Source organism: Danio rerio, chromosome 14 (assembly GCF_049306965.1).
Source record: "Danio rerio strain Tuebingen ecotype United States chromosome 14, GRCz12tu, whole genome shotgun sequence".
In the NCBI taxonomy this organism is placed as follows: domain Eukaryota; kingdom Metazoa; phylum Chordata; class Actinopteri; order Cypriniformes; family Danionidae; genus Danio; species Danio rerio.
Window position 1 is genome coordinate 28,101,141 of NC_133189.1, and position 243,793 is coordinate 28,344,933.

The 243,793-nt window shown below is 35.9% G+C and overlaps 4 protein-coding genes and 3 long non-coding RNA genes across 21 annotated transcripts; 4 read left to right on the forward strand and 3 right to left on the reverse strand.

The window, feature by feature from the left end:
• Window positions 1-41,497: 41,497 nt before the first annotated feature.
• Window positions 41,498-136,865, forward strand: sh3rf2 (SH3 domain containing ring finger 2). 7 transcript variants are annotated; one of them, XM_073921827.1, is made up of 13 exons: window positions 41,498-41,712; window positions 42,403-42,454; window positions 43,794-43,915; window positions 98,666-99,023; window positions 101,036-101,302; window positions 112,757-112,852; window positions 117,102-117,407; window positions 126,544-126,665; window positions 127,336-127,506; window positions 130,438-130,679; window positions 133,212-133,495; window positions 135,640-135,923; window positions 136,158-136,865. In XM_073921827.1, exons 4-13 carry the CDS (start codon window positions 98,667-98,669, stop codon window positions 136,336-136,338), a joined length of 2,310 nt encoding a protein of 769 aa, XP_073777928.1. In that variant the 5' UTR covers window positions 41,498-41,712; window positions 42,403-42,454; window positions 43,794-43,915; window position 98,666; the 3' UTR covers window positions 136,339-136,865. The 7 variants fall into 7 exon arrangements, with proteins under 7 accessions (XP_073777928.1, XP_068069436.1, XP_073777929.1 ...); XM_068213335.2 differs by lacking the exon at window positions 42,403-42,454; XM_073921828.1 differs by lacking the exon at window positions 42,403-42,454 and having other exon boundaries at window positions 41,498-41,697.
• Window positions 103,690-109,579, reverse strand: LOC137487587 (uncharacterized). 4 transcript variants are annotated; one of them, XR_012389739.1, is made up of 7 exons: window positions 109,531-109,579; window positions 108,859-109,043; window positions 108,217-108,250; window positions 106,797-106,852; window positions 106,558-106,703; window positions 106,370-106,446; window positions 103,690-105,048 (listed from the first exon to the last, which is right to left on the reverse strand). It is a non-coding gene; the product is annotated as an uncharacterized lncRNA (long non-coding RNA). The 4 variants fall into 4 exon arrangements; XR_012389740.1 differs by having other exon boundaries at window positions 108,846-109,043; XR_011006209.2 differs by lacking the exon at window positions 108,859-109,043.
• Window positions 136,866-140,379: 3,514 nt separating the features above from the next.
• On the forward strand, window positions 140,380-169,130 carry kif3a (kinesin family member 3A). Its single transcript, NM_001017604.2, has 17 exons — window positions 140,380-140,523; window positions 141,886-142,168; window positions 145,504-145,648; window positions 145,755-145,839; window positions 147,546-147,651; window positions 148,987-149,126; window positions 151,520-151,717; window positions 151,803-151,977; window positions 152,136-152,228; window positions 161,053-161,209; window positions 163,376-163,556; window positions 163,649-163,759; window positions 163,840-163,965; window positions 165,449-165,502; window positions 165,605-165,673; window positions 165,754-165,881; window positions 168,451-169,130. Exons 1-17 carry the CDS (start codon window positions 140,518-140,520, stop codon window positions 168,497-168,499), a joined length of 2,106 nt encoding a protein of 701 aa, NP_001017604.2. The 5' UTR covers window positions 140,380-140,517; the 3' UTR covers window positions 168,500-169,130.
• Window positions 150,165-243,428, reverse strand: LOC137487521 (uncharacterized). Of its 5 annotated transcripts, none has more exons than XR_012389749.1 (7): window positions 243,392-243,428; window positions 243,274-243,316; window positions 243,110-243,198; window positions 204,870-205,060; window positions 199,580-199,703; window positions 178,398-178,465; window positions 177,737-178,208 (listed from the first exon to the last, which is right to left on the reverse strand). It is a non-coding gene; the product is annotated as an uncharacterized lncRNA (long non-coding RNA). The 5 variants fall into 5 exon arrangements; XR_012389747.1 differs by lacking the exon at window positions 243,392-243,428 and adding an exon at window positions 200,578-200,658 and having other exon boundaries at window positions 178,081-178,208; window positions 243,274-243,391; XR_012389750.1 differs by lacking the exons at window positions 177,737-178,208; window positions 178,398-178,465 and adding an exon at window positions 150,165-152,279.
• Window positions 169,131-171,389, reverse strand: il4 (interleukin 4). Its single transcript, NM_001170740.1, is given in 4 exon segments — window positions 169,131-169,379; window positions 170,878-170,976; window positions 171,073-171,120; window positions 171,198-171,389. Coding segments are annotated over 4 exon segments (384 nt in total). The 5' UTR covers window positions 171,330-171,389; the 3' UTR covers window positions 169,131-169,274.
• Window positions 203,327-204,198, forward strand: LOC137487520 (uncharacterized). The gene is made up of 3 exons (XR_011010014.2): window positions 203,327-203,436; window positions 203,547-203,666; window positions 203,895-204,198. It is a non-coding gene; the product is annotated as an uncharacterized lncRNA (long non-coding RNA).
• Window positions 211,148-215,933, forward strand: drd1a (dopamine receptor D1a). 2 transcript variants are annotated; one of them, XM_021481157.3, is made up of 3 exons: window positions 211,175-211,902; window positions 212,001-212,099; window positions 212,227-215,933. In XM_021481157.3, the coding sequence occupies exon 3, from the start codon at window positions 212,423-212,425 to the stop codon at window positions 213,512-213,514; it is 1,092 nt and encodes a 363-aa protein (XP_021336832.1). In that variant the 5' UTR covers window positions 211,175-211,902; window positions 212,001-212,099; window positions 212,227-212,422; the 3' UTR covers window positions 213,515-215,933. The 2 variants fall into 2 exon arrangements, with proteins under 2 accessions (XP_021336831.1, XP_021336832.1); XM_021481156.3 differs by having other exon boundaries at window positions 211,148-211,902; window positions 212,001-215,933.
• Window positions 243,429-243,793: the final 365 nt, after the last annotated feature.

The following is a 243,793-nucleotide window of genomic DNA, read 5'->3' on the forward strand; positions in this document are numbered from 1 at the left end:
ATTGTATTTTTCAATTTATTAAAGAAAACACAAAACAACAGAACAACAAATATTTTCTCAAAAATATTTTTACAACAACTATATATTCTACAAATACAAATAGAGTCGTTATCTTTTCAAATATAATTATTTAAAGCATAAAAAAACAATTGTTTAGGAGTGCAATAAGAGCAATCTTTGAAAATGCCAGTGTTAGCCTGATAGCATTGAAAGCCTATGTCCCACTCTTCAAATCAACATTAAGAAGCCACACCTCATGAACACACACTAGACATCTTTACTACAATACATAACGTAGCATTCACATGAGAGAAAACTTTATAGTTTAGTTAGTAATTACAATACTACAATACCAAACTTAAAAATAGAAGGTAGATTGTTGATGTCTGGTTGCCATTCTCTCTCTGAACCACTTCTGAACGCACCAATGGCATAATACTTTCTGCATGAACAGGGTGCACAGAGGTATGCAATTAGATATTTTGACAGCCACATTTTGATTTAACAAACTTTTCTTGGTCCTATCTTCCGCAGACTGATAAAATACATATTAATACATTTGGACCACTAAATATAATGATTGCTATCAGGGTGTGAAGTGACTTTCAACCAACATAACATTAACTGTTTCTGAAACTTTAAGTTTCTAAGATGAAAACTGCCAGGAGAACCCTTAATCGTGAAATAAAACATTTTTTGACAGGCCCAGAATAGTATACACGTGTAGTACTATGTGTGGTTTTTCAATGTATGCACAGCTCACACATGCACATTTTTTGTATAGTTTAGTTTATCCACAACCAGGCTGTTCTTTCACGTTCAGAATAAAAGAAGGAGACAGAACAAGAACAACAGCAAATATTGTAGACCATGATGAGTTCTTGTGTGAAAGGATTAAAGTATTTCAGTTCTATTTTTAAAAAGAAACATCTTATCCATCATTACTTATAGAGAGAGAAGGTGCAAATGATGAACTTTCTAGTGTGTACAATAACATATTAATGAAAAACTCAAGTAAAGTTTGGACTTTAAAAAACTGAATTGAACTGAAACTGAATAAAAACTGACTTTACCCTATATTTTGCAGTCACCTCACGATTACAGACAAACTTTTGAGGCAGCTTAAATGTTTAATGATCTTAAAAAAATAGAGATAAGATAAGAGCAAAGATTTAAGTACTATAATAATACCAATTTCACTATTAAAAAGATAAAAAGTTAGTTCATGTGCATATCACAGAAGTTCACAAATCAAAGGATGGTGAGTGGGGATGAATGATTAATGCTTTTTGCATTAGAAAAATGCCTACCACCTAATCTGACTTTAACCTAAAACTATAATCTTAGTCCCTTTATTAATCTGGGTTCGCCACAGCAGAATGAACCACCATTGAGAATATTGTTAAAGATAATTAAAAATATATTTGCTAAGCAAATTACTTTGTACATGTAGCTAAACTGTATTTCATGGGACTTGTGGAATGGCATATTAGTAAATGCTGAGTAAGTTCACTGCATTAAAAAAGCCATCCATAAATGCATAGTGTGATATATGCTTTATTTTATTTTTTTACGTGTGTGTGTGAATCAATAGATATTTACAGTGTGGTCATATATTATCTACCTAGTATTGTGAAGTAAAGCATGAAAAGGAGTCTTCATTATTTAACTATGTGTCCCATGACTATGACATTATTATGATTAGTGTGATGGATAAAAGGAATTTTACTCCCTCTAGTAATCATTTACTTTTAAAATGCAATAAATTACATGTATGCACTTTTAAAAATAAAGGTTATTGATTGGCCTCAGCTGTTCCATGCAGAACCTTCAGTATTCATTAATCCTTTAATATCCATGTCCATTTCCATTGCACAAAGGTGTAGAGGTTATTTAGATCATTAAAATGTTCTTTACCCTGAGAAACAAATGGTTTGTTTAAAAAGCATTAACTGAAAGGATATTTTGAAGGCAAAACTTGTTTTTCATGGCATCACTAAAAAAAAAAAAAAAATTATATATATATATATATATATATATATATATATATATATATATATATATATATATATATATATATATATATATATATATATACCAGCCACTTTATTAGGTACAGTACACCTGTCCAATGCAAATTTCTAATCAGCCAATCACATGGCAACAACTCAATGCATTTAGGCATGTAGACATGGTCAAGCCGATCTGCTGCAGTTCAAACCGAGCATCAGAATGGGAAAGAAAGGTGATTTAAGCGACTTTGAACATGGCATGGTTGTTGGTGTCAGATGGGCTGGTCTGAGTATTTCAGAAACTGCTGATCTACTGGGATTTTCACACACAACCATCACTAGGATTCAAAGAAAATAGTCTGAAAAAGAGAAAATATCCAGTGAGTGGCAGTTCTGTGGGTACAAATGTCTTGTTAATGCCAGAGGTTATAGGAGAATGGCCAGACTGGTTAGAGCTCATAGAAAGCCAACCGTAACTTTGATAATTACTCAATACAACCTAGGTATGTAGAAGAGCATCTCTGAACTACAATTCCCACAGGCTCTCCAAAATTGGACAATTGAAGATTGGAAAAATGCTGCCTGGTCTAATGAGTTTTGATTTCTGTTGCGACATTCAAATGGTAGGGTCAGAATTTGGCATTAACATAATGAAAGCATAGATCCATTCTGCCTGTGGTGGTGTTGTAATGGTGTGGGGGATATTTTCTTGGCACACTTTGGGTCCATTAGTACCAATTGAGCATCATGTGAACCCCACAGCCTACCTGAGTATTGTTGCTGATCATGTCAATGAATTTACTGTACTCAAATGGCCTCCTCAGTCCCCAGAACTTAATCCAGTAGAGCACCTTTGGGATGTGGTGGAACTCGCATCAAGGATGTGGAGCAGACAAATTTGCAGCAACTGCGTGATGCTATCATGTCAATATGGATAAAAATCTCTGAGGAATATTTCAAATACCTCGTTGAATCTATTCCATGAAGCATTAAGGCAGTTCTAAAGGAAAAAGGGGGACCAACCCATTACTAGTAATGTGGATCTAATAAAGTGGCCGGTGAGTATATGTTTTAAGAGTGTATACCAGTGTATTTTTGGAGGTTGAAAATATTGATAGATGCAAGTTTTTCCAGTGGACCTCAATCTGAGTGAAAATCATCTCTACATCAGTGTTTTTCTTAGCTTTATAAATCTGAAATTGAGTCTTTTATATACTGTTACCTGTTCTCTGCAAAGATGAAGTGCCTTACTTTGTACCATGTTCAACGTGAAATAGAATTTTTTCATTTATTCATTTTCTTTTCGGCTTAGTCCCTTTATTAATCTGGGATCGCCACAGCGGAATAAACCACCAACTTATCCGTAGCGGATGACCTTCCAGCTGCAACCCATCACTGGAAAACACCCATGCACACTCAATCACACCTAATTTAGCTTACCCAATTCATCTATAGCGCATGTCTTTGGAGTTGTGGGGGAAACCGGAGCACCCAGAGGAAACCCACGTGAACACTGTAGAACATGCAAACTCCATACAGAAATGCCAACTGACCCAGCCGAGGCTTAAACCAGCGATCTTCTTGCTGTGAGGCGATCGTGCTTCTCACTGCGCCACTTTGTCGCAGATTTTTTTTCAGTATGTTGAATTACTTCCAATTGAAATGGAATATTAGGTAGGGGGCGGGGCTTCTTTACATGTCATTGCCTTATATCAAACTAACAGTAAGAGCAGTGTGGTTAAGATTATTGTGCTCAAGTCATCAAATTGACATCAACAGAGAAGGACCACCATTCCAAATGTCAAACGCTCATACTTTGATTGAAGATAATCAAAACAAACTATTAACTTAATTAGCTTGCTCATACTAATTCTTCAGCTAAAGAATGACAATGTGGGCTTGCAAAATAAACATTATAAATTTGAATTTCACACTGACTTTAACTGGCAAATGAACATTAACAAACCTCAGGCGAAGCTCGAAACCATAATGGAGGGAGTAAGTCATCAGCACAATGTTATCAGATATAGTTTATAAACACTTTACATGTTAAATGAGTCCTGAATTGGTTTTAATCTGAAAGTTGTCATGTAGACTTCAAACAATGCACAGCCTTCCAGAATTCAGGATCCCTATCAGTGGTCTCGTTCTCATTAAGAAGCCTTCATTGTGCAAAGGATCCGTTGCTAATTTTCCGTATCGAAGCAATCTGTTGAAAATGAAGAGTTTCATTTGTTGACTTTTACGATCTGAAGCCCGAGCCACAAAAGCTGAGTGTGCAGAAAGACCTATACCTGCAAAGGGAATTTTATTTCTATCTCAGTAAAATTAATGGTTTTCATTGCATTGTGCAAACTGAGGCTGAGCTCTGAATGTGTGTGTGCTTGTGTCTATCTACATTTGTGTGTATGAGAGAGAGAGAGAGAGAGAGAGAGAGAGAGAGGGGGGAAAAAAGCTCCAGTTCAGAAGTGCCTGGAGGGTTGTGGTGAGTATGATTGGTTGACTTTCCTGGCATACCAAGATGGACGGCTTGACTCAGTCATTTTTCAAGTGCTTAGAATATTTATTTTTTATTTTGCTCTTTGTAGATAGACCGTATATTCAGAACTGGACGGTTTTGGATCCACACAGCTCAAAGGAAACTGTAAAATGCCATTATTATAGATCATTTTTTTATTAAGTCTTTCACACACTCGCAATATAATTCACTGTAGTGAGCAAAGTGTTGACCTATAGATTTGAAAAATCTATGGAGATGATGTATTTTTGTAGGCAAGCACACAAGTTGTCACCCGCGCTTCCTTGACAAAAATCCATTATGATATTTCCATTGGCTTTATGGTCAATCTAGACATTAAATTACTCAAAGAACATTAATTCAGAAGCTAACTGGCACAATTAAAAAGTGCTTTGAACAACATTCAGTTTTTGTCTAAAGTCTAGTCCAGTTATTAACCGAAGATGCTGTATAAAGCCGACTTGTGAGTTTCTCTCTTTGCTGTGGTGATATTTAAAGCCTCTGACAAGCTCTGTAGTCCCATTCATAGTCATTTGTCTTTTTTAAAGACAAAAAAGCTCTAGTATCCATGACGATGATGTTTTTTCTATCAGGACATGATGCAACATTAGGGACATGGGTTTGATTTCCAGGGAAAGCAGTATAAACATACAGTATGTTGCCTTTGATGAAAGTGTCTGCCAAATGTAGAAATGTCTAAAAACTCCAAAAAATGAACACTTTCTAAAAATATTCTGAAGCATTTCACATATGGGCAAGTTTTTAAAGGGGACCTACTGTATTATGACCCTTTTTACAAGATCTAAACTAAGTCTCTGGTCTCCCTAAAGTGTGTACGTGAAGTTTCAGCTCAAAATATTTCACACATGAAGCTGCACATATTAGACTTTGATCCAAGTTGTAATGTTTTGTTGAATCTCGCTTTAAATTCAGATGAGATTTTTTGAAAGAGGGCTGAGCTACAAACACTTGCGCACCAGCATAGCTGCAGATTCAAACCAGTACCTCTGTTATCTCTTTCAAAACCTGAAAATGTGAAAAAAGAATGCAATCTTTAGAGACCCCTGTGTACATTTGCGCACCATATATCTCCACATTTATAACGCCACTTGGTCACTGATATTATCTTCAGCAGGTGAAAACTCAATCCAGGCGCATTCTGATTACATAACCTAATGTATATATTAGGTATATATTATATATATATATACATTGAGACCGCCAAATTCCTCCCAGGAGGTACTTTTTTGCAGTTTTTGTTTTCACAAATCCACCAAAGGCTGCTGTGTACGCTTTTCAGATCTCACAGAAGCCACTGTCGACTGACTGACTGACCGATCGACTGACCCACCCTCCTTCTTCCCTAAACCCAACCAATAGTGTGTTCAAAAGCACCGAATGACCCACCTACCCAATTCCCTAAACCCATCCGACAGTTTTAAAAAGCAGTCCAGAAAAAGAATAGCCCTCACCTCATTATTACCACGTTTTCAGATTTTACCACATTCTCGTTATGTAATGATTTATTTTATTATTTAGCTTCTGTTTTTGTCTTACCTGCTTTCTGGAACCATTCTTCGCCAGACTCGAACCCCGTTATTGTGGTCAACTCCTCTTTGCATTTTAAGTCCACTGACAAACATGGCGAGCTACAGGACAAACTGGTAATACTGGGGTAGCCGTTCATATAAGGCATATATATGGCGCCATACCACCCTATAACATTTGTTTTAAAGACAAGATGCAGCCATACGTACTTCTGGCTACATAATTCGCAATCTCCAGAAATGTATATAGGGCTGCATTTTCAGAATGAGCCTACGTTGTGAAAACTCCAATGGTGGACGGCTGCTTCTCACTAAGGGCTGTTTATGATAATGAGGCAGAGATGGTCAATAATAGGTGGGGCTTTCTTACTCTAATGAAATGCATAAAGGGAATATGTCAATCAAGGTATTACTGCAGATTCTTTTTTGATGAAGTGTCAGTTTAAAAATTATAATAATAAATTTTTACCATGGTAGGTTGGTTGTATTCATACACTATCACCACAAAAACTGTTTAAACCCCTTAGAAAGGTGATTTTTAAATTGATTCTTAAATTAATTAATATCACTTTTTGTCCTAATGTACACATTTTAGAAGTTCCTTATTTCCTTTTACTCAAACTCACAACCTTGGGCTTGTAAGTGCAAATCTTTATTTGGTCTACAGGAATAAACACATTGATTCGGTGTGTCCTTATGTAGCCCAAATTTGAACTGAAACAAACAAGCATTTCTTAGCATGTATGGAATGTAGGTCAGCAGCAAAAATAACCATCCACACCTTTTCAATGCTAATTTGTCACTGTATCTTTAGTAAAGCATGTGTCTTTTGGTGTAAAACATTACAGACAAGCTGTTAGTTGTATTTAGTCTTTAATCTGTATCTTCTTTTCCATTTAATCTTATTGATGACTTGGAAAAACAATACAGATGTTAAAGAAATCTCATTATTGATTTCTCTTTTCTCTTCAAGAATCAAAGACAAATCAAGTCTAGTAGAAAAAAAGATGACATATATTTTTAGACCATGTGATTTCCAGTAGACATTTTACCAGATAAACATCTACCTCTTACCTTTAATGTACAAATACTCAGGAAGCATTATGACTAAACACAACTGCATTAGCGAGCAGCCATATTAATTCCCTGCTCTGGCATCAGCTGCTTCATGTGAACATTACAAGATTGAATGTTAATTAAAATGCATAGATGCACACATGCACTATTTTTAGGATTGCTGTTGGAGCTCCAGTGCAGTGCTAGCAAACACATTACGCTGAACACAACACACACCGCTCGGGAGAATTCAGATCTGAAGCACTCTCAGGCATTTAGACACAATGCATTGTGGGTAGACACTGGTGGGTGGATGCCCCTTGTGATGAGATTGTCTCCGCTCAAATCCTGGTGCCAAATGCATCTCTCAGGCTTGTGTAATTCATGAGAAGGCACTCACATACGGTAACTGATTTAGCTCTGCAGACAAGCCCTGACCATAATGGGCCTGCAATATGATCCGGGCGGCCGTGTGCTGCTCTGTAGTCGCTTGGAGATCTGAAGACTGAGGATGGGGTGGATACAGCGAAATGCAATCAATTTCTTGTCTGATAGATCCTGCAGCCATAAGCTTGGTGAGTATTAATGGTAAACAGCACCAGATTAGCCTAATGTCCTGCTGACCAAGGCCATTTGATATTTACCGCTTACAGTAACACCATTAAGAAATGATTGTGATAGGGCTGTGCAACAATTCTGTGGCACCTTAAAATGCATTATATCAGTAAAAAAGGAATTAAAAGGAGAAAATATGGGCAATGTTATAACTTTCATGAGCACTGTGTGGCAAACAATTTCATCAAGCCTACCCTTATGTACTGTATATCACCATACATTTAACATTTAATACGGATGAGAACAAAAACACCTGCTTTTTTAAAATCTGTAAAATTTACACTTTTAAAATTACACTACAGTCACATTTGTTGGACTTTCACATTTGTCATACAGGCATACAGTTGAAGTCAGAATTATTAGCCCTCCTGAATTATTACACCCCCCTTTCATTTATCTGTGTCATGATGACAGTACATAATATCTTACTAAATATTTTCAGGATATTAGTATTCATCTTGAAGTGGAATTTAAAGGCTTAACTAGGTTAATTAGGCAAGTTAGGGTAATAAGGCAGGTCATTGTATCAGCCAAATACCAACATCTAATGTTGTTACAGTTTGATGTTGTGTGGACATTTTCACTATCAGACGTACACTATAAGATGGTTTCCATCCCTGACCAATAAATGTCAGTAATGTCAATGTGACATTGGTTGAAGGAGTTGGCTCGACGTTTGGTTTGGTCACTTTCCATCACAATCTAAAATCAACCAAATATCAAAAACAATTTTACGTTGTTACTGGACCTCAAAATAATGTTGTCCTTAGAAGCTGGCTAGACAGATTTTTTTGTCACCTGACGTCACAACCTAAATCTTACCTAATATGTGACTGAGATGGTTTGTTCTGTAGTCAATCATAAATGTTGACCTTAAAATGTTTTTTTATTTTTCATTTTTTATTAAAAACTGATTTTATTCTTGCCAAAATTAAACAATTTCAGACTTTCTCCTGCAGAAAAAATATTATTGGAAATACTGTGAAAAAGTCTTTGCATTGTTAAACATTGTTTCGGAAATGCTTGAAAATTAAAAGAAAATTCAGGAGGGCTAATAATTTTGACATCAACTATGTATATAATTGTGTGAAATACATTTTAATGTATTTTTAAGCCTTGTGACTGTAAGATTTCAAGCAAATTGAAACCATTTGGGCACAAGAAATTCTCTAATTAGTCACTTTAACAAAGATGAATTGTTCATTTATATGAAGACTATACGGTGTAATTTACATTTGATTATTGCGTTTCTGAACCTCAATGCTGTTAGACTCCACCGAAAACTATGAAGCACTGTTTATTTTATTTTTATCTTTGTTTTTTACCTGTGCTTTGTTTTATTTGGCATATTTTTGTATCGTTTTGTATGTTTTTTATTGCAAATGCACTCCCCTAAAATTATAAATACTTTCCAAATAGAGTTACTTAAGTTTATATTTTATATATTTAAAAAATAAAAAAATAATAATGCAATGTCCATTTTTTCCCAACATCGTACAGCCCTATATCCCTACCATATAAAATATTAATTCATTAAAATAATTAAAAATTACTTCTGAACAAGAATCTCTACCTGTATATGAACACGAATTATTTAAACCTTATTTTACCTGCTTACATTGAGTGTCCTCAAGCTGACTTTTGAAGTAAACCTAGCGTAAATTATGAATAAAAGTTGTCACCTCCTTTGGGAAATGATATTTCATTCAGTGTGGATTGTGGGTTTAAAAAAAATTACTGATTAAGTCACTCGCTCCAAATTTAGACATCACCTACAAAAGGGCAGACACTCAATATTGTAACTATATAACAAGGGGAAAAAAACGTATTTGAGCCAAATGGTATGGATTTATGGCTTAATACGTCCAGCTGGATTCTAGATAAAGATTTCTGACAAGAAAATATTTATTATGGAAAAAGAGACACCAATTACATTGATTGTTATGTTAATCGATTAATTGAGATGAAATTGCAAACCTGATTGATCATAGTAGAAAACAGGCATGACAACAGTTTTATTTACTTTTATATCAGTGGCTTTGTTTAGAAAATCATCTGTCATATGATGTATCTTTATGTGCTCATCCTATTGTTTTACTATTTCTAACAAGTCCGGTATCACATTCATAATTTTGCGTCACATTGTAATTGTGCTGCCTTTTTTAAAACTCAATTCTCTGTGCCACATCAAACATTTTCAGAAGCAAAGACACATTAAATCTTGACTCTTCTGTTGTTACAATGTGTACCAAGACCAACGAAAGATGAAAAGTTGCTATTTTCTTGGCTGATATATGGAACTATACTTTCATTCTGGCATAAAAATAAAGGGTATGTGCTGCTGTACTATCAATGCCGTAGGCACAATGATATTACGCAGCATTTTCACCTATCTGGGGACTATATTTTCTGGTGATGTGTAACCTTACGCCAGGCGACTTGTAAATGTAGCCTATTTTCCAAAAACTTGAGTGTTTCGTTCACTTTAAGTGAATGTTATTTTTGGATATTTTTATATTTTAAGTAGTTTAAAGAAATATATTGTTTGGGTTGATCACGCAAGCACTTTTCGTGTTATTGTATGAATTTATTTCCATGTATATAATATATTTTTATGATATTTGTTTTACTAATAAGTGTTCTGTATCGAATACCAGAAGGGAGAAGATAAAACTCTTGGTGCATAGGATGGGAATCATCTGACAGAATGCTGTGAGCTTTACTCAGAACTTGTCTATAGTATAACTGAGCCATGATCATCTGTTTTCTCCTTGTTATTTTTCCTCCTAGGTTCACAATTTTTTCCAGACAACTCTTATTTTTCACACTTAGAGAATTGAACCAACAAAGCAAAGAAAAAGATAACTGTGACTGAATGTATGAACTGTAAAACATGCACATGAGTGATTTGTCTATATTAAAAGATCTTAATTTTTGTAAACAGTGTAGTCGCTGTTGCCCCTTCTTACACAACATATTAGTATTAGCAGAAAATGACAATTTATTATCTAAAACAGTTCCCAAATACCTATACTGATCAACACTCTCAACACCCACTCCAATAATACTAGTTTGCTTACCCTTAATCAGTCTCCTCTTACGGTCCTCTTACCATCTCTTTAGTCTTGAGTCTCTTTAATCTCTTTAGAACATTCACTTGTAAGAAAGCCTCCTGACACCAGCTGGAAAAATAATCAATTACAGGACCGTGCGTGGTGTCTTCCTCACTTAACAAACTAACAATTACAGAATCGTCAGCAAATTTTAAAATATACCTATTTCTAAAAATACTCCTACAACTATGTGTGTACAAAATAAATGATATAGGAGAAAGGACAACCTTGAGGTGACCCTGTAGATAAAACCAACCATTTAGAGAAACAATTATTTACCTTAACACTCTGTGTCCTCTGTGACAAGAAAGTCTAAAATCCAACCTACTGTACAAGCATTTGATCCAATTCAAATTTATTGATAAGTTTCGATCCAATTCAAATTCGTTAATAAGTTTATTGCGTCATTCTACTGAAGATAACTTTATTAAACTGCTCCAGCAACCTTTGGTATTGAAAATGAAGAGAAAATACTTTTATAAGTGTGCTCAGATTATGCAATTAAACAATAAATGTTTTTACTGTCTTTATGAATGGATCATTTTATCATTGACTGACCAGCGTTGGGGGTAACGCATTACAAGTAACGCGAGTTAAGTAATATTACTTATCTAAGTAACGAGTAAAGTAACGCATTACTGCTAGAAATAAATAATAATATTTAAGTAACTTTTTTGAAAATTTAATGCAAGTTACTTTTTAGTTGAATTAATTAGCTTTAAATAAATAAATAAATTGCTGAATTAAAAGTAGTCAAAATAAATCACAATGGGAGAATGTGTTGTTTTGAATGCATCAAAGAAATGGAAAAAGGGATTGTCTCATTGTTACATTGATTTTACTCAAGACAAGTACTGTAGTACAAACACATTGCTTTAAATTTTAAAATAAACTGTATATACGGCACGTGTAGCTGTGGGGTCAGGAAGTTCTCAGACAACATTATCCTAAAATACATTTTTTAAAGGTAGACGTAGTTGTAGGTTATACAATGTTTTGTTAATTGCAGAACTCCTTTGTTAAAAACAAAAATTAAATTAAAAAAACAAGTTCTGAAAGAGATCAAGCCTCAGCCAGCTAATAAAAAGTAACGCAAAAGTATCTCAAAAGTAATGTAATACATTACTTACTATAAAAAGTAACTGAGTAACACAACTAGTTAGTTTTTTGGGGATTAACTCAATATCTTAATGCATTATTTAAAATGTAACTTTTAACGTAACTTTCCCCAACACTGCTCAGTTCATTCAAAAAGATTTCATTCAGGAATTAAACATTGCAGTGTTGCGTTGAGACTCATAAATCTTCTGCTATCGACTATCATTGGCATAAAATGAAATGAAGCTCACTCAAAATTACCTTGTTTGTAGAACTTTATGAAATCAATTCTACATTTCCGATTGCAATCACATACTAACATTTATCAAAACGCCAGTCCTGCTTGTATAATATTACATCATATTTTCTAAAGATTAAAACATAAGTTTGCTGTTATAACTTTAAAAGTTGGGTCAATCTAACCTCATTCCAATAGCTTTCATAACACAGTAAATGCTTTTGGACCTGTTTGTTTTTTCGTTAAGTGGCATTCGATAACGTCAGCTCGCACATATAGTTAAAACGGCAATTACGATCCAATCACAGATGAAAAATCTTGCACACCCCTAATTGAGGAATGCACTGATCTTTAAAGTCTATTTGGGAAATGAGTTTTCACATAAACAGGCCGACTGAGGACAAGTGCAAGTTTCATTCTAGCTTATTTAGTTTTACGGCAGCGTTATTGTTGCTCGCCTCAGCTGTTGACTTGTGGTCCCATCAGGCTGCACCATCCATTTTGAAGCAATCCTTCAATAAAAGCCTCTCTGTTCACCCTTCATACGCTGCAGGAGAAGAGAAGCGAAGATGAGAGATGGACAGAGCGGAAAAGTGGCTGCAGAAGGGAAAAGTAGAACCTGGCTTTAATTGTCATGCAGGGAAATGCAGTGCGTTTTCTTATGTCAGATTCATGGATCCCCATTAGAAAGCCACTAGCAATCACACCGCCTTCAATTAGCCTGTTATTGCATTGGGTAAAATGTATTTGCAGCTCAGTTGAATGAGTTTGTTATTAATCAGGATAAATTAGCTGCTTGGGAGACACAATGAACACAAATTATTGCTTCTGAGATTGGTGTTTAGCTAATAACGATACTCTGATGTGAAATATCATCCTTCTATGCAGATGATGCTTCATTGGTGATTATTCTTTTTAATAGTATGTCAAGCTGATGGGAAAAGGGGTGAAATTCTATACATGAGCGAAACAAAGAGAAACACCAATAACAGGAAGATGGAGATATGGTGACCCCTGGGGAGAAAATGTCAGACTTTTTTTTTTTTTTTCTATCGAGTCTCTCTCAAGGTTTAAGTATTGTGTATTATGTTCTACAAACCTTCGTAGGGATTCTTAGGGAGTGATCTGTGAAAAAGCAGCATAGGTTGTATATATATATATATATATATATATATATATATATATATATATATATATATATATATATATATATATATTTATATATATATATATATATATATATATATATATATATATATATATATATATATATATATATATATATATAGATTTATGTGAGTGAGTCTCCTATTATAACGCCCAGCTTATTTTATTCATTTTTATTTTCTCCCGTTCATGTAAAATACTATGATAATTTATTTATATATTTTTTAATGTAATGTCTGTTTTTTGTCACATTTATTTATTTATATATTTATTTATTTAATTATTCATTCAATTATTTATTTTCTTATTTACTTGTAGTAAAGAAAAAAGTAACGGTATGATTAATTTTAATATATGTGTAGAATTCTTTTTTTTTACTGTAATAAGACTGATTCTAGTGGTTCATTATAAAGATGTGTATGTTTGTTTGTTTTTATTAACTTTAAAAATGAATTGTATTACCATGCTGTATACACTACCTGACAAAAGTCTTGTCGCCTTTCCAAGTTTTAGGAGCAACAAATAATACCTTGACTTCTAGTTGATCATTTGGTATCAGAGGTGGCTTATATGAAAGGCAAATTGATTACTCTATATTACGCTTATTTTACCAAAATAACATATGATAATGCCTTATTATGAATTATTTAAATAGGACCATGACATCAGAGTTTGCTTAGACAAAATTCTTGTCATTTAACAGAAATATTGTACAGTACAGAATATAAAGCAGTGGAAAGAAAATTATTATTGTGTATGACTCCTATTAAATTGTAGGACTGCATCCATACATTTCTGCAATGACTCAAATTAACCTATGGATAAAGTCATCTGGAATGGCAAAGAAAGTGTTTTTGCAGAACTCCCAAAGTTCATCAAGATTCTTTGGATTCATCTTCAATGCCTCCTCCTTCTTCTTACCCCAGACATGCTCAATAATGTTCATGTCTGGTGACTGGGCTGGCCTATTCTGGAGCACCCTTTGCTTTCAGGAACTTTGATGTGGAGGCTGAAGTATAAAGAAGAGTGCTATCCCATACTAAATGTAACCCCAAACCATGATGTTATACCAAAACTTGACTGATTTCAATTAGAATCTTAGATCCATGTGGGTTCCAATAGGTCTTCTGCAGTAGTTGTTATGATATAAATGCAGTTCAGCAGATAATTCATCAGAAAAAATCTACTTTCTGCCACTTTTCCAAATGATCAACTAGAATTTGTTATTATTTGGGAAACACTTTAGAATAACTATCCGTTATAACTAGTTAATAGACCATTAATAAACTGTTAGTGAACAAGTTATAAATGACTTGTTAAATAAAAGTTAATAGTTTGTTAATTATTTACAACTGTGCCTTATAGATGGGCAATGGATAACTTACAAGCTGTTAGTTAACAAGTTGTAAATGACTTCTTAACTGTATTTTAATGATTTATAACTATACCTAATAAATTATTAAGAGATCATGAACAAGCTGTTAGTAAATTACTTAATAAAGACTTGTTAAGTATCAGTTAATCAGTTAATGGTGTATATATGTTATTATCTTTATTCTAAAGTTGCAGCTATTTTTAATTTATTAACTGTTAGTAAATGAGGAATAGTTGCAACTAAAATAACGTCCCAATAACATGCTTAAGCTAATAACTAACACTTAACTAATATATTTACTCACACTTTACAGACGAGAGTTGTTCATTGTTTGCTAACCATCTACTAATACCAGTGAATCTTTGTAGAACAGCAAATGGATGGAACAAGTTCAAGCTACAGAAATTTGATGTAATATTTAAAATATAAAATGTTTGTATCTTAACCTTGTTCCACTGTGCTGTGTTTTACCAAAGAAACTCCACAGATGAAATGTTGAACGTTGTGTTTAATGTATAGAAACACACATACTAAACCATCACATGGCAGTACAGCAGTATACAAGAATACAAACCCATGAAGTGCTAAACATGAAAACAAAATAAATAAAAATTTATTTTATTAAAATTCTACAAAGTTTCACTGGTGTTATTAGATGGTGAACAATTGATCTGTAAAGTGTGAGTAAATATAATAGTTAAGTGTTAGTTATTAGCTTAAGCATGTTATTGGGACGTTGGAATTTATTAGCTATAGTTATAAATCATTAAAATACAGTTAAAAAGTAATTTACAACTTGTTAACTAACAGCTTGTAAGTGATCTATTAGCCATCTACAAGGCACAGTTGTAAATAATTAACAAACTATTAACTTTTGTTTAACAAGTCATTTATAACTTGTTAACTAATAGTTTATTAATGATCTATTAACTAGTTATAACGGATAGTTATTCTAAAGTTGTACCCCTAATTGTTTTTGTATTTAATCTTTAATTTTTTTCTGGTCACACTTTACAATAAGGTTCATTAGTTAATGTTAATTAATGCATTTACTAAGATGAACAAACAATGAACAATACATCTACTACTGTATTTGTTCATGTTAGTTAACGTTAGTTAACGAAAATACAGTAGTTCATTGTTAGTTCATGTTAACTCATGGTGCATTAACTAATGTTAACAAGCATGGACTTGGATGTTAATAATGCATTAGTAAATGTTCGATTATGATTAATAAATGCTGTGCAAGTGTTGTTTATGATTAGTTCATGTTAGTAAATGCATTATCTAATGAACCTTATTGTAAAGTGTTACCTTTTTTTTTCTTTTTTTATTATATACAGTATATTCATGTGATGACAGTTTATTTATATAATACTAAATTTATTTTAATACCAAATTGTTGATTATATATCTATTAGTGTTGATAAATGTAAAGTTATCTAATAAACTTAAATTATAACAAATTATATTAAATGGCCAACTTGTATTACCATATACAGTACCATGCATTTTCATGTATGGATTTTTCATTAATTTGTTAACTTATTCGTTTGTTCATTCGCGCATTGATTCATTCATTCATTCAAACATCTTTGCATTTGTGCATTGTATTTATCATTTGAATCATCTTTTTCTTCCCACAAAATCCTTTCCCCTTTCATTCTTTTACTTGTTTTGATTTTGACATGAAATATGACCTGAGCACATTCAGAGAGTTTTTCATCCTGGATCCTCTGGAGTAGGAGGTGATTTGTGTCCGTGAACTGAAGGAGACACCTGGGCTCGAGAGCCGGTGATACATGGGGTCGGCACTGCCCTGCCAGGAAACTGAATAGCTAGAGGTTGCTTTGCGGTTTGCCTGTGAAGGTGAACAGGATGACATCCATTCACAGTTTCACAGAGTGTTCAAAGAAGCAAACTTGTTTGAATTTTTTTTTTCCAAGTCATTTATTTAAATTCAGTTTTGAAGAGAAGCGAGTTTATCTTATACAGTTTTTAGGGCTCAGGTTCTTATGCAAGCATTTCATGAAAATGCAAATTTGTGCATTTCCATCCCTTCATATAGCAGATACAACACATCCCAAAAGCATTCAAAGCGCTTCCCTTTTTGGATTTTTTAATGTTACAGCCTTATCCCAAAATGGATTAAGTTCATTTATTGCCTTAAAATTCTACACACAATACCCCATAATGACAATGTGAAAAAAATATTTTTTGAAATTGTTGCAAATGTATTAAAAATAAAAAAAACTGAAAAATCACATGTACATACTGTAAGCATTTGCAGCCTTTGTCATGAAGCTGTAGATTGAGCGCAGGTATATTCTGTTTCCACTTATGTTGGATGTTCAATACATGTTCAAAAGGATTTAGGTCTGGGCTCTGGCTGGCCACTCAAGGACAATCACAGAGTTGTTGTGATGCCACTCCATTGATATTTTGGTGGTGTGCTTTGGGTCATTGTCCTGCTGGAAGATGAACCGTCGCCCCAGTCTGAAGTCAAGAGCACTCTGAAGCAGGTTTTTATTCAGGATGTCTCTGTATATTGCTGCATTCATCTTTCCCTTTATAGTAACCAGTCCTCCAGTTCCTGCTGCTGAAAAACATTCCCACAGCATGATGCTGCCACCACCATGCTTCACTGTAGTGATGGTATTAGCCTGGTGATCAGCAGTGCCTGGTTTTCTCCAAACGTAACACCTGGCATTCACTCATAGAGTTCTGTCTCATCCGACCAGACAATTTTGTTTCAGATGCCTTTGGGCAAACTCCAAGCAGGGAGTGGTGAATTCCAATTAATCTACTGAAACATCTCAAGAATGATCAGTGGAAACAAAATGTACATGAGCTCAATTTAGAGCTTCACGGCAAAGGCTGTAAATACTTATGTACGTGTGATTTTTAATTTTTTTTATTTGTAATAAACTTGCACCAATTTAAAAATAAATCATTTTGGGCTGTGTAGAATTTTGAGGAAATAAATGATTTTAATCCATTTTGGAATAAGGCTGTAACATAAAAAAATGATGAAAAAGTGAAGCGCTATGAATACCTTCCAGATGCACTGTACTTAGAGATTTCTGTGCAGTCATAATTTGATTTGATGTCCATCAGTTAACAAAAGCCATTGATGCACACTGTTATCTGTTTGAGACGAGAATATAGGCCTTTGTCATTTCAGCAAGGTTCTTTGTCCAAAACACAAAACAGATCGATACTTATAGTTCAAATGCTGATTTAAATGTGGATTCTTTGTGTTTGATAAGGTCAAGCTGATAAGGTCAAACTGCTCAATGCCAAGCGTCCAGCTTGCACTAGTACACATTAAAGTTTCTCACCGCATGGAGTGCACGTGATGTCTTTTATTTTCTAGTTTGTGAGTTTCATTTCCTTTTAAGTAAATGGTGCATGCCAAATGGGCTACTTAGATGGTGGCATGAGCATCGACTGTGTAAAATGAGAAACATCCGTGCCATTAGAGGAGTATTTATACTATCTGTGTTAGCCGAACTGCTGTAATATAAGGGGAAATGAAGAATATCTTTTGTTCACCTCAGTTCTTTCACCTTTCTTATTGGGTTTCGTACGTCCTTAGTGAACCAACCTGCAATCTGATACTGTCAACAGCTGCACTGACTTCTGTTAAATCTTATTCGGCACTGACATTTGTGTTTTTTTGTGTGTGTTTTAAGGTGGTCCATCCGGATGGTCTTCTTCCCACTGCGACTGCTGCTGCAAGAGTCACAAAAGCGAGCGAGAAGGTGAGAGTGGCACTTCCCTTAATGAGCTCTCCACTTCCTGTTCTGAGACCCAATCAGAAGCCAGCTCTCCCCAGGAAACGGTCATCGTGCGTCCAGTCACCCGTCAAGGCAACATCCAGACTTTGGATCGACCGGTGAAAAAGGGTCCGACCCCAATCCCCAGGAGAACTGATCTGCTGCGCATTCGGACCACAGGCCCACGTGATGTCCTCGCCGGGAAGAGGAAACCAGCCAAGGAGAAGATGACCCCGGAGCAGGAGCTGGAGAAATGCATCCAGGACTTCCGACGGATTAAAATTCCAGTGCGTTTTCCGGAGAGGAAGTACATGTGGCAGTCGGAGCTCTTGAAAAAATATCAGCTCTGAAATGATTTCCTGCAGGCTCGCTGGGCCTATTAGAGCGACACAACAAAGCTCTCAGCGCATAAGATGACATCATAACTCTTCTTTTGCTTGGGCTTAATTGGCTCGTCTGTGTAATCATGCAGCAAGATGCACAATTAACAATTCAGTGAACCTCAAGTGACTGCTAAAGGGACCAGTCCTGTTTTGATACCAAGCACAATGACATTAAGTCAGTTTCACAGCGTCTACACAGACTTCTAAAATGATAACGAATTGTATATAGACAGATTAATCACAAATATATATATTACCTGTTTAATTACTTGGTGCACGGACGGCACTTTTGTACAACATTCCCGCTGTAAATGCAGTGCACATAGGAGAACCATGGGGATTTGTTTACACCTGGTCTTAAATACGGTTTTCTCAGTCTCACTTCAAGTGGAAGATGCTAAATACAGATGCAAATGGGGTTGGAAAGGTTTTAAGCTTGTCCATTGTTGATTACGCGCAAAACTAGATAAAAATACATTTGAGCAGATTGATTTAGCCATAAAGACGTTGGATAAATAGACACCCTCTCTGCCCAAGTCTGAAGAAGTAATCATAAGTGGGAGAGGAAGGGTGGTGCATTATCACTACCAAATATCACCTACCAAACATCCGCAAACTTAAACCTGTGTTGAACTTCAACAACATTATCAAACTAGAGAAGAGCCAAAATAACGATGGTATAGCATTATCCACCATCTTCTTTGGTCTAAAAAGGGCCTGATGACTGTCACATGACCTTTTGAGATAGTGTTTTTAAATAAGCTTTCGTTAGCAAAAACGCCATCTAGTGTCAACTGAAGGGAAATAGACGAGCTTTCAAGTGAAAATATATTAGTGTATATATTACGGTGCTTTCACACTAGCACTTTTGGTCCGCATTCAGGTTCGTTTGTTGTCAGAGTTCAGTTCGTTTAGCTAGTGTGAATGATGTCTTCTGAACCTGTGAACCGCACCTGAGTCCACCTGAAAGAGGTGGTCTTGGGTACGGTTCATGCGAACTCTGGTCCGGTTCACTTCTGACATGAATGCAATCGTACCAAATAATGGAAGTTAACCGCCAAAATGTACAACAAACTTGAGTTTTCATATCGTTCATTCATGTGTGTATGTCTGTGTATCACCTAACATTTCCTTTGTGACAAGCAAGACTGACTTAATGCAAACAGAGTGATAATAGCCCCTTTTACACATACAGACTTTTCCGGAAAATGACCAGCAATTTACCAGCAAAATAAATTACCAGCAATTTTCCAGAGAGCGATCATGTGTGAACAGGCCCTTTTTCAGAATACTGGTAAATTCGTTCTGGCAATTTTCCAGAAAAAGAAGTTGTAACATTACTGTAATATCCTGGAATGCTGCTCTGTGTGAATGCTTAAAGAAAATTGCCAAAATTTGCGCGTTCACATTTAGAATCTGCTGACATGGACGTCTACTCCGAGCAATCAGACGAATTTACATCTGTGTTGTTTATGAATTATCCTTCTCCAGACACAATTAGCTGCTGCTTGATAGTTAATGTTTCTAAAATCATGAGAACTGTGGAAAAAATTTACGATAAATTCTTATGGTAAACCAGGACCCAACAATAAGGACGTAAAGAGACGCTCGGGATACAAGACAGGATCAGTATTGGCCCGATTGGTCCAGTGCTGCCTTGTCACTAACGTTTAATTTTCTTGTGACTATTTGAGTGCGAATATAGTCTTAGAATCGAGAAACAGTTTGTGCTTTTAAGCCTTTAAATGCTACCTTCTCTCTGATGGCATAAACACCATATTGCTTTTCGTTTTTTTTTTTTTTTTTATCTGATTGTATGTTGGGAGCACATTATTTTTTTCTGTAACCTCATAACAACCAGTACAGTGAAGAGTTGGCAACATGCAAAAGTGTTCCTCCACATCTTTTCATCGAAGTTGTTCCGAATATCCATCAGAATTTGTAATGTCGTCAAATGTGAAAACAAAGCTGTTTTAGTTTTGGTTTAGCCGGATGGTAATGTTAGCAAATTTTTTCCTATAATTATTTTGTCTCAGGGAGAAAAGCAGCTACATAAGTACTTAAGTTTTAAATAAAGTGAAACCATTAAGAAAAGACTGACCCCCTTCATGTTTAATACAAGCGCGACCATTTAGAGCTCATTTCTGGATAATGATGTCAGAATTTAATTTGGTATTTTTAAAATGGATGTGTGAATGGTCCTTTCCAGACTAATTCCAGTATGCCCTTGCCTGTGTGAACAGCACATATTTGAATTTACCAGTAAAGACGTTCTGGTAATTTTCCAGTTATTTACTGGTATTACTATGTGAAAGGGGCTAATGTTTGCTTGTCATCTCCAAAAACGACTTCTGCAGACATTGCATTATGTTTGGAATGTTTTGAACATTTTTGCAGCAGATGCAAGTCACTCTTTGTATGTTACCAAAAAACCAAGATGTGCATTTCCATTTTGGCGCCTTGGCCTTGTCTTCAGTGGCCATCCATCACCTAGCAACAGCTGTACACACAACAGCAGCAAGAGATGACGCAAAAAAAGATGTGTGAACATAAACCAGTCAAGTAGGTGGCAAGGGGGGAAAATTGATCTCGGGTTTGGACCAGGCAGTTGAACCAAGTGTGAAAGCACCCTTAGTGTACCAGTCAACAAGATCTTATAAAGCAACAAAAAATGGGATGTATTGTTGAAGTGCTGGTCAGACAGAATTTCAACTGCCATTAGTTTGGTTTGAAGGTGAAAAGATATAAAAGGCACAAGACTTTAGAATTTAGTGTAGTTTTGAGGTTGTCAGATCAGAAATGAAACCAACTGCTCTCTCTATCATTTTCCATTGTCTCTGGTTTATTTTGTGCACCTTAACCCTCAAAGACATCAAAAAAGTGGACAAAAGCGGCTGGTGTAAATGAGAATGGTTCTCCTTCATCTGATTGTGATATGATCGACCAAAATGCATCTTAAAACCAGGCGTAAACAGGGCCTATGATTCCAACACAGGCTCACTGGAAATATGTGCGTCATCCTACATTTTTGAAAACCTCAAAAAAAGTACTCAAACATATGTTTGACTGCAGTTTCTATGTTAAATGAACCCCAGGGGTGCAGTTTGACACCAATAACTATTGTTTGTTTTCACGCAAACGATTTTTACAGAAACATCAACAGATAAAAGATTTTTATGCAATTCTTTGCACAACACCAATTAAATACCACAAAAATACTTACTGATGTGTACACTACCTGACAAAAGTCTTGTCGCCTGTCCAAGTTTTAGTAACAACAAATAAAAACTTGACTTCTAGTTGATCATTTTGTATCAGAAGTGGCTTATATGAAAGGCAAAGGCCTCTAGAATACTCTTATTTTACCGAAATAAAAACTATTATGCCTTGATTTTTAATTATTTAATTAGGACAGTAAGTTCTGACTTTGCTCAGAAAAAGTCTTGTCACTTACCAGAAATAATGTACAGTATAGAATATAAAATCATGGTGCAGTGGAAAAATAATTAATATTGTGTATGACTGCCATGAGCTTGGAGGACTGCATCCACACATCTCTGCAATGACTCTTTATAATATATAAATAACTTATTAATAAAGTCATCTGGAGAGTTCCCACAGTTTATCAAGATTCTTTGGATTCATCTTCAATGCCTCCACCTTCGTCTTACCCCAGATATGCTCAATAATAATCATGTCTGGTGACTGGGCAGGCCAATCCTGGAGCACCTTGACATTCTTTGCTTACAGGAAGTTTAATGTGTAGGCTGAAGTATGAGAAGGAGCGCTATCCTGCTGAAGAATTTGCTCTTTCCTGTAGTTGGTAATGTAATAAGCTGCACAAATGTCTTGATACCTCAGGTTGTTGATGTTGCCATATATTCTGCAGATCTCTCGCATACCCCCATACTGAATGTATCCCCAAACCATTGACATTTCCTTCACTAAATTTGACTGATTTCTGTGAGAATCTTAGGGCCATGCAGGTTCCAATAGGTCTTCTGAAGTATTTGAAACAAATTGGGATGCAGATCAACAGATGATTCATCTACTTTCTGCCAGTTTTCCAAATGATCAACTAGAAGTCAAGTTATTATTTATTGCTTTACAACTGGAATAGAAGTACTTTTTGCCTGGCATACAGATCGATTCTGGTGATGCACGCTTCCACAAAGAGATTAAAACAATGTAAAATCAAGGTAAACCTACAGTCACAGTGCATTTTTCTTACATATGAAAACACTATTGCTTGGTTGTAGAGAAGAGTTTAGGTTAGTAATTTATTAGGTGATCTGTACGACAAGCCCTGCCTTCTTGTGGAAGTGTATCTGAAGCATACAACAAAATGTAATTTAAGTAACGCAAAATTATAAACAGCTGCCTCTAGTGGATTTGACATCTGAAATCTGCAATGAAATGTATCCAGAGAAACGTATTTTGCCAAAAAATGTAGTCTGAGGCACATATTCACATAGCCAGAGCTGTATATGATTGTGGTTTACACCACGCAATACTGCGTTCACAGAGTATTAACACAAATCTACCCTTTATTTCAAAAGTTTAAAGGTGTGGTCACGAAATGCTGTAGGAATCTATGTGATCGTGTGGAAGTTAACCACGAAGATTTAGCACATTATAAAGTTGGTGTTGACCAACAGAAAGCTGCTTGGTATTTAAAAAAAAAAAAGACTTGTGTGTGAGCTGTGCTTCGTATGTTTACGCTACTGAAACACTATGGACCTCTTTTCACCTTAAGAAAGCACAAGTGAGTACTGTATGTTCTTGCGTGAAGCTGATTGCAGTGCATGTTCTTTCACTTCTATAGACCAATGGCTCATATCGATGCATTTTATTTGTGATGTGATCTACATTATTCACCAAACATCATTCACATTCATGCCAACCCAGCTGAAATGCATCAAGAGGATCAGACCGATATAGGCTGTTTGTTCGTCATTGTGAATGTTTGTGCTGAGATTTTTGATTTTGCCTGTGGGTATATGAGGATTTTATTTGTTGTGAATGTGCAATGAATCATTAAACAGAACTGGGTTTAAAAATACAATTTGTTCAGTTGAGTTGTTGAAATCCTGACACGCTGCAGTCTTGCCCCTCCTGCCGTTTGGCATTAGAGCAGGCACACATTTCCAACAGGATCCTTGACAGAAACAAAATCAAGAGCTGCTTGTTTCTTATTTGTGTCGAATGAATATATATATGCAAATCAGATAGAAGAAGTTGGAAGGTAAATTGTCTTTTCACGAGTGTGGCAGATGACCTTAACCTTCTCTCTGAATTTAACAGATTATGAGCTTTGCTGAATCTAATACTAAACCGCCAGACAAATCTCTCCGCAACACGCCTTTCAATATTCAGCTGATTCCAGATGCACGGCGGTCTAATTCCGCATTCTCCTGCCTGATATATTAGTTTTCTCTTTTTCTGTCACTTTGAAGGAAATTTTTTGATAAATACATGCATCACCAGTACCGTTTTTAACAGACTATTTTTAGCCATGAGATTCTGCAGTGTTGCTACATTTCTTCTGAGACTGCAGAAGCACCATAGACTTGGAGAAGTGAATGTGCTTAGTGAGGACAAACCACAAATCTGCTGGAAAGCGTCTTGTTAAGGTGACACTAAAGTGTTTCAAATGCGCAATCATTCAAAAATTGGAACATTAGCTGCGTCCCAAATCGCATACTTATGCACTATTCTACGCCATTTTGTAGTATAAATAGTGTAAGTAGTGCGTTCACACTGAAAAAACTAAAAATAATAAGTGCACTTCAATTACCCGGATGATGCACTCATTCAGCCGCTAAAATGAAATGTGGAATGATGGACACTTCACGCACTCAACGACCGCAGGTTTGCTTACGTAGCAGAAGAGGCGGAGCTATCGGACGCACATGTTGAATAACTTTATTTATTCTGGATGGTGAAAGCAAAATTCTCCTACGAGAGTGATTATAGCGCCTCCCAATGGTGAATGCGGCAATACTCACGGCAGGTTTTATTTGATAGTTTGGTCATTTATTTCAATGATTTGGCAACCGTCAAACGTCATTAGGGAAACGGTTTGAATTTCCGCTTAGTAAAAAAACATTAGTGTGCCATTTGGGACACCACTATATACATGTACTATCCTGTTGAGTGTGTAAGTGCATAAGTACATAGTGCATGAGTGCATAGTGTATAGTGTGCCATTTGGGACGCAGCTACTGTCTGAAGAAATGGGATCCAAGCTATAACCTTGGGAAGCCAGGATATTTCTTGTGTTGTGCTACAGTAGTATCACATTATTATATACAGCTAACTTTTCTTTTCTTTTGTTCATCTAATGCAGTGGTTCCAAAAGTAGGGATCGGGACCCCTTGGGATAATGAAGGGGGGTCACTTGGTGAGTTCCAAAAATCAAATTCATTTTATTAAACTGTTAGAATTACCATATTTTATCCATAACATACAGAAGATAAAAATAGTAGTGCAGTGTAAGTTTGACACCCAGTGGTTGAACTAGGTATTGCACGCCTGGATCAAAACACATGCAAGCGCAGGTTGCCAGATTGACGACATCAACAGAAGTGTGCCTGACTGTCGGACCTAAAGGCTGATTTAAATTGTGTTCTAAATAAAACCAATTACACGCGATAGATGGAATATTATTTATATCAAAATGTGTATTTGTCCTAACCAACAACTGAAATTTATATTTTAGAAACGGCTTTTTTTTTTTTTTTTTTTGTAGCTGAACAACAGAAAACTACAGAAACAAAGTTTACCTCAGGTACACCTCATGTGCTTTATTCATATATAAATGCTAAAAATGTAAGTTTAAATTTATTAAAATTTTACATGACATTTATTGTCATACGACTAAAAGCAGCAGCAGACCTCAGATCTTGAAAACAAAATAAACCATTTAATTAAATTATATAGAACTTTTGAAAATTGAATTTAATTTTTTAATTGACTCTGTGTAACCCAACTCATATGAGTGATTCAGCATGTAAATTTAATAATGTTAAAGATGTTTATTATGTATTAATTATAATATAAACCCTACCATTTTGTTGGAGTGCAGTAAGTGCACATATTCTGTGCCTCTGAATGGCTGTAATAAATTTTTTTGTCATGTTTCGTCTGGTGCAAAAGCCAAATTGCTTATCACTGCAAATCTTGTAACGTACAGTAGTATGTTGTGAGGACATGGTGTTACAATGCAACCTGCTATCCTTATGTTTACGTTCATAATATTTATATATTATTTGCTAATTAAGAATTACCTCATGTGGATCTCTGAATCTGCGTCTCATTTCAGAGTCTGCTACTGTCCACCGGAGGTTGCATTTAGGTCACAGGCGCACACTTTGAGAGTCTTTCTGAATAAATGAATGAAATGCGCGGTTTTACAACAAGGCAACCCAGGGTGCTGAAATATAATTGGCTTAATTGGAATTGGGCGAGTTTAATGACCAAAACAAAGGCAGATATTCTGGCACGTAACACACATTTTCAAAGCAGAATATCTGACTTCAGCATTGTTTTCAGATAAACTAGAATGTTCACTTATCATGTTTTTTTTAAATATCTGCAAACATATTATGGTAATTTTATGCTTTAGAAGAGTCAAAAACTCACATACAGCACATTTACTAGTTACATTATAAATGACATGCTTTTTTTTATTGGATTGCGACCCCTTGGGCGATTACATTAGATTAAAGACACAGCAATAGTGTCAGATGCAACAGATTGATTTTATAGCCCCAGGTTAAACTCTCTGACACCTTTACTACACTCACGTACACTAAAAATAAATACAGGCCACAACTGAACATGGAGGATGAGCTCCAAATGGTGTTCTCCAAAAGTAAATGAAGAAAAGGCTTGGGCCTATTTATGTGTGTGCACAGTTGCACGCAAGGTTGGAATATTTTTAACCACCTCAGAGAATATTGGGGGTCACAAGTCACTGGCATTGTTATTTTTGGGGTCGCTGGCGGAAGGTTTTGGGATTCCCTGATCTAATGCACTGGAACATAGGGTGTGTCTCATTCAGCTCTAGGTCGTGTACACAAATTTAGGCAATGGTACAGTTAGTGATGAGCTTGGTTCACTACACATTGGGACACTGAGAACATGAGAACAACCTTATTGTACATCAACATTAAAACTGAAATTTATAAACAATGGCAGAACTAATATTTTTTATGTAATTGCACAGTTAAAACAATAAATAAATTATAGCTAAATAATTGGATCGTTTCATATACCATCAGTTTCACAGTACTGGGATGCAGCTGGAAGAGCATGCGCTGTGTAAAACATATACTGGAACAATTGGTGGTTCATTCCGCTGTGGTAACTCCTGATAAATAAGGGACTAAACCAAAAGAAAATGTATGAACTAATCTACCATAAACATTTAAAAAAAAAAGTATAAATCTTTACAAAATTGTTCCTAACCTGTCTAGCTATGTTCGTTTGTGTTAAATATAAATAAATAACAGATTCTTTGCTAACAATTAAGAATAACGGTTAGTTAATGTTAATCAGGTAATTTAAAGTTGTCTCATTAGTATGCACACTGAGTTTTAGATAAGTGTTACTTGGTGCAAAACTCCCACTAAAATCTCCCACTGACAAAACAGATAGCAAGAAACTAAGGGTGCGTCTCAATCAGCTCCCTTGTTCAGAAGTCAGGGCACTGATCTGGGCGTAAGCCATTTTAAATACGGCCTCAATTGCAAAATTCTTTCAGTGAACTGAAATGTTCACGCTAATGATTAGTTAGATGAACAAAAAGGCTCAGTTAATGTTGAACTATGATTAATAAATGCTTTACAATATTATTTTACCACTAGTTTCTTGCTCACTATTTTGTCAGCAGGAGATTTTAGTGGGAGTTTTGCAACAAGCAACACTTATCTAAAATTCAATGTGCATACTAATGAGACAACTTCAAGACTTGATTAATTGATTTAGCCGTTGAAATATTTCAATCAGCATCAAAGGCATTTGTCATCTTCATCCTCTTTTGATCCCGCTTTGGTCTTGTCTAGTTGTTCCGTGTGTTCAAAAGCTAAAAACGTTGACCCGTTCATATATTTCTTGTCTCTCTAATATACTCCCAAACAGATCAATGAAAGGGCATGGGAAGGACCCAAAATTTTGGCCTTGTGCATTGACACACTGCTCTATTTGAGAATCGATAGCAGAATCTCCTCAGGGAAGTTCATTGTGAGTAACATTCCCCGGTCAGACAGATGACCAGCGGCTAACCTCAGAGTGAATCAAATCACGCTTCAGTTCACCAAACAGTTCCTGAAAAGAAAAAATGAGAAACAGGGCAAGCATTTCTGTAAAGATATTGTCTTAATGTTGAAATATAGTATCAAAATGTCATTTAAAATGTATTAAAATGTTTTTATGGGTATAAAAATTGTGAAAAGCATGTAATGATTAAGAGTTTAAAATATAAGATGTGTATGATACATTGCAAAAGAAAATTATCCGTCAGTTCAGGGCTTGCATGAGACAGACTTGTGTTTAGTATTGCACATTAAGTACACATGGATGCACTGTATGGTATGGCAAGGCAAGAATAACCTGGGCTGGTTGTATTGACAGTGCCCAAGTTAAAATATAGCCTTGTTACGACCGTCTTGGACCACTGAACTTAAGTGTAACTACGTTCCAACTAAATATTTGGATGCCCATGCACAATGCTAGAAAAGAGATGACTGAGATTAGTTTACATTGATTGATAATGAAGATTTCCCGCTGCTCACAGCATTTGCATTTATTTAATTTATTATGTGTTGCCAAGTCTCACATTTTTTTCCAGTTTATGAATTAAGAAGGTAATTTTCTTTCAAGCAGTATTTTGTGTTATTTGTATCCATCAATTACAATCAGAATCTCTTCCTGACTGAATATTACTCCTTAATTTTTTTCTCCAATGTAGGCCATTTCAATGATTTAAAGTTTAATGTTTAGATAACGTGTTCAGTTCACACACATTCACAGCTCACAATGGAAACATTTGCATTGTCTTCTGTTTTCAGAGGTTTACTGTGATGTAATCTACTATAAAAATATCTTTAGTCATGATAGTTGACAGTTTACGTTATGTTGTAGTTTTCCTGGAGCAACACTTATAATAGAGAATTATTTCATAGATTTTATTAAATACTTTATAGACATTATATAATGTAATATTACATTATTCAGTGTGACTATGCATTGTTATATGGAGAGCTTACAACCTACTATACGGTGGTCGAGAGAGCCTAGCTTGCTGCAGTTTAAGAAAACACATGCAGTTACAAAAATTACAGCAAATTAAGAAAAGATATTCATTTGTTTGACAGCACATGTGCTGCAAATCCTCAAAACGCAAACACATAAAATTTTTTTTTTTTTAAATCGAGCTGCATTTTTCCACAATGCAAGCAAATTAATAAAGCGCACTGCATTTTCTCACAACACTTGCACAATCATTAAAACACAACGAAAAATATTAGAGGGGGCCCTAATACGTGATGGACGCCGATGTGCCATGACTATTGCTTAGTGAAGTTGTAGGTGATCTTTAAAAGGTGAGATTTTTCTTTGTTAAATTTAACATCCTGACTCTCTTGTCTATTGTATTTTATTAGTCTAAATAACCATAACAACCGGGTCTGACACGTTTTTGAGACTCCTTGAAACATTTTCGTTGTGTTCTGTGCTATTTGAAAGTGATGTGAGAAAATGCATCGCTTTTTCCTAAATTATTTGCGTTGTGAGAAAATGCAGGATGTTTTATTAATTGTTTACATTGTAAGAAAATGCAGCACTTTTTTTAAAAATGTGTTTCGCGTTGTGAAGATTTGCAGCACATGTTCTGTCATGGATGAAGATCTTTTCTTATTTTGCTGGAGTTTTGTAATTCCACGTGTTTTCTTAAATTGCAGCACATTAAGCTCTTTCGGCCACCACACCACTATGTTCTCTCTTAAGAACTAAAGTAAGAACAAATTTAGTTACAAAGTATCTAGTATAGGCTTTACATTTAAGTTAAAGCAAGAATGTATCAATAACTGGTGCAACTTTGGCACTTTTTAAAGGTTTTTTAAAGCTCCCCATTGGGTCGAAATTTTACTTATTTTGCTCACCTGGGTTTGAAGGAAATTACCAATTTCTCCTCAACTTTTTTCTTTTTCAACCTGGTTGTGGAATTGCTCAGATGACGCATCAAACAGATTTGGGTGCTCCTGCCAAATTTACACTAGTTTTTCCTCCATTTCTTGGGTATAAATAAACTGAAAGAAAGCATTTTTAACTCCTTCCCCAACCTACCGGTGACCACATTGAACACATTTTACATGGCATGATTTGACAGCTCCAGGCAGCTCCAGGTATTTCGCAGTCAGCTCCAGGTATTTAACACGCCAAATATCTCAGGGGCATCAGCGACTCATCGCCGATTTTCTCAGATCGCGTCTTTGATAGTTCACAATGTGTGATTGTTACTGTGGCATTTGTCTGCAATTTCTTAAAACCTGCCAGCGAGTCAAAATCGGTGCTAAAATCATGCAGTCTGAACTTGGAATTAGCCTCAACTTTACAAGTATGAACACACTCTTTGTCCTGTTTATATATATATATATATATATATATATATATATCTGTGATTCACCCATTCACCCTCATACTTTTTGGTTTAGTTCTTGTCTAGAATGAAATCTAGATGATCAATCAAAATGAATGTTTTCTTTAATCATTCATGAGTCTCTTTTTACCTGCAGTTGTCAGATATCATAGTGTTGTATTGGTTTTAAGAAAAGCTAAAATTATACTGAAGAAAGCTTGCAGGTTTTGTTTGGTTTAATAATTAGTTTAGCAGTAATTCATTGCACTTCATAGCTTTTGATGTGGTTTTCAGTACCCAAGTACCCTTTAGGGTTCAGCGCGTATAATATTACAGTATTAATCAATCAGGCTTTGTAATATAGCAGTATAATATGGGAAATGATCTCCACGATATGGCAAAAGAGGCCCAAAAAAAATCTGTAAAAGGAATATTTTCACGTACTCCATCATAGCACTGATGGTTTTTCAGCATCTTAATGGCAAGCTGTCTAGAATGATGCATTACAGGACGTCAAGTTCTATTCTACCATGTAAAAGTGTGTTATGTAATGTATTTATTTTAGCTGCTGCATCTCGCTATGAAGCGCAGAAGATCCTGCCTCATAGCAACACTCCTAGAGTCATAGAATAAATGATATGGTTTAGCACAAATTTGCCTTTTGAGCTCTTATGGGTGCTGCTGCCAGGATTCATGGTTGTGCTGATTTCTCTAGCTGAGCTAAATTATCATCACCCCTTCAGGTCTCAATTGAAAAGCTGTGTGCTCATGCTCACAGTAGTTCTTCATTAAATGAAGAAAAGGCTCATTTTAAATGGCTTATTGTAGAACTCTGGCTTGCGCTCCAGGGCCAGATTTTAGAACAGTAAAAGTTGTTACTGAATGCCCATAAACCTGTGCGTTTCATTAGGAATGTCTGAGAGAGAAAGTGAGTTGATAATCACGTCACAGGAAAAAATGCAATTCAGTAACATCGTTTAGCTGAGGATAGCACTTCTTGGAACATGGAGCAGCACATTTCTCTTTTGCACCCAAAAGGCACTTGGGTCCACAAGACACAACACAATGGCAGTTTACAAAAAAATAAATCTTAAAAATGTTGCTTTTTCAATCTAGTGTCTATGTAATCTCTGGCCAAACATGATGTCTTATAATTTGCCAAAATGAATGAAGACAAAGCCACGATGGGTATGAAACCAGGTGTAGTCTGAATGTTAAAATCTATACACAGTGTTGAGAGTCTGTGTACAAGGTCGAGCTCCAGAAAATCAGCTATGAGGTGCTTTAAGACTACAAATAAAAACTACAAACAAGAAATGAAGAACCTTAAACTCCAACACAAATGATTTTAAGCCTAAATGGGGTTTTGAAGTCGAGATGGTATTAAATAGAACTACTGTCTGCAAATATCCTTTAAAGAGACATATTTTGTAAAGCGTAGTTTAGGCTTATCAGTAAGCTCGCTAAAAAGGATGTTCTCACAAGCTGAAAAGAGATGCCTCTGCAGGTAGCAAATAGATGCAGCAATGGACCCCATGATACATTCTGTGAGTTAAAAAACATCCAAAGACTCACTGTGCCTTCTATAAACTATCCAATCAGGAGCATAGACTAAAAAAAATCAAAAGAATGTAGTAACTGAAAAAAGTCTGCTCCCTCTTAAAATGCTTAAAGGACATCTGTTTTACCCTTTTTTCAAGATTAAGATTAGTCCTTTGTGTTTCCCGAACGTGTCTGTAAAGTTTCAGCTCAAAACACCCATCAGATTATTTAGCTTTCTGAAGTTTGTAACTTTCTGCTCTGAACACATTGTAGCTGTTTTTGTTGCCTGTGCCTTTAATGCTAGCGTTCCTTGCCCACCATTCCCACGTGCCTGTCAGAGTGTGCCTCAATCTCCACCTCGGCTGCATCAGATAAACAGCACAGTGACAGAAATGAAGGAAGCAGATCTCACGTTACGTTTGTGTGAAAATCTACTACAGTAAAAACCGTTACCAATATTCATGTGATGTGGAGTTAGTTTAGTTGTTACAAAGTTCATGCACATACAACCGCACACACGTTTACCTTTGCACGCAAATGTAACAGGATACATTACATGTTAATATTTACTGCTGTTTGGATATCCCTTATGTTAATCTATGAAATAAACCTGATTGAACGTCCACAAACCGGGATTAATGCATCAAACAATTTTGTGTTTAATAGACGTCTAATAAACATCTAAATGTAGACAGCTTGGCTAAAACAAGACTAAAGTTAGGCTGTTAGTAAAAACCGCATATACATCGAAGTATAGTGCAAAACTAGACTAGTCATAAAACTGATAGATGGCCTATTCTTAAACTATACCTGTCAACCCTCCTGATTTTCCTAAGATTCTTCCGTATTTTAGAATTAAATTCCCGCAATCATCCCGTAAAAGTATTTTCCCGTATTTCTCCCGTATTGTCAATCTTTGTATGAAGGGTGCCAATAAACATTAAAGAGCAACCCATACCGCCGAACCATCGGGGAACGCCCCTCACTCTTAAATACGAGTCTGTTATGTGCTTTTATTTTATTTAGGCATGAAAACACTTTCAAATGAATATAAAAACAGCATGATTCCCTTTTTTTTTATTACCAATGCCGTCACTCCTCCTATGCAATCCTCTAAGCAGTTCATATAGCACCGTGACTGTCAGCTGATGTGATCCACATTGATAAATAGACGCTGTTTCCCAAACATTCTAGACACGCGATTTGAAACGGAGCGAAAGTTTGGGTTTTGGGTGTGTTTGATCAGACATATACACATAATTAATAATAATAACATCTAAATATGTAGATCTTGCTGTTTTTTTTTTAAACACAACTAATTTTGTCCTAAATGAGCATTAAAAGTTAGGAAAGCAATCGAATGGTTTCATTACAACATTAGATGTGTGCATTTTTGTGGCACCTCTGTTATTTATTGTATAATCAACCACAAAATCTAATGAGAGATTCATTCATTGCTCTTTATTCAGAATATTTAAGTTCTACAGTAAAGAAAAGATTAATGAGATTTAATAACTTGACTCTATTTCTTTATAATAGCTATTAATTTTAATAAGCTGAACTATTTGCTAATTTATTTGCTGCTAATGTATACTATTTATTTTACTTTTGTGATTAGTAATAAAGCTTATTACGACCATTCAACTGTTAATTTACCATGAAATAGCTCCAGATTAACATATTTAGTAATTTGGGGATTTTTTTGTGGGGTTAAGGTTTTATGGTGGGTATTTCCCTTATTTTCACATCCCCGTTGACAGGTATGTCTTTTAGATTTTCACTGACAGCCAAAAATGTAGCCTTGTTTTAGCCAAGATGACTATGTTTAGACGTCTATTAGACATCTTTAAAAAACAAAACATGCTTGCTGGGCTGTGTCACCAATTTTGATGTCATTTCTAGCAAGAAACGTGTCTTGTAGTTATTAAATATTTGTTTAGTTTTCATGCTCTCTCTCTGTTTTGTTGCAGATTACCTAGTGTAGTAAGGCAAAAAGTCAGCTGCCAAAGCTTTCAAACAGCTTCAAAGTTGTTCAGAAGTTCAAACAAAAGATGTTGCCTTTAAGGGATGTGTCACCAAAAATCTGAATTCTGTCATCATTTACATGTTGTTGCGAATCTCTATGGCTTACTTTCTTCTGCAGATACTTTTGAAGAATGCTAGCAAACGAACAAAGCTGCAGCCCATTGTGTGGACAAAACGAAAACACTATTGCTCAAAATATCTTTGTAACAAAGTTCAAAGTTTAGAGAAGGAGGCAGAAACGTGTAATGAAATTGTAATGACAAAATAAACAAACAAAAAAACAAAAGAAGCAGCCACTCAGACAACTGCGCACAAACAAAATAAACATCAACTTAAATGCCTTAAGGCCAATATACACCGCACCAACAAATGCAGTGCTGTCAGTGCTCATTTCACAGATTAAACATGCTGAGTCTGCTTTTGTCTGGTCACGGTATGTCTGAGAAATGACATATTATAATCTGGTGATTGTCCGCATTAGTCTGCATCTGTCTCCGGTGTGAATTAAGCTTTAGGTCTGCTCCTTTCTCGTCTCCCACTGTCATAACTCCTTTTATCCCTCTAGAGATCCTCCACGGGACTTGAGACTGCTGTTTTGAGCAGGTGTCTCACATTAACTCTCGCTCGACTGAACTTGCTCGGCTCCAACAGACCTCAGACTTGCCCTACTTATCACATACACCCCCCGTGGCATGCTGGGGATTCACTCTGCTTCTCAAATCTACTGTGAGAGGGTATACGGCAGCCGCAGCACCTGGGGTTATGGACAGATGAGATCAACCAAATAGGGTGGTGGGAAGTCCTGCTTGCTAGCATGCATCAAACAAGCCAATCCCCATGACTCTACGATGTTCTGGTGCTGAGATATAGCTGTTGCTTAATCGTTGCTGGGTTATTCTCAGGAAGAAAGAAAGGAGGACAGAACCAAGAGGGAAAAATCTGGCTCCTGAAGATACTGCCACTTGGTAGTCATCTAGTTGAGAGCTTCACACTCACAATATAGTATATGGCTGTACTCAGTGAATGAATTCATACTCCTTTCATCCCTTTAATGGGGTTGTTGCAAGGTCAGATACAGGTGCGGCCAGAAGTTAACGAGTATTATTTGTTATTTATTAAATTACCTAATAAATAGTATTTTTATTGTCTACCCCGCAAGTTAGCGAGTATTTTTTAAGTTATTTATTAAATTACCCAATAAATTTTTTTTGCTTCTAATGCGAAGTTAACGAGTATTATTTATGTTTTTATTAAATTACAGCGTCTAACGCGGAAGTTAACGAGTATTATTTGTTATTTATTTAATTACCCAAAAATTGTATTTTTTTATGTCTAAGGCTGAAGTTAATGCATTTTATTTATGTTCATTATTAATTTACCCAATTAATTTTATTTTTTAATGTCTAGTCTCAAAGTTAACAAGTATTATTTATGTTATTTATTAAGTTATTTAAATTAGTTTTTTTAACATCTACCTCGGAAGTTAACAAGTATTATTTATGTGATTTATTAAATTACATAATACATTTGATATTTTAACATCTACATCGCAAGTTAGCGAGTATTATTTATGTTATTTATTAAATTACCCAATAAATTGTATTTTGTCTCCCCCGGAAATGAACTAGTATTATTTATGTTATTCATTAAATTACCCAATAAATTGTATTTTTAAACATCTACCCCGGAAGTTAACGAGTATTATTTATGTTAGTTATTAAATTACACAATAAATTTTATTTTTTTAATGTCTGCCCCTACCTAAACCCTTAACCCAATCGCCACAAAATATTAATTATTATTATACAATGTCATAAAAATTATGCCATTTTGATGTGCGTATCTGCAGCTGTATTCTGTCTAGACTTCATCTCCTAATGGCTAAGGAAAATAGGCCCTGCTTCCTGCATGACAAGGAGGACAACAGCTAGAGGATCCATCTATTCATTCCTCCTGTCTCCAGCTAAAGTGGACTTGACTAAACAGTTTTGCATGAAAACAAAGTCAAGGTATGAATTGTAATTAAATAATACTTTTATTATCATTTATCCCCAAACATTTGAAATTGATAAAATATGTCACCTGGGACCATTCTGTGAGACTTTTAATTATTTTTTGAAAACATCAGTATAAAATTAAATATTTTCAGTATAAAATATAAGTGCCTTTGTCCCTGCACTGCAAAAATTGATTTTCTTACTTAGATTTTTTTGTGTCATGTACACACTGCAAAAAAATGCTTTTCTTGCTCAGATTTTTGGTCTTTTTTTCTAGTCCAAATACCTAAAGAATCTTAACTTAAAACAAGCAAAATAATCCGCCAATGGGGTAAGCAAAATAATCTTAAATCAAAAGAAAAAACAAAATTATTTTGCTTACACCATTGGCGGATTATTTTGCTTGTTTTAAGAAAAAAAAATTTACTTAATTTTGGCATATTATTTCTGAAAACAAGAAAATATGTTTTGCTTGTCATGAAAATGCTTCTTGATATATTACTTTTTAGATATTTGGACTAGAAAGAAGACTAAAAATCTAAGCAAAAAAGCAATTTTGCAGTGTGTACAGTGTGCTTCCCATGAAGGCAGGGTAGAAATGAGACCCTCACTGATTTCTGACTCATCCAGAAATGGAGAAAAGCCATTTCAATGGAGGGATGAAAGGTTATTTTATAAAAAAAATTACAAAATAATAAAGTACACAGATATTTCATTTTTTAATAAGCACTACTATATACATATAAAAAGAAGACAAGTACATGTTTGTCCAAGCCGATTTAACTACTGGATGAGTGTCCCAAATGTAACACCTCCGGTTATTTTTTACATTAACCTCCAGTGTCTGTCACTTGTATGCCTCTTGAGATCAGGGGAGTGAGGTTTAGCCACTCTGTTGCCCTCACCCTCTAAACCTCACTCCAATCCAGGTCATGATACCAATGTAACTCCTACAGTTCTAGTACATAGACCCACTGAGAGCAGGAAATGAACTGGTGATTCTGGCATGGGAGGGGTGGCATACTAATAAGGACACTAAAGATTGCAGAGTCTAATGTTTGTTGCTCGTGCATTTCTTAAAATCAAAGGAGTGGGGTTTACCCACACAACTCTTACTAGCCAGCCTCCATTACACAAATGCATATTACATAATAAAAAAGAAGGGTATACTGAATAACCCTTATGCATAGGGACTTTTAACTTTAAAGGGTCATGAAAAACCAAAACACGTTTTTTCAGATGTTGACAGTCATATATATGTGTCCCACATTGCTGAAAAAACTATTAGGACACATATATTTCACAAAAAAATGAAAATTGGTTGTTTTTCTTTGTTTTGAGCAAATTCGTTCTTTCGGGTAAAAATAAATTTTGACGTTTTTTAAAAACGTCATTGAGTTTTCAGCACATCTGTTCATTAATTCATGGGAAAAACTTGATTCGAGCCAATCAGCTCTCTTTGTTGTGAACAACGTGCAATTTCATTAATGTGCATGATATAGCTTTGAAGACTCTTTTTACCTGTTGCAGTGCTCAGAGAGACGCCACGCTGTGTTGCAAACCGTAATCAAAACAAGTAGTAGAGGAATTGTTTGAAGACATGGGTCGTCAGAGTTGCAACTAAGGTTTTGTTTCCATTTTCCCACATTAAGAGCACAGCTTGCGTGTGCACCCACATGTGTGGATTACAGTGGTCTGCTAACACACAGAAAAAAATATTTGTAAGGAACATTTTGTTACCCGAGAGCTTTTCGTATCTGGAAAAGTTGAAATCCGGATTGGTTTCAGTTGGTGTTAATTGTCCTGTCTCTACGGATTTGGATTTGTTTATTGTTATTCAGATGGCAAAATTAGTATCGTCAGCAGTACTTTTTTAGTGTTTAAAAGCATACCCTAGTCAAAAGGATTTAGTTACTAAGTTTGCAGTAACATTACTGCAATATTATGGACTGAAAGTCCTCCACTTACACACAGCATTCAGATCCTCTGTAAATGCTGCTCTCTGAATCACTGTCTATGTTTGTGTTGCTGTGGTGAAAATCAGCTGTAGTGCACACAATGAAACTCCTCTTTTTATGCAAACCCTTCCCTCTTTCACTACTTGACACTCCCACCTAAACAAAGTTGGACTCACCCACTTTCCTGACTTTTTTCCAAAATAGAAGTGTATAAACACCCTGCTGAGACAGGGGGTTTTCAGGGTCCTTTAAATAAGCCCATCTCTGAACTTTTGATGAACTCTCATGTCATTAAAGATTCACCACGTTTAAGATCTAGTTTGTGTCACTGCCTGATTGAGATTCAATATAAAGTGGGTCTCACACCAGACAACAAGCTCTGCATTTTTCTGTGCCATGTCTTAAAATGCAAAAAAAAAAAAAAAAACTTTTGTATTTTTTTATAGATTTTCAGAGCTCAGTTGCTGCTCCTCACTACCATTCATCTAGTTTTATGTGTGAAAAATTTCTTATAGGTCTAATTAACTGGTTATATTTTGATTCAATTACATTATCGCTGCAGTAAAACGAAGCTCATGAAATTGAAGATAGTCACATCAACCTGTCACCTGTAGTTTTTTGGTGGCGTAAAAACACTTTCATGCATATGGCCTATTGGAGTAAATAATGGTTAAGTTTTATTTTGGTGTGAAATAACCCTTCTTAGCCCCTTCTGCAACCTTCTTAACCAGAGTTACCTTTCACAGTTTTGTACTGTAAAAGACTTCTACCAAATAGACTGAACTGAGTGACTGGTCAGCGTGGTGGCAAGGCTGCTGTTTTCGATTTTAGACACAAACAAAATGTCCTTCCATCAGCTACACAGTGTGGTAAGAAAGAGCACAGCCCATTATGCAATCCTGAGAGAGAGCTTCCAGACTCCTCTCTATGTGGTTTCTATTTTCTCTGTGCTCAGCAGTGCAGCCCCTGACTCTTATCCGTGACTCTCTTGTGTTCCCCAGAGACCCGCCCTCAGCAGAGCCGGGCGCCAGCACTGCAGGTGAGCAGCCCTTAATGAGAGAGGTGCCTTTGGCTCCTGTGAAAGCGGCAGGGCTGGGGGGGGAGGGTTGCAGGCCCTTGTAAAATTTCGATGCTCATCTGTGTTTCCCCCCTCTTGGCACTAACTATAGATTAATGCTGAGAGAGACAGTTAGATGGCAAGATATAGCCTACCCTGCCTGGAGTCAGCGAGCTGTGCCGACTTTGACAGCACCACAGTTGGCTGGGACTGCTTGCAAACCTGCTCTTATTCATGCTGTTACCGTGCTTGGATAGAGGAGGAGAGATTTAACACAGTGGCTTGTCATTTTCTCCCTCATTACCTAATCTTCTCTCAAGGACTGCCTCTGAATTTACAGAAAGTCAATTAAGCCATTCTGAAAAGCAATCCCGGTGGTTATTAATCATTTCCCAGGGTTACTAATCAGCCCTGCCACAGGGCAGTACAAACCGGGCATGCTTTCCAATCAGAGGTACAAGATTCAGCGCAATTTATGGAGCACCATAAAGAGAATCGCAAAGACAAATAAAATATGTTGATGCCTTGAAACAAGACACCAAATGTTTGGATGTAACCTGGACTCCCTCTGTTAAGGATTTTTGTAAATTACATGATATTTAACTGTAATATGAACTTTATTTTATTCTAGGACAGTTATGCAGTATGTTAATGTATTTTAAGGTTAAATTGTTGAATTATTGTAAATATTACAGTAAAAATATGCACACAACTGTATAAATACATACACAGCAAAATAAATGGTGCTTTAAATGTAAATAAGGCTTTTTTGCTGTAATTGATTTACAGTAAGTTTCTGGAAAACTGCTGCCAGTAAGTTACTGTATATTCTACAGGAAATTGTTAACAGTGTATACTCTATCCCCTTACACTGTTAAGGATTTTTGTAATTACACTGTATTTAACTTTAATGTGAACTTTAGTAGTTTATGGTAGGACATATATGTGACATGTTACTGTATTTTAAAGTTGTATTGTGAAAATTACTCTATATTTTACAGTAAATATACACAATACTGTAAATACATACACAGTCAGATAAATTGTGCTTTAAATGTAAATATGTTATTTTTTGCAATATTGATTTATAGTAAGGTACTGGCAAACTTCTGCCAGTAGGTTACTGTAGTTTCTACAGGAAAGTGTTAACGGTGTAGTCAAACATTTACAAGTAATGACAAATCTAAAATCCATTTAAATTATATATTTTTTATTATAGGCCAAATCAAAACAATCTAAATGGAAATATTACAACAGCACAATTATTTTGATTGTTTCATGTTTATTGTTGCATTTAGATATCCTGTTTACATTATGTATCTTACAGCTCATGTTATTTATAGTAGTCAACATAGTACATTTAAAAATAGCAAAAATTGTATTTGTTCCCTCATTAGAATTTCATCCTACTGTACTAACCATAACCAACCAGTCTACAAATGTTCTAGTTTAGTTGCTGATATCTTCAGAATTTGTTTTTAATGAAATTAAAGGTATAGTAGTGATGTGATGTTGTGCCCCGAGGCTTCGAAGCTTGTATAAAAAAAACATACATCTCGCTGTGAAGCAGTGTACCAGAGCTTGATTCGTTTTGCCATCATCACGTGATCAGTGATGTCCGAAGCTTCATTTTGAGTATAGCGAGAGATTAGGCGTCAATTACATACATTTCTACTGTTTCAAAGAACTGCACCGGTCACACACACCAGTAATTAAACTAAAATATAATAGTCATTTATAGTAAAAAGGTTTTAAACCATACTAAAGTGTATTAGCGTATTTTCTATCTTTAAAGAAAACGACTGCATATGAATCGCTAGATCGATCCCCGCTTGGAGTGAGTGGGTGACTGAAGGATTAGTTGGAATATGATATATGTAAATACTTTTGAATTCCTTGGACTTTACTACAATCATCAGTGGTGTAACATACCTTATGTGTAAAAACTACAGTAATAGAGTAATTTGTTTATATTACTGTTGTTGTATTACTACATGAATGAACTGGTCAGTTGTGAACATTTGACATTATTGCAATACAGTGCTTTCCCACACTTTAACCAGAAGAGGTCCTCATCGAGCTCTGATTTAGAAAGCTTCAAGTAACGAACCTTTTTCCGATACAATTGAGTCGAGCGCTTTACTGGTTCAGAAAGCTTCTTTTCACCATCACTAAGGTTTACCTGAGAATGAAACAATTACCCTGTCACAATCATCAGCGATCCAGGCTTGTCGATCGCTGGTAAACATTCCCTTTCACTCGGACTACATGCATCACTCACACCTGTACTGGTTCACCTTTGATTACACACACACAGCTCGGAGCTGCTCAATGACTGATTACTCAGAGTATATAGACTGCTCACTTTGTTGAGTCTTTTTAGTTTAGACACTGAAACATCATGAAGTGTTATTCTGTCTAGTCTTTTAGAGTTTAATTCTTATCATGTTTTCTTGTTATTGATAATCATATGGTGAAGCGAGGCTTCATAAAATGTTTTGAAACTCCTCTCTACAGTAACCACACCCAGTGGTCATTTTTATGTATTGCTCTGGAACAGCATCAGCAACGAAACAGTTAAGCAAATTCAGGTATTAAACCCCACATTGTAGAGTTCAGGTTATAAGTGATGTAGTGAATTGGTTTAGAGAGTTCATGATTATCATGCATAGATGTGTTAGAATCTAGGGTGATGCGGCTTTAAATGTTAGTTTTTAAATGCTCTGTTCTTTTAACATGTTTTTTTATTTTAACATTTGTTTGACATCCGAATTAACACTTTGTGAATAAATATCTCTTGTTTTTGAACCTGGGGCCCTGTGCAGCACAGTAACTTTATGCACACATATAGCCCACTATAGGCTACATAAGACATGTACATGAGTTTTTTGTGGCCCTGTTAGTCAAACAGAGATCCACCAAGTTAAAACAAAACAAAAAGCGCTCTGGGGTAAGTTCAAATGTATGGTCGGTGCTCTTTGGGTAAGGGATTCATCAAATCTGCAACAAGAATCAGTCCAAGGCACTCTAGTAAAGTGAAAAAATTAAAAAGCCTTTATTCACATGGCTAGATCTCTAAAAACCGCGATCCACCAAGTTTTTAAAACACTCCTGAAATGATTGATGCTTTGAATTGGTTTAGCCACGAAACACTTTAGTTACGTGACCTTTGTATTTCGAATCGCCTAGTCACGTGGCCGGATCATTCTTCGGTGCAGTTTTTCAAACCGCTTGCGTTTTAGGATTTTGACACAGTGTCAATGTCTGTTGATTCTTTATAGCTGCCTGTACTGACCATTTTCCTGTAACCCGACTCTGCCTTTTGGATTACCTGTAAGTTACCGTTTACTCCTGTATTTGACCATTGCCTGCCCGGCTACTTGATAAAAACTGCATATGGCTCCTTAACTCTGTTATCTAGTGTCCTAACAGTTACATACTCATTTACTCATCCTCAGGTGGTTCAAAAGCTTTGAGTTTTTGTTGAACACAAAAGAAGAGATTTTGAAGAATGTTAAAAACTGGTAACCATTAGCTGACATCCATTTTTTTGAAAAAAATAAAATAAAATAAAATAAATACAAGGGATTTTAATGGCTTCTAATATCCAACATTTTTTGTTCAACAGAAGAAAGAAACTAATATACCTGTTGGTTTGGAACAAATAGAGGGTCAGTAAATGATGTCAGAATTTTTTGTTTTAGGAGAACCTTTCTTTAGAGTAGGGGTGTCTAAACTCAGTCCTGGAGGGCTGGTGTCCTGCAGATTTTAGCTCCACTTTGCTTCAACACACCTGCAAGGATGTTTCTAGAAAACCCAGTAAAGCTATGATGACACTAGAGTTTGTGTGTGCGAAATTCTGTCGTGTGTTGCTGCGAAAAGGGGTGGGAATAAACAAGATTATTAGGAATTTAAAAAGTGAGCGATTGCTCCATTTAAATTTCTGTCCAGAGAGATCATGTTTTGATCCTCGGTTGTTATCACGCAGTCAAGTGGTGCGTTTTTGCAGGTCAGAGTTCACCAACGAAACTTGATACATGACCCGGCATTTCCAGTCTTATGCATTCGCATGCGTATGAATGGAAGTCTATGGGAGGAAAAGCCCAGTGTGACCGCAGCTTAAGAGCTTGATTAGCTAGCCCGGTGTGTCTTTTTAGGGTTGGAACTAATCTTTGCTGGACACTGGACCTCCAGGACCGAGATTGGACACCCCTGCTTTAGGGCAATAAACAGAACAGAATTAGAATTTGCATATTTTAAATTAACTGAATTTCAACTAAGTAATTTAACTCAGAAGCCTTGTTTGAAGTCTTGAAAGGGTGAATAAACACCTTATTTCACAAAACATAAAATTAGGTTTAATTTCTCAGCATGATATTCAGTAATTCTGTTTATTTCCACCAGTCAAATCTCAGCACTTTTCCATCTTTATATATAAATCTGATTTTATTTCAGGAGGAAGTTTATCTACATACAAACTAAAACATTGCCAATAAAAGTAAAAGCACAACTCTGCCCAAACCTACTATTTGAATTGTCCTAAAGTAACTTTTTATGAAATCCCTATCTTGCCTTAGCAACCGTTACCAATTATTTTTCTACTACGCATCTTGGAGATCCAGAGCTCTGATAGCAACTAGTCAAAGTGTAACCTGTATTTTTTCATTTGCAGGCCCACTGAGGGTTAATATGTATTCCCGAAGCTGCACAGCCACACAGAAACTCTCATCAGGACCAGCCCATGTGTGACACATTCATCAGTTTGCTGCTGAAAGAATGATTTCATGGACAGAGGTGAGGGTTATCGCCACAGTATCAGCTCCTGGGAATTGAATTTCTGAAATCATACACCAGATTTGATCTCTTTTATCCTTGGCGTTGCTTGATAATCAGTATGGGAGAAAAGACGGATGTGTGTGACAGCACGAATGTGTGCAGCATATGGTTTTCGCTCATAATTAGCATAATCTATTCATGCATCAGTGGTTCTCATTTGCTTAACTAGACATAGTGTCATCACCTTGTCATTTTATACTATGAACTTGTACATCATTTGAAGCAGCAGCCACTGTGAGTCATAAAATGTTAGGTGCATCACGACCAGCACTGAAGGAAGAGTCTGAGATTGGTGCGTCATAGTCTTAATATTTTATGGGCTAACTATATCAGTCACTCTATATTCTTCCAAATTCAAAAGAGTGTTTTGCATTCCAAAGTTAAGCTCTGTGATATGCTGTCATTTACGTACTCATAACTGCATGTTTTGCTCATCCCATGGTACTGCTATTATAAAATGCGAGATTTAAAGCAGAGGTAGTAATTCAAATAAAAATATGGCGTTTGAGTCATAAAGAGTCTTCACTCAAAATACATTTACATGCGAAACAAGTTTGAAATATCTTAATATCACAATTTTGTGAGTTTATGCTTATTTGGAGCAGTGCCAGTGGAGTCTGGAACAAAAGTTAAAGATAATTATTTGGCAAAAAATGGTCATTTATTAAACTTAAATAGTTACTTATTTTTATATATATTTATTGAGTATAGGACTTAATATCATAAAGTGTTTTGCTTAGCAAATAAATGCATTCCGATTTAAAGGTGCAAACTATAGGCATTTTTGTACAATATTATTTTTATTTTATTTGTGTAAGCAGTTTATAAAAAAACAAACAGATATTTCCCGACCTAATAGGTTGTTTATGAAAGCCTATAGATTAATTTTAGTTGAAGTAATGGGGATGTTTTTGCAATGTTTTTACAATGGATGGCTATACTGGTCAAACAATTAGGTAAATTTACTGTAAATAAACTGTTGTCATAAAACAATGTGGCATTTTATCTTCACCATAAAAAATTGTTAAAATGGTAATGGTGTTTTGGTAAACTACCAAACCAATGTTTTGAAGTACAAAAGGCTGCACAATTAGGGCTGCACAATATATTGCAATGTGATCCCTCACAATAGTCACATTGCAGGATATGCAATGCTGAGTGTGTATTATCATTCATTATTTGCATGTGTTTTGGTGCCTGTGATTGCATAATGACTTTGAAAGCATTCTGGCATAAGAAATTGTACTATTTGTGACCTTAACTACAATTCATTTTATTGATTTATTTTTATTTTTTATCATTCAGTTACTGTACTGAAATACTGTTAGAATTGGGAAACAATAAAGCACTTTATTTCAATTGTATCTTTTTCTTGATTGTATTTATAGATTATTATGCATGAAAATACTCACAACACATGCAAATAGAGAAATGCACTGCAAAATTTAAATAGAATGGAAATTTATAGATTGTTTATTAGATTTTATACAACAGTTCTGTCTGGTTCTTGAATCTGATTGGCTGATAGCCATGAGATATTTTGCCAGTAACAGCACACAAAGGCCTTTTCACCTTTGTGTATTACTCCGCCCACATACAAGCAGAGGACGGTCTACTGTTTGACAAATATTCCTGCTGTTAGGCAACATAATGTACTTTTGAGGCTATTTAGTCAAGAATGTAGTTGTTTAGATTGCAACTATTCAGTTTATTTATAAGTGTAGTGTATATTTTAAAATATTTATCATTTCTGAGAGACAGCGTGTTGGTGTCCATTAGTCAGACCGTTGACATTGTCTATCCACAAGATGGCGCCAGGACCACATAAAAAGATTAAAATCGTGTTTTTTTTTTTTTTTTTGACCGAAAATAAGAAGCTGAAAAATGGAAGCGGCGCGGTTTTTAAGGTGGACCAGATAGCATCAATAAGAAGCTGCGAATAAGAAGCTGGATTCAGCCTCGTCCCTCTCTATCGCAAACACAACAGCAGTCAGATAGTGATTGCGCTGCTTTTTTCAGGATTAATTAATGTGATATTTTAACAGTTGCATAATGTTTGATATGCATTGTGTTTAAACGTCATGTCCCCAATAAGTGGACTTCTTTTTTTGTTTGTTTTACCTTTGAGATGTAAGTACGCATGTATTGGAGCTCGGCTTAGTTCTGGTGAGCTCTGAGGAGAAGTGTGTGAGTGGTAGCTCTACCGCTGTATCATTCTTTTATTACAATAATGTAACATTTTATTTTGCAATGGATGTTGAGTGTCTTTTTCTTTTTCCTACTCATAGTCGTTGACTGGCATGAATGTAGTTGACCGCACTTGGGAGAAACGCATATTAATTTGAGCAAAATCAACTTTTTTTCAATCAACAGTTTTGTCATCACTGGATGTTACGCTATGGAGAATCATTCAAACACTAGCTCTTAAGTGATGTTGGTGAATTGGTAAAGGCTTCTGCTGTTCTGACGTCAGCTGCAGATGTGATTGAATGACGAAAGAAAGTAGTTCCTAATACAAAAAGGTTTTAGACTCTCCATGTTTGATTTTTCTTTTTTATATACAAGATTGTGCCGTCAAACTGTTGTATAAATGCAATATCACACTTGTAGCAGTGCGATATGGCTGTGTATTAGCACTGGCCAAAGCACGCCTCCCACCAGTGCAGATACAGTACAGCCATTTCGCACTGAGTGAAATTGCTCATATGCACTTACACTACAGAATCAGCCCATTTGATCTAACATTATAAATTCTTTCCAAATAGAGATATTAAAGCATCTGGTGAAATTGTATTCATATTGCAATATATATCACAAAATAAACAAATCTTGCAATGCTACATTTTTGCAAAATCATGCAGCCCTTGAACACATTATACCTGTATATATTAAGGGAACTTACTCTTAACCAAGCAACAAATTTTTACTGTAGAATAAAAAAAATTACAATGTCCATTTTTACAGTGTAATGCTGAAGGAGCTGTTCTTTACACAAATATTAATGTGTCATGAAAAGAAAGGGAACCCAACACTGGGAAACACCATACACTCTTGCATTCACACACATACACTACGGCCAATTTAGCTTATTCATTGTTATAACACACGTCTTTGGGGTAAACCGGAGCACCAGGAGAAAAACTCATATGAACACGGGGAGAACATGCTAACTCCACACAGAAATTCCAACTGACCCAGCCAGGGTTCGAACCAGCGACCTTCTTACTGTGAGGTGATCATGCACTAGTGTCCCCATGTTGAAATATGGGTTTCTGATTTCAACAAATCCTTTAAAATGTTTAGATCTGTGTACCTGAAAGCAAAACTACAGAGAATTGCATCATGGATGGTAGCCTAATACATTTCCTGGAAAAATATGTATATTTTTACATCTCAATGGCATTCCCAGAAATATGTGACTTGCATGTTGCCATTTTTACTCAAGGGCACTCATGTGATATGAAAAATTAGTCTGGGGCTACAGAAAATGATGAGCACAAAGCCCTTCAAATAGCACAGGCAAAACATCAACTGTATATACTGAAATATTTATGATTTCTGTTTGCTTGCAGAAAATGTATTCAGCTAGAATACATAGATGGTTTTGGCCATCCAGGGAGAAATAGGCTTTTTGCCAGCACTGGTGTAGTTAGAAAATCTAGCAGTAAGGCAAAATGCTAACTTGCTAACTGCACCATGCTAACTTACCACATTATGGGATCTCTTGTGTAAAACAATCTTCATTTATAATTAAACTTTATGCAAAATTTACTCCAAAAATGCTAAAAAAATATATATTATTTAAGAAATAAATTCTTTTAGAGAGGCACTGTCGCCTCACAGCAGGTAGGTCAATGTTCCAGCTGGGCCTGTTGGCATTTCTGTGTGAAGTTTGCATGTTCTTCCTGTGTCCGCGTAGGTTTCCTCCAGGTGCTCTGGTTACCCCCACAGTCCAAAGACATGCGCTATAGGTGAATTGGATTTACTAAATTGGCCATAGTGTATGAGTGCATGTGTGAATGTGAGAGTGTATGAGAGTTTCCCAGTTCTGGGTTGCGACTAGAAAGGCATCCGCTGTGTAAAACATATGCTGGATAAGTTGGTGGTACATTCTGCTGTGGCAACCCCCTGAAAAAATCAGCAATTAGGCCAAATGAAAATGAATAAAATCTTTCTCCTAATAATTCTCACCACATGAAAAAAACCATGTCATAATTTATAAAGAATACTATAGAGTTTTAAACCCATAACACAACAGCTACAGTAATATAAATAACAGTACATGATTACGCAAGTCACTAAAGGGGTGGTCCAGAATGTAGTTTTAAGGCTTGATTGTGTTAATATAATGCAAAGCAATGTGTGCTCATGTTTCAGTTGAAGGAAATCTTGTTATTTTTTCATAAACCTCACCACTACTCTGCTAACATGAAAACGACTGATATATTTCCTATTTCTTCTGAAAGGCCCGCCCTCAAGTGACTCTGATTGGTCATCGCCATAATGTGCTGCGAATCGGCTCCACGTCACGCCCGTACAAGCACAAGCACATTTTGTGTAAACAGTCAACCTCATGCTCCTCCTCTAAAATAACATCTGACAAGTGTCTGTAATGAGAGAAAATAGGATGCGGCTCCTTTAAGAGAGTGTGTGTATGCCATTGTGTGTGCGTGTGTCTATGTGTGTGCGTGTGTATACTATGAACTATCTGTAACACTAAAAGCACATGTGCGCGGGAGCAATGTTTATTTTTCTTTTCCTCTCAGGCTCGGATTAAGTTGTTTTCACACCAGTTAGGGGAGCACTGCTGTATTTTTTTAAATCAACGCGTTACACAACGTCTTTCTCACATATCCGAAATATGCCTGTGTAAGTAACATGAATCGTTCACATATCTTTTGCGACTTCATTATCTGAGATGTAAAACGCATGGAAAAGCTTATAGAGAGAAACAATGCAAAGTCGCGCACACACATATAGAGAGGCTGCACCCACCTGTGAAGTGTGTTTGTGTGTTTGTGTGTGTGTGTGTGTGTGTGTGTGTGTGTGTGTGTGTGTGTGTGTGTGTGTGTGTTTATAGCAGTTTGACTGATAAATATGAATTTGTAGCTAAATCGTTAGCGGTGGCGAGCATCATTTCCTGTTGTTTACATCTTTGCTTTAACATCCTGTTACGGCTAGACACTGTACATGTCATGATCAATTTTAACAAATAAAAACACTTACAGGTCGTGGCTCAGAGTTCACAGCGTCTCCTTGTAGCTGCTCCATCTTTGAGGAGATTTTAGCCGAATCCAGCACTGAACTGGGAGAGATTCTGGAAGCTGTTTTGTCAAATCATGCTTGCTATGTATTTTATAATTCTCTGGAACATAATTAATATTGAATTATAAGCACTTCTGTCTTTTGTGTGGTGTCATTTGGAAGCCCAAATACAGAAATAGCAGGAAGGGTATTGTCTCCCTCTCCTGTTACGTTACAGCGCCTCTGGCCACTGCCCTTAGCTGCGCAGTGTGTGTGCGTGGTAAATGAACCTTTGTGATCTTACAAGGGCCGGAAGTATTTTTTGTAGACCCCAAAACTCGTTGATTGTAAGCTTTGCTAAGCTAACTCTGTAAAAATCAAGGTCTCCCTTTGCATTGAACTTTGAGCATTTTACATTTAGAGATGTTGTTTATGTGTAATAAATATGATATCATAGTGGAGGCGAGGCAGTGGCGCAGAAGGTAGTGCTGTCGCCTCACAGCAAGAAGATCGCTGGGTCGCTGGTTCGAACCTCGGCTCAGTTGGCGTTTCTGTGTGGAGTTTGCATGTTCTCCCTGCCTTCGCGTGGGTTTCTTCTGGGTGCTCCAGTTTCTCCCACAGTCCAAAGACATGTGGTACAGGTGAATTAGGTAGGCTAAATTGTCCGTAGTGTATGAGTGTGTGTGTGGATGTTTCCCACAGATGGGTTGCGGCTGGAAGGGCATCCGCTGCGTAAAAACTTGCTGGATAAGTTGGAGGTTTATTCCGCTGTGGCAACCCCGGATTAATAAAGGGACTAAGCCGACAAGAAAATGAATGAATGAATGCATATCATAGTGGACCACCCCATTAAGTTTTCTACAACTATAGGTTACACCATGGTTTACTGTAGTTAAAAACTAAAGTATACTACAGTATTTATTACAGTTTATGAGTTCGCTATAATTATTAAGACAGTGTGATGTAGTGTGTTAACATAGTTGTAATATTTGCATTACACTTCAAAATGAAAACGAGGCACTTTACAATAATATGGTTCAGAAAACACTAGTATTTACTGTAAATTACTCTAGTATTTTTTATTTATGCTTTGGAATTTCATAGTAATGGAAAAGTCTTTGAAAATTTGTTACTGGTACCATCTCTGCACTGTAAAAAATGCTGGGTTCTAGACAATTCCTTCTTGTTCCTTTAACACAAATCAATTAAGTTAGCACAATCATTTTTACAAATGTAAGTGGATTGAACATAAAACAATTAAGTTGTCCCCCCAAAAAAACTGAAGAATTGTTTTGCTTCAATTCCTTTAAAATAAGTCATTTTTGAGTGTGTGTAAACAACAAAAATTCCCTTTAAGCATACATATCACATTTAGTATATGGATGTTGTGATCGCCAGCAGTGTTGTCTCAACTGGAGATGACTTCCTACCAAACTACAAATCCCAGAAATCATTGCACCAATCACTCCTGCCACAGCTGACAATCATTTGGACACACAGCTGAAACTCATCATCATTGATTATCTGAGCTATTTAAACCCCTCAGTTACACACACACACACACACACACACACACACACACACACACACACACACACACACACACACACACACACACACACACACACACACACACACACACACACACACACACACACACACACACACACACAAACAAAATGCTGAGTGTTGTCTAGCTTTTGCATTTGAACCATTTCCTTCTTGTTTTCCCATGTTTTTGACCTTTTAACTGTTTATTGTGTTTTTTTTTTTATTCCTTGCTGCCTTCCCTAAACTATTGCCTGTCTTTGGATTACATTCTAGTGTTCTCTACTTCACCATATGAACTGGTTTTTGACCTCTGCCTGCCTGACCATTCTAAATAAAGCTGCATTTGAAACTACCTCTGTCTGCTTGTCTACCATTCGCAACAATAGGCATGTGTAGATAGAATACAGCCAAATTCATAACTAGTAAATTGGCATTCACAACCTGTAGTTTTCATGGATCAGTGTGAACAGGGATCATTTTGACAGTGTTGTCTGCATGTGAGCCTTCTTAAAAAATGCAGACTTTTCAGTTTTTAACTATAGTTGCCATGTAACTGTCTTACAGTACATGTACATGTCTTACAGTAAAAACTATAAACCTGACATTGCCTTTGTACTTTGGCTCCGAATATACTGTACTGTAATCAGGGACTTAAGGCCTGTTTACACTGAGTGGTATGGCACGGTATGGTTCGGTTTGGTACGCTTTTATGACCGTTTCCACAGTTAAAAGGTGTACCAAACCGTACCGTACCACTTTTTTGGCACCTTTTCAAAGGGTACAAAACACGAGAAGGGGTACCAAAAGGCAGAGCTAGATGCCTAACTGAACGCTATTGGTTTACAGAGATACGTCTTTTGCTTGCGCAACCAGCCAGAATGAAAACAAAAAACCTGTCATGTTTAAAATACACAGCCGAGAGATTATTATATATACATATAATAACGAGCCATGATCGATCCGGGCTCAAACAAACCTTGTCATCGTCTTGATAAACAGCCACAAAGCCATGGGATAGAGCAGAATCTACCCTGCACCTCGTAGTTTTTTATGAGCCAGTCTGAAGCACAAGCGTTTTCGCTTTCTTGCTTGCGCTTGCCGCGCGTCTATATCTGAAATAACAAGCTTCTTGAGCTCATGATAATAACGTGACGTGATTATTGACGTGCTTTTGAAACCTGATCCTGTCAGACACTGACAAAAGCTAGAGTGAAGCACGAAAAAAAGGAGAAGCCGGAAAAAAGGAGCACATTATTTCTTCAGCAAACTTGAACAAACTGCCTTTTTAAATTTTTTATCATACCCTTTTGGACTAATATGAACTGGGAAGGATGGAATGACTCTCCAACAGAGGCTACATGTGCTGCGGAAGATTACAGACACAGATAAGAGGTTTTCACTGACTGTAGGCTATACTTTGTGTTGTTTTGAACCTAAATAAGGACGAAATGTCTGCTATGTATAGTTTTTCTGTACTTGGTAACATATCGGAGACTGTAAGGGGCTGTATGTGTTCAACAAATCTTCATTTATTTATTTAATATAATTACAGATGTTGCAGTAGGCTATTTCACGCTGTCATTGATCTGCAGTTATAATCAAATCCTGTTCATAGAAAAATTAGTAATAAACATTTGTTTACAAGTATTTATGTGTGTAAAGCATCTGCTTTGTGAGAAGTGCTTTTCATATATGTGAGCGACCCGTACAGCTTTATTGTAGACATTTCCTCGAGCGAGAATGATACGACTGAAACTTTTTTTGTCGTACCCACGCCCACCAAAAGGGTACCCTTGGTAGTGGAACGCAAGCCTGATAAAGGTGACCCAAACCGACCTGAACCGTACCATACTTACGCTGGAAGTGGTGAAAAATGTACGTTTGTTATAGGTTTCAGAAGTGGTTTTGGCAAAATGACTCGACAGCGCCACCTACAGTATGCACTTTGATGGAGTGGTCCCCGAGCTACGTTTCATGCACACATACAAAAATTGGCACACACATGAAACACGCCAATACCTACAAAAAAGTCTCTTGGAGCAAAATCTGAAAGCCAACAGGAAGTCAGATATTATCTTTCTCTACCTAAAAAAGTGTAAGTTAGCCATTTCCAGGCATTGTATTTTAATGAACTTCTACTGGTGATTTTATCAAATCAACACCAAAGATGCATGTTGTCATCCATAATGGCGTCACACACCAGATGCGCCGCTCGGCGCCGTAACACGGCACGCACATGACAGTTAAAAGTATCGCACACCTGACGCACACATTCACATGCTATTTAAAATGAAACTAATCAGATGGAGCTCTCTGGCGCGGCAGAAATATGAACAGTGTCCCACACAACCACACAATGTCTGATCTACCTGAACATTCAAACATTTGATGAGATTTCTCTCCTGAAGACTCCATCTAAATGCTAATATTGAGTCACAGACATAGCGCCATCTGCTGACTGAAGGAAGTTTGGGATAAATTGATCATTTTTTCAGGGGTTTTTGATATTTCAGCATAAATTATTATTGTCCACTGTTCTCTGTCATCATAGGGCAACCGGGCGGCAGTGAGCCCAGGTGGGAGGTCCCTTTCATTGCTGCTTGCAACTTTAATTACTCTTGTTTTTAATAAACTGGGACTTTGGTCACAGGCGTTGTCCACATAGCCTAACATTCTATAATTATTTGACCTCAGGGTCATCAGTTCTATCAATCGTTTATGCATGTGGCTCTCCAAAAGTCTGATAGGCACTACTCTAAAACTGATCTTCTTGCACTGCACTATTAAATGAGCTAATTTATCACAATATTCTATGTGTTCTCTTATACAGTATCTGCTAAAAGGTTTTCAAATGAGCCCATGCATTTTCCCCGAGGTTTGTATTTGGCTAACACGACTTTAGATGAGGAGAGCAGATCTTTCACTACGCAGGCAATTCCCCTGCTGTGATTAAACATGCATGCTAGAATTATAGCTAAAGGTGAAATGCTTTTTTAAGCACCACTAATTAGTTTGGAGGATTTCCCTATTTTACCCATTCAATGTGTGCATAGATAAATGTTGGGATTGGAGGTAAATTATTCCATTTTTTTTTTAAACATTGCTTCAAGAGAAAGAGTGCGCTTATAATATTGTAGAAAAAAAAAGTCCATGTCTTTGTATCGACTACTTGGGCTGGGTCTGTTTTAATTAACAAAAAATCAATTCTTTGTGAAACATGCATTTGCTGTTAGCTGTTTACTGTGGAAAGCTCACCATTTGTTACAAGCAATTTGGTAATCTTCAAAAACATGATGGTAATTAGGTTATTCATTTATTTTCATTCCCGCATGACGTTAATGCAGAAGTGTATTTCTATGTTGGATTATTAATGCATGGGTTCAGGAAATGATGAGACAGCTGATGTCTGGAATTTTCCTTCAGTGTTTTGAGAAAACGCACAAGCTGTCACAGTCATCTTCAGCTACATGTGGGTTCATTAACTTTTGTGCATGTGCACATCAATTGAGCTCTACATTAGACTGCCAGAAAGAGGAGGCTGTTAGGACAGTATACAAATGTGGGAACGGGGTAAATGTGCATTGAATTAAAACCCAGGAACATTGGAAAGATACAGTACATGCCTCTCTATATATCTCTACATAAAATGCATTGCATTTTTCAGTGGATATAAACAATAGAAGCATTAAAAACACCAGCTTCTGTTCATTTTTATGCAAATGATGAGAACAGAGAACTTAAGTATTTAACTTGGGACATTTGACACTTAATTAAACATGTAATAACATTAAAGATGATTGTGAGTGCAGAATTATTAGCCCTCCTGTGAAATTTTAATTCTTTTAAATTATGTCCCAAGTGATGTTTAGCAGAGCAAGGACATTTCTTACACTGTTTCCTATTATATTTTTTCTACTGTAGAAAGTGTTATTTTGCTTTAATATCTTGAAAATAACTAAAATATTATGTAATATCATCATGGCAAAGACAACAGATATTGGTTAGTAGAAATTAGTAATTAAAATTATTATGTTTAAAAATGTGTTGAAAGAAAAACACCTCTCAAATGTTTTGCATAGGAACATTAAAGGGTAGTTCAATCTCCAGCACTATTCTTTCAAACATCACAACGTCCTTTCCTGCAGCATCTGAATATATATTCTGTGCAAAATTATTCAAATATATTCAGTCCTTTGTAACGGTGGTCACACAAAAAATATAAATAAAATATGTAAACCTACATAAGTAACACAAACAGTATTATAACAATAATAATAAAAAAAACTACTCGGGTGACATTTGAGCTCAGGTTGACAGCATCATATGGTAATATGCTGACCACTGGACCACAATGGCACTATTATGTTAGTGAGTTTGGAATAAAAATATTGCTCTGCCATCTGCAAGACTTTTTTAACGACGGGATTACTTTCTATTGATGGCTTAATCTTGTTCTCCGCTTTTTAGATTTCTGATCAAGTTATGTCAGATTTATTAATGTAGTGAGTCATCTGATTTCATTAATTCAGGGCTTAATTTGTGCTGGAACAGGAATACCCTGGATCCGGCACCCCTAAAATGTGTTTCGGCACCGAATTTTACCGAGGTTTAATAGGGAATAATACATCTTTATATATAATAAAAATCTTTTTACATATAATAAATGTATGACTTTATATTAATATTCTACTCAAGCGATTTAATAGTATTTGTTTGCTTAATTTTCTAATAACTTTTTAATTAATGATTTCTCACATTAAATACTAAATTTAAAGTAAGCAATATATTGTTTTTAAACCATAAAGTACTGGTAATTTGTAGTAATTATAGTTGTAACAAATTTAGCATTACAAACAAATTAACTAATAATAATTATATATATATATATATATATATATATATATATATATATATATATATATATATATATATATATATATATATTATAAATAGTTGCTAACAGTTTAGTAAAAGACAGTAGTTTATAATCAGATAATCAGATAAGATAATATAGTATATAAACTGTATTATATATTGTTTAAATGATTAACTATAGTAATTAATTTTAATGTCACACATTATTGTTTGCTTTTTATGTTTTACAACAAAGTGATTTTAACCACGTGTGATAATATTGAGATCCTGAATTAGTTTATTACACTTAATCCTACAATTAGACGGTCTGTTGTTTTTTTTTTTTTTTTTTGTGAATGTGGACATGTGAATTAAGTCATGAGTGTTTAACCAATTATTCTTATACATAGTTTGAGTTCAGAAACTGTAGACATGTTAAAATGATCGTTATGATTTAATAATGATATAATGGGGAAACCCATTTGTAAAGTTCAATAAGTGGCGATAATGCTCCTAAAGAGTTAGTTAGTTACCATATATGGTTAGTACGGTGGCCGGGAAGTGCAAAACAACATTACAAAGTTTAAAACACTTTTACAAAGCTCGAGACAAATTTACATTTTGAAAAACATTTTTACTTATCAGACACAATTACATAGGAAAAACAATTTTACAAAGGACGAAACAAATTTACATTTTAGAAAACAAATTAACAAGACGCAAAACACTTTTACAAATCCCAAAACAAATTTACCATAGATATATACACTAGATGTCGCCTGGCCTATTGTTGTCTATTGTACAGAATGCGTCAATAGCGCCGCCATCTTGCTACAGGGTAGCGCTCCTTTGAAATGAATGCGGGACCAGGGTACAGTGGAGGACTGTGGCCATCTAAAGCCAGAGATATACACATTTACAAATATATCTATGATCGGGAGTTTTCATGGATGTTTGTGGTGTATTGGGATAATGTTTGTGTGTAATGATCTGGGTGTTGGTCTCGCTATTGATTGGTTCTTGACAACTATTTAAGCCATGTGATGTATTGTTGTGATGTATTGTTGTGATGACGTTGTTTATATTATATTATTTAGAGAAATTGTCGGGATCCTGCAAGCACACTTTGAACCCAAACCGCTAATAATAGCTGAGCGCTTCCGATTTCAGCACTGCATACAAAAGCCTCATGAAACTGTGTCCCAGTATGTTGCCGAACTCAAACAATGTGCGTCAAAATGTGACTTTGGTGCAAGTTTGGATGAAGCGTTACGTGATCGTTTTGTTAGCGGAATACAAAGCGAAGCATGCCAACGAAGATTGCTTTCAGAGGATGCGCTCACGTTTGCACGAGCATTTGAAATTGCTCTCAGTATGGAAACAGCTGATCGGGATACGCAACAGCTGAGGAAAGCAGAGGATGCGGCGGCTGTGCATAAAGTGAAAACTACGCATCACCAGAGGTATGCATGTTATCGATGTAAAGGTAGCAATCATAAGGCACATGAATGCTATTTTAAGAATTCTAAATGCCATCAGTGCGGAAAATTTGGTCATTTAAAGAAAGCGTGTAGAGAAAAAGAAAAGCCTTACCCAAATAAAAGTAAACATGAGAGAAAGAGCAACGTGACGGCTTATATGGATGCCGAAGAGCCAGAATTGGAAATGTTTTCTCTGTTGAGTGATTCGGAAAAACAAAAGTTTAAAGTGAATTTTACTGTGAATCAGCAAGATGTACTGATGGAAGTTGATACGGGAGCTGAGTATAATTTCCCACCAAACATACAAACAGTCATTTGCTAATGTACCACTGGAAAGAGCTGAAGTAAAGTTAAAAACTTATACTGGTGAAAGCATTAAAGTTCTGGGACAATTCAGAGCCACTGTTCAGTATGAACACCAAATAAATGAGTTGGCCTTGCTTGTGGTTGAAGGTAACGGACCTAATTTGTGTGGTAGAAATTGGTTGCATAAAATTAAGTTGAATTGGAAAGGAATTCACTATGTGAATCAAATGCAACAGCCTACATCAATTCAAGAAGTTCTTGAGAAATACAATGAAGTCTTCAGGGATGAATTGGGAACTTTGAAGGATATTAAAGCTACAATTTCAGTAAAATCAGATGTGCAGCCAAAATTTTTCAAGAGTCGTCCACTACCCTTTGCCATGAAAGAACAGGTAGAAAAGGAAATTGAGCGATTGGAGAAAGCAAATATTATATCTCCAGTTACATACAGTGAATGGGCTGCTCCAGTTGTCCCTGTGGTAAAAAAAGATAAAACAATTCGGCTATGTGGAGACTATAAGGTCACTGTAAATCAAGTTGCTAACACCGAAACGTACCCGTTACCAAGAATTGAAGAAGTTCTGGCCACTTTAAGTGGAGGAAAAGTATTTTCTAAAATTGATCTAGCTCAGGCATACCAGCAAGTTTTGCTTGATGATGACTCAAAGAAATACACAACAATCAACACTCACAAGGGACTTTATGTCTATAATCGTCTGGCTTTTGGCATTAGTTCAGCTCCCTCTATTTTTCAACGTATTATGGAAAATTTGATGAAGGACCTGAAAGTTGTGGTATACTTGGATGATTTGTTGATTGTGGGAAAAGATGAACAAGAGCATCTATCAATTGTTAGCCAAGTTCTCCAGCGGTTACAAGACTCTGGATTAAGAGTAAAAAAAAGTAAATGTGAGTGGGGCCAGACTCAAATTGAATATCTGGGTCATGTGATGGATGGAGGAGGAGTGTATCCAACGAAGGACAAGGTGAAGGCTGTCCAGGATGCTCCAGCACCTTTAAATGTAAAGGAATTGCGAGCTTTTTTAGGCTTGGTTAATTATTATGGACGTTTTGTACCAAATCAGAGCACAGTGTTGGCTCCATTGTATAGACTTTTAAAAGAGCAAGTGATCTGGTATTGGGGGAAGAAAGAACAAAGTGCATTTGAGAAGTGCAAAGAGCTGTTGACTAGTGATAAAGTGTTAGTACACTATAATCCAGAGTTACCTGTGACACTAGCATGTGATGCTTCAGCTTATGGAATCGGAGCAGTGTTGCAGCATACAATGCCAAATGGTGAGGAACGCCCTATTGCTTATGCTTCACGCACTTTGTCACCCGCAGAAAAGAAATATTCTCAGATTGAGAAAGAAGCATTAAGCATTATTTTTGGTGTAAAAAAATTTCATCAATATCTGTGGGGACGATCCTTTAAGCTGATGACTGATCACAGACCTCTTGTGACTTTATTTGGGGAACATAAACATTTCCCAATGATGGCTGCTGCCCGTATCCAGAGGTGGGCAATAATTTTAGCAGCCTATGATTACCACATTTGTTACCGCAAGGCAGAGATGCATGGAAATGCTGATGGATTGTCACGAGTGCCATTGCCTGAAATTACAGATGTGGGTACAGAAGCCATGTCAGCACATATTAATACCCTGCTATCTAATCATATACATGAGGCCCCTATAAATGCATCACAGATTGCTAGAGCAACTAGAAGAGATCTACATATGTCTAAAGTTGCCCAGTATGTAATGGAGGGTTGGCCAAGTGAAGTGGCAGAAGAGTTGGAGGTGTTTCAGACTAAAAGAGACGAGTTATCGATGGAACAGGGTTGTGTGCTATGGGGAACAAGGGTGATTATACCTTTCAAACTTCGAAAATCAGTGTTGTATGAACTTCATGCAGGACACCCCGGCATTGTTAAAATGAAAGCCTTGGCTCGCAAGTATGTGTGGTGGCCGAAAATTGATATGGATGTGGAAAAATGTTGCAAAGAGTGTGAAATTTGTCAACAAGAACAACGAGTGCCCAGTCAAGTTCCTCTTCATCCATGGGAGTTTCCGGGTGAGTCTTGGAAACGTCTGCACATAGATTTTGCTGGCCCTTTCCTGAACAATATGTTTATGATTGTAGTGGATGCTTATTCAAAGTGGTTAGAAGTTTTCTGAATGTCACACATTACATCTCAAGCTACAATTACCAGATTGAAGCGATTGTTTTCAGCATATGGATTACCAGAACAGATTGTGACTGACAATGCAACTACTTTTACTTCAGATGAATTTCAGACATTTGTAAGAAGGAATGGTATTTTGCATACTACTGGGGCACCTAGACATCCCGCCACCAATGGGTTGGCAGAGAGATATGTCCAGACCTTTAAGGTGGGCATGAAAAAACTGAAAAACGAGCAGATGTGCATTGAAGATAAAATATCTTTATTTTTATTGCGCTATCGCACTACTCCAAATTGTACCACTGGCCAATCACCATCTGATCTTTTCTTGAGGAGACATGTCCGTACCAGGTTGGATTTCCTGAAACCAAATATTCATGAAGTTGTTCGCAAGAAGCAATATTTGCAAAAACACTTACACGATCATAAGGCACGGGAAAGGTCCTTTGCTGTTGATGAGTCTGTTTTCTTGCGTAATACAGCTGGAGGAGATCCAAAATGGTTGTCTGGAGTGGTGGTGCAGCAGACTGGACCAGTATCATATAAGGTGTGTGATTCATCATCAACCACTATGTATAGACGGCATGGTGATCAGTTGAGGCCACGTCATTCTTCATCAGAAACTGATCAGTTGAGTTCGTACAGCTCATTGGAGAAACCAAGTTCTGAAAAAGAGTTGACTGATTCAAGCAGCCAAAATTCAGGGTTGACGGAATCTCCAGCTGTTGAATGTGAATCTGGACTTCCTGTATCTGGGGCGGCAAGCCCAGTGGGACCTGCAAGCCCAGTGGGGCCACGTCGATCTAAACGAACTATTAAGTTACCACAACGTTTCAGAGACTAAGTGGAAACATAGTAATGTTGAACTGTATTTTGTAATGTTTGATTTATGTGATGATTATCTTAAGAGGGAAGGTGATGTGGTGTATTGGGATAATGTTTGTGTGTAATGATCTGGGTGTTGGTCTCGCTATTGATTGGTTCTTGACAACTATTTAAGCCATGTGATGTATTGTTGTGATGACGTTGTTTATATCTAAGTAAAGCACGCTTGATGGCATCTCTGTGTGTTTGCCTCGTAAATATATAACAATGTTAGTATGTAATTTTTTTTTTTCTAATTACGAAAATTATAATTTTTCATCACTTTTCTACATTGATGGATCAGTGACAGGCATTCCTGACAAAAAGCTTGTGTTTGTGTGTACAGAAATGTACTATCCACCCTGCCTGTTTAATATGATTTAATCATGTCCTGAAACACACCTCCTCTACCGCTTTCACTTCTCATACTGACGGAGGGAGCGATTCGTTTGTGAATCCCCCGAACGACTCTTTCACTAACGTTAGCCGACAATAATACAAGTTTCTGGCAGCGCAGCATCTCGTTGTCATATTTCTTTTGCATTGTTTGCTGATTTTATTCAACAAAACTAAGCCGAGTGTTTAGTGCGAGTTGGAGCTGATTTGCCTTATGGTGAATGCAGTAAGAGACTGTATTATCATCAATAACGTTACCTAATTAGCACAAAAGTTCGAACATACAAAAACAGAAAAAAACTTAATATTACATATGAAATGTTCTGCCTTTGTGCTTTGTTTTCTTTGTTTGCTCGTTACCACACCCGTAGACAGCGCTAAAGTCCCGCATCTTCACCTAATAACACTGTCTTGACTAGTGCGGTTGAATGACATTTGTCCTGGGAGCACTGTACCAATGATGCGGCGCTATTGACGCATGCTCAGGGTCCCAATGCGATATCTAGTGTATATATCTATGCAAAATTACAATTACAAGCTGCGTCCCAAATGGCACACTATACACTATGCACTCATGCACTATGTACTTATGCACTTACACACTCAACAGGGTAGTATATATATGTAGTGTCGTCCCAAATGGCACACTAATGTTTTTTTTACTAAGCGGAAATTCAAACCGTTTCCCTGATGACGTTTGACGGTTGCCAAATCATTGAAGTAAACGGCCGAATTATCAAATAATACCTGCCGTGAGTGTTGCCGCAATCACTATCGGGAGGCGCTATAATCACTCTCGTAAAAGAATTTTGCTTTCACCATCCAATTTAAATAAAGTTATTCAACATGTGCGTCCGATAGCTCCGCCCCTTCCGCTACGTAAGCAAACTTGCGGTCGTTGAGTGCGTGAAGTGTCCATCATTACACACTTCATTTTAGCGGCTGAATGAGTGCATCATCCGGGTAATTAAAGTGCTCTTATTATTTTTAGAGTTTTCAGTGTGAACACACTACTTACACTATTTATACTACAAAATGGCGTAGAATAGTGCATAAGTATGCGATTTGGGACGCAGCTACAGATTCCCTACGGAAAGGGAATGTACCACACCCCGGAAGTGGCGTAGAATGTACCACACACAGGTAGTGACGCGGGGGGAAGTTGTTGTTGCTGGTGAGCGCGGTACATTCGCGCTGTGGAGTACATGGCGTAAACGAAGTTTATGGTGCCCAAACATGGACAGCGGTCGAGGGTTGTTTTGCCCGTTTTGTGGCAAACACATGAGCAGCTTAACACGGTTTTACTTTGCGTGTGGTTGGTGTTTAGAGTTTATAAAGGACGCGGACCAGACGGAAACGCCAGACCTTGCGCCAGACATGCTGCATCAATGTGTTCAATATTTTAACGAGATCCACTTGTAAGCTGTAATCGTGAACATGATGTCAAGTCTACACGATGTAAACCTCTGCTTGAGGACTCTTAACAGTAAACTGAAGGAAGCGGGTGTTACGGTTTACCTGGTGTCCGTGTTAACTGGGGACCCTTTTCAAATGTGCAAACTATCCACGTTTGCAGATTGGTCACTTTTTAGGGACACCGGCCCTCGTGACCAAAAAATGAACCGGCTCACCAAAAAATCTCCCGGTCCTCCCGAGTATCCAATCCGGGCCTGCATTCAACCTATGACAAGTTTTGCTGAAGAAAAAAATTATTTGTTTCATGCCTGCAGTTATTATGATTAATACATCCCGTTTCTCTTTTGTATGACACAGTCACCCTAACATGATAAATTCAATAAAGCTGTACTCAGTCATCATTCATCAGATATTTCATTATTGATGCATAAGAAAAATATACTTAATATAAATATTACATACTAATGAGCCTGTGCAGTTAGCATAAAATGAATTAAAACATATATTTTTTAAAGTTGTTTATACTGAATAGATTGAGCAATTCTAAGAAGGTGGATGTCTAACTTAAATTAAACAATGATTGAATTTTGAGACAGTGGCACAGTGGTCGAGAGCTCAAACATGTTGCAAGTTAAGGAAACACACGTAAACAGAAAAACACTAACAAATGGAGAGAACTTCTTTAGTTTGGTTTGACAACAAACATGCATGCAAATACATGCAAATACAAAAAAGTGCTGCAAATAGCACAGGCCCTAATGGAAATGTGTCAGGGGATCCCAAAAATAGATAAACCAGGCTGCTTACTGTTTAGAGTCAGTAGTGTTGTCAGAGAGCTGAGGCTCTGCCAGTTTTTCTATAGGCCATTCGTTCACATGGAATACCTACTAAAACCCTGTTTACAGTTTGTTTTTGCCTCATAATGTCAGTATGCTCTGTTTTTTACTTCCTGACTGTCTAAGATTGCTTTAATCTAATGCTACACTGTAAAAAAAAACAAAACATAAATGAACAGTTTTTATATTTGGTGATTCATGGTTTTATTCATTTATTTGCGCTTTTGAATTCATTATGGGACCTTGATCTGTCTTCCAACAACATTTAAATGTAGCTATGTTTCCACCCAAAGATGCAAATTAAATTTATGCCCAAACTGGAATATGAAATATATATAATATGAATATCTATAATATGAAAGGTGTGCAAATAAAGCAGCGTTTCCATCCAACAAGTCCAAGAGAACAAAACTGTCACTTCCTGATTAACTTGTGCCAAATATCAAAAGTAAAAAACGGAATTTGCGAAATAAGAACAAAAATCACATAACTTTTTTTTTTTAATGTGCTTACTGGAATTTATTCTGTAAAAGTGTTTCAATCGTAGTTTATGTGCATCTTTTCTTATCAAACAAAAAGTTTATCATACTCAGTTATGCGCAAATATGTTTTTATGCACATTTTCAAAATGTATGCACATCTTGGCGTTTCCATCAACTGATTTTTATGAGGAAAGATAAAAATATGTGGATAGAAACATAGCTAGTGTCTTTCATTTTTATTAAAGTGATATATTTTCTCAGTGTTTTATATTGTGGTACAAAAACCTGGTAATAAAATCCCATTACATGTTCTGTTATTTTACAGACTTATTTCTGTTATTTATTATACATTATATTATTCAAACTATTAAAATTTCAATAAAAATCACACTGTTAAACTGCAGTGTTGAATTTTTATCACCAAAAGTCGACAGAGCAGAGATCAAAATCCCATAATGCAATTCACAACTGTAAATTAACGCTAATTAACAGATTTAGAATTACCTAAAATTAACAGATATTTGTTTACAGTGTAGGTTCACACTAAATTGTGCACCATGTCATCATTTTACTTGCAGGATGTTTTTCACCTCATGCTAATTTTCCTCTCAATTTTGTGCAGTAGATCCAATTGAGGTGATTTGTGCAGGTTCAGGGCAAACGCACCACACACTCCCTGTCATTTGCACTGCACGATGGTATTTCACCTTTGTTTGTGCTTGTATTTTTCTTCATTGTTAAAGATAATTATTTTGCCTATTTGTTGTTGTATGTATATACTGTATGCTTATATTGTAAACACTGTTAAAAAAAACCTTTGCGCATTTGCATTGACTTTGTATGTAACTTAATTGCACAATTACTTAATTCCGTGTTTGGTGTAAAGCTATCATATGGCTTTTATCACCACTTATTGATTTTGCATGCTCTTGATTGCACATTACAGTAAAGTTTTGTGATTTCATGAGGTCAGAGATTATTTCATAAAACGAAGTTGGGAAAAAGTTTGTTTATAAAAATACCCATGTACTTCCTGAGCACTGTATATTTTTAGCCCTAATAATCTGATGAATTGCACAATTAGCATTAAATTAAATATTATTTTAATAAAACAGTTACCCTCAGAACCTAAAAGTATCTCAGATCTCCGCCAATACAGCTGACTCTAAACAGAAAGCAGCCAACTTCATCCTTTATTGGAAACCCAGAATTTTTCGGAGAAATTTGAGATCTCAAAAAGCATACACAGTGGCCTCTGATGGATTCGCAAAAACAAAAACTGAAAAAAAAATAAAGTAGCTGCCTGGATGTATTTGGCGCTCTCCAGAAATGAGGTTTGAGAATGAGCCTGGGTTGGATTGAAATGTGTAAAACAGGTTTTAATGCATGGAATGTATGGAAAAGAAAAGTAAGACAGTGGTGCAATCTAATTTATGACTAATTCAGGTTACAAAATGTCATTATTATGAATAAATACATTTAAAACATGTACAGATATGGTATCTGTACAAAATCTATAATAAATATATTATGTTAATATAAACATAATATTCAAACGAGAGGAATTTGCTGTGGCATATAATCAGGTGAAAATATCTCTGGCAAGTTGCTTCATAAACACCCTCGCATTTATCTCCATTTCTATAAGTGTCATGGGGTAGAAAGGCAGAGTAATTTGCTCCTCCTTTTTCCCGGTGAGTTTCATTTAGCCTCCTGATGTGAGTTATTATCTACCCATCAGAAAACAGGGCTAGAACAGATGATGTTTACCTCCTTGATGGTGTGGTGAGGGGCAGAGAGAGATCATTTGTCATAAAAGCTTGCACTTTTCCTCCTTTAAGTGATCTGTTCGGCCCACTCTTTAAGAGAGGAGCCACACACAGCAACTCACCGTCTCAGAGAGAGCACTTCTATTTATTAGCCGTGTTCACTCTGCTAAGCATCACTTTCGCTATTGCTCATACTTAGGGTTAGCGTTGTTTTGTTGAGGTCTGGCCTATTATTTTAGCTTGGTGGATCAAAAAATCAGTAAAATGATCCCTTAGATGGGTCCAAAACGGCGTAATGTCTAGTACTGTACATTCAGCTTGAAATGTATTTGACCATTAAATAAGACAGTATATTGCCACTATCATGTGACCTACCATTAAACTAAACACTCCTTATGAAATAGTCAAAAATGTATAAAACGCACACAAGAATTTTCAAGGAACTACTTCTGGTTTGCTTTCGAATGACTGCCTTTTTTATATATTGTATTTATATAATATGAATTCAGACATGCTATTTTGTCATATGTTTTTTATTAGAGATTGCTGCCTTTTTTTGCATACTGCTGTATGTAATCTGACATACTTCTGTTTTGGCATATCGTGTCTGCATACTATGAATTTGTATATGCTGCTCTTCTGCTGTGCTGAGCTGATTTTAACATATTTATTATACTATTTACTTACCATTCAGACACACCTTTTTTATCATATTGTTCTTTTCATACCTGCATTCTGATATACTGCTCTTCTGATGTAGTTTTTTACATACTTGAATTTAGACATACTTCTCTTTTGGTTAACGCTTTAGATTACAGTGAAATAATGGCATACTTTTCTGTAGGAATAGTATATCGAACATATGTGTAGGTATAAGGAGACCAACTGTAATGCTTGGGTAATAAGGGGGTAACAACGGGATATTCCACTCACAAAGATCCTGGTAAGTTTATGGAATTTACTGTGTACTTTTATGTAAAGGGGTGGCATGGTGGCTCCCGGCTGAATCAGTTAGCATTTCTGTGTGGAGTTTGCATGTTCCTCCTATCCAAAGATAATAGGTGACTGGAATAAACTAAATTGTCCGTAGTGAATGAGTGTGTGTGTGTGTGTGCTTGTGAGGGTGTATGGGTGTTTTCCAATACTGGGTTGCGGTTGGAAGGGCATATGCTATAATAGTTGGTGGTTCATTCCGCTGTAGAGACCTCTGAAATATAAACTAAGCTAAAGGAAAATGAATGAATGAATGAACAAACTTTTCTGTGAGTATGGTACAATATAAAGAATGTATGAAAGGGAACAAACTGTAATGATTGGGTAAAAATTGGGTATAACATCAGCTTGCAACCTGCAAATCGTCTGCGTAAGTACACTAATAACAGTATCTTTATTCAGTACATAGATTTTATATTATGAGGTAAATAAAAGGTTTACAACCTGTGAAATTATGATACCTTATCGTATACTATGTATTTTAAATCTGCATTTCCATATAACTAGTATGGTAGTTTAGTGGGAAAATTAATGATTTTGAAGTGAAGTTTAATGACTTTGTGAAGATCACATGCTTATGATTGATCATGCTGGTCCTGCATTAGCTAACACATGATTCACCAATCAGACGATTCCTAAGTCACTATAAATAACCAGAGTCATACCTCAGTTATCTTCGACCTTGAAGAATTCCCCTTTCCACACCTACTCTTCCCTTTTTTCCTAGATAGGTCAGCACAGGAGCCCAGTCGTTATCACTGTTGCCTCACAGCAAGAATGTCACTGGATCAAGTCCTCACCAGGCCAGTTGACATTTCTGTGCACTCTAAAAAATGTTGAGTTATTTATTTAACCCAATGGTTGAGTTAAACATATTTGGTGCTTTGTTGGGTTCTTTTTAACCTTTATTTGGTTATTTATTTAAAAAGTCAACCAGTTGGGTCAATTTGAATTTCAACAGATAACTGACTTAACTTACACAAAACAGCCATAATAATATTCGTGCGTAATTTTGTTTTTGAGTTATAAAGTTTATTTAAGCTATAACACAATAATTTTGTTGTTATTATATGTAACAAATTACCTCAATGTTGTGGTTTTTATATCTGTTTCAACATCCAGGACTATCGTTTAGAAGCGTTTGGATGTGGTTAAAATGTATTGTTCATTGTGGACACTGAGTGAAGCCTGTTGCAGCTGCTGGACAGCCTCTACAGCACAAAGAGCTCCATATTCTGCTCCATCAACAGAGGATTTTCTGCTTGCTAAATTTAAGTAAACTGTCTGTACTTTGTTCTGTTTCTTCATTGTTCGTAATTCTGCATTTATTACCAAAAGTGTCTGGAAGTAAAATGTTATGGAAACAAAGCATTTTCAATATTTGAAATATATTTCAATATTGAAATATATTTCAATATTCGGTTGCTCCCAGGTTCCTTGATTTACTCCCACCATCCAACGACAAGCAAAATAAGTGAATTGACTAAACCAAAATTGGCACCACAGATCAGCTCTTAGTCAGCAGTATACTGTATCTCCCCATAGCAATCCTTTAATTGTCTTTAGCCATGAACAGCATGGGAGTTCTCAAGATCTACATGAGCTCTAGCTCCCCTCTCGCCCTGCAAATGGGAGGGAGCCTCAGGCTCGAGGATGCTATGAGCTATGGGCTCTCTCTTGGGACAGCATGCCAAATACGCTTTATAATCAATCATAAGATAGGTGTGAACTCTTAAACTATATAAATATATGAATTCAAACTACACAGTTTTTTGAATAGTAAACCTTAAACAAATTCTGGGTTGTAATAACTCAACATTGGGTAAAAAAATAGACATTGTGCTAATTTTTTACTAATTAAATTTTAAAGGTGCGGTAGGTGATGCTAGCATTAGCATAATAGCTTAGAAAATGACATCCTACCGTCTAAAGCCACGCAACCCGCACCGAATAGATGCTTATACGTTATAACACTAGATCATGATTCATCAAAACTCTTTGGAGACAGGCACTTTGTCCAGTGTAATTGTTGACAGGCCAGCAGGTGCAGGAATTGTATTTCCCTTAAACTGGCATTGGGGTAAAGTTAGTTTATCTGCACATTCTGCTTTTTATTAATTTATATTATTGAAGACTTTCTCCTCAATAATATAATTTCGGAAAAGTATTGTTTGCAAATTCTAAATAGTGAAATCCTATAATCAGCCAATGACTATAAAATATAAAATTGTTCAGTCAATGAAACAGTGCTAAAGTTGTTTTGAAGTCATTCCTACACGCTTTTTCAGACCCAATATTCAAAGTAACATTAGAGTGGCAGTGCGTCACAGGCTGTCGTTGTTCAAAAATGAAGGAATGTGCAAATATAAATCAAACTTCACCTCAAGCTGGTTAGGCGGAAGAGTGCCATTTACTTTTGTTTGGTTATTCAACTATATAAAATTCATATCAGAAAAAAGGAGTGCTAAAAACAGAAATATTCTGTCATCATTTTACATTACAAGACAATGAGTCACTTTTCATTTTTAACTGTGCTCGCTAATCCTCGTACATCTCCTTTTACACTTGAACAACTAAATGAACGTATATGCCTATTTAACTGACTATATAATCTATGCAATAAAAGATACTCCTTGAAGACAAATTTTAGCGGACGTCTGAAACACACTTCCATGCATATAAACCCATTCATAAAAAAGAACACAATACCTAAGCTTTGCGTGGCTACAATAGTTATAAAACATGTCTAAAAGTAATACTTTAGCCACGGTGTCATCCTTCTGATCGTTGTTTTGAACTGCAGGATGTTGCAGGTTATTTCCCTTGAGGGTTTAGAAATGTTTTGATTCTGCATTTTTGGCAGAAGCCCTTTCAAAAACAATCTTTCTTTTCATGGATACAAGGCCACTTTGGTCTTTCAGAAAGAACTCTTTCAGGTTGATGCAGAGTTTGCCTGATGTCTCTCTCTGTCTGCTTTAGGTGGCCATGCTTTGCGTGTACGTGCAAATGATGTATCTATCTGCATCAAGAGGCTGCGCAGAAATACACATACAAATTTGTTGACAAATTTTTAATTGGATGAACATTTTTTTTTGTCTTATGCCTTACCCAGAATATAAAAATACATATAAATACATTTAGATCACTTAATTTAATCAGTCCTATTGGAATGTATAGAGACCTTTAACCAGTACAAAATTTTAAAAAAATCTGCAGACAATCACTGCACCTTTAATAAAAAAAATTAACCCGAACTATTGGGTTAGTGTATACTGTATTTGATCCAGCATTGGATAAATACAACACAGTCTTTTTTAGTGTACAAATTTAGACACACTACTCTTTTCTCAAACTGTTTTTCACATACTGTGAACTCAGAAACACTGTTATTTTGCCATGCTGTTTTTTTTCTACATACTACAAATTCAAAACACTGCTCTTTTTCCATATTGTTTTATTTTTTATACTATGAATTCACACAATGCTGTTTTGGGGTACAGTTTTGTTCACATGATGAATTAAAGTACACTGCGATTTTACCACACTGTCTTTCGCAAAATATGCATTCAGACATAATGCTTTTGGAAGTAGGCACATTGAACACACCGAGCACAGTGTATGACAACTCTCCAGACAGTAACCATTCCATGAACACCAAAGCTCTTTCAAATTCTTCACAGTCTTGCATCATGTCAGTGAGTTTCCCACTCGCATTCCTTCATAAAACATAAATACCCAGATCTGAATTAAGTTTTTATGCCATGTCAGTAGATTGCAACATTTGACATTACTTATTGCTTGCTGTTTTAATCTATTGCTGCGGATAACATTAATACTGCTCTATCAGTCCAAAGATTCACTGACTCGACAGATCGCGGCGCCACAGTCATTACTGTGCAAGGTGAGCCTTGAGAGAGTCTATGAGCCCTGCTGGACTTAATGAACACTAGTTAAATCTATAGTCTGGCCCCGGCCGGGTTGACTTGTTTTGATTCAGGCAGTTTGCAGATGCAGATATTTCTCAACGGTTCCTGCAAGCTGCACAGGTAAACAGAGACGTGAACCACAGGGAGCCGTTGGGTAAACAAGAACAAAACTGATTACCTGAAGGAAGCATTTAAGAGGAAAAAATATATACGTGACCTCAAAACCAAATCAGGATCTAAATGGCAGCAGGCTGGAGTATTTGTCTAAGACGTTCCAGAGAGGGCAAGCTGTCACTACTGAAAAATGAAAGCCGAACAGCCTAGCTCCGGGAGTGTCCCATGATGATGGGGTGGTTTGTGACCCATGAGAGATACTCATGAATGCCTCGGGGTGCAGGTGACATTTTACTCATGCTATTTTGCCACACAGTGAATGCATGGTTCATTTTCAGCCGTGGCTTGGGCTTGGTTCTCTTTCTGTCACTTCACCTCATGTGCTGTGCATTTCAGGCCTGGCTTCTTTGGCTACTCTCAATAGAGAGATGTCATCACTCTGTCAGCATTCAGTAGCATCACAACCATGTGAGACTCTGAGTGCTAATTTGTAAGAATAAGTTCAAAACTCAAGTCTCTGTGGTCTGTAAGATTTCAAATTAAGCATAAGGATAATTCTCATCACATTGAACTGGGGAGCAGCACAAGGACACAGTGGGTAGCACAATCGCCTTACAGCAAGAAGGTTGCTGGTTCAAACTGCGGCTGGGTCAGTTGGTGTTTCTGTGTGGAGTTTGCATTTTCTCCTTCTGTTTGCCTGGGTTTCTGCCGGGTGCTCTGGTTTGCCCTGGGTGCTCCAGTTTAACCTACAGCCTGAAGACATGTGGTACAGGTGAATTGAATAAGCTAAATTGGCCGAAGTGTATGTGAGTGTGTCTGGGTGTTTCCCAGTGTTGGGTTGCAGCTACAAGTACATGGAAATGACACACGATGGACCTCAAACATCTATTCTTTGTTCTCTTGTTAATCCCATAAGTGTAAAAGTAGCATTTGATTGGCCATAACATTTCCTACTAATATTACAACAATAATCATTTTCTAAGGTTAACACAGCTTATCATAAATTTTGTAAGCAGGACTCTTATTTTGAAAATAGCACCAGAGCTCTCGGGTAGTGCAAAGGTGAAAGCACATTAGTTGTACCTTGTACAAATTTGTACTTTTTAATAAGGTACCACCCCAGTGACAGCTCACATAACTTTATTTCTGAGAGTGTATTTTATAGTACATTATGCTGTGTGAGCATCAGCCACTGCCATTAGCATCAGAGCAGAGCTCATTAATATTCACGACCCTTCCAAATAAGGTAAAAACAGACCTTTCGTTACAGGGCCAATTCTTAGGGTTAAAAAAACATCCTAAAGGGATGGAAAGGCACAGTGATTGGAACACAACGTATGTACAAAGTACATTATTTAATTTTGGAGACCACCACTCAGAGATCAACCTCCATGTTCAGTTGTTATCTGTATTCTTAATGAACGTTAATGCCAAAAATGTGTCAGCTTAACATGGTGCAGTTAAATTGATCATCTGCAATTGACGCTATTGCTGTGGTGTTAATCTAAAACAATCACCCAGGGGTCACAACACCCCCCGAAAAATCGATGGGTAATGGCTTTTTATTAGCATTTTTTTGTATTTTTATTTAACACTTTTATCTTTTATAGAATATAAATCAAATAAAGTACTACTAATAGTTTACTAAAAATGTATTTAATTTTTTGGAAATCCCCAGGCGACGCCCCCCACTGACCTAAGCCACTTACCTTCTATGTAGTGTTTGTCACAGCTCGACCAAAGCTGATGAGCTCGTTAAAGCTTCATTTGACATATTATGACAGCCCCAACTAATAATGCTCTATAAACATTTCTTGTAATTGCTTCCAGATCACTTTAAATGCAGCTTTTTGTGTGGAGTTCAACCGGGTTCAATACGCTTTGTGGTCTGCACCATACTGCACATATGATCCACTCTGTGATATCTTGACCAAATTTAGACTGTGTATGCGATGTGTGGTCTGTGTGACACTGTGAAGCCAGACTTCTTTCACCTAAATGGAAAGCATATTTACGCTCTCTGAATTATTTATCTCCTTTATGAACTGTGTACCATTTATCATATATTAAATATTGAAGACACTGATTTCAGCCATAGCTTTAACTTCTATTTATAGTAAAGAGAAAGGGACATTGTAGATTAGAGAGCCTTGAATGGCTAGAAAATCTGATGAAAAGCTGAATTACAATGTGATAATGAGTGAGTATATGTTTGAAATGCATATATCTTGTTGCAACTGTTTTTGAGCATACTGGCTTATACATAACCTTAATGTTTTTTTCACAGTGAGCAATACAAAATAAAGTGAGGTAAATAGCTGAAGAATAGTGCATTTACACTAAACATAATTGTCTATGTTTATCATATTTCCTAAATATGCAGAACTCTTATTTTGAAAATGACACCAGAGCTCACAGATAATGCAAAAATGAAAGGTTTGGTCATTTTTCGTGCTATCACAAGGTAATAATACCTGATTATATTCATTTATGCTCAGGTTTTCATATACATTAATTCCTCATTTAACCTAAATTGCATTCACAACACGTTGCTTAGGTTGAGTTGGATTTTTAGATTACTCACTCATGACTTGCTAACGTGACTTTCTTCACTGCTTCAGTTTGTCGTTTGACGAGACAGCTACTGGTTTTGTTCAAATATTTGTTGACAACTGAAGTAGGATTATTCTGTTTATATTTCATAGTAAATCATGCTGGTGAGCGTCAGTCCCTGCCATGAGCATCAGAGCAGAGCTCATTAATATTCACAACCCTTCCAAATAAGGTAAAAACAGACCTTTTATTATAGGGCCAATTCCTTGGATTATAAATGGACAAAAACAAATTTTTGGAGATTTTTTGCCCTTACCTTTGCCAGGGGTTCCCAGTCTTTTTAAATACTAAAAATGTATTTGATTTTTTTAGAACTCACCAGTCGACCCCTACTCACTGTCGTGCGACCTTGTACATTCTGAGACCCACTTTATATCGGATATCACTCAGGCAGTGAAGATTGCTGATTTTTAAAGAAAACAGACCTTAAATGTGCTGATTTGTAACAGCACAAAGTTCTCCGGAAGCGCTTGACCCAGTTTACTGACAAATTAAAAGTCCTCCCGCATACTTCTGCAAATACCCCATTTAAACATACTGCATCAGCGCACTCTATGGTACCTTCATAGGTCCACTTAAGAGCTCTCAAACATTTAATGTGTTATTCAGTGTGGTGATGTCATGAGCATCAGTGCAGAGCTCGTTAATATTCACGACCCTTCCAAATAAGGTAAAAATAGACTCTTCATTTTAGGGCCAATCTAGGGCAATAAACATGATTAATGCATGCAAAATTAGTGCTGCTAATCACAACAATGCACCTTTGGCAGCCTATCCACTACAAATCGTCTTCTCTTTTTTCCTTTTGTAATTTTTTTGCATTTAACCTGGTACACAACACAGCATACAACAGTAAATTAAGGTAAATTTCGTCACCACACCAAACATAAAATATTTATTAAAACATAAACTCTCTATCTAAGTCTATCTATTATGCTCACACCTTTAATAAAATATTAAACTCCAGTAAATCCCATACCTTGCTGTATATAGAACTTCTTTTTTGCTTCTGTTTTAGTACTTGCTGTGACTTTCTCAGATGTTCTCTGTTTTCAGGCACCAAAGATAACAAACATTCATTCTGTTCTTTTCCAGAGCACTTTTCTTTGGTGTCGGCACTGGTTTTCAAAACAGCTTTCAGTGCTATAGCCCTACTCGTCTCACCCTTTTGTGCAACTGCAGCAGCTCTGGGTACATGATCAAAAGCTCAAATCTAATTGGATGTTCCATTTCATTGCAGGGCGACAGGAAAAAATGACACACTGGTCAAAAAAATAAACAAACCTCAACAATAAAATAATCCATGGTTTGTAATGCATGAATGCACCTGCTGTGAATAGTTCAGTTTTGTTTTAATTCAAGAAGAGCATTATTGTGTTGTACATTTGTGCCGCTTAATCACAGTCAGTATTTAGGCTTTAAGACTAACATATTCATATTCATATTTAAAACAGAAGATGAATAAAAACGATTTGATTTGATTAAAACCCATTTGGTTCTAAATGTTCATGAATTTCTTTCTTCTGTTAAACACAAAATTAGATATTCTGTATAATGTTAGATAAAAGTAGCTATTGGCATCCATAGTAGAAAGAAAAAAATAACATAGAAGTCAGTAGTTTTTTCCCAACATTTTTCAGTATAGAGGACACAGATTTTCCTGTCAAACAAATAAAAAGCTAAAAATGTCTTTCGCTTACTACTGGAACCCTTTCTGGCATCACTGGATTTCTTTCGGACATCTTTAAATATGCAAAACAGGTTCGTTCTCTCAACATCTGATGAGTAAAGACCAGTTACAGACGTTAGTGGACTACTCTCAGATGTATTTAGGACATCAGTGCACCGCTTTTGGACAAATTTCGGATGTCACATTGCATTGATGTCTTTGGATGTCCATCAGAAATCTTTCAGACATCAGTAGATGTCTTTCTGTCATCAGTGTATGGCTTTTGGGCATCTTTTGGATGTCAGTGGACCACTTATGGATGTCTTTCGAATGTATTTTGGAAATTGGTGGATCTGTTTTAAATATTATCTGAATGTCAGTGGACCACTTTAAGATGTCTTTCAAACTTATTTGGACATCAGTGGACATCTTCCTGAATTAAGAACATGTCCTATCCCTTTCTTCTTCTTCTTTTTTTTTTTATTAAATACAAAAACAGTATGAAAGAAATCCACTGGTATAAACATAGCAACCCCAGTGATAAATCATAAAAACAAAAATAACTACGGTTAATAAATAACGAACAAGTGGGTATTTGCCAATCCATGTTGAAATGTAATTATAAGAGACTGATAAATTGTTCCAATAAATCGTTGACATAGTACTAATCAGTTTTGAGGAAATCTAGATAAAGTTGCCATACAGTTTGAAATTGGTGTTGCGGATTTGGTTCCAAAAAGCATATACTCTCAAGCTGAATGACTTAATACAATTCACCCATCCACTCTTTGAAACATGTCACACGTTTTCCAGTTTAAAATTATTTTTCGCAGGAGTTAGGCCCATCAAAAGGGGTCGTTGCTGGGACTTTGTAAAAACAGTGACTGCCCTTTTTATAGCCAAAGTTTAGCCAAGGCAATATATGATAGTCATAGAGACTAACTTAATGGAAAGAACTAAGTTCTACATTTAAATTTAAATGTACTTCACAACTCTTAGAAAGATACATTCTATATAATTTGAATATGAGTAGTATGAATAAGATTCAGTTGTACTACATCCCCATTAGTAATTATTGTAATGGCCTACCCGTGTCAGTTGCATTGCTTTATGGGATAGTGGGAAAGTCTCCATTAGATGCACACTTCAAAATCTCAGTGGAAGCAGTTTGCGTACTGTTTTTCAAAAAGTATGAAATCGGACATGTTACTCAGCTCACACCGTTTTTCACATACGATTTTAGATGCTGATTGATTGCTTTACCCAATTTGAACTGTGGATTTTTTAAAATTGGTTTGAATATGTCAATGTTTAAATATGATATGTCAGAATAGCTCATGAGTTTATGCATCACTAATTACTAATGTAATAGATAATCGAGCCAGTTTCTGCTAAATAAGAGTGGAAATAAAAGTGGAAAGAGTGGAAAGAAATCTTTAAATTATCTAATAGCATCTATTCAGTTAGAAAAAATATGTACATTTAAATTATTTTGTCATTAATAGTTTTTCACTTGTGATTTTAGTACGACATCATCACATCAGAGGTTAACCATACCTTAAGCAACTCTTATAGTGGACTGATTTGATTTATGGGTGTTCACATTATTCAAGTGCAATGAAATCTGATGTCACATTAACCCCTGCTGCGGGTCAAAGTCAATGACGTACATCCAAGTCAGCGAGACGGAATGAAGTTAGCGAGCGAAGTGCATAAAATATAAATTGGAACGCAGCCACTGATTAATTAATGACTATATACTTAGGAGCGAGTCATTGAATAATTCAAGCATCAGATTTGTTCAAAAAACAAATTCATTAAGGAATATAACTGCAGTGTTTGGCTTGGAGATGCTCAGTTGGCGATTCTCTCAGAACTCAAATACAAACTCGCTGAACTCGGATTTGCAAACACACACTAAGTTTAAAATGTCATTTGCTGAATATAAATGTGCTGTTTTGGTCTGAATGTTTGCAAGCCTATGATGTTGAGCAGAATCACTCAATAGCGTGATTATCAATGTGATACTATTGCTTAAAGCAGAGGTCACAAAACTCAATCCAGGAGTGTCAGTGTTTGTTTTTCCTATGGAAGTCAGGGGTTGCCAGTTTGCAGCTTTCTTCAAAATATCTTCTTTTGTGTTCAACAGAATAAAGAAACTATTATAGGTTTGGAACCACCTGAGAGTGAGTACATTTTTGTGTGAACCCTCCCTTTAGTTATTTATATACATAAAATATACAGCATGGCAGTATTTGTGCGTTGCCTTCATTCTGATTTGATGCTTTGCCGGATGTGTGACATTCATCCACACACCATCTAAGAATGTCAATCCAGAGACAGAGTAGAATGCACTTCTATTAGGAAAATCTGTGTTATAGAACCAACACATAAAAGGGATATTCATGCATGAAATAAACATATCTGCTCCTGACAGATCTGTTATAATGCTAGTTTTTTTTTTCCAGAAGCATGCTCCGACAGAAGATTTATAAGAAGGTTTTGCTTGCGAATGTGTAATAAAAAGGACAAAAACTCTGGGGACTTGCGGCGTAAAATTTCAAGCAAAAGAAGTGTGTCTGGATCCTTGGCCAAGTTCAGAAATGAAATCTTTGTATGGAATTTGAATTAGATACACACAAACACATCAAAGCCGTGATTACTGAGCTGGTTTGTTTCCCGGCAGATAAGTGTGAGAACAGCAGCCAGTATAATTTCAGATGTGAATTAGTTTCATCATTTACAAACACGTGGGAAGCTATGTAATCATGTTACAAGTTTCACTTTGAAACCAAACAGCCTCTTGCACGGTTTCTGGGGAAATAATTAAAAGGGGCATGTTTATTTCACATGAGCTCCTTAAACGCGACTCAAAAAGCAGAATGTTCTTTCCTTTTTGAGATCGGAAATCACCGAGAGCGCTTTTCTGCTTTTCATTGCAGAATTGTCCCTCGCTCTCTTTGTTTATGAATAGCCACGCTATGATAAATAAAGGTCTTATCAGTTCAGTAAGCATTCAGACAGAGCCCTTTTGTGTGCACTGATGTTAAATGTGGCCTCATTTCCCTTCCTGCTTTCTTATTCACCAGTGATGGAATTTTCCTCGGGGGCCAATGGCACTCATTGGAAATCAATGGGAATAAAGCATGAGGGAATTGGAGGAGATCAATTATTTCATAAACGTGTTTGGCGTGAGGTCATTGTGGTTGCTTTTCTAATTTTGCTAGTTAATCAGCCTTAACCCAGAGCGCTGAAAAGGGGAGTTTGACTTTACATTGTAGTCAACCCCCCTCTCTCTTGCTCTTTTTTTTTTGTGTGTGTTCGTAAAAATGGAGTGTTCTTAGGGAGGACAAACAGGGAGGCAGCTGGCTCGCAAGCATGTTTGTGTGTGTGTGTCCTATATTTAGGTCCTTTGCTTGTTCTGACAGCTGTTTGTGTGTTCTTCAATTAAAAGCTGGCTTCAGTATGGACTGAGCCTTATGCATGTTCTGTTGATGTCCTATTTTTAATATTCACAGCCAGATGTAAAGCTCTACAGATGTGTGTGTTTATATTTTTTTTGCATGCACACCACCACCACTCACACACACACATACGCGTCCACCCAGGCTATATCAGATAATTTTTGTGCAAATGAGCGTAATATCCTCAGTAATGAGAGTACTTGAGGTTTATTTCTGATGATGGCCTGTCAGGTCCAGAAGGCAAGCAGGACCTTAGACGGTTCGCCTAGAGGTCAGGCTGAATGTCACAACATCACAGATGCCACACAGATGACAGTCCTTCCTTAATGGAAATGAAAATGAATTTCAGGTCAGCACTGGATTGAGCCAGGCTTGATGTTCTCATAATGGCGAAGCATCAGTGTCCAGAGATATGTTCATTAAATCGATTGTGTACAGTGGAATCTTGTGTTACAGTGCTATCGCCCATAGCTGAGAGGGACAATGTTTTTCTCAATGGAGAATGACACGCGGTGCATATAACCTGCCGAACCAGAGCAGAAGCAGAATGAGAGCACAGGTGCACTGCAGATGGATGCTAAAGACATTTGGCAGGGGACCACCTGCTACTGCTACTGAAACAGCTAACATTTGGTTTCCAAATTAGATTCGAGGCATTCAGACAAGGATAATTAAGCTGATCCAATGTGACAGATTTTCTACTTTGTTTTTTAAAAGGGGGTTGAAGGGTTGAATATTTTGCATTTTTGTGACAAAATAAATGTTGATTGTAATACATTGTCTGTCTGTCTATCTATCTATCTATCTATCTATCTATCTATCTATCTATCTATCTATCTATCTATCTATCTATCTATCTATCTATCTATCACACCAAATTAGAAAATATTAGGACATTATAAAAAATGCAAATAAAAAAGTAGTGAATTTCCACATTTATTTTTACTTTACTTTTTCATAGCAGTCAACATGAAGATAAAATATTTTTTGTTAATAATCTGTTTCGTTAATTTCATTTGATTTGTAATATACATCATTTCCTGTCATTCAGACCTGCAACACATTTAAAAAAAAATAGTTAGAACAGGATCACAACAATTTAGGGCTAGTAATCAGGTAAATTGGTTAAAAAATGATGTGATTTGAGACAGGTGATGTTAACAGGTGATTGTTATTATGATTGGTCCCACTTTATATTAAGTGTCCTTAACTACTATGTACTTACATCAAAAAAAAAATACAATGTACTTACTGTGTTTAGGATGTATTTGAGAACACTTGTGGTGCTTTTGAGTTGGGATAGAGGTTGGGTTATGGACAGGTTTGGTGGCATGTGTAGGTTTAAGGGTATAGGTGTAAGGGATGGTCAACAGTGTATTTACAAATGTAATTACAAATGTTAATTACAGATGTAATTACATACTTGTATTAAATCAAGCATAAGTACACAGTAAATACATGTATTTACACAATAAGTACATTGTAAAAAAAAAAACTATTAGTTCCTATGTAAGTACATATTAGTTAAGGCCACTTAATATAAAGTGGGACCTTATGATTTGTTCAAAAGCAGCATCCAAGAAAGGTCTAGTCCTTTTGGAGCAAAGATGGGCCAAAGATTGCCAGTTTGCCTACAAATGCATGAGAAAACTATTGAAATGTTTAAAAACAATGTTCCTCAAAGAAAGATTGGAAGACATTTGGACATTTCACCTTCAACAGAGCAAAATAGTTTAAAAAGATTCAAGGAATCTATCTAGGCCAGTGGTGCCCAAACTTGGTCCTGTAGGGCATATGTCCTGCAAAGTTTAGTTCTAACCCCAATCAGACACACCTGGGCTAGCTAATCAAGCGCTTACTAGGCTTTCTAAAAACACCCTTGTAGGTGTGTGGAGGCAAGTTGGAGCTAAACTCAGTAGGAAACTGGCCCTCCAGGACCAAGTTTACACACCCCTGATTTAGGCAAACCAATTAGATATAATCAACACATATGCAACATAAAATATTTGACAATTTCAAATCCATTTGACTGAAATCAACATTGTTTTAACATTATTTAGGGAAACCAAATAGATTGATTAAATGTCAATTCTATTACAATTTTCAACTGAAAATCTATTAACATTGTGTAAGAAAACTAACTTGGTCATTTTACAATGTTTATAAGAGCCATAAGTTCATTGTTTTATTTATGTTAAATTGATAATAATGTAAAAAGCAACTTGAAAATATATTACTAAAAGTAATTTAATTTTTAATATAGAGTATATGCTGATGTCACTTCCGGTAAGGAAGAAGTTGTGTCATGAAGATGGAAGCAAGACAGTTTTTTGACCGTGTATTATAGTTCAGTTAAGTTGTTATTAAACATGTTCGAAATGACATCACTGGACTGTCTTATGTTACCCGCGTTCAAATCCTGCTAATTCAGAGAAACAAGACAAGAAGAGACGGATCGATGGCACATACAATTTAGTCAAAAAACTTGCTCTATGGATATGGAAATGAAGGAGCGCACGTGGCACGTTATGACGGACGGAGATTCATCTCTAAACTATCGTCTTTGAGTGATCTGAAATGACTCGCGATCGTGGATTATAAATAGTGGATGATATTTCTCCGGTGGATTTAAAGCTGTTTTACAGGAAGGAACGTGACTGACACGTATGAAACGTTGCATAACAGTAAGGTAACGGACTCTGATTCGGCTATATGATGACTCAATGCATATTTGAAGAAGCTGAAATGCATACGGTTGATGCAGAAAAGTATTGCGTGTACTTTTAATCGTCTGCAAACAGTTTGTGCATTGATTGAATGGAGATGGCTGAAGGAAGCGAAAGTGAAACTGCAGCTTTCGAACACAAGAGGGCGCCTAAACCTACTGAAAAGGCTTTAGAGGAGAAATTGCACAGAATTATTGGATTGAGAAGAGCTAAATTATCTGCTCTTACCAGTAATATAAAAACCCTAGAAAGGTTGATGAATGATGATGAAAATCTGCAGAATGTGCACGATTTAATGCAACTTGACTTTGCACAATTGTTAGCAGAGTTTAATGATTTAAATGTTCAAGTTCAAGATCTTTTGTCTGAAGATGAAAGGATTGCAGACCAACAAAACTGGTTTCAGCCTAAAATGGACTCTGTGAATATTTTTAGGAATAAAACAGAAAACTGGATAGCTGCTGTAGCTGAGAAAAATGAGAAAAACGACAATGTGGAAATGGAGGATGATATTATGCCTCATGACAGTGCCTCACAGGTATCTTTGAACAAAAATGAGCTTAAGCAGCAGTGTGATTCAGTTACAAGTGGATCTGTTTGCTCCTCTGTATCATCTGCATATGCACAAGAAGAATCAAAACGTGCAGCTTTGCTAGCAAGGGCAGCATCATTAAAGAAAAAACAACAACTTGTAATTGAAGAGATGCAGATAAAGGCAAAAATGGAGGAACTTGAAATAGAAACAGCGCTTGCAGAAAGTGATGCCAAATTAAAGGTTCTGAAAGAATTTGAGCATTCAGAGGATGGAAAAAGTAGTGTGCGGTCAAAGAAAAGAAAAGGATTCCACCATAAACAGCTTGAACTGAAAACAGAGCAGAAAGAAAGCTCACCTTCTCATTCTACTGTAGCGAAGGATAAAGCAAAGTCTGTCTCAAGTCCAAAGATACATCCAGCAACAGAACTGAACATACAAGCACCTGGACACAGTGACTATCCACAAGCAGACAACAGCATTATTCAAGTTATGCAGAAACAAAATGACTTGACTGAGTTGTTGGTGAGACAACAAAGACAAATTCAGCTTCCTAGTAAAGACATACAAGTGTTTAGAGGGGATCCATTAACCTATAGATCCTTTATCAGGTCTTTTGAGCATACCATTGAAAATAAAACAGACAATGAAAAAGACAAGTTGTATTATCTTGAACAATACACTGCAGGAGAGCCTCAAGAGATTGTCAGAAGCTGTGAATATATGCCGTTAAGCAGAGGTTTTAAAGAAGCAAAGCGACTGCTCGAAAGGCATTATGGAGACGAGCTTATTATAGCAAGAGCTTTTATTGATAAAGTTCAAAAGTGGCCTCAAATCAAGTTTGATGATAGCAAAGCCTTGAGTGCTTATGCTTTATTCCTAATTGGATGTCGCAATACATTGGAAGATGGGGAGTCCATGGAGGAGATGGACAGTCCCACCAATATGAGAGATGTAATTTCAAAATTACCATACAAAATGAAAGAAAGGTGGCGATCAGAAGCATATGACATCAAGGAAAGACAAGGAGTAAGAGCTAGATTTACTCATTTGGTGGATTTTATTGATCGTCAAGCAAAAGTGGTCACAGATCCTTTCTTTGGAGACATACTGGACACTCGCAATGCTGTAACTGCAAAGGTGAATCAGAAGGAGAAATTTCCTGCTACTAGGGGAATAAAAAAGAGCAGCTTTGCAACCAACATATGCATGGAGGAAAGACGGCCTCAAGATACATCAAGTAAACTTGCCAGTCCAGCTAAGATGGTAAGCGCTTTTGAAAAGCCATGTATGTTTTGCTCAAAAAGTCACACTCTTGAGTCATGCACTGAAATCAAAGAGCAGCCACATAGTATACGTGTGGACTTTTTGAAGTCAAAAGGCTTATGTTTTGGATGCTTAACTCGAGGTCATTTGAGTAAGATGTGCAGAAAGAGAATTGAATGTAAAGAATGCTCTCAAAGGCATCCAGACATTTTACATATGAAGGAAGATCGCAAAGTGACAAAGCAGGTTGAGACACCAGACAAAGAGATCTCATGTGCCCAGATCTCCCTAAGTCACCAATCATGCAACTACACAGAGTCTGGGGGAGATAACTGTGTGCTGTCAATAGTGCCAGTTAAAGTCAAGTCAAATAAAAGTGACAGATATGTGGAAACATATGCTTTCCTCGATGCTGGAAGTACAGCAACATTTTGCACAGAGGAGCTGCGAAATAAACTGAAACTGAAAGGAAAGCCAACTCAGATTCTATTGAGCACTATGTGTCAAGACAAGCCAGGTGAACAGAAGTTAGTGAGCAGTTTTATCCTCACCGACCTGGAAGTATGTGGGCTAGACGACACAAAGTATATTGAACTACCTAAAGTCTTTACACACAGCAATATTCCTGTTCAAAATGAGAACATTCCTAAACAGGAAGACATTCAAAAATGGCCTTACTTAAGTGAAGTGAACATACCCTGTATTGATGCAAATGTGGGGCTTCTGATTGGTGCAAACAATCCAAAGGCAATGGAACCATGGCACATCATAAACAGCCAACAAGATGGACCATACGCTGTTAAAACTGCACTAGGTTGGGTAGTAAATGGCACCATTAAGAAAACAAACAATGCAGAAAGGTCCAAACTGCCACATCATACAGTTAATCGTCTCTCAGTAGTGGAAATCGAAAAATTGTTGATTCAGCAATATAACTCGGACTTTCCAGAACGCCTGTATGAGGAGAAAGAGGAAAAGTCACTGGAGGACAAAAGATTCATGCAGTTAATGCAGGAAAAGACTAAATTTGAGAATGGACATTACTGTGTGAAGCTACCCTTGAGAGATGAAACAGTTGACATGCCAAACAATCGATGTGTTGCTGAAATACGTGCAGCTAACCTAAAAAGAAAGCTTCAAAAGAACTCAGAATTGCTTGATGACTACACTACGTTCATGAAGAGCATAGTAGAAAAAGGATATGCTGTCAGAGTTCCCACTGAACATCTTAATCTCAACGACAACAAGGTGTGGTACATTCCACACCATGGGGTGTATCACCCGAAGAAAAACAAAATTCGTGTGGTTTTTGATTGTACTGCTTCCTTTCAAGGTATGTCTCTGAACAGCCAATTGCTTCAAGGTCCAAACCTCACAAACACACTTATTGGTGTACTCACCAGATTTAGAGAAGAACCGATCGCTGTGATGGCAGATGTGGAGTCAATGTTCTATCAGGTGAAAGTTCCTGAGGAAGACACAGATCTACTTCGCTTTCTTTGGTGGCCAGATGGCAATTTGAATGCACCTATAGAGGAATACAGAATGACGGTGCACTTATTTGGTGCCACCTCATCTCCTAGCTGTGCCTCCTATGCACTGAGAAAGACAGCAGAGGACAGAAAACATGTAGCATCGCAAAAGGCTGTGGACACAGTTCTGAACAATTTCTACGTGGATGACTGTTTAAAATCAGTGTCCAATGAGCAAGAAGCAATCAACCTTGTCAAGGAAATTCAAGATTTGTGTCTGGAAGGAGGTTTTCGATTGACGAAGTGGGTGAGCAATAATAGGAAAGTATTGTTGTCTATCCCAGAAGATCAAAGGGCCAGTGGAGTAAAAGACCTTGACTTGGATCAGGACTCTTTGCCTATAGAGAGAGCACTGGGTATGCAGTGGTGCACAGATGATGACACCTTCACATACCATATCAAAGTCCAAGAGAAGCCGTCGAGTAGAAGAGGTATCCTCTCAGTGGTTAATTCAATCTATGATCCTCTTGGCTTTCTGGCTCCACTCATACTACCAGTTAAGTTACTTTTAAGAGATCTGTGCAAACAAGGATATGGCTGGGATGATGAGATTGACGACAAGCGTGCTGATCAGTGGGTTAAATGGCTAGAAGATTTAAGTCAGATCTCAAATGTCAAGTTCAAAAGGTGTCTAAAGCCAGAGAAGTTTGGCATCACAGCAGAAGCTCAACTGCATCATTTCTCTGATGCCAGTGAGAGTGCTTATGGCACAGCAACTTATCTGGTTCTTACAAATGAACAAAATCAGAAATATTGCTCATTGTTGATGGGGAAGTCAAGAGTAAGCCCACTTAAACAAATCACAATTCCTAGATTGGAACTGACCGCCGCAACCATAGCAGTCAAAATGGACAAGATACTAAAACAAGAACTACAAATGCCACTGCAGCCATCTATTTTTTGGACAGACAGCACAACGGTGCTGAGTTACATTGAAAATGAGAGCGCCCGCTTCAAAACCTTTGTAGCCAACAGGATTTCACTAATACGGGATGCCACCACTCCGTTACAGTGGAAGTTTGTCAGATCAGCTCAGAATCCAGCAGATCAAGCTACTAGAGGTATTAAGGCAAAGGACTTTCTACAAGCAGAAACATGGACAAAGGGCCCAAACTTTTTGTTGAAATCAGAAGAAGAATGGCCACAAAGACCAGATCAGATTAATCAATATCAACAAAAGGACCCTGAAATTAAAATTGAAACCAAAGTCAACATTCTTAATGTCAATGAAAACGACATCCTGTGCAGGTTAACTGACTACTACTCGAGCTGGTTTCGTCTGAAAAGGGCAGTGGCATGGATGCTAAGACTAAAAGAGACACTCCTACAGTTATGTAGGGCAAGGAAACAGTTTCAGGCGTCTATTGAAACATCTGAGAAAGACCCAGAAAAACAAGCATCCCTTCTACAAACTGAAATGCAAAAATTCAAATCAAAAATAAAGAAAAGGTCACTGAGTCTGGAAGATTTAAAACAAGCAGAAATTCTTCTTATTCAGCACAGTCAGAAACAACAATTCCTGGAAGAAATTGAGGCTATCAAACAAAATGTGACTATTAAGAGAAGAAGTCAGCTGTACAGGCTTGACCCTGTGCTCCAGGATGGGATCCTAAGAGTGGGTGGTAGACTTAACAAAGCAGCCATGCCAAATGAATCCAAGCATCCTGCAATTCTGTCAAAATACTCCAGAATTTCAACACTCATTTTAAGTGACATTCATCAAAGATACGGACATTGTGGTCGAAACTACACATTGTCCATTCTCAGACAAAAATTCTGGATTCCCCAAGCTAATTCAGCCATTCGAAAATTAATACATAAATGCTCAGTTTGTCGCCGGCTTACTGGAAGAGTTGGAGAACAGAAAATGGCAAGTTTGCCAGAGGACCGTCTGCTACCTGATAAACCGCCCTTTACAAACGTGGGTGTTGATTACTTCGGACCCTTTGAAGTGAAACGGGGCCGGAGTACTGTAAAAAGGTACGGAGTGTTGTTCACTTGCTTAACGATTAGAGCAGTTCACATTGAGGTGGCTGATAGTTTGGACACTGACTCTTGCATTAACGCTTTAAGGCGTTTTATAAGTAGAAGAGGACAAGTCGCTGTCATGCGCTCAGATAACGGCACAAATTTTGTTGGTGCAGAAAGAGAGTTGCGAGAAGCACTGAAAAATCTGAACCAAATCACAATAGAACAAGCCATGTTGCAGAAAAACATTAAATGGATCTTCAACAGCCCAGCTGCCTCCCATCAGGGAGGAGTTTGGGAGCGTCAGATCCGTACAGTTAGAAGGATACTTAATGCTCTCCTAAAGGAACAATCTATCAGCGAAGACAGTCTTCATACCATCATGTGTGAGGTGGAAAGCATTATAAACAACAGGCCAATAACTACCACATCCGAGGATCCAAATGACCTTGAGCCTCTGACACCTAACCATTTACTACTGTTAAAAACACAACCCAACATGCCACCAGGCGTCTTCAAAAAAGAAGACCAGTATATGAAAAGACGTTGGAGACAAGTCCAATATATTGCTGATTTGTTTTGGAGCAGATGGACTCATGAGTATCTGCCCATTCTTCAAGAACGCAGTAAATGGACAAAACTTAAAAGGAACTTTGAGCCAGGCGATGTAGTGCTAATTGTGGACAGTTCTGCTCCCCGCAATTCATGGATAATGGGAAAAGTAGTTCAAACCTTGCCTGACTCCAGTGGAGCTGTACGCCGTGTGAAGCTACAAACCAAAACAAGCATTCTAGAGAGACCTGTAAACAAATTGTGCTTGATTCAAGAAGCAATTTAAGAAGAATAGGTGAAACAAAGACAATGTGAAAGGACTACATTTACAGAATGACTGAATTTCTATGCTTCTTATTGATGTTTAAATTTTAATGGCTCTTAGAAGTTAAATATGTATATGATAATTGTTTGGTCTCCTGTCAATACAATTAGGGGCCGGATATATAAGAGCCATAAGTTCATTGTTTTATTTATGTTAAATTGATAATAATGTAAAAAGCAACTTGAAAATATATTACTAAAAGTAATTTAATTTTTAATATAGAGTATATGCTGATGTCACTTCCGGTAAGGAAGAAGTTGTGTCATGAAGATGGAAGCAAGACAGTTTTTTGACCGTGTATTATAGTTCAGTTAAGTTGTTATTAAACATGTTCGAAATGACATCACTGGACTGTCTTATGTTACCCGCGTTCAAATCCTGCTAATTCAGAGAAACAAGACAAGAAGAGACGGATCGATGGCACATACAATGTTGTTGTTATATTATGATGTTTAGAAACATAATATTTAGCTTGAAATTATCTCTGTACTTCACTAGCCTATAACAAATAATCCTATAATGTAAATAGCCTAACAAATGATAACAACATGTCACATCATGCTAGCAACTGGTTAAAAATAATCTATCTGTCAGTGCGTTGATTTTTCTGTCTGTTTATCTATATATTACTTGCAAAGTGTAACAATCTATCTGCGAATCCATGTTACAGATTTTTAAATTGTAGTTTTCCACGCTGATTTTATTTAGGAAGTATAAACTTTCATCTGTGAGAATTGTTTGAACCTTTAGTGTCATACAAGAATGGCTTGAACCTTCAAAAATGTTGTTATTCGGGTTAGTCTTGCACTGCAGGATTTTCTTTTAAACACTTTGAACAAAATAACCACACATGCTGCACATATGCATATAACCATAATTAACAAAACATCAGAAGCAGGACAAACAAAAGGTGCTGTAGCATCCCAGAAACAATAACAAGGGAGATGCAAACAACAGATTGAAATCCCCTAGAAAAAAAATAAATAAATGAAACCACAGCATAAATGACACTATTCTTAGAGATACATTACACTTTTTCTCAGTGGCTTTGGTGCATTTCCCACAATACTATTTACATTTGCACAACAGTTAATGCATTTCTCAAAACAATCAGTAAATTGTGCACATCGTAGTAGCAGTTTTTCATTCCTTCCAACAAATTGCAAATGCTTTTGGACATGCATGAATTTTTTTCCTATGTGACGATAACCAGCGATCAGTCTCCAGAGATCGCTGGTTCTCTCACATATCCATGGACTACACTTCCGCCTTCTCTTGGACTACATATTCATACAAGCTCTCCGGTCACACTCACGCCTGCTCATTCATCTAGCTTGATTACACTCGCAACACCTGAGGATTTTTAGAGACTGATTACAGACCCTTCTTAAGCCACTCAGTCACCCATCCTGTTGGCCGAGTCTTGTTCGCTATCAGTGACATTACAATGCGTTTCTCCTTGTCTTTCTCTGTGTTTAGACCCTAGCCTAGTTTATCCTTGTTCTCCTGTTTAGCCGCCTGCCTTACGACCTATAGCCTGTTATATTGATTACGACTCTGGATTTGCCTGCATTTACCTGTTTACACCTGATTTGACCATTGCTTGCTTGACACTGAATAAACCTGCATTGTGGATCTTACCTCCAGTTGTGTGTCACCCCCGGCGTTACAGAAGACTCGGTCAGTATGATGGATCCAGCGGGAGTTCAGATCATGCGCCTGCGTCAGGGAGCTAGGTCTATCGAGGACTTTATCAATCTGGCCCACCTTACCACCCTAAATGAAGTATGCCTCATGATATTTTTTCATGGAGGACTTTCTGAGCCTTTATACTCTATGATGCCACTGAACGATCCCCACTGCTCCATCATGAAGTACATTGAACTGGCCCTTCAAATGAGTGGATCCTCCTTCACCGTAGGCGAGGTGGAGGAAAATCCTAAATGTGTTTTTTTTTTTGGGGGGGGGGGGCACTGAGGAGCAAGCTTGCAACTCATCCCACACAGTCAGCTCATAAGATGGCTGCTCCCAGTCAACCAGCTCACAAGATGGCTTCCAGTCCCCAATCTGTTCCTGCTCCTGAAAGGCCATCTCCAGAGCTGCCAGACCCTCCAGTGCTGCCAGATCCTCCAGAGCTGCCAGACCCTCCAGAACTACCACTGCCAGAGTCGACGCCGCAGTCAGCCCCACAGCCAGAGTCGACGCTGCAGTCATGAGCTTCCCAAGTGGCCGCCGCCTGAGCTTCCCAAGTGGCCGCCGCCTGAGCTTCCCGAAAGGCCGCCGCCTGAGCTTCCCGAGTGGCTGCCGCTACTTGAGTTTCCCGAACGGCCACAACTCCTTGTCCTGCCTGTCCCAGCCCGGCTCCTCGCCTTGCCTGTCCCAGCCCGGCTCCTCGCCCTGCCGGCGCCACCCAGACGGCTCGCCCAGCCGGCTCCCAACAAGCCTCCAACCCTGCCGGCTCCCCGCAGTACTCCAGGCACTCTTCAGCCTCATGAACCAAGTCCACTACAGCTCCACGCCTCAGGTCCTCCGCTGTCACATGATCCAGGGCCACTGCAGCTCCACGCTCCAGGCCCTCCCGCAGCTCCACTCTCCGGGTCTTCCGTAGCTCCATGCCCCATGCCCTCCGCAGCTCCACTCTCCAGGCCCTCCGCAATTCCACGCTCCGGGTCCACTGCAACTCCACTCTCCAGGTCTTCCGCAGCTCCACACTCCAGGCCCTCCACAGCTCCACTCTACAGGCCCTCCGCAGTTCCACGCTCCGGGTCCACTGCAGCTCCACTCTCCGGGTCCTCTGCAGCTCCACTATCCAGGCCTTACGCAGCTCCACGCTCCAGGCCCGCTTCAGCTCCACGCCCCAGGTACGCCCCAGCTGCATGGTCCTGGCCCTCCATCCCTCCCCCTGTTCCGCCTCCGCTCCACCTCCCGCCTGAACTGTATTAGGAGCGTCTAGAAGCCACTCTTAGAGGGGGGGGGCTATGTGACAATAACCAGCGATCAGTCTCCAGAGATTGTTACATCTGATTTGACCATTGCTTGCTTGACACTAAATAAACCTGCACTGTGGATCTTACCTCCAGTTGTGTGTGTCACCCCCGGCGTTACGTCCTACAACTCTCTGCTGTTTTATAACATTATCATTTGCTTATGTCATGTCGGTCAAAATTTATCTAAACTGAATGGAATGCTGAACAGACATTCTATACAGGCCCGTGCAGAGACTGTCCAAAGGTCATGTGCGGGATAAATTATTTGAAGAACGATGGGGGGTGGGGTGGGGGGGCGTACTGAAGAGCGGTGTTGTCGCACGCGTTCTTATCAGCGGTGTTGTCGTGCGCGTTCTTATCAGCGGTGTTGTCGCGCGCCAACTGAAGGGCGGAATGTTTCGCGGAGGTACTTTTGATCATTTTGGAAGGGCACTTTCTATCCAAGACTAAAAAGGGCATGTGCACTGCACAGGTTGAGCCCTATGTGTGCACGTGCCTGAGTACATATAAAACTAATAGTCCTCATTTCATTACTTGAGTCATTACATACAAAAATTTTTTAACTAGTTGTCAAAATGTCAAGCTAATTTTAGAAAACATTTTAAATCTTTTTTTTTTCTGAAAATGTCTTCTAAATTGAATCAAATTGCTGACTCTGGACATTTTTTCAATGCAAAAAAGTCAAATGTTGGTGACACTTCCTAAAAAATGCTCAAGACAGCACTATATACTATTTGCACAGCCATTTGAAAACCACAGTAAAGTTGGACATCACAGCAGTTAGTGAGGAATCTGAGTACAAGACACTGAATATGTATGTTTCACAATTTTACTCTGCATTTGCTCTTTACAATTCTAATTTATTCACAGCATTGTGCAAAAGAATAAACACACCCTTATTTATAACAAACATAAACTCTCTTTGGGTTGAACTGTGCACAACTGTAAACAATATTGCAGTTCATATTGGACCTAAAACTGCAACATACACAGGTCTGTAAATCATTCATCAAATTGTTAAATTTTAAAGACATTTTCAGGAAAATAAAGATTTAAAAAAAAAATTTTTATAAAGTTTGCTTGACCGATTTTGACATCAAGTTCAACATTTTTGTATGTAATGACTGAAGTAATGAAATGAGGACTGTTAGTTTTATATGAACTGACTATTCAGCATTTTCAAGTTGAGTTAATTTTGACCGACATGACAATCAATTGATAATTTTCTAAACAGCAGAGAGTTGTATGAAAGCAACTGATGCATGTCCAAAAGAATTAGCAATTTTTTGGAAGGAATGAGAAACTGCTACTAGGATGTGCACAAATGACTAAATGTTTTGAGAAATGCATTAACTGTTGTGCAAATGTAATTATTGTTGTGAGAAATGTACCAAAGCGACTGAGAAAAACTTTAAAGGGCTGTGCAAATAGTATAAAGCGCTGTCTTGAGCATTTTCAGGAAGTGTCACCAATATCTGACTTTTTTGCTTTGAAAAAATGTCCAGAGTAAACTCATAATGAAAACATGACAAAGCCATCTGACTATCTTGTTCATAAACAATGGTGACAGGACTTTTCATTTTGATCACACTGACTCTTTGATTGACATCAATACTTGCTTTTAAGGAATGAACTATCCATTTTGAGCATGTGACGCGCTTTTGCAGGTTATCAGCTAGGTTTTGCAGTTTGTACTAATTGGTTTGAGAGATGCATTAACTGTTGTGCAGAAATGCACTAGTGTTGTGAAAAACTCACCAAAGCGACTGAGAAAAACTGTAGTATATAGTGCTGACTTGAGCATTTTCAGGAAGTGTCACCAAAATCTGACTTTTTTGCATTGGAAACAATTAACAAAGTAAACTGTCATCATGAAAACTTGTCAAAGCTATTTGACTCTTGTTCGTGAACAATTCTGTCAGGACATTTTATCTTGATAACACCGACATTTTCATTGACATGACTTGCTTTTGAGGAATGAGCTATCCATTTTGAGATTAACTTTGACTGAGTCACCGGATGCGCCACGACACGGCACACCAGACACTCTCAGTGGCGTGGCAGAAACATGAAGTGTCCCGAATCATCGCGCCACGCATTCCAGAACTCCAAACACAAGCCTCCACCAGGGCAAACACAACGCGTCGCGGCCGCCAACCAGAAACTCCGCCGAGTGCACCCCGACAGAAACCCACACTCAGAACTCCAAAATGCATGGCGCCACGCCACGCAGACAGACGCTTCTGGTGTGTGACCTGCAGGCAAGTTTGTTATTTTATTTCCAATGGAGAGACGCACACATGAGGCAACGTGCTTGCACTTTTCCAGCTGCACCTAAGATCACAGGGAGCTTCTGTGTTCGCTAGAAATGCAAACAGCTGAAGTTTAAGGAAGACGCAATGAAAAGAACACGTTTGCAAACCTACCAAAAGGTACAAGCAATAATTCTGGTTATAGCGATAATGTGGAGAATATTAATCTTGTGATGAGCCCAATGAGCCTTACATCTACCAAATAGAGTAAGGGTGTTCCTTTAGTGATATCACTTTTCACTCACACGCTGAAAATGGCAGACGTGAAACAAGAAACTGAGGATATGATCATGACGTGCGGCTGTCAATCAATATTGGTGGGCGGGGGGACCGTTTTCCTACGTCAAGTTGCGGTCGGTCTGAAAACCGCTCCAATTGGTCCACCGTTTTTATGTTGTAAATTTAAAAAAAAGGACTGTGTGTGTTTATATCACCCCAATAAGAAGGTCTATACACTATACCTACAGACATCTGTCCAAACAGCTTGAAAAGTAAAATTTTCACCATAGGTGCCTGGACCATCGTCATTTAAATACAATGTAAATTCACTATTGTTGATCCTGGAACATCATCATTTAAAAACAGCGTAAATTCACTAATATTAATCCTAGACCATCATTATTAAAATACAGTGTAAATTCACTAATGTTAATTCTGGACCATCATCATTTAAATACAGTGCAAGTTCACTATTGTTGATCCTGGACCATCATCATTTAAATACAGTCTAAATTCACTATTGTTGAACCTGGACCATCATCAATTATATACGTACAGTGTAAATTCACTAATGTTGATCCTGGACCATCACAATCATTTAAATACAGTTTAAATTCACTATTGTTGATCCTGGACCATCATCAATTATATACGTACAGTGTAAATTCACTAATGTTGATCCTGGACCATCACAATCATTTAAATACAGTTTAAATTCACTATTGTTGATCCTGGACCATCATCAATTATATACGTACAGTGTAAATTCACTAATGTTGATCCTGGACCATCACAATCATTTAAATACAGTTTAAATTCACTATTGTTGATCCTGGACCATCATCATTTAAATACAGTGTAAGTTCACTATTGTTGATGCTGGGCCATCATCATTAAAATATAGGGCCCTATCATATACCCGGTGCAATGTGACGCAAGGCCTGACGCAATTGTTATTTGCTACTTTCAGCTCGGTGCAAGGGTCATTTTGAGGTGTTGCGCCACGCTTTTTAAATATCAAATGCATTTCCGCTCATATGTTCGCCCATTGGCCTTCTGGTCTAAAAAAGCAGGCGTTTTTGATGATCCTGGACCATCATCATTTAAATACAGTGTAAATTCACTAATGGTGATTCTGGATCATCATATTCATTTAAATACAGTGTAAATTCATCCATGTTTATCCTGGACTATCATCATTTAAATGCAGTGTAAATTTAATATTGTTGATCCTGGACTATCATCATTTAAATACAGTGTAAATTCACTAATGGTGATTCTGGATCATCATATTCATTTAAATACAGTGTAAATTCACCCATGTTTATCCTGGACTATCATCATTTAAATGCAGTGTAAATTTAATATTGTTGATCCTGGACTATCATCATTTAAATACAGTGTAAATTCACTAATGTTGATCCTGGACCATCATATACATTTAAACACATTTAAATTTTACCTGTGTTGATCTTGGACCATCATATTTTTTTAAATACAGTGTAAATTCGCCAATGCTGATCCTATACCATCATCATTTAAATACAGTGTAAATTCACTAATGTTGGTCCTGGACTTTCATCATCAACAGCGTTCAGATTTACTGTTGACATCTTTTAGGCCTGGATAACACTCAACATATTCCAATATTTTAATCATCATAAGTGGCTTGTAACAAAAGTAAACTCTGCTTCCGGCTTAACAAGAGTGCAATACGCCTTCATTTGTGGGTGGACAATTTTGATAAATGTAAACTCTCAGAAATAATGGCAGGAAACAATAGCCATATAATCAGCCCATGAATAATTGATGGGCTGTAATGGAAGCCTATAAACACCCATAGACTCATTCCCACAGAACTCCGATGACTTGATTACCTCAAACTGCAGAGAAAGCACAAATCTGAATAAACGACCGAAAACAAAGAAACCAGTTGAATGATAAATGAAAGGAGGAAGGTAATAGAATGTCGGTTTTATGAGTCTGTAATAATATTTCGTGAAGAGAGGAAGCACTTCAAATTCGAACAGAAAGGCTTATTTCTGTAGCCATATACACTGCTCCCTCTGCCGGCCAGATCTGTATTCTCTATTTCCTCTCTTCTCTAGATGAGATAAGAAACCAAAGAATTACAAATGCCCCAGCAAGAGCTCATTAAAGCTACAGCAATTACTCTGCATCCCTTCACAAACACTCAGTCTCACAGCAGCCAAAGCCTCGTTCCGAGTTTTTGTCAGGCTGTTAAGCTAACCTAACAAACTGATTACAGGAATCACTTAAAAGCATGCATGGATCAGACACGGAGGACTTCAATGAGCCACTGAAAAACAGATATGAAACCGCAGCAAATCTCAAACATAAAAAGCAATGGAATCCTTCTTTTAAAGATTCTCCTAAAAAACCCATATTCTACAGACTTACAAAACAGATAAAAAATTCATGCACCGTTAAAAAATTTAAGTGAATGTCCTGAACTTGTGCAGAACGCAGAGCCAATATTAATGAATAATTTAACCCTGAGATGTTAACGGGACTTTGGGGTTTAAGGGATGTGTGAAATTGAAATCCCAAAGATTCAAAACATCATGTCTGGATTGTTTCATTGCAGATGATTTGCTATGAGCAAGGCTGCAGTTGCCACTCAACATATTAGTCTTCTCTGTCAATAGATCTCTGCTGCTCATTAATCTATCTGACTCAAGCATATTTATTGGGGGATGGGGGATGGGGGGGGGGACCCTATATTCCCAATAGGTTTGGGAAATCTATTGGGAAACCTATATTCCCAATAGGTTTGCTTTCAAGAAAAACTTAGGTGATACGTACAATTATTAAGCAATGCTACATTTAAAACATAATCCAATAGCTTTTCTTTACCACTAGAGGGCGCTAGTATTTAAAAATGAACCCAGCAAAATCTTAATTGAATTTGGACCTTGCAATGAAATTAATTTCCATGTAAGAAACTTTGATTCTCATCCTTTAGACCATTCAGGCTTAAATCCATTTTGTTCTTGTAGTTTTGAGACCTATATTTGATAAATTGCATTATGCTTCCTTAGCATGCCAAGTAGGCGAGATAATTAGTTTTCAACAGTTTGTCTTCCCCATAAAATTATGATTTTGGTCTGACTGACCTCAAGGGTTTTGGCTTTCTCAAATCTAACACTGAGATTGTTGTAATGGATAAAATGATTTTGATTTTCAGGATGCGGCTGGAAGAGCATCCGCTGCGTAAAAAACATTTGCTGGATAAGCTGGGAGTTTATTCCGCTGTGGCGACCCCAGATTAATAAAGGGACTAAGCCAAATAAAAATGAATGTTTAATTTCAATTCACTAAAACATTTTTTTTTATGGTCTGATGTACAAATGGAAAACAGTATTATAATTTTATTTTATTGTTTAACTGAATTATTTAATGTTCTAAAAACAAACAAACATCTTAAACATGTATCAGTGTATGTAATGGCAATTTCAACATAAACAAAATTTGCTTTTAATAACATATTAGTAAATATTATTAAATGGAACTGAGCTAACATGAAAAAAAAACAATTATGTATTTTACTAACGTTAATAAATATTAATGATTAAATGTATTTCGTATTGTTGGTTAATTAATGCATTAATGCATCTTGCTTATGTTAACAGTACAGTAAGTCTTATTGTAAACTCTCAGAAATAAAAGTACAGGTCAAGAGCTGTCACTGGGGCAATACCTTTTCAAAAGATACATATTTGTACCAAAAGAGTCCACAGTGGTACCTCAAAAGTGCATATTAGTGCCCAAATACCTAAAGAGGACTTTTGAGGTACCATTATGGAACCTTCAGGGACAAATATGTGCCTTTTAAAAAGGTACTGCCCCAGTGACAGCTTCTGTACCTTTATTTCTGAGAGTGTTGGCAATTTTTTCAGTTTGTACCCAATTGAAAGTGGTGTTGACAATCTTTGTCTAAATTTAAACCTTTAATAATGAAAACGTTTAGCCAATTACATTTAAAACACATATATTTCCACATAGGCAGCATGTTGGCACAGTGGGTGGCACAATCACCTCACAGCAAGAAGGTCGCTGGTTTGAGCCCCGACTGGATCAGTTGGCATTTCTGTGTGGAGTTTGCATGTTCTCCCCATGTTCGCGTGGGTTTCCTCCAGATGCTCCGGTTTTCCCCACAGTCCAAAAACATGTTGTATAGGTGAATTGGGTAAGCTAAATTGTCCATAGTGTAAATGAGTATGTATGGTTGTTTCCCAGTGATGGGTTGCAGCTGGAAGGGCATCCGCTGTGTACAACATATGCTGGATAAGTTGGCGGTTCAATCTGCTGTGGCGAGCCCTTATTAATGTATTATTATTATTTATACATTCATTCATTTTCTTGTCGGCTTAGTCCCTTTATTAATCTGGGGTCGCCACAGCAGAATGAACCACCAACTTATCCAACACGTTTTTACGCAGCGGATGCCCTTCCAGCCGCAACCCATCTTTGGGAAACATCCACACACACTCATTCACACACACACACACACACACACACACACACACACACAACGAACAATTTAGCCTACCCAATCCACCTGTACCGCACGTCTTTGGACTGTGGGGGAAACCGGAGCAACCGAAGGAAACCCACACAAATGCAGGGACAGCATGCAAACCCCCCACAGAAACGCCAACTGACCCAGCCGAGGCTCAAACCTGCGATCCAGCGACCTTCTTGCTGTGAGGCGACAGTACTACCTATTGCGCGGCTGACTAAACATTTTGGACAAAAAATTGTGACATGCTAAATTTCATGCATTTTTTTTTTTTGCAGCTTATTTTTTTACTTACTATAGTTAACAATAATAATAAATAATATTTACAAATCTGTGGTATTGATTATGTAGTGTATTTGTAATATTTATTGTTTAATTTAAATGGGTGTAAATTTCAAAACAAATGTAATTTGTGAAATTTTGCCAAGAGGAAATATTTCATATAATAACAGAAAATAAAACAGCTCAAATAATGTTTAGAGCTACTTTGACCTTGGGTCAGAGCAATTCTGAGCATATTTTACTGAACATTTGTTGAAAGATAAATTAATAATTTACATTATAATTTATATATTTGTACCTAGTTAACATCAACTTCAACTATTTTAGTTAATATTAACTACAAAAATTACATGCTTCAACAGTTTTTATTACTAACAATATCAAGAGTTACAGCCTATTTAAACTTATCTTAACTAGCCCAAACACAAAATGTTTAGAAACTAATGTTGTTATATATATATATATATATATATATATATATATATATATATATATATATATATATATATATATATATATATATATATATATATATATATATATAGTGTTACACAAAATTCACAGATTCATTATCAGTAAAACAATGTAGGCCTAATTTAAATGAGCGAGTAGGCTACAGTTGCAATTGAAACATTATTTTGGACTTCTATAGCCAGCCTCCAATTCCGTGTTCCCTCACACTACTCGTCCATTTCTCCGGCTGAATCTCAGTGACATTGAGGTGTAAGATGACACCTGTCGCCACACATCCAGTTTAGAGCTGTTCTCTCATTCGCCTGAACCTTTTTTCTGTCCATCTGTTCCTAGAAGACTACGAGGTATGTGAATATTTAACTGAATTTGAGTACAATGTTCAAGTTTATACCTAACTCGTTTTCGCCGTGAACGTGTTTCGTGTAGCCAGGTAGACGTGACGTCACGTGCTGACTCCGATCTTGATTTCAATGAAAACCTGCTTTTCACGTCTACACGATAGTGGCACAATTGCCATTGAAATGTAACCATAGGTAGGGTAAATACTAGTTAAATGCGCTAGGTGTTATGTCGTGTTTGTGTTTACAAAATGTTCGCTTCTTCTGCGTTCACACCTGTTTGTATAGTACAACAGCGAGATGAGCAGGTGTTGACGGAAGTAAATAGCTCGAGTCATTAGAAACAGCTTCACAATGGGAACCATCATCTAATAAGGGGTATTTGGGGCTGAAGTAGTTCAGAATGTGTTATCAATGGTTGTAAATGGTGTAATCTTGTGACAGGTGTGCCAGATGAGTTTATGTTCATGATTAAGTTCTGTGTAGGATGGAGGATCTGGCTGTTATGGAGCTGTTAGAGTGTCCTTTGTGTATGGAGCCATTGGACGTGTCTGCAAAGGTCCTGCCATGCCAGCACACGTTCTGTAAATCATGCCTTCAGCAGCAGGAGACATCACACCCTGATCAGTTGTGCTGCCCAGAGTGCAGAGCTGCTGTTCCTGGATCAGTGGAGGAGCTTCCCACTAACCCGCTGCTGCATAGACTCTTAGAGAGCCTTCACGAATGGGGTCCAGTGAGCACACCGAGGGACAGATCTGTCAGATATATGAGCTCTCCGGCTCAGGAGGACCATTGCAGCAGTTACACGCAAGATCTTCCCAAGCAGGAGCAGAACACGCAGAGGGTAAGAAATACAACATACTTTTGTTGCATTAGAGCATGTATAATCATTTGAAATGTGTAGGGGTTTTTATTTTGGACCTCATATTGGTGTTTTTTGATTCAGTCTTGCTTTGTGCTATAATTTATACTTGTTTGCTTTTCTTTTTGAGTAATTATAATCAAACTTGCTTTATCATTTTAACTCAAAATTTTGTAAAATGTGGACAAAACCAGCTACTTGGTTACGTTTTTTTAAAATTAAATTTTGAACCCAACTTTATCCCAAGAGTTTGTTTTGTCGATATAGTAGTGATCTAGATTAGTCATTATGCTTATAGTGCTAAATTTGCAAAACATGAATTTTCCAAAACTATGTCCCGTATGGATCTTGTTACCTTTTTGTGCCATATCAAACAGAGCATGTTAATTTTTCAGTTTGACAGTAATCCTGTGCATTTGATGAAATGTGTATTTATCAATATATCATTCAGTCAGGTTTTTGTGTTGTGTAAATAGGGAGGTCAGCTTTCCTTTCTGTGTGTTTGACACAATGTCCACTGAAACACTCTGGGCCTTGATTTAGTTTAAGTAGGTCGGTGGATTTGAGTTTCAGTTGGGGAAAAAAGCCATTGCATTTGCAGCACAAACAGTAGTGCTGTTTAAAACTTTGAGATGCTTTAATGCTCTGGGGAAACTTTCTCCACAACATGCATTACCATTCCATGCCTGTAATTTAGTAGGCATGCATTTGAAGTTCTAAAAGGAAATAGTATACCATTAAAGTGCTATTAGATGCTGTTATTTACGGTCCAAAAATCACATTTAGTTTTAAGTATATTTCAAATTTAGTCTATATATATATATATATATATATATATATATATATATATATATATATATACAGTACAGTATCGTATAAGATAAGTATTAAACATGTCAGCATTTTTCTCAGGAAAGCATATTTCGAAAGGTGCTGTTGACTTTCAACATGCCAATGACCTCAGCACTCTCAATTGGTTTTATAAAAGGAAAAAAAGCTCCATAGATGAGACCACCAGACTGTCAAGATTTAAAGACCATGTTGAAACAATGCATGTGACTTCATTCTCCATACAAAAGGTGTCATGAAGCTGTCGATATGAAAAAAAAACTTCTACAGAAAGTATTAAATGCAATTCACTAGGAACCTTGAGTCATTTCATTGTTATTATGCATATTTTTTTCAGATTTTTTCTGTTTGTTTGGATTGTCTGAGATTTTACTATAATCTCGGTCAATTTCATATCAGCAGCTTCTTTACAAATATATTTACCAGAAAAATCCTGATTTGTATATTTATTTATTTATTTGAAAACCACAGGAAATCATATACATTAAAAGATGTTTTAATACAACAATTTCTATACTACAATCGGGCAAAATCTAGCCATAATGCTACAGTAGTGTTTTAATTTACAGTTTTTGTCTTTGAAAAAAACATTTAATTAATTTTAATTTTAAATCTTTATTCTACATTTGTCCTTCAAACTATAAGGTTTCACTTTTAGCTAAACATTCCATATACTGCATAACTTTATATAATAGACTATGATCAAATATTATTTTATATGATTTAACAAGTACACTTTAGAATAAATACAGCAATGGAAAAAACACAAGACAGCTTGAAAATTCTCAGTTTTTCTCGATTTATGTTTATTTTATTTAAATTGACATTTCATACCAAAATTAAGTCATCAAATTTCAATATGTTTAATTTTTAGACAACACAACGCCAATGTTTTAGCTTCAGAAGAGTTAGGAAATGGGGGAATAACCCTGAATTTAATCAACTTTTCAAACTTAGAAATGTTATCAGACCTGTACAGAATTGTAACGTTTTATACAAATTTCCTTTGTCTCCTTTTTGCATTGTATTGGATCTTAATGTATTTAAAAGTGATGAAAAATGTACAAATGTAACAATAGTATGTCTTTAGAAGTGCATTACTTTATTTTATTTCTTGACTTCTTTATACTTTGCATTTGTTACAGGTTCAAGCCCAAGCATTATATGACTTCCAGGGTAATGCTCCAGGGGAGCTCACAATGAAGTCAGGTGACATCATTTATCTGCGGTGGAGAGTAGATGATAACTGGTATTATGGGGAAGGCAAAGACAGCAGAGGTTTGGTTCCAGTCAATGTGTTGCAGGTCTTGAGTGAACAGCCTCAGCCTCTAGCCCTCTGCAGAGCTCTTTATGACTTCAATGCTAACAATCTGGATCCAGAGGGCAGCAAGGAATGCTTAACCTTCTTCAAGGTTCATCTCTATACTTTACAGTCTTACCAATCTTGTTTGATTTATTCTGCTTTATTCATTGTCCTATCAATTCAATTGAATTCAATTCATGTTTGTATAAATATGGCTATTACAATGTAGATTGTGTCAAAGCAGGTTAACATAGAAGTTCTAGTAAACTGAAACTGTGTCAGTCCAGTTTTCACAGTTAAAGTTCAGTTTAGTTCATTTCAGTGTGGTTTAAATTTCACTGCTGCAAGTCCAAAGAGTTTAATTAGAGTTAAATCGGAGTTAGATATATTTACTGTGGCCATGAATGTATTTAGACACTTCAGCCATACTGAAAAATACATAAATGTGAGTGCACTAACATGATTTTGCACTAACAAATCATCAAACCATCTGTTAAAATGATGCTAAACTCTGCAAATTATTAGTTTGCAATGGCTTACCGATTTTACAGTCAGAAAGAGTTTGTAAAAGGAAAATTGTCATCGTTTACTCACCCATCTCTTATTTAAAACCTGTTTGGTAGTATGTTGATCACAAAAGAAGATATTTAATGAATGCTGAAAACTAGAAACCATTTGACTTTCATAATGATCCCAGTGGGTAATTTTTTTGTTAACAAAATATCTTCTTTATTGTTCAGCAGTAAAAAAGGATGCCGTAAGTACCAGGAACCCAGAGCAAATGTTCAGTAATAAAATAGCTAGAGTTAAAAAAATAAATAAATAAAATGGTTTGTGGAAAAAAAAATATATATATATATTTCATTATCTTGTCGGCTTAGTCCCTTTATTAATTCGGGGTTGCCACAGCGGAATGAACTGCCAACTTGTCAAGCAAGTTTTTATGCAGCGAATGCCCTTCCGGCCGCAACCCATCTCTGGGAAAAAATAAATAAAATATATATATATATATATATATATATATATATATATATATATAGTTCTATCTGGATCTCGAATCTGATTGGCTGATAGCCGTGATATATTTAAGTAATATCAGCATCCGTACAGCCTCTTTACCCTTTGTGTATTACTCCACCCAAATACAGCCAGCAACAAGCAGACACTACAGTTTGACAAATATTACTGCTGTTAGATAACCAAATATAATTTTGAGGCTTTTTTTAGTCGAGAATGTAGTTGTTTAGATTGCAACTATGCAGTTTATTTGCAACAATAGTGCCTAATTTAAAATATTTACAATTTCTGAGAGCTCGTCGGCGGCGGCTGATGTTTTGTATCCATAAGATGGCGCCAGAACCGCATAATAAGCCCTTGCTCATTGTGTTCTCTTGAGCGCAAATTAAAAAGCTGAAAAACGGAAGCTTTGTGGTTTTTAAGGTGGGTGGACCGAATAAAGTCAATAAGAGGCTGCGAATAAGAAGCTGGATTTAGCCTTGTCCCTCCTTATCGCAAACACAACAGCAGTCTGGTGAGAAATCTCTGTTGACGGATGGCATTTCAAGTAATTTCAGCCTTATAATCTTAAAATGTGAGCAAAATTCGCCGCTTCACATCACGCTATAGAAAATTATTCAAATACTAGCTCTAAAGTGACGTTGGTGAATTAGTAACGGCTTCTGTTGTCCTGACGTCAACTGCAGATGTGAATGAATGGTTAAAGTAGTTCCTAATACAAAAGGGTTTTAGACTCTCCGTGTTTGATTTTCTTTTTTATGTACAAGATTGTGCCGTCGAACTGTTGTAAAAACCCAATATCATACTCATAGCAGTGTGCTGTGGCTGTATATCAGCACTGGTGGGGTGCTAAGGCACTCGGCCACAACGCACGCCTCCCACCAGTGGTGATATACAGTTAGTGTGATATTGCTCATATATATATACAGTTGAAGTCAGAATTATTAGCCCCCCTGAATTATTAGAACCCCTGTTCATTTTTTTCCCCAATTTCTGTTCAACAGAAAGAAGATTTTTTTCAACACATTTCTAAACATACACTGTAAATTCTAACATGTTCAGTTTACTTAAAAAAAGTTTGGAAACCGATTGCCTTATTTTTGCAATATAAACTTACAAGGAAATCTTAAGTTAAGTTTAATTATTGCCTTGAAGTAAGAAAACTAAAACTTATAAAGTAAACTAACTGTTAAAAATTAAGTAAGTTTAATAGAAAATTCTAGTTACCATACTTGTCATTATTTAGTAATCTTACTTAGGGTTTTATAGTAAGATTACTTTAATAACTCTATTTAACTAATACTGTTCTACCATGTTCAGTTAACATCTTGAATGCTAGTAGTCTCAACATTGTTTTAATCCACCATTTTAAGTAATGTCAACTAAAGAAACTACGTGCAATCGGTTTCCACATTTTCTTCAATTAAACTGAACATAAAATATGTAGTTCAACCTACAAGTAATGACATTATACAGGTCTTAAATGTAAACATTTTATTTGACAAAATTAGCAGAATTTCACAATACACTTGTGATATTTTAGTATCACAATACACTTGTACACAATACAGTTTTGTAAAAACCTGTTGTAAAGTGCTGTAATATACTGTAAACAGCAATACAGACAAAAAATATAATAAACATGTTCAACCCTAAAACACAAGTTTTCAAAAAGGTTTGAAAATCTATCAAAAAAACTTTAAATACTTGACACTTGGAAAAAAGATACTTGAATTAGTGTAATTAAACATGCCATTGCACCAGCACCTTAAACATGGCAGCATATAGACACTCACAGAGGAACAGATATTAAGCTTTAAAGCTAATTTGTTAGACTGTGTAGTTTAGATTTTCCTACAGAAAATATCACATTAGTGTGGTCAAAAGTATTGAGTTTGGTATCAATCAATACTGAAATATTAAAAATATCCATTTTCCACCAGCATTTGATTGCTACTGAGCTCGTTCTTAAACACCATTGATTGGCCACTGTGTTCACATGCTCAACAGAAATGACTGTGATTGGCTGTGACTGTCATAGGTTTACCATTTTTCACTGAGTCCAAACAAAGTTACACAGACACTGAAGTGTTTCAAAGCCATGTCGATAGCTGATTTGTTTAGAAGCTAACATATAAGCTATCTGGTGATGAATCGACTGATCGACAGTGCTTTGAAGTTATCCAGTGTCTTTGTATCTTTGCACCTGGTGAACAGTGGTGAAGTGTGGTAAAAATAATGACCTTCAAAGCCAATCAGTCATATCTACTGAGCATGTGAACACAATGGCCAATCAGTTCTTGCAATGTTAGTGGGAAATGGATGGACTTTTTTTTTTATTCATTTCAGTACCGATTGGTACCAAACTCAATACCTTTGACAACCCTATAAATCACAATACACTTTTTTGGTAAAAAAAAAAAAAAAAGTGTTTTAAACACCAAAATGCTGCAGTCCTAAATGTAACACTGCAAACAGCAACATGTTAAAAAGCAACACTTTGTAATTAAACATGCCATTATACCTGAACCTTTAAACATAAAGCACAGCAGTATATAGGCACTCGCCGAATAAAACACATTATGCTTCCCTCCCAGCAAAAGCAACAAACGTTGAACAAATTCAAATGCATTGCTCAAAGTCTTTGGGTAGTCCGAATTCAGTGTGTAAATCAAAGCAAAAAAAGAGACATACTGCATGTGGCAAAGTCCATAACCACTTTTCCTTCCAGTATAAAGGCCCACATTGCAACCATAATGAGGTTCTTTAGACATCTTCACACACGACAGTCAGCAGGCCAACATCTTCTGCACTGAAGTCCGACTCTACAATTACATCCTATGAATAGAGAAAGAAAAATAAGTAAAGTTTGATATTCTAAATGGCACTAATAAAGCCTGTAGTGGCCAGGAGACCAAAAGCAGAGGTGAAAAAAATACAATTCCTTGTGCTTAATTTAGTAACACTTTAGTAGGAACCAATTACCCTATTAACTAGTTGCTTATTAGCATGACTATTTGTGTTTATAGTACATTTTACATTCAAATGCTTCTTATAAGAAGGCCTTGCTATGGTGCTCCTTCTTCAATGTAGACCAACACGATGGATTTGCCTGTACTGCTTCTACTAGGCTTGTCATGATAGTGGAATTTATTACCAATCCATATAGTAATTTTAAAAACATCCATTTCCTGCTAACATTTGAGCATTGTTGAGTGTCATTTCTGTTAAGCATGTGAACAGAATGGCAAAACAGTGCTGTTTAAAAATGTGCTCAAAAGTGCTTAAAATGTTAGCACGAAATTTGCTGCTTAAAATTGCAGCAGAGATTGGTACTAAATTCCAGTATCTTGAACATGATACTATTCTAAAGGAACAATAAATTTTTTTAATTAAAGAAACACTGTAATGTAATAAAACAAACTGCAGTAAAAGTACTTTTAAAACATTTTCAAGAAATTAAATGCAAATGTGTGAGAGACCAATTGGTGCTACATAATCAATATAAATATTTTGTAGGGAAAACTTAATAAATTGGGAACCGATTCATGAATGCATTTGGTTTTGCTAGATTAAAGCAGTAAGTCAAGTTTGCATTATTTAGCACACTTTTTAAAAATGTATTAATAACTATTTTTTAATAAGAAAATTGATGTTTTAGTATGGCTTTTAGAACAAGGGTGCAGCCATCTACAATCCCACAGCAGGTGACTTCACAGGGTTGGTTATAATACGGAGCATCTTAGACTTTGTGGCTTTTAACACTATCTTTTTACATCTTAATCCAGCAGGTTCTTTCAACTGAAATTATATTTCTCTCAACATATTACATAGGTATTACACTTATTAAGATTTTTTTTTCAAGCTAATCTTCCTCCTTTTCAAAACAAGTGTGTTTAAAAATTAAAGAAATGCATTCATTACTTCACTGGCCTATGAAGCTAACTGACCCTGTGACAGCACAAGCTGCTGTATTTGCAACATAGCAATGCTCTTGCTCCAAAGGCCATAATATAACATCCCTCTTACTTTTAAATACTTACATTAAATGCATTTGTTTTATTTTTATAAAATTGAAAATTTTTATTAATAAGTGAAGTAAACTGGAATGACTGCTTCATTTCCAGTCTAAGAAAGCAGAAACAATAATACTACTTACAAAACACATCCTGAAAATTTCTTTAGACTCATCCCTCTAAAGGACTGAAAGACCCAGGAGAACTGCTGCCAGATGACCTTGAAAAAGTAAAGACAGGTAGACATGCATTATAGCCCAATGAAAACATCAAATGCAATTTATTGCAATCAAATGCAAATTATGATTCAAAGATGATGTCACAAAAATACCTTTGAATTAACATGTTGAAAATTTCTTCTAGTTTTCTTCTGCAATTTTCTCCTGTTTTTTTTTTTATTTCAATCAAACGAGCAGTGTGTGTCCAATGCAGCGTAGAACTTGGATCTCACATTTCTTCCTGATATTCGATTGAATTCTGCAAAGATCCAATCAAAACATTATTAGTCATTAATAACATTCAAAAACACAAATTCACAAAATCACACAAAGTTTTGAAAAGAAAACAAACCTTCTGCAGCACTTGCATCAGCTGGTGTTTCCTCTATGACTTCCTTCTGGATGTCACTGTTGTGCACAAAAACGTAAAGTGTTATTGACATGGCTAAGCGAAATTCTAAAACAAAAAACAGAAATCAGAAACACATGCAATGATACAATGCAATGCCATTTAGCAACAGATGTTACACTTTAACATGACATAGTTAAATGTTCTTGAATAATAAAAGCTGCCAAATACTCCCGGCACCTGTCATCAAAAGCATGAGCTATACTTGTCACCAAACAGTAATAAACACAACCCCCGATTAAATATAATCATGGCATTGTTGCTGGTGTGCCTTACTTTTATGCGCATTAAAAGTGGAATAAATATTTGTCTCAATTGATGTCTTTAAAAGGACACTGAACTTTCTGACTAGGGTTGCACGGTTTACCGGTACTATGGTAGTATCGTGATACTATGGCTCCAAGATACTGGCGGTGCCACTGTAGTTTGTAAACGGTAGTATTGTCATTAACAGTCTGCCTACAATACATAATGCTGCATGTGAAAAAGTCACTAAAATACTTACACGATTCAGCAACAATAGATCATTGTATTTTAATAGTCTATGGAGCCTTCTAAGGTTGTAAAACTGTAGAATTTGCACCTTTTATAGTAGCCTATTGCATATTTTGTGATGGTTCATTTTGAATCGGAATTTGTTTATTTCTGTTCCTGTCAATATGATATAATAGCTACAACAACCGTGACAATCTATTAAAAAGAATGACTCATAAAGTGAAATTTTGAATTACTTTGGATTCTTATCCGATAATAAGTGTGTAAAAAGTATGATAGATGAAAAACCCAAAATAGCAACAGGAAACAATTTTTGACCACTTCATATAGCCTAGGTTTGTTGGAAAAATGCTCTTTTCTTTATGTATCTTTATTTTAATGTATTTTTTTTGCTGGAATGAATACATTTTAGGTGAAAAGATGTGCAAATACTTTTTTCAACAATAAGGGAATTATTTAAATTCAAGTAGGCCTATATTAACATATACAATATATTATTTCTGACATTTTTTTTTATTTCATGGATTTAAGTTATGAATTACAGTATTGCAATACTACTTGGTATCACCATACTTCAGCTGGTATAGTATTGTAACATAAATTAATGGTATCACAACACAACAACCCTATTTCTAACTAGTCCTCAGATGATTATTCAAATGGACAAAATATTCGGACTATTCTTGATCATGCAGTTCTTTGCTGAGAATTTTGTTAAATGTACTTTTAATGCATTAAACGATTTAAAATTACCCTGACACTCAGTATGGAGACAAGGTAACGTAAATAGAACAATTCATGAATATGTTCTATGGCTTGTGCGGTATTGTTCAAAAAGTTTTCTTTGATGTGTAAGTGCAAAACTTACATTTCCACTGCATATCAGCTCACAAACTGGTAGTCTGAAATAAAAAATAAATAAAGGGTATAATTATATTACAAACCAAATATGCCACTCACAATACTCTAATGGTGTGCTACATTTTAAACAACCTTGTAATTGTTCAAATTTATTTGCCCTAAATTGTTAAAAATTAGTTAAACCTTCTTTAAAAATGCAAACTAACAGGTTTGGCAAAGCCTGTTTCTTTACAGAAAGTTTGCTTATAACAAAGGCTTGTTGATGCCTTTGTGTGATATTGAGCAAAGAAAGGGATGTTTCTGTGCTTGGTTGTACGAGTTATACCACTTCATCATTAACGTTATCCATCACACATATTCAGTCGCGTCTGGTCAGATTTATTTGTCATTACAGCAATACAAAACACTCAATAACGTAACGGCAACACTGGAATAAACCTTCAAAACGGCATAAAGAAAAGACAAATAGCATATAAAACAAATAAATGAGTTAATTAAATATCTCTCGCATTTTCATAAGTTTAACTTTAAGTTTCATAGGGATTGTTAGCATAAGCACACTTTAGCATCATGTGTAAATATGTATCTGCCTCATACAGTGACACGAATCGTAATCGCATCGAAATCCTAAATTACCTACGACACTCACGGGTCCATTTTGAGCTGAAACTGCTTTATAATGTTCTAAAAGCCTCGGCGGGTTAAAACTGCTGCTGCCCCGGCGATCATGGAGAAAAAAACGACTGGTCTGGTCATGAGCCGCTCGCTGACGCCGGACCGAATCACAGCTGATCTCCTCACCTGCTTCCTGCAGGTGATCTCATAAAAGTAAATCTTAAAAAAAAAAAACACGCATATTTTCGTCACAACAAGCGCCACTAAAGTTCAGCGATAACTAACGTTACTGTATTTGTAATGCGGATAAATAGGTTCCGTTTTCTTTTTTAAAAATGTAGACCTACAGCTATGTGTTAACTTTACATCTATTTGAACGGATCATTGCGCGCGCTCTTGCTCTCTCAGTGCATCATTTAAAATGGCGCGGCCCGCTCTTTTAGAGCATAACGCCCACTTTACAAATTACTACTAACTTTACAAATTATTAATAGTTATTAGAAAGGACTAAGCAGCTAAAAATAGCTTATCTAGTAAAGTAGACAGTATTGCAAATAACGTGCAGTGGTCAAAACGTTTAGTCACAACATCATGGGCTATTAATTAGTTCACAAAACAGCAAACAATTTCACAAAGTGCAGGAAATAAACAGATTACTGATACTATACAAATAAAATCAAAGTAGTAATTAAAACGAAAAGTTTACCTTGATTTACAGCAGTACATCTTCTCAATATGAAATCCTGTCCTTCAATGGCGGTGCTGGGTGGCGGTTGGTTGTGACTCGGGATGGGGGATGGGAAATCACCACCCAGTACGCATGCGTAACAGCATGGCTTAGCCCTTATAAGCAATTTTACTCAAATTACATTAGTTATGGGAACTTTATACCTTACTATGTCAGCAACACTAATGAATTTCTAGTAAACTCAACAATTAGCTTAAAATTAAGTAAACACACTAGAATTTTGATAGTAAGGAATACTATTCGCATTTACAGTGTAATAGTTTTAATAACTTATTTCTAATAACTGATTTATTTTATCTTTGCTATGATGACAGTAAATAATATGTTTTTAAATATTTTTCAAGGCACCTCTATACAGCTTAATGTGACTTTTAAAGGCTTAACTAGGTTATTTAGGTGAACTAGGCAGGTTAGGGTAATTAGGCAAGTTATTGTATAATGATGGTTTAATAATGGAGACTAAAGTTAGTTTAAAGGGGCTAATAATTTTGTCATTAAAATGGTGTTTAAAAAATTAAAAACTGCTTTTATTCTAGCCGAAATAAAACAAATAAGGCTTTCTCATTCTCAAAAAACATTATCACACATGCTGTGAAAATTACCTTGCTTATGGAACGGTGGTCTACCTACCCATTGGATTTTGCTAGTAAGATAAACGTCATCAAAACAAACATATTACCTAGATTACTATACCTATTTCAAGCCCTGCCAATAGAGATACCTAAACATCAGTTTACAATCTGGAACAAACTTATTTCCAGGTTTATTTGGGATGGAAAGAAGCCTAGAATAAGATACACAACACTCCAGTTGTCCAAGCAAAAAGGAGGAATGGCCCTGCCGAATCTCAAAGATTATTTTTACGCAGCTCAGTTCCGTCCACTTTTTCTTTGGTGTAACAACAATTATTTTGCCAGATGGAAAGAAATTGAGACATATACGGAGGGTTATCAGATTCAGTCAATTCTTGGAGAAAAAGAAATCCCTTCGGTAGTCAAAAGTCAATTGGATTCAATAACCTCTGGAGCAGTGGAGTTTTGGTTTGAGTTTGCTAGACAATTTAAATTAAGCAAAGACCAAAAAGTTCTTCGATGGATAGCCTTTGACACTCAATTTAAACCAGGTGAAAGCGACGCCACATTTAAGCAATGGGCAACAAAAGGCATTAGTGCAATATGTACAGTATTGGAAAACAAGGACTTATTTAGGTTTATACAATTCAGAGATTATTTTTACAGAGAAATAAAAATGGAAACGTCACACGAAATTAGTCCAGTTGTAAAGATTATGATGAATGCTTACAAATCAGATAGTAAATGTGCAAAAATAATCTCTAGTTTTTACGTAAGTATTATGGAAAGTAAGACCAACTCAACATTATACCTTAAATCAAGGTGGGAAAAAGAATTGAATGTAGAAATTCTACCAGAGGTATGGTTAGATATGTGCGAAATTCAACATTCCTCCACAAGCTCACAACAACTGAGGGTATTCAATTGGAAGAATTTGGTACGATTCTTTATAACACCTAAAATCAGCAGTAAAGCTTCTTCTACACCCCAGCAATGTTGGAGAGAATGTGGCTGCTTAGAAGCACACCATACACACATTTTTTGGGGATGCGAAAAACTGAAGCCATTTTGGAATGATGTGCACTTAACCTTAACAAAGGTGCTTGGGTATGAGATTCCATTTACATGCATTGTCCTGTACTTGGGTCATATTTCACTGGTTACACTTCAGGAGGATCGATACCTGGTAAAAATACTCCTTACAGCAGCCAGGAAAACCATAACCAGAAGCTGGTATAAGCCTGATTCACCTAAACAACAACAATGGCTTGATGTAATTCAGGAAATAAGGACATTGGAACATATGACTGGTGTGTTACGTTTGAAGGTGGACTTGTATGCCAAAAGATGGCAAAAATGGATAATTTACATTGACAAATCATTAGGGACTGGCTCTCAGACTGTACTCGCTTAAGTTTCAGACATATAAGTCAACTGTGCCTATTCTTATGTACCCAATTGCCTTCTTTTTTGTATAAACCATGTTTTTTTTTTTTTTTTTTTTTTTTTTTTTTTTTTTTTTTTTTTTTTTTTTACTTATTTATTTTTCTACAGTATTCTCAACACAGGCTCTGTTTCTATCTTATTTTATTTATTTATCTATTATTGTTTTGTTGTTGTTGTTTTTTTTTTTGTTCTAGTTATTTGCTTGTTATTGAAATGGCTTGTCATATCTGACTCAAATTAGCCTTTTCTACTATTTGTAAAATTGCATTTGATTGTAATCAATTATGACCTACTAAAAAATCAATAAAAATTAAAGTTATAAAAAAGAAAATTACCTTGCTCTGTTAAATATAATATGGCAAATATTTAAAAAAGCAACAAAAATTCGAAGGGGGGGCTAATAATTCTGACTTCAACTGTATATATATATATATATATATATATATATATATATATATATATATATATATATATATATATATATATATATATATATATATATACACACATCATTTCTTTAAAGGGATACTTCACCCAGAAGTTAAATTGACTTACCTACAAGTGGTTCCAAAACCCCCTTTATGAGTATCTTTGCTCTGTTGAACACAAAAGAAGATATTTTGAAGAATGCTAGAAACCTTTTATCATTGACTTTCATAGTAGGAAGGTTTGTGTCAAATGAAATGTGAGTAAATGATGACAGACCTGTCGGTTTTAGGTGTACTATCCCTTTAAGAAGTAAACCCACTTGCTTTAATAACATTCATAAATGTATATGTGTGACTGAAGTGTCTGATGCATTTTGAGACTATTGTACTTTTGGACACAAGTACTGTATATTGGGTATTATGTTATTTATAATGTGGTAGCTTGGAGGCAAATACATTTTCTTTTCTTTTGGCTCTTTAATGCATCAGTATTGTCAGTCACACTGCAGGACTTGAATTATATAACGGTTTTGTCTCAGGCACAGCATCCATTAAAGGACATTTTCCTGGAGTGCTTTTTTTTCTCTTCTGAGAGCAGATGGTCCAAATGGGTTTGGAGCTGAGTTAAGGGTGTAATGGGCCTCCAGCTCAGAGTGATTCAAGCCAAGTAAACATCTTCAGGGGCGCCAGTGTACCCTCAGCTGCATAACACATGGCTATCTCTGTTTGCCCCCACAGGGAGACAGCATTACTCTCCTTAAACAAGTCAATGAAAATTGGGTGGAAGGTAAACTCGGAGACAAAGTTGGGATTTTTCCTTTGCAACTCACAGAGGTAAGACAACAGGTTTTAATTTTGGTCACAATTATATGAAGTTTAATTAGTTAATGTATTAACCAGCCTGATCTCACGAGAAAACGTAACTATTTTACTTTTTGCTAGTTTAGTGACTAATTAGTACAAATTTGTACAAGTTCAGTCATACGAAAATGTATAATTTTTAAAATTAGGCATGGCACCCAACCCCACCCCTAAACCCAATCCTCATTGTGGGATAAGCAAATCGTACTAAATTGTACGAATGAAATTGTACGAATTTATACGATCATGTTGGTATTTATTAACATGAACTAACTGAGCAATGTTTGTACTGAATTTATTTATCATATTTGAACATTTACAAATGCATTGTTACTATCCATATTCATGCTTGGTAGCATTGAGTTAACATGAACTAATATGGAACAACTCTGTGTTTTTTTAACTAACAAACAACAACTAACACTAGCACTAAAATATTGTAATAAATGTGTTCTTCATGCCAGTATTTAATTTTTATATAAAAAATATGTCAATTATTTAACCTCAAAAAGTAGTACTAAAAAAAAAAGGATTTTGCTTTTCCCCCTGTTTTTAAATGTGAAAATACAAAAGAAAATTGCTTAATAATAATCACAATTAAACAGTACAACAGTATTCATTCAGTATTTGCATTTATCTGTTTTGTACTTTTAAATCTGATTTACAATTTAAGCAGGGGCTTTCAAACTTTTTATTACATTACATTACATTACATTACATTATATTATATTATAATATATTATATTATATTATATTATATTATGTTACGTTACGTTACGTTATATTATATTATATTATATTATATTATATTATATTATATTATATTATATTATATTATATTATATTATATTATATTATATTATATCGATTTATTTAATGGTTTGTTGGCTGGAGCTTTAAAAGCCACTGTAAGCAAATTAAAGTTGGTGCAAAATTTAACTGTTAGAATTCTATGTGCCCAGTACAATGGGGCACATTACATTTTTCATGAAAAAATTGCCCCGGCTTCCTTTTAGTATTGATTTAAAAAGTCTTTTGCCTACTCATGCAGTAAGGCCTTGAATGTGATGGCTTCTCAATATTGCTCTACTGTATGCTATTCATAAGCTGATCTTTTTAACTGTTTGGTCAACTCTGCTAAAATCTACGACCTTCTCTTCATTGGCTCCTAAAATGTGCAATTCTCTGCCATTTGAAAAAAGGAATGTGGAATCCCTGTGTTTGTTTTAAATCATCCCTTTAAAACAAACCTTTAGGGTAGCTTTTATTATGTTGGCTTTCTATGTTTTTTTTTATTTTTTTTTTTACTATTCTTGTTGCTTGATTTGTTTGTATACATTTAGATTTAAATTTTCATGCAAAGTTAGAGATGCTACTTTTAAAGTGGTATATAAAATAACGTTTTTATTAAATCCTTATTAGGATTATATTTTGTGTGAAGTGAAGCACCGCACTTTAATTTTGAAATCTGATTACTCACACATTATTTTTATATTACTGCATTAACATTCTTTATTTGAATGCTTACAGTACATTGAAAGCCAGTATACAGATAATTTCTTATCATTGCCTATGCATTTTACCACACTCCACTCAATAGACAAATCACACAAAACATCTCAGAAATTTAACTTCATCTCACTCTAATAAAAAATAGTGTTACCTGTACTGTATATACAATAGGGCATAGGTCTCAAACTCAATTCCTGGAGGGCTGCAGCTAATCAAACACAGTTGATCTAACTAATCAAGGTGTTCAAGACTACTAGAGACTATTAAGCAGGTGTGAGTTGGAGCTGGTTGGAGCTAAACTACAGTATGTAGAGCTGCAGCCCTCTAGGAATAGAGTTTGGGACATCTGCCATAGAAACAACAGTAACACAAGTAAACAATGAAGAGTGCTGTTAAATGCAGCATTCATTAGAAGCTAATTTACTTTACATTTAACTGTTTAGTTGTTTAAATGTTATTTTTCACAAGAGGGATATTTTAATGCTTTTTTATTTTAAAATATTTTTTACAAAAGGAAGTTTGAGATCAGACAGCATTTGGCAGACCTCCTGCAGTGCCCCCACAGAACCCCTGTTGAAGACCACTAATTAAAAAAATAATAATTAATGAGAATATCAGGACCTCTGAGGATAGGATGTTTTATTTAATTGCCTTGAAAATAATGTCACCGCCTCAAAACATAGTGGTCTTAAATAGACTCGAGCAAAAATACACGGTCAAAAGTTTGGGGTCAGCAGGATTTTTAAATGTTTTAAAATAAGCTGATCCTCCTCACCAAGACGTTTTGAGCACACAAATCTTTCTCAGACAGTGTACATGGCAATAAGTTGCTCCTATTTGTGCACATCCAGATCACATGATTTCCCATATTATCTCACAAAAAGAAAAATAGTAAAAAATACACAATTATAAATTCTACAGCTTAGATATACAGAAACAAACCCCATATTACATCACAAAATAAAGAAAACAGAACAGAATATAGCAATGAAATACAACAAAATATACAACAAAATATAGCCAAAAGACCTTTACCCAAACACCTAATTAAACATTAAAGAATTATTAAAGAAAAGACGAATATCACTCCTCATTTATACCTCTTGGAGACAATGTATCTAGAGGGAAAGTCCTATAAAGGTCCTAAAAAGGCTTTACGTTGTAACAGCGATTTATTAAAATCTCCCTATCAAAAATACAGTACAATTAGTTAAATTGTAAAATGTCATTGCACTATAAAATAACTATAAATAAGTAGTTTACTAATTAATTTAATTTATTTATTCCAGTGATTTTAAAGATGAATTTTCAGCTTCATTACACCAGTCTTCTGAGTCGCATGATCCTTCAGAAATCACTCTAATGTTATTTAGAATAATAATAATAATAATAATAATAATAATAATAATAATAAAAAAATAATAATAATAATTATTATTATTATTATTATTAGTAGTAGTAGTAGTAGTAGTAGTATTAATAGTAATAAAAGCAACAATGACTGGAGTAATAACTTCATTTGAAAATACATACAGTAAGTAATAAATATTTAATAAATAAGTATTTAGTAATTTAACAATTATTTTTACATGTAATAAATTCCGGCTTGATTCATTCATTCATTTATTTTTTTTTTTCGGCTTAGTCCCATTATTAATCTGGGGTCACCATAGTGAAATGAACCGCCAATTTATCCAGCATGTGTTTTACACAGCAGATGCCTTTTCAGCTGCAACCCATCACTGGGAAACATCCATACACACTCATTCACACACATACACTACAGACAATTTAGCACACCCAATTCACCTATACCGCATGTTTTTGAACTGTGTGAGAAAGTATGGGGAGACCATACAAACTTTACACAGAAATGCCAATTGACCCAGCCGAGGCTTCAGCCAGCGACATTCTTGCTGTGAGGCCATTGTGCTACCCACTGCGCTGACATGCCGCCTTGATGAACAGAACAATGTTCTTTTAAAATAACCTGGGTTGTTGACATTTTGCTCTTCCAAAGCAATTATGCAATAATAATTTAAAGCGATATCACTCGTAAATCACACTTATGCTTCATGATGTAAAATCTTCATCACCATTCGTCAGTCTTCTGTTTAGTGTCATGATTAAATTCAGAACAATAGGCCCTCGTCTCTTTGACTTCTGCCTTTGGTAGCTACTCAGGGAGCGTGATAACAGGCTTTCAGACGAGGTTAGTGAGCTTCCTATCTCTGACGCCGCAATCCTGTGACTGGCATGTGCATTCGCTGCTCCACTGAACTCCATGTGCTGCTGGATAATTAAGCTCCTGATAGGAATGCTTTCCATTATCCACGCGCTGGATTATATCTGAGGTTAGTCTGATTAAACAGCCAGCCTCCCTCGCAGCGCCACTCGGGCATCTCAGCGGTGACCAGTCAGGCGTGAAGGCACAGTAATGCTTTCTTTTACTTTGGTGGCAGAGCAGCACATCATGGGAAAAGGGAGGGGGAACGTCACTCCTGCCCACATGTGCTGCACCAGTCCATCTCAACGCCGCGCTCCTTACATCCACACTCTCAGGAACTTTAAGACGACTAATAGCTTGAGAATAGCACGCTTCTTACTGGCAAACTCTGAGGCGCAGCAGGTAATGTGGCTGACGCAGATGAAAGCCAGCATGCCTTCATTGTGCTTCTCTTTTAACCCATTTTGTGTTTTCCTGCTGTAGCCAAATCCGGCGGCATACGAGCTTCTGGAAAAGCATAAAAGGAGGGACTCAGTGGAAGCGCAGCCAAGGAGCAGCGTTAGGGTCAACGCAGATGCTTGCATCCACAGGCGGCTCACTGGTCCATCTCAGAAGTCATCCAGGCCTTCAAATGTCAATCTCTTGAACAGCCTAAACTGTCCTCCCCTCAGCCTGAGCCAGCAGCCTCCTCACATCAGCTCCAGCGCACAGCCATCCTACAGCAAGACGCCACAACTCGCCACATTTAACAGACCGCGTCTGAGGAGCTCTCGCAGAAACTTGCCTAAGGTGAGCAGAGCATTTGTGTTTTCATGATCACTTTTGTTTGGAGGAATGACGATTGGCTGTTCATTTGGTTACAGACATGTGATTAGTTAGCCATGCATGTCAGTGCGTTGTGCTTTAGCTATATTGGAAGCATATTAAGGATGGTAAATCATGAGCGTGACATGCACTTTGGATGCCTTACGTATGAACAAGAGAGCCGATTGCTTAGAGATTCTAGTTTTTAATGTTTATTTTGTCTGTGATTTGTGATAATCATAATGTGCTCATACAAATGCGTCCATTTGAATCTCAAATAGTAATGGCAGTGATGTAAATTAGACATTTGTTAGTCACACAATGACGTGGAATCACTTATCTTATATCTAATAAGTGTAATTTTCATCCACAAAATGGTTAAATATATTTCTCTCTCTTCTGCAAACATTAGATGTTTTTTTCCTGTATGAGAGGAAGCAAGCTAAAAATGCTTCATTCTCTGTTGCTGCTTTACAAGCTCATGACTCATATAGAGTTACATAAGACTTTCCTCTTATCTGCTTGAAAGGCTCATTCCTCTGCACTGAGCAGCGACTCTCTCTCTCTTTCTCTCTCCTCCTCCTGCCATCAGCTGTTGTCATTAATAGAAGGCGAGGAGAGCATCACTTCATGGGGAAACGAGTCACTCTGACTCCTATTTTGACCTGCCCTGGGGTCAGTTAACACTGGATTTTTTTTGGTGTAATACGTGTTTGTTTTTTTCTTTAGGTTGTGCAACAATGCGTGAAGTCATAGGAAACATGCCCACTGTTTCTGACTCAGCAGTGTCCTTCCAACGCGAAAGAAAACATTTAAAGCAATAGTCCCCCCTCCTTAAAAAATAAATAATGCCATTATTTACTTATCATCAGTGCAAACCCATCTTGAGCTTCACATGAAACGCAAAACAAGATATATTGTAGAATTTCTTGGCTGCTCTATTTCGAAGTGTCTTTAAATGCATAGTACACACTGTAATCACAAATAAGTTGGGAAAACTGAAATAAATGTAGGGTAATCAGTTACGTCAATTTATTTAAGGTATGAAATTTTCAGTTTTAAGTAAATAGAAACATAAAGTTTTGAGTTTGTTGTACTCATGCAAGGTACTTTCTTCAAACTTAAAATACCCAAGTTACCTGCTCATACATTTTAATAGCAATTAACTTAATTTTTGTTATTTCTCCCAAACTTAAATACTGAGTCCAACAACTCATACATTTTGATAGATATGAAATTTTAATAAAAAAATTGACACAAATGAAATTAGCCAAAATTTTTAAATTTTACATCTGCCGATTTCAACTTTTTTTGGTCACAAACAGTCTGTTAGATTTTAAAGTAACATATTACACTAATTCTTTTTAACAGTAACTTTGAAGTTTGTTAGCAACAAGTGGGCCTAAACGAGTTTTCTGTTATGCAACACATTCAAACAATTCTGACCAACTCTACAATACATTTACCTGTTACTGTGTGGTTATATAGAATAAAAAAATTTATTTAGGATTTCTTGGATTTTAAATATTGTACTTACTGTAGTGTGAAGCAAGGCCGATCCACCATCCTGGGAAAAGTAAATGAGGCATGATATCATACTTGAATCTGGATGAATTTAGACGCAAAATCACTTGACTAAAATATTCTGAGTTAATGAAACTTTAAAAAAGACACTTTGTCTAAATTAAAACGGCAAAATTGTTCAGCATACTTGAAAGGTTTTATTTTTACAAACTCAAAAAATAAGAAAAAGTTCTTAATACTCGTCAAGCTTAATAGGATAAACTAATTGTAATTATTTAAGTAATAGAACTCAGTTGGATTAATTAGTTACAGCATTAGGGTTTACAGTGCACCCAAAAATGACAATTTTGTCGTCATTTACTCATCCTCCACTTGTTCAACTGGGTGTCTCTCTTCTGTTGAACACAAAGTAAAAAAAAACTTCAATACTAAATTGCTTTCTTAGATGTCAATGCCCTCATTCTTTGAAAGCATTCTTCAGAATATGTTATGTTTGTTCAACAGAAGAGAGAAATATTTAAAAGTTTAGAACCACTGTGTGGGAGTAAATGTTGAGGAAATTTTCCTTTTTAGATAAAGTATCCTATTAAAATAAGGCATTTCACTTTATGGCCATCTTTGAAACTATTTCAGTCCTTCAAGTGGATCTCACCTCTCTTTGAATGTAAAAAAAAAAAATTATATTATTCAAATTGTTCACCAAGCTTTGGATTAAATTGGAAATTAAAAGCATTTTAAATGTAATCTGACAACATAAAGTTTCCTCATTATGTTTAGAGAGAAAAAAAAAAGCTTGTATTTCAGTTAGGCATGAGACGATAACTGTTTTCAAGATATACCACAGTTTTGGAAAAGTCAAGGTTTTAAACCCCCCCAAATTTTTTTGCTATACTGTTCTTAAAGTATGTGTAAAATTGTTTTATTTATGTTTTTTAACAACAGTTTCTCCAGCAGAAAAGATATCTCCAAACATGCTTTTTAAATTGTCATTAAAAACTGTTTTTGAAACAAATGAGGCAGCAGAAGTCGATAAGTCATCAGAATTATTTAGCCTGACTTGTTTACTGTTCCAAAATATGTTAAAAGTTTCTCAAAGTTAAATAGATTGTGTTAAAAAAAACCCAGATATTTAAAAAGAGTATATTTTACAGCAGTAATCACAATACGTCAAACCGTGATATTTTTATCCAAGGATATCATACCATCAGAATCTTTTACCGACCCATGCCTAATTTCAGTGCAGTTTTAAATGGAACACTTTTTTTCTGTTATAGCAGATGCTTTTTAGTAGTTATTAAGTTACCAGTCAGCCATCGGTTCATTTCTGTAGTAGGTGGCACTATTTCACAATTTATGTCATTTGAGTAAACTATCTTTGTTTTTTTCATACAGATGAAATAAATTAAAACATGTGCTGTACCATCAATGGTTTAGCCAGGACTGTAATGCAAGATCTATTGTCGGCAATTGAATGAAGTGTGAAACACAGGCCACACATCAGTCATTATTAAAATCAATTCAAGCGAATAAACACTGAGAATTTGTGACCTCCTTGAACCAGCTGCAAAATCAGCTAAATTTAAAATTCAAATCACATGGATTTAACCTTACGAAACTTCGCATAAAAGTGAATCCAGTTTCACAGATGATTAGAGGCTATTTAATATGCTGAGAGATTTGAAATGTATCTGTTTTATAAAATCTGTTCTTAATGTAACAGTTTTTGATGGGGTACTCTTAAATATGGCAAGCTACAGTATCTATGGTCTTACTTTAAATTAATCCCAGTACCGCAGGGTTAAGGTTCAGGTAACGGCTGTCCAATGTCCCACTTTGAAGTTAAAGTTGTAAATAATAAAACCAAGCTATTCAATATTATGTGTGAAGTTAGGTCTTCTGTTTTTGGTCATTTAACGGAGCAATTTTCTCATCAAGTACACTCTTTAAAATTACATATTTTTAAATTGCCATTGATAGTTCTGTCAATAATCTATAGACATCTATAGAAACTTTTCATTGGACAGAATTGTCCTAATGGTGGACCAATCTTCTGTAGATCATTAAAATTTGGAACTAACATTTATTTCATTGGCATCACTGTGACTATTCCTTTTTATTTAGCTCAATTTTATTTTATTTTATATTTAAAAAGGCAGCATACATTCTAGTAATCAGTCACCAGTGAGAATTTAAATTTGACACAATCTTACATAATAATAACTGCTGACCTTGCCTTTAAATCCACCTTAACAAAAACTGTTCTTAACCAACAGTGATTTCCACCTTAAAAATGCATGTATGAACAGTATGTATGTATGAACAGTATGTATGTATGTATGTATGTATGTATGTATGTATGTATGTATGTATGTATGTATGTATGTATGTATGTATGTATGTATGTATGTATGTATGTATGTACTGTATGTATGTATGTATGTATTGGCCACTTTATTAGGTACACCTGTCCAACTGCTCCTTAACGTAAATTTTTGATTAGCCAATTAAATGACAGCAACTCAATGCATTTAGGCATGTAGACATGGTCAAGGCAATCTGCTGTAGTTCAAACTGAACATCAGAACAAGGAAGAAAGGTGATTTAGGTGACTTTGAAGATGGCATGGTTGAATTCAGAAACTGCTGATCTACTGGGATTTTCAGGCACAACCATATCTAGGATTTACAGAGAATGACTTCAAAAAAGAAAAAAATATCCAGTGAGTAGCAGTTCTGTGGGCGCAAATGCCTTGCTGATGTCAGAGGAGAATGGCCAGACTGGTTCGAGCTGATAGAAAGGTAACAGTAACTCAAATAACCACTCGTTACAACCAAGGTATGCAAAAGAGCATATCTGAAGACACAACATGTCCAACCTTGAGGCGGATGGGCTACAGCAACAGAAGAACACACCAGGTCCCACTCCTGTTAGCTAAGAATGGAAAACTGAGGCTACAATTCGCAGAGGCTTACAAAAATTGAGTATCGATTTCTGCTGCGACATTTGGATGCTAGGGTCAGAATTTGGTGTCAATAACATGAAGCATGAATCCATCCTGTCTCCAGTTCAGGCTGGTGGTGGTGGTGTAATGGTGTGGGGATATTTTCTTGACACACTTTGGGCCCATTAGTACCAATTGAGCATCGCATCTACGTCACAGCCTGAGAATTGTCTCTGACCTGCTGGCTACTTCCTGCAGGATAACTCACCATCTCATAAAACTCGAATAATCTCAGACCAGATTCTTAAGCATAACAATGAGTTTAAAGTACTTAAATGGCCTTCACAGTCACTAGATCTCAATCCAGTGGAGCACTTTTGAGATGTGTGGAACCGGAGATTTGCATCATGGATGTGCAGCCGACAAATCTGCAGCAACTGCGTCATGCTCTCATGTCAATATGGACCAAAATCTCTGAGGAATATTTTCAGTACTTTATTGAATCTATGCCATGAAGGATTAAGGCAATTCTGAAGGCAAACATGGTTCAATCAGTACAAGTAAGGTATACCTAATAAAGTGGCCGATTAGTGTATGTAAGCATGTACAGGTATGTATGTATTTCATTATTAGAAATGAGAAATTTCATATGAGAAATGTTGAACCCAGGGCACTATTTAAAAAAAAAAATAAGATTAGTTAAGGAAGTAGTTTTACAAGGAATAGTTATTCCAGTCTTTCTATTAATTCTTTTATTACCTTTAAATCCACCTTAACAAAAAGTGCTCTTAACCTAAAATAAATATTGGAATATATATATATATATATATATATATATATATATATATATATGTGTGTGTGTGTGTGTGTGTGTGCGCTTATTATTAGATTTTTTTAAAGGCAGTTTCACCTTGTTAAATGTTGGACCCAGGGCACTATATATAAATAAATAACCTATTCATAATTATATAAAATATATATAAAAAACATAAGATTAATTGAATTATAGTTTTTAAAAAATGTTAATGAAGTTTTTTTACAAGGAAACCTTTTTCTAGTCTGTCTATTTACACAGAAAACAATCTAATTAAATCGATTTTTCAAAGTAAAAATGGTTTCCAATGAATCCCACACCACATTTTTCAATCTAATATAATGTGACCAAACTGGATTACCTAAATTAAACATCTATTGTATTTATGTGACACTTCTAAGATTCCAGCACTTTTTATGTTGCCACCTCACAAGGATGAATCACCTATGCTGTAATTGTCATTAGTGTGTGTGGCTTTGAACAAAACGTGTTAATATATAACTCTCTGGGCCTTCTGTGTCTTCTGTGGCAGTGCTGATGTAACTAAGCTGTAATCACCTGCTCTTTCTGAGATAATTATAAGAAATACTGTAGGTGTAAGTGTTTAAAAGAGGCGTGGAAACTTATCAAAGTCACAGAAACTTCACAGTTCGCTCTCTTGTTTCGTCATGCTATTGTAATGAACTAATATTAGACTGGATGTCGTATTTATTTAAAGACTCATGACTCAGTTGTCCAGACTTAGCTCTCTGCCAACTGTTTGCTATCAAAGTTAAGAAAAATTCTTCATCTGACAGTTTTTTTTGCCTGAATCAGCTCCGATACTGATGTCAGAGATGGTAAAGTACATTCGCTGTTATGTACTGTAAGAGAACTATACAAAATCATTTGAATTAAACTTACTGCTTCATTATACAGTTTAGCTTCAAATGTCAAATGGCAGGAGAAGCTTAGGATTTCTGTTCAGTTGTACAGAATTGATACCAATTGCAAATTATTTGCTTTTTGGGGTAACTGTGTTATATAATATATAGCATATATATTTTTATTAGCTGTGTTTGTGTTTCATTTTGTTTTTGGGTCCCACTTTATAGTATGCGGTCCCACTGTATAGCAAAGGAAGTACCTACTGTTTACTTTGAAGAGGAAATGCAATTGTTTAGTGGTATCGGTAGGTTAAGGGGTAGGGTTACTGTCAACAGTGTAATTATAAATCTATTTAAAGAAATTAATCATAGATGTAATCACATGCAAGTGTTATTATAATGTACAGTGCTCCCTACTCATAGACTTTACTTGGACAGGCCGCCCAGGTATATTAACTGCCGTCCAAGTATATTTAGTGACACATTTTTTTTTTTACTATTATAATCATCCTTTTTACACTTTTTGTTTGTATACCAAAGATATACAAAGATAACCAAATATTCGCGATCAATTAAGTAGAGGAAAATGTTCTCTTGTTTACTCGTGTTGTTCTGTTTGCACGACACCTGTCAACACTTCCACAGACAGTCTCGCGTGCTCTGAAGACCCGCAGAGGAACCCACTGTTTTGGGACTTGAATTCATTTGCGCGGGGTTTCTAAATCTCTGAAAATGTCCGGGATTCGGCTTCTAAATTCGCTTTCTAAAGCTGCCGTTCATTAATTGTTTGCATTTTTGCATGACCTTTTTACTTAAGTCTACTTTGACTTAGCTACACAGATGAATGCACGAGAGATTCACGAGAGAAACATTAAAAAAAATTAATTATTTAATCTAAACGACTCTGAAAACTGGCTGCAAAATATGTTAATTATTATTTATGATTAATCAATGCATTTGCCTTATTCAAATAATCAGACCTGGTAGTTTTTTGCAATTTTGCGATTGCTGAATTCAGTGCAAACTCAACAAAAAGTTGCATTTTTCGTGATTTTGCTAAATTCCTAATTTAAACACAAAATAATCGTAAAAAAATGTAAATACTCTCATAAAACATCCAATTTCAAACCATATAATCAAATTATATATTTTTTCAGTTTGCAGTTAATTGTTTTAAATGACATTGATGTATTTGAGTGTCTCTCGAAAAATGACGTCTCACTTGCGCCCTCACAATAATTACTTTACATGTTAGGGCAGAATTGTTTTGCAGCCTGCACAGTTAGCAGACGCAGATGAAGCGCAAGTAATTTACATGTGGAGTCAATGCAAAGAAGGGATTAAACATTCTGTGGCATAAATTAGGCGTTTGGTGCGTGCTTCAGTGTGCAAAAGAAATTGGGAGCAAACATCTAACAAACGGAGCAATGGAATAGACTAAAAAAACAAGGAGCTTACAATAATGTTGATAATGGGAGTTTAAAATTTATAGGAATTACCTCCACAAAATCACAAAGTAATTTTTATCACAAAAAAATCACAAATAAAAAAATCTTGCAAAAGAGGGTCTGAATAAGCTACACATTTTAATTTTGTAATTATATTTTTAAAGATATTGTCTGTTTTATTCCTTTTTCTGTCATATATTTCTTATCTGCTGTATATTAATTTAATGATGTCAGTATATTACATACATTACATTTTAAATACATATATAAAATACTTTGGCGTTCAAGTTCAATGCTTTGAACTTGAAAGACAGAGAAGCAGATTTTATCTCTCAGTGGGTGCACTTGGGTCCTGAATAGCATAAAAGAAAGACTTTTTTAACAGTCTTTTTTTACTTTAACCCATTGAAAATAAACAGTGTATAACAGTGTCATAATAAATACACCTACTGTTAAAAATTAAATTATGTTTTGTTTGTCACATAGTTAGCTATTTATGTGATGTGTGGGTAAATGGTATTTTTCAATTTGGCTACCACCGCAAGTATATTTGATGTATAATTAAACTATAAAACAATATAAAAACTGAAAGTGAAATGATTAGTCTGAATGTTAGTACATGTTAAATACATGGTAATAAGTGGATCATATTTTTGTCAGTGTTTTGTTGTTTAGTCCTTTTTTCCCTTTTTGTTTTGCTTTATTTTCAGGGTTTTTTTTTCAAGTCTTTTTTGTTTTTGTCTTTCATTTTGTTTTGGTTGTTTTAGTCTCTTGCCTTGTGTTTTTTTTTATTTTACTTTATTTCTCTCATTTGTTTTTGTCTAATATAATTTAGTATTTAGTTTTATATAATATAAACTTATTTTGTCTTGGGGTTTGGTTTGTTTTTTTGTCTTGTTTTGTCTAGTCTTGTTTCTTTTTTTGTGAATTATTATTTAATGTAAAAACAAACATTTAATTATAGCTAGACATTTTAGTTATGCATTTGTTAAAAGATGTTAACGAGTGTAAACATAACGATATATAAGCAGCTACTTGAATGTTCATACAAATTACTGAAGAAATTAACTGTATGGAACAGAGAACTCTACTTGTTGGCTTACTGTCCTGATTGGGAACATCTGCCTTACCTGCAAAAAACAAAACAAAAAAAACTGCAAATTCTTAAGCATTTTAAGACCGCACTCAAAATTTATTGTACTCCATATACTCACATAGTTGCTATTTGATCTTGATTTTGTTTTATGTAGTTAAAGGATGATTCTTTTTATAAGTTTACATTAGTTGAGAAAAAACTGTTTATGTCTGGTATCACTGCTTCTAAAAAAACTAATTTACAGCAATCTTAAAAGATCCTGGCATCTCTCTTTTTGTAACATTGTTTGTTTAGAATGCCGGACTGCAAGGATTAATAAATAAACATAAAGCTTTGAAGCTCAGTGTGCATATTCCTATTATTATCAAACAGTTTTGAAGAGATTATATTGTTATCAGGAAATTTGCAGTTAGTTTCTTCTGACTTTTACAGAGACACAGAACAATGAACGGTGAAAGTCCGCCGGCCATCACCATGGCACTGATTAACCCTCAGGCCTCGCCCATGCCCTCAGAGAGCAAGATGTCTGCAACTCAGCAGCTCTCCATCAGTGTGTAAGTCTCTTTAAAACGTCATTTTTCTTTGCAGAACACTGAAAATATTTTCATGAATTAAAGTGAAAATTGTTTTATTTTGTGCACTGTACACATTTTTTTTTGCCAATATGTATAGAAATTGACTTCTTTGGATTTTACAATTTCATCACGTTTAAATAATCTATTATTATAACCAGTTTTTTTTTTTTGACTTAGGGTGTCAATGGGGTTTTAAAAAGTCTTGCATTTACTGAAATATTGCATTGTAGGTCTTAAATCATTTTAAACTAGTTTTAATTTTCTATGTCCATGTAAAGCTACTTAATTAGGCTGACACCCATCTTATCACAAGCAATCCATCTGAATAAATCTCTTAATTATCTTCCTTTCAATAACATTTATTGATCATAAAACACGGGGACATGGACTGGTGTACAGTTAGTTTATTATATTTTTAAAGCTTGGCAATTTTTTTTAAACAAAAATGACCGTATATTGGAAAACGTGTATACAACTTGCTTTTTTTGACGCATTATTTAAGGTATGTAGCTTATAAATAACTTAAAAATCCTTAGCACTTAGCCCTGTTTAAGTTTGAGATTTCATTCATAGTCTTACATTTTTCCACATAGTTTTTAATTTATTCCTGCAGAAGTGCTGTGACTTGATGAAATGTGTGTCTGTTTAGGTGTGCGGCGCTGTATTCCTACACACCTTATCGCTCTGAAGAGCTGGAACTGAGGAAAGGTGAAATGGTGGGGGTTTATGGGAAATTCAGCGAGGGCTGGCTGCGCGGACTGTCTCTCAAAACTGGCAAAGTAGGAATCCTGCCTACCAACTATGTTACACCAGTGCTCAGGTGAGCAGATGTTCACTTAATAGCATAGACAGGCTACACAAAGTACAGTAGACACTTACTAGCCACTTTATTAGATACAGCCTGCTAGTACCGAACTGGAGCTGAACTACATTGATTCTTGCTGCCAAAGATTACAAAAAGGTTAACGTTTCTCAAAGAGTTTGGTTCATATTGGCATGAGAGCATTACAACAATTCCTGGAGATTTTTCTAGCTGGATTTTTCATGGATGTGAATCTGAATTTGAGTATAGTGAACAAGAAAACAGTTTCAGAAAATGTAATCTTTGTGAAATGCCACGTATCCCACGGGAGGTAATCCTCACAATATTGTTTCACTGTGGTCATAAAGGGATGGACATGGTCAGTAAAAATAGTCAGGCTGGTTTGCTGTTTAAAAGATTCCTGGTCTGTATAAGAGCCTGAATTGCTTTCAGATTGTTTATGAGACTCATCGAACCAGGCAACCTTTTTTTTGTAATGTTCTGTTGTCCAGTTTTGGTGATTTGTAGCCTCGTTTTTGTCACTGGTGTGCTGCTGTAGCTTATCTGCTGCAAGGGTTGTGTGTTTACCTATGCTCTTTTGCAGATCTTGGTTGTTGCAAGTGATTATTCGAGTTACCGTTACATTTCCATTACTGTAGCCGATATAGTCTTGTCATTCTCTTCTTCTTGCATCAAAAAGACATTTTCACCCAAAGAACAGTTTCTCCCTGAAAATGTTCTGTTTTTAACAATTCTTCATCAACCCTAGAAATGATTGTGCATGAAAATCCCTGTAGATCAGCAGTTTCTGAAACGCACAGACATGCCTGGTCACTTTTTCTCAATTTGACAGATCTGCTGTCTTGAAAATACCAGGTTTAAATGCCCCTTGTAATGCATTTGATTGGAATATAAGACAACATCAAAATGTAACTTCTCCCAAACTGTAAAAACAATAAACGTGAGTGTGTTATAGGCTATATGGCATAGTCAGATATAAGCGAAATAATGCAATGTACACAGATTAAACAGATGACAGCTTAGGATGTTAGTTTCATTTTATTTTTTGCTTCATTGTATTTTTGAGTGGTCATTAACTTTTAACCAATAAGAATAATTAGAAATAATTAGAATGTTAAATTAATATCACATGGCAGCTTTAACAACTGATGCATCACACACCTACATAGAAAAAAAAGAGTTAACAAGTTTCTTTCATTTAGAAAGGCCTAATGTTTATTATTATTATTATTTTTTTTGGAAGAGTGTTGATAGATACTTAGTCTATATTTGCTTTTTTCAATATTGTTCTTTGCTGAATACCGATAAATGTGAAAGTGTTTCTTAACATCTTAAATTTGACTGACCTGTTTTCCTTAATGCAGTTTAGACCGGTATGTTGCAGATATTTTAAACACATGCAGCAGCCATTTCAAAAATTGCTTGGAAAAAAGCCAAACTGCTGCAATTAAAATAAGTCACAGGAGCTCACAATAACAATAGCTAAATAAAATGTGGCAAATCTGTGAGTACATTTGCATAGTGTGTGAGAATTGAAGATCAGATTAACATCCATTTATCTGAAAACCATTTTTTGTGGCCAATTGTAAAAAGAACCATTTTCAAAGATCAGAGAACTATTACATTTACATTTAGTCATTTAGCAGACGCTTTTATCCAAAGCGACTTACAAATGAGGACAAGGAAGCAATTTACACAACTATAAGAGCAACAATGAATAAGTGCTATAGGCAAGTTTCAGGTCTGTAAAGTCTAAGAAGGAAAGCATCAGTACATTTTTTATTTATTTATTTATTTTTTGAGTACAGTTAGTGGTATATCCAGAGAGGCAATTGCAGATTAGCAAGTGAAGTGGAGACTTAATAGTTGAGTTTTTAGTCGTTTCTTGAAAACAGCGAGTGACTCCGCCATTCTGATGCAGTTACGGAGTTCATTCCACTAACTGGGCAGATTGAACGCGAGCGTTCGGGAAAATGATTTCTTCCCTCTTTGGGATGGAACCTCGAGGCGACGTTCATTCACAGAACGCAAGTTTCTGGAGGGCACATAGATCTAGATCTATTAGAGAAAAGACATGAAGTGAGCAGGTGTAAATAGACCCCTACATGGGTTTCAGCCATAATATTGACTGATTAGATCTTTGTTTTAGCAAGCAGTTGAGCAGGTGTACCTAATAAAGTGGCCTTCACGTGTAACTAACAATACTAATTTCTTTTCTTCTTTATATTACAGTTTAATATGTCACACACAATGTTAGAAAATGTAGATATGTACTCTTCAAATGAGCTTCTTGATGTATAGATGTATTTTAAAAAGAACAGCAGAGTGCAATGTTCAGCCCAGGCTCATTGGAAATGCACGTCTCCTTGTCATACAAATAATTTAGATTCCATTTTGATTATAATTCATAGACATCGTTCAGTTGTTTTGTGGTATTCATTTGTTGTGCAAAGAAATGCATAAAAGTATTATTTTAATCATTGATAATAACAAAAGTTGTTGGCATCATACTGCCCCACAGCGTTTGTTATGAATGGAAACTGCAGTCAAACATATTGTCACCTTAGAATTGAAAGGTTCCACCTGACATTTTTGTCAAAATTGAGTTATTGACATATTCTTATTAATTGACAACTTATTTACATTATGGAATGTTTTTGTATAAGTGGTTTACATTTTAAGACTTTTTATTTAAAAAACAAATGTTATACACATACTGTTTACTATGAAATGCAAAAACTTTGAAGCTCAATATCTCAAAATCATTCAGAACGCAGACAGAACCTTATAATTCCAAGGTGACGGTATGCTGAAGTAGGTTTTTGTGGTTTCACAAATATGTAAGCTGAAGCATGAATTTCCAATGAGCCCGTGCGGGCAATGATTCATTGGAGTATTTTAGAAAGTAATGTACTGACTTTCCCACAGAACATCAGCAAGGTTTCTCGAACAAAGCAAACCTGCCATTCCTAATTCAAGTGCAGTGTCAACAAAGCGCCACGCCTCACACAAGCCGCAGGCTGTTGTTCTGGCCCTCGACAGGGTAAACACTGACAGCCCTTCAGCTACAATGCCTGTGACGTCATCTGCCGGTCCAGGAAGAGCAGCACAGCTGGGCGGAAAGCAGGGCTGGAGCTCAGTGAGACGCTCCTTTCATGCCACACATAGGGGTGAGAGAGAACATGCCCTAGCATGATTTGACCACAGAAGTCTAAGGCCCCGTTTACACTAATGCGTTTTAGTTTGAAAACGCATAAGTTTTGCTACGGTTACGCCATCCGTCCACACTACGCCGGAGTTCTCGAGCGCCGAAAACGGAGCTTTTTGAAAACGCTGGAGAGGCCGTTTTCATTCTGAAACGCTGCTGCTCCGTCTCAGTGTGGATGGGGAAAGACGGAGACATCTGAAAACGGAGGCGGGGCTGCAAACGTTCGCCTATCTGATTGGGGCTTTTCCTCAATATTAAGTAGCCCACACACAGTTCAGTCTCGCATCCTCTTCTTGTAAGTTCAGACTTCGCAAGTTTGATCAAGGCTGCAGTCTCCCCCTTCTCATAGGGAGAATATCACATATCACATCAGTTTGATATGGAAAACATACCGAGGACACGGGTAAATCTTCAAAGGGAACAGTGTACTTTATAACTTCATTCACATCACCTTGGCTACGTTGTTTCACTTTCTCAACATTAAAATGTAAACATGATTTAAGGAACTGCCTATTTTCTTTTTAATATTAGCAACTTAACAGACAGCAGAAATGTTGAGGCGTCGTGCTGCATATATGAGCGTCATCTTCACTGTGTGGATATTTATAACAAAACGGAGCCTATGACAACTGCCTCCTTTCAATTTCAGTGAAAATACGAAACGCACCCTCTCTTTTGCTGAATATCAGTTTTAATAATCGCTAATTATAAAAGTATAACATACAATAAGTTTATACATTGTAGGAAATAAAGGCAAGCGATCAGTCAATGTACCTGGATTAATCATTAACTTATCTTTGCGCTTAACCAAAACATGTTACCCGTGAACAAGTAACTTAATAGATTCCAATGACCAAAGTCAGGAAATTGGCCTATGTCGTTAGATAAAGACAACAACATGAATGAAATATCACGTTTAGCAAATATAGTCAGATTAGATCACGCGGGAGATGCGTGATGAGCAGTCCGACAAGCAGAGCTCTCATCTGGGTAGAAATGCTGGAGTGCTTGCCGAGAGTGTGTGTGTGGTCACGTGATGTGCGTTTTCAGCGTTTTGGTGTGGACGGAGAGCAGTTCAGAAACGCTGGGTAAAACGCGAGTGTGGACGCGGATCGTTTTCATTCTACAACGCCGTTTTAAAACTAAAACGCACTAGTGTAAACGGGGCCTAAATGTAGCCACTGCAACTGCTCTAAAATCACACTTGTAATTGCTTTTGCACATTTTAGCTTTTTAAGTCTGTGTCTGTCAAAAGTTTAAGCTATAATTATGATTATTTTATGCTCAATGAGGCTGTTTTATTGATGGAAAATAGTTGTAATATAGTGTTATATGTTGTAATATATTTCTTTTTATTCATTCATTTTCTTTTCGGCTTAGTCCCTTTATAAATCAGGTGTCGCCACAGTGGAATGAACCACTTACTTATATTGATTTTAAAGTGCTGCATTTTTAGCATCATCACTGCTTTATTCAGTGTTACATGATCCTTCTGAAGGCATTCTAATCTGATTTGCTGCTCAATAAATATTTCTCAACAGTTGATTAATATTTTAGTGCTAACACATAATGCACTTTCTCTATAAAGCTTAGTGTTAACATTCATAAAGAATTACCTAAATTTGTTAGCAAGCTTTAAAAACATCAAATGTTATTACAGTATTTATTAGAATAACAGTTAATTTAGGTTATATGTAATTGTACATTTACTAATATATTACTAAAACTTTAATTATATGATACAAATAATAAAGCAATGAAAATTTGTATTTTTCCTTGCTAACATTAACAATGATTATTAAATATTGCAAATTCAGTTTTTTTTTAATTGTTTCAATCTGAACATACATTACAAACAGATTACTACAATATGCAATATTACAATGTCATCTCAAGCTTAAGTTACAATATAGGCAAACACAATATTAAATACAGCAAAACGCTATTTCCTCATTGTTGGTGGACACAAATGTTACATTTTAATATTAGCAAATGAGATCGTTTATGATAACTTTTAGTTTTTAATTATTATTTATTCAGCAAGGATGCATTGACAAGCAACAAATCAACATATTCATGACGGTTCATGTCGCTTTGAAGAGTGAAGTAATGAATAAAATTCTGATTTGTCTTAACAGGATGAAATTACATTTTGTCATATAATAAATTAGTGGTACTTAATTCCTTTTTTTTTTTCATTTTCATTAAGTAAATGCCTTGCTGATCAAAAATCTCAACAAGCAACAAAAAGCCTAATTACTCAAAAATTGATTGTAACTGGATCTGTGCTGTTTTACATAATACATTTTCATTTCATTTTCTGTATAATTTTTAAAAAATGACAAAATTTGATGATATATTACAATACTAATTTTAAGTATTTTTTGTCGTCAGAAAGAATTTGCGTGGGTAGTTTGTCTTTTGCAGCAGGGTTTTTTTTTTTTTTTTGCTCAATGCGATTCACTAATTAACTTCTGCTTGGCCTTTTATTTAGGACTGCCTCACCATGGAAGCTACAACTCAAACTCTATCCTAAGCCTGCAGCCTCCACCTCAGGACTTGGGGCAGATCTACACTTTCGGTCGCTCACCTGTTCTTCCTAAAAAGAGAAATGGTTTATTCTCCAACCCCATGAAGGCACAGCATTGGGCTTATGAAACAACATCTCCCTCTGCTGGTGCTTATCAACCCATCATCAACCCTGGCCAGAAGGAGACCACCACAACTCGGCAGTCTATTCTGGTTAAACCAGATGCTTACAAGAACAATGCAGAGAAGGTAAAAAAACACTTTTAGCAATAAAGGTAGATGACTTAAATAGTAAAGTTAAATGTTTTTTTTATGCATAAAGAGATAGTTTACCCTCAAATATAAATTTACTTTTAAATTACACACACTCAAGTCAAACCTTTGTGTCTCTTTTTTTTGATAATATTTTGTAGAACAGGTAACCATTGACTTCAATAGTAGGAAAACAACTACCGTACCATGGAAGTTAATGATTACTGATTTTTAACCAGTATGGGTTTTTAAACAGGTGTGTGACAAGTAAAGGGTGAGTGAAGGATGAGGGGTGAACTATCCCTTTAAGAACAAAATTAACAAAAATAAAAATATTATAATAAGGAGAATAATAAAGAAAGAATAAATTAATTGTACAATTATCAGATAAAACATCATTTCAGATAATCAGTATGAAAAATAGCCCATTATTTTATTTTATAAAAAAAAACTATTCGAGTAAAAAGTTTGAATTCATTTTTGTTTTTCGATTTTCCATTTTCATTTTATTATCATCTGTGTGTTTTTGTCATTTTTTTTTCATTTAAACATGTCTATTATGATTAACTAATGTGTAATGTTAATTTTAGCTTGTTTAAATTTACATTATATATATTTAAATTTACATTATATATTATATAACTTAATTGGCATGTTAAAAAGAAAAAACTAATAAAAATGACAAAAACAAAGCAGCAGCAAAAAACCAAAAAAAAAAAAAACCACAGAACCACACATCAGATAACTCAATCCATCAAATTGCAAAACAGGAGGCAGAAAACACACACACATTATTCCATTTTGATATTAGTGTTTTAGTAATCTGGTTGTGTTTTGGTCACAGGGGGGTTTGGGTAGTTCGAAAGATCCACCCCTCACTAAAAAGGTCCAGAATTTGTCCCATAGATAAGCTCTTTGTCCTATTTTGACTGTTATTCCATAATAAATTCTGAAAATAACCCATCAAAAAAGGCTTTAAGACTTTAAGAATCTTGTGTTCCTGTTCTAAAGGTCACACCATGCCGAATTTGGCATCACAAATTATAACTAAGGAAAATTGAATGTGCTGGCCAGTGTTATTTGCCTAATAAATTTAAAACTTTAACAGATTCTTATTTTTGTATTTTAAAAACAAGTATTGTTTTTCTCTATTCTAAACCTTTCGGAAATGCTTTTGGTAGATTAAAAAGTGCGGTTATGATGACCATCTGACAAGCTTTTTTTGCTACAAAAATAGTACTTGAAATGTCATTAACATGCAGTATTTAAACCTTCTAATTAAATTGAAAATGAGGCGAACGGGCTGGCTACGGGCCTGTGTCATATTAATCAGCTTATTTATAAAAATCAGATTTACTACTATGCAGCACTACATCCTTACACTGCAATACCTGAAGTGAAATGAGGTGAGATGAATATTGTCAAGTATGGTTAACCATACTCAAAATTGGTCTTCTGATTTTGACCCATCCAAGTGCACACACACAAGTGAGAAGTGAGAGCACACACACACACACACACACAGACTCGAAGCAGTGGGTAGCTATTGCTTCCACTGTCTGGGGAGCAATTAGGGGTTAGGTGCCTCAGCTGGGTAACGAAGAGGGAGAGACTGCAGTTTATTCACTCCACCTACTGGGACCAGGAATCAAACCTGCAGCCTTTCAGCTGAAAGTTCAACTCCCTAGCCCTTTAGGCCACAACTGCCCCACCATCAAATTCCTTACTCTCAAATATTCAAATGAATAGCATCTCCATTAAGAAGGCCGCCAGTTCGAGCCCCGGCTGGGTCAGTTGGCGTATCTCTGTGGAGTTTGCATGTTCTCCCTGTGTTCGTGTGGGTTTCCTCAGAGTGCTCTGATATCAAAGTCCAAAGACATGCAACAGAGGTGAATTGAATAAACTAAATTGTCCGTAGTGTATGTGTGTGAATGCGAGTGTGTATGGGTGTTTCCCAGTACTGGGTTGCAGCTGGAAGGGCATCTGTTGCATAAAACATATACTGGATAAGCTGGTGGTTCATTCAACTGTGGCAACCACTGGTAAATAAAGGGGCTAAGCCAAAGGGAAATGAATGAATGAACGAACGAACGAACGTCTGCATGCTTTTACTGAATTGTTGTATTCTGCTGTTCTTTCAGCCAGTGAAGTCAGTGCGGTTCCTGGCTCATGACACTCCTCAGACAGCACCAAAAACGCCGTCCACTTCCACTGCAGGATTAAGCTCTAGTTCTCAGCCTGGCTTTTCAACTCTGGACCACTGGAATCCCTCGGCCATACTGGGTCGAGATGGACATACATTAGTCCTCAAAGACACAAAAACCCCTCCAGCCAGAAAGAGCACAGGCCAAGATCATGCTGCTATGGACTCCCTCGCGCTAAATATGAAGCCAGTACTGATCAACAACCAATCCGGCTCCAGTAGGTGCGTATGTCTTTAAGAGGAAGTATTGTGTTATCTGATCTAGTAGATAGTCTGTGGAAATTTACCTAGAAACCTATCTGAAAATTGGCAGATTTATTGAGATAAAGCACTTAAACTGCTTTTTAACGAAAACATTTCCTGTCATAATCTGAAAGGGAAACTGAGCCATGATCTAGAACTTACTGGCATTATAAATATAGTGCATCCTGACTGCCTAATGCTTTTTTTTTCCAGATGTAGGGTAATTAAGGGATACAACGCCAAAACAGATGCAGAGCTCACGCTCACTGAAGGAGAAATGGTCCTGGTTCAGAGGCCTCGAGCAGACGGAAGAGTTCTGGTGACGCAGGAGATCAGTGGAAAAACAGGCCTTTTCCAAAGCAGCGTTCTGGAACTGCTAGACAAAATCCTTTGAGTGCCACAGTTTCTGCTGTTGTGTGCTTGCCCTTTGACCAGTGCTGTGTTTAGGGTCACACTCTCATAACCTCTTGTGTAATAAACCAAAAGCAATATCTTGTAGGGTATGACAGGTCATCCACACCCACCTTGCACAAAAACTTGTCATTTTTTCCTTCATAATCGGTCGATTCAGACAGATAAATGTGCCTTTATGTTGTGTCACTGTTTGCACTTTTGGATAGGGTGAGGGTGGGGAAAGTTTTGGGAAATTATGAATAGCTATGACTGTTGGGTAAATGGAGGATGAGTGATGACTTAAGGCCTGTTCATATCAAGAATGATAACTGTAAAGGTAATGTATTAATATTTTTGCATTCACATCAATATCATATACAATCTGGTTCTATTTATTCAAAATGAATGCTGTTTGAGGTCTTTAAAATAAGACTGATTCTGACTGGCTGTCAAAAAAAGTTTACCCCAAACTGAAAAAGTCTGACATCATTTACTCACAAACCTGGGGTCTGTTCTTTGTACGTAGATTACTCAGTTAGCTGGATTTAGTTATTGATGATTTGACACGATCCAGGATGGTAAAGTCTAGATGTGATATGCACATAAATATAGCAACATTTTTTATGACACTGTACAACAATAATTCATATTTTTACATTACAGTGACGATTGGGTTTAGGGTTGGGGTGGGGGTAGGCGTTGAAAAATAAAATTTATTGGGTAATTTAATAGCATAAATAATGCTCCGTACAACTACTATTTTTACATTACTATAACTGTTGGGTTTAGTGTTGGGGTGGGGGTAGCAACAGGTCTGGTAGCACAAACCTGCTCAGGAGCAGGCTTATTTCATATGAACAGGATTAGATCGACTCATTTCAAGCAAAGGTAATACTAAAAGTATGTACCGAATGCTGATATTTTCTCACAGTAGTAGTTGTATACACTTGGGAAAATAATAAATAGTTTAAAAAAATTGTGTAAAGTTAAAAAAATGTATATAAATAAAACTTGTGCAATCTGCACTACAAAATAATAAAAAATGTCATAGGGTGGTTCTCCCCAACAGGTTCAAAGAAAACATTATAATAGACTTTTTAGACTCAAACACATACAATTTTGTCTACCGGCTTTAGTACAACTTGTGTATGATGTAGACATGCATAATATTCTACAGCTTTTTTAAAAGAATGATAATTTATGCATTCATTGTTTTGACAGCTAATATGGGGGTGTTTTGATACTGATTTCAAAATGCATTTTTGACGCAAAATTAAGTTAAACAGCCAGTTATTCCTTACGCCGATTAAGAAAATTGATTAGACCTAGGCTACTATAATAAAGAAAATCTGCTCTAAATGAAAAACTAAATAAATTGCTGAATACTCTTGGCACATGAAAGTGTAAAGCCAGCAGCTTTGTTTGAAGAACCAAATTAGCCAGAGATCAGTTATCAAAATTAAAAGATCCAGGATCTGAAAAATTGTATTAGATCGTGTAAGCAAGATACGAAGAACAGACCCCTGTTTTTTGTTGTTGTTGAACAGTAAACATTGACATCCATAGTATTTGCTTTTCTTATTATGGATGTCAGTGGTTACAGCTCCCAACTGAAAAAAAAAAACTGATAAGGTTTGGAACCCCTTGATTGTGAGTAAATAGTGAGTAAATTTTTTGTTTTGGTTGAACTAGCCCTTTAATGTTTTTCAGCAATTATTAGCTCTAACAAAAGTCCCAAATGGTACTTTAAACCCTTGTGGTCTTCATCTGAGTCTGCATTTTCAGAGCTTAAAGTTCATGTGAAATCAGAATGTACAATGTTTATGTTGCTAGCGCACATTGTTATTCTTTAGGTGATCAATTAATCCATGCAAGATAATCCACTGAAAAAAAAAATGTTTATGTAATCTTGAATCAAAGTCTGAGCATTTATTTCTGCATTTGGAGTGGCAATCCTTCTCTGTTGACGTCAGTTTGATGGCTTCAGCCACAATATTCTTAACCACGCACCTCTAACCGTTACTTTGCCATGAGGGAATAATGTGCAAAAAGAAATCCCCGCCCCCTACTTAAGTAGTAGTTTGTATGTTCAAGCCACACCCCTTACTCAAAGTAGTTTATATGTGCAGTCAAAAGCACAGCGTTTCTAGGTACAATTTTTAATAAGTTAAAAACGTATCCATCCAGTGTTTTCATATTCTCTCTTCAGAAGTTACAATTTATACAATATGGATTTTAAAAAAAGATCTGTGCAGATCTATATAATCCCTTAGCATCTTTACTTTTCATCTTTTTGACATCTTGAAGTTTGTTATGTTTTTTTTTTCTTTTTTTAGACTTTGAAACAACATTCTGGCTCAGTGTTGACACCATGTGGCTAAAAGATGTTTCTAATTGTTGTGTGAGCTGTACATTTTGTTCTGTCGACTAAGTTTGTACACAGCTTAATGTAAATGGAGCATCATGTATATTTAAAATCAAAGATAATTTGGGCTTTAATCGATCCATGTGCACAGTGCGAGTGTTAATTGTCCTTTTACACTGAGCTAAGTTAAACTTTGCTAATGTTTAACACGGTGACACTCTTAAATCAAAAATAAAAGATCCAAATTTAGCTGTACACACTAAGCATAATCAGTTGTGGTTTAAAAAAAAAAGAGCATAGTGGAATGTATAGATTTTTCTTTTAACACCCCACCACTGTGCATTGAAACAACGGCCATCCAGTTATGGGGCTGTCCTTGTCTTTTTTGAGAATGTTGAAATCACAGTGTCAACAAAAATCTTAAAAAGAATATGTCCTGTGGTAAGGCATTGCAGAGAAAATGGGATTCAATAGCAAACTTCAAGTACAAATGAAGTGTGCCATTTGAGATCGGGCCAATATCATTCCACTGTGTCTTTATCATTATAGTCATGTCGATTCTCAAAATTGTCCTGAGAGAATGTTGTTGTATAGTTTTAGGACAACATTGGTGGTGCAATGTTTTGATCCAATTCAGACAACTATTGCACTTTAATACAACAGTTATTGTTCATGATGTGAATGGGCCTTTACATAAGATTGTCTTTTACGCACAAATTCCTGATGTCTCAAAACAGTAAAAGTGGAAATGTTTTGTTGTGTGAAACATCATAGCAAATACAGTATATCCTGACAACTGTATTCTATAACTTTCCTGTTTTCAGTTCCTATTTTATTTCATTTTTTATTTTGGAATTTTGGGAAAGTTATTACTCTAAACCTAAACTAATAAAAAGCAACAAAACACATTTCAGAATCCACTCTGTTTATTAACATTAATGTGTGTGTGTGTGTGTGTGTGTAAGCCTATACAACAGAATCACGCTGAGGAAATTATTTCTTTTTAGTGCATTGATCCACTGATTAATATTAACGAGGCATACCAGAAACATTTGTCTCTGAAATAATAACATAAATACAGTGGGGAAAAAAGGATTTTATCAAAAAAAAAAATCTTAAATGGACTGATGGTTGATTCCTGTGAATTGTTCTGTAGAGGAATGTGCCATTCATTCATACTCATTTGGTGACGTCATTTGATGGAGTAGAAGCTGACAGTGATCAAGGATGCAATTTATCATCGATTTTTATGATTTTATGCTTTGTTTTGTAGGATTTGTTTGAAGGAGGACAAGCTTAAGTTAGACCCTGTTACGTTTTTTTTATTAGTGAACATGTATATGTTTTTGAAAGAATGTCTCTATTAATAATAACTAATTTATAGATGGGAAAAAGATAAAGCATTAAACTACCAATATCTTTAATAAATCACAAAACAAATTGTTAACATGTATATATGTTAAGAGGGAAAACGTATCAATAACATCAAAACAACACAAATGGTGTACGTGGATAAATAGAAGGGCGCCGTATTAAATTCATTTTTTATCTGCATCAGATATGAAATGAGAGACTTAAATTCAATAAGAAAAAATGAAAGAGGTTAAACGTGGATAAACACAAATATGTATATCCCGAGGTGAAGTCAGGATCGCGGATATCCGCGCATGTCCAGTTACAGAGGGCAGGTTGGGATGGGCGCTTGAGCTGGAAAAATACATCATCCACCCGAATGAGCTCATCGGTTATCATTTCAAACACACAAAAAAACGTTTATTTGGGTCTCAAAAAAGGCTCACAAACCCGCGTCTGATAATGCCGGTAAGACTGTCATTTCTTATCTTCATTTATCATTATAATATGTGTTGTTATGCCCCACCTTCCCGTCATTCCTTTGCTTGCAACCGGAATTTCATGCAAATATTCACAGACTGTTATTTGACAGGCTTTTATGCCTTGCGTTTTACTACTATTGTTCCGTTTTATGATGCGTTTAATTGTTACGAGATGATTTTGTTCTTCCAATGGCCAGAAAGGTTTTGTGCACCTCAAGCTAGCAGCCTGCTAACGTTAACGTTAGTTATTAGCTTCGCCGCAAGCTCGTGGGCTTTAACGATATTTAAATTTATCAACGAGCCAGATTTACTTTTAGACTCATTTGAAATTGATTCAGGCAAGATTACTACAGCCCACAAGCTGTGTTATCTGTGAAAAAATGAACGTGTTTTTTTGTTGTCTGTTAAATTAGCTGTTAGCAGGCCGGGCGGTCTAACCCGCTGCTTAGCAACAGCTTTGAATCCACATCACCTATTTAATACACAAACAGCCAGTGACCTTTATTGTACAAGAGAACCCATATAGCTTATATGTTACAGTCTATGCTTACAACAAATGTAATAATTATAAATCTCTTCTTTCAACGAGCATGATCAATTGTAATGATACATTTAAATTAATTTTCTTTAAATGAAATAACATTTTGTCATCCTAAATTACACTCAAATATTAATTTGACACTTTTATTATGAAGGTTAACGACTTACTTAAAACTTACTTAAAAACTTACTTGCTGTAGCATATTCTTCCATTACATTATTTTTGTGAACAGGAGAAAACGTCATAATTGTCATACAAAATAGAAAGAAATAAAGTGAATATTATATTTCATAATCATAATTCTGACTATTCAGAAAGACAGACTTTTAAACTTAATTTTATGGCAGCAGCAAACTTCTACACACAGCTAGGGAGAAACATTTAGCGTAAATAAGTAATCTATATAGGCGACGTGATGGCGCAGTAGGTAGTGCTGTTGCCTCACAGCAAGAAGGTTCGAGCTCCGGCTGGGTCAGTTGGCGTTTCTGTGTGGAGTTTGCATGTTCTCCCTGTGTTCGCGTGGGTTTCCTCAGGGTGGTCAGGTTTCCTCCACAGTCCAAAGACATGCGCTACAGGTGAATTGGGTAGGCTAAATTGTTCGAGTGTGTATGGATGTTTCCCAGAGATGGGTTGCGGCTGGAAGGGCACCCCCTGCATAAAAACGTGCTAGATAATTTGGCGGTTCATTCCGCTGTGGCGACATCAGTACTATAAAGGGACTAAGCTGAAAAGAAAATGAATGAATTTGGATTTTTATTTATGGCCTGCTTACATATTGCTGACAAACAGATCATGTGTTTTTTGCAGAGCAATAAGCTGGACAAACCAGAGAAGCTGGAGGTGAGTGATAATGTGAAAGTGGTGGTGAGATGTCGTCCACTCAATGAGAAGGAGAAGATAATGGGACACAAGCAGTCCGTAACTGTGGACGAGATCAGAGGAACCATCACTGTGAACAAACTTGATATAAGCAGTGAGCCTCCAAAGACGTTCACCTTCGACACAGTGTTCGGCCCAGACAGTAAACAGCTGGATGTGTATAATTTAACAGCACGGCCCATCATAGACTCCGTATTAGAGGGTTACAATGGTAAGTAAAACCGTTTTGTCTGTTTGTCTGATCTTGCAGATAACAAATGTTTTGGTACATGTTTTGTAAATGTTGTACAACTTTTTTTTTAGGAAAGTCTTGCCATTTGCTATTTGTCTCAATTAAGTTGTAGTTATAATGCAGAATCAGATATTTAACAAGAAATAGTAAAATTGCACAAGCGATATACTGTAAGGGGTTTAAAGATTTGATGTTGCTCTGTAAAAAATGTGAGGCCTCTTATATCTGCTAATCAAAAAAACTTCTCATTCTGTTGTTTGTGCATTCACTTATTGTGCACAAAGTCAAGTAAGGCTGGGCCGATAAACGATATTATATCAAACCGCTCTAAAGTTTTTGTCAGTAATGATGTACTCTGACCTTTTTTACTCTATATTGATCTAAGAGCCAATCACACAGCAGAAATGTTCAACAATGGGAATCTAAAAGTGTGCTGATATAAGAGATGTACTAAATTTTCGGCCACCGATCTGAAAATATGCTATGTCATTTAATGGATCCTCTAATTTTTGTGGCTTCAGCGATTGTTGGGCTACTCTTTTAAATCTGGAAGCTTTAATAGCTTCTATTGAAATGTACAGTATCGTTATCGTTCAATATGGACAATAGTTACTGAGACTTTTCACATTGTAGAGCTTGAAATGTTAATAACATTAACATAATTAAATAAATCTATTCCTGATGGACGTAAAAGTAAAGATGCAATTTTTTCCCTCTGTCTTACATATGCAGCATGTATATACCTGTAGATGTTCTGTCTTTCAAAGTAGTACAACAAAGTAATTTGATTAGTTGTACTACTTAGAAATGAAATATGGTTACAGTTTGTTTCACTGTACATATGAGCGCAACCAGAAGAAAACATCAGAAATCTCCTGTTGTTCATCACTCTTATGAAATATCCTAATTAATTCAGATTTAAATGTTCTAGTCATTGAAAAAGATACAATCACATCATCAATATTATAGAGCGGAGATGAATGAGCGAAGAACTCAATCTTAAAGGTCCCGTGAAGTGCTTTAAAATGTGCATTATGTGCAACTGAAAAATTAAGAGAGGGTGGGACGTGGCATTGCTCCTCCCCTTTAAAAAAACAGCCAATAGCATTTTGTTATATCACAGCTTTGCTATTGTTTGAGTGTGGTTCGAGCGAATCTCATGAAAAGCATCTTGTAGGGGGCGTGGCATGTCAGATGCTAGGGAGCATTTGATAGGTCAAGATTTGATGAATAACTGAAGAATGAGGTGATGTGAAAAAAACATTGATCAATTTAGGCAGAAGTTTTATATTTTCTAAACACCAATTTTGTCACTGTTTTCAGGGTTCAACACTAGAGATTTTTTTTGTACTTGTCCGATCGGGCCAATGGTTCAGATTTTTTTATCTGCACTGCCAAAATTTTCACTGACCCCACCAAAGAAAACAGCTATTTTTTAGCCACATATTTTAGATACTGCGCAAAAATAGTGTCTATAATTATTTGAATGTTAATAATTATTCAAATAATGTATTTAAATAATATTCAAAAGTTTTAATATATGAATAGTGAGCAAAATCCTGTGTTAACAAAACAAAAAGAGCAGTATGGAAAATATGTGTATTTTATTGCAGTTCGAAATTATTTAACAAAAGGTGGCCCTAATCAGGCCAGGAATGATCCTGCCTTCTGTCCCAAGCGTCTTTCACACTAGCCCCGGGTCATTGGGCAGTCCTTATTGTTGAGCCCTGGTTTTGGAACACAGTAGCTAATAGATTTCCTTAACTAACAGACTGAAAGTGACATTTAAAACCTTTTTATTTTAATTTAACAGAACTTTCAATTGTTCTTGGTAAAGGTGGTTGATCTATCTATTTTTTCTATTGTGGTTATATGTGAACTTGTGAATTTATGTATATATATATATATATATATATATATATATATATATATATTTATTATTATGTATATCTCGACGTACTATGTTATTGTAAGGCTGCATGATAAATTAAAATAAAATATAACCACGATTTGGCAAAGGTTGGGATTGTCATGCACATCTTGTCAGGGAAACAGTTCTAAGATCAGTAGTAAAGCTCCTCCAAATGCCAGAGAGCGATCACATGCAGAAATTGCAAATACAACACAAAGAAGAGACCCATGCTACGTCCAAAATCGCATACTATTAAAATAGGTACTACATTTTAATTTGAACATGACTGTTAGAATAGTATGTTTTATACAGCACAAATGTGAGTAGTATGAATAAAACTCAGACAAAAAAAAAAAGGACATACGTTAGTTTTGCGTTAGTTTTGTCACTTCACTCCCATTCAGGAATTTTCTCATGGGGCATCATGGCTAGCACAGCTTCCATCAGTTGCGCACTTCAGAATCTTGCCAGAAGTAGTACGTCATCCGGGTACTTCTCACTGTTTTTCGAATACTATAAATTCAGATATACTACTCGGCTCACATATTGTTTTTAATATACTGTTTTTATTTTACTATAAGTACTATATAGAATGGAAGTATGAGATTGCGGATGCAGTGCCAGAAAATCAAACATAGGACTTCACTGCTTTTATTGATACAACTTGACGAATAATCACACGACTACAGAATCATCTCACAGGATGATTTATTCAAACACTCGGCTGTAGTTAGGAAGTGAGTTTTGAGGAAGAAGAACATGTTATTAAATGCACTAGTTTTAAGGCCTTTCAGATGTAGCAGCAACACAGAGACGTTCACCACCTAGAAGTGTCGAAAACCGCTGTAAAATCACAAAAAAGATTGTATTTGATTTCCGAATCTAGAATCGAGTTTGCCATTGAACTATGGCTCTGTGTAGTAAACACTGCTCCATATGAATACAGTAGATTTACAGCTAATTACAGAACTGGCTTTACTGACAAAACCACTGTTAATTGTTTGTGCAGACCTAATATTAATGTTTACTTTGTTTAATTATGTGATATTTTGTACTCATTTAAAGTCCTTATTTTTTTGTGAAATATATGTTGGATAATCATATGAATGTGGGTGATTTATTACAGCTGTAGGGATAATAATCCAGTCTTATGGTCCATAATATTTTTATTATATTTACAATATATTAATAATTATGAGAATGAGCTTTTTAAATGTATTTTGGCATATTTCTTTTGGAAATGTGGCATTGATGAAGGATTAATCCCGAAAATGTTTTACACTTCTTAACACTTTTTGCACTTTTTATTTTTGACCTCTGGATAGTAAATTCATATGAGTAGTTTCAGCTAATGTTTTACCATGTGGATCTTATTTGTTTGTTTTTGATTTTGTTTTTTCAGGAACCATATTCGCCTACGGTCAGACTGGCACAGGGAAAACGTTCACTATGGAGGGTGTCAGAGCAGTGCCTGAACTCAGAGGCATCATCCCAAATTCATTTGCTCATGTATTTGGTCACATTGCAAAAGCAGAAGGAGACACCAGGTAAAAATAGGGGCTGTTTTTTATGTCCTGTGCCACTAAGAACCCAACACTTTTAAATTCTCAGTATTAAGATAAACTGATTACGATGTGTGTTATCTGACCACAGGTTCCTGGTAAGAGTTTCGTATTTGGAAATATACAATGAGGAGGTGAGAGATCTGTTGGGAAAGGACCAAATGCAGAGGCTGGAGGTGAGAAACTAACATTTCTCCATAAGTGAGAGTTTGAGTTCACAGTCATTGCTCTTATTAGGAGTGTCATTAACATCAGCAATTTAAAAATAGTTTATAAAGCAGTTGATTAGAGCATACATCCGGATGAAATCTGTACCCACAGGATTCTACAGCACATATCAAAGAGAGTTTGTCGATGACACATCTTTTTCTTTTGTATTTGACGTAATTTGATCATTGTTTTAGCTACAGATTGGAAAATTTGAGTAAGAAAATAGATATGTTACACAATTCAGTCTTGGCAGATTTTGAGTCATCAAACGCTTACTTGTATAAGTGTTGTATTAATGACAACATAGAGCAACATTCGAATGCCTGAGGTCCTTAAAACTTTACGGACCTCTTTACTATAATTTTTGTACCAACTTTAGTACTTTTGACATCCCTAGTAAAATTAAACAAAAAAAAATCATATTCTCAAAAGTAGGCATGGGACGATAACCGTTTTCAAGGTGTACTGCAGCTTCGAAGAGTCAAGGTTTTAAAACCGCTAAATTTTCTGCTATACCGTTATTGTGGTATATGTAAGATTTTTTATTCACTTTTTTTGTTGTTGTTTCTTTTAGGACAACAGTATCTCCAGCAGAAAAGATATCCAAAAATACTTTTTTAAATTGTAAAGAAATCTGTGTTTTATAAACTAATGAAGCCAGCAGAAGTCAATGATTCATTTGAATTATTTAGTCTGACATGTTTACTGCTCCAAAATATTTACAATGTTTCTCATAGTAAAATATTTTGTCTTCAAAGGGGGGAAAAAAGTTTTTGTTTTTTTATACAGACATTTAAAAAGAATATATTTTAGAGCAGTAATCACAATACCATCAAACTGTGATATTTTTATCCAAGGTTATTATATCATCAGAATCATATACCGGCCCATGCCTACTCGCAAGACTTCATTAGGGGCTGTTCACATTTGACATCTTTTGCGTGCGCAAGTTCAGTTTCTCCAATGGAGGCTCATAACTTTTAAGTTTTTAAATTGGAGAAAGCGCACATCGAGTCCTGTGACAACAACTGACCATTCAGCTTCATACTTTTGTACTAATTACCTCAGATTAGGGCTGCACGATTCTGGCAAAAATGTGATCACGATTTTTTTTTTTTTTGCTTAAAATCAAGATCACGTTTTTTCACGATTCTGTAAATGTAAAATGCAGGTTAATATGATTAGCCTATTATTATTATTGTTAATTCTCAAACATAAGGTAAAACAACAACAATATTATTAGGCCTATGTGTAGGTCTACTGTTGCTTAAAATGCTAAATTTTGTAAAGTCATTATGGTGGACTTGAACAGACTTGCAATATGTCCTGTGACACTTTTAACACCATTTGAAGGTGTCAATGTTGCTGTGAAGATTTGCGCAACTGCCTTGCTTTTTTCCTGACCTTGAAAATATAATTGGCTAAATCGTAGCTAAGCTGAATTAAGATCTTGTGTTGAGTCGAATCGAGATCGTGATCTTATTTTTGATTAATCGTGCAGCCCTACCTCAGACAACAACACAGAACACCCAAACACTACAGTGTTTTTTTAAATTCATCCATAAATAAAACTTGTATCTGAGCTACAGCAATGTTTTGTCACTTAGTCATTCTCTGAGAAAATGGTTGATGATCGCCTAACAATGACAGACACCATGAACTTAAATTACAGGTTAAAGAGAGACCTGACGTGGGAGTTTATATCAAGGATCTTTCTGGTTATGTGGTAAACAATGCAGATGATATGGACCGGATTATGACTCTTGGACACAAAAACCGTGAGTGTGTTTCAGATATTTTATCAAGCGAATGATACAGTTAGTTGGGTCTGGGAGTCCTGGAATATGGCCATGGGATACATCTTCTGACAAGGCTGTTTAAGAAATAAAAAGCTGCACACTGCATCAGTTAGGATTACAAGTAAGGATAATATATGTACACACACACACACACACACACACACACACACATATATATATATATATATATATATATATATATATATATATATATATATATATAAAGGCAGATAAACATAATTTTTACACTTTTGCATGATTTAGCATGATTGCAAAAAAACAAAAGGCAAGCACATAAAGTGAACAACTGATTTTATTTTAAAACCTTAACTAACCTTAATCTTTAAATTTGATAAATGACATAAACATTTTTATGGCCATAAATTTAAAAATGTATTGTCTTACAAAAAAAAATAATGCATATATGGAGCAACCAAATCTTATTAGTGAAACTTCAGAGAAGTGCCACTAGGGCAGGAGTAGCACAGTTCAACACATTTTAAATGTAAATCAATTCCAAAATCCTCAACGATGTTGAAGTTGTTATTCAACCAATCAATTGGAATCATTTTCCTTTTCTTTTACAAGCGCAACATTTTAAGGCTTGGCTTTTGTCAGATTTCTTCATATTGTCAAATGTTTGTTGTACTGGCTTTTTGGTAGTGGGTAGCACTTTTTTTTGGCTGTGACTTTTGTCTGATAATCTTTATAAATTTAGGCATTGCGAAACTTCAGATCTCTCTTATGTTCTGCCGCCCCCTCATTTCATCTTGCATTTGCAGCTTCTTTTCATGATGAAGAAACTCCCACACTCCTGACTTCTTATCTTCTCTCTAGCAGCATTAGCTCTAGTAATTTGCACATCTGCTACTTTACTGTACATCACAGAAGCGAGTGTGGCGCGGTTCAAGCAGCAGAAATGATACATAATTTATCAATTCAAAGATATCGGCCTAATTCAGTATCGATTATATTAAAAACGGTCAATATGGTTGTCAATATTATTTATTGCTGTGCTTATATTACTATAATTAAAAGAATTGTTGCCACACATACCAGAAATATGCTTATCACTTTATCAATAATCCAATCAATAACTAATTTCATTCTTGAATATTAAATTCTTGTCCAGCCAGGGTGTATCTCAGTTAAACTGCTTTTCTGACCAAAAAGCCAGGGCATGAGAAGTGCTTTGTAGAACTTCTTAATATAATAGAAAAGATGTGTTGACAAAAAGGGTGTCAGCATTATTTAAGAAATTGGTTCTTTTTAAAGAGGAATCCGCAAAAGAGTTTGTTGTTTGTCTGTGTCCAGGTTCTGTAGGTGCGACAAATATGAACGAGCACAGTTCTCGCTCTCATGCCATCTTCACCATCACTATTGAGTGCAGTGAGAAAGGTGTAGATGGAAATCAACATGTGCGAATGGGCAAGCTACATCTGGTCGACCTTGCGGTAAGCTGACCATGTCATGTGGTTGAATATTGTTTACATGGACACCAATAATGCAATTTTAATAATAATAATTAATTTTATTTGTAAATGGCACTTTTCTGGACACCCAAGGTCGCCTTACAACAAGCATCAACAGCCATAACAGAAAAAATTAAAACTATTAATAAAACGTTGCCTAACAAGAGTTTAAGGAGTAGCTGGTCCAAACACATCATAAGTATAAAAAAAAACATGATAAATAGTCAAAAGAAAGCCTGCTTAAATAGATAGGTCTTGAGACGAGATTTAAAAGTGTAAAGACTATCACTGATCCTTAGATCCACGGGAAGCGAGTTCCATAGTCAAAGAGTCACGGAGCTAAAAGATCTGGCACCCATTGTGCTTAATTGAGTGCGAGGTGACACCAGGAAGAAAGAGTTGGCTGATCTAAGAGTGCAAGAAGGGGTATAAATGTGGAGAAGTTCGGTGAATATATTGAGGAGCAAGATTATAAAGTGCCTTGAAAGTGAGAAATAGTAAATTTTAATACGATTAAGACAATACTCTAATTAAAGTCATAATTAAACTAAACAGAAATGGAATTAAGACATGTGGAGTATGCTTATTTTAGTTGCATTATAGAAGTGCAGTACAGACATGTTAATACCTTAATCAAACTATTGCCTTCATGTGGGATTTTTGCCGCATTTTCCAACTAGATATTCTAAACACACAAAGCTGTTTGACACTATTCTCTGCACCTACCGAGTCAGTGAAGGACCACAGACTCCTGCATCGTGAAATGCTAAGTTTTTTTTTTCCTATACAGCATGCAGTATCAAATTCCATCAAAACAACACTCTTCCAGCACTTCACTCTCATCCAATATCTCAGTTTGCCTCAGGGGAGATGCATAAAATGTTCCTGAAGTGAAAGTGCCAAACTCAGTTAAAGTCAACGCGGTCCAGCGCAGCCTGGCTGTTCAGACTTACAATGACACAAGGAGTCATGGTCTGTTAATGACAGCAGTAAATAACTGTTTGAAATGTACAACTGTTTGTAAATTTTAAATTAACATTTTTTTTTTTATATCTTTTTTTATTCACAAACTGTACAGCTTTTGTCACCGCAATGTATCTTTAAGGGTTTCTGGAAGAATATTTCCTGAGCCTCTTGGTATGGAAAGTCAGAAATGTCTGGCCCATTTATTGAGACATTTATTAAACATGTGTCTAAATTTAGATGTGAACATGTCATGGCCAGAAGCAGCTTTACAAAAAATAATTCATCCATTCATTTTACTTCAGCTTAGTGCCTTATTTATCAGGGGTCACCAAAGCAGAATGAACCGCCACAGAAACATTGAACATTGAAACATTGCAAATAATGAAAATAAGTTAAAATGCACATCTATAAATCTAATACTTGTTTACTAAAAGGAAACAGGCCTATAAACTGTTTCTTATGAGTTTATAACAAGAAGTTATATTATTACATATTTATGTTAAAAGAGTTTTATCTAATAATTCCAGCCAGCTTTTAGTGAATTTGTAATATTGTCAAAAAACAGAACTTTCAGTTGTTATATGAAAAAAAAAAAGGCCTAAATACATGCAGGACCATTCCAATATTTTGCTCTTCTCCAACTATTGACTGCAGATCTCTCAGAGAGAGAGAGAGAGAGAGAAAGAGAGGGGGGGATTTGCACTCGCAATATCTTTACTGCTCTTTTCATTTAACCTATCAAATGTAATGTTAAGACCATCACTGTGCCTCTTGCGATCTGTTCACTTGCTCATTCTCTCTCGTCACCATGATTACCGGGTATTTTAATTGATTTTGGGGATCATGGAGCCGGTATGATTTTGCGTAAGACGCACAGAGCTTCCGGCAGAGGTCATACCTAGACACTAGATAGAGGAGATAGATCGGGCGCATCACAGCATGGGATGTACGCGACGTATCTGAAGAGCGGGGAGGGATGCGGGATGTATTTGAGGACCGGGCCGGAGACGTGCGATTTCCAGGAGATAATCATTCATTTGCGGGCATCCGGGAGTCTCTATGCATTTGTGGGAGACTTCCGGAGCTTTCTAGACTTGGGATGTCTGCATCTGTATATATTTTAGCTGCAGTAACACGAACGCAAAACAGAAATGACATGCTGTTGTGTAAATAAGATAGTACATACAGCTATTTAGCTTGTTTAATAAAAAAAGTTGTGCTCTTGCGCTATATAGACAATACAATTAATGTGACTTCAAAGGGGGTATGTACAGCCGTTGGGAGGGCGGGGCACCCACTATAAATAATGGTAGGGGAAACACTGATTCTATTACTGGTGTCCATGTAAACGTAGTCTGTGATTCAGTTTCTGTTTCAGCTTTAACTCTTTGCAATGGTCTTTTGCTCAGGGATCTGAACGACAGGGAAAAACTGGTGCTACTGGTCAACGTCTTAAAGAGGCCACAAAAATCAACCTGTCCCTCTCCACCCTGGGAAATGTCATCTCTGCACTAGTGGATGGGAAAAGCACCCATGTGCCCTACAGGAACTCCAAACTCACTCGACTGTTACAGGACTCTCTAGGAGGAAACTCTAAAACCATGATGGTAGGAGTTTCTGATTGCCTGTTTATTTACTGAACTTAATTTGATCTGAAGTTCTGTACCAATAATCATTTCTGTTTCGATGCAGTGTGCAAACATCGGCCCAGCAGATTACAACTACGATGAGACCATCAGCACTCTCCGTTACGCCAACCGTGCCAAAAACATCAAGAATAAGGCCAGAATTAACGAGGACCCCAAGGATGCACTTTTGCGTCAATTTCAGAAAGAAATCGAAGAGCTCAAAAAGAAACTTGAAGAAGGTATGGCACAATGTCATGTCTTTGTCAGAATTGTTCTCAAGGGTGTGAGTCACTGGCTCTGGACTAAACCTGCTGGAGTTTGGGTACAGAGCCAGATTTAGGCATGTTCGGTTTGGAGAAATCCCCAGAGATGCAGTACTGTGCTTGATTTTGCTCAGGTGAGGAGATCTCGGGCTCTGATGGCAGCGGATCAGATGATATGGATGAAGATGATGTTGGAGATGGAGGAGAGAGGCGCAGGAAACGAAGAGGTATAAATCGTCTGTTTTCATTTCATGACAGGTCAGCATTAGTCAAGTTCTCTGAGAAACATGAGGCAGCATGTGGTTATTATTTTACCACAAGCATTGCTTTTAATGTCATCTTTATTGTCTGCTGATAACATATCAGAGGGTTGTGTAATCTATGAGCTCTTTAAATAATGATTTTTTAAAACACTTTTTTTTTTTTTTTTACAAACCCTCATATAAATAATGTAATAGAATATATAATAGAATAACAAGTTTATTCCAAAAGCTTTTTTTATGTATGCTATAAACCTTTTTGTGCATTGCACACTGCCTGACATCATTCTGGTTAAAATTTCTGGCTATCAGTAAAGGAAGAACCATGTGGCTTTGGTTTGTTGTTGTTTAGACCACCAGATCAAACCGATTCAGTTTCATTGTGCGTCATATGCACATATAGGTAATGCCTGGCAGTGACTACAGTATGTCTCACTGTCTAAAAATACAAATTAACGAGTTTGGTTCAATCATCTATCATTTTTTTCCCTCTTATCTTATTACAAACCCATACAACATTTGTTAACCTTTACAACATGAATGAAGATAATTTGCAATCAATTTTAAGAGTTTACATTCCAACCTTGAAAGTTTATCCGTTTTAAATCCTGATGATACAAAATTTGCATAAAGAAATCAAGTAAATTTAAATGCAATGATTGTTTTAATCCTTCTCAAAAGATATGATTGAATAAAGCACCTATTATTCCACGTTTTACAAGATGTAAAATAAGTCTCAGATGTCTCTAGTGTTTGTATGTGAAGTCTCAGCCTCAAAATACTACACAAATACTCTTTATAACACTATGAAATTGACAATTTTAGGCTATGATCTATATTGTGCGGTTTTGGTGACTGTCACTTTAATTTTAAATGAGATTGTGCTCTCAGCACTCTTCAAAATGATCTTCAGCAGGTTTGTTGCTAAAACTACAGTGCTAATGGCAGACGGCTGCTTCTTACTCAGGGCTGTTTAAGCTAATGAGAAAGAGATGTAACTAATGGGCGGGTCTTTCCCCCTCTGATGACATGCACAAAGGGAGAATGTCAATCAAAGTGTTTCTGCATAATAGTTCCCTTTTAATCGTGTGTTTACACCAAAAGCAGCGAGAGCGTCAAAGTAGCCGGAAGTCATTCATTTTCAATGGTAGCCAGCATTGATAAGTGGCGAGCAGCAGCGCATCGCGTGTTCGCTGGTGTGGGTGTCGAGGAGAGTGAACCAAGTGAACTTCATAGTAATGAGCTATGACGTGGTTCAGCGGGAACCAGTTGAAATGTAGATGTCCACCACTTGAGAGGAGTCCAGAGAACACATTCATTGTGAACTTTGGTTCTGACCACTGTTGTTCCCAAAGGTTTGATTATTGCGGTCGCTGGAATTCCAATAATTTACTATGTTTTCTTACAGGGAAATATATTAAATAAAGTTACTGGCGAGTTACTGATGTGCATTAATGTTATTTTTTTCTTGGAATCTTATGCTAACTATAACAATGGTACAAAATAGTAGATTCAGAATATTTTAGATATCGACTCATATTGAATAAGTGGAGCAAAGCCACACTACATGCAACAACTTGATCTTTTATAGTTAAATTAATTTCATCGACAACATTTTCACGCTTGAAAGCATGTTTATCCAGGAATTTAACTGATTTGCTGCAACGGCCCCTTTAAACATTACAAATTGTGACGCTCTCGCTGACACAGCAGAAATGCAGACAGCATTGTTGCCAGGCTGCCAGAGTGAACTTTGACACTCTCACTGCCTTCGGTAAGAATGCACAGTCAGTCTCTCCAAACACTTGAATTGAAATAAACAGGAATGTCAGGATTTAGTTCTGCTCCAAAAAATGAAGTACTATAGCAGCATAAGCTTTATGAGTTTGTGCCAGACCTGATGATGATTTTCTCAGCATCATTGTTGGTCTGACCTTTTGCCTTCCGAAAATGGAGATATCTATCGGCCTCTTTCTTTGTGCCTTCGTCTGCATTTCTGCCTCTGATAATTGTGGTGTGGTTTTTGGTGGGGGGTCTTTCAGCATTTCTCTCTTTCTCTCTTGCAGACAGTGACAGCAGTAGTTCAGACTCTGCCTGTTGTTTAGCTCAGCAATTTGAGGAGAAATTCCACACTAGTGAGTGGGAGCAGGACATAAACCCTACCGCCACTTATGCTCCCTTATTCACTTTTCCCAAATCCACAATCCCTTTAGCACCCTTCACATGCAAGCATATATTTTGGGAAGGAATAAGCAGAAGTGTCTCTCAAGCTGACCAAGGCTATTAGATGCTTCTATTAAACACAGTAAAACAGTAATGTTTTGAAATATAATGTATAGTATTACTGTTGTCAGTTTTAATATATTTACAAGATATTCGTTTAATAGCATAGCAGCATTTTCCATTTCCAATTACTTTCACATTCATTTTTGCATTACATGTCTTTTTGCACAATGCTTACTATTAATATTATTAGTGAGGGATTCTCATTTCGGTTAATGTTGCCAACCAACAACCTCCGCTCGTTAACCGAATATTAACAGTTAACTGGTCAGAATAATTTTAAACTAATATAAAAAAAATTATGTGTCAATATTGTGACTGACACAATAAATATCATTTTAAAATACTGCTTTGTTTTAAAATGTGAACATATTAACAACAGAACAATAACAGAACATCTTCATGTACCTGCAGTGTTTCCAGCAGCAAAGAAAAAAGAAGAAACTAATTAAAAAGAATACAAAAAATATTCCTGTCCTGATATTTTTCACTTAAATGACAAATTTAGATTACAAAATGAAAACACTGACTGAATCCTTTTTAAGAACCAGCATAGGCTGTTTTCTCCCATCATATGTTATTTTTTTTTCTTTCAAATAAAAATGTCAGGCTACCTCAAATCCATTGCTCCACGGAAAATAGGCCTATGGATTTAATTAATGCACTGCTCAAATTCTTATATTACAAGCCTCTGTCAAAGTTCTTTATAGAAGTCATTAAATATTAAAGATTATGTCTTGAGCATCTGATTTTACCTTAGATTTTGTGTGCTTTTATTTCCTCTCATACTCGCGGTTTATGTGTGCGCACTGCGTGTGATGAAAGGCAATGTCGACACCACACTGCCTTTTTTTGACAAGAATGTCACTAGGAACAACTGAACCAGCTACATATTTGAGTGTTGCTGTCAATGTTGTTATAATTTTAATATTTAATAATATTGTGATATTCAAGATTTGTAAAGTAATACAGCTCTGGATAACTAGCAACCACTAGTCTCCACATTTAAATGTTCTCCGTAGTATATATAACACAACAATTTAGTTGTTTACATATGATATTGCATTCATTTGCATACATGTTTTATAAGCTGTAAAATAAAAGCCTCAGTTTGGTGCGGCCAATCACACCTAACTAGGGTTGGGAGTTGTACGAAGTACAATGTCTAATGTCTAATTATCAATTTATGAATAATTAATTAATTCATAATGATTTAATTATTTGTAGCTTTCCATTAGAGCTACCTGACCCGCATGGTATTTGTTTTACCCATAACCAATTTAGAAATAAAGAAAGATAAGTTGAAATGACCAACTGTCAATCACTATTTCTGTAGGACTCTGGCATGAATAGGCAGAGTTATCTGTGTCATTTTAATGGCGTCGACAAACTTGGTTTTGGTTAAGAAAAGAACCAATAGTATCTGAGGTTTTCGCTAAAATAAAGTACAAACGTGAAATGGAAAGACTGAAGCAGTGTACTGACACTGTGACGCTGTCTACCTGAAAGATTCAAAAGACCAAAGAGTTGTTAGATAAAGACAAGATTAATTAAATATCATGTTTTACAACTATAGTGAGACGCAATCCAGCTGTCCAACGTGCACTACTCTCTGAAGTTTTGTGCTTAAGACTGCTGTAGCTCAGATGGGCGTGTACGCTGCAGCGCATTACTGCGTGTGTGTGGTCACGTGACATGCATTTTCAGCTGTGTAGTGTGGACACGCAAGTGTGGACGTGAATCATTTTCATTCTGAAATGCTATTTTTAAATGTAATGACGTTATAACGTAAGACGTGTTGGTGTAAATGGGGCCTAAATGTGCGTTTTTCGTGAGCGGGTTGCTGCGACTGGGGCCAGGTGGAGGATTGCGATGCCAGCTCAGCATCATGATGCATCATCTATCGACCCAACCCTACACCTAATGCTCTTTTCCGTTTCAAAAACGCAAGTCGCACCACACTGCTTTTTTTCTTGACAAGACAAAAGATGCACGGTGCTTCTAAATCAGCAGCATATTGTGCGCGAGTGTTGCAGTCAATGTTGTTATAATCAAAATGTTTAATAATATTGTGATATTCATGATTTGTAAAGTAATACAGCTCTAAATATCTAGCACTTACTTGTCTCTCCTCCATCTTCAAATGTTCTACATCAGGGGTCTCAAACTCGCGGCCCGCGGGCCATTTGCGGCCCTCAGTGCAATATTTTGTGGCCCTCGCCGACCGCTGTACACTGACAGAATCAGCGGAGCAGGGAGAGAGAGCGCTCTTCGCTCCGCTGATTCTATCCGTACACAGCGGTCACTGGCATTCCCCGGAATTGTGGAGGGGCGTTGTCGCGCGCGTTCTGATCAGCTGTGTTGTCGCGCGCGTACTCAAGAGCGATGTTATCGCGCGCCTACTGAAGGGCGGGACCGAGGGTGTGTCGCGTCGCGGGGGCACTTTTGATCATTTTGGAAGGGCACTTTCTATGCAAAACTAAAAAGGGCATGTGCTCTGCACAGGTTGAGCCCTATGTGTGCACGTGCCTGCCCTGCATCTTATATATATTATAGGTAGATACAGACTGGAGTGGGGTGGGGTGTTTTATTTATACATATATATACGCCTTTTTTTTAGGTGAGGGAATGGAAGTTTTGAGTGAGTTCCCCCACTTTTTTCCCTAGGACTTCAATAAGTCAAAGTACAGGTCTAGACTTAATGATGATCATCTTCAAGCCATACTCTCAACTGCTTCCGCTCTAAAACCAAATGTGGTTCAGATTTGTGAGAAGAAGCGCTGTCAAGTCTCTGGCAGCAAGAAGTAGGCAAAAGATGCCATGTTCAGAAGAACTGTTCATAATCTTCACTCAAGGTTCTATTAATGTTCAGGACACTTCATGTTCAGAAGAAATAATTAAAACTGTTAATAATGACATTTGAGGACTTTTTTTTTTGTGAAATCCCTTATGCGGCCCAGCCTCACCCAGACTTTGCCTCCTGCGGCCCCCAGGTAAATTGAGTTTCAGACCCCTGTTCTACATTGTTGTCTTCACAACACAAACACTGCAGTTTCCTCAAGGGAAACCCTGCCTAAGACGTGCAGGGCACATAAGCAGTCATGACCATTAGTGAGACCAGTAATCGGTTTAAAACTCAATTGGTTTAAAACTTAATTGGTTATTTTGAGCATCCCTATTATTAATATTAAGATTATTATTATCTTTTAATAAGCTGTAATAAAATGTTTTTTTTTTTCGTAACAGAGATAGAAATCTTAGTAATTTCATTGCCATTATTTGTGGCTGAATAAAATTATTAATTTCTTTCCCCAAAAAACAACTCAGTTCATCAGTGGTGTTTACCTCTGTAGTAACAGTCTCAGATTGCACATCCTGTGCTTTTTACACAACAAAAATTCAGTGTAATAAAACCCCAACTGAACTTTAGTTGATCAAACTCTAATATGACACCTGCTGCTTATTTTATAATCAACCCAGCATCTAATATCGCTTAATAAATGACATGTCCCTACGGTGATTATCATAAAGCAGATGTGTAATAAGTTGAATCAGTAGGTAGCAGCAGATCGGTGACACAGCAGAGGCTGAATATAGGACAGATTCACTTTTTCCGACAGCCGACAGGAACTCTATATATGGTTTGCAGGCATCATCATCTTTCTCTGTGAAAATGCTTTTGATTACTTCATCTTTATCATCTGCCTTTCTGGTGCATCTCTCCACATCAACTGCTGTCTCATTTCATGCTGACCTAATTAAAGCCATGGTTCCGCTTTAAAAAATGCGCGCACAAAAAAACATGTAGATGATAATTGATATGTGCTTGTGTTTTCTGTCTTCTTGCTCAATCTGCTGGCCATGTGACTTCTCCGCTTTAAATTCAAGACCTAAGAGGTTGGTTTCATGATCTCCGTTACTGCCCGACCTCCCTCCAACCTCTAGAAAAGTGCTCTGTTTTACCCTGAGTTTTACTGTTCCACTAATAAGATGTTCAGATGGAACAAAATGTCTTCAGATTTAATTTGTTCACCCCAAAATGTAAGTTCTGTTATCATTTAATGACCTTCGTGTCTTTCCATCTTCGGAACAAAAATGTTCTCATCAGTCATAATTAGTCACTTTGTCATCCGCCTTTGGACACCTCGTGTGAAAAATGACTGAGCCAGCAGCAAATTTAATATTCAAGCACATCAAATAGTGAAGAAATTCTTTAGAGATGATGTCAAGTTTTATGCTGTTGTGTGGGCAGATGAAATCTACATTTTGCAACCAAAAATATGAATTTCAGGACTGCTGCAACAAATATTTGTTTGTATCTGATGTGTTGCCAGATATAGCTGACTTTTCCCAGCCCAAAAACTATCCAAAATCCTCTAAAATTCACAAACTGCCCAAAATATAAATTTTATTATTATTAATGAATATTATATATTTTATTATATTATAATTTTTTCATCAAAATTGACGTAGTTTAACTCTTATATGCTTAAAACATACAGCAACCAACACCAGCAGTCACTGAACCACAACATAACCAGATCTTATCAAAACACTGGCCCCCTCTAACCCACACACTGCACTTAATGTTAGGGTATGTTACTTTCGAAATGGTGTATAAATTTGTCCTATTTAGCATTTTAAATTCTTTTGATCTTAATTAGGTTCAGCTTTTCAATTAGACAATGGTTCTATGTTTGTTCTTGCTGTCAATTGTTAAAAAAAAATATTAATAAAAGTGCTGTAAGTTTAACTGCAGGCGCCGTGTGATGCGCGTGCACGCGAAGGGAAGTGAGATTTGTCTGGGGAGTCAGATTTTGATACAACTTTGCTTCACCTCCTCTTGCGGGTGAGCCCACAACGTTTGCGATATGCACTGGTCACTACTAACTAAATGGAGTAGGAGCACACAGTTATGCTTTGTTGAATAAGTTGCATATAAAATTCACGTTTCAAAACCGCCCAAATTTTGTCAACCCGCCAATCTGGCAACACTGTATCTGATGGAATGTTAATGCACAGATCATGCATTATTTTTTTAATAAAACCAAAATTACAGCTGTAAGAATAATTATTTGTAGTTGCACTGGTATATTTTTGGCAATAGCCAAAAATACATTGTATGGATCACAACTATAGATTTTTCTTTAATGCCATAAATTATTAGAATATTATTTCAAAATCATGTTCTTGACGATTATTTTAATACATCATCTTCTACTGTAAATTTATCGACTCCATTTTAGATGAGTAATACGATGGTAAATACTTAAATTTAAAGGCAATTGTCTCAGTACTAGATTTCTGTAAGTAAGCTTCAGTAAGTAGATTTCTTTTATCCCTCAGATACCAGATTTTCTATCTTGACTAAATATTGTCCTGTCTTTGCAAACTATATATACATTATATATGCATACTTAAATTTCAAAACAACATTCTACCTCATGCCTAGAATCACCCTGGGTCTGAATACAAACACAGTGGATGGCAGTACAGCAGGTCTCTTGCCCTGTCTATTTCAACCATTAGCCCTGCCGGTAATCTGGAAGTTTTTAAATATAGGCGAACACCAGCACAGATAAGCGATGTGACTGAATGGTAATGAACTCAACTGATAAAAGACAAAGTCCGCCATTCTTTAATTCTCATACAGCTCTTCCGACTTGCTACACAGAAACAGCTTTGCTGTATCAGCCCTGACAGCATTGTGGGGAAAACCATGCAACAAACCCCATGGATCATGGAAAAAAAAAACACATATGGGCCCTTCATGAATGGCTAAACACTGTGTGCCATGCTCGGCTGTGATCTCACAGCTTGGCTGGTCTGTCTTTGAAAAGCATGTACTATTATGAATAATTAAGAAGCTGGGTCTGCTCATAGGATCAGAAAACTCCGCTATGAATAATAATGAGGAACCGACATGTCTTTATTGGACAGGCAGATGAGCACTACGTCACCAATTTTAATCCAGCCCCAAAAATTATTTTAAATCCAGAAGATGAAATTAGCTGACAAATGCTCAGATTTATCCACAATAAAAGGTAACAGGTGCTAACGTTGTTTTAATTGATGCTCGGCACAAACAAATCTGTTAAGCAACTCAACAACGCATCAAAAAGCTAACTGATGTGCACAACAATATCTAACATGTCTTATATCTAGACCAGACAGCTGAATCACGTGCTGTCAGCCAGTGAGAGGGAAAGTGATGCATTCTTTCTGAGATTTAACCAACTACTACGAGCAATGTCTGACTGTCTTTCTGATGACTAAATTCCCACAATAGCGATATGGGCAACACATTTATGTGTGTGTTTTCTAATAATAATGATTAATATTTTAATTAAAATTATTATAATGGTAAAATAATATAGTTTATTTCAACAATATAGTGATGCTTTGTTTTTTAATTAGAGTAAAATTTTTATGGCAAAAAAAATTTTTCTAGTTGATTTGTCATTTTTGTTGTCCTTCTTATCTGTATTTCAAAATTTGTCATGCTTAGGGAGGAAGAAGGTGTCCCCTGACAAGATGGTGGAGATGCAGGCCAAGATAGAGGAGGAGCGGAAGGCACTCGAGGCCAAACTCGACATGGAGGAGGAGGAGAGGAACAAAGCTCGTGCAGAGCTTGAGAAGAGAGAGAAGGACCTTCTCAAAGCCCAGTGAGTTGTTATAATGTATAGCATCATAACACCAAAAAAACAAAACTGGTATAGGAGGTTTTAGATCCCCTTTTTCTATCAATATTGTATTTTTTCTGTTACGTATTTTAGATATTATTTATAAATTAAGGGTATTTCGAAATAACATATAATAGTTTTGTGTGCGTGTAAACAGTGAATAGAGAAAGAAACAACTGAAGACCAAATATCACTGCAATTGATTATTCATTATTATTATTATTATTATTATGTACAGTACTGAAAAAAAAAAGATTTTATATATATACATATATATATATATATATATATATATATATATATATATATATATATATATATATATATATATAAATGAAAATTTAGGAGAGGAAGTAGTTAGAGGAGCTTAAATCAAAGAATTAAATGTAACAAAACATACAGTGTAAAACTAAACTAAATATCAAAAGAAAAGCATGAAAAGAAGCATTTTCAATGTATTGAACGTCTTAACTAAACTACTATGACTAAAAAACAAAATAAACAAAACACACTCTCCTGAACCTAATGAAATAATACAAAAATGAGAGTCGTAAATGTATATCGTGCGTCTTTTCACTTCTACACCCTCTCCAAAGTATTACTCCAAAAAGTATCAGTTAACTGGACGAGTTCATGAACAAACACATTGCAATCTCAACAGATTTTACACAAGAGCATTTATCTCAACCAAACAAATTCACATTCTCTCAGACTTGTCCTCGCAGACTGTCCTCACAGAGACTCGCAAAAGTCAAAGAACGAGTAAGAGCGAGAGCAAGAGAGAAAGATCACCATTGCAGTTTGGGATGGCTTTTAGACGCTACACTGACCAGTGATTGGTGGCATGAACCACGAAACATCATCAGCATGAAATGCGCATTCTCCAATGCCGTTCGTATCTGTAACACACGTAAAACGACACAACCACATACAACAGGGTGTCCGCTTGGCTCTAAAAAGTCTTAAAATGTCCTAAATTGTAAAAACTTCATTTTAGGCCTTAAATCTTAGTCTTAAATTCACTGAAATATTGCATTGTAATTCATTTTGAACAGGTCTTAATTTTGCTTTTTCCAAGTAAAGCTACTCAATTGGGCCGACATCCATCGAATCACCAGCAATACATCTTAGTAAAACCTTAGTTTTTTTATATTTAAGTTTGATATTTTTTTATATTTAACAGCATTTCAAAACATTCCCTATTAAATTGCCAAGGAAAAGATAGCTAAAATAATTATGATTCCTCATGATAAGCCAATAGGGAAAAAATCCTTAAGTGTTTAACCCTGTAAAAGTCTAAAAATTTTATTCTTAATTGTCTAAAAGGGTCTTAATAAGTCTTAAATTTACCTTGATGATATTTGACTGCAGAAACCCTGTACAAACACTAAAGCACACACATAACCACAAAGTATGTTCGGCAGGGGAACGTAACATTCTCAATGAAGTTAAAAAGTAGTTTGTAAGAAGAACAAAAACACTTCTGATCTAGAAGGGGAATAACCACTTTGGTCAGAGGCTGGGTTACCATGTGCTACAAAACCAACAGAAACATTTCTCTATACAACTTGCTTTGAGCAGTAAGAACATGTTGGTTTCAGCGTTTTTGGATGCCAATGTAGGTTTGCTAATCCATTAAAATGATTAGCAATGCAAGACCCAACAGTGTTGATGGTATTTTTGTTGCTTAAAGGGGATAGTTCACCCAAAAATCAGTTTTCTCACCATTTATTCACACTCGAGTGGTTCTAAACTTAAATACAAAACAAGATATTGTAAAGAATGAAAAAAGCAGCCATTGACATCCATAGTAGGAACAAAACAACCCCCACCCCCCGCCCCCCACCCAACTTTAACCAATTCCAAACCATCAAAAACATTAGCTCTGAACTAGCACCCCGCTCATGAAGGAGGAAAGTAAAAGTGCCCAGATTCTGGAAAAAATGTTTCCGAGACAGTGAGAAAAGAGGTGATGCTGCGAAGCATATTATGAGAAAAGAAATGTGTTTTTTGACCTTGGATTCATGTAAGCCTCTTGTAGGAGACCTCCAAAACTAAATGAGCAACCTTTAAAATGGCATAATAGGGGCAATTTATTACAGCTAGTGTATAATGGTGTCATGCTTTGTGCTATTTTCTGTATCTCAGACAGGAGCATCACTTACTACTGGAGAAGCTGTCTGCTCTGGAGAAGAGGGTCATTGTTGGTGGGGTTGATTTATTGGCTAAGGCTGAGGAGCAAGAGAAGCTTCTGGAAGAATCCAACAATGAGCTGGAGGAGAGGAGAAAGAGGGCCGAGCAGCTCCGCAGAGAACTGGAAGAAAAAGAGGTAGAGATGAAGATGATGATGCTTGGAAAATATTTGTTTGTAAAACCACATCAGTAAACTGTAATTAAAGTTTGTCTATCTCTCTGAAATAGCAAGAGCGCTTGGACATTGAGGAGAAATACACCAGTTTACAGGAAGAGGCTCAAGGCAAGACCAAGAAACTGAAGAAAGTGTGGACCATGTTGATGGCTGCAAAATCTGAGGTACATTTAATTTGATGTGCTTTTAAAAAGCATAGGTTGTATGATATTGTACTCAGGGTAAGACTGTCTTTCTGGTTTAGATGGCTGATCTGCAGCAAGAGCATCACAGAGAGATTGAAGGTCTGCTGGAAAACATCCGGCAGTTGAGCAGAGAGCTGCGTCTGCAGATGCTCATCATTGATAACTTCATTCCTCAGGAATATCAGGTCTGTGTTTATGCTTGTGCATGTGCACTTAAAAGCTCTTGACATATTGCATATTGAGGTTGTCAAGTGTTGTCACAGGAAGCACATGAATAATGTACTAATTTTTTAAACTTTTTTAAAAGGTTTTTCTAGACCTTTCTAGTTTTGCGGCTAAAATGACTTTTAAAATGTTTAGTGGGAAAACAAGTCCTTGTTGGTTAATTTCTATTTCATATTAGCAAACTAAATCATACCTCAACTAACATAATAAATGTACCCAGGGTTAATATAGTTAATGAAATAAAAAATGTATTCACCGGAAAAATAAATGAATGATAACTAAATGTTTCTCCATTGTATTCATTTGAACTAAAATCTAAAACATTTATAAATAAAATAAAAATTGATTCAACCTATATGCATGTAAAAAAAATAGAACAAACATTACTATCATATTAAATTAGTTCTTATTGCATCATATTTGTTTAGTTTAGTACCAATGTCCTTTTCAATTTCTGCACTAAAACTGCACTTCATACTTCAGCAAATGCAAAATTAAACATGCAAATCCTTGTTGCTTTTCCGCTGCTTGATTAGATTAATCAGATATTTCTGCTGATAATAAAAAGTGTGAACTGCTACGCTTGCACAACAAAAGTGAAAATCGCAACACTAAGCTGGCAAATAAACTTCAGAGAGAATCTCATAGGGACAGTTCACCCTCAATTGAACACTTTTGGGTTGTTTTAAATTTGTTTGGCATTCTTTGTTCCGTGGAATAAAAAACAACAACATATTAAGATATTTTTTGTATATTTTTGAATGAGTAATAACGTATATACAATATCACATTTATTTTTTATTTTTTGAATTTCAGGTCTACTACCATGAAATTATTATTTTTTTCCTAAATGACTCCATGCACTTTAACCGTAGACTTTAAAAAATATGGACGTAGTATCCGCGACGTCACCCATAGGTTTCTAAAGAGCGCAAATGAAGCTGTATTGGAAGCAGGTTTAGCAGAATTTTGATGAATCAGTTGCTTTAATATTAGCTTCACAAAGGAAACACTTTGTGTTTATGCACTTTGAACCCAATTCTCTAGTGTTTTTTTTTATTCATAAATATTCGAAAGCTCCAATATTGCGCACTTATTTTGTTTTACTTTAATAAGTGTCTTCCTGGTATTTAAAGTGCACTTCTGCTTTTTGGATCTCTCAGTGTGGACAAACTAATTTCACTATCTAAAGTATCCTGGACTGTAGTTATATATATATATATATATATATATATATATATATATATATATATATATATATATATATATATATATATATATATAATCACAGATTATTTGAAATACTTATTTCCTTCTCATTTGTAAGTTGCTTTGGATAAGTGTCTGCTAAGTGAGTAAATGTGTGAATAGAGAATATGATAGTGTGCAATTACAGCTTAAATTAAAACACCTAATTTCAAATTTCATTCTGTTTGTCTACAGGAGATGATTGAGAACTATGTGCACTGGAATGAGGACATTGGAGAATGGCAGCTGGTAAGTTTTTCCACACATTTCATACTATTATAAATCTCTCGGATCTGAATTATTTAAAAATCAGTAAAAAGTCTAATACAGCCGGTTTATTTCTGTTTTTAGAAATGCGTGGCCTACACGGGTAACAACATGAGAAAACAGACACCGGTGTCAGACAAGAAAGAAAAAGATGTAAGTGTCAGTTCACTTAATGTGTGTCTGTTTCTTTTTCATATTTAATTACTGTTCTCTGTCTCTGTTTTGCGATTCAGCCATTTGAAGTTGACCTCTCACATGTTTATCTGGCCTATACCGAGGAGAGCATGAGACAGTCACTAATGAAGCTAGAAAGGCCCCGGACATCAAAGAATGGAAAGTCCAGACCTAAAACTGGACGTAGGTGAGGTGTTATGTTTATTTTTGGATCTGCTGTATTGTTTATCTTGAAACAGCTATGGTATTTTAGACACTAAGTAAAGTTATTGATAGTCCATTCTTAAAATAAGCATATTTGACAGTATTCTGTTTGACCATAATAATATATAATTTGATAGTGATATCTAAAATGTAAGAATTTATATATATATATATATATATATATATATATATATATATATATATATATATATATATAATACTAATAATAACTAATAATAATAAACTGTATCACGCAAATAAAAATGACACTTGTATATTTGTAGTTTAATACTTTTGCTTTGATCTTGAAATAAACATTTCTGTATCATTTTGCTCATTTTATTGTAATTAAAAAGAATACTTCAAATTAGTTTGTTTCAAACTTGTGTGAGTGTTGTGTCTTCTGTTTAACATGAAAGTAGATGCTTTGAAGAATGTTGGTAAGCATACTGTTGATTGCACCCATTGACTTCTATACGAGGAACAATACCATGGAAGTCAATGGCCACTTCCTTCAAAATATCTGTAGTGTTCAACAGAAAGTCATACAGGTTTGGAACAAGTGGAGGTTGAGTAAATGGATATAGAATTCACATTTTTGGTTGGACTATCACTTTAAAATAGCCATTTTTCTATTTTTTATTTACTTATTCCTGCAATGACAAAGCAAATTTTTCATAGCCTTTACTCCATTATTCAGTCTCACAAGACCTTTCGGAAATTATTGTTTACTTGGTGCAGGCTAGTGTCTTGCTACAAGCATGTTACGGGTGTACTCGCACAAGGCTATCTGAACCATGCCTGTGCACGTTTGACCCCATTTCCTGGTTCATCGTCACGTCCAGGCACAGTTTAAGACAGTGTGAGTGCCCCCTAAATCATGCCAGCAACATAAAAAATCATTAGCAATTTGCTAAAATATTAGCATGTGCTAGAAAATGTTAAAAACTTGCTAAAACTGGGTTAAAAATAGTTAAATAATGTGTATTGGCATAATAGTAAAATGTGTAATTGTTAGTGCCTAGCTAAAAATGAAGAAGTGCAGCAATGTTACAAAATTGTTAAAATGATAGGAACTTCCTAACCAACACATTAAAACACACGAGCAATATCAGGGTTTTAAAATCTCTTAAATTTCAAAAACAAAATTTTAGGCCTTAAAAGGGAATACAGTCACTAAATTATGGTGTTGTAGTGCTGAAAAACTTTCAAACATTTGTTCATGTTCAGCTACCCAAACTGTACAACCAACAATTCATCTAAAAACATTTAACTAAAGGTAAATTTATTAACTCCCATGTTGTTTAATTATCTTCTTTACATCCTTACAATACCATTTGTTTAAAAGTTTATTACAGTAAAAACACTTGTCTTTTAAACAATTGGCAAATATTTTTGCGTGTTTCAGGCAAACAGTTACTTAATTTTGAGGAGTGTTTTTTCCACAAAACAAGACATATTTTCTTATACTATTTAATTATACTATTTTATATAACGATTGAAAACAGCACAAAACTACTAAGTTAGTTTTTTTAATTTTATTATTCAGGGTTCATATGAAAACCTAAATCATGGAATCAGGGGTTATGGAAAACCTGGAAAAGTCATGGAATTTTGACATGTCATTTTCCAGGTCTAGAAAAGTTTTAGAAGAACAGAAAAACACACAAAGTTTTGGAAATGTCATGGAAAACAGATATCTGTATACTTGAACATGGGTTATTTACTTCTTTCCTTGGCCAACCCCATACTCTCACCTTATTAGTGCGATGTAAGCATTATCTAAATCAAGTTTACATAAATATAAATTGAAACTAAATAGATTGTTGTATGTTTTACGAGATGCTGTAATAAATTTGAACATGCATTGTTTTTCTTTTACCACGCATATAGACATTGCCTGAAACATTAGATCATGAAAATTTACTTGAAAATCTTGGAAAAATCATGGAAAGGTCATGGAGTTTTAGTAGTAAAAATGTGTATGAACCCTGATTATTATTATAACAGCTCGGGGATGTTTAAGGAGCAACATGGTTGCAGTTTCTACAAATTGTAGTTCTGTTTTTGAATAAAGCGTTGGAAATTTTCTTTTTCTTTTTTTTTTTTTTGTTTGTTTTTTTATCCAATTAATTCATTAATCAAAAAAGAATCTACACATTAATCAATTATTTAAATAATCGTTAGTTGCAGCCCTAATTTTTATGAATTTTTAAAAAAAATTTCATTTACCATATCAAAAAAATCCTTAGCATTTTACCCTGTGAAAGTCTAAAATTTCATTCAAAATGGTCATTAAAAGGTCTTAAAAACGTCTTAAATTTGACTTGGTGAAATCTGCAGAAACACTGATTATGCTCAAACATATTGTACTACAGCTTGTTAAAACATGGTTGAAATATGTTAGCAATTTCTTTTTGATGTTTGAATCATTCAATTTATCTCTCCACGCCATAATGGAAAGCTTTTTGGTGACTGTTATTGGATGTAAATTCACAGCTAATCACTTCTCTCTTTGTCCCCCATGTATGTCTGCATCACACTCATTTTAGGAAACGGTCCTCTAAACCAGAAGCTGTGATTGAGTCTCTGCTACAGTGAGCCTTCTGCCTGATGAAGATCACCACATTCTGTGCATTTTCAAGGCCAGTCCAGTATATGTCTTAGGAAATACTGATTCTTGTGACGTAAATGCACTTTGACATAAGTGTAGATGAAAATAAGTCATATGTTCATACGCTGGAACTCGGTGAACATAAAAAAATGTCTGTAATGATAAAACTCCAAAAGGCACATTTCACCTTTAACATAAACACTGTTACTGTATTTTCTGCTTTACACTGACGCCTGTGCTGGCTGGGACATTTAGACATGTTCAAGCAGGTTATTGATCTGACACAAAACGATTAGCTTGCCGCCAGGGAGGATGCTATCGAGAACCGAATCTAATTTCAATGTTTTATACATTTGGCAGCGTGCAATTGCTTTAGCTCAATGTACACAAGCTATGCTTTGACTTTTTTTAAATATATATATATATATATAATGAGAGAATGTGCATGCCATGATCCCCTGGCTGTTGTGCCATTTAGCTCAATTGTAATGTATTTCCATCGTGCACTGTAGTAAAACCATTAGTCGTATGTCATATGTAAAAACAAATGTACATTTTGTTTTGTTTTTTGTTCTTCCTGTACTCCTTAAATTAATAAATTATTTTACACTGTAAAAATGGATTGCATTTTTTTAATTTAAAATGACAAAAAATCAGCATTTTGACAAAATAAATATACATAATTATAACACAATTATATAAATATGTTTATAAATATGAGTAATATAAAAAGCACTACATCAACAGTCTTTTCACATGTTCTTATGTCCTTTGAGCCGAGTATAGATAATGGCAGCATGCTTTGGTTTTTTCGAGAAACTCCTTCATTGTGCATTCCCCCGAGGTCGAAACGCTGCAGTTTCCAGTCTGTGGAGAGAAGAACATTGGATTAGATTGCATTTTCTGGGATTGTGAATGTAAGCATGGATCTTTTACAATTTTTAAACGTATTCAAAATTAGATTATTTCAAACAGCACCACCTAAATTGATTTCTTCATTAGATCTGTCCTTCCAACTAACATTGAGTGCATTTACATGGCCGATTTTAATACGATTAAGACAATACTCTGATTAGGAATCTACCATGTAAACAGTGATTTTTTTTTTTTGATTACCTTAATTTGACTTAAGTCATAATTGAACTTAACAGAAATCAAAGACATGTGGAGTATGCCTATTTTAGTCGCAGTACAGACACCTTAATCAAACTATTACCATCATGTATGGCTTTTCGCCGCTTTTTGTGAAAGGAAATTCCATATACACACAGCTGTTGGACACTATTCTCTGCACCAACCGAGTCAGTAAAGGACCACAGACACGCATTGCAAAAGTTTATTATTATTTTTTGCATTCAGCATGTGGTGTTAAATTCCTTTCAAACACCAGCCCTTACTTCTTACTCGCATCCAATATTTCAATTTGTCATTAATGAAATCCTGAACGAAAGCAAAAATGCCAAACTGCAGTTAAATCCGAAAAATTAAAATAAAACAGCAGAAATTACATGAAACTCTGGAGGATATGTGGATAAGCGCAATGATGTTAATCGAGTTATGTACTATAACATGTAAAACAGGATCATGAAAGGAACTTCAAAAAGCAACTCATGTAAACACCTTAATCATATTATTGTCTTTTTCAGATTAAGCAAATGATTCAATTACTGATGTTCATGTAAACGTAACCCATGTAATTTCATGTAGTGCTACAGAAGGTGTGGCAGAACATATAGTTGAAGTAAAAAGACAGCTCATGCATAACATTTAAAGGTATCACTTTATTTTGATGGTCTAATATGTTGATACTGCTCCCTCAACAGACATTCAACTGACTATAAGAGACTTTGCAAGTACATGTCAACTTGCACTAACCCCAACCGTACAGTCTACTTATAATCTAATGGGAATTAATTGGCATGTAAATGCAATGGAACTTAAATTCAACAAACGGATCATCAAAATAAAGTGACCAATTTAAATTCTGTTATTTACTCGCCCTCAAATTGAGTTTCTTTCTTTTTTTATTTCTTTTTTTTAATTTTATATATTTCTGAAGAAAATTGGAAAGCAGCAGCTTACTTATAAAGTACTATTTATGTGAATGGTAACCCATTTTCAGCCTTCGTCAAAATATCTTCTATTGTGCTCAATAGAATCTCAGACATTTGGAACCACAAGAGGCCGAATAGAGTAAAAGTTTGGCACAAAAAATGAACATTTGAATATTTTTAGCTGTCTAAATTGTCATATATATTTTTTTATTAAACGCAAGTTCAGCACAGCATTGCGTTAAGCAGAATTGTATTGCAGAATGTTATGAGACTGAATATCAAACAGAATATGGAAATGTACTGTAACTTACCCCGGTATATGCTGCATAAGCATTCAGCTGTCTCTGTAGATGAGACCTGCTTGGAATTTTACCCTTCAAAGCCATTCCTGCTTGGCAGAGAGTTTTCTTCTGCATAGAAATCAGTCAGAAAAAGGAATCAAATTGGGACGATTATGAAAATCAGTTCTCGAATAATGTAGTTGATTAATACAAAACCCAACTTACAGAGTAGTGTCCTGTCTCATATATGTCAGGTATAAACTGGTCAAGATCCTGTGAAGACAGTTTGATTAGACCAAAAAGGCATTTTTATGAATCACTTCATCATCCTATTCCTTTTCAATACCTACCATTTTTTCCCCTTTCCCATTCAGGATCCCATTCACACTCTGGATGATTTCCATTAGCAGAATTTCATCTATTTTGAGTTTCGACTCAGAAACGGGGACCAATGTAAGTACCAACAGCAAGAAAGTCCTCATGTTTGGTTTAATTGTTTTTTGGCTTGATGTATCCAGATGTTGAGATCTTCAGGTCTTCATAGCTTGAGCTCTGATGTATCAGTCTTTATAGCGCTGAGAGAGGATGAGGGGACTCTTTACGTACCTTGATGCAGTTGATAACACGTCAGAGAAAAAAAATGTCATGCACGCCCTCACAAAATCGTTAATAGATGTTTCAGAGAACAGCAAACGTGTCGAAATAAAAGAGAATCCCCTTATTATCAGGCAGGAAGAGATACTATTAGATCAGTGAGTTTGGTGGCTGCTGGAATTACCAGGCCTCACTTTTCAATGCTAATATGGTTTATTCCTATTAAGGGTATCACTGACACCATTTGTTAGTCTTTATTTGAAAATTAGGAACTCATTTTGTCCTGCGTTGTGGCAGGAGGTTGCGTTTAATGATGCAAGAGCAGTGATTGTCTCAGACTGTTGTTGTCATGTATTGCCGCTCGTCAATTGCTACTTCCCTTTGACCTGTTTTTTTTTTTATTTTGCTTTAAGCCCAGACAGACAAGACAAACCTACAGTGATGTAAATGAATATTAACCTTCTTTCGCACGTCTTCTGAAGAAACCACAAAACCACAAGTGATGATTGATTTATCATGCTGTGCCAATGAACAAAAAAAGAAATCTAGGTCAGTTTTGCTGATAATAATAAACAATTTATTAAAATGTAAAATGAATATAGGGAGAATGGCTGTTTTATTTTCACAAGATCATTTGATAATTAGATAAAATGCAAACAAAAGAAAGTGTCAAGTGTTATGATAATCAGGGATCTTCATTTGAGAGTTTCCTCAAATTCCTCCCAAATGTTAGCATTATCAATTGTAATTTGATGTATTCTAGGGTGTTTCACCCTAATTCTAGTTTGTTTTTGTTTTTAAATATTTCCTTTTAATTATTTTTTTAATAAATCAGTTTTATGAGATATTGTTTCCAGTAAAGGTTTGCAGATAGCTGTAGCTTCTGCCTTTCCAAGTTTTAGGAAAAACAATAAATAACTTGACATCTACTTAATCATTTGGTATCAGTAGTGGCTTATATCAAAGGCAAAGGCCTCTAGGTTACTCTTAATTTACCAAAAAAAAAAAAAAAAATCTTCATATTTATAAAAAAATATCATATATATATATATATATATATATATATATATATATATATATATATATATATATATATATATATATATGATCATGACTTGATTTTGAGTTATTTAATTAGGACTGTAAGGTCTGACTTTGTTTAGACAAAATTCTTGTCAATTAACAGTAATAATCTTCCCGTCCCGTATGGTTGCGGGGGTCGGCTCTTTGGAACAAGTCCTCCATTTAGACTTGTCCATATGATAATTACTTTTTTTCCACACCTTCCGGCCTGTCACCCTCATACACTACGGACAATTTAGCCTACCCAATTCACCTACAGCATGTCTTTGGACTCTGGAGGAAACAGGAGCACCCGGAGGAAACCCACGCGAACGCAGGGAGAATATGCAAACTTCTCACAGAAATGCCAACTGAGCCAAGGCTCGAACCAGCGACCTTTTTGCTGTGCGGCGACAGCACTACCTACTGCGCCACTGCTTCGCCCTTAACAGAAATAATGTACAGTATATAATATAAAGTCATGGTGCAGTGGAAAAAGAATTACTATTGTGTATGACTGGGATGAGAATGAAGGATTGCATCCATACATGTCTGCAATGACTCGTATAACTTGTCATATAGAATGGCAAAGAAAGTGTTTCATAAAGATTCTGTGGATTCATCTTCAATGCCTCTATCATCTTGCCCCAAACATGCTAAATAAGGTTCAGCTCTGGTGAGTGGGCTGGCTAATTCTGGAGCACTTCAACCTTTTTTGCTTTCTGGAACTTTGATGTGGAGTCTAAAGTATAAGGAGCACTATCCTGCTGAATAATTTGCCCTCTCCAGTGGTTTGTAATGTAATGCATGTAATGTAATGTCTTAATACCACAGGATGTTGCCATCCATTCTGCAGTTCCCCTTCAGTAGGGGAACTTCAATGCTATGTGGAAACTTCCACTATAGGAGATTTCGTCAGAATCCATTCATCTGAAAGAGTATACAAACGGGATGCGTGTGCCAAGCTGAAGCATCCTTTTCTAGCTGAAGAGTCGATGAGGGTTTCTCCGACTGTTGCGACAGAGAGAAAGAATGAGCTGGCTGCTTCTCTCGATCCAGAGTGTTTCCTGAAAAGGGCAACATGGTTGTGCACTGCGTCTTTTTCAAGATATCACTCCGACCGTGCCTTTTTGGTTACGGTAGTTTCTCATCCCCGGATGATGGGCACGAGCACTGCGTTTTATGTCTAGGGGTCCAGCATGTTGCCGCGGTGCTCGCGGGCAGTGCATGCCATCACTGCGGTGGCATGTCTGTTGCGCAGTTAAGACCGTGGCTTGCTCTTGCAAAAGGGCCACCCACCCACCCCAGTTGTCCCCTGCTCTGTGGTTGGCAGGCTGATCTGAGGGTTGTAGTGCGAGTAAATCCACCACCCTGGGACCGCTCGCTCCTCCATGTGTTCCATCCAAGCTTCGAGTGAGAGAAGTGCTCTGTCCTCCGATGGTTACCCTCTTACTTGATGACACAGAGGATCAGATGTCCATCGCTGCATTTTAGGACAGGCTGTCATTGTCTAATGAGGATTCAAACCCCCTCCCTTCCCTCCAGGGCAGCGAGCGCATCATCGTCGTATCTAGAAGCAGAAATGATAAACGTGCTTTCCTGGGCTGCTTCGGCTGTGGGCTGGAGATGGTTTATTCCCCAGCCCCATGGCCGGACGGACTAGATGGGTGTATGTGCAAGACCTTCTAAGCCTTCTGTCCCGTTCTTCCAGGAAGTGCACAGTAAGCTCACACAGTCTTGGAGAATACCTTTCTCTGCCACCAAGCGGGAGCGCCGAGTACCTCACAGGCAACCAGCACTCCTCGCCCCAGGGCGCCTCTAAGTCCGGTAAACGGATCACGAAGCATCCCTGAGACGGGCCATCTGCAGAAGAGGGAACTTGCTCTTTCACCGGTGGGGGTCCGGGCTTTTTTATCCAATGGCATTTAAAAATGCCATCAAACCCTCAAACACTGGATGTGACAGCCTGAACACTGCCAGTCTAGAATTCTATGCCGTCCAGCTCGCAGGATCGGTGCACTTCGCCAGTGGCTCGCTGAGTGTGGGTCTCTCTTCTCTCACACTTCCAGCCCCTGGGTGCAAGATTAGAGTGAATTGCTTGCCTCCTGCTCTTCTGCGGGACCCCAGCGCTTCCAATATCAGCCCTGCCACTCCGCGCTGCTCCACCGCTGGTACATCAGCGAATGTGCTGATGTTGCCACTAGCGAGGGTTCTGCCTGGCTGGTTAGCGCTGGCCAGCCATCAGACTTGGCTACGCGATTCAAGGTCATACTCAATTATCTCTGGCTGATTTCAGCTCTGGCGGGATTTTATGATTGCGCAGAGAGACAGGGTGCTCCGACACCTCGACCTATATGAAGACGCGCATGGCACAAGAGCACCACCGGGTAACTGTCAGTCCGCTGTGTCACCGCGCCTCAGTCTCTGGACGGACCTTGCGTTTCTACAGTTGTGTGTGCCTCTAGAACAAGTGTCCAGACATGTCATCGTTTTGACAGATGCTTCCTGTATCAGGAATCAGATTTGTGCTAGGGGGCCATGTGTTACGGGCATGCAGCTGTGGGTCCATGGTAGGAACCTGGTTGCATTGGCGTTTCAGTCGTTTAGGATCTGTTGGCAGTGTATCTTGTGCTGCGACGTTTTTTACAGGTGATAGAGGGCGGACAGCACGGCAACGTTGGCGTATATCAACCGCATGGGGGGTATCCGCTTTTGCCGCATTTCTCAGCTCGCTCACCGTCTGCTCCCCCGGAGACATACACACCGAAATCGCTGCATTCCATTCTTCCTCGCCAAGCTCAACCGTGCAGCCGATGCTCTCTCACGGCAGTTTCACATGGCAAATGGAGACTCCACCCCCGACTCTCCAGCTGTTATGGGTGCGTTCTAGTGCATTGGCTACACAGCTGGCCCCGGGGCATGCAAAATATGCATTTCCTCAGTGAGCCTACATGCACAGATACAGAATAAAGTCAGGAAAGACAAGCAACAGGCAACCTCACGTGTGTTCCATAGATGGAGTGAGAAGGACTTAAGTGACCCACCGTTAAGGTGGTTAACGCTGTCACTCAGGCTAGAGCACCTTCTACGAGGCATGCCTACACCCTGAAGTGGACTCCATTTGCTGTGTGGTATACTTTCTCCGATAAGGACCCCGAACATGCCAGATCAGTGTGATGCTATCCTCCTTCTGTTGGCCGGAGCTAAGGCTGTCCCCTCCGCACTTAGGGGTTGGCATTTCGATCATCCCCGCTCTGAGGATGCGGCGATGGTTGTGCGCTGGGAAAGCATCACCTCATCAGCCAGTTCCCAGAGACAAAGAGGAATAATTTAATAAGAAAATATCTGTTTGCAACATAAAGCAGTGTATTGAGCTGTTTTTAACATCTAAAAAGTAATGGAAATGAATCAGACCGGAAGTCTCGAACCAAAGCGATACAAATGGCTGCGCCCGCATGTACACAAAGAATAAGGTCAATAATTGAAACAAAATTTATGATTCACGCGACAGAGACATCAAAAATACTAGTAGTGAGAATCTTTAAGTTAATAATTTAAAAACAAAATGTGCCTATACACAAAAATACAGTTAAACATGATATATTGTGTGTTATTATTCAAATGTAATTATATAAATTTTTTCCAAATAAGCTTCATCTAGGACAGTGGTGCCCAAACTCCTGCATAGTTTAGATACAACCCCAATCAGACACACCGAGGCTAGCTAATCAAGCTCTTAGTAGGCTTGCTTGATCCTGTATGCCTTGGCAGATTTGTTGAGCTCAGTTGGAGCTGAACTCTGCAGAACAGCGGCCCTCCAAGACCGAGTTTGGACACCACTGATTTAGGAGCTGCAAAACAGTATATAAGTAAGCAGGCATGTATTTATGATACATGTACTGTATTTTATTAGCATTCCAAACATAAAACAGTATTTGTTACTTTATATTTGATAGGGTTAATAAAATAATTTAAAATTTTGCATCAAAGTACTTAAAAGAAAAAGAAATAAGTATTAAAAAAATACTCTTTAAGAAATCTTCATGATGACATCATCAAAAGGAGGCATCTGATTGGTTCTTTTTTTCTGATTGGACTTGAGATCAGAATTAAGATTGAAGAAGGTAGCCAATGCTTGAAGTATGGATGGAAATTTTGCATCACACTTAAATGACAGACAAATGATCGTTGAAAAGTGTGTATACTGCAATGCTAAAATCAGTAATTCATTATGGCAGTATAGTGTACAATTTGTCATCAGCATCTTTACTAAATAAATTACAGAATGTGGAGCTTTTGGGACATCATTACTCTCAGTGCTGCAGGTAAATGGCAAAAGAACCTTTAGAAATAACAATAATAAAAGTGTGTACTGTTTCTTTAAGCCAGTAGATGGAAACTCTTTTATTTATGGAAAACTGAAAAGTCGGGAGAGTATGAGCATACTTCAAATAATAGTAGTTTTAGATAGAATGGTAATGTTTAGCAACATAAAAACAAGTCCTACAGTGGCGATACCAACAAGCTTTTATTGGCCATTTTAAATAGTTAATCTCCAGCCACACTGTATAGTCAATGAAGAGGAAAGTTATATGTATGTGTATTTAACATATGAGCCAAAATTATTTTAATAACACTCCAGTCTATGCAGATTGTTTAAAAACTTCCAACCGAAGCAGCAGGATTTGTATAAAGAGTTTATTTGCAAAAACAGATTTTATTTTTATTTTTTACTAAATTTTTAGTAATTTTCATGTTTTTATGGCGTGCGTTGAAGAGTAATGCAAGGAAATGATTTATGGAAATCACTAGCTGGAGTTTAATTTTCAGTTTAGGAGTTTAGTTTTCACAAACTGTTTTTATGTTAAGTATTAAAGCATGAATTCATATATTATTTTGTTTTAAATATGACTGTTAAGACGTTAAAAATGTGAATAATACATAAAAAGCTAATTTCAGACATTAATAAATACTGTAATCATGTATAAATAACACTGGTTTAGGTTTCATGTGTGCATTCATGCATACAAATTGTTTTCATGCGTAAAAATGAACCAGTCTTTCCAGATATTACTTGCTATAATTGCTAAATTATTTAGCTGTATCTTTGAGACTTTCCTATAGAAAATAAAAACAAAAGTGCAGAATTTATATATAAATCCAGCTTTTCCGCATTTAAAACAATATTCGTTGTGTGTTTTTCTTTCCTTCAAAATAATTATATTTACGATTATCAAGACAAAGTCAGCTTTATTGTCAATTCAACCACATGTACAGGACATATAGAGAATCAGAACTGTGTTACTCTCAGACCCTACAGTAGGTGCCTAACAGTCAATATTAATACAAAAAGTAGAATTTTAAAAGGAAATTACAATAAACACAACTAGACTTATGATATGATCTAAAAATATAGGTAAAATTAAAATTTTAAACAACAAAATTAAAGGGCAATAATCAAGGACTGCAAACCAGAGTTGTGCAGAAGCAACTTGGTTATTTGCCATGAAGGTAATTATCAGCTTGTTGAGTATTAACATTGGTTCTTAATAATGACACTGAGAAACATCAGTTTATGTAAAAGACTTTCTTTTTTTGCAGTTACACTACAGTTCTATTTAAAAGGTGATCATGAACTGTATCTGCAGAGGGAGCTGTCGCTCTACTACTGTAGAACATATCTGCACTCTACCGCTCGCCTCCTGCTGATCATGAACAGAGAAACACATGATCAGCTCCACTATATTATTCTGACAAAATGAAATATAAGACATTTTGCATATGTATTATTTTTTTAAACAATGCTGAAAATAAGCTTATTTATTTAATCAGATTTTCTGCATTGCTTTAAAATAATAATGAACATGCAACAAGTCTTATTTTCTCAAGCAAACCTTAGCATTTATATTGATCATTCACAGTATATTCAGTATCATTTTCCACTAAGGTCAAACCTGGGTTTCTGTAAAAAAAGAACAAAAAAACAAGGTCTTTAATTTATTGTAAATGTGTGTATACGTGCATTTACATTTCTCTGATGTCTCAGCACTCAAACCTGAGTGAATTAGTCATGTAAGAATTATACATCAATGTGTCTCAGGAAAGTTTCATAGTTTGTCACAAAGTTGCACCATTTTGAGGAACTGAAAGATCTTAGAAAGAGATAATAGAAAGCAGCTTAAAAGATGAGCAGGCCTTTTTAGGAAAGTAAGAACAACTTTAATCCACCCATATTAAATGTCTTTATTCTGTTGACATGAAAAAGATGATTTTGGAAATCACTCCAATACATACAGAGCAATCAATATCTTATCGTTTAGCTTGTTGAAAGTTCACACAAAAATGAACTCACCTTCAAGTCCAAACCTTTATGAGCTTCTTTATTCTGATATTTTGAAGAAAGCTTAAACTAACCTGTAACTAATGACATCAAATGTTGGAAAAACAAATGGTAGTCAATGGTTACAGGTTTATTCAAGTTCAACCAGCTTCTAAATGAGTAAAGACTGACTAAATGATGACAGAATTTTGTTTTTTGGTGAACCATCACTTTAATTCTTTTAACACCCAAAGAGTAATAAATCTGAGCGGTTTGTGCTCAGTTTACAACTGTAAAACGTACAATAAGTGTCCAAATAACAACCAGTTAGCCATGTGAGGCGATACCATTTTTGTCTCACCATCAAGACATTGAGAAAACTATAAATAGTACTTAAAACATGAGCACAGAAGAACTGCATCCGGCCACTGCATTTCTGCAGCGCAATATTTGTACTTCCATTAAGAGCCGTTGCATTTTTAATGAAAAAGAGGAAAGGACATACTGCTGCATGACACTTGCAAAGTGGAAACACTAACTGTAAGTGTTTAATAAGTGTTTATGAGATAGCGCTTCAGCATTTCTTTCGTCAGATGTGTAGTACAGCTCTTGCTAAGATGTGGCTTTGCATTGTGATGCCTATCTCTATTTCTAGAAATGCTCACTGCAGTTTCCTGTATAACTAAACCTCCATGCTGTCTTCGCACTTGGCGTAATAACTTTTAAAAGTGCTCTTTTTCTTGATTTAATGTGAAACACGCATAAACTTACGTTTAATGCTAATTTGATCAGTAAAGATACCTTTTTTTAATTTGTTTCATGCTAGTTAGCTGTGCATTGACAAATAAACAGTTGTTTTATCTCACAAAACATTACAGTTGTTTTAAGGTACATTAACTACTAGTACAGTTTTTTTTTATAGCATACATTATTATTTATTAAAGCCAATCAATATGCCATCTTACTAGTGTGATACTATTTTGTTCCATAGATTAGAACGCATGCTTTTCATGATAAAACAAAAAATATTCTTGCATATTTTTTTTCTATGGTTTTACTATTTTTCCATGACAAAATGCTTACTAAAATGTTTATGATAATAATCATCCTTATCATGTAAAACATATTTAAAACATGAATCTATTGATGACTAATTAAGACACTGTTTAATAATCAGACTATATACAATTTATATGAATTAAATTGTCATTTTAAAACGTTACCTTTACCAAGTTACAATCAATTAACTCAACTTTTCAAAGTAAAGTCAACCAGTTTACTCACTGTGACGTAACGGTAAAAAAGTAAAGTAAGCTGTAGCTGTCTGTCAATGTAGAAAACTGTAAAAATTAAAAATGCACTATAAAAGGATTAGTTCACCCAAAAATGAAAATGTTATTAATTACTCGTGTTGTTACAATCGTCAAAACACAAATAAAGATATTTTAGATGAAATCTGAGAGCTCTCTCATCCCCCATAGACAGCAATGGTTCAATACATTAAGGAACCAAAAACAATGTGACTTCAGTAAATATACAATGCTTTAATAACAAAGTTGTGAGTCAAAAAACCTGCAAAACAATTTCTCCCATGTCAGATAAAGGTGTGCATGTACTATGCACAATATAACGTGTGTGTTGAACTGATGACACTAATGGCAATACAGTACACCATACTTAATGCAGTAAATGTGCACCCTGACCTGACTGGGTGAGAAGATTTTCATCATATTTATATTTAGATCATATTCACATCATATTTGGAACATAAAGGTGTTCTTGGAGCTTTGTATGATTATAGTATGATTAACCACTAAAGTCACCAGAAATATTTTGACTGTCTTTGGTTGCTTTTCTGGACTGTATTACTCTGACTATGGAGGATGAGGGAGCTCTCAGATTTCATCTAAATAATGTAGCTTGTTTTGTGATCTGAAGATGAAATGAAGGCTTCACAAGATTGGAACGATGTGTGGGTATGGAATTCAACAGAAACTTTTAACATTTTACATTTTTGGTTGAACAAACAATTTAAACATTAATCTTTTTTTTTTTTTTTTAACTTGTTTTCACCACAAGTTTTAGCAAACATATATACAATTTCACTTCTTGTGAAACTAGGACAACATCAATGATAAAAATGAAAGGGAAAGTACTGTTTTTTTTTTTTTCTTTTTTAAATTTTTTTTTTACCCACAGTAACTTTGGAGAAAAAAAGTTTTACCTTAAAACCGCAGACACCACAACAACAACAACAAAAAAAGATCAATAACATTATCTGGCTTGTGGAGGCTGGTGTTTGGGAGTGTAACTGTGTGAGTCAGTCAGAAGTAGTTACACAAAATCAAAAGTTTTTTTTTTATTAATAAATCACTGGTTAGTCCTATTATCTATCATCTACCAAGGCAAAAATCTATTATTTAATTGCCAAATAAGGAATTTATTCAATAATTGTATGTTTAGTCATTTGTATATTATCTTATCACATAAAAAAATGGTTAGACTTCGTTGAATGCATGGGATTGATGCGCACCTTGCTGTTTCCATCCAGTGTTGACTATAAACAATATCATAAAATGTACATAAAAACAAATGTGTGGAAACATATTGCTGCTTGAACAAAGTTGCCAATTTATGTCCAGTTTATATATTTTACAAATCTACAGTACTTATGTAACAAACTAATATAATTGTTATAATTCCTATACATTATTTTACAATTATACAAATTTGTTACAACCATCTGTATTAGCTGCCGTTAAACAATGTCTACTTGGACTCTCAAGCTGAGGCCTGTATTGTGTAGTTACAATGTCAAAAAGATGCTTATTTGTTTGTTTAGCAAATTAAGTTTTTTTGAACCTACTGTATGAATTCTCTGCTCAAATTATTATGGTAAATAATTGCATCACACCAGTGTTGGATATATACAAAAACACAGAACTGAAATGTAAGATTCGACTTTGTCATCTGCTTGGACAAATTTTGTAATATTTTAGTCAAATTATTAAATCATCAAGTCTAAAAGGTCTACAATGCTCTATTTTTGCTCAGAAAAGAAAGAAAAATAAACGTGTTAATGTATAAGCTAAATATATTTTACCATGTATATCTCACAACAAATACTGAACGACGACAATTGTTTAAGTTATTCAAGAAAACATTTGAAACTATACATTTTGACTGTAAATGCATAAAGATTGCAGCAAAACCAACATTCATTGTGCACATGAGAGGGTCATATGGCATGAAAATTAGCACTTCAACTAAACTAAATGCTGAGCTTTCTAAAATATCTCAACATCACAGACTCTTCAAACCTATTTGTTCTTTTACACATGAACTAAACATGCTATTGGCCATGCTTCATTGGTTTGATTTGTTTTGGTGAAACTTTTTACAACTGAAAGCTGCAAATGAGGTCAGACCTTCTGTCATGTCTGGCACGGTCCTCAAATGGTTTAGATCTTAACTTGAAGGTAGAGATTACCATGTCAGTATAGGTGACCATAGGTCGAGGTGGACACCCATGACATGTGGAGTCCCACAAGGTTCGATTCTGGCACCTCTCCTGTTCAACCTTTACATGCTCCCTCTGAGCCAAATAATGAGAAAGAACCAAATCTCCTACCACAGCTATGCTGATGACACTCAGATCTACTTAGCCTTACTGCCTAATAACTACAGCCCCATTGACACCCTCTGCCAATGCATTGATGAAATTAACAATAGGATGTGCCAAAACTTTCTTCAGTTAAACAAAGAGAAAACTGAAATGATTGCGTTTGGGAACAGAGATGAGGTTCTCAAGGTAAATTCGTACCTTGTAACTAAAGGTCAAACAACAAAAAAATAAGGTCAAGAATCTTGGTGTGACTCTGGAGTCAGATCTGAGTTTCAATAGTCATGTCAAAGCATTCAGTAAATCAGCATACTATCATCTCAAAAACATAGCAAGAATCAGATGCTTTGTTTCCAGTGAAGACTTAGAGAAACTTGTTCATGCTTTTATCAGCAGCAGGGTGGATTACTGTAATGGACTCCTCACTGGCCTTCCTAAAAAGACAGTCAGACACTTGCAGCTCATCCAGAACGCTGCAGCCAGAATTCTAACCAGAACCAGAAAATCAGAGCACATCACACCTGTCCTCAGGTCTTTACACTGGCTCCCAGTTACATTCAGAATAGATTTTAAAGTATTATTACTGGTCTATAAATCACTAAATAGCCTAGGACCTAAATACATTACAGATATGCTGACTGAATACATACCTAACAGATCACTCAGATCTTTAGGATCATATAAACTAGAAATTCCAAGAGTTCAGTCAAAGCAGGGTGAATCAGCTTTCAGCTACTACGCCCCCCACTGCTGGAATCAGCTTCCAGAAATGATCAGATGTGCTCCAACATTAGGCACATTCAAATCAAGACTGAAAACACATCTGTTTAGCTGTGCCTTTACTGAATGAGCACTGTGCTGCGTCCGACAGACTGCACTATTATGTTTTTCTCTTCTTCTTCATTCCTTTATATCACATTTTACCTTTTTTATGTTTTTTAATCAGTTTTATTATTTGTTTTTATTTATTTTTTTACTTGTTTCTTTTATTCTTGTTTATGTAAAGCACTTTGAATTGCCACTGTGTATGAAATGTGCTATATAAATAAACTTGCCTTGGCTTGCCTTGAAAGTCTAATAAAACTAATGGCATAGTAACTACCACTTCTGAATAGAAGTTCTGAGCAAGCCTTCAGATTGTAAATTCATAGTACTGTCATTTGGTTTCAACATGCACTGTAAATGGTTGACCAATCACAAAAGACGGAGCTAACTAACTATCAGAGCAGAGCAGACACTCTAAAAGGAGAGGTTTGGAAGAAATTAAAGGCATAGATCGCCCATAATAAAGAACATTCCTCACACTTTATCATCACATTCAAGTGGTTTTAAACTTTTTTACTTTACAATTAAATTAAGTTTATTTCAAGCAAAATATTGCAAAAAAAAAAAAAAAAAAAAAACTTACAACCCAACTGCTTTTTGCTTTTTTTTTTGTATTTAATATTTTCACTAACATATAAATTTGGGTGTACTAGTTTTTGGACCATTATCATAATTATTTTGTTTGATAAAAACCAGATTTGGCTTCAGTACTGACTAACTAATGTATATGCGTAAATATATTGTCTAGCTTCCTATTAAAAATATGAATTTAAAAAATAGATTCATGAGGGGTGTATATGCTGAGCACTGTATATCGATCATGATTTTCCATAGTGTTATAGCGCTTTGTAACACTTTATTATTACCATTTCATCACCTTAGAATTATAAGGTTCTATTTGACATTTTTGTCAAAATTGAGTTGTTGACATATTCTTATTAAATGACAACTTATTAACAATAAGGGATGATTTATTTTATAAGTTTTTTATATTTTAATGCTTTTTATTTAAAAAAATAAATGTTATACACATACTGTTTGCTATGGAATGCAAAAACTTTGAAGCTCAATATCTCAGAATCATTCAGAACGCAGATAGAACCTTATAATTCCAAGGTGACGATTTGTTGAGCCTCTCCATACAGTTTGAAAAGAGCGCTTGTATCTGTAAGCTGCTTCGCGTGACATCGGACTTAACAAGTGCATATCTTCATATATGTTCAACAAAAGAAAGAAACTTTCCATTTAAATTTTTTGTGTGAACTATCCCTTTAAAATGCATCACTCTGTAATGTGGAAAAGGGCTAATGCTGCAATGTATACGAGCAGAAAACTAAACCTATTCTAGGAGACCTTCAAAACTAAATCCTGAACATCTGATACAGTAGATTTAATAAATAATACCTTTATTTATTTATTTATTTATTTTAACAAGGTGAATCCCAATTCATGCTTGTGCACCATTTTAGTTTATATTACAAATATTTAAATTAGGGTCCTCACAGTAAAAAAAAGAAAAGAAACAGTGACGTTTAAATACTTTAATGCACATAATGATGGGAAAAAAAAAACTACTGTGCAATGTTGGACACTTCACACACTCAACTGTCGCTGCTTTAATTATGTAGTGGAAGAGGTAGAGCTTTCTGCCTCCAGTAAAGAATGACAAAGTAAGTATGAGTAAAGTTGCACACACTAGATGACTGACTGCAGAGTGCATTTGTCCACAGGTTCTAGTTCACCAATAAAGACAAAGGGTACAACTGACATAAATAGCCTTTCCTCGCCTCTGTTGAGGTTGAATGATTTTGATAGTATGAATGAAGGTGGTCTTTAGTTTCTAAATGGCTACACAGTGCACTCTAGTGGTACTCATGAGAAGATGCTTCGTTGTCTGAAGAAAAACATAAAGAAAAGGGAAGCTCTCAGTCTGTGCTGCCATTGGTAAAATTGATCATTTACCAGACTAGATCATCTTCGAAACCTGATTAAGCAACCGCACCAAGCAGGCCCCTGTTGCTAATGTTCGCTCACGTCACAGGAAAATGTTGTGGTTCACACTTCTTCAAGTTCTCCTCTCAAGCAACCAACTGAGTGGTTACTTTTGCATTATGTGTAATTATAGTTCAGTATCACTGACCTGTAAGAGCCTTATGAGTATTTGATTTCATATTTAGTTCAAGCTGATGCAAGTATGTCATACTCTCAACAAAACTTACTGACGCAAATTAATGTTCCTTCATGAGCTCTTCATCAGGCTTAGAGTCACTTTACAGCCCTTCACATTCACCGTCATCCAACGGTGGATTAATGATCCTTTATTTATTTATTTTAACAAGGTGAATCCCAATTCATGTGTACTATTCTAGCTTATTTATTACAACTATTTGAAGAGGGTCCTCACAGTAAAAAAAAGTGAACTGTGTAATTATAGTTTAGTATAACTGACCTATAAGAGCCTTATTAGTATTTGATTTCACATATGGTTCAAGCTGATGCCAGTACTGTATGTCATACCCTCAACAAAACTGACTGACGCAAATAAATGTTCCTACATGAGCTCTACATCAGGCCCAGAGTCACTTTACAGCCCTTCACATTCACTGTCCCTCAACAGTGGACTGATTTTTGTTTTATTTAATCCCAATCACACATTGGACTAGTTTTTTCCTTTTTCTCACAGGTTTTCAACAAGCATCTGAATCTAAACCATCTGCACTAAGACACATATTCAATCCAGTAAATTATCATTACTTTCTCCGGTTACATCCTGAAACCTGTTGACCTTCAAAAAGTTGTACTTCAGCATGAAGCATAACTTTTTGCTTAAATCGCTTGCACTGCAGGATTTTTTCACTAGTAAACGGCTTTGGATGGAAACATCTCATGTAAATGCAAATGTTGTCATCTTTATGCATTCGCAAAGCCAAAGGCTGACACCGCAAGTGTCAAAGTTCAAATGTCTTCTTCTGGATCACATTTTAAACAGTTTGTCACCTTTCAGTATTCATATATGTGTAACATACACTATCGGTCAAAAGTTTTAGAGTTAAAAAATTAAAAAGTTGCAGTTTTTTTTTTTTTTTTAAGAAGCTGATTTCTTTTTAGCTTGATAACTCCAGTTATTAGAAGTCAGGAGTTTTTGATTGAATAAGTTTACTAAATTTAAGAATTATTAAAAACTAAAATTCATATGTTGCCGCAATGACATATTAAGGCATACACCATTCCTTTTCATTAACTATACAGTGCAATATGCAATTTACAGCTGGCAATGAAATATAGGTAATTCCATTGTAGGAATAATTTTTGTTGTCTATTCCCATTTTCCTGGCATCTGCCTTAGTGTCTTTATTTGTATTTGTATTTTTATTCTTTATGTTTTTACAGCACTTCTTTAAGTGGTTGCACAGAAGTCATTTTATATTTCATAAGTTCACACCTAGATATTGCTTGGCGTTATTAGTACTTTTGGCATGTTGTGCCGGGAGAGAACCTCAGAGATAATTGAGCCAGGGCTCCCGCCTAGTCAATAAGCATATAAAAGGGTCCGAGATCAGGTTTAAAGAGCTCCCCCTGCTTAAGGGAGAAAAAGAAGGAGATGGGGAGGAAGGATGCATTCTTCCAAAACAAAGATAAGATAGTAGGGCGAAATTGGTCTATTCATTGTAAGCTTAAATCAATCTGATTGGATTATTACTGATTACGGATGAGAGGCCAGCCGCGATCAATCATATGCTGTGCTTCTCTCGAAATTAGTTTGTAAAACATCACTTGCTCAAAGATCATTTCGCAAAAGTATGTGCAAAGCAATATTTGAATTTCTAAACTTGGGAATGATGAGCGCAATAGGAAAAAAAATGTAAGTTCTGCTTGCTGAAGTAAAGTTTCCACATTAAACAAATTATTATAGAAAAAAAAATTGGACGTTTCTTATATTCATTCATTAATTTTCTTGTCGGCTTAGTCCCTTTAATAATCTGGGGTCGCCAAAGCGGTATTAACCGCCAACTTATCCAGCAAGTTTTTTTTTGTGCAGCGTATGCCCTTCCAGCCGCAATCAATGTCTGGGAAACATCCACACACACTCATTCACACAGACACTACAGACAATTTAGCCTACCCAATTCACCTGTACCGCATGTCTTTGGACTCTGGGGGAAACCGAAGCACCCGGAGGAAAGCCACGCGAACGCAGGGAGAACATGCAAACTCCTCACAGAAACGTCACCTGAGCCAAGTTTCAAACCAGCGACCCAGCGACCTTCTTGCTGTGAGGCGACAGCACTACCTACTGCGCCACTGCATGACTACATTTCACAATTATTAAAACTAGCAGCTAGCTCTCTGCCACTCTCACTTGGTCACACACTGAAGCTAAGCAGGGCTGCGCTCAGTCAATATCTGGATGGGAGACCACATCGGAAAGCTAGTTGCTGCCGGAAGTGGTGTTAGTGAGGCCAGCAGTGGGGTGGTTAACCTGTGGCCGGTGTGGGTCCTAACGCCCCAGTATAGTGAAGGGGACTCTATACTGCTCAGTGAGCAGCATCTTTCGAATGAGATGTTAAACCGAGGCCCTGACTCTCTATGGTCATAAAGAATCCAAGGATGTCCTTCGAAAAAGAGTAGGGGTTTAACTCCGACATCCTGGCCAAATTTGTGTGGTGTGCGGTTTGAGAAAAAATGTGTAATTAAATTACAGTTACTTATAAAAAGGTTAAAGGTATAACTACATTTCTCAGTAGCGTCACTATTTTCTAAATCAAAGAGCTTTTTAGTAGCAGAGCTTTTTTTTTTTGTCAAGTAGCGCAGTAGCGTCTACACAAGTTACATTTACTGATCGCAGATCAATAAGTGACGTCACGGTAATTTGTAATCTGCAATCTATTACATTTCAAAAATAACCTCATGGTGGATGAGGAATGTAAAAAATGTGTAAAGTGTCTAGAAAATTGCTATTCAAATGTAAGGAAGTATTATTATTATTAATATCTCAACATGGATTTTTGCTGTTTATGTTAAATTTGCTGAACCCACACTGCTTTTGTTGATCTTTTTTGTTGTTGTTGTTGTTGTTGTTGTTGATGATGCCATACCACAACATTACCACAAGAAAAAGTGTGTGTGCCTGCTCAGACCGTAAAGTTGTGGTCAGTACTTTCTCAAATTAAAGATGATATGTTTTAATAAATTTACATTTACATTCAGTCAGTTAGCAGATACTTTTGTGCAAAGTGACTTGCAATTTAGGATGAATTCAGTGATTAACCAAGAAAAGACAATAAGAAGTGCTAATCAAACAAAGGATGTGCTGACAGAATTTCATGCCAGAGTAAGGAAGGGGAATTTTTGGGGTTTTTTTGACAAAGAGAAAATGCTTCTACTGGTGGTTTGTCAAGCCCACCAGTGTGAAACACTCAGATTTAATAATATTTTGGGGTTGGCTGTGGTAAGGTCAAGGAGAGAAGAGTGGTCTTGGTTTTATTCACACGGGTACAGGTGCTTTCGGAAACTATGGGTTTTCAGTTGTCGTTTGAATGAAACCAGTGAATCTGCAGTCCGTGTGGGAATGGGCAGATCATTCTACCAGCGTGGACCATTGAAGGAAAAGGTTATAACCTCTCTTTGATGGTATCACAAAGTGCTGCTCACTCCCTGACCAGAGGCTCCTGGAGGGGATTTAGACCTTCAGCAGCAGGTGGAGGTACAGTAAGAGGGTTCAGTGCCAGTAGCTGTTCTATGAGCAAGCATCAATGATTTGAACTTTATTCAAGCTTCAACCAATAACCAATGCAGAAAGATTAAGAGAGGTGTTACTTGGGCTCATTGAAGACCATTTGAGCTGTAGAATTCTAAATCATCTGTAGAGGTTTAAGAGAGGATGAAAGTCCAGCTAGAATAGCATTGCAGTAGTCTAGCCTTGAAATGACAAGAGCTTGGACTAAAAGTTGTGCAGTGTTATTCTGTTAGAAAAGGTTGGATTTTGTTGATGTTATAAAGCGCAAACCTGCATGATCGAGACGTGTTGGCAATGTGCTCATTGAAAGACAGCTGATCATCCAGGATCACCCCAAGATTCCTTATCTGGATGATCCCAGCTGGATTGAGAAATCATGTTGAGTGTGTGAAGTTGCAGAGAAGTTCAGTTTTTGCCAGATTAGGCAGTTTGGTTTTCATTCAAGCTGAGGTATCCTCCAGACAGTGCGAGATCCACTGATGTATATATCATTTTTTGACAACTTAGATGAAAGGTTTCAATCCACTACAGCTGTGTTTCTCAACCACGTTTTTGGAGGACCACCAGCTCTGCACATTTTTCATGTCTCCTTAACCAAACGCATCTGATTCAGATCATCAGCTCATTAGCAGAGTCTGAAATACCTGTAACAGGTGTGACAGACAAAAGAGACATCCAACACTTTGTGGATGTGTTGGTGGTCCTCCAGGAACGTATTTGAGAAACACTGCACTACAGTATATCCATATATATATATATATATATATATATATATATATATATATATATATATATATATACATATATATATATATATTCGTTTACATTGACAAACATTAAAACTGGGTTAAAATGGGATTCAAGCAGCAAAACAAGTGTAAAAAAATCATACTTTAAAATGTCTATCTTTTTTTAAGTCACTGAATATTTTTTTCACTCAATTTTATTTTCCATCTAATTTGTTACAAGAATCATTTGATTTGACCGTAAATCCCTAACCCTAAAATGCAAATGAATTGTAATTTAGAACTGTTATATTGTCATTAAACCACTCAATTTTAAACAAAATCAATTTAATATATTTTGCTATTTCACATTTACAATAATTCCTTTTTTTCACAGTGTGAGCAAATAGATTTCAGATTTGTTTCATTTTTATGTCTATTTGTTGTAATCAATAATGAAATGATTTTGATAGATTTTTTTACTAAAGTTATTTGGAGCATTAAGGCAGACTTGCATTAGTTATGCTTTATAGAAAATGTATATTTAACTAGTTGTGGACATTAAACTGGTTCATCTTGTCTTTGAACATATAAAAAACGTGCAATATTTCTTCAAAAAATCCCAGTTTTTAAAAAAGTAATTAGTAAGTACTGTATTTGTTGGAATATCCATGATTTAAAAAATGTCACAGTGTTCGTGTTAAAGCTTTTTCTCTGGTAAGCTCTTTTTTTCTATTCCCTTGAATAAGGAGCGCAACGGTAGAAAGCTGAAATTACCTTGTTTTGCGTATCAGCTCACCATCTCTGTTATGTATGCAGAAATGCATGACCTCTCTCACAGATCATGAGCACAGTGTCAACCGCTGCCTCCATTGACTCTCACGCTTATGCTGTCATGGCCCACAAACTCTCCAGTGGTCGGGGAAGTTCAGTTGTATGGGACTGATGAGTTGGACTCTTTTTTTTATTATAATTAAATGAGACCTAACCACCTTGACCTCACAAATAAATAAAAAAATCTAAAGTGTCATTAAGCTGAATGACACTCACATCAAATCTTTAGTGTAAGCTATTTTAAGGGATAAAAATTCTGTCATCATTTACGTTTTAAATCTGTTGGAGTTTCGTTCTTCTGTTGCACACAAATTAGATTTTGAAGAAAGACAAAAACTTGTAACCATTGACTTCTCTAGTAATGTTTTTCCCTACTGAAGTGAATGGTTACACGTGAAGGTGAGTAAATAGTGAATTTTCAGTTTTGTGTGAACTTCAACTATTATAACTGTGAAAAATCATGAGTCACTTGTGCTGAAAGATGCAAGTCTAAAAGTCTGTTTTCAACAAAAAGTCAAGTGCATATAAACACATTTCATTTATGGCCATCAAGTTTTGATAGGGAAGAACCGCTCAGGTGAATTCCACTAAACAGAGACCGTGGGGTGTCAACACTTGCCTCTTTTTTTTTTCAAGAAGCTGATGGTGTAAAGACAAGACCGATGATAGAAATGTAGAGTCATCACATTGATCAACAAAAATGAGTCAGTCACCTTTCCCATATTCTTCTGAAGCACCGAACCATGCAGAATTTGCTAAATAAAATTGTGCTGACACTTGTCACTTAGATTCTGAACAAATATTACAGATTTATATGGCTGATCTGTAAAATATCCAATTAAACTAACATGCAAAGAAGGACTTTTGCTGCTTGTTCAAACTACTTATTTAAAATGAGTTGAAACGACACAATTCTAAGAAATTATTGAGTTAACTTAATCGATTTGTGTTGTGACAACATGAATAAATTGCATAGAAACCAGAACTTTTTACAGTATATGTGACAAAAATCAAATTACAACAGAATATGTTTGCACTGGCCCCAGGGTTAATTGTCAAGGCCCCAGCATTGAATATTCCTGAAAATATTTTTAAAATCCTGAATAAAATCCTGTACCCAGATGCTTAAAAAGTCAAATGTGGATCCGAAGGAAAATTATTTATCATCCTTGATCAGATGTGTGAGAGGGCATTCTGGCCTTCAGAGGAGATTTACTACTGATCACAGAGCTGCGCTTCACTGCCAAGACGTGCATGACAATCTCTTCTGCTGAATCACGAACTTGATTTGATTTCAATTAATCATTCAGCACTAGTATTTAGAGTTTTATTTTGAAGCTTCAGCATATATAAAAAACACATACAGGAATTAATAAAAACCTCAACCACAGCTTTTTTTTTTTATTCTAAACATTGTTTTCTATAAGAGTATGCACACAGGAGTAACCATTTAGTGTTTGTCCCCTGTTTCCAAAATGAAAGTCCCACATACTTAGTAAGTTTAATATGAACCTTAAAGGAGCAGTATGTACGTTTGACATCCAGTGGTTGAACAAGGTATTACATTCCTGGATCAAAACAAATGCATGCGTAGGTTGACAAATTGACGACCAACAGAAGTGAGTCTGGCGATCGAGCCTAAAGGCCGACTTAAGTTGTGTTCTAAATAATAGCAACGGGACACGATAGAGGAATGTTCTTCATATTAAAAGGAGTTTTTGTTCTAACCAACACTATATCTATTATATTGATATAATAAAAATGGCTTATATTTCTTGCAGCTGAACAACAGAAAACTGCCATTGATCTCCTCATGTACACCTCATGTGCTTTATTCAGTGTTAAATGCTAACAATGTGAGTTTGAATGACATTTAACATGGCATTTATTGCCATTAGGGCTGCAACTAACAATTATTTTGATACTCGATTATTCTGTCGATTTTAGCTTTGATTAAGCGATGAATCGTGATAAAAACAAAAACAAGAAAAGCATTTATTTCCAACTCTTTATTCAAAAAAAAAATAATCAAAAAAAGCTCATCCCTGAGCTGTTATAATAATAATAATAATAATAATAATAATAATAAAATAAAAAAAATAACTTAGTAGTTTTGTGCTGTTTTCAATCCAAATATCAAAAATCAAGATGCATACTAGACACATGAAATAGCAAAAGAAATTATGTCTTGTTTTTTGAAAAAAAACACCTTAACATTAAGTGATTGTTTACCTTCACCAAAAAATGATTTGGAAATTCAATCATTAATTAATCAAGGAAATTAATCTTAATGAGATATAATCTCAAACAAAAGTTTGAAGCATCACTTAATTTTCTTATGCCATTTTTGTTGTCTGGTCTTGATTTAAGTTTTTTTTTTTTAGATATTTGCACTGAAAACGAGACAAAATGATTAAGAAAAGTTTTTTTTTGCAGTGCAGCTATACATGACAGCAGATTGAATGATCCAAAAAAGGCAAGTGAAAAAAAAACGTGTCTTTAGTCTTGCAATGTAAAGTAAATATACCACTGCTACTTTACTTCTGTTAATAACTCTTTCACTGGTGGATTAAAAATATTCTGGAACCAGGAGTTTCCGTGGCGATGTGTCATGTTTGTCACGTGACACACCGCAGTCTCTGTATGACAGTTGTATCTCTTTTATTATGCTTTTCTGTTTTATTTCAACATATTCACATGCTTGTTCATCAAGTCATCAGCTACCTGACATTACAATTTACAAAAACGTGAAAAAAACGAGATGGGCATCGCCATGTTTACTTGCGGCTGCGCAATTCTGCATTCAATAATGAATTCTACTTCCTGCTTTGCCTACTGATCCATGCTTTGCACTCCTGCTTTTTTGTATTTTATATTCTAATTTTAACTTCAGCCTTCCAGCGCAGTGCTCAAACCACACAGCTTGAAGATCAACATTGAATCTACAAACTTTCTGTAATTCGACTTTACTAACAAAAGTGGAATTGTCAACAAAACAATCTCCCGCTACCAGCAGCTCACATTCCTAAGACATGAAAACACAGATAACTGAAAAAATGCCTCTGGCTCAGGTTGATTCAACCAGCTGTACAAAATGCTACAGACTTCAAAGATTGCTGTTCTTGAAGCAAAGTCACTTGCAATCTGACCAGAACTTCCAGATCACATAAGACTGCTTTAATGTGGACCCCAACAGTATACAGCTGGTGATTCACAAATTTTGTCATTCAGGAGTTCACACTTAGCTGATGATTTATCAAAAGCTTGTTTGGCATGCTGTCCCTGAAGAAAGCCCTGAGCTCAAGGGATCCTCGAGCCCAAGGCTCCCCTTCTTGCTGTGTGGGGCCAACATTGCCAACCACTAGGCCGCTGTGCTGCTCGATCTATGGTAATGGAGGAGAATGGGGAGGAAAGAGGGTTTCTTCTAGACGAAGACAAATGTGGACTGAAGACTTATTTATAGTAACTTAGGATTCATGATTATTATGATTGGAAGATCATGATTAGCTAATGCGAGATTGGCTGTGGTAAATCAAAACCACGAGATCCTCTCGAAATAAGTTTATAAATAAACCTCACTTATTACAAATTATAACAACAAACAAGCATATGTTTTAATACATTCATAACCGTGTTTATGTTTTACCATCATGCTAAAAAAAAAGATAAAATAAAAACCGTTTCGATATTTATAATGCCTAATAATAACTCTTGTATAGCAGTCCCACAACATACTTTCACATCCGTCATTCGATGATACTTAGATACCAACGCAATCTCACAGTAATTCGTAACTTTTTGATTTTAGTGGCTAATTCGTATGAATTCGTACGATCTAATTTGCACAATTGAGTACGATTTGCTCACTACCCAATGACGGTTGGGGTTAGGGGTGGGGTTAGGTGCCATGCCTCCTTTTTAAATCGTTCATTTTTGTACGTCTGAACTTTTAAATGTAAAGTGGCTAAAATAAGAGTTGTAGTGGAACAGTCCTAAATGAAGTAGCCCCTCCTAACTTTGATTTTGTGAGTGTTTGCAGAGCTAATAGAAGAAATGGAGGCTTCTGCTCTGTTTAATGATTTCTACGAGTGTATTTGCCCTTTAAATATCTGAGTGTAGCACTAAAGTGTGCTCCATACATTTTATTGATCATTATCTACAGACCTCCAAAATGCTCTTTAACTTTTATTGATGATTTTACAGAGCTGCTATCAATAGTAACCTCTGAATTTGACTATTTTACTAATGCTGGGGATTTTTATATTCACATTGATAATCCAGAAAACAGAGCTTTAAAAGAACTCATGATTGTTTTTACACTTGATCTGTCCCCTGGTATACAGGGAAACACAATCGGGGAAACACTCTAGATGTACTAAAAACTAAGAGTTTACACATTTCATCCACTGTTGTTAAGGATGTTGCAGGATCTGATCATTTCTGTATTCTCTTTGATATATTGATCACTCCCGCCATTGAAGGCAGATCTGTCCCTGTCAGAAAGAGATGCATGAATGAGAACACTAGTGTGGAGTTTAAGAAGGACACTCTGCTGATTTTCTTAATTTCTTTAACTCTAAAGTAAAAAATGTCATGGGATGGTATTGCTCCTGTTAAAGTCTGAAAGAAGACTGGGAGACAGAAAAATATCTTGAAAAAACTCAACAGCAATACAAATTATAAAAAGGAGTGCAGAATAGCTAGGCACATGTGGAGGAGACAAAAAGTCTTTGTGCTTTTAATCTGGAACTAGGTGCTGCTAGGCAGACTTTCTTTTCAAAACTTATAAACAGCAACTTAAACAACACTCACACTCTCTTGCAACAGTACAGAGAGTCACAACCCACCCCTGTCCCCAGGTAGGATTACCATTGAGCAACTCTCTGAAAGCAAATTCAACGAGTTTGCATATTTCTTCACTGATAAGATCAATAATATCAGATAGGCAATCAGCGCATCGAACCAACCAAATTGTGGCAATGTCACAACCACAAATCAGACATTATGTAACATTATGCAACTAATAGTAGTAGAAGAGATTGTACAGATTATGAAAACATCAACCTGCAGTCTTGACTCACTCTCCACATCATTTTTCAAAATGGTGTTCAACTGTTTAGAAATGGGTCTCCTAAAAGTGGCGAATGTTTCACTTGTTTCTGGGACTTTTCCAAACTCTTTTATAACTGCAGTTGTAAAACAATCAACGACATTCACCTAAATACAGATTCAGGCTAACTAACAGTGCTGGTTCTCAAGGTGAATGTGTACCTTGGCTCTAGGGGTCAAACAACAAAAAAGGTGATGGTCAAGAATCTTGGTGTGGTTCTGGGGTCAGATCAAAGGTTCAGTAGTCATGTCAAAGCAGTAATTAAATCAGCATACTTTCATCTCAAAAACATTGCAAGAATTAGATGCTTCTTTCTCAGTGAAACTTGTTCATGCTTTTATCACCAGCATGGTGGATTACTTTACTGGACTCCTCACTGGCCTTCCCAAAAGGACAGACTCAGACAGCTCACCTAGAATGCTACTGCCAGGATTCTGACCAGATCCAGAAAAGCAGAGCACATCACACCTGTCCTCAGGTCTTCCCGACTCCCATACATTCAGAATGAATTTTTAAGTATTATTACTTGTCTATGAATGACTAAATGGCCTAGGATCTCAATACATTACAGATATGCTGATTGAATACAAACCTAACATTTCCCTCAGATCATTAGGGTCAAGTACATTCAAAGAGTTCAGTCAAAGCAGGGTGAATCTGGCTTAAGATACTATGCCCCCTACTGCTGGAATCAGCTTCCAGAAAGGATCAGATGTGCTCCAACATTAGGCCCATTTAAATTAAGACTTGAAACACATCTGTTTAGCTGTGCCTTTACTGACTGAGTATGGTGCTATGTCTAACAGATCACACTATTGTCATTTATTTCTAAATTTCTTTTAAACTTGTTATAACACATTGTAATCTGTTTCAAAAAAATTGGTAACACTTTATAGTAACTACACACTATGAATCATTTACTAAGCATTAGCATCTAGTGAATTCATTATTTGTTAAGCATTAACTCTACATTGATAAACGTTAGTAAGCAGTTTATAACTGGAGCTACAAATGCTTAATTCTTGACTTACAAACACAAATTATGTGCTTAATAATTGTACTTTCATTGTTAATAATTTATTTTTCATTGCTAAATTAAGTATTACGATATTTACAAACCAGTTGTATTTAAGAGTAGTTTAGGGTTTTTAGGATCATTCAGAATGAGTTAGTAAATGGCTAATAAACTATTCAAATTAACACTTATAAATCTTATTATTCAGGCATATATTAATGCTTACTATGTATGTTAATAAATGCTTCATTAACTCAACTTTATGCTGTTTTGTGATATAATCTTAAGCGAGGACTATTTATGCTTTATACTGTAAATCCCTTATAAATGACTATTATACAATATATAATACAATATAATATAATATAATACAATTATATAATGCCAACAGTTCAATCTTAGTTCCATCAGACCACAGGACATGTCTCCAAAAAATATTATTTTTCTCAGTGTAATTTAGCAAATTGTAATCTGGCTTTTTCGTTGATTCTAGCTTGTTGATTTTCCCTTGTTGTCACAAAAGGAAGCAATGTGTTTAAGGTTTTCTTTAAATACTATTCTACAGTTGTGTCTCCAAATAACTCAATGTCAAATAGCCAATCAGAAACTTCCAAAACCATCATCTGAGCTTTTTCAGAAGCATAATAATTGTATTGTATATAAACTTGACTTTCAAGAAAATTTATAACAAATAAATATAAACAAATTTGATAGTCCTAAATTACCTGAAAGAGAAAAAGTTTAGACACATCAACATCTGACTTGGTTCTATCTGACATTTTGGTCAAAATTGAGTTATTGACATATTCTTATTAAATGACAACTTTTTTTACATTATGGGATGTTACACACATACGGTTTGCTATGAAATGCACAAACTTCACAAAATCTCAAAATCATTCAGAACGCAGATAGAACCTTATAATTTCAAGGTGACTATATATATATATATATATATATATATATATATATATATATATATATATATATATATATATATATATATATATATATATTTTTTTTTTTTTTTTTTTATACAACAGTTCTGTCTAGTTCTCAAATCTGATTGGCTGATAGCCGTGCGACATTCTGCAATATCAGAAGTCCTACAGCCTCTTTCCCTTTGTGTATTACTCTGCCCACATACAGCCAGCAAAAAGCTGACACTACAGATCTAAAGTTTAAAAGATGCACGCTCAACTGTTTAACTGTCAGCTTATGATCTGAATCCGGAAGAAAGTAGTTCCTCATACAAAAGGGTTTTTGAGACTCTCCATGTTTGATTTTGTTTTTATATGCACAATTATGGCGTCAAACTGTTGTATAAATGCAATATCACACTCGTAGCAGTGTGATATGGCTGTATATCAGCACTGGTGGGGGCACTAACGCACGCCTCCCACCAGTGCCGATATACAGCTATATCGCACTGCTACTCATGTGATATTGCTCATATATATATATATATATATATATATATATATATATATATATATATATATATAAACTGTAAAATAATATAAAAAAACAAATCTTATACCTATCCTAACTATGAAAGAAATCAGCTAACAAAAAAGGACTTACATTTTTGCCTCTATATTCCACTATTGAAATTAAAATAAAATAATTTTATATTGAGGAGAAAAAAACACTGCTTTAAGATCAGTTTGTAGTGTTATAATTAAGACCAAGGGTCTGTACCATGGTGGCGAATCACACTTAGATTAGATTAGATTAAATTAGATTAGATTAGACTTGAGTGGTCAGAACTACACATTAAATCAAGCATTGTCAGTACTACGATGCTGATAATTAATGTTCTCTGTTAACTTTTATACTGAATTAACGGATTATGTGTGCATCAGTAGCAAACAAAAAACAAAGATGCTATGATCGACTCTTCTGAATTCTCAAATTAAAAAACACATTTAAATAATTTTAAAAAATTATAGAGTAAGAATGAAAAGAGCTTTCCATGAAAGAGTTAAATTATAATAAATAATCTCTGTTAAAATCACTTCCCACCAATCAGCTGGGATCTTACATGAGAACATAATACCCTAGAGCAGGTTAGACAAACCACTTATTATAAAGCTTTATATTAATAACCATATATTATGTTTTGAGCACAAATATATTTTTGATTCTTTCCTTGTGCCAATCTCTTAAAGCAAAAAAAAAAAGTGTTGCACGTGCAGTTCTGTCAGTAAAGTCTGTGTGTGGTTGAATTTCCTATCGATGCATTTCTGTCAGCAATTTAGTTTTTTCATTTTTTCTGTTTTGTCATCAAATCCTTGTTCGAAATCCTTTCATAATTTCTTTACTTTTAATAGTTACTTTAGCTCAGTCATGAGTGTGAGTGTGAACAAATGTAAATATTCTAAACTAAATGTGCCATATGACAAAAATTTGAGTATACCCAGGCATAGCTGAATAAGAGTTCACTACATGGACATGGCATAACATGAGCCTTAATCATCTCATTCTCATGTAATTTGCTGTAAATACCCAGTAAAAAATGAGCCAATCAGAAAAAAACACATTTATGTTACACACAAGATTATTAAGATTATTTAACATGGAGGTAGTTTTCAATTTAGTTTGCACCACATCTTGGTTGTATTTAACATGGAGATAGTTTTGCTTTATATGTGTTGTTAATTTATTAATTAGCATGCCCTCAACATCTGTGTGCATTTTACTTAATTTGAAAATGGGAGACGCATGAAGATGTGCTAAGCTTTAAAAATCACATGCTAGTCAAAAAGTTACCACACATGAATTTGAATTTACTACAGAACTGTTAGAAATGTACTTTCTATATATTACGAATGTAAGTATTATGAATCTAATTCAGACATGCCATGTTGTCATTATCACATGACCTACCTGTTCGTTGTGTCGCTTTCCATTCATGAATTCTCTCATGTGGCATCATGAGGCAGTAATGTCCATTGGATGCACACAATACAGAATCTCGCTGAAAGTAGTAGGTCATCTGGGTACTTCTTACCTACAATGTTTTTGAAACAAGAAATTTAGACAAACTACTCTTCTCACTGGTTGTTTTTTTTACATACTATATGTAAAAAAGTAGGCAGTGTTGGGCAAGCTACTTGAAAAGTATTGAGCTAAGCTAGCTATTTTAATTTAAAATGTAGCTTAAATTTACTAAAAGCTGCCCTCCGGGCAATGTAGCAAGCCCAGCTAAAAGCTGCATGGCAAAAGTAGCTTAGCTACATATAAACAATTTTTTTGCAATTTTCATTTTTAAATAAAAGCAACTTAAATCCAAATCAATCATATCAATAAAACTGTCAATGAAACAAATGAGGCTTAAATGTTCAAGTCAATCATTTACTGCAAATAAACTAAACAGAAACAAATTATAGTATATAACAGCAAAATCAAAAAGTTACATATTTAAAATACTATATTAATTCATAGTAAAAGGAAATATTTAAGAATAAGCTCTATTATATAATATAAGAACTAATATGATATATTACTATAGTATATTTTTAGTATATTTTTTGTATATTTTAGTATATTTTTTATATATATATATATATATACAGTTGAAGTCAGAATTATTAGCCCCGTGAATTATTAGTCCCCTGTTAATTTTTCCCCCTTTTCTGTTTGATGGAGAGGAGACTTTTTAACACATTTCTACACATAATAGTTTTAATAACTCAACTCTAACAACTGATTTATTTTATCTTTGCCATGATGACAGTAAATAATATTTGACTAGATATTTTTCAAGACACTTCTATACAGCTTAAAGTGACATTTAAAGGCTTAACAAGGTTAATTGGGTTAACTGGGCAGGTTAGGGTAATTAGGAAAGTTATTGTATAACGATGGTTTGTTCTGTAGACTACCCTGCTTCTGTAGGAATCCTGCTTCAGAAATAATCCCTTTCCTTCAGTCGACTTTCCATCAAGCAAATTTGTTGTCGACAACTGTAAAACAGGAAGAAGAAGAAATCGTCATTTTTGCCATCATATAGATTTACTGTCATCGGCTAGACACCGGCCTCACAGCTCTGTGATTGTCAGTGCCATCATTTGTTGATCCGTAATCAGTAAATGTAGCTTTTGTGAATGCTACTGCGCTACTTAACTAAAAAATAGCTTCACTACAGTTAAGTTAGTGAAACCAAAATTTGGTTTAGAAAGTAGCGATGCTACCGCAACGCTACTGCAATGTCACCGTGACGCTACTGAGAAATCTAGTTAAGCTAGCAACGCTACTGCCTAACACTGATAGTAAGAAAGTATGTGATTATGGACGCAGCCCGTTTTTACAGGTTGTTTTTCTATGCATTGCAAAGCGACGAGGACTTACGCCATGCAGTTCTTCAAGAGTCATCAGTTTACAGCTTGTCAGAATACAAAATGCAGGATATATGGATTATTAATGTATCCATCACCACTCTAAAGAGGCATAAGGGCTGTTTATTTGCATTATTGTTTATATTGTGAAATTTACTGCACACGTTTATAACGAGGCAACAAACACACATAGACTGCTGAGTAGATGTGTTTAATGCATGTTTATAGTATTTATCGTGCAATAACACTCAGCTCTTACTGTGATTTTCTGGAGTGAATGGACAGCAATACACTTTATTAAAAGTCATCTGTTTATTTTAGAGGTTGATATTAATTTCTGGCTGTGTTTAAAGCTTCAAAATACAACTTTTTTGTTGAGTATAATTATAATTTAGCCTATATTTCATCCACAACTCAGCTATGGTGATTTTTTTTTCTGGTGTGTAAAAGATAGCTAGCTAAAATTAAACTCTCCACCACTTTAGATGAAAAGATTTCACAAAGGCACCTGCTCAATTTGTTAAAAAAATTTTTTGACAAATGAAATATGATTATTTTGCATTTGTTTATTTCAGAGTACAACTAGAGTGTAAAACTGTCGATATAGCCACATACCTACTATGTACAGTAGGTATCAGATATCATTGAATCAATGCACTATGTGGCACCTTTAAGCTGATTCATTTTTTATATTGCATTTCGAGTATTCCATGAGAGCTCAAAAATAAAAATAAAAATACAAAGATTTGTAAAAAAATATATATATGGTAAGGAGCTAATATTTCAAATATCAAGAATGACATGATGAGTCATATTTTCGATTTCTAAATTTGCTCTTCGTTGTAAGTTTCAGTTGACGGTTATAATGGAGGTGGGGCCTATATTAATTATTATTACATCATTAAAGGATTTCCCTCAGTGAGGCGACATAGACTAAATACTCAAGTCCACCTCTTCCTCTTCATCAGAGCTATTTGAAATACAATGTGCAGTTAGTTCCTCTTATCGTTAATGTATAAATATCTGTCATTTGAAAACTAATGTAAACAGTGTAAATGTCAACCGCACAACACAGAAACCTTCAGACACCCACATGAAACATCTATTTTGTGAAAAATTTTCCACTAGTCGAGAGATATCGTACAAACCCAAGGGTCTAATTCACACAATATGTCTCACTATTTACTTATACTCATTTTGTTCCAAGTACATACGGGATTTTTTCCCTGTGAAGTAAAATAACATTGACCTAAATGTGCTGCTGTAATGCTTGATGCTTCATTTTGAAAGTAATGTTTCCATTCAAAGTTGCCAATTTAACCAAAACAACCAATTCGTAAATATTTTGGGTTTTGGAAATGAGTCTAATCTTGGTTTCTCCTTGTACTCTAGTGAAAGATATGGTCAGGGAGATGTGTTTAATTCATTTTTGTCTATAAATGATAATTTTTTTGTAAAGATTAGATTATACAAATACACCCAAAATGTAAAAAATGTGAATATTGAATTAATTGTTAACCATTATTATTAATATCAATACATTGACATCTGTAGTAGGAAAATAAAATATTACAAGAAGTAACGCAATTTACCAATTTGGTTACCAACATTGTTCAAAATAGCAATGTTTATGTTCAACAAAAGAAAGAATCCAGCAGAATTGGAACATAAGAGTGATTAATACTGACTTTTTAATATAACAATACAAAAATTGGACTTTAGCATTATAAAATCTCTTCTCAGTCAATCTTCTCAGAGTCAATATCGTATATTCCCATCTATTTTTTCCTTCGTAGGCTGTGATATTCTTAATGAACATTCAGTATTTCCCCCTTTAACCAATTTAGAAACATCATCGCATCATGGCTAAAGTTTTTTTTTGTGAGTGAGCGTCTGTGGCACTAGTTTCCTGTTTTACAAATATATATAAGGGTTAAGGTGCAGATAGAGATCATTATCTCAAGTTAACATCCCTGTGAACAAGAACATGAAACTGCTTATTCTTCTCATCGCACTGCTTGCTGGTACTAACCCTAGCTTCAACATGCCTGTACAGAGCACTACTGTGGAATATGATGCAAAAATAATCATGGATGAAATTCTAGAACAACTTAAACTTCTTGTTGAGAACTTTCCTTCACTTAAGCAGAAGATCACTGACATCAAGGTAAGTCGATGTTTGTATGACAAAATAGAGAGGCTTTAGTTGATTGGTATCGGTTGTTTGTGATAAGATTATAGAAATGTCGAGCCAGAAGACAGACATCTTAGTCTTTAGTTTATGATACTGTATCTTCTATATAAGAATGCATCATAACATTGTCTGATTTCAACTGGGTTTATTATGTCTATCTTTAGGAATTGGGAAAGGAACCCATCACAACACCTCGAGATATCAAGGATGCAGTAAGCATTTGTCTTATTCCATTAGTATTACTAACCAATGAAACAATCACTGTGAATTCTATATTTGTTTGTATGAATGCATTCTAATTGTGATATTGTTACAATCGCAGTGCGCATGTGGAGAAATGTTTAAAGAAAACCTGAACAAATCTGTACAATGGGTAGCATCCAAATTGGACTCTGACTATTTTTTCAACATTGTGGACAACTTGGATGTGCTTACATTCCAGGTATGGAGTTTGCCTTAAATTATTCGTGCTAACCATTTAGTTATTAATGTTTAACATTACACATTATCTGAATTATGATTAGGCCCAAACACACACCTCTCTTAAATATTCTCATATCATTTTAGTTACCAAATAAGTGTGGGTCTCAAAGAAACTTAGAAAGAGATGTTTTATTTAAATAAAGCAATCAGTTTGTTTAATTGTTATTCTTGATTTTCTGTTTTTCAGACACCACAAACAAATAACTGCCACTTCAAAAATCACACCATAACACACCCCTCAAATATCAAGACTTTCCTGCTCCAGGATAACATTCATTTCATTCAACAGTGGAATACGCACAATTGCAATTCATGCAAGTCATAGTTAAAACTAAACAACAGAGATTTTTTTAATGGAGATATTTATATTTATACTTTGTATTTATATATTTATTTATTTATATAGCTATTTATTTATGTATTTTGACCAGTGTGTGTTGGTTGTTCTAAATCCATGAATGTAAAGTGAAATGGTATATTACTATTTTTCTATTACAAAAATATTCTTATTTTAGTCACAGAATGATCCTCACTATACTTTATTTGTTAAAGTTCTGCCTTGTATTGTAGCAATACAGACATCATGTTACAATGTTTAGATTATGCTGGATTCAATCCAGAATAAAACATTTGTGGCCTATTTTTAAGAAAAGCTTTTCTGTTGTTTCCTTCATGTTTACCTTCTTTCTTATGATATGACATTCAGCTAAAACTGAGTTCATCAAATCAAGGTTTCAAAATGGTTAAATGATGTTGCAGAGGAACCACTTTTGGTTTCTCCAGGTACACTTTCTCAAGTAAAGGTACAAGAGCACTGGGCTGGGACCTTTTTAAAAAGATACACAATTTTACCTGAAATTGTCTATACGGGTTCCTTTTTTAAATACAAGTTAGTACCTTAGATGCACATATTAGTTCCTATTTATTTACTATTTATTAAGTAAAAAGTTCTTTAAAAAAGCATTTTATTACACTTTTATTTTCCAAGTCTTAATGTAAAGAACTTAAGTCTTAACATAAAGAACAACTGAAAGTTTACACAGAGATTCAACATCAAACTTTTATTTTCAAAAGTGTATGCTTTACATAAACATAATGCACTATATGCTAGCTAGTCTGAAAAAAGTAACTTTAGGTTGTTTATAAAACGACATCTACTCACCAGCTGTGAACTGCTGCAGTGGTGTTGTAGTGAATTAAACTTCACCCATCTGCGTATTGTTTATCTTCTCTTGGTTGTACTGATGGGATGTGGTGCATCCTGAAGTAGGCCGTGTATACAATATTAAGTCTGATAGATGGAAACAGACAGTCCCGCAGCTGCTGGCAGCGTCCTGACGAGATGGAACATCCCTAACAACACAAGAATGGAATATTCAGGAGACCAGTGACTAAGAGCATTCGGCTTACAGAGCGCGCTGCCAGAAAATATGCTTCCTCTGCTTCATGAAGACTTCAAGATCCATCAGTTCCAGACATTCAAGTCCACCTGGAAGTATTTGCGAGTTAGAAAGTTGTAATTACAGTGTCAGGTGCATTCAAATGATCTGAAAAGAAAAGAAAAATATATATTTTTTATTACAAAATGATGGAGAATGTAAATCAGTGATTTTTTTATTCCATTTAAAAACAAGTACAAAAATACAAAAATTATTAATAAAAAAAGGTTCTGTATTTCATTACAATTTTGGGACAAATTTTTACACTTTTTTAAACAACACTAAGGTTTGTGGATATTTATATAAAAAATACAGAATTTTTAGAGAGCATGTTTAAAAACTCTATTTATATTCCATCTTAAAATCCAATACTATCATATTGCTCATACTTTGTGGCCTTAGCTACTGTGAACTTAAACATTTTATCCAATATAGTGCATATATAGAGTAGTGCTGTCAAACAATTGACTGCAATTAATCGCATCCAAGATAAAAGTTTGAATTACATACAATATATGAGTGTAGTTTTCCAGTGTTGGATTGCGGCTGGAAAAGCATCCTCTGTGTAAAACTAATGCTGAATAAGTTGGTAGTTCATTCCGCTGTGGCGACCCCGGATTAATAAAGGGACTAAGCCGACAAGAAAGTGAATGAATGAATGAAGTGTAAATCACACAAACATACTGTACATAAAATAAAAAAATACACAAAATAAATATATTTCTATGTATTTATATAGAATTTTTAGCTACATGTAAGTGTAAACAAGCATTTTATGCAAAGTAGTCAAGCATATATTTACATACAAGAATATACACAGTACACACAAAAACAGTTTGTAAATTTTTTTTTTAAATGACTTATTTTGGATGATTAATCACTATTAATCACATATTAATTAAAGTGTTTGACAGCACTTATGCACTGTAATTTTGTACATACATGGTACAAGTAACTACACCTAAGTACTGCCTTTTAATAAACATTTGTATCGTTAGCCATACTACAAAACTTTAACCCATGTAATGCTACAAACCGCAGATCGCAAACTTATTAGAAGCAAATGAGTGAATTTTCTGGAACATCATGTAAATATGATGTCGCAAAAGTATTTAGTATTTGAGGCCACCTGATGAAAGTATAACCATTATATCTTATAAATGCTACTTTGTAAGTTTCCATCTATTGATGTGATGAAATGCATCTCTTGTGACCTCTTGTGTTCAGGTTTCATCAAGAGCCTCTGCTCTTACTTCCTCACAAAGTCAATGGTATCTGGATGCAGCCTTTATGATGCAAGCTGAAATTGCATCACTTAGCGATGCAATGTCAGACACAATGTACTCAATAGAGTGAGTGACGTCACAGTGACGGGTGAGGGAGGGGTTAGGTGAGCGCATTAAAAAGCATTGGATGCAGCTCAGATTGCTCTGCATCGAGTCTGCAGCCAGACCCCTCTTTACAAAGTTAAGTTTCTTGTGATACACAAGTTGAATGAACAAACTCATGTCATGCAGCTTAAGCCAGAAAAGCCAGCAAACGAAAAGGATGTGGATGGCAACTACAGTACAATTATGCTTACATGCGGCAAAGTATGAATACCTTGTATTGGTGTGCATTTACACAACATGTGCAACAGCAAATTAAATCTTGGCCAGTAGTCAGAAAGGTAATAGTCTTTTCAAAACCCGTTCAATAACACACGTTTACACTACAAACGCAATCTTATCCAAAGTGATTTTTTATTGTACCAAAAATGAAACTGACCTCATTTACTCTCTCTTTAATGTGGTTTTAAAGATTGAGTTTTTCTATTGCTGAACACAAATGAAGATGTTTGAAGAATGCTACTTCCATAGTAGGGAAAAAACTACTATAGAAATCAATAAGTCTCTCTCTCTCTCTCTCTCTCTCTCTCTCTCTTTACATCCATTGCTGTGTCTTTTTGTTGGTCATTTTACATTTCAGGTTACATTTTGCAGAGATTATTGTTTCATGATAGGGTTGTTTGTCCCTTGTTTATCTAGGTCTGCAAAAACTATAATAAAAAATATTCAAAGAATTCAATGGGTCCCAAATGTACTGTAAAAAAAAGAATCAAGAATCATTGGTGCATAAAAATTCAATAAGTGGGCGAAAAGTCTGCATTGACTGTAGTCTATCCAGATATCAATCATAATACATACATTTATACAAACTTGTAAAAAAAAAAAAAAAGACTGCAGTGATTGCAAAAAAAAAAAAGCACCTACTTTAAAAAAGTATGCAATTTGGGTCCAGAAGTAACATCTCATGCAACAGATGCATCACTTATATGGACAGTAAAATTGTTATAAATCTGTCCTGTATTTCATATAAAAAGGCACCATTTACACCCTTTTGGTATTAAAGCGACAGTTCACCCAAAAATAACAATTCTGTAATCATTTACTCAACCTTCACTTGTTCAAAAACTTATTTGAGCTTTTTCTTCTGTTAAACACAACAGACATTTTGAAAAATGCAGGTTGCTGGGACTTTTTTCAAAAAAAAAAAAAAAAAAAAAACTGAAACAAATTTGTAACTGTGTTTGTTACATTCAAGTACTTTTTGGCTAAAAATGTAAGAAATCACAGAGACCCGTTTCTCGGTGAAACATTATTTATAAGCATACTGTTTAATAGTACCAAAAACAGAAAAGGTTTATATTTATAGAAAATAATGTTGCCTAATTATGACTACAAATTTTTAAATTTAACATACCTGCTTTACAAAAATGATACCAACATTTATTATTATTATTATTATTATTATAGATTTTAATTATTATCTTTACAAAAAAAAAAAAAAAAACATTTTACTTGTGTACATAAACCTGTTGACTTTCACACTTTTTTCCCTTAAAGCTATACATCTCAGACAGATTCACATTATAAATACAACCCCAAATCAGAAAAAGTTGGGACAAAATGCTAATAAAAAAGAAAGCAGTGATTTCTAAATTTACTTTTTATTTAATTGCAGGCAATATGAACACAAAATATTTCATATTTGGTCTGGTCAAATATCTAACTTCATTCATTCATTCTTTTCGACTTAGTCCCTTTATTAATCCAATGAACCGCCAACTTATCCAGCATATGTTTTATGCAGCGGATGCCCTTCCAGCTGCAACCCATCTATGGGAAACATCCATACACACTCATACACTACGGACAATTTAGCCTGCCCAATTCACATTTCAAAAAAAGTTGGGACAGGAGCAACTTAGGGCTAGTAATCGGATAAATTGCTTAAGTAATCAGTAATCTGATTTCAACAGGTGATGTCAACAGGTGATTGTAATTATCATTTAGTACAAAAGCAGCATCCAAGAAAGGTCTAGTTCTTTTGATGTTCCGAGAAATGTCAGTTTGCCAACAAGACATTTGGATATTTCACCTTCAACAGTGCATAACATAATCTACAGAAGTACTGTTGCCCACCTTAAGACTTGTTTGCAGGAGTATTGAGACAAAATGACACCTAAAACACTTTCTCACTTAATGTCTTCAGTCCCTAACCATCTTTTAAGTGTTGTGAAAATGACCCTTCATTTCCCAACATTACAAAGTGGTAAATGCTTTACGGTTGCAGCTTTTTTAAGATGCGTTGCAAGAACCAAAATTGTAGTACGTGTTTATTTTGGGAAAAAAAAAATCATGAGGAACACATTTAATAATGTTTGTTGCATTGTCTGTAATGAAATACAAGTCAAAGTAAATTTAAAAATCACTCCTTTTTTTTTTTTTTTTTTTTTTCATAGTCTCCCAACTTTTTCGGATTTGCGGTTGCATTATTACTATATTATTAAATGTTAATATTTATAAATGTTTCAAATTCTAACTTGTGTTATGTGGAATGAGTCTTTGCTGATTCATTTAAACTAACATTATGCAGACTAAAACATCCAAGCACCTTATCTGGACCCTGTCTACTTCCACAAAGGGAGCCATCAGCTGCACTACAATTACTTTATTTATAAACTCCCATCTGGTTAAAACTGGACTAGTCAGAGACACGGATTAGACAGGACACACTCACACACAACACGCGTATTTTGTGGGCATTATTGCAACAGCCTCAGTTCTACAAAAAAATACACAAATTTCCCAATTTAGCTGGCCACTTCTTTTTTCCCCTCTTTTTTATGCAACTCCAAACTGGTAATTTACTTATAACCAGTATGCTCATAAACATCCATAAATAAAGTAACAAAACAAGATCATAAGAGCAGTGTGCCAAAGAAATGGGTTTCTAAAAATCCCATTTTCTTTACAAAATGGAATGATGAACTACATCAGACTATATTTAGCAGACGGCGATGACAGAATTCATACATCTCAAACAATGATTTTGAAAGAAACTGCAAGAGCGGCTAGAGGTTGTGTAAGCTCTCATCGACTCCAGACCGTTCGTCAGCTTTGAAGATGTGATTTATGGGCTGCTGGTGGCCAAATCTAAACTCACAGATCACCATGTCTTTGATGATTTTTCAAGTGTCCACATTCATCACTTCAGCCTGAGAAACCAGTAGCCATGTCCACATTGATCTGGATTTGATCTCGAAACAGCCTGACCTTAATCAGCAAAGAGTCACTGAAGGAAATAAGTGTCAGCAAACCTTTGCTGGTGAGAAAACTCATTTAGACGTGCCATCTACACAAGGTCTTTTACTAGCCACGCTGTTTAATAATGTACATAGAGCAACAAGTAAAACTAATTAGTAACATCTCTGAATGTTTTTTCAGTCTAAAGGTTTATAACTATGGATTTGGAATCACTGTTAGAAGTACACTTTCCAGCTGATTATTACGAAAACACTGACAGCCAATCAAATTTACTTTTAAGAACTAATTCATTTACAATAAGAGACAACAAAATGACAGCAATATCAACTGTTCTGCACTATTAGAAGTGTTGTTATAGGTCATTCATTTGTTCAGTTCAGTCCCTTTATTCATAAGAGGTTGCCATCTTATCCAGCAATGAACCGCCAACTTTTCCAACATGTTTCACACAGCAGATTCTTTTCCAGCTGCAAACCAGTACTGGGAAACATCCATACACACTTATTCACACACATACAATATGGCCAATTTAGTTTATTCAATTCACCTATAGCGCATGTCTTTGAACTGTGTGGGTAACCGGAGCACCCTGAGGAAACCCACGTAACCACGGGGAGAACATGCAAACTCCATGCAGAAATGCCAACTAACCCAGCCAGGAATCGAAATAGTGACCTTCTTGCTGCGAGGCAACAGTGTTAACTACTGAGTCAAGGTGTAGCCTGATTGTTGTTATAGGTATTTTATATTAAAAGAATTATCTGTTATGAAATGTAAAAAATAAAGAAAGAAAGAATATGTAGATATGTAATTTTTATACAGCAGTTTTGATAGGAAATACAAAGTTCAGTGTTCAGGACATTTCTGGCTGAATATCTAAACACAGAGACATACAGATGAATGTAATAGGTTTAAAAATACAACTTGCAAGCTTGGAAATATTCCTTATTAAATGTATTGTGCTGCTCTTCAGTGTGACTACCTACTTATATTGCACTACTGTAACAAATACTTATTATGGGACTGAACATGACATTCATCATATATATATATATATATATATATATATATATATATATATATATATATATATATATATATATATATATATATATATATATATATATTATATATATATATATTATATAATGTAATCTGATACCCCCTTTAGCATTCTACTGTGTACTGCATGTATTCTGGCTTTTAATCTCGCAAACCTGTACGAAATTATTATTTTGCAACTTAAGTAGTAAAATGGTATTTGTAGTAAAATGGTATTTGTAAACGACAGCATAAAAAAAGAGGAAATAATCCGTATTCAGAAAGTGTACGTTTACATAAAGACAGACAAAACACATCTGTTAAATATAAGATTCCCCATTAGGTGGCCTCGTTGACTTGATTTAGGCTGTGACATCTGACAGTCTGACCCAAAATGCGAGTTCTTTGATTTATTTCATTTCAGGTAGGTATCTTTATATTTTCAGTTCGGTTAACATTGGAATGAACATCTGCATAATGAATTACAACGCAATTCATCTATATAGTAGCCTATATACTGGCGAAAAAAATATATATAGTTGGATAAAAAATATATATATATATAAATCTATAACCCCACTAATCAAACGTCGACGAGTCATCAACAGCCTGAAATTAAAATGAACATTTAATGATGAACGGACCATCAATTGTTCAAGTTTGATAGATAGTCGTAACGTAAGAACGCATCGCGCACTGAGCTTCACCGTGACTCACAATGTTAATTTTTTTAAGCACACTCTCTAAATCTGGACGACCTACTGTTAGAGTAATTTCTCAAGCCCCTCGGGCTCGGACACGACACATCTCGGTGTGAACTGTGTTTGTCATGTCACTCTTTGTGGATCTCACCAGCTTCGCCACGCGCGCGCAGCTTGCAAACGACGCGCATTCGTCGCGTGGAGCTCATGCTGCTCGGGCATCCTAAAGGAATAACACCTTACACTCGACAGGATGAAGGTACGCTGGGCATTCATCGAGAACGAACACGAAACAAGTTTTTTGTTTCGTTTATTTATATGAATCATTCCTTACGGGCAAGATGGTTCAAAGAGCAAACTGTGTAACATATTTCGGAAAAACGCTTCTTTACGCACAAAAGAAGCTCTTCGGTGTCATCTAACAGGTGAGATTAACCTTTTATGATCGTTTGGTACACAAAATATAGTAGTTTTACACTGCATGTTTTTTCTTTTAATATCACTTTTGTCTCTTTTTTAATAGAAATGGAGGAAAAGGCTTACTGGAATCTGAAACATGTCTCAGTCCTTTATATCCTAAGGACTCATGACACCCCCGAATATATAAGAGAACACTGAACTGGTGAGTAAAAAACTGCCTTCAGAGTGATAACTTAAACTTATCAGAATTATTTCCATGGATGTAGGATCACTGGTATGCTGCTAAGATATCCTAACGTTTCTCTGATCAACTGAACTGTATCTAACAGGACATTATTTGTGCTGGAATAAATAAACTGGAATGCTGGACATTTTTGTGCAATGGGACATGAACTGGAAATATGAATTTTGGCTTGAAAAATTTAATCAATGCTACCTGAGGTGTGACTGGTCTTAAAGATGACGTGATTGAACACTTCATGAATTGTTTTTACAATGTAATCAGATTCTAAAAATCAGGACAAAATGGCAGTAAAGGATTTGAATGTGACAACAGTCATTGACAGTGGTTTCATGGAAAGTGACCAGTCAACGCGGGTTCTGACCGGTTGCTTTCTTTCTCTTCTAATCCTCTCCACCCTGCTCGGGAACACACTGGTTTGTGCAGCTGTCACAAAGTTCCGGCACCTGCGCTCTAAAGTCACAAACTTTTTTGTCATCTCGCTGGCGGTGTCAGACCTGCTGGTGGCCATTCTTGTCATGCCCTGGAAAGCTGTGACAGAGGTAGCCGGCTTCTGGCCCTTTGGCGCATTCTGTGACATTTGGGTCGCATTTGATATCATGTGCTCCACGGCTTCTATCCTGAACCTCTGTGTTATCAGCGTGGACCGATACTGGGCCATTTCCAGCCCCTTCCGCTATGAGAGGAAGATGACTCCCAGGGTGGCTTTTGTGATGATCAGCGTAGCTTGGACTCTGTCTGTGCTCATCTCCTTCATCCCAGTGCAGCTCAAATGGCACAAAGCACAGCCAACGAGCTTCCCAGAGGCCAATGCTTCTCACAGAGCTCTGCTGACGGACAACTGTGACTCCAGCCTCAACCGAACATATGCCATTTCCTCTTCGCTCATCAGCTTCTACATTCCTGTCGCCATCATGATTGTAACATACACCCAGATTTACAGAATCGCCCAGAAGCAGATACGACGGATCTCGGCTCTGGAAAGGGCTGCAGAGAGCGCCAAGATCCGCCATGATAGCATGGGCAGCAGCTCAAATGTGGACTCGGAAAGCTCCTTCAAGTTGTCATTCAAAAGGGAGACAAAAGTCTTAAAAACCTTGTCTGTTATAATGGGTGTTTTTGTGTGCTGCTGGTTGCCCTTTTTCATCCTGAACTGCATGGTGCCGTTTTGTAAGAGAACTTCAGTCGGTCTCCCCTGCATCAGTCCAACAACTTTTGATGTTTTTGTCTGGTTTGGATGGGCTAACTCTTCTCTCAATCCTATAATATACGCCTTCAATGCCGACTTTCGCCGAGCTTTTGCCATCCTTTTGGGATGCCAGAGACTCTGTCCAGGAAGCAATAGCATGGAGACACCAAGCCTAAACAAGAACTGAAAAGCAGCCCTCATGTCACACCAATCCTTTGCCAACGAAGGCTGTTGGAAAATGACGGAAATGGATTTGGGATTAAGACTCTGGGAAGAGAGCCCTCCTGCTGTGCTGGAGAGCAAGGGAAACTGTTGCGACGTCCCTAAAGCGAGCTTATCTCTGCAAAAAGCTGTATTTCCCCAAAGAATGAAGCAAAGGTGGTCTGTGTGTTCCCGGTGTCTATTTCAGACAAAGCTACTCAACAGATCATTAAATCCACAAGTGACTTGCTGAAATGAGAGAAGTGATGTTTTATAAACAGAAATGTTTCTTTGCACTTTATTTTACAGTACCAAACGGGTACTTAGTGTACAGGTTTATAAACGATATGAGCTAAAAGTATAGTTTACTCATTTACTCATTCAACTTCAGGGTAAGTTGCATTTTCTGCTAAACACATGAAGAATTTTAGTGACTAAAAAGACTTCCATGTTAGGGAAAAATATATACTATATAAGTTATTACACAATTATGATAAGTACATAGTATGTACATGCAAAACAGGACCGTAAAATAAAGTGCTACCAATGTTTCTTTTCAAAGATCAATTTAGATCATATTTTCATTTTGAAGAAACTGGGCAAAACTGCAATACATTGGAACAAATGTTGTAACAACAGAATTTGTTCATAAAGCTATCATTCCATTATTTATCACTGAAAAAAATGACCATCAGTAGGGCTGTGCGAAATGAAACGTTGCGATTAGCTTATCACAAGAGGCGGCGATGTGAAATATTTATGTATTATTTAATTTCCCCCAACCAGAGCAAATGCGAAACTGCCAGCTGTGTGCGATATTCTTACTAGCCAACTGAGTGAGTATACTTCTGTTTTGCCCAATCACAACCTAACATTGTGTGGAATCGTGTGAATGGCATCATGTGGAATGGCCAAAATAAAAATACAAACAGACAAGAAAGCGCGAACAAATGGGATGATGGCGTCTGCCGCTTCAGACTAATTAATATCAAAGAAAAACAGGACATCGGTAATATGGGAATATTTTGGTTTCAAAGTCAGAGACACCAAACAAAAACAGGTAATTTGTAAGAGCTGTTGCAGAATTATAGGTTGTACGTTGGGCATTGACGTCGGCCTGATGTTGGGTACTGACGTCAACTCGATTTTCATTTCCAAACAAAATCCAGCATCCCCTTGATGTTGGGGTATAACTTCAATAAGATGTCATCTTGACGTTCTGTGCGTGCAGGATAGTAGCAAGCAACAGCAAAGTACAATTTCAGAGTTGTTTCAGCCATGTCAGTTTGCTGAATGTTCTGTATTTTTATGATTATTGTTTGTTTTTATAATAAACTATCTCCCTCATTTGAGTTCAACTTGTTTACAGAAAGGTAAAGTCATTTTATTTGTTTACTGCTTGCTCTAGAGAAAAATGAGTGTTTTATTTCTGAATATTTAATAACAAAATTTGTAAGTTAATATCTTTTAGTTTCTTTTTTTACCTAACACATTGCATTTTAGCAGTAAGAAGCTACGATACAGAATATTGAGCTGAAGCTTGACTTCAAAATAAATCGCAAATTAAATCAAAATCACAATATCTGTCAAAAAAAAAAATCACAATCAGATATTTTCCCCAAATCGCACAGCCCTAACCATCAGTTATTTTCAATAAAATTCAGTGTAATCCGAATCCGAATACATCACTGCTTGATAAATATCTATCTCATCCTCTCCACTCTCATTACATTACCTTTACGTCTTGCCTTATTCATGAGACTTCACTTTTTTTCCAAAACAAAAGGGCAGATGGTCAATCATGAGATGGCCATGCCATTATTGCCATAATGAACATGTATATTGTTCTGTGGTACTTGTTCTCTTCAGAGCCTCTGATTCATTATTAAACTGTGAAAGCTAAACACTACGACTAGCAGAACAGATGGCCATAAAATAAAAATGCAGATGTGGCAGTGCGCTCAGTTACGGTTATCAAGTAATAGATACGTTATTGTTGAGATTGTAATTATGTTCTGAAAGCGTATGGGATCCTCTGTCCCGGTACAAAATAACACTGGATTGTTATTATGTCAGTGGATGTGATGCAATGTGCCATGTGATAATGTAGAAAATGAAACGTGGAGAACCTCAGAACAGTCTGCGGCAAACTGAATGTAATTAATCGTGATGAGTCTAATTATGTGGTCTAATTTTGTGCCGGAGATGTTTTCATGCTTTCACAACACGTCATTTGGTGCTGTCAGTTGTATTTTGCAGTACTGTGTGTGTGTTGTGGTGTTTAGAGAAAGACGATGATTCAGTGATATAGCATTACAGATGTTGATGTAGAGTGATATTTAACAACATACTGTATGTAAAGCAACCATTTGGTCAATTAAAATTTGCCCATTCTTTCTTCGCGACCATTGTGTTTGTAAACTATGCAAGGCATGATCTGCTTTATTTCTAGAAAATTTGTACAAATGCATTTTTAATTCCACAGCACTCAAGCGCTTATTTTCTACTTAATGAAACTTGAATAGGAAGCAATAACAGACAGCAGGAACTGTGGCTCTCAACCTCTTAAACTTTCATTTGTTACCGTCAAGCTGTCTTGACGCTGCGCAAAGCTGGCATAAATAGAGATAATAAGCTCAGGCCCGGCTCAGAGGACTAGGAGAGTCAAATTGTTTTTGTTTGCCAGCCTCCGTGAATGTGTAAGAGTCAAGCTCTCACAGCGGGGCCCTCAAAGCTGACATTCCCACTCAACCTCAAATACACCGCTTTCATATTAGACACAATAGGAAACATATTGGATGAGTTATTAAACAGTAGACGCTGTGCTCCAGATCCAGAAACAGCAGTACATGAGTCATGACTGTCATTTACTGATACACACTACGTTTTGTTTGGTCTACGTCAGCCGACAGGAAACAGTGGGGCCACTGTGTAATTAGCGTAATGAAGAGCATTAGCATTGTATAGCATACTTATGCATACTTAATGGACAGCTACCATAGGTGTGTATATTAAATTTGCTATTGAAATAAAGTCACACGCTGATGTTGAACTAATAACATAATCTCTGATTCTGTTGTAGTGTAAACCCTAAATCTCTGGAAACGATTTCTTCTTAATCCAACTTTAAAGTTTAGCTTTATCTATGATTCAGGTACATGAATGAATGAATGAATCTATCTATCTATCTATCTATCTATCTATCTATCTATCTATCTATCTATCTATCTATCTATCTATCTATCTATCTATCTGTCTGTCTGTCTGTCTGTCTGTCTGTCTGTCTGTCTGTCTGTCTGTCTGTCTGTCTGTCTGTCTGTCTGTCTGTCTGTCTGTCTGTCTGTCTGTCTGTCTGTCTGTCTGTCTATCTGTCTGTCGATCTATACAGTATATATATATATTTTGGCTCTTTAGAATTATAAGGTTCTATCTGACATGTTTGTCAAAATTGATACTCACATACGTTTTGCTATGCAATGCAAAATTTTTTAATCATTCGAAATGCAGATAGAATTCCAAGGTGAAGATTTATATATATGTGACGATATATATGTGTGTGTGTGTGTGTGTGTGTGTGTGTGTGTGTGTGTGTGTGTGTGTGTGTGTGTGTGTGTGTGTGATGCATTTAGTTACATCTACTGTTATTGTCCAATTAGTTTTTCTCAGTCACTTTGGTGCATTTCTCACAACGCTATTTACATTTGCACAACAGTTAATGCATTTCTCATTCCTTCCAACAAATTGCAGATGCTTTTGGACATGCATCAATTGCTTTCATACAACTCTCTGCTATTTATAACATTATCATTGGCTTATGTTATGTCAGTTAAAATTAACTAAACTTGTGAATGCTGAATAGTCAATCCATATAAAACGAATAGTTCTCATTTCATTACTATACAGTCATTACATACAAATATGTTGTCATACAAAACTAGTTGTCAAAACCTGTGAAGCTAATTTTATTTTTAAAAATGTAATCTTTTTTTTTTTTAGAAAATGTTTTCCAAACTGAACAACTTCATGAATGAATTACAGACCTATGTATGTTGTAGGTTCAGTTCCAAAATGTACTGCAATATTGTTTACAGCTGTGGCCAGCTCTTTATGTTTGTTGTAAATAAGGGTGTGTTTATTCTTTATTATTATGCTGTGAATAAATTAGAATTGCAAAGAGCAAATGCAGTAAAAATGTGAAACATACATGTTTCATGTGTTGTACTCAGATACCTGACTAAATGCAGTGATGTCCAACTTTACTGTAGTTTTCAAATGGCTGTGCAAATAGTATATAGTGCTGTCTTGAGCATTTTCAGGAAGTGTCACCAAAATCTGACTTTTTTTGCATTGGAAACAATGTACTGAGTAAACTGTCATAATGAAAACATGACAAAGCCATCTGACTATCTTATTCATAAACAATTGTGTCAGGACTTTTCATCTTTATGACACTGAAACTTTCACTGACATCAATACTCGCTTTTGAGGAATGAGCTCTCCATTTTGAGCAAGTAATGCTTTTGCAGGTTATCTACTAGGTTTTGCAGTTTGTACTAATTGTTTTTAGAAATGCATTAACTGTTGTGCAAATGTAAATAGAGTTGTGAGAAATGCACCAAAGCCACTGAGAAAAACTATAGACTGTATAAGTTGAGAAGATATTTTGAAGAATGTTAGTAACCAACAGTTGTCAGACACACACACAGTGCCAGCATTAGTGATAGAAAGCACTAAGGAAATTAAGTCAGTTGTGGTGTTATAAAGTATAGTTACGGCAAGATAAAATTAATGACTTCTAAAAAGTAGGTCAAAACAAACAAAACAAATTTTTGAATTGTATTGCATATCAAATAATTGCAGAATCAGTGTATCAACCACAGAATAATATGAAAAACATCTTGTAAACCATGTCACATGACATTACATTAAGCTCAGTAAAGCCACTCAGTATCCAAAACTCATTAGTTAGAAGGGAAAACATAATATAGATGAGTGATCTGCTGAGTAAATGCACTAGTTTACAAACAACAAACACATTCACACGCACACACATCCATCCATCCATAGTGAATGTTCACCCTGTATTACACAGAAAAATGCCTATGCCTGAAAGCCTAACGCTTGATTTCAAACAACCTTCAAAACATCTTTATGTGAGAGAAATAAAGAAAATTAAATACAAACAAGCTGAAAGTGAGCTAATGATGACCGATTCTTCCTAGTTAGTCAACTATCCCTTTAACTTTTTGAAGGTAACTTTTTTAAGAGTAAAGGTTAACATTGTTTTCAGTATAAATGGTAATATATGTAGCTCAACATTTAAAAAAAATTACATTGACTACATCTGAAACAAATGATCAAAGCCATGGTCTGAAAATAAAAGCAGAATGGCGTAAGTCTCTTTCTTAGACTTAAATAATTATATATTTTTAAGTTTGCTTATGTAAAAAGATTCCCTATAGAGACAATAGTGCTGTGCAATCAACATGAACATTATAGAAACACATAGTTCACTGTTGTTTTGTTGTTTGTCAAGAACTCGCACATGTCTATATACTTAACACATTATATGTCATGTATGTGCATGCTCATTGCTTTTACAATATTTACAGGGATTTTAATTGTAACACTTTTTCACATAAACTGCATTTTTTTTAAATGTCTGACAGATGGCAACATAGCCAAAAGGAGGTCTATTTTTTTAAAGAAAAACAAACCCCACATACCTGCATTTTGCATATCAACCTAATAGCTGGCTATGTCACTTTGTGTGCTCCATAGACTGATCACATATGTAATAACATATTTATGTCTTAGTTTCAACTGTTTTCAAACATTTGTTAATTCATTCGTTTTCTTTTTTGGCTAAGTTCCTTTATTTATCTGGGGTCGCCACAGCGGAATGAACCGCTGACTTATCCAGAATATGTTTTACACAGCGGATGCCCTTCCAGCTGCAACCCAGGAGATATCCATAAACACACATACACTACAGCCAATTTGGCTAATTCAATCAACCAATAGCACATGTTTTTGGACTGTAGGAAACCCACGCGAACACGGGGAGAACATGCAAACTTAGAAATGCCAACTGACCCAGACGGTGCTCGAACCAGGGACCTTTTTTGCTGTGAGGCGACAGTGCGAAGCACTGAGCCACCATGTCGTCAGTTTTTAAACAGATTATACTTTTTTTTTTTCAAATGTTTGCATTTTCAGGCACCCAAAAATGTAAATAATGTGAAAAAGAATGTCTGAATAGCTTAAAATGTTGCAAACACTTTAAACACCCCTTGGTCAGCTGTTGTCAGGGTAGATTTTAGTGGATGTATGAAGTCATTTCTCCTCAAGTTCACATAGGTGTCCAGCAAAGTAACCTGGGGTGTAGAGAATCACATTAAATATGAAAACAATCAGCACTAAAGCTTCTCAAGCAGAATATATCTGTATTCATTTGGAACGGCACAGTTATCATCAGATCAAACCAAACATTTCTCTGTTAAAACTTGAGTTTGAAAAATGCATGTGCTTTTTTTTTGTCTTTGAGAAAAATTCCACTGGCTTTTGTTATCTAATGCCACGACAGTCATGCATTTTTAAGTGTAACATAAGCATCCAAATACTGTTGTGGTCACTGTAGTAGCCTTCAGAAGTAATTGGTTACCGATGACCTCAGAGAAACAGTGAGACAGGATGAGGCCCCCTTATTGAGAGACTTGCATAAGCGGTCTGTAACCAAAATTTCCCGACAGGGTCAGTTTTGGTCAAAATGTGGGAGAATCATGACCGTGTTTCACCATGCATGTCATATCCGCATTTCCCACGTTCATATTTTGAGCAGCATGAAAGCAGAATGAAGGAAGAGCAATCAGTCCCCTTAGATTAATTCTATCCCCGCTCATTTAAAATGTATAGGCTGAATCACAACTGCCACTGTATGTATTACCAGAACTAATGCATTTCTAATAGCTTGCATACAATTGCTGAGAAAGATTAATAAGTAAAGGGTCGACAACTGTGAGGGATTCAGCAGTAATGCATCAACAGATCCTCATGACGGCTGACAGAACTGCACATTAATGTTAAAGGCTATGTGTACGTTGATGCCTTAACGCTAGCATATGGGTGAGTTATGGTTGTGTTTTTGCACAGCCGTTTAACCTGTCAGCAACGCTCGGTCACTCAACCTCCCGCGACCTTATTACATGTGGAGATTTGGATTTGGTAAACAGGAATATACCAGCGGCTGGTATTATCCGACCTTATTACAAACTAAAGATGGGTGGGTGAAGCCTGTCGGGAGCAATGACACATTGTACCGCTAAGATAAATCTCAGCAGCCATCAGGCAAACTCTTGCATTAATCCATCCTAATCCTCGCAGTCCATTCACATGTCAGGCCCAAATGTTGCTCCCCCTTCGCCAAAGAAGCCCCTGACCGGGACTTAAGAGTGATGAGTAAATTTCTCTTTAAACACTGAAACATGTTTGAGCTACGCTGGACAGATAATGCTAAATCAGTTGACAAAAGCTGTGTTTATAATGACTCACTGAAGATGTGCCAATGAATTAAGATGAAACTCTTTGGGGTTGTAATGATGTTTGTGTTATGCTGTCTGTTAGTCATACTTACTAAAAAAGAATCTTTGGGGAAATAATTTTTTATATAGGCTATATGGGCTACAACACAAAATGAAGCAATTTTGAGGAACATCTGGAAGACAGAGTGATTTATTTATTTATTTATTTATTTATTTAGTCTAAACAAAACAATAATGACTATCATAAACTGTAGAATAAAATACAAAGGACAAGAAATATGCCAGACAATTTTTCTCAGTCATGTATGACACATTAAAAACAACAACAACAACAACAACAACAACAACAACAAAACTCAATAAATAAATTGTTGCAAAATAATTATTGACTAATTAGTTGTTATATTAAGTCTTTAGCCCTTAGATGTATTATGGACATAATAATGATGGTACTGTATATTATTACATCTAACGTAAGAAATGATCTTGTTACTTGAATCTAACCATAACTAATGAAAAAGGGACAAACTCATTGATTTACATATTACGTTTTTAAAAAATAAAAAACCTTAAAGGGATAGTTCATCCCGAAATGAAAAATTACTGTACCTTTGGATAAGTAATTAATAAGTAATTACTCTCCCTCAAGTGGCTTCAAAGTTTTGTAAGTTTCTTTTTTTCTGAAGAATGTTAAAACCTGCAACCACTGTCATGGTAGAAATACTAAATACAGTCAATGGTTTTCAACATTTTTCAGAATATCTTCTTTTGTGTTCATCGGAAAAAAGAAACCTAAATAGGTTTGTGACAAGTGAATGTTGAGTAAATAATGCCATTCTTGATTTTTGGGTGAATTATGCCTTTAAAATCTGAAGATATGTTTGATTATTTTAAAGACTCATTACACCTGTATATATATATTTAATCGTAAATAATTGACTGTAAAAGTTTAAAACGACCTGCTACCTGCCATCACCTCACAGATCACCTGTCTAAATTTCTATCGGCATAGAGAAATGCAGAAGCTTTGCAAATTGCTGTGGTTAGTTTGAGTGCCATCTAGTGGATTAGAAAAAAACTAAATATCTGCCTTTTACCAAAAATGTGCAAAATGTGTCTTTGACCTATTTTACTCTATTTTGTATACCAACATTTGGAGCCAGTGACACTTAATCCAGACAATCCCATTAAGCCAAATTGAAATCACAATGTGACATCTGAACTATACAGAAACTCATCTGTGAAAATGGGACTGAAGTTTATATTTACTTAAACTTCATTAAGTTGCTTTGACACAGTCTACATTGTAAAAGTGCTGAAGAAATATAGATGAACTGAATTGCATCGAATGCACTTGCTAAAAATTCACGCTTTTTAGATTGTTTTATTACTCTCCTCTACTTATATGTTATCTAATTTGCTCATCAATCAGTACAGTTTGCTCTATAAATACCAGTATAACAACATATCAGTTATGGCTATATAGTTCTGTCCAAGCATACTTTTTTGCAGTGATTTTCAAAGCCTAGTGAGAACACAAACTGACATCACAAACTGCAAACAGATTCACAATCAAATTTACAATTATGTAAATTAAACTGGTAGCCTGTCAAATAATATAACCATATTAACATTCATATACCCCAAGGTCTTTAAATGTGTAAAGCTTTAAATTAATGGCCTTTCAAAACAAAACAAAATTTCAAACAGGCCATTAAAATGAATAAAAGTTTTTTAGTTGCATTTCTGGACATTGTCTGTGTAATTTACACTTTTATATGGTCATGTTTTAGTGAGTTATTGGTCTATAATGTCAGTACTCAGTACATATTTATTGTTACGTATCGTGAACAAATATTGTAAGACATCTTGTTTTAAAATAATGGATGAATGATATTGATATTGTAGTAAATATCAATACTTTTAAAAACTTTTTAGATAAAAAGCTATTTTAGATAACACTAATAATTACACACTATAAATCATCTATTAAGCATTAGCAAATAGTTAAATTATTACATGTTATGCATTAACTCTACATTAATAGAAGTTAGTTAGCAGTTTAAAATTGCAAAAGATACAAATACTCTTTTCTTGACTTATAAGTACAAATATAATGTGCTTAATAATTGTTAATGATTTATCATGACTAAATTAAGAATCACATTATTTATAAATCATGTGTATATAAGGGTTAGTTAGTTAGTTAGTTAGTTAGTTAGTTAGTTAGTTAGTTAGTTAGTTAGTTAGTTAGTTAGTTAGTTAGTTAGTTAGTTAGTGTTGATTAAAATCATTCAGAATGAGTTTGTAAATCATTAATAAGCTATTCAAATTAACATTTATATATTATTATTCAGGCATATACTAATTGTTCATTTGTATGTTATTTAATGCTTTGTTAACTCAACTTTATCCAGTTTTGTGACCTAATCTAAAGTGAGGACAAAGACAATTGAAGGCTCAGTATCAAAAGAAAAATACATCTTTGCAATCTTATCTAAAAAGTAAAATTACTGTATAAACATTGCAGAATAACAGTGTAAATGTCAAAATATAGCATAAGTTAACAATTTATATGATACAACATTTAATGTTTGAACAGCGCAGTAATTTTATTTGGGTTAAGATAGCAAAGATTTATTGTTCATTTGATACAGGTTTCATTTGTGTATCTTAAAATGAATAAAAATGAAGTAGTTTATTTTCTTTCTTTCCTCTTTAAAATTTAACTGAGCCTTTAATTGTCATTTATAAGAGATTTAAAAAGCATAAATAGTCCTCACTTTAGAATAGGTCACAAAACTGGATGAAGTTAAGTTATTAAAGCCTTTATTAACATACAAATTAACTTTTAATATAAGCCTGAATAATAGACCCTTATCATACATTTGTGTGTTTCTCAGTAGCGAAGGCGTCATAGTTGGGAAAACTTAGAGCGCAGTGGGAGATTACAACAATTATTTTTTTTACAATCTTGTTTGCTCAAATAATTAAAGAAGAAAAACTAAATGAAAATGTTGAAGACTTTCAGAATAAGGAAATAAATTGTGACTGATGATGGCAACCAGAGAAGAGAATAACGTCAAATTTACTGTCCTGTCCTGTGGACGTTGCATTAGAAACACATCGCACAAGCGGTGATCTAATACATACATAAATACATATAAATGTTCAAACATTTTTTGAAAAATCTAAATATTTCTTTTAAGGATTTAAGATGCTGATGACCGTTAAGCACGTCATAACAGGCTTGTGAAAAGGGTCCATAAGATATATAAATGTTAATTTGAATAATTTATTAATCATTTAATTACACATTCTGAATAATCTTAAAAAAAAATTGCAACTTCTCTCAAATAACTGGTTTGTAAATGGTGCAATATTCATTCATTTTCTTGTTGGCTTAGTCCCTTTATTAATTCGGGGTCGCCACAGCGGAATGAACCGCCAACTTATCCAGCATATTTTTATGCAGCGAATGCCCTTCCAGCCACAAACCGTCTCTGAGAAACATCCACACACACATTCACACACACACACACACACACACTACGGACAATTAAGCCTACCCAATTCACCTGTACCAAATGTTTTTGGACTGTGGGGGAAACCGGAGCACACGGAGGAAACCCACGCAAACGCAGGGAGAACATGCAAACTCCACACAGAAACGGCAACTGAGCTGAGGATCGACCCAGCGACCTTCTTGCTGTGAGGTGACAGCACTACCTACTGGGCCACTGCATCGTCATGGTGCAATACTTCAGTAATAAAAATAATAAACAAAGTCAAAAATACAATCATTAAGCACATTATATATGCACTTATAAGTCAAGAATAGAGCATTTGTCTGCAGTTAAAAACTGCTTACGAACATCTATTAATGTAGAGTTAATGCTTAACAAATAATGAATTACCTATTTGCCAACACTGTTAGACCTTACCAGGCTTTTTTACAGTAGAACACTGGCAACACTGTTGCCAGCTACTCACTGTAAAAGTTTGGTTACAGTAAGTAACTGGCAACAGTGTTGCCAGTTAATTACTGAAACTGAACCATTACAGTGAGTGGCTGGCAACAGTGTTGCCAGTTGTTTACTGTAACCATACCATTGCAGTGAGTAGCTGGCAACAGTGTTGCCAGTTAATTACTGTAATAGAGCAGTAGTGGTAACTAACTGGAAACTGTGTACAGTTAATTACTGTACTGTAGTGTTACAACTCACAGCATTATACTGCATACACAATAGTATGTCAAGGTGTTACTAAAATTAATTAGTATTCTAACCTGTTATTAATTCTTTAAATTAATTAAGTTGTAAATTCTGACAAATTTATTTTATTGTTTTAGCAGCAAACAAATATAAAACAGAAAATGTATAACAAAATTAAGAAATCAGCAGACATAAATATCATCTTACATATTACTGAGAGCCACAGGTCTGCACAGCAAGGCTGCAGTCAAACTAACGTTTAAGCATGCAAAATTCTGTCACATGGCTCTGCGAAAAGGAGTGGGATTAAACAAAATATTTAGAGATTGAAAAAGCAAGCAACTGGTCCATCATTTTTGTTCAGAGAGGTCATGGTTTGATCTTTGATTAGTCTCAAGCAATCACATGATGTGATTTCGCAGTTCAGAGTTCTCCAAGCTTGAACTTTCCAATGCTGCAAACTGTAAAATTTGTCGCATGAGCATGCATTCCAGGTCTGCAGCATTCACATGCGTATGAATGGAAGTCTATAGGGAGAAAAGTGCAGTGTGACCGGGACTTTAAGCTGTAACTAATTAAACACACCTGATAAAACTAATTAAGGCTCGTTAGAAATCTACAGGTAATGTTGAAGCAGGGTGGGAACTAAACTCTGCTGCCCTGCAGTTCTCCAGTAACTTGGAGTTTGACCCCATGGTATATAGCAGGGGTGCTCAATCCTGTTCCTGGAGATCTACGTTGCCGCAGATTTCAGTTGCTACCCATATCAAACACACCTGCCTGTAATTATCACGTGGTGTTCAGGTCCTAATTCATTGGTTTAGGTGTGTTTGATATGGATAGCAACTGAAATCTGCAGGAAGGTAGATCTCCAGGAACAGGATTAAGCATCCCTGATATATAGCATACATTTAAAGCAACTGCTAACATTTATCACAATCACATATCCAATAAACACACAAAGTGCTGCAGTGAAATGTGTTACTCTCACCTCAATGCTGACCATGCAAAAAAAAAAAAAAAAAAAAACTGAACAGCAAAAAACACAAAATAATTATTTTAAATTTTAAAGTTTTTAATAATTAAAAGCTCTGTCAAATCTCAAAAAGTTTAAAATAATTATAGAAAACAAAAATAAAGTTGGCAACACTGAAAAACCAAAGGATCCAATCTTTTATTGTTATAATTATCTCATGACAACAAACTTTTTTATTGTTTCAAATATAAATTTTAGATGGAAACACTGCTCTGAAAAATACTTAGCAACAAACTCACAACCTGGGACCTGACAGTGGAGCTTTTGTGTGTGGATGGCTATGTGTATCATATTTTTGTGATTCCCTGTGATGATGTGCACATGTTACCTTACTGAGATGATGGAATTTAATTTTGTCTTAGTTGCCAGAAAGATACATACAACTGTTAGCATCTGTACATTATGGCAGTATGCAATATCCAATAAATACATATACTAAACAAAAGTAATGTAAGAAGTTATATGAGGAGAGGCTAACTAGCTAACAATAGCTTTCAAGTACACAGTTCAAGATAACAACAATATAACTTAAAACACAGCCTTATTTTAGAAACCCTCAAAAACATTTGAACACATTTTACTTACTCATTTTAGATTCTTATTTAAGGCCTAAAACATATCAGACTCTACATCTGAATTGATGGACAGAGAATAGAGCACACTCAGCAGTAAACAAATCAAACACCTGGCTCTCTTAAAGGGCCAGCATTTTCTGAAAACTCTTTCTAACACCTTTGTGTTTAAAATAAGATGGACAGCCTGTGGGAGTGTGTGGTGATGCCTAAATCATTGTTTTTTACAGTTATTTGCTGCACAATCTACAGAGTAACAGTGCAGTTATACTAATTAAACACACCTGATCAAACTAAATCTAAAGGTAGTGTGTTGAAGCAGGGCTGGAACTAAATTCTACTAGGCTGTGGCCTTCCAGGAGTTTGACACCCCTGGTACATAGCATATTTTCAAAGCAACTGCCTACATTTATCACAGTTATGCACATATCGTTTAATAAAAACAATAAAAATATACTATAATATAAACTTCATTCATAGAAAAAAAAAAAATAAATAATCTGATTCTCATGTTGTTCCAAATCTGTAGTAATAATAAAAAACACAACAAATATCATGATTTATACATTTATTTAGGAAAGCCTTTAAACTGTTAATTGCTCTTTTACTTTCCAGTTTTCCAGACAAATTCATTGAGTCTCTGCAAAAATGTATGTGCGTGTTGTTTAAGATATATATATTTTTTTAAATAACACATTTTTACTAGTTATTTAGCAAAATACTAATATTCAGTTGAAAGTGCGATTTAAAATCTTAACTATAGGTCAAACTAGGCAATTAAATTAAATGAATTATAGAAAAAGTAAACAAAGTTATAAAAATTATTGTGACAATTTCTTTGCTCTGTGTGAATATTTTTGCCTTAAAATGCATTTCGTCCATATCTTACACTTACCTTTTAATAAGCTCTGTGGCATTGGTTGACTCCTGATACTCAATGTTAAAAACATAAAAGCAACCAAAGAAAACACAGAGATAAAATAAATATAAAATAGCAACATAAAGCATCAGAGTAGATGGGGCAGTAATGGTTGATCAGTAATTTACCATTTATTATCACAGTAAATATCTGTAATGGTACATAGAGTAAATTACTGTAATTTATTCCTTGCACTTCAGAATTTCATACAAATCCTGCTCCTTTTACAGTAAAATACTGTTTCTTTTCATTACAGCTAAACACTGGCTATTTTACAGTTATTTACTGCATAATCTACAGTAAGGGTTAACAGTGAATGCTTAATAAATGATTTGTTGTGTGTATTTATAGTAACCCATTTTTTAAGCAAATACAAAGTTCTTTAATTTTATATATTGCTGTTCTAGATGTTTAGCATAAAAAATAAATAATTTTAAGGAAAAAAAATCAGAAAACTGATTATTTATGCAAAACATTTTTGCTTTAAACATGCCTTGTTGACCTGTGACCTGTGTGATATGGTTTGTGCCAGAAACATGTTACCCGTGAGAAATGAAGCCAGACATAATGAACGTAATGTAGATTAGAGGTTGATGATTTGGCTTTTCCAAAATAGGAATGCCCATTGAAGGACGGAGTCAGGGGAAGCTGTGTCATGTTTGAATGGATGCAATGCTAATGCACTGCCCTTTAGGCCTGTTTTTGAAGTGCGGCCTGTCCAATCTGACTAATCTCATCACATCACTGCCATTCGCCGACAGATGCCCTCTATCAACAAAACAAGACACCCGCCTCGGACTGAGAGGATGAGACTGAAGGACTTGGAAAATGAAAATGAGGGAGAAAATTTGCTTTCCCGTACATTCCCTCCAGGAAAACATGAACGGCTTGGCAACATACATGCAGTGCTGAAGTGCAGCATCTCCACAGTGAATGGTGTTAATTTTCAGATCGGCAAAGACGACGTTACCTCCGGTGCGCTTTTGGATGCCGTTCAAAAGCACGGGGTACAATCAAGCATGACTGAGATTCCCGTTTCCTGCCAACAATTAGACCTCCAACAAGGGCATCCAGCTCTCAAATGATGCTGCAGCGCTTCCTTTGCGTCTGAATCACCTTTGGGAGCACCTGAATTCAACAGCTGCATGAGTCACACAGAACAAAACGCTGATGCAAATAACAAAGGAACAAACAGAGCTGAAAAATATGGCAGATCAGGAAAGATATCGCATGTTTGTAGAGCTAGCAATCCCACCTGCTTATGGGTATTATGTGCATCAAGCCTTTCCATTTCCATCCAAGAGAATAAAGCTGAGATTTGAGTCTGGCTTTAGCAAAGAAACAAACAGTTCTGGGCTCAACAAAACAGCTTTAAATAATAGAAATTCTAGATTCTCAATGTGAACGATAAATAGAATGCTATATATGGCCCTGTTGAGGAAAAAAAAACGCTCGAGTCAAATGGGTTCCTGGGAGCCAGCCGACCTCTTCTGAAAAGGAAGAGTCAAATAAACTCGGCCACAGCTGTGTAGGGTTTTTACTTCCTGAATATTTACAGCGTAATCCTGAAACTGACTGCATGGGGCTTTTAGACTTCAGCCGTCCCCTTTTAGATAAAACATATTTACATTTAATTTCCATTTATTTTAACTGCATATTACATTTGAATCCATTTTCAAAATTACAAAGAATTATCTTTACAAAGATTTAACAAACTAATAAACGTACTGTTCAAACTGTATGTTAATACAATATCTGATCAGCACATAGTAATAACTAGGCATTGTGCAATTGCATTTGGAGGTGAAAGTCAAGGCTCCCAAATACATTTCAAATAGATTTTAAAGTACTACTACTTGTCTACAAATCACTAAATGGCCTAGGACATCGAAACATTACAGACATGATCATATCACAGATCCCTCAGATCATTAGGATCAAGTAAATTAGAAATTCCAAGAGTTCAGACAAAGCAGGTTGAATCTGCTTTCAGCTACTACGCCTCCCGCTGCTGGATTCAGCTTTCAGAAATGAACAGATGTGCTCCAACATTAAGCACATTCAAATCAAGACTGAAAACACATCTGTTTAGCTGGGCCTTTACTGAACGAGCACTGTGCTACCCCCTACAGTTTGCTCTATTATGTTTTTTATCTTTTTCATTCTTTTATTACCGGTTTTAGCACATTTTACTAGGTTTTTATGTTTTAATCATTATTTATTTGAATCATTTTATTTTCTTGTCTTTTTTATTCTTGTTCATGTAAAGCACTTTGAATTACCATTGTGTATGAAATGTGCAATATAAATAAACTTGCCTTGCTTTGAGCACCAGAATGGGAAAGATTGGGAAAGTTGACAGTGAAATGACTTCTAAACGGGTGTGCTTGTATTTGTAAACATAAGGTTGATCACTCTTTTAATTGATGGTTTAACCTTTACTTCAAATGTAGCATTATGCAGCTTGTCCCAGGGATAAACCAAAATACTGAACTACAGTAGAAAAATGTGAGTGTACTTTTTTGCAAATATGACTACACAGTATGCAGTAAGTCTCATGCTGACTTTTTGAACATGACAGCAAGTTCACTGTACTCAAACGGCCTCCTCAGTCACCAGATCTCAATTCAACAGAGCACCTTTGGGATGTAGAGCAGGAGTTTTGCATCACGGATGTGCAACCAACATATATGCAGAAACTGATGCTCTCATGTCAGTATGGATCAAAATCTCAGAGGAATGTTTCCAGAATACTGAATTTATGTCACAGATGAGGATCCAAGCTACAGCAGAAATATCTTTTTAATATGGAACAGTGTAAGCACCTTTGCTGCAGTATTCATTCATTAGTTCGTTTTCTTTTTGGCTTAGTCCTTTTTTTAATATGGGGTCGCCACAGCAGAATGAACCGCCAACTTATCCAGCACATGTTTTAAGCAGCGGATGCCCTTCCAGCCGCAACCCCTCTCTGGGAAACATCCATACACACTCATTCACACTCATACACAACAGACAATTTAACCTACCCAATTTACCTATACCACATGTTTTTGGACTGTGGGGGAATGTTGCAAATTTATTTATGATATTTATAGGAAAGAAAAAGAAGAAAAAAGGTGATTCTTGGACAAATTTACCACCAAATATACCTAAAGCTTACCACCATGACATCTGCATACATTAACACAACAGATTTAGCTTCTTTCCACTGAAAGCTGTGAATCAGGACAAAGAACTGAAGACCTAAATGGCTAACTGAGAAACCAAACCAGACACAGGTGAACATAATCAATGACCCATTATTATAAATCAAATAAAAATCTCCTTAATATTTATTAGGTAACACATTGGAAACTCAGGTTGTCGTTAATGTCCACACAATGAACATCATAAAGTGCTGATTAATTTTTATGCGCAGATGTAAACTTAAACTGCAAAAATGTTGCCCAAAGCTAAATGATCCCTAACCTAAATCTTGTAATGTGCTATTATGTAACCTTATGTTAAAAGCCACTGGGTCTCTGAACTTGTAAGAGATTAAGTGCTTTAAAACTACAGGTTTTATTCAGCAAGCTTAGAATCACAATCCATGTCTCAGCTCTTTGACAAAAGCAAGAAAACGGGGCATTTATTCACATGTTACATTCGCCCTACAGTCCAACTGTGAAACTGATGACTCATTCAAAGCAAGAGCAACAGCTTCCAGAGGAGAAGAAAAATAAATATAAAACTGAAAACAGCTGCACGATGCTCTCTTAGTTCAAGCAAACGTGTGATTCTCTAACATTTGTAAATGATCCGAGGTAAAAAGCGGTCAAACGATTCTCTCAATATTCATTGGCACGATAAATTCAGTTTATCCCATCAGCCAAAGAGAATCAGTATTCATTGAATGGCATGTCTACAATCCTAAAGCACACACTGAAGCAGATGCTGCAGAGTACATAATCTCCCACAACATTCCCACAGTCATCACATTCAATGTGCTGTACAAACACTCCCTCACAGAGAGGTCAAAACACTATAGTTTGTTATTCTGACCTTAAAACGTGTGCAGCACACATCCTTTGGGAATATATTTTTGTATACATTGCATCTGAACCTAAAAATAGTTTGTTTGTTGGTTGAATTAAGGCAACAGTCCGTGTCAGTTTTATACAGATGACTTGTTCTTGCAGTGCTGAGGTGTACAGTACAACTAAATTCACTGCCATGGTTGAGGTTATTTAAAGCTGCTGTATTTTTAGTTCTCCGACTTTTTTTTTTTTCTTTTTTCTTTTAGCACTTTTGCCTTGCCAGTGAAATATTTATAATGGGCCCAACCTCTAAGCTAAGACCTCTCAACCTTGCACATGGAGGGGAGAAAAAAAGGCTCCACTTCCAGCCCGGAGATCAAAGTCACTGAAGTGCAAGCTCTCGTTCAGCAAAACAATGTCCACACCATTGGCATCAGAGGACCAAATCTGGGTTGTTCTACATCCTGTGATGGAAAATCGCAGGAACAGAGATATAACATTCTCAGACAGTAATAGCCATAGGGGGAGAGCTGTGATCCACCAAGTGTTGGATGGGAGGATGTTCCTCTCTCTGTGTGATTGTCTCCAAACCTGACACACTTCAGCCCAGGGCAGCGGTTCTTAACTGGTTTTGCTTCAGGAATTAGTTTTTACATTAGACATTGAGTGATGATGACCGAACATGTTACTAAAATTACTATCAAAAATAAAGCATTGACATCTTAATTTTATCATTTATTTCCAAAGGCCCCTCCTTGTCAATATTATTCAGGAAAACAAAGATGTTTTGTGGTCAGTACAATGCTACAGGTAAGTGCGATCTTAAAATAAAAAGATTTGCACAAAAATAATAGGACAAATGTTTATTACGATTTGGCAGAGGCTGCTTTGTTTTTGCCAGTTTTTTAAGAGTACCCAAACCACAAGCAGCCCTCTTGTAGGGTGCTTTCACACTAGCACTTTTGGTCCCCACATAGGTTCATTTGACATCAGAGTACAGTACATTTAGCTAGTGTGAACATGTTTTCTGAACTTAGGTGTGCACCCGAGGCGATCAGGGGTACGGTTCACACGAACTCTGGTCCAGTTCACTTCTGGTATGAATGCAACCGTACCAAATAACGGATGTGAACCGCCAACTGTACAACAAACTATTATTTTCATAACGTTTATTAGTGCGTGTGTCTCTGTGTATCATGTATTGTACCTTGATAATGTCTGCTTGTCTCCTCCAGCTTCTGCCGACATGGCATTATGTTCTGAACATTTATAATATTTTTGTGGCAGATGGACGCGAGTCGCTTTCTGTATGCCCAAAACTAAAAGATTCAGTAAAACCAAATAGACAACAATGTGTGTAGCTTTTAATTTTAGCGATTCGCTTTCGTGGCTGTCACCTACAGTAGCAACAACCGTACACACAACAGCAGCTTGATAACGCAAGCGTACCAGGGTTCAGAAGGAAAAAAGACAGTATGAACACAAACCAGCCGAGAAGGTGGCAAGGGGGACAATCAAACTAGGGTTCGGTCCAGGCAACTGAACCAAGTGTGAAAGCACACTTAGAAGTTTGGCAAAAAAATGATTATAATATTTAATTTTATATATTATATAAATTGATTCTGCAATTCTAAGCTTAGTTTTTAACAGCGCTCTTCCTCATGAGCATTTCAGTGTACAGTTAAAAACTGTCCTAGAGCCCCATCTGCTAATGAAAACAAAGCTCAAAATCGATTCAAGAGAGAATAACAATACATTTTGAAAATTATAGACGTTAAAATGTTTTTTCACCACAGTTCTAGAATCTTTGTTCCCACAGGTGATTTAATGACTTCAACAATCCAATTTAAGTTTCATCTTGGTATTTACCAATTATTATATTTGCTCTCACAGATGATTTAATGACTTCAACCGTGCAGTTTTAGGTCTTTTTTTTTTCATTTCAGCATTCACTAATAATGAAACCATGATGCCACATTATTTTCCTTTTTAGTCCCTATGAACCAGAAGCTGCGATCATTATTTTTTTAATATTGTGATGCTAGAAAACGGAATATTAAATGACAAAACAGTGGGCGTGGCTTGTTTTTTTCTACTGCGAGCTGATTGGATGTAGAAAAAAGGGTTTGGGGAGAGTTATTACAACCTAACAGATACCTCCTGCTCACCGTTTTCACATTTCCGTGTTTCTCAGTACTGGAAGACATCGTAGCTCAGTAAACTTAGAGCGCAGTGAATGGGAGAGTAACAAATAATTATTTTACAATCCTATATGCTGAAATAATAAAAGAAAAACTATACAAAGGTGTCATTAAGACTTTTAGAAAAAAAAATGTTGATCACACTTCATTTGTACATTTGTAGCCTCTTAAATTTTTTAAGACATAGTTGTGCTGCAAATTAAATTTTGATATATGCATTACGAGTTTAAAAAAAAGGCAATCAGATCATTCATTTTATTTTAGGCTTAGTCCCTTTATTATTCAGGGGTCGCCACAGCAGAATAAACCGCTAACTTATCCAACATATATTTTACACAGTGGATGCCTTTCCAGCTGTGACCCAACAATGGGAAGAGTAATCAGATCACTATTTTAATTATATCAGTCACGTTATTCATTACATAATAAGTAAAGCAAATGTTTTTTTTTTTTTTTTTGTGTGTGACAATGCAATAGTGTTATTAATAACTTTCTCCAAAAATGCATTGATAATAAAAACAAGATGCTCTTCCCGAGACACCCTCTCTGCACGTGATCTGAGGAGCAGCAAATCACTGACAGGAGCAGATGAGTTCAGGCTTGGGTGTTTGCTTAAAATGAAAGAAACCACACAAAAAGTCAAAATGACCATTTTGGTATTTGCATTTAGACACAGGCTTAAATGGACAGAATTAAATCTTTACTAAATAAGGCCGCTCAGGGTTCTTAATCAGAAATCTGCTCAGTTTATGAAAATTATGAATATACACAAGATGTTTTGATGACATTGTGCTGTTTAAGAGACCACAATCTGCAATGGAATAAATCATACTTTTACAATAAACAATGTTGAAAACAACTGTGTGTGTGTGTGTGTGTGTGCGTGCGTGTGTGCGTGCGTGCGTGTGTGTAAACCGTAATTAATTTTTAAGCCTTATTTGACAAATAGGCTCTTTAAAACAGCATTTTCTAGTGTTATTTTGTTCAATTGAATGCATCCTTGTTGAATAAAAGTATTTTATTAATTACTACAAAAAATAAACCATCTGAGCAGGGCCTTTTTTTGCAAAATAAGGTTCTTTATTTGCAGTGTAAACAGACACTGTCATTGCTTTCTGCATTTGTTTTCCCCTGCTGTCTGCAATGCTGCAAATCCTTTTTGACTCCCAACACGCTGAGAATCACTGATATTAATAATCTTTTTTCTTTTAATAAATGTTTAACATAAACAGAGATAAAAATTTTACCCACCTAAATTAGTTTTACTACTTGGTGTCATAATTAATTGAAAATGCATATAAAGCTGGGCATTAACAGCACCTGCATAACTAAAGAGAAATCTTCCTGGAGGATTGCTTTTAGACGGCCTCATTCCCTTGCTGTTAAGAGGCTGAATAAAGTGATTGTTTCATAAAACACACCTGCTCAAGGGCTTTGAAGCGAGATAAAGGGATTTCCCATAATGACACCATCTGAAATAAAAAGAGTGCTTGATTTCAGCCTCTGGAGTACTGGAGTCTGTGTGCTGAGATATGACTCTTTTTGTGCTGTACTTGCTCTGAAAGATGGATTTTCATTGTGTAAATATATCTTCCTCCATCTAAATGTGACATTTAATCTCATTTGGATAAATTGAACTGTGTAGTTATGCCATATTGCCGTAAACAAAAAAATCATTTGAAGTTTTTCAGGGATGTGCAGAAAATACAGCTATGTGCAAAATTAAGAGACCACTGAAAAATTCTGGGTAACGCTTTCTTTTACAACCCGCAAAGTACCGCGTAAGTACAGTGAAACTACAGTGTACTTTTCTGTACGTACTGTGTAAGTATAATGAACGTATGTGTAGGTATGAGGGAACAAACCGTAATGCTTGGGTAAAAAGGGGGTAACAACCAGATGTTCATCACGAAAATTACCGCGTAAGTACAGTGAAATAACGGTGTACTTTTCTGTACCTATAGTGTAAGTATAAATAACGTTTACGTAAGTTTAAGGGAACAAACTGTAATGCTCGGGTAATAAGGGGGTAGCAACCAGATATTCAGCATAAAAGGTACCGCGTAAGTACAAAAATAACGTTGTACTTTTCTTTAAATTGCAAAAGAACAAACCATAATGTTTGCGTAAAAGGGGAGTAACAATAAGATATCCATCACGCAAAGAAGTATATTAAGTTTACGATGTACATTTCTTCAAGTATTGTATACATATAAAGAATTATGCAAGGATGGTGACAACCTATTGCTATCTGCAAATGTACTGTATATGCACCTGCGTTAGTACATTAGTACTCTTATTCAGTGCTTGGGTTTTATATGGGGTGTTTAATGAATAAAAGGTTTACAACCTGTGAAATTATGAACCCTTATTGTATACTGTATGTATTTTAAATCTGCAATTCAATATAAAATATATTTCCATACACTACTTACCTTATGTTTACTCGTCGATCTCACCAAAGCCATCAATGTCTCCATAACTCACTATCAACAAATAACTTTGCATGACATAGGCCTACCGTCAGGGTTCAATGCAGATTAAAACAGGCTCGCATCTTTACTGCTGTTGCACAGGGGGGCTAACTGTTGCATTTCAGTAAATGTATAGCTGATGCTTTATAGAAAAATCTAGTAATTTGGTCTTCAATCAATAAAAACTGCTGCTGTAGTTTACTCTGTTCTTAGTGTTCAAGTATACACTAGTATGTTAAAGTTCAGCTTCTTCCCTCTTTGTTCCCTGTAGTTAAAGGGTAAATACAGTATTTGTTCCCTCCTTGTTCCCTGTACTTACAGAGTAAATACCACATTTGAGGGTTGTAAATTAAAGTGAAGCTTTGTTCCTCTCTTGTTACCTCCTTGTTCCCTGTACTTACAGGGTAAATACCACATTTGAGGGTTGTAAATTAAAGTGAAGCTTTGTTCCTCTCTTGTTACCTCCTTGTTACCTGTACTTACAGGGTAAATACCACATTTGAGGGTTGTAAATTAAAGTGAAGCTTTGTTCCTCTCTTGTTACCTCCTTGTTCCCTGTACTTACAGGGTAAATACCACATTTGAGGGTTGTAAATTAAAGTGAAGCTTTGTTCCTCTCTTGTTACCTCCTTGTTCCCTGTACTTACAGGGTAAATACCACATTTGAGGGTTGTAAATTAAAGTGAAGCTTTGTTCCTGTCTTGTTACCTCCTTGTTCCCTGTACTTACAGGGTAAATACCACATTTGAGGGTTGTAAATTAAAGTGAAGCTTTGTTCCTCTCTTGTTACCTCCTTGTTACCTGTACTTACAGGGTAAATACCACATTTGAGGGTTGTAAATTAAAGTGAAGCTTTGTTCCTCTCTTGTTACCTGTAGTTAAAGGGTAAATACAACATTTGTTCCCCCCTTGTTCCCTTTAGTTTACAATGTAAAATCTTAAAGGCAGTGAAATAAATATACAAACACACAATATATTTCTTCTTTACTTTGTAACCTTTATTTTAATAAATAAGCATTTTAAAACACTTCATATTAATCAAACATTGTCTTGTCTATCATTGCCTATACTCATTCATTTTCTCTTCGGCTTTGTCCTTTTGTTAATCTGGGGTCGCCACAGTGGAATAAACCACCATCTTATCCAGCATATGTTTTACGCAGTGGATGCCCTTCCAGCTGCAACCCATCTCTGGGAAACATCCATACACACTCACTCACACGCATTCACTACGGACAATTTAGTCTACCCAATTCACCTGTACCGCATGTCTTTGGACTGTGAGGGAAACCGGAGCACCCGGAGGAAACCCACGCGAACACAGGGAAAACTCCATGCAGAAACCTTCTTGATGTGAGGAAACAGCACTACCTACTGTGCCACCGTGTTGCCACCCAGCTGCAACCCATCACTGGGAAACATCCATACATACTCATTCACACACATACACTACGGACAATTTTACCTTACCCAATGTCACCACATATTTTTGGACTTGTGGGAGCACCCGGAGGAAACCCACGCTAACATGGGGAGAACATGCAAACTCCACACAGAAATGCCAACTGACCCAGCCGAGGCTCGAACCAGCGACCTTCTTGCTGTGAGGCGATTGTGCTACCCACTGCGCCTGCCTATACTCAAACAGCAAAATAACACATTATTTCCTTCCCCCTTTTTTTCTGGCATCTCTTGCTTGGCTTCCTCTTCTGCTCTTCTCAGCTTCCACTGAGGACTCTGATGGTGAGTGGCTGATGAAATCCCATGGGTCTTGCTGCTCTGCATTTATATAAAATATATAAACAGACAGAAAGGCTTTTAGTAAGCTATAGACATGTTTATTTTCCTGTTTAATGTGTGTGTAGTGGTTGTCCAACAATTTCACACACTAAACATTTACAGATACCATACAGACACTATACATTACTATCAAACAAAAGTACTATCATCAGATCATATGGGAGATTGTGATCATTTATAGTGATAATAATTAAAGCGCAGAGGGGAAACGCGTCAAAACAGTGTTGTGAAAAGGGTGTAATTGTTAAAAATAGGTACAAACATCAGATATAAACAAAAACCTAAACAAACACTTTTATGTACATAACGTCATAAAAATACTCATTTTATTTACCTCGCGCTGCCGTCCTTGTACTGCCGTGAACAGGAAATTCTGGGAATGGAGGACGGAGAGTTGAATCGATTCGTCTTCAACAAACCGATCAGTGTGACATCAAAACATCGCGAGAACAACAGACAGCTCCGTGTGCATTTGAATCCATCTCGCGATATTGTATCACTTCAGGTACGCGCCTACTGATTCGTTGATTCAAACGAGTTGTGAATCAAGAAGCCTCTAAAGATCCGAATCAAACTGCAGCAGCACGCCACGAGGTTTTGCTCAGACTTTTGGGACGTTTGGAATTTCCCCGTCTTGTCACCATGTAACACATGTGAGTAAATCGTTGTCAGTAAATAAGGCTATTGTTACGATTAGAAATTGTGCATTAACCAGATTATATTTATTTTGTTTCATTTGTTTTTAGCGTAACATTAACGTTAGTTCATGGCCGAATCTAAACGGCCAGCAGCGAATATTTACCAATGTTTACTGTCGTTTACTTTGCACATCTTAGAAATGTTGCCAAAGTTCCTATGGATTTAGTTTCTTCATGTCATTCCAGAAAGACTGGATGATGAGCAGGTCAGATCTCTGTGGCTGTTGTCATACTGACTGTGCAGACGATTTTCTCCCTTTATACGTTAATTACAGCAAAGTTTATGACAAAATTAATGTTTGGAAATGTAAATTGATATTTTCTGTAGCATGCCAGTTTGATATATCAATAGCCCCCCCCCCCCAATTACTAGTAACGTTTGCCTAGGACTTTAGCACAGTAGCCTACTATTTAAGCCTTTTCCCCTCTGCGCTTTAATTATTATCACTATAAATGATCACAATCTCCCATATGATCTGATGATAGTACTTTTGTTTGATAGTAATGTATAGTGTCTGTATGGTATCTGTAAATGTTTAGTGTGTGAAATTGTTGGACAACCACTACACACACATTAAACAGGAAAATAAACATGTCTATAGCTTACTAAAAGCCTTTCTGTCTGTTTATATATTTTATATAAATGCAGAGCAGCAAGACCCATGGGATTTCATCAGCCACTCACCATCAGAGTCCTCAGTGGAAGCTGAGAAGAGCAGAAGAGGAAGCCAAGCAAGAGATGCCAGAAAAAAAGGGGGAAGGAAATAATGTGTTATTTTGCTGTTTGAGTATAGGCAGGCGCAGTGGGTAGCACAATCGCCTCACAGCAAGAAGGTCGCTGGTTCGAGCCTCGGCTGGGTCAGTTGGCATTTCTGTGTGGAGTTTGCATGTTCTCCCCATGTTAGCGTGGGTTTCCTCCGGGTGCTCCCACAAGTCCAAAAATATGTGGTGACATTGGGTAAGGTAAAATTGTCCGTAGTGTATGTGTGTGAATGAGTATGTATGGATGTTTCCCAGTGATGGGTTGCAGCTGGGTGGCAACACGGTGGCACAGTAGGTAGTGCTGTTTCCTCACATCAAGAAGGTTTCTGCATGGAGTTCTCCCTGTGTTCGCGTGGGTTTCCTCCGGGTGCTCCGGTTTCCCTCACAGTCCAAAGACATGCGGTACAGGTGAATTGGGTAGACTAAATTGTCCGTAGTGAATGCGTGTGAGTGAGTGTGTATGGATGTTTCCCAGAGATGGGTTGCAGCTGGAAGGGCATCCACTGCGTAAAACATATGCTGGATAAGATGGTGGTTTATTCCACTGTGGCGACCCCAGATTAACAAAAGGACAAAGCCGAAGAGAAAATGAATGAGTATAGGCAATGATAGACAAGACAATGTTTGATTAATATGAAGTGTTTTAAAATGCTTATTTATTAAAATAAAGGTTACAAAGTAAAGAAAAAATATATTGTGTGTTTGTATATTTATTTCACTGCCTTTAAGATTTTACATTGTAAACTAAAGGGAACAAGGGGGGAACAAATGTTGTATTTACCCTTTAACTACAGGTAACAAGAGAGGAACAAAGCTTCACTTTAATTTACAACCCTCAAATGTGGTATTTACCCTGTAAGTACAGGTAACAAGGAGGTAACAAGAGAGGAACAAAGCTTCACTTTAATTTACAACCCTCAAATGTGGTATTTACCCTGTAAGTACAGGGAACAAGGAGGTAACAAGACAGGAACAAAGCTTCACTTTAATTTACAACCCTCAAATGTGGTATTTACCCTGTAAGTACAGGGAACAAGGAGGTAACAAGAGAGGAACAAAGCTTCACTTTAATTTACAACCCTCAAATGTGGTATTTACCCTGTAAGTACAGGTAACAAGGAGGTAACAAGAGAGGAACAAAGCTTCACTTTAATTTACAACCCTCAAATGTGGTATTTACCCTGTAAGTACAGGGAACAAGGAGGTAACAAGAGAGGAACAAAGCTTCACTTTAATTTACAACCCTCAAATGTGGTATTTACCCTGTAAGTACAGGGAACAAGGAGGTAACAAGAGAGGAACAAAGCTTCACTTTAATTTACAACCCTCAAATGTGGTATTTACCCTGTAAGTACAGGTAACAAGGAGGTAACAAGAGAGGAACAAAGCTTCACTTTAATTTACAACCCTCAAATGTGGTATTTACCCTGTAAGTACAGGGAACAAGGAGGTAACAAGAGAGGAACAAAGCTTTACTTTAATTTACAACCCTCAAATGTGGTATTTACCCTGTAAGTACAGGGAACAAGGAGGTAACAAGAGAGGAACAAAGCTTCACTTTAATTTACAACCCTCAAATGTGGTATTTACCCTGTAAGTACAGGGAACAAGGAGGGAACAAATACTGTATTTACCCTTTAACTACAGGGAACAAAGAGGGAAGAAGCTGAACTTTAACATACTAGTGTATACTTGAACACTAAGAACAGAGTAAACTACAGCAGCAGTTTTTATTGATTGAAGACCAAATTACTAGATTTTTCTATAAAGCATCAGCTATACATTTACTGAAATGCAACAGTTAGCCCCCCTGTGCAACAGCAGTAAAGATGCGAGCCTGTTTTAATCTGCATTGAACCCTGACGGTAGGCCTATGTCATGCAAAGTTATTTGTTGATAGTGAGTTATGGAGACATTGATGGCTTTGGTGAGATCGACGAGTAAACATAAGGTAAGTAGTGTATGGAAATATATTTTATATTGAATTGCAGATTTAAAATACATACAGTATACAATAAGGGTTCATAATTTCACAGGTTGTAAACCTTTTATTCATTAAACACCCCATATAAAACCCAAGCACTGAATAAGAGTACTAATGTACTAACGCAGGTGCATATACAGTACATTTGCAGATAGCAATAGGTTGTCACCATCCTTGCATAATTCTTTATATGTATACAATACTTGAAGAAATGTACATCGTAAACTTAATATACTTCTTTGCGTGATGGATATCTTATTGTTACTCCCCTTTTACGCAAACATTATGGTTTGTTCTTTTGCAATTTAAAGAAAAGTACAACGTTATTTTTGTACTTACGCGGTACCTTTTATGCTGAATATCTGGTTGCTACCCCCTTATTACCCGAGCATTACAGTTTGTTCCCTTAAACTTACGTAAACGTTATTTATACTTACACTATAGGTACAGAAAAGTACACCGTTATTTCACTGTACTTACGCGGTAATTTTCGTGATGAACATCTGGTTGTTACCCCCTTTTTACCCAAGCATTACGGTTTGTTCCCTTATACCTACACATACGTTCATTATACTTACACAGTACGTACAGAAAAGTACACTGTAATTTCACTGTACTTACGCGGTACTTTGCGTGTTGTAAAAGAAAGCGTTACCAAATTCTGTTTCTCTGGATTTACTGTTGTGTGTGTTTGCACAATTATAATATTTGTTTTATTTATTTATTTATACATTTTTCAGAAAATGACAATTTGTCAAAATAACTGTTAGATAAATGTTTTCCTTTTGTTGTGCTTTAAAATGCGTATAAGCATGTATCAACACATGGGACATAAAGAAAATTGGATTGTCTTGTTACAGGGCAAAGCCTTCCAGGAACTTAGGAATTGGAAACCTAGACCCCTATTGAATAGTATTGTGATACACTCATCTCAAAAAACTCATCAACGCTCACAATACAAATAAAGAAAAAAATCATATACTGTATGGAAATGTTTTGCTCGAACTATATGACAGTTCATTTATTTGATCCGCTCTGCATCTGTGCTCGGCTTCTTTAATTCCACTTTTGGCTGGAGATAGAATAATATAGAATAATATTCTACGTTTATCTTGGCGTTTAACGGTAGCTTATCTAGACCATTTATGCCATTCTAGGTTACGTTAGTCAATTTTATTGAGTGTTTGTAAAATGTTTTTCGAAAGATATTACTATAAAACAGCGGGCTTTTCTGTTATTTGCATTGGTTTATACTGTACGTGTACAAAACCATGTAACCCTCGCCATGACCTACATTCTACATAAAAAAGATTGAAGCAAAACTGAAGGTTGTTTATGTATGATGAATGTTTTTTGCAGTGTACCTTTTTATTAGCCACGGTGATTAAGAAACTGTCTCTTCCTTTTTTCATCTTCCTCTCCTTCACATTTTGTGTCGTCTTGCCATCTTGCCCTTTAACAGAAAGATGTAGGGATTTTTAAATCGAGTCTTGAAATCTAAAGTAACTTTTCTAAGTACGTTACTTACCGACACCCTCTCTCGAACTATTATAACCAGCTAACAAATAAGTCTGCAAAACGAAACAAAGATCACGAAAAACAATAACATATCACGTTCCTTGTTTGAATGCTACGCTAATACATACGCTAATGCTAAAGGTAAAAGTAGTCAAGTTGGTACGCGGTGTACGCCAATGACGTGCCTGACTATATACGTCAAATGTAATGTACCAGACTGTCTGGACAACATGCATAAAATGGAATATTGTATTACAATAAATCGTTTCAGTTTTTTTTTAATCAATTATTTTTCTTTTTTTTTTTACTTTTAATATAACTAAACCCAGGCTATTTTTTCAGTTTGATGTAAAAAAAAAAAAAAAAAACACTAAATCTCTAAATCCAAAAATTTTTTGACCTGCAAAAGCTTAGGCCTACATCACTGAGAGATGCTGTCTCAGCTTGCTTCATAAGGCTGCATCCAGAAGATAATATTGCCTACGTAGGCTACTTCCATTTTCAGTTTTATTTATATTTTTTAAAGGTTT

Coding starts and splice junctions, on each gene's coding strand:
- sh3rf2 (XM_073921827.1), top strand. CDS start 98,667: ATGGAGGATCTGGCTGTTATGGAGCTGTTAGAGTGTCCTTTGTGTATG. Junction 127,507..130,437: donor TATGTTACACCAGTGCTCAG/GTGAGCAGATGT, acceptor ACTTTCCCACAG/AACATCAGCAAGGTTTCTCG. Junction 133,496..135,639: donor ACAAGAACAATGCAGAGAAG/GTAAAAAAACAC, acceptor CTGTTCTTTCAG/CCAGTGAAGTCAGTGCGGTT.
- kif3a (NM_001017604.2), top strand. Junction 145,840..147,545: donor ACCAAATGCAGAGGCTGGAG/GTGAGAAACTAA, acceptor CTTAAATTACAG/GTTAAAGAGAGACCTGACGT. Junction 147,652..148,986: donor GACTCTTGGACACAAAAACC/GTGAGTGTGTTT, acceptor GTCTGTGTCCAG/GTTCTGTAGGTGCGACAAAT.
- drd1a (XM_021481156.3), top strand. CDS start 212,423: ATGGCAGTAAAGGATTTGAATGTGACAACAGTCATTGACAGTGGTTTC.